General features: G+C 36.2%; 1 protein-coding gene across 2 annotated transcripts; it reads right to left on the bottom strand.

Annotated features, from left to right (window-relative positions):
* Positions 1 to 120,096: 120,096 nt before the first annotated feature.
* On the bottom strand, positions 120,097 to 281,630 carry RPS6KA6 (ribosomal protein S6 kinase A6). Of its 2 annotated transcripts, none has more exons than XM_060086685.1 (22): positions 281,553 to 281,630; positions 249,065 to 249,124; positions 210,464 to 210,580; positions 203,483 to 203,564; positions 202,735 to 202,815; positions 192,072 to 192,151; positions 181,518 to 181,624; positions 181,187 to 181,224; positions 173,909 to 174,051; positions 171,239 to 171,309; positions 170,914 to 171,002; positions 169,839 to 169,897; positions 168,048 to 168,150; positions 167,286 to 167,416; positions 166,717 to 166,839; positions 166,095 to 166,184; positions 164,751 to 164,909; positions 162,195 to 162,356; positions 157,451 to 157,527; positions 155,520 to 155,637; positions 121,485 to 121,625; positions 120,097 to 120,222 (listed from the first exon to the last, which is right to left on the bottom strand). In XM_060086685.1, the coding sequence occupies exons 1-22, from the start codon at positions 281,628 to 281,630 to the stop codon at positions 120,097 to 120,099; spliced, it is 2,235 nt and encodes a 744-aa protein (XP_059942668.1). The 2 variants fall into 2 exon arrangements, with proteins under 2 accessions (XP_059942668.1, XP_059942667.1); XM_060086684.1 differs by lacking the exon at positions 281,553 to 281,630 and adding an exon at positions 279,783 to 279,863.
* Positions 281,631 to 288,358: the final 6,728 nt, after the last annotated feature.

Here is a 288,358-nt window from a genome sequence, read left to right as displayed (position 1 = left end):
AGGCAGAGGGGAGGGAGGGGTGCGCAGTGTGGGGCGGGCCTGCGGCGGCAGAGGCCGGCGTGACGTTGCAGCAGCCCGTGGCGCTCCGTGCGCTTTCCCGGGAAAGCCGTCCCCGGGTCTCGGGACCCCGGCAGTGGCGGGGTGCACAGGTCCCCCGGAAGGCGGGGCGGACAGTGACCCACACTCGCACACAGGCCCCGCGGCTGCGGCGGCGGCGGGCGGCGGCAGGCGGCGGTGGTGGCGGGCCGCGGGGGCGGCGGCGGCGGCGGCGGGCGGTGGTTGGCGGCGGCGGCCCACGCCCGTTTCCGAGGTCCATGCCTTACCCGCGGCTCGCGCCTCTCTCCGGCGCTTCCCTAAGCAGCCCTCTTAATGCCCTCTCCTCGCACACCAGGAAACAAAAGTGAAACAAGTCTCTTGCCTCTTCAGCAGCTCCAGACCCTTTCCGCGGACTCCCTCCGGGCTAGCCGTGGTGCACTAACCCCTTCAGGCTCTCTTCCTGCCGCCAGCCCCAGTCCTCTCCCTGCGCTCCGACTGAAAGCCGATACCCAAGCCTCAGCTCCCAGCCCCGCTCGCCACGGCGGCCGAGCAGACAAGCCTCTCGGGCTGGTGTGTGCCTGAGGGCACCGATCCTCTGTGCCAGAATCTCTCCACTTTGCCCTCCACACCCCTGTTGCTGTGCTCTCCTCCACTACTCCGAAGCTTTCCCCCTCCGCCACCTGCAGTCTCCGCCCGCGAAGGGGCTTGTAGTGTGTAGAAACCTTCCCTCCTTCACGGCTCCCTCCCACTGGTGCAGGTCCCGTCCCTATCCTATTGTCTCTGTTTATTCTTTTTTTCTTTTGCCCTACCCAGGTATGTGGGGAGTTTCTTGCCTTTTGGGGGGTCTGAGGTCTTCTGTCAGCGTTCAGTAGGTGTTCTGTAGGAGTTGTTCCACGTGTAGATGAATTTCTGATGTATCTGTGGGGAGGAAGGTGATCTCCGCATCTTACTCTTCCGCCATCTTCCTCCGGGCTCTCAGGGTTTGGACTTTTAATAGACATAGCTACTTTTTATTTTCAATTTTGATTTCCAAATAAAATCAACATATGTGAAGATGAATTCTGATGTGTAATAATTCTTGGTATTTTGAACACATCAGGGACCTGGACTAATGGAAATATCAGGTCTAGTTTAGTCTTGTGGGCCCTTCTCATTATTTTTTTATTTGGTCTTCTAGAAAGTTTGTGTGATTGTGAGGAAGGGAGAAGTGTCAAGGGAAGAGATGATTGAGTGTTAACAAGTGAAAAACACAGGGAAAATAAACGCCTCTAAACTGCGTGACACTGAAAACTAGCAAAGAAAGACAAAAGTAAAGCAAGCAAGTAAAGAGGAAATAATGAGACATATAAGTGAGGTGACAGGAGATGATAGTAGGATGCCAAAGTGGAAGAGAGACTATGCAAAGGGAATGAGTGGGGTTGTGAGGAAGAGAAGGTGGGAAAGGCAAATGTGGGGATAAAGGAAATAAGACAATGTGGGTAGGGCACATAAAATTTTGACCACATAGAATTTTGAACTCAAAGGATTTGTAACACTATTTTGAAGAGTCTCTGGGAAGGCCATAAGAGAAAGCATTTTTTCCTTTCTCTGAGATACATCTCTTGTCTCATGAGTCTTCACAAACTTACCAAAGGACCTTTGCCTCTCCATTGGATTAGGGAACCTGAGAGGCCTCTGAGAAAATCTCCATCACTGACTAAGTGAAAGTAAAAGCAAGTTTCTTCCTTTAATACGACTTGAGTAGCTTATTTGTGTGTGTGTGTAGAGCCATATATTCTCATTATAGAACAAGACCTTCACTCACATACCACTACAATGGTCATTTTAGCAAAAGACCACTGTGGTTGCTTGCTCTAACTTTTCAGTGCCTAACTCTGCAGAGGCAGAAGTTTTGTATTTTCAATTGAGAAAATGAATGAATTGTTTAATGAGCCTGTTATTTGTGTGATGAGTTAGAAAAATTAAAAGAGCAGACGTGATACAGTGGAAACGAATCATCCACAGAAATCAGATTTATCAAATTCAAACAACCTTAGTTGTTAAAATTTTTGTTGCATATAAAGATGTGTTGAGAATAAAAAGGAGTCATTCAGAAAGCAAATGACTTCAGAAAGTAACTGACTAAAAGTAGGGGTAAATTATGGTAACACTATGTACCATGGAATCTTAAGGCATTTATTTGAATTGTAAAAAAATGACATTCATTCATACATCTTATATGACTCTAATATACCTATGCATATTTATCTAATATATACACACATATATATGCATACATACACATATACATATATAATACTGTGTACATATATATGTATATACATGCATATATATGTATGTAATGGCAGATATTGCATTATCACAGAGGCACAGAGGATATTTCAGTAACCAGAGTAAACAGTTGCTAACTTTATTCTGTCAGACAAGTGAGCCCACCAGTGTCTTCTAAAACTACAAAGGCATATTAAATTATGCTCATTATAATTTTATTGCAAATCATATACTGTTACGGTCTAAGTCCTTGAAATTCTTATATATGGGTGTACATATGCGTTACATGGCATGAACTCCCTTTGAATCACATATCAGGTTAAAAAGAAGGGCAGCACTTTTATTCAACATAGTTTTGGAACTCCTACTATGACAATCAGAGAAGAGAAAGAAATAAAAGGAATCCAAATGGGAAAAGTAGAAGTAAAACTGTCACTGTTTGCAGGCAACATGATACAATACATAGAAAATCCAAAAGATGACACCAGAAAATGACTAGAGCTCATCAATGAATTTGGTGAAGTGGCAGATTACAAAATTAATACACAGAAATCTGTTCCATTTCTATATGCTAACAATGAAAAATCAGAAAGGGAAATCAAGGAAACAATCCCATTTACCACTGCATCAAAAAGAATAAAATACTGGGCTACCCTGGTGGCACAGTGGTTGAGAGTCTGCCTGCCAATGCAGGGGTCACCGGTTCATGCCCCAGTCCAGGAGGATCCCACATGCCGTGGAGCGGCTGGGCCCGTGGGCTGTGGCTGCTGGGCCTGCATGTCCAGGGCCTGTGCTCCATGGCAGGAGAGGCCACAGCAGTGAGAGGCCCGCATACCACACAAAAAAAAAAAAAAAAACTAGGTGTAAACCTACATAAGAGACAAAAGACCTGTACTCTGAAAACTATAAGACACTGTTGAAAGAAATTGAAGATTACACAAACAGATGGAAAAATATATCATGTTCCTAGATTGGAAGAATCAATATTATGAAAATGACTACACTACCCCAGGCAATCTACAGATTCAATGCAATCCCTAACAAATTACCAATGGCATTTTCCACAGAACTAGAAGAAAAAATCTTAACATTGGTATGGAGACACACAAAAACCCCAAATAGCCAAAGTAATCTTGAGAGGAAAAAAAAGCAAAAAAAAAAACATGGAGCTGGAGGAATCAGGCTCCCCACCTTCAGACCATACTACAAAGCTACAGTCATCAAAACAGTATGGAATGGTACTGGCAAAAATACAAAAATATAGGTCAATGAAACAGGATAGAAAGCCGAGAAATGAACCCATGCACCTATGGTAAATCAATCTATGACAAATGAGGCAAGACTATACAATGGAGAAAAAACAATCTCTTCAAAAAGTGGTGCTGGAAAAACTGGATGGCCACAGGTAAAAAATGAAATTAGAACATTTTCAAACACCATACACAAAAATAAACTCAGAATGGATTAAAGACCTAAATGTAAGACTGGATATTGTAAAACTCTTAGAGGAAGACATAGGCAGAACACTCTCTGGAATAAATCTCAGCAATATATTTTTCAATCCATCTCCCAGAATAATGGAAGTAAAAACAAAAATAAACAAATGGGACATAATTAAACTTAAAGCTTTTGCAAAACAAAGGAAACCATCAACAAAACCTAAAGACAAAGCACAGAATGGGAGAAACTATTTGCAAATGATACAACAGACAAAGGATTAGTCTTCAAAACTTACAAACAGCTCGTGTGTCTCAACACCATAAAAACAAAAAACCCAATCAAAAAATGGGGAGAAGACATAAATAGACATTTCACCAAAGAAGACATACAGATGGCCAACAAACACATGTAAAGATGCTCAGAATCACTAATTATTAGAAAAATGCAAATAATAAATGCTGGAGAGGGTGTGGAGAAAAGGAACTACACTACTGGTGAGAGAGTAAATTGCTACAGCCACTATGGAGAACAGTATTGAGATTACTTAAAAAACTAACAATAGAGCTACCATATGATCCAGCAATCCCAGTCTTGGACATATATCTAGAGAAAAACTTGGTTAGAAAGAATACATGCACCCCAGTGTTCATTGCAGCACAGTTTACTATAGCCAAGACATGGAAGTAATCTAAATGCCCATTGACAGATGGTGTTGTTTTAAGTGATTTGCATATATTAACTCATTTAAAACTCACAAAAATCTTTAAGGAAGATATAATTATTATAACCCCCATTTCATAGATAAGGTTAAATAACATGCTTCTGATCTTATAGCTAGTACATGCCAGAGCTAGAATTCAAACTGAGGCAATGTGGCCCCAGGGTCTATTAACTTAATCACCATATGCATTGACTTTCTAAGATATGTTCCCAACTTTCATGAGGTTCCCAGTCTTATGCTAAAGCAGTGAGCTGGTCAAAGGTAGCTTATGACATTTCTCAGCTGAAGATTCTAAAAGTCATATATGTAATTTTCCCATAGCATATATCTGGTTTCCAGCATCCTTTGCAAGGTGAATCATATATTTTGAATTACTTTACAAGAGCATCAACCTGTACACCCCTCTATTTCCATCTTCAGAGACTCTTCTTCAAGAAATATACCATTGGGCTTCCCTGGTGGCACAGTGGTTGAGAGTCTGCCTGCCGATGCAGGGGACACAGGTTCATGCTCCAGTCCAGGAAGATCCCATATGCCACGGAGCGGCTAGGCCAGTGAGCCATGGCTGCTGAGCCTGTGCATCCAGAGCCTGTGCTCCACAATGGGAGAGGCCACAACAGTGAGAGGCCTGCGTACTGCAAAATAAAAAATAAAAAGAAAGAAAAAAGAAATATACCATTAATTACAAAAATAATGAAGGCATGACACTTACTGGAAAGAGAGGAGGTAACCATAACATGTTGAAGTTTGAATGAAATGGTACACAACCTGTTTTAATTTTTATCATTGGACATAGTGGAATTGTTCTTTTCCCATTTGAAATGGCCTGAAGATTATGTAATTAAGGATTTATTCTGACTTTTCCAAGCCAGGGTATTTTTATTTCTTTCATATTAATAGTTTATCTTCTTTATATTCCCTAAGATGACACAAGTCATTTCCTAGCCCTTGCTGGTTAGCAACATGACCATGCTTAATGGCTATAACAAGAAACTAGGCCACATCTCATGGTTTACAGAAAGTACATTAATCTGAGCTCACAGCTTGGTTTAAAATAAGTAGTGCAGAAAAGGACTGGAGGCTGTTACAATATTTACTCAGGGAAAATCCATAGTAAAATTATAATTAATAGCAATAACAATAAAAGAGTTGTGAGACTCAAGTGTCAAAATGCATGTAAAGTATTCAAAAGAATATATGACACTTAGTACAAACTTAATAAATGTAATTTAAGGTTATTAGTACTGCTAGTACTTGTATTATTTTTAATTCCTGAGCTAAGTAACATCGGAGGAAGATGTTTGAGAGAAAATATTCTGTGTGTGGTTTTAGAAAAGGTAAAAGTTATTGTGAATTGAAGAAATACAATATAGACATAACTAACAGTGTACAGGTGATGTTGTAAGCAGAATAACGGTCCCCCCCCAAAGATATCCACATCCTAATCCAAGGAGCCTATGAATATGTTATATGGCAAAAGGGATTTAAGTTTGTAAATGAAATTAAGGTTACTAATCATCTGACCTTAAAATAAGGGGATTATCCTAGATTATCCAGGTGGGCTCAATGTCATCGCAGGATCACTTAATGGAGGAGAAAGAGGCAGATAATTTAATGTCAGAATGATGTGATGTAAGAAAGACTTGACCAGCCATTCCTAGTTTTAAAGATGGAGGAAGGAACCATAAGGCAAGGAATGTAGTTGGCTTCCAGAAGCTAGGGAAAACAAGGAAATGGATTCACCTAGAGAGCCTCCAGAAAGGAATACAGCCCTGCCAATACCTTTATTTTAGTCCTCCTATGAGGCCCATGCTGGAATTATGACCTCTAAAACGATAAGATAACAAAGTTATATTGTTTTAAACCACTAATATTGTGGTAATTTGTTACAGCAGCAAGAGAAAACTAATACAAGTAACTAATGAAAGTCCGAGGTTATTTTCTACACAAAACCAATGCACTGTACTGGGTAAGAGCAGTGTTTTAACTTAGGGCTATAGAATCAGATCATCTTTGAATCTTAGATCCACTTACAGGTTGCGTGAGCTTGGTCAAATAACTTAATCTCTTTGAATCTCAGTTTCCATATCTGTTGGAATACACCTCATAGATTTGTTGTGAGGGTTAAATGTAAAGTACTAGCACAGTTCCTGGCATATACTAAATTGACAATAATAGTTTACTATTATTTTATCCATATGTAACAGGTGAGACCCTGAGCTGTAAAGGGGAAAAAAGGTCACCAATGAAAGAAGAGGTCACAGAGAAGAAAGTTGAAGAAATTATTTTTTTTCCCTTCTGCTTTGTGCTGGCCCTGGCTGTAAGCGCTGTATGGTTACTGTTAAGCTTCCTGAAGAGCAAACACCACACACACAATACTAATGCAAGCCACAGTGTCAGATGAAAGCCAAAGAGAAACCAGAACCCAGGTCTCTATTGCCATGCTGTGCTAGTTTCATCTCTTCAACTAGACGGTAAGACAGTGTCAGATGAAAGCCAAAGAGAAACCAGAACCCAGGTCTCTTTATTGTCATGCTGTGCGAGTTTCATCTCTTCAACTAGACGATAAGTTCTGCAAAGATGGACTGTGCCAAATACTTCAAGTAGTCCTCACACTAAGTCTTGCACAGTACTGGGTGCAACAAATTCCCATGGAATGCTTTCCATGAATGAGAATAGCATCAGAGCCAGCACTCATTCCACTCACTCCAGAAGCAGGATGTGGCCAAAAGAAATAATTAAAAAAAAAAAAAACAAAACAAACAAACAAACAAATATTGAAGAATTGAGAAATTGATTCCCCTGGAGGAAACAGTTTTCTATAACAGGTCTCATTTGCCTTCATAGAAATAACTTTGGGATTATACCACCTGAACAGACTTGAGCATTAATGTACTTATGATATCGAAAATTATGGAATATAAATTTTAGTGTCAATTAATATTTGAGAATGCGTCAAAAATAAATCCATCTCTTTCTGAGGGGACCAGGTACTGTGTGAAATAAGCCAAAATCAAGGAATTTCCTATCACTCTAGGCTATATCAGGGATTCACAACCCCCGGGCCATGGAACAGTGTCCGTAGCCTGTTAGGAACTGGGATGCACAGCAGGAGGTAGGCGGCTGGCAAGCAAGCGAAGCTTCATCTGTATTGACAGCTACTCCCCATCACTCGAATTACAGCCTGAGCTCCACTTCCTATCAAATCAGCAGCGGCATTAGATGCTCATAGGAGCATGAACCCTAATGTGAACTGTGCATGCGAGGGATCTAGGTTGTGTGCTCCTTATGAGAATATAATACTTGATGATCTGAGGAGGAGCTGAAATGGTGATGTTAGCACTGGTGTGTGGCTTCAAACACAGATTATCATTAGCACAGAGGGCTTTCTTTTTTACATCTTTATTGGAGTGTAATTGCTTTGCAATGGTGTGTTAGTTTCTGCTTCATAACAAAGTGAATCAGTTATACATATGTTCCCATATCTCTTCCCTCTTGCATCTCCCTCCCTCCCACCTTCCATATTGAACCCCTCAAGGTGCTCCCAAAGCACCGAGCTGATCTCCCTGTGCTATGTGGCTGCTTCCCACTAGCTATCTATTTGATGTTTGGTAGTGTATATATGTCCATGCCACTCTCTCACTTTGTCACGGCTTATATTTCCCCCTCCCCATATCCTCTAGTAGGTCTGTGTCTTTATTCCTGTCCTACCCCTAGGTTCTTCATAACATTTTTTTTCTTAAATTCCATATATATGTGTTAGCATACAGTGTTTACCTTTCTCTTTCTGACTTACTTAACTCCGAAAGACAGACTCTAGGTCGATCCACCTCAGTACAAATAACTCAATTTTGTTTCTTTTTATGGCTGAGTAATATTCCATTGTATATATATGCCATATCATCTTTATCCATTCATCTGATGATGGACACTTAGGTTGTTTTCATCTACGGGCTATAGTAAATAGAGCTGCAATGAACATTTTGGTACATGAATCTTTTTGAACTATGGTTTTCTCAGGGTATATGTCTAGTAGTGGGATTGCTGGGTCATATGGTAGTTCTATTCGTAGTTTTTTTAAGGAACCTCCATACTGTTCTCCATAGTGGCTCTACCAACTCACATTCCCTCCATCAGTGCAAGAGTGTTCCCTTTTCTCAACACCCTCTCTAGCATTTATTGTTTCTAGATTTTTGATGATGGCCATTCTGATCGGTGTGAGATGATATCTCATTGTAGTTTTGATTTGCATTGCTCTAATGATTAAAGATGTTGAGCATTCTTTCATGTGTTTGTTGGCAGTCTCTATATCTTCTTTGGAGAAATGTCTATTTAGGTCTTCTGCCCATTTTTGGATTGAGTTGTTTGTTTTTTGTTATTGAGCTACATGAGCTACTTGTAAATTTTGGAGATTAATCCTTTGTCAATTGCTTCATTTGCAAATATGTTCTCCCATTCTGAAGGCTGTATTTTGGTCTTGTTTATGGTTTCCTTTGCTAGGCAAAAGCTTTGAAGTTTCATTAGGTCCCATTTGTTTATATTTGTTTTTATTTCCATTTCTCTAGCAGGTGGGTCAAAAAGGATCTTGCTATGATTTATGTCAGAGAGTGTTCTGCCTATATTTTCCTCTAAGAATTTGATAGGTTCTGGCCTCACATTTAGGTCTTTAATCCATTTTGAGCTTATTCTTGTATATAGACTTGGGGAGTGATCTAATCTCATACTTTTACATGTACTTGTCCAGTTTTCCCAGCACCATTTATTGAAGAGGCTGCCCTTTCTCCAGTGTACATTTCTGCCTCCTTTATCAATGATAAGGTGACCATATTTGCATGGGTTTATCTCTGATCTTTCTATCCTGTTACATTGATCTATCTTTCTGTGTTTGGGCCAGTACCATACTGTACTGATTACTGTAGCTCAGTAGGATAGTTTGACGTCAGGGAGCCTGACTCCTCCAGCTCCGGTTTTCATTCTCAAGATTGCTTTGGCTATTTGTGGTCTTTTGTGTTTCCATACAAATTGGGAATTTTTTTGTTCTCTTCTGTGAAAAATGCCAGTGATAGTTTGATAGGGATTGCAATGAATCTGTAGATTGCTTTGGGTAGTAGACTCATTTTCACAATGCTGATTCTTCCAATCCAAGAACATGGTATATCTCTCGATCTATTTGTATCATCTTTAATTTCTTTCATCAGTGTCTTCTAATATTCTGCATACACGACCTTTGTCTCCTTATGTAGGTTTATTCCTAGATATTTTATTACTTCTGTTGCAGTAGTTAATGGGAGAGTTTTCTTGATTTCACTTTCAGATTTCTCATCATTACTGTATAGGAATGCCAGAGATTTCTGTGCATTAATTTTGTATCCTCCTACTTTATCAAATGCATTGATTAGCTCTAGTTTTCTAGTAGCATCTTTAGTATTATCTATGTATAGTAACATGTCATCTGCAAACAGTGACATCTTTATTTCTTCTTTTCTGATTTGCATTCCTTTTATTTCCTTTTCTTCTCTAAATGCTGAGGCTAAAACTTCCAAAACTATGGGGAATAAGAGTGGTGAGAGTGGACAACCTTTTCTTGTTCTTGATCTTAGTGGAAAAGCTTTCAGTTTTTCAGCATTTAGCATGATGTTGGCTGTGGGTTTGCCATATATGACCTTTATTATGTTGAGGAAAGTTCCCTCTATGCCTACATTCTGGAGGATTTTTATCATAAATGGGTGTTGAATTTTGTCGAAAGCTTTCTCTGCATCTATTTAGATGATCATATGGTTTTTCTCCTTCAATTTGTTAATAAGGTGTATCACGTTGATTGATTTGCATATATTGAAGAATGTTTGCATTCCTGGAATAAACCCCACTTGATCATTGTGTATGATCCTTTTAATGTGTTGTTGGATTCTGTTTGCTAGTATTTTGATGAGGAATTTTGCATCTATGTTCATCAGTGATATTGGCCAGTAGTTTTCTTTCTTTGTGACATCAGTGTCTGGTTTTACTCTCAGGGTGATGATGGTCTCGAAGAATGAGTTTGGGAGTGTTCCTCCCTCTGCTATATTTTGGAAGAGTTTGAGAAGGATAGGTGTTAAATCTTCTCTAAATAATTGATAGAATTCACCTGTGAAGCCATCTGGTCCTGGACTTTTGTTTGTTGGAAGACTTTTAATCACAGTTTCAATTTCAGTGCTTGTGATTGGTCTGTTCATATTTTCTATTTCTTCCTGATTCAGTCTTGGCAGGTTGTGCATTTCTAAGAATTTATCCGTTTCTTCCAGATTATCCATTTTATTTGTATAGAGTTGCTTGTAGTAATCTTTCATGATCTTTTGAATTTCTGCAGTGGCAGGTCTTACTTTTCCTGTTTCATTTCTAATTCTATTAATTTGAGTCTTCTCCCTTTTTTCTTGATGAGACTGGCTAACGGTTTATCAATTTTGTTTATCTTCTCAAAGAACCAGCTTTTAGTTTTATTGATCTTTGCTATTGTTTCCTTCATTTCTTTTTCATTTATTTCTGATCTGATCTTTTTTTTTCATGGACTTATGGCAAATATTCAATGATTTGCAAGCACTTACAGATTCTCTAAATAAATCTTCCATGTACATGGTATTGCAAATATAATAACAGCATATTCTATCTCACATAATGAAGCAATGACCTAAATTGCTCATGATCCATCTACCTGTAGCAGGTAACTCATCCCTGGGTGAAGAGCTTGTTATGTACATTCAATGAGGGCAGGGACTGTGTGTGTCTAGTTTACAACACAGTGTCTAATACACAGTGGACACTCAAATATTTGTTAAGGGAATGTACAAACACCGGAACAACATACCCAGTTTGAATAGATGAGTGTTAAGTGTAATGATGATGACCTGGAATTAAATGGTTCCTAATGTTATTTTATTGAGTTGGGTATAACTATTATAATCCTTATCTTTTATCTTTTTAGAATACGAAATTGAGGTTTAGGTAGGTCAAGTAACTTGCCCAATAATGTGCAGCTTCTTTTTTGTTGTTGTTTTGTTTTGTTTTGTTTTTATTTAACAAATTTAATCAGTTATACATATACATATATTCCCATAACCCCTCCCTTTTGTGTCTCCCTCCCGCCCTCCATATCCCACCCCTCCAGGCGGTCACAAAGCACTTAGCTGATCTCCCTGTGCTATGCGGCTGCTTCCAACTAGCTATCTACCTTACATTTGGTAGTGTATATATGTCCATGCCGCTCTTTCGCTTTGTCACAGCTTACCCTTCCCCCTCCCCATATCCTCAAGTCCATTCTCTAGTAGATCTGTGTCTTTATTCCTATCTTACCCTTATGTTCTTCATGACATTTTTTTTCTTAAATTCCATATATATGTGTCAGCATACAGTATTTGTCTTTCTCTTTCTGACTTACTTCACTCTGTATGACAGACTCTAGGTCCATCCACTTCATTACAAATAGCTCTCTGATCTGATCTTTATTTCTTTCTTTCTGCTAATTTTGGGGTTTTTTTCTTCTTTCTCTAATTGCTTTAGGTGCAAGGTTAGCTTGTTTATTTGAGATGTTTCTTGTTTCTTAAGGTAGGATTGTATTGCTATAAACTTCCCTCTTAGAACTGTTTTTGCTTTATCCCATAGGTTTTGGGTCATCATGTCTCCATTGTCATTTGTTTCTAGGTATTTTTTGATTTCCTGTTTGATTTCTTCAGTGATCACTTCGTTATTAAGTAGTGTATTGTTTAGCCTCTATGTGTTTGCATTTTTTACAGATCTTTTCCTGTAATTGATATCTAGTCTCATAGTGTTGTGGTCAGACAAGATACTTGATACCATTTCAATTTTGGTAAATTGACCGGGGCTTGATTTGTGACCAATGATATGATCTATCCTGGAGAATGTTCCATGAGCACTTGAGAAAATTGTGTATTCTGTTGTTTTTGGTTGGAAAGCCCTATAAATATCAATTAAGTCCATCTTGTTTAATGTATCATTTAAAGCTTGTGTTTCCTTATTTATTTTCATTTTGGATGATCTGTCCATTGGTGAAAGTGGGGTGTTAAAGTTTGCTACTATGTCTATGTTACTGTCAATTTCCCCTTTTATTTCTATTAATATTTGCCTTATGTCTTGAGGTGCACCTCTGTTGGTTGCAGAAATATTTACAATTGTTATATCTTCTTCTTAGATTGGTCCCTTGATCATTATGTAGTGACCTTCTTTGTCTCTTGTAATAGTCTTTATTTTAAAGTGGATTCTGTCTGATATGAGCATCGCTACCCCAGCTTTCTTTTGGTTTCCGTTTGCATGGAATATCGTTTTTCATCCCCTTACTTTCAGTCTGTATGTGTCTCTAGGTCTGAAATGGATCTCTTGTAGACACTGTATATATGGGTCTTGTTTTTGTATCCATTCAGTCACTCTGTGTGTTTTGGTGGGAGTATTTAATCCATTTACATTTAAGGTTATTATTGACATGTATGTTCCTATTCCCATTTTCTTTATTGTTTTGGGTTTGTTATTGTATGTCTTTCCCTTCTCTTGTGTTTCTTGCTTAGAGAAATTCCTTTAGCATTTGCTGTAAAGCTGGTTTGGTGGTGCTGAACTCTCTCAGCTTTTGCTTGTCTGTAAAGATTTTAATTTCTCCATCAAATCTGAATAAGATCCTTGCTGGGTAGAGTAATCTTGGTTGTAGGTTTTTCTCCTTCATCACTTTAGTTATGTCCTGCCGCTCCTTTCTGGCTTGCAGAGTTTCTGCTAAATGATCAGGTATTAACCTTATGGGTATTCCCTTGTGTGTTATTTGTTGTTTTTCCCTTGCTGCTTTTAATATTCTTTTTGTATTTAATTATTGACAGTTTGATTAATATGATTTGTCTTGGCATGTTTCTCCTTGGATTTATCCTGTATGGGACTCTCCGTGCTTCCTGGACTTGATTAACTATTTCCTTTCCCATATTAGGGAAGTTTTCAACTATAATCTCTTCAAATATTTTCTCAGTCGCTTTCTTTTTCTCTTCTTCTTCTGTAACCCCTATAATTCGAATGTTGGTGCGTTTAATGTTGTCCCAGAAGTCTGTGAGACTGTCCTCAGTTCTGTTCATTCTCTTTTTCTTTATTCTGCTCTGAAGTAGTTATTTTCACTATTTTATCTTCCAGGTCACTTATCCGTTCTTCTGTCTCAGTTATTCTGCTATTGATCCCATCTAGAGTATTTTTTAATTTCATTTATTGTGTTGTTCATCATTGCTTGTTTCATATTTTGTTCTACTACATCCCTGTTAAATGTTTCTTGCATTTTTCTATTCTATTTCCAAGATTTTGGATCATCTTTATTATCATTATTCTGAATTTATTTTCAGGTAGACTGCCTATTTCCTCTCCATTGGTTAGGTCTGGTGGGCTTTTATCTTGCTCCTTCATCTGCTGTGTGTTTTTGTCTTCTCATTTTGCTTATCTTCCTGTGTTTGGGGTATTCTTTTTGAAGTCTGCAGGTTCGTACTTCCTGTTGTTTTTGGTGTCTGTCCCCAGTGGCTACAGTTGGTTCAGTGGGTTGTTTAGGCATCCTGGTGGAGGGGACTAGTGCCTGTGTTCTGGTGGATGAGCCTGGACGTTGTCTTTCTGGTGGGCAGTTCCATGTCTGGTGGTGTGTTTTGGGGTGTCTGTGGACTTATTAAGATTTTAGGCAGCCTCTCTACTAATGGGTTGGGTTGTGTTCCTGTCTTGCTAGTTGTTTGTCATAGTGTGACCAGTACTGTAGCTTGCTGGTCGTTGAATGAAGCTGTGTGCTGGTGTTGAGATGGAGATATCTGGGATATTTTGGCCATTTGATATTATGTGGAGCTGGGAGGTCTCTTGTGGACCAGTGTCCTGAAGTTGGCTCTTCCACCTCAGAGGCACAGCACTGACTCCTGGCTGCAGCACCAAGAGCCTTTCATCCACATGGTTCAGAATAAAAGGGAGAAAATGTAGAAAGAAAAAAAGAGAGAAAGAAAGAAAGAAAGGGAGAACGAAAGAAAGAAATGAGGAAGGAAGGAATGAAGGAAGGAAAGAAAGGAAGAAGATAAAAATCAAAAAATAAAGTAAGATAAAGTAAAGTTATTAAAATAAAAAAATAATTATTTAGAAAAAAATTTAAAGAAAATAAACAAAACAACAACAAAAAAGGAAGGATAGAACCCTAGGACAAATGGTGAAAGCAAAGCTATACAGACAAATTCTCACACAGGAGCATACACATACACACTCACAACAAGAGGAAAAGGGGAAAAATAATATATCTTGTTCTCAAAGTCCACCTCCTCAGTTTGGGATGACTCATTTTCTATTCATATATTCCACAGATGCAGGGTACATCAAGTTGATTGTGGAGTTTTAATCCTCTGCTTCTGAGCCGGCTGGGAGAGGTTTCCTTTTCTCTTCTTTGTTCACCCAGCTCCTGGGGCTCAGCTTTGGATTTTGCCCTGCCTCTGCCTCTAGGTCGCCGTAGGGCTTCTGTTCTTTCCTCAGACAGGGTGGGGTTAAAGGATCAGATGCTTTGGGGACTCTGGCTCACTCATGCCTGGGGAGGGATTGGTGTGGATGTGGGGCTAGCCTGTGGCGGCAGAGGCCGTCAGGACATTGCACCAACCTGTGGCACGCCATGCCTTCTCCTGGGGACATTGTCCCTGGATCCCTGGACACTGGCATTGGTGTACTGCGCAGGCTCCCCACAAGGGAGGTGTGGAGAGTGACCTGTGCTTGCACACAGGCTTCTTGGTGGCTGCATCAGCAGCTTTAGAGTCTCATGCCCATGTCTGTGGTCTGCCCTGTTAGCCGTGGCTCACGCCCATCTCTGGAGCTCCTTTAAGCAGCGCTCTTAATCCCCTCTCCTTGTGCACCAGGAAACAAGGAGGGAAGAAAAAGTCTCTTGCCTCTTCGGCATGGCCAGACTTTTCCCCGGACACTCCCGACTAGCCGTGGTGCACTAACCCCATGCAGGCTGTGTTCACGCCGCCAACCCCAGTCCTCTCCCTGCGCTCTGATCAAAGCCAGAGCCTCAGCTCCCAGCCCCACCTGCCCCAGTGGGTGAGCAGACAAACATCTCAGGCTGGTGAGTGCTGGTCAGCTCTGATCCTCTGTGTGGGAATCTCTCCACTTTGCTCTCCGCACCCCTGTTGCTGTGCTCTCCTCCGCAGCTCCGAATCTTCCCCCCTCCGCCACCCACAGTCTCCATCCGTGAAGGGGCTTCTAGTGTGTGGAAACCTTTCCTCCTTCACAGCTCCCTCCCACTGGTGCAGGTCCTGTCTCTATCCTTTTGTCTCTGTTTATTCTTTTTTCTTTTGCCCTACCCATGTACATGGGGACATTCTTGCCTTTTGGGAGGTCTGAGGTTTTCTACCAGTGTTCAGTAGGTGTTCTGTAGGAGTTATTCCATGTATAGATGTATTTCTGGTGTATCTGTGGGGAGGAAGTTGATCTCCGCATCTTACTCTTCCACCATTTTCCCGATTCTCTCCAGCAGAGAGGTTTGACTGCACAGATACAATAACAAATCAATTGCTTGCATACTCATATCAAAACCCTCTCAGTGAATGGCAAGTGAAAACAAGCTCAGGGCTCCCACTGATTCTGCATTATAGTGAGTTGTATAATTATTTCATTTTATATTACAATGTAATAATAATAGAAATAAAGAGCACAATCAATGTAATATGCTTGAATCATCCCAAAACCATCCCACGCCCCAGGTCCATGGAAAAATTGTCTTCCACAAAACTCGTCCCTCAAAACTGTCCAAAAACTTTGGAGACCACTGGGATATACTGTGGCCACTTTAGACTTCTGTAACATACCACAGAGTCTCTGAAATTGGAGATATAATGAATTTACTGTATCATCCAAATGAACCTTCCTACAATTCTGCTCTAAAATGTTTGATGTCTCCTCAGTGGTTCAGATGTTTCATTTTAAAGAATCAAGTAGGTTGTGTTAGTAATGAGGTGTGATTAGGCCATTTAAGTAGTGTTGGGACAACATAATATTGCAAATCCAAATGTAAGCAAATGAAATATTAACTAAATTTGAAAGACAATGACACTTACATGAAGAAGTTTGTATGTATGTCTTTTTTTTAATTTTTATTTTATATTGGAGTTGAGTTGATATACAATGTGTTAGTTTCAGGTGTACAGCAAAGTGATTCAGTTACACATATACATATATCTATTCTTTTTCAAATTATTTTCTCATATAGGCTATTACTGAGTAATGAGTAGAGTTCCCTGTGCCACACACGAGGAGCTTGTTGATTATCTAATTTATATATAATAGTGTGTATAGGTTAATCCCCACATTCTAAATTATCCTTCTCCCATTTGGGAACCATAAGTCTGTTTCCTTGTCTGTGAGAGTCTCCTTCTGTTTTGTAAATAAGTTCATTTGTACTGTTTTTTAGATTCCATATAAAGGGAAATTATATATTTGTATTTCTCTGACTTTACTTAGTGTGATAATCTCTAGGTCAAACCTGTGGCTTTATATGGCATTACTTCATTATTTTTATGACTAATACTCCAGTAATACTCCATTTTACACACACACACACACACACACACACACACACACACACACACATATATATATATATATATACCACATCTTCTTTATACATTCATCTGTTGAAGCACACTTAGGTTGCTTCCATGACTTGGCTATTGTAAATAGTGCTGCAAAGGACATTGGAGTGCATGTATCTTTTCCAATTGTGCTTGTCTCCAGCTGCAGTGCCTCAGGAGTGGAGTTGCTCTATCATATGGTAGTTCTACACTTACTTTTTTAAGGAACCTCCACACTGCTTCTCCATAGTGGCTGAACCAATTTACAGTCTCACCAACAGTGTAGGAAGGTTGCCATTTCTCCACACAGTCTTCAGCATTTATTGTTTATAGACTTTTTGATGATGACCATTCTGACTGGTGTGAGATTATACCTCACTGTAGTTTTGATTTGCATTTCTCTAATAATTAGCAATGTTAAGCATCTTTTCACATGCTTTTTGACCACCTGTATGTATACCTTGAAGAAATGTCTATTTAGATCTATTTTTTGACTGGGTTTTGTCTTTTTTTATTATTGAGCTGCATGAGTTGTTTATATATTTTAGAGATTAATCCTTTGTCAGCTGCATCATTTGCAGATATTTTCTCCTAGTCTATAGGTTGACTTTTTGTTTTGTTTATGGTTTCCATTGCTATGCAAAAGCTTTGAAGTTTAATTAGGTCCCATCAGTTTATTTTTGTTTTTATTTTTATTACACTAGGAAGTAGAGCCAAAAAATATTGCTGCTATTTGTATCAAGGTGTGTTCTTCCTATGTTTCCTTCTAAGAGTTTTATAGTATCCTGTGTTACATTTAGGTCTTTAATCCATTTTGAGTTTATTTTTGTGTATGGTGTTAGAGAATGTTCTAATGTCATTTTTTTACATGTAGCTGTACTGTTTTCCCAGCACGACTTATTGAAGAGGCTGTCTTTTCTCCATTGTATAATCTTGCCTCCTTTGTCATAGATTAAGTGACCATAGCTGCGTGGGATTATTTCTGGACTTTTGATCCTGTTCCATTGATCTATACATCTGTTTTTGTGCCAGTACCATACTGTTTTGATTACTGTCACTTTATAATACTTTCTGAAGTCAGGGAGCCTGATTCCTCGAGCTCCATTTTTCTTTCTCAAGATTGTTATAGCTATTCGGGGTCATTTGTGTTTCCATACAAATTTTAAGATTGTTTTGTTCTAGACCTGCAAAAAAATGCCATTGATAATTTGATAGACATTGCATTGCATCTGTAGATTGCCTTGGGTAGAATAGTTATTTTGACAACATTGATTCTTCCCATCCAAGGACAAGGTATATCTTTCCATCTGTTTGTGTCACCTTTGATTTCTTCAACAGTGTCTTGTAGCTTTCGGAGTACAGGTTTTTCCTCTTTAGGTAGGTTTTTAAATTTTTTTATTGGCATACAGTTGATTTACAATGTTGTGTTAGTTCCTGCTGTACAGCAAAGTGAATCAGTTATACATATAGATATAGCCATTCTTTTTATATTATTTTCCCATATCGTTCATTACAGAGTATTGAGAAGAATTCCCTGTGCTATACAGTATGTCCTTATTAGGTAACTATTTTACATATAGTAGTATGTATATGTCAATCACAATCTCCCAGTTGATCTCCCTCCCCGGCTTCCTCCTCTGGAAACCATAAGTTTGTTTTCTACTTCTGTAACTCTACTTCTGTTGTGTAAACAAGTTCATTTGTACCATTTTTTTAGATTCCAAATATAAGTGATAATATATGACATTTGCATTTCTCTGTCTGACTTACTTCACCCAGTATGATGATCTTGAGGTCCATCCATGTTGCTGCAAATGTTATTATTTCCTTCTTTTTATGGCTACTATTCCATTTTGTATATGTACAACATTTTCCTTATCCACTCCCCTATTGATGGACATTTAGGTTGAATTCATTTCCTGGGTAATGTAAATAGTGCAGCAATGAATATTGGAGTGCATGTATCATTTTGAACCATGGTTTTCTTTGGATATATTCCCAAGATTGCAATTGCAAGATTATATGATGGCTTTATTTTTATTTTTTTAAGGAACCTCCATACTGTTCTCCATAGTGGCTATACCAATTTATATTCCCACCAACAGTGTTGGAACATCCCCTTTTCTCCACACCCTCTCCAGTACTTACTGTTTGTAGGTTTTTTGATGATGGTAATTCTGAAAGGTGTGAGGAGATACACTATTATAGTTTTGATTTGCATTTCTCTAATAATTAGTGATACTGAGCATATTTTCCTTTGCCTGATGGTCATCTGTATATCTTCTTTGGTGAAAGGTTTATTTAGATGTTCTGCCCATATTTTGACTGTTTTTTTTTTCTATTTTGAGCAGCATGAGGTGCTGTATATTTTGGAGATTAATCACTTGTTGATTCCTTGATTTGTAAATATTTTCTCCTATTCTATGCATTGTCTTTTTGTTTTGTTTATGGTTTCCTTTGCTGTGCAAAACCTTTTAAATTTAATTTTGTCCCAGTTTATTTTTTTTTTATTTTCATTCCTCTAGGAGGTGGATCAAAAAGATCTTACTGTGATTTATGTCAGAGAGTATTCTGCCTATGTTTTCCTCTTTTATATTATCCAGCCTTAAATTTAGGTCTTTAACCCATTTTGCATTTATTTTTGTGTATGATGTCAGGGAGTTTTGTATATTCATTCTTTTACATGTCACTGTCCAGTTTTCCCAGCACCACTAATTGAAAAGACTGTCTTTTCTCCTTTGTATAGTCTTGTCTCCTTTATCATAGATTAGGTGACCATAGGTGCTTGGGTTTATCTCTGGATTTTCTATTCTGTTCCATTGATTTACATTTCTGATTTTGTGCCAGTACAATACATTTTGATGACTGTAGCTTTGTAGTATAGTCTGAAGTCAGTGAGTATGATTCCTCCAACTCAGTTTTTCTTTCTCAAGATTGCTTTGGTTATTCAGGGTCTTTTGTGTTTCCATACAAATTGTGAAAAGTGCCATTTGTAATTTGGTAGGGATTACATTGAATCTGTAGATTGATTTGTGTAGTATAGTCATTTTGACAATATTGATTATTTTAATCCAAGAAAATGTTATATCTCTCCATCTGTTTGTGTCATCTCTGAGCTTTTTCATCAGTGTCTTATAGTTTTCAGAGTACAGGTCTTTTGACTCCTTAGGTAGGTTTATTCCTAGGTATTTTATTCTTTTTGATGTTATAGTAAATAGGACTGTTTCCTTAATTTGTCTTTCTGAACTTTTGCTGTAATTGTAAAGAGGTGCAACAGATTTCTGTGTATTAATTTTGTATCCTGCAACTTTACTCAATTCATTGATGAGCTATAGTAGTTTTCTAGTAACATCTTTCAGATTTTCGATGTATAGTATCAAGTCATCTGCAAAAAGTGACAATGTTACTTCTTCTTTTCCAATTTGGATTCCTTTTATTTCTTTTTCTGCTCTGGTTGTTGTGGCTAGGACTTCCAATATTATGCTGAACAAAAGTAACAAGAATGGACATACTTGTCTCATTCCTGATCATGGGGAAATGTTTTCAGTTTTTCACTGTTTAGTATGATGTTAGCTATGGGTTTTACATGTAGAGCCTTTATTTCTTGAGGTATGTTTCCTATATGTCCACTTTCTGGAGAGTTTTTTATCATAAATTGCTGTTGAATTTTGTCAAAAGATTTTTCTGCATCTACAGAGATGATCATATTTTTTATTCGTTTTTGCTTTATAAGAAAGTGAATCAGTTATACATATACATGTATAACTGTTCCCATATCCCTTCACTTTTGCATCTCGCTCCCTCCCACCCTCCCGCTCCCACTCCTTCAGTCAGTCGCAAAGCACCGAGCTGATCTCCCTGTGCTATGTGGCTGCTTCCCACTAGCTATCTACCTTAAGTTTGGTAGTGTATATATGGCCATGCCTCTCTCTCGCTTTGTCACAGCTTACCTTTCCCCCTCCTCATATCCTCAAGTCCATTCTCAACTAGGTTTGTGTCTTTATTCCTGTTTTACTACTAGGTTTTTCATGACATATTTTCCTTAAATTTCATATACATATGTGTTAACATACAGTATTTGTCTTCCTCTTTCTGACTTACTTCACTCTGTATGACAGACTCTAGGTCTATCCACCTCATTACAAATAGTTCAATTTCATTTCTTTATATGACTGAGTAATATTCCATTGTATATATATGCCACATCTTCATTATCCATTCATTGGATGATGGACACATAGGTTGTTTCCATCTCTGGGCTATTGTAAATAGAGCTGCAATGAACAATTTGGTACATGACTATTTTTGAATTCTGATTTTCTCAGGGTATATGCCCTGTAGTGTGATTGCGGGGTCACATAATAGTTCTATTTGTAGTATTTTAAAGAACCTCCATAGTGTTCTCCATAGTGGTTGGACCAATTCACATTCCCACCAGCAGTGCAAGAGTGTTCCCTCTTCTCCACAACCTCTCCAGCATTTATTTTTTCTAGATTATTTGATGATGGCCATTCTGACTGGTGTTACATGATATCTCATTGTAGTTTTGATTTGCATTTCTCTAATGATTAATGATGTTGAGCATTCTTTCATGTGTTGTTGGTAGTCTGTATATCTTCTTTGGAGAAATGTCTATTTAGGTCTTCTGCCCAATTTCGGATTGGGTTGTTTGTGTTTTTGTTATTGAGCTACATGAGCTGCTTATAAATTTTGGAGATTAATCTTTTGTCAGTTGCTTCATATGCAAATAATTTCTCCCATCCTGAGGGTTGTCTTTTGGTCTTGTTTATGGTTTCCTTTGCTGTGCAAAAGCTTTGAAGTTTCATTAGGTTCCATTTGTTTATTTTTGTTTTTATTTCCATTTCTCTAGGAGGTGGGTCAACAAGGATTTTGCTGTGATTTATGTCATACAGTGTTCTGCCTATGTTTTCCTCTAAGAGTGTGATAGTTTCTGGCCTTACATTTAGGTCCTTAATCCATTTTGAGCTTATTTTTGTGTATGCTGTTAGGGAGTGATCTAATCTCATACTTTTACATGTACCTGTCCAGTTCTCCGAACACCATTTTTTGAACAGGCTGTCCTTTCTCCACTGTACATTCCTGCCTCCTTTATCAATGATAAGATGACCATATGTGAGTGGGTTTCTCTCTGGGCTTTCTATCCTGTTCCATTAATCTATCTTTCGGTTTTTGTGCCAGAACCATACTGTCTTGATTAATGTAGCTTTGTGGTATAGTCTGAAGTCCGGGAGCCTGATTCCGCCAGCCCCGTTTTTCTTTCTCAAGATTGCTTTGGCTATTCAGGGTCTTTGTGTTTCCATACAAATTGTGAATTTTTTTGTTCTAGTTCTCTGAAAAATGCCAGCGGTAGCTTGATAGGGATTGCAATGAAGCTGTAGATTGCTTTGGGCAGCCGAATCATTTTCACAATGTTGATTCTTCCAATCCGGAAACATGGTATACCTCTCCATCTATTTGTATCGTCTTTAATTTCTTTCATCAGTGTCTTATAATTTTCTGCATACAGCTCTTTTGTTTCCTTAGGTAGGTTTATTCCTAGATATTTTATTCTTTTTGTTGCAATGGTAAATGCGAGTGTTTTCTTGATTTCACTTTCATGTTTTTCATCATTAGTGTACAGGAATGCCAGAGATTTCTGTGCATTAATTTTGTATCCTTCTACTTTACCAAATTCATTGATTAGCTCTAATAGTTTTCTGGTAGCATCTTTAGGATTCTCTATGTATAGTATCATGTCATCTGCAAACAGTGACAACTTTACTTCTTCATTTCTGATTTGAATTCCTTTTATTTCCTTTTCTTCTCTGATTGCTGTGGCTAAAACTTCCAAAACTATGTTGAATAACAGTGGTGAGAGTGGGCAGCCTTGTCTTGTTCCTGATCTTAGTGGAAATGGTTTCAGTTTTTCACCATAGAGGATGATGCTGGCTGTGGGTTTGTCATATATGGCCTTTATTATGTTGAGGAAAGTTCCCTCTATGCCTACTTTCTGCAGGGTTTTTATCATAAATGGGTGTTGAATTTTTTCGAAAGCTTTCTCTGTATCTATTAAGATGATCATATGTTTTTTTTCCTTCAGTTTGTTAATATGGTGTATCACATTGATTGATTTGCATATATTGAAGAATCCTTGCATTCCTGGAAAAAACCCCACTTGATCATGGTGTATGATCCTTCTAATGTGTTGTTGGATTCTGCTTGATAGTATTTTGTTGAGGATTTTTGCATCTATGTTTATCAGGGTTATGGGCTGGTAGTTTTCTTTCTTTGTGACATCCTTGTCTGGTGTTGGTATCAAGGTGAAGGTGGCCTCGTAGAATGAGTTTGGGAGTATTCCTCCCTCTGCTATATTTTGGAAGATTTTGAGAAGGATAGGTGTTAGCTCTTCTCTAAATGTCTGATAGAATTCGCCAGTGAAGCCATCTGGTCCTGGGTTTTTATTTGATGGAAGAATTTTAATCACAGCTTCAATTTCAGTGCTTGTGATTGGTCTGTCCATATTTTTTATTTCTTCCTGATACAGTCTTGGCAGGTTGTGCATTTCTAAGAATTTGTCCATTTCTTGCAGTTTGTCCATTTGTTGGCATACAGTTGCTTGTAGTACTCTCTCATGATCTTTTGTATTTCTGCAGTGTCAGTTGTTACTTCTTCTTTTTTCTTTTCTAATTCTATTGATTTGAATCTTCTCCCTTTTTTCTTGATGAGTCTGGTTAATGGTTTATCAATTTTGTTTATCCTCTCAAAGAACCAGCTTTTAATTTTTTTTTATCTTTGCTATTGTTTCCTTCATTTTTTTTTCTTTTATTTCTGTTCTGATATTTATGGTTCCATTCCTTCTGCTAACTTTGGGGGTTTTTTGTTCTTCTTTCTCTAATTGCTTTAGGTGCAATGTCATGTTATTTACTCGAGATATTTCCTGTTTCTTAAGGTGGGATTGTATTGCTATATACTTCCCACTTAGAACAGCTTTTGCTGCATTCCATAGGTTTTGGGTCATCGTGTCTCCCTTGTCATTTGTTTCTAGGTATTTCTTTTTTTGTATTTCCTCTTTAATTTCTTCAGTGATCACTTCGTTATTAAATAGTGTATTGTTTAGCCTCCATGTGTTTGTATTTTTTACAGATGTTTTCCTGTAATTGATATCTAGTCTCATAGCGTTGTGGTCGGAAAAGATACTTGATAAAATTTCAATTTTCTTAAATTTACCAAGGCTAGATTTTTGACCCAAGATATGATCTATCCTGGAGAATGCTCTATGAGCACTTGAGAAAATGTGTATTATGTTGTGTTTGGATGGAATGTCCTATAAATATCATTTAAGTCCATCTTGTTTAATGTATCATTTAAAGCTTGTGTTTCCTTATTTATTTTCATTCTGGATGATCTGTCCATTGGTGAAAGTGTAGTTATAAAGTCCCATACTATGAATGTGTTACTGTTGATTTCCCCTTTATGGCTGTTAGTATTTGACTTATGTATTGAGGTGCTCCTCTGTTGGGTGCATATTTACAATTGTTATATCTTCTTCATGGATCAGTCCTTTATCATTATGTAGTGTCCTTCTTTGTCTGTTCTAATAGTCTTTATTTTAAAGTCTATTTTGTCTGATATGAGAATTGCTACTCCAGCCTTCTTTTGGTTTCCATTTGCTTGGAATATCTTTTTCCATCCCCTCACTTTCAGTCTGTATGTGTTCCTAGGTCTGAAGTGGGTCTCTTGTAGACAGCATATACATGGGTTTTGTTTTTGTATCCATTCAGCCAATCTGTGTCTTTTGGTGGGAGCATTTAGTCCATTTACATTTAAGATAACTATCAATATGTATGCTCCTATTTCCATTTTCGTATTTGTGTTGTGTTCGTCATTGTAGGTATTTTCCTTCTATTGTGTTTCTTGCCTAGAGTACTTCCTTTAGCATTTGTTGTAAAGCTGGTTTGGTGGTGCTGAACTCTCTCAGCTTTTGCTTGTCTGTAAAGGTTTTAATTTCTCCATCATATCTGAATGAAATCCTTGCTGGGTAGAATAATCTTGGTTGCAGCATTTTATCTTTCATCACTTTAAATATGTCCTGCCAGTCCCTTCAGGCTTGCAAAGTTTCTGCTGAAAGATCAGTTGATAACCTTATGGGGACTCCCTTGTGTGTTATTTGCTGTTTTTCCCTTGCTGTTTTTGTATGTTTTCTTTGTGTTTAATTTTTGACAGTTTGATTAATATGTGTCTTGGCAGATTTCTCCTTGCATTTATTCTGTATGGGACTCTCTGTGCCTCCTGGACTTGATTAACTATTTCTTTCCCATATTAGGGAAGTTTTCAACTATAATCTCTTCAAATATTTTTTTCAGTCCCTTACTTTTTCTCTTCTTCTTCTGGAACCCCTATAATTCGAATGTTGGTGTGTTTAATGTTTTCCCAGAGGTCTCTGAGACGGTCCTCACTTCTTTTCATTCTTGTGTCTTCCTTCTGCTCTGCAGCTGTTATTTCCACTACTTTATCTTCCATGTCACTTATCCTTTCTTCTGCCCCAGTTATTGTGCTATTGGTCCTATCTAGAGTATTTTTAATTTCATTTATTGTGTTGCTCATCATTGCTTGATTCCTCTTTAGTTCTACTAGGTCCTTGTTAAATGTTTTTGCATTTTGTCTCTTCTATTTCCAAGATTTTGGATCATATTTATTATCATTTTTCTGAATACATTTTCAGGTAGACTGCCTATTTCCTCTTCATTTGTTAGGTCTGGTGGGTTTTTTTTTTTTTTTTTTTTGCGGTATGCGGGCCTCTCACTGTTGTGGCCTCCCCCGTTGCGGAGCACAGGCTCCGGACACGCAGGCTCCGGACGCGCAGGCTCAGCGGCCATGGCTCTCGGGCCCAGCCGCTCCGCGGTATATGGGATCCTCCCAGACCGGGGCACGAACCCGTATCCCCTGCATCGGCAGGCGGACTCTCAACCACTTGCGCCACCAGGGAGGCCCGGTCTGGTGGGTTTTTATCTTGCTCCTTCACCTGCTGTGTGTTTTTCTGTCTTCTCATTTTGCTTATCTCACTGTTTTTGGTGTCTCCTTTTTGCAGGCTACAGGTTCATAGTTCATAGTTTGGTGTCTGTCGCCAGTGGCTAAGTTTGGTTCAGTGGGTTGTGTAGGTTTTCTGGTGGAGGGGACTAGTGCCTGTGTTCTGGTGGAAGAAGCAGGATCTTGTCTTTCTGGTGGGCAGTTCCACGTCTGGTGGTGTGTTTTGTGTTGTCTGTGGACTTATTATGATTTTAGGCAGCCTCTCTGCTAACGGGTGTTGTTGTGTTCCTGTCTTGTTAGTTGTTTGGCATAGGGTGTCCAGCACTGTAGCTTGCTGGTCATTGAGTGAAGCTGGGTGCTGGTGATGAATTGGAGATCTCTGGGTGTCTTTCGTCATTTGGTATTATGTGGAGCTTTGATGTCTCTTGTGGACCAGTGTCTTGAAGTTGGCTCTCCCACCTCAGAGGCACAGCACTGACTGCTGCCTGCAGCACCAAGAGCCTTTCTTCCACACAGCTAAGAATAAAAGGGAGAAAAAGTAGAAAGAAAGAATTAGTAGAAGTAGAATGAAAGAAAGAAAGAAAGGAGGGAAGGAGGGAGGGAGGGAGGAAGGTAGGAACCAAAGAAGGAGAGAAGATAAAGTAAAATAGAATAATGTATGAGAAAATATAATAAAGTTTTTAAAATAAAAAAAATTTTATTAAGAAAAATAATTTTAAAAAATTAAAAAAAAAAACACAGATAGAACCCTTGGACAAATGGTGGAAGCAAAGCTATACAGACAAAATCTCACACAGAATCATACACATACACATTCACAAAAAGAGGAAAAGGGAAAAAAATCATAAATCTTGCTCTCAAAGTCCACCTCCTCAATTTGGGATGATTCATTGTCTAAAGGAGGGAAGGAAGGAAGGAAGGAAGGAAAGAAAGAAAGAAAGAAAGAAAGAAAGAAAGAAGATAAAGTAAAATAAAATAAAGTAAGATAAAGTAAAATAAAGTTATTAAAATAAAAAATAATTATTAAGAAAAAAGTTTTTTTAAATAAGGACAGATAGAACCCTTGGACAAATGGTGGAAACAAAGCTATACAGACAAAATCTCACACAGAAGTGTACACATACACACTCACACAAAGAGGAAAAGCTGAAAATATCATAAATCTTGCTCTCAAAGTCCACCTCCTCAATTTGGGATAATTTGTTGTCTATTCATGTATCCCATAGCTGCAGGGCACATCAAGTTGATTATGGAGCTTTAATCCACTGCTTCTGAGGCTGCTTGGAGAGATTTCCCTTTCTCTTCTTTATTCTCACAGCTCCCGGTTCTCAGCTTTGGATTTGGCCCTGCCTGTGCATGTAGATTGCCGGAGGGCGATTGTTCTTAGCTCAGACAGGACGGGGTTAAAGTATCAGCCGCTTCAGGGACTCTCGCTCACTCAGGCCGGGGGGAGGGAGGGGTACGGAGTGTGTCGTGAGCCTGCGGTGGCAGAGGCCAGTGTGACATTGCACCAGCCCAAGGCGCACCATGCACTCTCCTGGGGAAGCCGTCCTCGGATCCCGGGACCCCAGCAGTGGCAGGCTGCGCAGGCTCCCCAGAAAGGGGGCGTGAACAGTGACCTGCTCTCATACACAGGCCTCTTGGCAGCGGTGGCAGCAGCCCCAGCATCCCACGCCATTCTCTGAGGTCGACGCTTTTAGCCACAGCTCATGGCCCTTTCTGGAGCTCCTTTAAGCAGCGCTCTAAATCCCCTCTCCTCGCTCACCAGGAAACAAAGGGGGAAGGAAAAGTCTCTTGCCTCTTTGGCAAGTCCAGACTTTTTCCCGGATTCCCTCCCGGCCAGCTGCGGTGCACTAACCCCTTCAGGCTGTGTTCAAAATGCCAACCCCAGTCCTCTCCCTGCGCTCCAACCAAAACCCAAAACCCGAGCCTCAGCTCCCAACCCTGCCCTCCCCAGCGGCCGAGTAGACAAGCCTGTCGGGCTGGTGAGTGCAGGTCGACACCTATCCTCTTTGCGGGAATCTCTCCACTTTGCCCTCCACACCTCTGTTGCTGTGCTCTCCTCCGCTACTCCAAAGCTTTCCCCCTCCACCATCCACAGTCTCTGCCTGCCAAGGGGCTTCTTAGTTTGTGGAAACCTTTCCTCCTTCACGGCTCCCTCCCACTGGTGCAGGTCCCGTCCCTATCCTTTTGACTCTGTTTATTCTTTTTTCTTTTGCCCTACCCAGGTATGTGGGGAGTTTCTTGACTTTTGGGGGGTCTGAAGTCTTCTGCCAGCATTCAGTAGGTGTTCTGTAGGAGTTGTTCCACGTGTAAATGTATTTCTGTTGTATCTGTGGGGAGAAATGTGATCTCCGCATGTTACTCTTCCACCATCTTCCCCTTTCTCCTGATCATATGGTTTTTATTTTTCAATTTGTTAATATGGTGCATCACATTGATTTCTGTATATTGAAGAATACTTGCTTCCCTGAGATAAATCCTATTTGATCATGGTGTATGATCATTTAAATGTACTGTCTGATTTGGATTGCTAGTATTTTGTCGAGAATTTTTGTGTCTATATTCATCAGTGATATTGGCCTCTACTTTTCTTTCTTTGTGGTATCTTTTTTCACCTGCAATCCTTACGGAGTGAGACTGGAGTAAGAGTTCCCACAAAGCAATCCACAATAATGGGGGGATGCTGGTTGTCCCCTTCAGTTTCCCTTTTCCCACTGGAGGAACCAGAGATCCAGGGGAGACCTCTCCACATGGTCCTCTGCTAGTGTAGTGGAGGGGCAATGTAGTCAGTGTGTAACTAATTCTATTAAGGTACAGACTTCTAGTTATAAGATAAATAAGTAATAAGGATATAATGTACAACATGCTGAATATTATTAACACTGTTTTATGTTATATATGAAATTTGTTAAGACAGGAAATCTTAAGACCTCTCACACAAGGAATTTTTTTTTTCTATTTCTTTAATTTTGTTTCAATACAAGATGATGGATATTCTTATTCTGGTAATCATTTCATAATATATGTAAGTCAAATAATTATGTTATATACCTTAAACTTATACAGTGCTATATGTCAATTACATTCAACAGAACTGCGAGAAAAGAAAAAGACAATAAATGCTGTCATAGATGTGGAGTGAAGGAAACCCTTGTGCACTGCTGATGGGTTTGTAAAATGGTAGAGCTACTGTGGAAAACAGTATGGAGGATGCTGAAAAATTTAAAAAAAAATTAAAACTACCACATATGATCCAGAAATTTCACTTCTGCGAATATATCCAAAGGAAAAGAAAACACTAACCCAAAATTACATGCAGCCCAATGTTCATAGCAATACTATTTACAATAGCCATGACATGGCAACATCCTTAATGTCCATCAGTTGATGAATAAATAAAGAAGTTATGCTATATATGTACAATGGAATATTATTTAACCATAAAAGCATGGAATTTCTGACATTTGCAAAAATACGAATAGACCATGCAGGCATTATGCTATGTGAAATAAAGCAGGCATAGAAAGACAAATACTGTATGATCTCACTTATATGTGGAATCTAAAAAAAGAAAAGAAAAAACCTCATAGAAAAAGGAAGCACACTTGTTATTACCAGAAGTGGAGATTAGGGGAAGGGGGAATCAGAGGAAGGTGTTCAAAATGTCCAAACTTCCAATTATAAGATAAATAAATATTAGAAATTTAATGTACAATGTGAAAACTATAGTTAACACTACTGTATGATATATAGGAAAGTTGTTAAATGAGTAAATCCTAAGAGTTCTCATCAGAAGAAATTTTCTTCCCTTGTTTTCTTTTTTTCTTTCTTCTTAGTGTATCTATATGAGAAAATGGATATTAGCTGAATCTATTGTGGTATTCACTTAACAATATATGTAAATCAAACTGTTATGCTGTACACCTTAAATTTATACAATGAGGTATGTCAATTATTTCTCAATAAATCTGGAAAAAAGATAAAAATATATGAAACAATAATTTTTAAACCTTGGACAACAAGGCCTCACAGGATCCCTGATAATAGGAAAACAAATAATATAAGCCCTAAAATTGTCCTAGCTTACTGTGGGAAAGGAGTTTCCAAGATATAATGCAGGAAGCAAGAATGCAAAAATAGTCTGACATTATCACTCGGTTGAGGAAACAGGTTGGAGGATTTGAGGAGGCCAAGGAGTTATAAAGGGCACAGCACTAGAGAGGAAAAGCCTGCACAGAGTGGGAGCTCTGGAGATGGACAGAGGCCTCTCCTTCCAGTCTTCCACTGAGTTCTGATCATGTACATGAGGAAATTACCATCAAACTATTAGAAAGGAGTAGGCAGAACAATTCTTGGAGGTCAAACAGAGTGGTGAATAGTTCACATTCTCGAAAACCAAAGTCAAGAAATCTCTTAATGAATAGAATATCAGATAGAGAAGGATATTACCTCAGAAGGCAGGACAAATTAACCCTAAACCAAAATATTTTTGTAGCTCTTGTATCACCTAAAAACTCTTAAAAGAAAACCTTGAAATGATCAAACTATTTTCAAATATCTTAATTATGTAGGAGAACAAAGCTTTAAAAAAAGCAAAAAAAAAAAAAAATCAATACCAAACAATGTACAATTTGCAATGTCTTGTATTAAATCAAGAAGTACCAGGCATGCAAAGAAGCAGAAAAATACATCCCATAATGAGGAGAAAAATCAATCAATAGATACAGTCCACAAATTAACGCAGATAATAGTATTAGTAGACAAGGATATTAAAACAACTATTTGTCAATGTACCTACATGCTCAATACCTACCCACAAGGTCATAAATATACTCTCATGTTAAACCCCTTGGGATAGACTTTTGTGTATATGCAAGACAGAAGTCAAGATACACATTTTTTTTTTTTTTACTATATGGCTATCCAACTGACCAAGCATCATTAATGGACAAAAAAACATCTCTGTCATAAATAAAGTTTTCATATATGAATAAGTCTCCTTTTGGTCTACTCTGTTTTGTTAGTCTACATGTCTAAATCTCCACAGCTGTTTTACATTAAGAACTTTTCAAAGAAAAGTGCTACTTTTCTAGTGGTCTCTTTTCACATGTTCCCCAGTTGCCAATGTATAGATGCACACCATAGGCTAAGTTGATCCTTACCTGTCCCTTTCTCTGCAACATGGCTTAGACTCATGGGAAACTGGGTAATGTCTGTCATGCCTGACTCATATCTACAAGAAACAATTGGGAAGAGTAATTTTCGCCTTCTTTCAATTGGTGATGGCACTTTGCCCTAAGGTCATTTCTCAAAACTTGGTCTGCCTGTAATAGAGTTCTCAGACATTAACCAAAGAATGAGATCACAGATGCTCCTTCATTAAGACACGCCCAAACATCATGAGTTTCATAGGAGCCCTGATAAATAAAGGAATGCCTCCCGTTAGAAAATTCTTCTATTGGGATGCCTAAAACAGTTCGCCCTCCGCACTGAAGCACCTCTAAAATAATGTTCACACTAGCTCCTGAAAATGCAATTACATCTTTCTAGCATTCTGTACTTTTGAATACATGGCGTATACCTAAATTCTTTTATTTGGGAGACTTGGTGGCATTCTGCTCTACCTCCACTAGGTGGCAGAATAGCCCAAAGTTTTTATGCTCCTGGGATCTCAGAAGTAATGATTCCATTTTCAAATGTATTGACTGCCCTGTGTAGTTTTCAACTGTACAATGATTCTTGGGAATCACAGACAAGGACAAGGTCATCAAATGCTTGATTAAGCAATATGTGCAGAGATATGTGTAGAGAGGAAGCTCTCTATTTTCAAAACTGCACACACTGTTCTTGGCCCTGAATCACTCAATCTGTCTAGAGCACACATCTTATTTGCATTCCCTTTCAAGCAAAGTCCTAAATGGCTATTAAAATGCCAGTCTTTTTTCAGTTCATTTCAGCACCTACTTCATACACTCATATATAGAAATATTAAGTATATTTTACATAATGAAAACATTTAGTATAGTCCATAAACCAAATAACCTGTTTCATTAATTTTATAAACATTTTAACATCTCTTCTTCTCTTTATTTATTTTTTTAAATATTTTTTTAGTTCCCTAATTATTTTCTCTTTAACATGGCTTAGGGACCCTGAACAAGATGACGGAGTGGAAGGACATGCTCTGACTGGCTCTTGTGAGAACACCAGAATCACAACTAGATGCTGGACAATCATTGACAGGAAGACAATGGAACTCACCAAAAAAGATACCCCACATACAAAGACAAAGGAGAACCCCAGATGAGATGGTAGGAGGGGCGCAATCACAGTAAGATCAAATCCCATAACTGCTAGGTGGGTGACTCACAGACTGGAGAACACTTATACCACAAAAGTCCACAAACTGGAGTGAAGGTTCTGAGCCCCATGTCAGGCTTCCCAATCTGGGGGTCTGGAAAGAAAAGGAGGAATTCCTAGAGAATCAGACTTTGAAGCCCAGTGGGATTTGATTGCAGGAACTAGACAGGACTGGGGGAAACAGAGACTCCACTCTTGGAGGGCACACACAAAGTAGTGTGCCCATTGGAACCCAGGGGAGGAGCAGTGACCACAGGGACACTGAAACATACCAACCTGTTAGGGTTGGAGGGTCACCTGCAGAGGCAGGGGGTGGCTGTGGCTCACAGTGGAGACAAGGACACTGGCAGCAGCAGTTCTGGGAAGTACTCCTTGGCATGAACCCTCCCAGAGTCTGCCATTAGCCCCACCAAAGAGCCCAGGTAGTCTCCAGTGTTAGGTTGCCTCAGGCCAAAGAAACAACAAGGAGAGAACCCAACACCACCCATCAGCAGTCAAGCAGATTAAAGTTTTACTGACCTCTGCCCACCAGAGAAAAAGTCAGCTCTACCCACCACCAGCTCCTCCCATCAGGAAACATGCACAAGCCTTTTAGATAGCCTCATCTACCAGAGGGAAGAGAGCAGAAGCAAGAAGAACTACAATCCTGCATCTTGTGGAACAAAAACTACATTCACAGAAAGATACACAAGATGTAAAGGCAGATGGCTATGTAGCAGATGAAGGAACAAGATAAAACCCAAGAAAAACAATGAAATTAAGTGGAGATAGGCAACCAACCAGAAAAAGAATTCAGAATAATGATGGTGAAGATGATCCAGGACCTCGGAAAAACAATGGAGGCAAAGATCGAGAAGATGTAAGAAATGTTTAACAAAAACCTAGAAGAATTAAAGAAAAAACAAACAGAGATGAACAATACAATAACTGAAATGAAAACTACACTAGAAGGAAGCAATAGCAGAATTATTGAGACAGAAGAACAGATAAGTGACTTGAAAGACAGAATGGTGGAATTCACTGCTGTGGAACAGAATAAAGAAAAAATAATGAAAAGAAATGAAGACAGCCTAAAAGACCTCTGGGACAACATTAAATGTAACAACATTCACATCATAGGGGTCCAGAAGGAGAAGAGAGAAAGGACCCAAGAAAATATTTGAAGATATTTTAGTAGAAAATTACCTAACATGGAAAAGGAAATAGCCACACAAGTCCAGGAAGTGCAGTGAGTCCCTACAGGATAAACCCAAGGAGAAACACGCCAAAACACGTAGTAATCAAATTGGCAAAAATTAGAGACAAAGAAAAATTATTGAAAACAGCAAGGGAAAAATGACAAATAGCATACAAGGGAACTCCCATAAGGTTAGCAGCTGATTTCTCAGCAGAAACTTTACAAGCCAGAAGGGAGTGGTATGATATACTTAAAGTGATGAAAGGGAAGAACCTGCAACCAAGATTACTCTACCTGGCAAGGATCTCGTTCAGATTCGATGGAGAAATCAGAAGATTTACAGACAAGCAAAAGTTAAAAGAATATAGCACCACCAAACCAGCTCCACAACAAATGCTAAAGGAACTTCCCTAAGTTGGAAACACAAGACAAGAAAAGGACCTACAAAAACAAAACAAAACAATTTAAAAAATGGTCATAGGAACATACATATGATAATTACCTTAAATGTGAATGGATTAAATGCTCCAACCAAGAGACAGAGGCTTGCTGAATGGATACAAAAACAAGACACATATATATGCTGTCTACAAGAGACCCACTTCAGACCTAGGGACATGTACAGACTGAAAGGGACGGGATGGAAAAAGATATTCCATGTAAGTGGAAATTAAAGAAAGCTGGAGTAGCAATACTCATATCAGATAAAACAGTCTTAAAATAAAGAATGTTACAAGAGACAAGGAAGGACACTACATAACGATCAAGGGATCAATCCAAGAAGAAGATATAACAATTATAAATATATATGCACCCAACATAGGAACACCTCAATACATAAGGCAACTGCTAACAGCTATAAAAGAGGAAATTGACAGTAACACAATAATAGTGGGGCATTTTAACACCTTATCTACACCAATGGAAAGATCATCCAAAATGAAAATAAACAAGGAAACGGAAGCTTTAAATAACACAATAGACCAGATAGATTTAATTAATATTTATAGCACATTCCATCCACAAAGAGCAGACTACAGTTTCTTCTCAAATGCAAATAGAACATTTTCCAGGATAGATCACACCTTGTGGCACAAATCAAGCCTCAGTAAATTTAAGAAAATTGAAATTATATCAAGCATCTTTTCTGACCACAATGCCATGAGATTAGAAATGAATTACAGGGGAAAGAAACATAAAAAAGCACAAACACATAGAGACTAAACAATACGTTACTAAATAAACAAGAGGTCACTGAGGAAATCAAAGAGGAAATCAAAAAATACCTAGAGACAAATGACAATGAAAACACGACAATCTAAAACCTATGGGATGCAGCAAAAGCAGTTCTAAGAGGAAAGTTTATAGATATACATGCCTACCTCAAGAAACAAGAAAAATCTCAAATAAACCATCTAACATTACACCTAAAGGCACTAGAGAAAGAAGAACAAACAAAATGCCAAGTTAGGAGAAGGAAAGAAATCATAAAGATCAGAGCAGAAATAGATGAAATACAAACTAAGAAAACAATAACAAAGATCAATAAAACTAAAAGCTCGTTCTTTGAGAAGATAAACAAAATTGATAAACCATTAGCCAGACTATTCACGAAAAAGAGGGAGAGGACTCAAATCAAGACAAGGATGTTCACTATCACCATTATTATTAAACATAGTTTTGGAAGTCCTAGCCATGGCAATCAGAGAAGAAAAAGAAATAAAAGGAATACAAATTGGAAAATAAGAAGTAAAACTGTCACTGTTTTCAGATGACATGATACTACATATAGAGAATCCTAAAGATGCTACCAGAAAACTACTAGAGCTAATCAATGAATTCAGTAAATTTGCAGTATACAAAATTAATGCACAGAAATCTCTTGCATTCCTATACACTAGTGATGAAAAATCTGAAAGACAAATTAAGAAACACTCCCATTTACCATTGCAATAGAAAGAATAAAATACCTAGGAATAAACCTACTTAGGGAGACAAAAGATCTGTATGCAGAAAACTATTAGACACTGATGAAAGAAATTAAAGATGATACCAACAGATGGAGAGATATACCATGTTCTTGCATTGGAAGAATCAATATTGTAAAAATGACTATACTACCCAAAGCAAACTACAGATTCAATGCAATCCCTATCAAATTACCAGTGGCATTTTTTATGGAACTAGAACAAAACATCTTAAAATTTGTAGGTGGACACAAAATCCCCGAATTACCAAAGCAGATTTGAGGGAAAAAAAAAACGGAGCTGGAGGAGTCAGACTCCCTGACTTCAGACTATACTACAAAGCTACAGGAATCAAGACAATATGGTACTGGCACAAAAACATTAACATAGACCAATGGAAGAAGATAGAAAGCCCAGACATAAACCCACGTACCTATGGTCAACTAATCTAAGACAAAGGAGGCAAGGATATACAATGGAGAAAAGACAGTCTCTTCACTAAGTGGTGCTGAGAAAACTGGACAACTACATGTAAAAAAATGAAATTAGAGCACTCCCTAACACCATACACAAAAATAAACTCAAAATGGAATAGAGACCTAAATGTAAGACCACACACTCTAAAACTCTTAGAAGAAAACATAGGAAGAACACTCTTTGACATAAATCACAGCAAGATCTGTTTTCACCCACCTCCTATAGTAATGGAAATAAAAACAAAAATAAACAAATGCAACCTAATGAAACTTCAAAGCTTTTGCTCAGGAAAGGAAACCAGAAGCAAGATGAAAAGACAGCCCTCAGAATGAGAGAAAATATTTGCAAGCGAATCAATGGACAAAGGATTAATCTCCAAAATATATAAACAGTTCATGCAACTCAATATTGAAAAAAACAACCCAATCCAAAAATGGGCAGAAGACCTAAATAGACATTTCTCCAAAGAAGAGATACATATGGCCAAGAAGCACATGAAAAGCTGCTCAACATCACTAATTATTAGAGAAATGCAAATCAAAATTACAATGAGGTATCACCTCACACCAGTTAGAATAAGCATCATCAGAAAATCTACAAACAACAAATGCTGGAGAGGGTGTGGAGAAAAGGGAACTCTCTTGCACTATTAGTGGGAATGTAAATTGATACAGCCACTATGGAGAACAGTATGGAGGTTCCTTAAAAAACTAAAAATAGAATTACCATATGATCCAGCAATCCCACTACTGGGCATATACCAAGAGAAAACCATAATTCAAAAAGACACATGCACCCCAATGTTCATTGCCACACTATTTACAATAGGCAGGTCATGGAAGCAACCTAAATGCCCGTCGACAGATGAATGGATAAAGAATATGTGGTACATATATACAGTGGAATATTACTCAGCCATAAAAAGGAACTAAATTGGGTCATTTGTTGAGACGTGGATAGATCTAGAGACTGTCAAACAGAGTGAAGTAAGTGAGAAAGAGAAAAACAAATATCATATATTAACACATGTATGTGGATGGAACCTAGATATATGGTACAGATGAGCTGATTTGCAGGGCACAAGTTGAGACACAGATGTAGAAAACAAACTTATGGACACCAAGGGGGGAAAGTCATAGGGGCGTAGGGGTGGGGGTGTGATGAATTGGGCATTTGGGATTGACATGTATACACTGATGTGTATAAAATTGATGACTAATAAGAACCTGCTGTTTAAAAATAAATAAATAAAATTTAACAATTAAAATAATAAATAAATAAATAAATAACGTTTGCCATTTGGTGGAAAAAACAAAGAAACAAAACAAAAAAAAACCTCTTGGTTTTTATGAAGCTTCAAGCCAGAATGCTGAATGAAATCAACCCCTCCCTAATTTAACAGTACTACATATGACTAAAGAAAGCTAAAGTCAGCAAAATGATAGGAACTTGATATGTTATTATTCAAATGTTGTAACCCTCTTCAAATGTGTTTTGTTGGCATATTTTTAAAATGGTTTTATTAAAGTTGGCTACAGGATCTGTCCTCTCTTCTCCTTCCCCAATCCCAGGCTTATTGAGATATAATTGACACATAGCATTATGTAAGTTTAAGTTGTGCAGCATTATAATTAGATACATATATGTATTGTGAAATGATTACCACAGTAAAGTTAGTTAATACATCCATCACCTCAAATAATTACAGCTTTTGGTAATGAGAACATTTAAGAACATATCTTAGCAATTTACAAGTATATAATGCAGTATTGTTAACTACAATCACCATGCTGAATATTAGATCCCCAGAATTTATTCAACTTTTAACTGGAAGTTTATACCATTTGACAAATATCTCTGCATTTCTCACAACGCCCAGCCCCTGGCAAACATCATTCTATTCTGTTTCTATGAGTTTGAGTTGCTTTTTTCTTTAGATTCCACTTAATAGTGAGATCTTATGGTATTTATTTTTCACTGTCTGATTTACTTCATTTATCATAATGTCCGCAAGTTCCACCCATGTTATCACAAGTGTCAGGATTTCCCATTTTTATGCCTGAATAATATTCCATATACACCACTTTTCCTTTGTTTATTTATCCATGGATGAACACTTAAGTTGTTTCTATGCCTTGTCTACTGTGAAGAATCTGCAATGAACATGGGGTGCAAATAACACTTTGAAATGTTAATTTCATTTCCTTGGTATATATACTCAGAAGTGGGATTGCTGAATGATATGACAGGTCTATTTTTAACTTTTTGATGAATCTCCATACTGGTTTTTATAGTTTTTGTATCAATTTACTTTCTCATCAAAATTCATTAGGGTTCCCTTTTCTCCACATATTTGCCAACACTTGTTCTCTCTTATTATTTTGATAATAGCCATTCTAACACGTTTGAGGTGATATCTCTTTATGATTTTGATTTGCATTTGATTTTTATTTCCCTGATTATTATGGGACATGATTATGATTATATGATTATTATGGATATTGATCATCTTTTCACATACCTGTTGGACATTTGTATGTTTTCTTTGGAAAAATGCCTATTCAGAATCTCTGCTCATTTTTAATTGGATTATTTTAGGGGATTGCTATTTATTTGTAGAAGTTTCTTATATACTTTGGATATTAACCCCATAACAGACATATGATTTGCAAATATTTTCTATTCTGTAGATTGATTTTAATTTTGTTGATTGTTGCTTTTGCTGTACAGAAACATCTTAGTATGATGTAGTCCCATTTGTTGATTTTTGCTTTGGTTGCCTATTGGTATAAAATTTTAAAAAATATATCTTAACCAAAAACAATATAAAGGAGCTATTCACCTGAGTTTTCTTATAGGAATTTTATGGCTTCCGGTCTTACAATTCAGTCTTTAATCCATTTCAAGCTAATTTTTGTGAGTGTTGCAAGATAGGGTTCCTGTTTCATTCTTTTGCATGTGAATATCCAATTTTCCCAATATCATTTATTGAAAACTATATTTTCCCCATTGAGCTTTTTGGATTCCTAGTCAAATATTAGTTGACCATATAGGCATTGGTTTATTTCTGGACTCTGTTTTCTGCTCTATTGGTATATGTTTCTGTTTTTATGCCAGCACCATACTGCTTTGATTGCTAATGCATTGTAATGAAGTTTGAAATCACAAAGTATGATGCCTCCAGCCTTGCTCTTCTCTCTAAAGATTGCTTTAGCTATTTGGTGTCTTTTGAGATTCAATACTAATTTTCATATCGTTTTATTCTATTTTTGTGAGAAATGCTATTGGGCTTTTGCAAGAATTAAAAGAAATCTATAAATGGCTTCAGATGGTATGGATATTTTCACAATATTAATTATTCTGATCCATGAGTATGGGAAATCTTACTATTTATTTGTATCTTCTTCAATTCATTTCATCAATTTCTCATATTTTTCAGTGTACAGACCTGTCACACTCTCGGTAACATTTATTCTTAAGTATTTTATTGTTTTTGGTGCTATTGTAAGAGGAATTATTTTATTTCTCTTTCAGATATTTCATTGTTAGTGTACAGAAAAGCAAATTATTTTACATGTTGATTTTGTATACTGCAACATTACTGAATTTTTTAATTCTAATAATTTTTTGGGTGGCATCTTTGTGGTTTTCTTTTTTTATTTTATTTTATTTTTTTTATTTTTATTTTTTTTTTTGTGTGTGGTTTTCTATACATAAGATCATGCCATCTGCAAACAGAGACAATTTTACTTCTTTCTTTCTGATTTTCGTGGCTTTTGATTCTTCTTTCTTACCTAATGGTTCTGGCTAAGACTTCCCTCACTATGTGGAATAGGAGTGGTAAGAGTGGGCACTTTTTTCTTGTTCCTAATTTTAGAGGGAAAGCTTTTAGCTTTTCACCATTATGATGTTAGCCATGGGTTTGCAATTTATGGCCCTTATTATGTTGAAGTAAGTTCCTTCTATACCAGTGTTGACAGCTTGTATCAAGAAAAGATGTTGAATTTTGTCAAATGCCTTTTCTACATCCATTAACAGGATCATACAATTTTTATCCTTTCTATTAATGTGGTATACCATGTTCATTGATTTGCATATATTGAACTCTTCTTAGATCCCAGGGATAAATCTTACTTTTTCATGGTGTGTGATCTGTTTAATGTGCTGTTGGATTCACTTTGCTAGAATTTTGTTGAGAATATTTGCATCTATATTCATCTCTTTACTTATCCTGTAGTTTTCTTTTCTGTAGTGTCTTATCTGGGTTTTGGTATGAGAGTAATGCTGGCCTTATAAAAGGAGTGTTTCCTCCTTTTCAACTTTGTAGAAGTGTTTTAGAATTCTTAATTAGTGCTGTTAATTCTTCTGTAAATATTTGATAGAATTTTGATCCCAGGAGTCTCTTTTTTTAATTTTTATTATTTAGATTAGAACATAGTTGATTAATAATGTTGTTAGTTCCAAATGTATGGCAAAGTGATTCAGTTATACATATACATGTATCTATTCTTTTTAAAATTATTTTCCCATTAGGTTATTACAGAATACGTTTCTCTTTGATGGGAAACTCTTGATAGCTGTTTCAATACCCTTAGTTGTTATTTGTCCTTTCAGACTTTCTATTTCTTTGTGTTTCACTCTTGGTAGGCTTTATGTTTCTAGGAATTTATCCATTTCTCTTAGGTTATCTAATTTGTTGGCATTTAAATTCTCATAGTAGATTTTATTCTCCCTTGTATTTCTGTGGTGTCAGTTGTAATGCCCCCACTTTCATTTGTAATTTTGTTTATTTGAATATTCTTTTTTTTCTTGATTAGTCCAGCTAAAGATTTATCAATATGGTGTATCTTTGCAAAAAAGTCTTAGTTTTATTAGTTTTTTCTGTTGTCTTTCTTGTCTTTCTTTCACTTATTTCTGTGCTAATTTTTATTATTTATTTCCTTCTCTCTGCTAACTTTCAGTTTGTTCATATTTTTTCTAATTTCTTGAGGTGTAAAGTTAGGTTGCTTACCTGAGACCTTTCTTTTTTTATGTAAGCATTTATCACTCTAAACTTCTCTCTTAGAATGGCTTTTGCTGCATCTCATAAGTTTTAGTATGTTGTGTTTTCATTTTCATTTGTCTCTAAATATCTTTCTTATATCTCTTTTGATTCCTTCTTTCACCCACTGTTTGTCAGGAGTATGCTGTTTAATTTCCTCCTATTGTTGATTTCTAATTTTATACTATTATGGTCAGAAAAGATTTTAAATATGCTTTTCATATTGTTAAATTTCTTAAGGCTTCCTTTTTGTTCCAACATATGGTCTATCCTGGAAAATATTCCATGTGTGCTTGAGAAAAATGTGTATTCTGGTGCTGTTGGATGAAATGTTCTTTATATGTCTTTTATGTCATGTTCATTTCATCCATAGTGTTATTAATTTCTGCTCTTTCTTTATTAATTTTCTGTCTGGGTGATCTATCCAATGTTGAAGATGGGGTATTGAAGTCCTCTACTATTATTGTAATTCTGTGTTATTCTCACTTACTTCTGTTAATATCTGCTGTAAATATTTAGGCACTCTACTGTTGAGTGCATATATAATAGTTACATTCTCTTGATGAATTGACCCCTTTATCACTATATAGTGACATTCTTTGTCTCTCCTGACCAATTTTGACTGAAGGTCTATTTTATCTTTTTTAAGTATAGCACTCCTATTTTCTTTGGGTTACCATTTGCATTGAATATCTTTTAACATACTTTCACTTTCTATATGTGTCCTTAAAGCTAAAGCGAGTCTCTTGTAGGCAGCATATACTTGGATCTTTGTTTTGCCAAAAGCCTTACTTTCAGTTTCAAGGTTCGTTGCATTTGCTGGCAAAATAACCACTCTACACTCAGCTAAACAATAATTTAGAGACAGTGTATTGAATTAGCAAAGACTACAGTATACTAATTAAGAAAAGAATGGTATAACTAATTAAGAAAAAAAACAGTAAAGACAGAGGCTTATACACCACCAAATTGGAGAAGCACCTACATCCAGATCCAAGAAGTGCTTGGAAGTCCCGAGTGACAGCAATCAGGAGCCCCAGTTGAGAAGGGTCCTGGGTGGTGCATCCACCCCACAGGTGAGACTTCAGATTGGAGTTCTGGGGGCTTCCGTTTAGAATTCCAGGCCACAAACAGACATCAGTTTGCATGCAAAAATGCAGCTCTGGACTCACTTTAACAATGCTGTTGGTTTCACCATGTGAGTCACAGTATTTTATAGACCCGGGGGGACTGGCTAGGTCCCCAGAGCTCAAGAAATTCCAAAGCCCATTCCCTTTCTTATCATAAGCGCTGCTTGACTTGCTAGCAGCAATTCTTAGGTGTGCAATCAGGCGTGCAGTCCAGAAAAAGTCACAGGTCAGTCAGAGGTCTGCTTCTGCCTCTGAAGCCTGAACAACACTTTATTAATTTTCCTAACAATCTTGTTTCTTCATAATTCAGTTACTTTTTTGCTTTTTGATTGGGTAATTTAGCCCATTTTGCCTTAAGTAATTATTGATAGATGAGGACTTACTATTGCCATTTTGTTAATTGTTTGCTGATTTTTTTGTTCCTTTCTTCCTCACTGCTGTCTTGTTTTTTGATTATTTTTGTAGTAGTATAGTTTAATTCCTTTCTCTTTATCTTTTGTGTATCTATTATAGTTTTTTTTTTCCTTTTTGGTTGCCATGAGGCTTGCAAAAAGCATACTATAGATATAACAGTCTATTTTAAGTTGAAAACAACTTACCTTCAATCTCATACAAAAACTGTACAATGTTACTTCTTCTCCCCTCATGTTTTATACAATTGATGTCACACATTACATTTTTTATATTGTGCATCTATTACCAAATTATTGTAGCTATATTTATTTTTAATATTATTGTTTACAACTTTTATACTAGAGATAAAAATGATTTACACATCGCCATTACAGTTTTAGGATATTTTGAATTTGACTATATGTTTACTTCTACCAGTCAGTTTTATACTTTTATATTGTTAATTAGTGTCCTTTCATTTCTACTAGAAGAACTGTCTTTAGTATTTCATGTAAGGCACATTTAGCAATCCCACTCCTGGGCTTATAACTGGAGAAAACTATAATTTGAAAAGATACATGCACCCCAATGTTCATAGCAGCACAGTTTACAATAGCCAAAACATGGAAGCAACCTAAATGTCCATCAACAGATGAATGGATAAAGAAGATGCAGCATATATACACAGTGAAATATTACTCAGCCATAAAAATGAATGAAATTGTGCCATTTAAAGCAACATGGATTGACTTAGAGATTATCATACTAAGTGAAGTAAGTCAGGCAGAGAAAGAGAAATATCATATGATATCACTTATATATGTAATCTAAAAATGATACAAATAAACTTACTTACAAAATAGAAAAAGGCACAGACCTTCAAGGTTCATCCATGTTGTTATAAATAGCAGGATTTCATTATTTTTATGCATGAGCTGTATTCCATTATACATCTATGTATCTATGTATATCTATATACATAGATATCACATCTTTTTCATCCATCCATTCATTGATAGATACTTGGGTTATTTCCATATCGTGGTTATATAATGCTGCAATGGACATGAGGGTGCATATATCTTTACAATTAGTGTTTTTGTGTTCTTTAGATAAATATTCAGAAGTGGAATACCTCGGTCATATGTTAGTTCTATTTTTAATTTTTTTGAGGAATCTTCATAATGTTTTCTGTAGTTGCTGCATCAAGTAACAGTCCAACCAACAGTTTACAAGGCTTACTTTTTCTCCACATCTTCACCAACAGTTGCTATTATTTATCATTTCAATAATAGCCGTTCTAACATATGTGAAGTGATATCTCACTGTGATTTTGATTTTCATTTCCTTAATGATTAGTAATGCTGAGCATCTTTTCATGTGCCTTTTGGCCATCTGTATGATCTCTTTGGAAAATATTTATTTAAACCTTCTGCGCATTTTCTAATCAGATTGTTTGGTTTCTAGCTATTTAGTTGTTTGAATTCTTTATATATTTTGTATATTGAAATTTTAGCAAAAAAATTGAAAATATTTCCTCCCATTTATTACATTATCTTTTCATTTTGTTGGTCGTTTCATTTGCTTTCCTTATCTGTGTAGCTTTTTAGTTTGATGTAGTCCCACATGTTTACTTTTGCTTTTGTTAGCTTTGTAGTATAGTTTGAAATCAGGGAGCATGATACCTCCAGATTGTTCTTTTGTTCTCAAGACTGTTTTGGCTATTCAGGATCTGTTGTAATTCCTTACAAATTTTAGAATCATTTGTTCTAGCTCTGTGAAATATGCCATTGGAATTTTGATAGGGATTGTGCTAAATCTGTAGATTGTTTTGAGTACTATAAACATTTTAACAATAATAATTCTTCCAAGCCATGAACATAAAATACATTTCCATTCATTTGTGTCACCTTCAATTTCTTTAATCAATGTCATAGCTTTCAGTGTACCTCCTTGTTTAAATTTATCCCTAGGTATTTTATTCTTTATGATGCAATTGTAAATGTGATTGTTTTCTTAATTTCTATTTCCAATAATTTGTTATTAGTGTATAGCAAAGCCATAGATGTCTGTATATTGGTTTTGGATCTGGTGACTTCACTGAAATTATTTATTAGTTCTAAAAGTTTTTAGTGGAGTCTTTAGGTTTTTTCTATATTTAATATCATGTCATTTGCAGGTAGTGACAGGTTTACTTCTTCCTTTCTGATTTGGATGCCATTTTTTTTCTTGTCTAATTTCTGTGAGTAGGACTTTCAATAATGTGTTGAATAAATGTGGTGAGAGTGAGCATCCTTATCTTATTCTCTGACCTTAGAGGAAAATATTTCAGCTTTTCACCACTGAGTATGATGTTAGCTGTGGTTTGTCATATATGACCTTTAATATGTTGAGGTAAATTCCCTCTAAATCCATTTTATTGAGAGTTTTTATCACAAATAGATGTTGAATTTTCTCAGTTGCTTTTTCTGCATTTATTGAGAGGATTGTATGGTTTGTGTCCTTCATTTTGTTAATGTGATGTATCATGTTGATTGATTTGTGGATGTTGAACCCTCCTTGCATCCCTGAAATAAATCACACTTTGTCATAGTGTATGATTCCTTAATGTATTGTAGGATTCAGTTTGCTAATATTTTGTTGAAGATTTTTGCATTTATGTTCCTCAAGATTATTGGGCACAACTTTTTACTAAGAAATCTGGGTGATGTGGTAAAGTTCCACCTTCCTTTCAGCAACACAGAATCATCAAATACATTCAAATTTTCCTAGTCTTTGACGTTCATTAGGACTTATGCCAGGCTGAAGGCACATAAAACCAACATCATAATTGAAGGTCACCAATTCATTTACTGGATTTAGTTATGGGTGAGGTATTTTAAATATTGAAGATGATCTTCACTCTGTAAAATTTGCTACAATAATAACTAACCTTCACTGAACATTTTCAATGCACCAAATTTTTTGTGTTATGCTTTACATGGATGATCCCATCTAATCCTCAAAACCCAATGAATTGTGTTGTTATTATATGTTTCATAAATGAAGAAACTTAGATTCAGTAAATTTTAGTAATGTGCTTAAGGTCATAAAGGTAGTGTGTGTCAGATAAATTTCAAAGTCTACTCTTCTAACCACTGTGCTATGAAGCTTACATGAACTCTGAATTACAATATCTATTAATAATATAAATTGGAATCACTGGTGACATAATGAAATTGTTGGTTTAAGGAGGAACCTATAATCAGTGTAAGATGCCTTTGAACTTATTTCACCACATTGATCCCAGAAAAAAGAACCAACTGATTTGGGAGACAAAACATAGGGAAAGCCACCTTTGAAGCATGGAGCTCCAGGAAGAAGCAGATTCCTTCTACATATCAAATTCAACCGCTGGAACTTAGATGATATCATATAGTGACAGTTTTTTCCAAAAGGAGCTTGAAAAAATCTGAATGTTTTGAAATTTTCCAATATTTAAATATGGGTGATTATTAGAAAAACAAAACAAACATGTGTGGGTCAAACTAAACATGTGTGAAAGCAGTTTTCAGAATGTAGACCACCAGTCTGGAATCAATAGATAATATATTCATGTTTTATATCCATTATCTACTTTAATCCTCAGAAATGACCCAATGAAAGGTCCTGTTATTATCTCCACCTCGTAAATGAAACGACTAAGATTCAGTGATCTTTAATAATTTAACTAAGGTCACAGAGCTAGCAAGTGACAGAGAATATGATTGATTACTGATCTTAACTCTGTCACTGCCTTGAAACTATCTTGACTCTGGTGAACACACTGAACAAGATAGCCCAATTTGTGTTTGGTCACCTTCATCCCTGGAAAGTACAGTCTGGTTTATATATGATGTCTTTCAGCTTCATAAACTGACCAAGTATAGTGACTTGAGCCTGGAGCTCAACATATATCTTAATGTTCAAGGACCTTGTTTAGGAGATTGAAGATGTAAGTCCACTTCTCCATTCCACATAGTTGATAAACTATGTTATAGAAGAGGACACAGGTACTTCATTTATTCATTCATTCACTCATGTATTCATATGAACACATATTAAGCATCAAGCACTATGCTGGACAATAGATATTCACGGTCTACTACCTGTCAGTCTTCAATTTTATCAATAGGAAACTAGGAAATAACCCAATCCAAGATGTAGAAACAACTTAAAAGATTTGTGAAAAGTTTATGTATCAAACTTCAAGGGAAAACAATGTTCAACATAAAATTGACAATTTTAACATAATTACAAATTAACTGCCCTTTGACCAATTTAACTTCTAAAATTTTATCCTACAGATATACTGACACATTTCATAAATGATAGATATATAAAATTATTCATTATAGTATAGTCTGTAATGTCATTATAGTACAGATATCATAGAAATTAATGGAGTAAGAGTCTCCAGAATTTCTCTCCTCCATAAAAGCAGTGACAAAGCCAGTAAAAAAAAGTCAGAAACCACTTTTTTTTTTTTTTTTTTTTTTGCAGTATGTGGGCCTCTCAATGTTGTGGCCTCTCCCATTGCAGAGCACAGGCTCCGGACATGCAGGCTCAGTGGCCATGGCTCACGGGCCTAGCTGCTCCGCAGCATGTGGGATCCTCCCAGACCGGGGCACAAACCCATGTCCCCTGCATTGGCAGGCAGACTCTCAACCACTGTGCCACCAGGAAAGCCCAGAAACCACTTTTTTAGAATTCTAAAAATTAACCAGAGGCTTGTAGCAATATGAGGAGTGTTTATTTTTTTGTAATGGCTTTAAGTAAGTTATTTAAAATATTCTGAAGAAGTAAGAAAACTATATTTATAGAACTAAAGAAAAATATGAGAATGACTTTTCAGCAAAGAGAATATCAATAAAGAGGTAGAAATTATTTCTTTTAGAAAACAATAACTAAATAGAAATTCTGGAGTTGAAAAGTATAATTATTTAAATAACTCCTCACCACAAGAGGTCAACAACAGTTTAAGCAGACAAAAGAAATAATCCATGAACTTGAAGATGGGTCAATTGATATTACCAAGTCTGAGGAACAAAAATAAAAAAAGGATGAAGAAAAATGAACAGAGCTTCAGGGACCTATGGATACTATCAAACTATTAAAATACACATACTAGGAGTCCAGATGGAAAGGAGAGAGAGGAGGTGAAAGAAAGACTATATGTAAAAATAACCCAAAAAACTTCAAAATTTGATGAAAACATTAATATATGAATTCAAAATCTCAACAAATTCTAAGATAATCTCAAAGAGATCATACCTAGACATGTTATTACCAATATGTCTAAAGACATAAAGAAGATCTTGAAAGTAGCCAGGGAGAAGTTAACTCATTACATGCAGATGATTCTCAGTAGAGTGGGTTTCTCATCAGAAACCATGGAGTCCAAAAACCACTGGAATGACATTTTCAAAGTGATAAAAGAAAAATACTGCCAACCAAAAATTCTATATCTAATAAAAGAAAGATTTTAATCAGTAACTCAATTTTCTGCCTTAAGGAATTATTAAAAGAAGAGTAAACTAAACCATAAGCAAGCAGAAAGAAAGAAAAATAATAAAGATTATAGTGGGAAAAATGAAATGAGGGTTAGAAAAACAACAAACCAAAACTTGATTCCTTGAAAATATTAAAAAGAAATTAAAAAGCCTTTATTTAGGAAAAATAAAGAGAGCGGAAAAAAAAGATGACTGAAATTACTAAAATCAATAATGAAACAAAGAACATTCACATTACAGAAATAAAAAGGATTATAAGGTAATACAGCAAAAAAATCTTATGTAAACAAATTACATAACTTAGAAAAAGAAAAAATTCCTAGGAAGAGAGAAAATATCAAAACTGAATCAAAGTTTCCCTGGTGGCTCAGTGGTTGAGAGTCTGCCTGCCGATGCAGGGGACATGGGTTCGTGCCCTGGTCCAGGAAGATCACACATGCCGTGGAGCAGCTGGGCCCATGAGCCATGGCCACTGAGCCTGCACGTCTGGAGCTTGTGCTCCACAATGGGAGAGGCCACAGCAGTGAGATGCCTGCGTACCATACACACACACACACACAAATAATAATAATAATAATAATAATAATAATAATAATAATAAAATAAAAAAACTGAATCAAAAGAAATGGGAAATCTGAATAAACCTACAAAAGTAAAGATATTTAATTAGTAATTTAAAATCTACCAATAAGGTGTGGCCAAGATGTCAGAGGAAGACCCTGAGCTCACCTCATCCCAGTGACACTCCAAAATCACAACTATTTACAGACTACTGATGTGAACAACCTAACAACTAGTAGAAAAGATCTTCTAAAACTACAGATGTAAAAAAAGGAACCACAAGAAGATGGGTAGGAAGGACAGAAACATGGTATAGTCAAGACTTACACCCCAGGATAGGTGACCCATAAATGTGGGGATAACCACAATTGTAGAGATTCTTCCTAAGGAATGAGGAATCTGGTCTCTATATTAGGCTCCACAGCTCAAGGGTCCTGCATCAGGAAGAAATCCCAGAATATTTGGATTTGAAGGCTAGTGGGGATTGCTTTTGGGAGAGTGAGAGGACTGTAGGAAATAGTGACTCTGCTTTTAAAAGGTGCATACACAATATCACATACTCTGAGACCCAGGGCAAAAGCAGTAATTTTAAAGGAACCTGGGTCAGACCTACTTGCTAATCTTAGAGAACCTTCTTGAGAAGCAAGAGGAAATTGGGACTCACCCTGGAGAAAGAGAGCTGGCAGCACCCATTTTAGGAAGCCAATTCTACCATGAGGGTACTGGTGCTGGCAAGTGCCATTTTGGATTCCTTCATCTAGCTTATAAGTACTGGGGTCCAACCTGCCCACAAGCCAATCAGCACCAGTCCTGTGGTCCCCAGGCAAAACAACTAGCCTTGCAGGGACACGTCTTTCCACCAGGAGGCTGACAGCTGCTGTGGGTCTCTCTGAGACTCCAGCCATCCCAGGACTTAGCCCTGCCTACCAGAGGACCCAGGATCTGGTACACCCTACCAGAGAACCAATACCAGCTCCAGGACCCTCAGCCTGAGACCCTGGAATACAATCCCATCCATCAGTGGGCCGGCACTAGGCCTAGGACACATCCTCACCCAACTGTGGGCAGGCACCAGTCTCTTGACTACCTGGGCCCTGGCACCACACACCAGGAGCAGAAACCAGCTCCCAGACATGTTGCACACCTCAACCAGTAGCCCCAACCATCAGTGGGCTGGCACTAGCCCCAATGACCTGGTCCTATGTATGAGCAGGTGGACTCCTGGCACAATGCCAGCCACCCAAGGATATGTTTCTGTACACCAGTGGACCAGCACTAGTACCAGTAAACCCTAGGGCTACATAGTCAGTCATCCCAAGTCCTGGCTCTGCTTACCAACGAGCTGGCATCAGCCCTGGGGCCACTCACCCCTGAAGCCAGCCACCTGTGATGCAGCACTGCCCACCAGCAGCTAGCAGCCTCTGTCCTAGGTAAGTCCTGGCAATCAACTGGGCCAGGAGTCAGTCATGCTTACCAGCATCCCCATGGTAATCAGCCCCACTACAACAGAAGGGTCCATGAAGCCCATATAAGGGACACCCTAGAGAATATAGTTCCTGTGAACAGAGGGGGGTGTTCTGCTGGATACCACAGAGCATCTCCTACATAAGACTACTTCTCAGAGATGCAGACATGTAACTGACTTACTTAATACATAAAAAAACAGAGAATCGGACAAAACAAGACAAAAGAGGAATGTTTTGGAAATGAACAAAATAGAACCCTAGAAGAAGATCTAAGTGAAGAGGAGATAAGTGGTCTACCTAAAAAAGAGTTCAAGATAATGATGATAAAGATGATCAATGAACTTGGGAGAAGAATGGATGAACACTGTGAGAAGTTTAACAAAGAGTTAAAATATATAAAGGAGAACTAAACAGAGCTGAAGAATACAATAATTGAAATATAAAATACACTGGACATAATATACAGTAGATTAGATAATATAGAGAAATGGATCAGCAATTTGGAAAAAAGAATAGTGGAAATCAATCAAGCTGAACAGAAAAAATAAAATAAAATAAAATCTAGGACAGTTTAAGAAACCTTTGAAACAACACCAAGACTACTAACATTAACAAAATAGAAGTCTCAGAAAGAGAAGAGAGAGAAAGGGAAAGAACATATTAGAAGACATTATAGATAAAAACTACAAGTTGTCTACAAGGGAACTCCCATTAGGCTATCAGTGGCCTTTTCAGCAGAAACTGCAGACCAGAAGGAAGTCACATGATATACTTAAAGTGATGGAAGGAGAAAAACCACAATCAAGAATACTCTACCTGGAAGGGCTATCATTCAGGTTTGAAGGAAAGATAAAGAGTTTTACAGACAAGCAAAAGCGCAAAGAGTTCAGCACCACTAAGCCAGCTCTATGAGAAATGTTAAAGGGATTTCTCTAAGTGAAAAAAAGGCCACAACAAAAATTTGAAAATTAAAAAAAGGAAAAATCTCATTGGTAAAGGCAAGTATACAATAAAGGTAGTAGATCAAACATTTATAAAGCTAGTAAGAAGGTTAAAAGACAAATGAAGTAAAATCATCTATATCCACAATAAGTAGTTAAGGGATACACAAAACCAAAAGATGTAAAATATGATGTCAAAAACAGTAAATGTGGGAGTGGACTTAAGGGAGTTAAGGGATACACAAAACCCAAAGTTATTAGATGGAAAGAAATAATAAAGACAGAGCAGAAATAAATGAAATAGAGACTAAAGAAAAGTAGAAAAGATCAGTGAAACTTAGAGCTGATTCTTCGAAAAGATAAAATAATAAACATTTAGCCAGACTCATGAAGAAAAATGAGGGGGCCCAAATAAATAAAAGTCCAAAATGAAAAAGAGAAGTTACAACCAATACCACATAAATACAAAAGAGCAAAAAGAGATTACTATGAAAAATTATATGCCAGTAAAATGGACAAGCTAGAAGAAATGGAAAAATTTCTAGTAATGCAAAATCTCTCAAGACAGAATGAGAAAGAAATAGAAAATATGAACAGATCAATTATCAGTAATAAAATTGAATCACTAATAAAAAATACCTAACAATAAACAAAAGTCCAAGGTAGATGGCTTCCCAGGTGAATTATATCAGACATTTAAAGATGAGTTAACACCCATTCTTCTCAAACTATTCCAAGAAATTGCAGAGGAAAGAATGCCTCCAAATTCATTCTGAGACCTGCATCTCGCTGATACAAAAACCAGAAAAATATATCACACAAGAAAAGAAAAATTATAGGCCAATATCACTGATAAACATAAATGCAAAAATCCTAACAAATTATTAGCAAACCAAAATCAACAACATGTTAAAAGGATGAAATTACATGATCAAGTGGGATTTATCCCAAAGATGTAAAGGATGGTTCAATATCTGAAAAACAATCAATGTGATACACCACATTAACAAGTTGAAGAATAAAAACCATATGATCATCTCAATAGGTGCAGAAAAAGCTTTTGACAAAACTCAACATCCTTTTTTGTTAAAAACTCTCAAGAAAGTGTGTATAGAGGGATTAAACATCAACATAATAAGGGCCATATATGACAAGCCCACAGCTAACATCAAACTCAATGGTGAAAAGCTGAAACATTTCCTCTAAGATCAGGAAGAAGACGATGAAGCCCACTCTTACCACTTTGATTCACTTTAGTATTGGAAGTCCTACCCACAGCAATCAGATAAGAAAAAGAAATAAAAGGAATCCCAATTGGGAAGAAATAAGTAAAATAGTCACTGTTTGTAGATGCCATAATACTATATATAGAAAATCCTAAAGAGGCCACCAAGCAATTATTAGAACCCACTAATGAATTTGGTAAAGTTGCAGGATTCAAAATTAATATACAGAAATCGGTTGTTTCTAGATACTAACAATGAAAAATCAGAAAGAGAAATTGAGAAAACAATTTCATTTATAATTACACCAAAAGAATAAAATAACTAGAAATAAATATAATGGAGGTAAAACACCTGTGCTCTGAAAATAAGACATGGATGAAAGAAATTAAAGACAGCATTAACAAATGGAAAGATATACTGTATTCATAGATTGGAAGAGATAATAATGTTAAAATGATCATACTACCCAAGGCAATCTAGATTTAAAGCAATCCCTATCAAAATACCAATGGCATTTTACAGAGAACTAGAACAAGTAATTCTAAAGTTTGTATGTAAGACACAAAAGACCTGAACAGCCAAAACAATGATGATATAAGAACAAAACTAGAGATATCAGACTACTGATTTCAAATGATACTACAAAGCTACATTTATGAAACCAGTATGGTACATGTACAAAAGCAGACACATAGATCAATGGAAAAGAATAGAGGGCCCAGAGATAAACCAATACTTATGTGGGCAATTAGTGTATGATAAAGGAGGCAAGAATATACAATGAGGATAAGACAGTCTCTTTAATAAATTATGTTGTGAAAACTGGACAACTACATGCAAAAAAAATCAAATTGGACTACTTTCTCAAACAATATACAGAAATGAACTTAAAATGTATAAAGACTTAAGTGTAAGACCTGAAATCATACAACTTCTACAAGAAAACATACACAGTACATTATTTGACATAAGTCTTAGCAATATTTTTTTGGATATGTCTCCTCAGGCAAAGGAAACAAAGGCAAAAATAAACTAATTAGACTACATTAAATTGAAACGGTTTTGCAAAGCAAAAAAAAAAAAAAAAAAACTATGAACAAAACGAAAAAACGGCCTACTGAATGAGAGAAGATATTTGCAAAGGATGTATTTGAGAAGGGATTAAGATCCAAAACATACAAAGAACTCATACACCTCAACATCAAAAAACAAACAACCTAATTAAAAAATGGGCAGCAGACTTTAATAGACATTTTCCCAAAGAATACATACAGATGGCCAACAGGCACATGTAAAGAGGCTCAATATCACTAATCAAAACTAATCACCTCACACCTGTCAGAATGTTTATCATCAAAGAGGCAACAAATAACAATTGTTGGCAAGGATGTAGAGAAAAGGGAACCATCGTACACTGTTGGTGGGAATGTAAATAGGTGCTGGCAGCCAATAGGGAAAACAGTATGAATATTCCTCTAAAAAATAACATAGAAGTACCACATGATCCAGAAATTCCACTCCTGTATATTTATCTGATGGAAATGAAAACACTAATTTGAATAGACATATGCACCCCTATGTTCACTGAAGTATTATTTACAATAGCCAAGATATGGAAACAACTTAAGTGCCCATCAATAGATGAATGGATAAAGAAGATGTGATATATATGTATGTATATATCTATATATCTATATCTATATCTATATATACATACACACACACACACACACACACACACAGTGGAATCACTATAATGTATACCAGGAAATAATATTGTGTTTAGGTCAATTATACTTCAAAAGAAACCAAACAAATGGGTCTTCCCTGGGAGTCCAGTGGTTAAGACTCCATGCTTGCAATGCAGGGGGTGCAGGTTCAATCCCTGGTTGGGGAACTAAGATCCCACAGGCCACGTGGTGTGGCCAAAACAAACAAACAACAAACAAACAAACTCATAGAAACAATGATCAGATTTTCAGTTATCAGAGGTGGGGGTTCAGAGAAAGGGAATTAGATGAAGGTGGTCAAAATGTACAAGTTTCCAGTTATAAGATAAACAAGTACTAGGGATATAATATACAACATGATAAACATATAACACTGCTGTATGAGGGATATAATATACAACATGATAAACATATAACACTGCTGTATGTTATATATTAAAGTTGCTTAGAGAGTAATACTAAGAGATCTCATAACAAGGAAAATATGTTTTTCTATTTCTTTAATTTTGTATCTATATGAGATGATGGATGTTCACTAAACTTACTGTGTTAATCATTTCATGATGTATATAAGTCAAATCATTATGCTGTACAACTTAAACTTATACAGTGCTGTATGCCAATTATATTGTAATAAAACTGTAAGGAAAAACTTATTTAAAAAATAAAATCTACCAACAAACAATTGTTCACCAGATGGCTTAACTGGTAATTTCTACCTAACATTTAAATAAAGATTAACACCAATTCTTTAGAAATGCATCCAAAAAATAAAAGATAACACTTTCATTCTCTGAGGACAGTATTACCTTGATACCAATACCAGACAAATATATAACAAGAAAGTAAAACTACAGACCAATATCTGATATGAACTTAGACCCTCAAATCCTCAACATAATAACAAATAGAATCCAGGAATTTATAAAAATGATTATACACCATCACCAAGCATGATTTATCCCTATATTGGAAATTGGCTCAACACACAAAAAAATCAATTAATATAATACACCATATTAATAAGATAAAGGACAAATACCAGAAAAATGACAAAATTCAACACCTTCTCATGACAAAGAAACACTGAACAAATTCGAAATATAGGACAACTTTCTCAAACTGATAAAGGGCGTCTATGAAAAACCTACAGCTACCAAGGTACTTGCTGGTGAAAGACTCAATGCTTTCCCTCTAAATTTTGTAACAAGACAAAGATTTTTGTCTCAACATTTCTATTTGAAATTGTACTGGAAGTTCAACTCAAGGCAATTAAACAAGAAACTGATATAAAAGGCATCCAGTTAGGTGAGGAAGAAGTAAAACTATCTCTATTTGAAGATGACATGATCTTATATAGAGGCAATTCTAAGGACTCTGCACAAAAATATTACATATAGTAAGCAAGTTCAGCAAAGTTGCAAGATACAAGATCAGTTTACAAAAATCAGTACTACTTCTATACATTAGGAATGTAAATTCAAAAACGAAATTAAGAAAAAAATTCCATTTACTATAGTATCAAAAAGAATAAAATACTGAGGAATAAATTTAACAAAAGAAGTACACTTGTACACTGAAAACTACAAAACATTGTTGAAAGAAATTAAAGAAGAACTTCATAAATAAAAAGACACTCTGTGTTTATTGATTGGAAGACTTAATATTATTAGAATGGCCATAATCCCCAAAATCAATCTATAGATTCAAGCTATCCCTATCTAAATTCCAACTGCAAAAATGTGGAGAAATTGGAATCCTTGTATATTGCTGCTGGGAATGTAAAATGGTGCAGACACTTTGGCAAAGAGTTTGACAGTTCCTCATAATATTAGAGAGTTACCATAAGAACCAGTAATTTCACACCTAGGCATGACCCAAGAACAATAAAAACGTATGTCCACACAGGAACATATATACACCAATGTTCATTGCAGCATTATTTATAATGGCTAAAAATTTTAAAGAACCCAATTGTCGAACAATTAATGAATGGGTAAACTAAAGGTGTTATTCTATACAAAGAAATAATATTCAGCAATAAAAATGAAGTACTGATACACATTATAACATGGATGAACCTAAAAAACTTTATGCTCAGTGAAAAAAGCAGAAACAGCTACATATTGTATGATTCCATTTATATGAAATGTCCAAAACAAGTAAATCCATAGAGACAGAATGCAGATTAGTGGTTGCCCGGGGTAGTGGAGAGGGGGGAATGGGGAGAAAATGCTAATGAGTATGGGATTTCTTTTGGGGGTATGATGAAAATGTTATGAAATTAGTTGTGATGGTAGCACAACTTTGTGAATATACTAAAAATCACTGAATCATACCATTTTAAAGGGTGAATTTTATTTTTTTCCAGTTCTATTGTTATATAACTGACATATAGCATTGTATTAGCTTAAGGTGTACAACACAATTATATATATATATATATATATATATATATATATATATATATATATATATATATATATATATATCACATTTTCTTTATCCACATATTAGCTAATAAACATTTAAGTTTCCATGTCTTGGCCATTGTGAATATTGCTACAGTGAACCTGAAGGTGCAGATGTCTCTTTCTTAATAGTGATTTCATTTCCTTTGAATATATACCCAGAAGTGGAATTGCTGGATCATGTGGTAGTTTTATTTTTAATTTTTGAGGAATCTCCATACAGTTTTCCATAGTGACTGCACCAACTTACATTGCCACCAAGAGTGCACAAGGGTTCTCTTTTCTCCACATCCTAGCCAACACTTTCTATCTCTTGTCTTTTTGATGATAGCCATTCTAACAGATGTGAGGTGATATTTCATTGTGTTGGATTATATTTTTAATTTATAAAATATAATTTTATTGTTTTAAATATTTTTCCAGCTTTATTGAGATACAATTGACAGATAACTTTGTGTAAGTTTAAGGAGTACAGCAATGATGATTTGATATACATATATATTTTGAAATGATTATGACAATAAAGTTATTTAACACATCCATCACCTCACATAATTACAATTTGTGTGTGTGTGGTGAAAACATTTAAGTCTTGGCAACTTTCAGTATATAATACAAGACTGTTAACTATTGTCACCATGCTGGATTAGCTCCCCAGAACATGTTCATCTTAAAACTGGAAGTTTGTACACTTTGTCCAGCATCTCCCCATTTCCCCCACCCTCCATGCCCTGGCAATCAGCATTCTATTCTCTACTTCTGAGGGGTTTTTTTAAATTCCACATATAAGTGAGATCACACAGTATTTGTCTTTCTTTTTCTGTTTATTTCACTTAGCATAAGGCCCTCAAAGTCTTTCCATATTTTCACAAATGGCAGTCTTCCCTTCTTTTATATGGCTGAATAATATTCCAAAGAACCTGCCTATTTTCATATTGGGTTATTTGTTTTTTTTTTGTTATTGAGTTCTAGAAGTTCCTTATATATTTCAGATAGTAGCTCCTTATGAGATATATGATTTGCAAATATTTTCTCTCATTTCATAGGTTACCTATTAATTTTTTGATTGTTTCCTTTGATGTGCAGAAGCTATCTGGATTTAGAACTTGAGGTCGTGGATTTCAAGCTGATGTCATGATGGAATGAGACTTAACTGGCCTAACAGCTTTTGCTTCCTCCCTCTGGGAACCCTGAGCTGCCATTTTACAAGTCTGACAACCTCACTGGACAGACATTGTCTACATGGCCCTGTATCTACATGGAGAAGGAGAGAGAAACAGAAGAGCCTGGTTTTTCAGCCATTCCTGACAAGACACCATTCATATGAGTGAAGTCATCTTAGACCCACATTAAAAGCCCAACAGTCAGCTGAATAGCAGAGAATGACCTCAGTCCATGCCACATGGAATAGAAGAATTATTCAGTCAAGTTCTGCATAAATTAATATACAGTCAGATACAGAAGAGTGTATGGTGAGATATAACCCTGTATGTGGACAGAGACAGGATTGTGTATCATCAAACATAGACCTGTGTATAGCAAGATACATCCCTGTGTGTAGACAGATACAGACCTGTATATGATCATGTGAAAATACATATACATATACAAATGCATTAATATAGGTAGTCAGATATTTATTGATCCATGTGCTGTCAGACACAGGCCTGTGCTCACATATAGACACATATGTGCAATTAGATACAGACTAACATATCACTGAATATGTACATACATGAAGTCATATATCCACATGAGGTTGCATACAGATCTGAGTGTGTGGTGGGATATCTCACATGTGTATTGGTGAATACAGGCCTATGAATGCTTGGATACAGACATATCCCCATGGCTTTGAGAATTGTGTGGTAATTCATCCCAGCAAAAGACACTAAGCCTTTTCTGACCAGCTCACTGAAAATGTGAATCAAATGTAAATAAGAGAATCCTCTTTTTAAATAAGAGAACCAAAAGGCAAGACTTATGTACAGTCTATGGAGATGGTTACAAATTTTTATTGACACATCAATCAATGTTTCACAATATGTGTCTTATTCTGTTTGGGAAAACAAGATATCAAAGCATGAAATTTTCCACAAAATAAATATGCAGAGTTTTGACATATTAAATATATATAGTTTTGCTGATGAAAGAAATCAAAAGTGGCACAAAGACATGGAAAGATATACTTTGTTCTTGGATTGGAAGAATCAATATTGTTAAAAATACCATACTACCTAAGGCAATCTACAGATTCAATGCAATCCCTATCAAACTAGCAATGGCATTTTTCACAGAAATAGAACAAAAATGTTTACTATGTGTATGGAAACACACACAAAAAAACAGAGTAGCCAAAACAATCTTGAGAAAGAAGAGCAGAGATGGAGGAATCACACTCCCTGACTTCAGACAATACTACAAAGAAACAATAATCAAAACAGTATGGTACTGGCACAAAAACAGACACATAGATCAAAAGAAAAGGATCAAAAGCCAAGAAATAAACCCATACACCTATGGCCAATTAATCTACAACAAAGGCGGCAAGAATATACAAAGCAGAAAAGGCAGTCTCCTCAATAAGTGGTACTGGGAAAACTGGAGAGCTACATGTAAAAGAATGAAATTAGAGCATTCTCTAACACCATATGCAAAAATAAGCTCAAATAGATTAAAGACCTAAATGTAACACTGGATACTATAAAATTCCTAGAGGAAAACATAGGCAGAACACTCTTTGATATAAACAGCAGCAATAATATTTTGGCTCTATCTCCTAGAGTAATGGAAATAAAAACAAAAATAAACAAATGGGACCTAATTAAACTTAAAATCTTTTGCACAGCAAAGGAAATTATAAACAAAAAAAATACAACCACAGACTGGGAGAAAATATTTGCAAACGAAGCTACAATTAATTTCAAAAAATTTACAAACAGCTCATACACCTTAATAACAAAGAAACAAACAACCCATTCAAAAATGGGCAGAAGACCTAAATAAACATGTCTCCAAATAAGACATACAGATGGCCAACAGACACATGAAAAGATTCTCAGTATCACTAATTATTAGAGAAATGCATATCAAAACTACAATGAGGTATCACCTTACATCAGTCAGAATGGCCATAACTAAAAAATCTACAAATAATAAATGCTGGAGAGGGTGTGGAGAAAAAGGAAGCCTCCTACACTATTGGTGGGAATGTAAATTGGTACAGCCACTATGGAGAACAGTATAGAGGTTCCTTAAAAAACTAAAAATAGAGTTACCATATGATCCTGCAATCCCACTCCTGGGCATGTATCCAGAAAAAACTCTAATTTGAAAAGATACATGCATCCCAATATTCATAGCAGCTCTCTTTACAATAGACAAGGCATGGAAGCAACCTAAATGTCCATCAACAGATGAATGGAAAAAAAAAGATGTGGCTCATATATACAATGGAATATTACTCAGCCATAAAAAAAAACGAAACTGAGTTATTTGTAGTGAGGTGGATGGACCTAGAATCTTTCATACAGTGTGAAGTAAGTCAGAAAGAGAAAAACAAATACCATATGCTAACACATATATATGGAATCTAAGAAAAATAAAAACAAAAAAAAGAGGTTCTGACGAACCTAGGGGCAGGATAGGAATAAAGACACAGATGTAGAAAATAGACTTGAGGACACGGGGAGGGGGAAGGATAAGCTGGGATGAAGTGAGAGGGTAGCATTGACATAGATCCACTATCAAATGTAAAATAAATAGCTAGTTGAAAGCAGCTGCATTGCACAGGGAGATCAGCTTAGTGCTTTGTGACCACCTAGAGGGGTGGGATAGGGAGGGTGGGAGGGAGATGCAAGAGGGAGAGGATATGGGGATATATATGTATACATATAGCTGATTCACTTCGTTACACAGCAGAAACTAACACAACATTGTAAAGCAATTATACTCCAATAAAGATGTTAAAAAATAGAAAAAAAAGAATAAAATAATGTCATTTACAGCAACATGGATGGACCTAGAGCTTATCATATTAAGTAAAGTAAGTCAGGCAGAGAAAGACAAATATAATATATCACTAATATGTGGAATCTAAAAATATGATATAAATAAACTTATTTACAAAACAGAAATAGTCTCCCAGGCCTAGAATACAAACTTATTGTTACCAAAGCATATTGCAGGGTGTGGAGACAGTGATAAATTAGGGGTTTGGGATTGACATATACACACTACTATATATAAAATAGATAAACAACAAGGACATGGAACTATAGCACATGGAACTATATTCAATACCTTGTGATAACATATAATGGAAAATAATCTGAAAAAGAATATATATATATATATATATGCATATATACGGTCACACGTATATGTGTGTATATATATATATATATATATATATATATATATGTAGAAGTGAATCACTTTGCTGTACACCTGAAACTAACACAACATTGTAAATTAACTATACTTCAATTTTAAACATAGTTAAAAATAAATAAATATATTTTATGGGAAGTTTTCAAACTTTATGAAATGACTCTAAAGTTTATCATGAAAAATGAATATTTAGAAACGGCAGGGAACATTTGAAAAACGTGAGTAATTAGTGGAGGTTATCTCTACCAGGTATAAGTACACATTAGAAATCCTTGACTATTGAAATATGTTAGTTGTAGGAGAATATATCAAAGTAGAAGGAAGGAGGGGGCAGAGGGGAAAGAGGAGGAGAAAAAGGAAGAGAAATGGCACCAAAATTGAACCTTCTAGGTGGTGTATAACCAGACATATTAAATAGAAAAATTTCAAAATATTACTTAATAATGTTGCCAGGTTATTTCTACTGTTTGGGGTATATAGGCTTAGATATTTCCTCATCACAAGCAAAAATAAATTCTAGATGGGTTAAAAAATAAAGTGTTTTGAAAATTTATTTAAAAATGCGAGGCTAAAATTTATAAAAATCTGTGGAAAGAAATGGAATTTTCCAAGAGCAATGTGACAGAAAATATCAAAAAGTAAAAGCATATTAATATGTAAAATTTTTCTATAAAAATACCCATAATAATAACATAAATAATATATTTATAGCAAATGCCAAAGAAGAGTAAATATTTGTAGCAAATATGTAGATTTAACATAGAAAGAGTTAATCAAAAGTTATCAATAAATATTCTAATTCCAATAGATCAAGAAGAATTCACGTAATTGAGGTTTGTGGAGTGAATTCTACATCCCATATATTGTGCAAGGAATAGAGAATACAAAGACAATTAGTAATTTTCCTGACTTCAGGGAGCTTATAAACCAATGAACATAGACAATTAACACATTTTTATCTCATCACTTGAAATAACTCTACAAATTTCAAACTTAACTAAATTTCTAACTTGGTCGATTTGGGCTGCTATTACAGAATACCCCAGACTGAGTGGAACAACAAACATTTATTTTTCACACTTCCAGAGGCTTGGAAGTCCAAGATCAAGGTGCCAGCAGATTTCCTGTCTGCTGAGGGTCCACTTTCTGGTTCATAGACAGCCATCTTTTTGCTGTGTCCTAACATGGCAGAAGAGTCACGTGAGCTCTCTGGGGTCTCTTGTAAGTGCATTAATCCCATTCATGAGGTATCTACCTTAATGAAGTAATAATTTCCAAAAGGGCTCAACTCCAAATACAACCACAGTATAAGTTATTTAACTTATGATTTTGGACACAACCTCTCAGTCTATAACAACATACAAAAGTAGGAGGAATTAATTATATGAATTCTGATAAACTCAAGTGCTTAATATTGGTGAATAGTATTATGTTTGGGAAAATTTTGAGATAATATAAGAAATCCCCATGTAATAATAATAGGGGTAAAAATCAGGATATAATGTTTCTCATACAGTCTGATTTTGCTTCAAGCCTGATTTGGATAGAGAGAGGATTTTATGAATGATGTCTCTGTCAAATAAAACAATATATTCTGCCCTCTTTATTACTTAACAATCTGTGTTTCATTAATAAGAGAGATGAGAATGGTATATGTTTACAGTAACTTTCTTAAAAGTGATATACAAAATATCTGGTGTCAAGTCCTCTGGTGCATGTTTTTAAACTGAAGTATAGTTGATTTACAAAATAATATTAGTTTCAGGTGTACAACATTTTGATTCAATATTTTTATAGATTGTACTCCATTTAAAGTTATTAGAGGGCTTCCCTGGTGGCGCAGCGGTTGAGAGTCCACCTGCCGATGCAGGGGACGTGGGTTTGTGCCCCAGTCGGGAAGATCCCACATGCCGTGGAGCAGCTGGGCCCGTGAGCCATGGTCACTGAGCCTGCGCGTCCAGAGCCTGTGCTCCACAACGGGAGAGGCCACCACAGTGAGAGGCCCGCGTACCGCAAAAAAAAAAAAAAAAAAAGTTATTAGCAAATGATTGCTATATTTCTCTGTGTTCTACAACATATCCTTGCTGCTTATAAATTTTATAGATAGTAGTTTGTATCTCTTGAACCCATACCCTTATCTCACCCCTCTCCCATTCCTCCTCCCTTCTGGTAACCACTAGTTTTTCTCTCTATCTGTGAGTCTGTTTCTGTTTTGCTATATAATCTCATTTGTTTTCTTTATTTAGGATCAATGTATAAGTGATTACATAGAATATTTGTCACTATCTGAATCATTTCACTAAGCATAATACTCTCTAAATCCATTCACATAGTTGCAAATTTCAGTTTTTATGGCTGAGTAATATTCCATTGTATATATATATATACCAAATCTTCTTTATCCATTCATCTAGTGATGGACATTTAGGCTGCCTCCATATTTTGGTTATTATAAATAATGCTGCTATGAACATTGAGGTGAAAGTATCTTTTCTAATTAGTATTCTCATTTTCTTCAGGTATATACCCAGGAGTAGAATTGCTGGGTCATATGGTAGTTCTACTTTTAGTTTCTGAGAAACCTCCAAACTGTTTTTCACAGTGGCTGCACCAATTTACATTCTCACCAACTGTGTAAAAGCGTTCGCTGTTCTCAACATCCTTGCCAACATTTGTTATTTGTCATCGTTTTGATGATAGCCATTCTGACAGGTGTGAGGTGATATCTCACTGTGGTTTTGATTTGCATTTATCTGAAAATTAGTGATGAGCATCTTTTTCATGTGCCTTTTGCCCATTTGTATGTCCTCTTTGGGAAAATGAATATTCAGGTCTTCTGCCCGTTTTTAATGGAGTTGTTTGGGTTTTTTTGCTATTGAACTTTCTGAGATATTTATATATTTTGGATATTAACCCTTTATCAGTCATAACATTTGCAAATATTTTCTCCAACTCAGTAAGTTGTCTTTCATTTTGTCGATGGTTCCCTTTGCTGTGCAAAAGTTTTTATATTTGATTATGTTGCATTTATTTATTTTTACTTTTATTTCTTTTGTCTTAGGAGATAGATCCAAAAAATATTGCTATGATTTATGTCAAAGGGTATTCTATTTATGTTTGCTTCGAGGACTTTTATGGTTTCTGGCCTTACAGTTAAGTCTTTAATCTATTTTATTTTGTTTATGTATATGGTATGAGAAATTGTTCTAATCTCGTTTTTTCCATGAGGTTGTTCAGTTTTCACTTATTGAAGAGAATGTCTTTTTCCATTGTATATTCCTTCCTTCTTTGTTGTAGATTAATTAACCATAAGTGGGTGGGTTTATTACTGGGCTCCCTATTTTGTTTCATTAACCTATGTGTGTATTTTCATGCCAGTACAATTCTGTTTTGACTACTGTAGCATTCTAGTATAGTCTGAAATCAGGGAGCATGATACCTCCAGCTCTTTCTTTTTTTCTCAGGATTGCTTTGGCAATTGGGGTATTTTATGGTTCCATAAAAAATTTCAGATTATTTGTCTAGTTCTGTGAAAAATGTCATGAGCATTTGATGGGGATTGCATTAAATCAGTAGATTGCTTTGAATACTGTGGACATTTTAATAATATTAATTCTTCCAATCCAAGAACATAGGATACATTTCCATTTCTTTATATCATCTGCACATTCATTCCTCAATGTTTTATAGTTTTCAGAGCATAGGACTTTCACCTCCTTGGTTAAGTTTAGCACTAGGAATTTTATTCTTTTTTAATGTGAATTTAAATGGGATTGTCATTCTTTCTCTTTCTCATTGGTCATTAATATTGAATAGAAAAGCAACATTTCTGTATATTAATCTTGTATCCTGCAACAGTACTGAAATCAGTTTTTTAGTTCTAATAACTTTGTAGTGCTTTTTGGAGAGACTTTTGGGTTTTCTACATATAGTATCATGTCATCTGCGAATAGTGACAGTTTTATTTCTTTCCTTCCAAACTGCATGCCTGTTATTGTATTTCCTTGTTTGATTCCTGTGCCTAGGACTTCTCATATTATGTTAAATAGAAGTGGTGAGAGTGGGCATCCTTGTCTTTTCCTGATTTTAGAGGAAATGCTTTTAGATTTCACCATTGAGTATGACGTTGCGGTAGGTTTGTCATAAATGGCCTTTATTATGTTGAGGTATGTTCCCTCTATGTCCACTTCCCGGAGAGTTTTTATCATAAATCGTTGCTGAATTTTGTCAAAAGCTTTTTCTACATATATTGAGATAATTCCATGATTTTTATTCTTCAATTGGTTGCCTTATTGATTTTCTGTCTGGATAATCAATCCATTGATGTCAGTGGGGTGTTAAAGTCTCCTACTATTATTGTATTATTGCCCAGATTTCCCTTTATATCTGTTAATATTTTCTATATGTAGGTGCTCCAATATTGGGTGTATATATGTTAATGAGTGTAATATCCTCTTCTTTTACTGATCCCTTTATCATTATATAATACCTGTCTTTCTTTATGGCATTCATTATTTTTAAAACATCATTATTGGAGTATAATTGCTTTACAATGGTGTGTTATTTTCTGCATTATAACAAAGTGAATCAGCTATACATACACATATATCCCCATATCTCCTGCCTCTTGTGTCTCCCTCCCACCCTCCCTATCCCACCTCTCTAGATGGTCACAAAGCATCAAGCTGATCTCCATGTGCTATGTGGCTGCCTTCCACTAGCTATCTACTTTACATTTGGTAGCACATATTATTCAATACCAATCTCTCACTTTGGTCAAGCTTAACCTTCCCCTACCCATCTCCTCAAGTCCCTTGTCTACATCTACATCATTATACCTGTCCTGCCCCTGGGATCCTCACAACCATTTTTTGAAATATTCCATATATATAAGCTAGCATATGGTATTTGTTTTTCACTTTCTGACTTAATTCACTAGGTATGACAGACTCTAGTTCCATCCACCTCACTACAAATAACTCAAATTTGTTTCTTATTATGGCAGAGTAAGATTCCATTGTATATATGTGCCACATCTCCTATATCCATTCATCTGTCTATGGACACTTAGGTTGTTCCATATCCTGGCTATTGTAAATAGAGCTGAAATGAACATTGTGGTACATGTCTCTTTTTGAATTATGTTTTTCTCAGGGTATATGCCTAGTAGTAGGATTACTGGGTCGTATGGTAGTTCTATTATTTAGATTTTTAAGGAACCTCCATACTGTTCTTCATAGTGGCTATATCAATTTCCATTCCCACCAACAGTGCAAAAGGGTTCCCTTTTCTCCACACACTCTACAGCATTTATTGTTTGGAGATTTTTTGATGATGGCCATTCTGACTGGTGTGAAGTGATACCTTATTGTAGTTTTGATTTGCATTTCTCTAATGATTAGTGATGTTTAGCATTCTTTCATGTGTTTGTTGGCAATCTGTATATCTTCTTTGGAGAAATGTCTAATTGGGTCTTCTGCCCATTTTTGGATTAGGTTGTTAGTTTTGTGCATATTGAGTTGCATGAGCTGCTTGGAAATTTTGGAAATTAGCCCTTTACCCGTTCCTTCATTTGCAAATATTTTCTCCCATTCTGGAGGTTGTCTTTTCGTCTTGTTTATGGTTTCCTTTGCTGTGCAAAAGCTTTTAAGTTCCATTAGGTCCCATTTGTTTATTTTTGGTTTTATTTCCATTTCTTTAGGAGGTGGGTCCAAAAGGATCTTGCTGTGATTTATGCCATTAAGTGTTCTGCCTATGTTTTCCTCTAAGAGTTTTATAGTCTCTGGCCTTACATTTAGGTCTTTAATCCATTTTGAGTTTATTTTCGTGTATGGTGTTAAGGAGTGTTCTATTTTCATTCTTTTACATGTAGCTGTCCAGTTTTCCCAGCAACACTTATTGAAGATGCTGCCTTTTCTCCATCATATATTCTGGACTCCTTTATCAAAAGTAAGGTGACCATATGTCTGTGGGTTTGTCTCTAGGTTTCTATCCTGTTCCATTGATCTATATTTCTGTTTTTGTGCCAGTACCATACTGTCTTGATTACTGTAGATTTGTAGTATGGTCTGAAGTCAGGGAACCCAATTCCTCCAGCTTCATATTTCTTTCTCAAGATTGCTTTGACTATTTGGGGTCTTTTGTGTTTTATAAAAATTGTGATTTTTTTTGTTCTAGTTCTGTGAAAAAATGCCATTGGTAGTTTGATAGGGATTGCATTGAATCTGTAGAATGCTTTAGGTAGTAGAGTCATTTTCACAATGTTGATTCTTCCAATCCAAGAACTTGGTATATCTCTCCATCTGTTTGTATTATCTTTAATTTCTTTTATCAGTGTCTTATAGTTTTCTGCATACAGGTCTTTTGTCTCCTTAGGCAGTTTTATTCCTAGGTATTTTATTATTTTTGTTGTAATGGTAAATGGCAATGTTTCCTTAATTTCTCTTTCAGATTTTTCATCATTGGTGTATAGGAATGCAAGAGACTTCTGTGCATTAATTTTGTATCCTGCTACTTTACCAAATTCATTGATTAGCTCTAGTAGTTTTCTGGTAGCATCTTTAGGATGCTCTATATATTGTATCATGTCATCTGCAAACATTGACAGGTTTACTTCTTTCCTGATTTGGATTCCTTTTATTTCTTTTTCTTCTCTGATTGCTGTGGTTAAAACTTCCAAAACTATGCTGAATAATACTGGTTAGAGTGGGCAACCTTGTCCTTTTCATGATCTTAATGGAAATGTTTTGTTTTTCACCATTGAAAACGATGTTTGCTGTGGGTTTGCCATATATGGCCTTTATTTTGTTAAGGTAAGTTCTCTGTCTGCACACTTTCTGGAGGTTTTTTTTTTATCATAAATGGGTGTTGAATTTTGTCAAAAGGTTTTTCTACATCTATTTTGATGATCATATGGTTTTTATCCTTCAATTTATTAATATGGTGTATCACATTGATTGATTTGCATATATTGAAGAATCCTTGCATTCCTGGGATAAACTCCACTTGATCATGGTGTATGATCCTTTTAATGTGCTGTTAGATTCTGTTTGCTAGTATTTTGTTGAGGATTTTTGCATCTCTGTTCAGCAGTGATATTGGCCTGTAGTTTTCTTTCTTTGTGACATCTTTGTCTGGTTTTAGTTTCAGGGTGATGGTGGCCTCATAGAATGAGTTTAGGAGTGTTCCTCCCTCTGCTATATTTTGGAAGAGTTTGAGAAGTGTAGGTGTTAAGTCTTCTCTAAATGTTCGATAGACTTTGCCTGTGAAGCCATCTGGTCCTGGGATTTTGTTTGTTGGAAGATTTTTAATCACTGTTTCAATTTCAGTGCTTTTGACTGGTCTGTTTATATTTTCTATTTCTTCCTGGTTCAGTCTAGGATGGTTGTGATTTTCTAAGAATTTGTCCATTTCTTCCAGCTTGTCAATTTTATTGGTATATTGTTGCTTGTAGAAATCTCTCATGATCCCTGCTGGCCATTAGGAGGAGTCAGGTCTTTGTGTTGAGATGGAGACATCTGGGAGAGCTCTTGCCAATTAATATTCCCTGGGGCTGGGAATTCTTTGGCAGTCCAATGTCCTGGACTCATCTCTCCCACCTCAGAGGCTCAGGTCTCACCCCTGTCCAGAGCACCATGACCCCACAAGCCATATGGTGTGGAAGAAAAGGGGAAAAAAAAGAAAACAGACATACAGAATGAAACACGCACACACACACACACACACACACACACACACAAAGGAGAGAAAACAAAAAAGAAGAGAGCAACCAAACAAATAAATGAACACAAAAATGAAAACAAACACTGAAAGTAAATAACAAATGCATAAAACCCAAAACAAAATAAAAGCAGAAAGCAAACTCTAGGTAGGTCTCTGGACCTGCTGTGGGCACAGTGGGGCCAGCTCAGACTCTGACCTGGCCTTACTCCTCCATGTACTTTCCCCCAAAGTCCACAGGCTCAATTGTGGGAACACTCCTTATCTATTCAGATATTCTACAGATGCAGGGTTTACCAGGCTGATTGCAGGGATTTAATCTGCTGTTCCTGCAACTGCACAGAGAGATTTCCCTTTCCCTTCTTTGATCTCACTACCTCTGGAGTTTGGTTTTGGCCGTGCCTCTGCACTGGGTCACCCTCAGGCGTCTGTTCCCTGCCCAGGCAAGAGGGGGCAAAAGCAGTGGCTGATTAGGGCTCACTTGCTCACTCAGTCCAGGAAGAAGGAGGGATACGACAGTCACAATTAGAATATTTAGGGACTATCTTCAACAGCAGAGGCCAGCCAGAAGTTGCAGCAGCCTGAGTTGTGCCATTTGCTCTCCCGGGGATGTTGGCCCCAGCTCACAGGACCCTTAGCAGTCGTGGGTTGCACAGACTCCCATGAAGATTTGGCCGGTGACCTGCGCTTGCTCACAGGAACCTTGGTGGCAGCGGCTGCTGTGGTAGGTAGATGTCGTGCCCACCTCTGGTGTCCTAGATAGCAGCTGCACTTGTGCCCAGCCCTAGAGGTCATGTAGGTGGTGCCCTGCTCTCTGTGAGCACACGGAGAAAGAAGCTCCTATGGCGGGCGCACCCCTCTCCTCATGCATACACAACAATGATCCCTTGCCTCTGTGGAAGGCCCAGGTTTCTTCCCGGACACCCTCAGCTCTGGCACACTAGCCCCCTCAGGCTGTCTTCATGCAGAAAACTGCAGTTCTCTCCCTGGGGTCTGACATCTGCCCAAGCCTCAGCACCCAGTCCCCACCCACCCTGGCAGGCAAGCAAGCGTCTCAGGCTGCAGAGTGCTGGTTGGCACCGAACCTCTGTGCGGGATTCTCTCCACTTTGTCCTCTGCACCCTTGTTGCTGCTCTCTCCTCTGAGGCTCTGAAGCTCTCTCATGTCCCTGCCAGTCAGGGGGCTACCTAGTGTGTGGAAACTTTTACTCCTTCACACCTCCCTCCCAGAGGTGCAGGTCCTGTCCTAATTCCTTTGTCACTTTTTTTTTCTCCTGTTTTCTGTTGCCTTACCCAATTATGTGGAGATTTTCTTGTCTTTTTGTAAGTCTGAGTTCTTCTGCCAGTGTTCAGTAGGTGTTCTGTATGAGTTGTTCCACATATAGATGTATTTTTGATGTATATGTGGGGAAGAAGGTAAGCTCCACATCTTACTCCTCTGCCGTCTTCCCAAAACTCCTATTCTTTCACTTTCAATCTTTGTGTGTCTTTCACCCTAAAGTGAGTCTGTCATAGGCAGCATAATGTAGGTTCTTGGTTTTTTTTATACACTCTCTAACTCTATGTCTTTTGATCAGCACATTTAATCCATTAACATTTAAAGTAATTATTGATAAGTATGTAATTACAGACATTTTAATCCTTGTTTTCCAGTTGTTTTTGTAATTCTTCTTTGTTCATTTCTCCTTCTTTTTGTTTTTCCTTCTGTTGTTTGATGATTTTCTTTTGTAGTATGTTTGAATTCCTTTCTTTTTATTCTCTGTGATTCTACTGTATGTTTTCGATTTGTGGTTATCATGTAGTACAAGTATGCTGACCCATAACTATACATATCTGCTTTAAACTGGTAGTCATTCAAGTTCAAACTCATTCTAAAAGATCTACATTTTTATACTCCCCTCCCCCACATTTTGTGATTTTGATATCCTATTTTACATCTTCATACTTACCCTTTTACTATTAATTGTAGTTATAATTGCTTTTACAATTGTTTGTTTTTTAATCTTTGTACTGGTTTATTTAAGTGATCTTCAATCCTTTTATATATTTAGCTTCCGTGTTGTTATTTTCCCTTTCCTATAGATTCTTTCTTCTTTTCTATTTAGAGAAGACCCATCAATATTTATTTTATTGTAGGTTCAGTAGTTCCGAGTTCTTTTAGTTTTTTCTTGTCTGATAAATTATTTATCTCTCCTTCTATTCTAAATGATAATCTTGCTGGGTAGTGTATCCTACATTGCAGGCTTTTCTGTTTGAAGACTGACTATATCATGACACTCTGGCCTCCAAATTTCTGCAGAGAAATCAGCTGATAGCCTCATGGGGGTTCCTTTGTAACTGACTCTTTGTTTTTCTCCAGCTGCCTTTACAATCCTTTCTTTAAATTTCACCTTTTTAATTACAATATATCTTGGTTTGAAACGGTTTGCGTTTGTCTTGTTTGGGACCCTCTGTGTTTCCTATAACTGGATACTTATTTCTTTCTTTAGGTTTGGACACTTTTCAGCCATAATTTCTTCAAACACATTTTTGATCCTCCCTTCTCCTTCTGGAACCCCTATTATGCATAGGGTGCCATAATTTATATTAATCCGTAGGTCTCATGTTCCTTTTACTTTTTTTTTCATTTGTCTTTCTGTCTGCTGTCCTGATTGGATGATTTCCATTATTCTATCTTCCAGATCACTTATTTGTTTTTCTGCATTATTTAATGTACAATAACATCACTTCTAGATGGGTTTTTATATCAACAATTGACTTGTCTATTTTGATTGGTTCATCTTTAAAGTTTCTAGTTCCTCATTACAGTGATGTGCGTTTCTATTGATAACCTTTCTTAATTCCTTTAGCATTGTAATTACCCTCTTTTTGAACTTGCAGTGTAGTAGATTGGTGAGGTCTGTTTCCTTTTTTTGTTCTTTTAGGGGATTTCTCTTATTGTTTAAATTGGGAGTAGTTCCTCTGCATTTTCATTTTACCTCACTTCCTCTCTATATATAAATTTAGGAGAAACAGTTAACTACTGTGGCCTTGAAGGGGTGTTTTAATTTGGGAACATCCCTTTGTAGACTGTGTGTCCAACATTTTTGGTGCAGGGGCTGGTTTTGGTATGGATGGCAGCCACGTCTTTCCTCAGAATGTGCTGACTGTTACCCCCTTGATAAGGGGTGTGGTTGGTGTTGTGGTGTCCAGAGACTGTGCTGGATGTGAGGCAGGTCTTCCTCTTTGCTTCATGGCTATATCTGTACCTGTAATCTGTGTGGCATGGTGTCTGCTCCGCAATTGTTAGGGTAGAAGCCCTGAGGGTTGGAGCCCTTTAAGCTCCATTGCCCTTGAGTGAATTCCCTACCTTAAAGGAAGTGATTGCTGAAGCATGTGAGGACAATGAGGTCTCAGCAAACTTATGCACTGCCCATGTATGTGTCCATGGTTCTGCTCAGAAGCAGCCCAAGGTCGACTCCTTTCTCGACTGTGTTTGTCCCAGATCTAGTGCAAAGCTTTGATGTGGAGTAAGCTGGGGTTTGGGATTGAGGGTTGTGGCTGCAGGAATTGAGGTGGCCTTTGTGCTTCCTGAGATCTGGGCTGCCTCTGTGGCAGACTTCTTCCAGGAACTGTTTCCTCCAGATCTAGGGCTAAGTTACAGCATGTAGTGGGTGGAGCCAGGGTGCTTTTGCTGGGAAAGGAAACACTGCATATTCCTGCCCAGGGCCTGTCTGACCAAGATTCAGTGTTAGCACATTCTTGTGGTGCCGACCACTGTGTACACTGACAGGGTTTGCCCATCTAGTTTCACCTCCTTGTGCACAAGCTGACAATGTCTACACAGGCTTGCCACCCACACCAGTGCATGAACTGAATGGTGTCCATGGCTCTGCCTAGATCACACCCCAGGTACCTGGGTCTGTCTCTTTGTAGCTAGACTGAATCTTTGCCTTGATCTTGTGCTAGGCTGTGATGTGGAATGAGCAGAGCTGGGATGTTCACCCCTTCAGATTGGGAAGTATAGTGAGGTGGCAGCAGCCAGTGCAAGGCTCTCTCTTCCCTGATTTTTAGCAAGCCAACATGTTCACACTCTTCATGAATAGAGACTAGATTTCTCCAGCCCTTCTATCTGTCTCCGTAGATTTCCCAGGAGGCAAGGGGGCTTGTCTCCTCTGTGCTGGACCTCAGGACTAGGTTTCCCAGATTGTGAGTTGACCTACTCACAACCCAGGGTGAGGGTCCACCTGTGTGGATCTTCTCCTCCTTACAGATCCCTCTCAGGGGCACATGTCCTGACATGATGCCTTTATTTACTTGTCCTACCCAGTTACATGGAGATCTTTCTTGCAGCTTTGGTATTATAGGAGTTCTCCTGTCACTTTCCAGTTAGTTTTCCATGAGAATTGTTCCACATGTAGATGTATTTTTGATGTATTTGTAGGGGAAGGTGAGCTCCACATCCTCCTATTCTGCTGTCTCGATCCCCCTCTCAATAGTTATTTTAATAGTCATCTTTATTATGTGAATATACTGCAATACACTTAAGACATCTTGTTTAACATTCAGTTTTATTCTTTATATTTGCCTTTGATTCATTTGACAAATATTTAATAAGTGTTTGCCATATGTCAGGCACTGTGTATGTCACTAGGAATATAGCAGGTGTGTGTGTGTGTGTGTGTGTGTGTGTGTGTAGTCTTCATAACGCTTCAATTCAAGCTATTATAAATAATGCTACGGCAAAAAACTCGAATAAAAATCTATATCTGTCTTTTCTTAATATATCTTTTGCATAGATTCTTAAAAGTGGAATTACTAAGTTAGAGGATATGAACATTACAAGGCTGTTGATATAAATTGCTGAATATCTCATTAGAAAGTTTGTATCACTTTATGAGCTTGTAAAATTTATGCAGGCAGGCATCATGTCTGTCTTCCTTATCATACAACTATATTCTCATCTCGTAAGACAATGCCTGGAACATATTAGATGGCTTATACATGTTTTTAAAAAGTAAATGAATAAACAAAATCTCATCAACAATCTATTAGATAGTGGCTATCTCACCTCTCTTCTCCATAATGTACTTTAATGGCTAAAAGTGTACTTTCAAGCCAAGCTACCTGGTTGTGCATTTTTCCTTTGTTTCTTAGTAGTTTTGTGAGCTTGGGCAAGTTACTTGACCTCTGTAAGTCTCAGTTTTCTCATCTGTAAAGTGGAGCTAATGCAATTGTTGACCTCTTAGGTTTGTTGTAAAGGTTAATACACTGAGCCTTAAATATTGCCTGCCATATAATAAGCACTCAATAAATGTTAACTCTAGCTATTATTAGTTTTTAAAATTCTATATTAAAAGACTAAATTTACCAGTATAGTATCTCATTGTTATATGCTGAATTCACTTGATCCTGTTTATATATACACATTCTGAGTCTTAGAGATTCTCTTATTAATTTGTATACATTCTGTGTTAAAAAAAGAAGATAAAACAAACAAACAAACCTTAGAATTTTGAGACAAATAGATCTTGTTTGAATTCTGATTCTATCACTAAATTTGTGAACTTGAGGGAGGTAATTAACTTCTCTGTCCCTCCATTATGTCATCTATATCATGAAGATAGCAAAAATGTCTACCTCAAAAGCTTTTGCTAAAGATTAAATGACCTATACTTACAAATCACTTTTTAAACTTCCAGATATATAGTACAGTAATGGCTCAATCAGTGTTAGTTATTTCCACGTCTCACCAAGACTGTGATCCTCCTTTTGTTTCAAAATCACTTTCCGTCCCTATTCCTTTTTCCATACTACTTCTAGACTAGTCTTACAAAGGACAGCTTTGCTCACGATATTTATCTCTCTCTGCTCAAAAACCTAGAATGTCTCCCCATTACTTACTAAATTAAGTACAAACTTAGTTTAGCATTTTAAATCTTTCCACTTTCTGATTTCAAATTACCTTTACAGCCTTCTCTACATCAATGCCTCTTCCTCAAATTGGACCCCTTGCTGTTCTCTGAATCATCACTTTCACTTCTCCACACACTTACTGTTATGGACTGAGCATTTGTGTGCTCCTAAAATTCATAGGTTGAAGACCCAACCCCCAGCACAGTGGTATTAAGAGGTGGGACTTTGCGGAAGTAATTAAGTTTAATGAAGTAATGAGGGTAGAACCCCCATGATGGTTTCAATGTCCTTATGAGAAGAGGGAGATACACCAGAGCTTCCTATCTGTCCGCCATGTGAGGATACAGCCATCTGCAAACCATGGAAAAGCTCTAACCAAGAACCAAAACTGACTGGTACCTTAATCTTGGACTTCCTAAACTTCAGAACTATAGAAATAAATGTCTGTTGTTCAAGACACCCAAGGCTATGGTATTTGTTATGGCAAAACAACCTGACTAAGACACTTACTCATGCTAATCTTTTTGCTTGAAATGCCTTTTATTCCATGTATATCTAGCAAAATTCATGCAAGTCTGACTCAAATGCCATCTGTTCCAAGGTTTCTTGTCCCCTTGATGAAAAGATGTGCTTAGTGCCTCCTCTGAAGCCAAATTGCAGTACTTTGCATACTTGTGTTATCCTCCATGGAACGATAAGCTGCTTAAGGCAGGGACCTTGTCTCCTTTATCTTCCAGTGCTAAATACCCAATAAATGCTCAACATCAACTTGTTAAATTGAAAACCTAGTAATTATAACTGAAATACCAAAAAGAAGACTAATCCCTGGGCTTGTTTCTCAGAATTCCAATGCTAAGTTGCTTTGGTGAAAAGTAGGGGACTGTTGAATACATTCTAGGAAGAAGATGAAAATATTACTGTGAATATTCTTAGAAATGTATTTATTTGATAAAAAAAGGTTTATGGGGCCTCCCTGGTGGCGCAAGTGGTTAAGAGTCCGCCTGCCGATGCAGGGGATACGGGTTCGTGCCCCGGTCTGGGAGGATCCCATATGCCACGGAGCGGCTGGGCCCGTGAGCCATGGCCGCTGGGCCTGCGCATCCGGAGCCTGTGCTCCGCAACGGGAGAGGCCACAACAGTGAGAGGCCCACATACCGCAAAAAGAAAAAAAAAAAAAAAAAAAAGGTTTATGGAGAACCTACTGGGTATATGTAAGGTGATTCTGTTGTAAGCATAGTCTTTGGTCCTAAAAGCTTAAAGCTTCTCAGACTAATATGTTTCAACTCATTTGCCAGGCAGGAGAGAAAGGGAGGCAGAGAAAGTGTGCAGGCAAGAATGGGTTAAAAAAAAACTTGCCAAAAGTTTTATAAAGATGCATTAGAGTTAGAGGGAGTAAAACAAACACAAAACAAAAACTTGATTGAGATGCTCAAATACAAGAAAACCACAGAATTTCGCCCTTCTTCCTACCCTGGCAGCCTAGCCTGAATCACTCATTCATATTTTATTCATTCATTTGTTCTATTCAACAAACCTTTACTGAGTGACTATTATGTGGAGAACTGTGCTTGGCCTGTAGGGGAGAAAAGGGAGCTCACAGTCTGGGAGCAGAGGTAGCTACATAAATAACAATTATACTAGCCAGACAGCATAAAGAGTGTGTGTTCTGGGAGATCAAGAGAAACAGGGGTCATTGGGCTGGAGTTAACTCACAGAGTGAAGCAAATTATAAAGTTTCTTCCTGCTGCTATTCAGTTCACTGGCAGCTCCAGAATCCGTGAGGAGCATCTCTGACATTTGTGGAATTTATGGCATTTGTGATCCTTTGACTGCATATTTTCTTGTCAGTTTTTCTCCAACTGGTGCAAAAAGGGTTCAGGGTGGCATTTGGGGATTTTACTTCTCTTTGTTGTTGTTTTCATTCTTAAATTTGAATTCATTATATGTGTTGTCCATTCTTTCTCTGAATATGGTTTTCCCAATTTTAAAATGGGAGTTGGTAGGAAAAATACAGTACCATACACTACACAGCTTTTGCTTTATTGCCAGTGTTTCTGACACAGTCACGGATGCTTTTTTATTATAAAAGCCTAGCTGACCAGTTTTTCTGTACATCTGAGAGTTTGATTAATTATAATCAGCTGCCAAATAACTTCTTATACAAATAATTCCTATCTAAAGAAGGTGTTTCATTTCTAGGGGTTTTATAACTTATGAGCCAGTCAACAGCACTTGTGGCACAGCTTCTAGGTGACAATGTATCAAGTGCTTTGAGGAATTTTTGAAACAGCACATGCAGCCCATGTGCACAAACAGCAAAACACTCACAGCTATAATCAGCCATAAATGGCAAAAGATTCAGGATAAAGGGAGAAAGCAAGCCAGATCAAGCTAATGGAACTAATAGGCTGACCACAGACCACCATTTGGTGGGCACCAGTATCTCATCACAAAGGCAACTAAACATTCAAGTTACACCTGTCTGCTCCTTCTCAAATCATTGGGATAGATGGTCTCCATTCCTTAAGCCCTTTGCTTCTAGAACACAGCATGAAGAAGACAGATCTGGTGTTGGAATTGGATTGATGAAGATTTGAATCCTGGATCTGTCACATACTAACTCTGTGGCTGTGCATAATTAATTGATTTCCCTTCTCCCATTGTGCAGAATGGAGATGGAAATCACACCTGCTTCATAGAATTATTTTGAAAATTCAATGAAATTATAAATATAAAGTGCATGGAAGAGTTTATGTACCCAACAAATACAAGCTCTTTTCCTTCTGCCCTTTTCATGAGATGCAAAGAACACAGCATTTAGGACTCAGAAGATATCAACTAGTTATGTGACTCTGGTCAAGTCATACAAACTTTCCAGGCCTCAGTTTTCTTACCTTATTTACAAACTTGTTGAAAGTGCTCCAGAGCAAAATGGATGAGAATATAAAAGTATTTTGCAAAACCATAATGCAATGGAAATGTAAGGTGTTCTCATTAGTATGCTCAGCAGCACTTCTATTATTATGAGGAAGATAATCTGGTTATTGCCGGTCTCCTAAATTTATTTTCAACCTTCCTTCCTCCTAAATTTATTTTCTAATAGAATGAGTCAAACCTGCTTCTGTTGCTAATTAAAATGTTCTTATAGCTGAATGAAAATATCACCTGCCGTGTGCGTGTGTGTGCTTGTGTGTGTGTGTGAATGGGTGATTGAGGAGTTGGGGGTTTCATATATCAATCTACTGTTTTAAACACCTCATTTCTTGGAAGTTTGAATTTCAGGCCACTTTTTTTTCCTCTAAGGCTCAGAATAAACTAATTAGATTTGTTTTTTTCCAGTACGTGTGTTTCTTTTTCTTAAAATATATATCTTATTGCAGAAAAAATTATGCAAACTAAAGAAAAGAATAAAATAACCCATTGCCCTAGCACATCCACTGTTAACTTTTTGGCATTTTGTTGCTTTTTCTAAGTGTTTCTCTCCATTGTGAAGGTAGAAATAAAATCAAAAGGAGAGAACAATACACAGCTGAATAGAAAACAGATTTCCCTAAAATTAACAGCCATTCAGGAATATTTTTGCCTTGTCATTCTGTCCTATGCTCACAGGCAAGGACTCTCTTACACTCTGGATATTCCTTACAAAAGCCCTTGTCGAAGTGTGGTTTTAGAACCACCTGCATCCAAGTAATCTAAGAGCATGTTAAAAATGCGGTGCCAGAGGCCCCACCCAAGACCCATTGAATTAGAACATCTCGCAGTGGTGCTGCCGAACTACATTTTTAACAGGCTCCCCAGATGATTCTGTAACAATAATGACTGTCTCAAATAAATTTATTAGAAAAACTTTATAAAATAAGCAAACATGGTAAAAAATTCAAACAGTTCAAAAGAGTATACAATGAAAAATAAACCTTCGTATATCCCTGGTTGTACACTGCTCTCCTACCCAGACACAACCACTGTTACCCATTTGTTGAATACCCTCCTAGAAGTATTTTTTTAGCATATATAAGCATTACGACTATATAAATATATATATGAATATATATGTATATATATATATATATGCTTGATAATCTGCATGTCAATAAACTAGACAATTGTGATACACAATCCAGTTACACAATCATTATAGATACTGCCTACTATAGTGTCTGGCATGGAATAGCTGCCCAAAATACTTTTTAAATTGAGATATAATTCTAATATCATATATTTCACTCATTTAAAGTATAAAATTCAGTGGATTTTAGTATATTCACAATGTTGTGCAACCACCACCACTGTTTAACTTGAGAACATTTTTATCTTCCCCTAAAAGAAACCCCATACCCATTAGCAGTCACTACCCATTCTTCTTTTCCCACAGCCCCTGGCAACCACCGATCTACTTTCTGTCTATTGGAATTGATTATTCTTGAAATTTCATATAAATGAAAACATAAAGTAAGTGACTTCTTGTGTCTGGCTATGTACACTTAACATGTTTTCAAGGTTCATCCTCATTGTACCATGTACTAGCGCTTTATATTCACTTGCCTCAACACCATTTGCTTAAAGACTATTCTTTTCTCCATTGAATTATTTAGGCATCCTGGTTGAAAACAAATTAACCACGAATATATCATATTATTTCTGGACTCTAAATTCTATTCCATTAATCTATATATCTATTCTTATGCCAGTACCACCATGTATTTATTACTGTAACTTTGTAGCAAGTTTTGAGACCGGGAAGTATGAGTCCTCCAATTTTACTCTTATTTTTCAAGATTGTTTTGGCTATTCTGGGTACCTTACATTTCCATATACATGATATTTTTTTCCCTTTAAGTAGGTCTTTAATTTACTTCAACAATATTTGAACTTATTTTTTCCCTTTGTATTGAAGTATAGTTGATTTACAATGTTTCAGGTGCACAGCAAAGTAATTCAGGTATATATATAATATTTTTTCAGATTCTTTTCCATTACAGGTTATTACAAGATATTCAATATACTTCCCTGGGCTGTACAGTATGTCCTTGTTTATCTATTTTATATGTAGTACTGTGTATATGTCCATCTCAAATTCCTGATTTATCCCTTCCCTTTTTCTTTTTTGGTAACCATAAGTTTGTTTTCTATGTCTGTGAGTCTATTTCTGTTTTGTAAATAACTTGATTTTATATTTTTTTAGATTCCACATATAAGTGATAGAATATGATATTTGTCTTTCTCTGTCTCACTAACTTCACTTAGTATGATAATCTCTAGGTCCATTCATGTTGCTTCAAATGACATTATTTCATTCTTCTTCATGGCTGAGTAATATTCCATTCATATGTATGTATGGGTATATATACATATATGTAATATATATATATATGTAACACATATATATACATGTGTGGTATATATATATATATATATATATATATATATATATATATATATATATATATACCACATCTTCTTTTTCCGTTCATCAACAGACATTTAGGTTGCTTCCATTCTTGGCTATTATAAATAGTGCTCCTATGAACCTTGGGGTGCATGTATCTTTTTGAATTAGAGTTTTCATCTTTTCCAGATATATGCCAAGGAGTGGAATAGCTGGATCTTATGGTAGCTCTATTTTTAGTTTTTTAAGGAACCTCCATATTATTCTCTAGAGTGGCTGCACCAATCTACATTCCCACCAACAAAGTACAAGAGCTCCTTTTCCTCCCCACCCCCTCCAGCATTTATTATTTGTAGACTCTATTTTTATTGGAGTATAGTTGCTTTACACTGCTGTATTACTTTCTGCTGTACAGCAAAGTGATACAGCCATGCATATACATATATTCCATCTTTTTGGATTTCCTTCCCATTTAGGTCACCACAGAGCACTGAGTAGAGTTCCCTGTGCTATACAGCAGGTTCTCATTAGTTAACTATTTTATACTTAATAGTGTATATATGTCAATCCCAGTCTCCCAATTCATCCCACCCTCACCCCCGTTCCCCCCTTGGTATTGATATATTTGTTCTCTAGGTCTGTGTCTCTATTTCTGCTTTGCAAATAAGATCAACTTTACTGTTTCTCTAGATTCCACATATATGAGTTAATACATGATATTTGTTTTTCTCTTTCTGACTTACTTCACTCTGTATGACAGACTCTAGGTCCATCCACGTCTCTGGGAATGACACAGTTTTCTTCCTTTTTATGGCTAAGTAATATTCCATTGTATACATGTACCAATCTTCTTTTTCCATTCATCTGTTGATGGACATTTAGATTGCTTCCATGTCCTGGCTATTGTAAATACTGCCACAAGGAACATTGGGGTGTATGTATCTTTTTTTCTTTTACAACTTTATTGGAGTATAATTTCTTCACAATGGTGTATTAGTTTCTGCTTTATAACAAAGTGAACCAGTTATACATATACCTCTGTTCCCATATCCCTTCCCTCTTGCATCTCCCTCCCTTGCACACTCCCTATCTCACCCCTCCAGACAGTCACAAAGCACCGAGCTGATCTCCCTGTGCTATGCTGCTGCTTCCAACTAGATATCTACCTTACGTTTGGTAGTGTACATATGTCCATGCCCCTCTCTCGTTTTATCACACCTTACCCTTCACCCTCCCCATTCCTCAAGTCCATTCTCAAGTAGGTCTGTGTCTTTATTCCTGTTTTACACCTAGGTTCTTCATGACATTATTTTTCATAAATTCCATATATATGTGTTAGCATATGGTATTTGTCTTTCTATTTCTGACTTACTTCACTCTGTATGACAGATGCTAGGTCTATCCACCTCATTACAAATAGTTCAATTTCGTTTCTTTTATGGATGAGTAAAATTCAATTGTATATATGTGCCACATCTTCTTTATCCATTCGACCAATGATGGACACTTAGGTTGTTTCCATCTCTGGGCTACTGTAAATAGAGCTGCAATGAACATTTTGGAACAAGACTGGTTTTGAATTATGGTTTTCTCAGGGTATTTGCCCAGTAGTGGGATTGCTGGGTCATATGGCAGTTCTATTTGTAGTTTTTTAAGGAACCTCCATACCGTTCTCCATAGTGGCTGTACCAATTCACATTCCCACCAGCAGTGCAAGAGGGTTCCCTTTTCTCCACAACCACTCCAGCATTTATTGTTTCTAGAATTTTTGATGATGGTCATTCTGACTGGAGTGAGATGATATCTCATTGTAGTTTTGATTTGCATGTCTCTAATGATTAATGATGTTGAGCATTCTTTCATGTGTTTGTTGACAATCTGTATATCTTCTTCGGAGAAAGGTTTATTTAGGTCTTCTGCCCATTTTTGGATTGGGTTGTTTGTTTTTTTGGTATTGAGCTACATGAGCTGCTTATAAATTTTGGAGATTAATCCTTTGTCAGTTGCTCCATTTGTAAATAGTTTCTCCCATTCTAAGGGTTGTATTTTGGTCTTGTTTATGGTTTCCTTTGCTATGCAAAAGCTTTGAAGTTTCATTAGGTCCCATTTGTTTATTTTTGTTTTTATTTCCATTTCTCTAGGATGTGGGTCAAAAAGGATCTTGCTGTGATTTATGTCATAGAGGATTCTGACTATATTTTCCTGTAAGAATTTGGTAGTTTCTGGCCTTACATTTAGGTCCTTAATCCAGTTTGATCTTATTTTTCTGTATAATGTTAGGGAGTGATGTACCCTCTTACTTTTACATGTACTTGTCCAGTTTTCTCAGCACCATTTATTGAAGAGGCTGTCCTTTCTCCACTGTACATTCCTGCCTCCTTTATCCAAGATAAGGTGACCATATGTACATGGGATTATCTCTGGGCTTTCTATCTTGTTCCATTGATCTATCTTTCTGTTTATGTGCCAGTGCCATACTGTCTTGATTACTGTAGCTTTGTAGTATATTCTGAAATCTGGGCACCTGACTTCTCCATCTCCGTCTTTTGTTCTCAAGATTGCTTTGGCTCTTTGGGGTCTTTTGTGGTTCCATACAAATTGTGAAATTTTTTGTTCTAGCTCTGTGAAAAATGCCAGTGATAGTTTGACAGGGATTGCATTGAAGCTGTTGATTGCTTTGGGTAGTACAGTCATTTTCACAATGTTGATTCTTCCAATCCAGGAACATGGTATATCTCTCCAACTATTTGTATCATATTTTTTTTTCATCAGTGTCTTATAATTTACTGCATATAGGACTTTTGTCTCCTTAAGTAGGTTTATTCCTGGATATTTTATTCTTTTTGGTGCAATGGTAAATGGGAGTGTGCTCTTGATTTCACTTTCAGATTTTTCATCATTAGTGTACAGGAATGCCAGAGATTTCTGTGCATTAATTTTGTGTCTTGCTACTTTACCAAATTCATTGATTAGCTCTAGTAATTTTCCAGTAGCATCTTCAGGATTCTCTATGTATAGTATCATGTCATCTGCAAACAGTGACAGCTTTCCTTCTTCTTTTCTGATTTGGATTCCTTTTATTTCCCTTTCTTCTCTGATTGCTGTGGCTAAAACTTCCAAAACTATGTTGAATAACAGTGGTGACAGTGGGCAGCCTGGTCTTGTTCCTGATCTTAGTGGAAATGGTTTCTGTTTTTCACCATTGAGGACGATGTTGGCTGTGGGTTTGTAATATATGACCATTATTATGTTGATGAAAGTTCCCTCTATGCCTACTTTCTGCAGGGTTTTTATCATAAATGGGTGTTGAATTTTGTCGAAAGCTTTCTCTGCATCTATTGAGATGATCATATGGTTTTTGTCCTTCAATTTGTTAATATGGTGTATCACATTGATTGATTTGCATATATTGAAGAATCCTTGCATTCCTGGAATAAACCCCACTTGATCATGGTGTATGATCCTTTTAATGTGCTGTTGGATTCTGTTTGCTAGTATTTTGTTGAGGATTTTTGCAACTATGCTCATCAGTGATATTGGCCTGTAGTTTTCTTTCTTTGTGATCTCCTTGTCTGGTTTTGGTGGCAAGGTGATCGTGGCCTCGTAGAATGAGTTTCGGAGTGTTCCTCCATCTGTTATATTTTGGAAGAGTTTGAAAAGGATAGGTGTTAGCTCTTCTCTAAATGTTTGATAGAATTTTCCTGTGAAGCCATCAGGTCCTGGGCTTTTGTTTGTTGGAAGATTTTTAATCACAGTTTCAATTTCAGTGCTTTTGATTGGTCTGTTCATATTTTCTAGTTCTTCCTGATTCAGTTTTTGCAGGTTGTTCATTTCTAAGAATATGTCTATTTCTTCCAGGTTGTCCATTTTATTGGCATCAAGTTGTTTGTAGTGATCTCTCTTGATCTTTTGTAATTCTCCAGTGTCAGTTGTTATTTCTCGTTTTTCATTTCTAATTCTATTAATGTGAGTCTTCTCCCTTTTTTTTTTCTTGATGAGTCTGGCTAATCATTTATCAATTTTCTTTATCTTCTCAAAGAACCAGCTTTAAGTTTTATTGATCTTAGCTATCTTTTCCTTCATTTCTTTTTCTTTTACTTCTCAGCTGATCTTTATGATTTCTTTCCTTCTGCTAACTTTGGGATTATTTTTTCCTCTTTCTCTAATTGGTTTATATGCCAGGTCAGGTTGTTTACTCGAGATATTTCCTGTTTCTTAAGGTGGGATTGTATTGCTATAAACTTCCCCCTTAGAACTGCTTTTGCTGCATCCCATAGGATTTTGTTCGTTGTGTCTCCATTGTCATTGATTTCTAGGTATTTTTTTTTCCTTCCTCTTTGATTTCTTCAGTGATCACTTCGTTATTAAGTAGTGTATTGTTTAGACTCAGTGTGTTTTTATTTTTTACAGATCTTTTCCTATTTTTGATATCTAGTCTCATAGCACTGTCTTTGGAAAAGATACTTGATACAATTTCAATTTTCTTAAATTTACCAAGGCTTGATTTGTGACCCAAGATATGATCTATCCTGGAGAATGTTCCATGAGCACTTGAGAAAAATGTGTATTCTGTTGTTTTTGGATGGAATGTCCTATAAATATCAATTAAGTCCATATTGTTTAATGTGTCATTTAAAGCTTGTGTTTCCTTATTTATTTTCATTTTGGATGCTCTGTCCATGGGTGAAAGTGGGATGTTGAAGTCCCCTACTATGAGTACATGACTGTCAATTTCCCCTTTTACGGCTGTTAGTATTTGCCTTATGTATTGAGGTGCTCCTATGTTGGGTACATAAATATTTACAATTGTTATAACTTCTTGGATCAATCCCTTGATCATTATGTAGTGTCCTTCTTTTTCACTTCTAATAGTCTGTATTTTGAAGTCTATTTTTTCTGATAGGAGAATTGCTATTCCAGGTTTCTTTTAATTTCCATTTGCATGGAATATATTTTTCCATCCCCTTACTTTCGGTCTGTATGTGTCGCTAGGTCTGAAGTGGGTCTCTTGTAGACAGCATATATATGGGTCTTGTTTTTGTATCCATTTAGCCAATCTGTGTCTTTTGGGGGGAGCATTTAGTCCATTTACATTTAAGGTAATTATCGATATGTGTATTCCTATTCCCATATTTTTAATTGTTTTGGGTTTGTTATTGCAGGTATTTTCCTTCTTTTGTGTTTCTTGCCTAGAGAAGTTCCTTTAGCATTTGTTGTAATGCTGGTTTGGTGTTGCTGAACTCTCTCAGCTTTTGCTTGTCGGTAAATGTTTTAATTTCTCCATCAAATCTGATTGAGATCCTTGCTGGGTAGTGTAATATTGGTTTCAGGTTTTGCTCCTTCATCACTTTAAGTATGTCCTGCCACTCCCTTCTGGCTTGTAGATTTTCTGCTGAAAGATCAGCTGTTAATCTGATGGGGATTCCCTTGTGTGTTAATTGTTGTTTTCCCTTGCTGCTTTTAATATGTTTTCTTTGTGTTTAATTTTTGACAATTTGTTTAATATGTGTCTTGGTGTAATTCTCCTTGGATTTATTCTGTATGAGACTCTCTGTGCCTCCTTCAGTTGATTAACTATTTCCTTTCCCATATTAGGGAAGTTTTCCACTATAATCTCTTCAAATATTTTCTCAGTTTCTTTCCTTTTCCCCTCTTCTTCTGGAACCCCTTTAATTCGAATGTTGGTGTGTTTAATATTGTCCCAGAGGTCTCTGAGACTGTCCTTAGTTCTTGTCATTCTTTTTTCTTTATTCTGCTCTGCAGCAGTTATTTCCACTATTTTATCTTCCACATCACTTCTCCGTTCTTCTGCCTCAGTTATTCTGCTATTGATCCCATCTAGAGTATTTTTAATTTCATTTATTGTGTTGCTCATCATTTCTTGATTCATCTTTAGTTCCTCTAGGTCCTTGTTAACTGTTTCTTGCATTTTGTGTATTCTATTTCCAAGATTTTGGCTCATTTTTACTATCATTATTCTGAATTCTTTTTCAGGTAGACTGCCTATTTCCTCTTCATTTGTTAGGTCTGGTGGGTTTTTATCTTGCTCCTTCAACTGCTGTGTGTTTTTCTGTTTTCTCATTTTGCTTATCTTACTGTGTTTGGTGTCTCCTTTTTGCAGGCTGTAGGTTCATAGTTCCCGTTGTTTTTGGTGTCTGTCCCCAGTGACTATGGGAGTTTCAGTGGGTTCTGTAGGCTTCCTGTTTGAGGGGACTGGTGCCTCTGTTCTGGTGGATGAGGCTTGATCTTGTCTTTCTGGTGGACAGGTCCACATGTGGTGGTGTGTTTTGGTGTGTCTGCAGTCTTATTATTATTTTAGGCAGCCTCTCTGCTATTGGGTGAGATTGTGTTCCTGTCTTGCTAGTTGTTTGGCATAGGGTGTTCAGCAGTGTAGCTTGCTGTTCATTGAGTGAAGCTGGGTGCTGGCGTTGAGATGGAGATCGCTGGGAGATTTTCACCATTTGATATTATGTGGAGCTGGGAGGTCTCTTGTGGACCTGTGTCCTGAAGTTGGCTCTCCCACCTCAGAGGCATAGCACTGACTCCTGGCTGCAGCACCAAAAGCCTTTCATCCACATGGCTCAGAATAAAATGGAGAAAAAGTAGAAAGAAAGAATTAGTAGAAAGAAAGAAAGAAAGAAAGAAAGAAAGAAAGAAAGAAAGGAAGGAAGGAAGGAAGGAAGAGGGAGGGAGGAAAGAGGGAAGGGAGGAAAAAGAGAGAGAAGATAAAGTAAAATAGAATAAAGTATGATAAAATATAATAGAGTTATTAAAATAAAAAATATAATTATTATTTTTTTTAAAAAAAGGACAGAGAGAACCCTGGGACAGAAGGTGGAAGCAGAGCTATACAGACAAAATCTCACACAGAAGCATACACATACACATTCACAAAAAGAGGAAAAGGGGAAATAATCATAAATCTTGCTATCAAAGTCCACCTCCTCAAATTGGGAATAATTCGTTGTCTATTCATGTATTCCACAGATTCAGGGTACATCACGTTTTGGTTTAGCTTTAATCTGCTGCTTCTGAGACTGCTGGGAGAGATTTCCCTTTCTCTTCTTTATTCTCACAGCTCCCGGGTCTCAGCTTTGGATTTGGCCCTGCCTTTGCGGGTCAGTCACCCGAGGGCATCTGTTCATGACTGTTCTTCGCTCAGACAAGATGGGGTTAAAGGAGCAGCTGCTTCGGGGACTCTGGATCACTCAGGCTGGGGGGGAGGGTGGGGTACAGAGTGCGGGGCTAGCATGTGGGGGCAGAGGCTGGTGTGACGTTGCACAAGCCTGAAGCGCGCCATGCACTCTTCTGGGGAATCCGTCCCTGTACCCCGGGATCCTGGCAGTGGCAGGCTGCACAGGCTCCCCAGAAAGGGGGCGTGGACAGTGACCTGCGCTCGCACACAGGATTCTTGGCAGTGGCAGCCACAGCGTCCCACACCCGTCTCTGGGGTCTGCACTTTTAGCCATGGCTCGAGCCCGTCTCTGGAGCTCCTTTAAGCAGAGCTCTAAATCCCCTCTCCTTGTGCACCAGGAAATAAAGAGGGAAGAAAAAGTCTCTTGCCTCTTCGGCAGGTTCAGACATTTTCCCGGACTCCCTCCCGGCAAGCCATGGTGCACTAACCCCTTCAGGCTGTGTTCACGCTGCCAACCCCAGTCCTCTCCCTGCACTCCAACCAAAACCCAAAACCCGAGCCTCAGCTCCCAGTCCCGCCTGCCCCGGCAGCCGTGCAGACAATTCTCTCTGGCTGGTGAGTGCCGGTCGGCACTGATCCTCTGTGTGGAAATCTCTCCACTTTGCCCTCTGCTCCCCTCTTGCTGTGTTCTCCTCTGCTACTCCGAAGCTTTCCCCTCCACCACCTGCAGTCTCCGCCCACGAAGGGGTTTCCTAGTTTGTGGAAACCTTTCCTCCTTCACGGCTCCCTCCCACTTCTGTGGGTCCTGTCCCTATCCTTTTGTCTCTGTTTATTCTTTTTTCTTTTGCCCTACCCAGGTACGTGGGGAGTTTCTTGCCTTTTGTGGGGTCTGAGGTCTTCTGCCAGCGTTCAGTAGGTGTTCTGGAGGAGTTGTTCCACGTGTAGATGAATTTCTGGTATATCTGTGGGGAGGAAGGTGATCTCCACGTCTTATGCCATCTTAACCCGGTCTCCCACTTGTATCTTTTGGAATTATGGTTTTCTCTAGGTATATGCCCAGGAATGGGATTGTTAGGTCACATGGTAGTTCTATTTTTAGTTTTTTAAGGAACCTCCATACTGTTCTCCATGGTGGTTGTATCAATATACTTTCCCACCAGCAGTGCAAGAGGGTTCCCTTTTCTCCACACCCTCTCCAGAATTTATTGTTTGTAGATTTTTTGATGATGGCCATTCTGACTGGTATGAGGTGATACTGCATTGTAGTTTTGATTTGCATTTCTCTAATAATTAATGAAGTTGAGCATATTTTCATGTGTTTGTTAACCACCTGTATGTCTTTTTTTGAGAAATATTTATGTAGGTCATCTGCCCATTTTTTGATTGGGTTGTTTGTTTCTTTGATATTTAGCTATATAAGTTGTTTGTATATTTTGGAAATTAATTCCTTGTCAGTTGCATCATTTGCAAATGTTTTCTCCAATTCTGTAGGTAGTCTTTTAGTTTTGTTTATGGTTCCCTTTGCTGTGCAAAAGTTTTTTTTTTTTTTTCGGTACACGGGCCTCTCACTTTTGTGGCCTCTCCCATTGTGGAGCATAGGCTCTGGACGTGCAGGCTCATCGGCCATGGCTCATGGGCCTAGCCGCTCCATGGCATGTTGGATCTTCCCATACCGGGGCATGAATCCGTGTCCCCTGCATCAGCAGGCGGACTCTCAACCACTGCACCACCAGGGTAGCCCCTATGCAAAAGGTTTTAAGTTTAATCAGGTCCTATTTGTTTAGTTTTGTTTTTGTTTCCATTACTCTAGGAGATGAATCTAAATTAATAATGCTGCCATTTTCAAGTTTCTGCATACATCTCTTGAAGTTATTTTGTCTAATTTATCCTTATATATTTTATTATTTTTAAGTTACAGTAAATGTAATTATTTTCTTAATTTCATATTTGAATTGTTTATTCCCAGTTATAGAATATAATTGAGTTTTGTATATTGATTTCATATCTTGCAACCTTGATGAACTCAATTGTTAACTCTAATAGTTTTTTAGTTAATCCTTATGATGTTTTCTATATAGAAGATCATGTCATCTTCAAATAGAGGTAGTTTTATTTCTTCCTCTCCAATCATGGATTACTTTTATTTCATTCTTCTTAATTGCCCTAGTTAGAATCTCTAGTACAGTGTTGAATAAAAGTGAGTGTGCTCATTCTTATCTTATTTCTGATCTTATGGGGAAAACATCTAGTCTTTACCATGAAATATTAAGTTAGCTGTGGGTTTTGTGTACATGCACTCTATAATGTTTAGGAAGTTCCTTTACATTCCTGTTCTGTTGAGGGCTTTTACCATTAAAAGGTGCTGGATTTTAACAAATGCTTTTTCTGTGTCTATTGAAATGAACATATGGCTTTTATCTATTAGTATAATAATATGGTATAGTACATTATTTGATTTTCACAGGTTGAACCAACCATGCTATCCAGGGATAAATCCCACTTGGTCATGATATATAATCCTTTTTATATGTTGTTGGATTTGTATTTTTAGTATTTTGTTAATGATTTCTGTGTCTATATTCATAAGCAAAATTGGTCTATAATTTTATTTTCTTGTCTGGTTTTAATATCAGACTAATACTGGCCTTATAGAATGAGTTGAGTAGCATTCCATCCTCTTCTATTTTTTGGAAGACTCTGTGAAAATTTGGTATTAATCTTCTTGTTATTAATTTCTAATGGCATACTATGGTCAGGAAGATATTTGGTATGATTTCAATCTTCATGAATTTGCTAAGAATTGTTTTATGGCTTAACATGTGGTCTATCCTAGAAAATGTTCTATATGCCCTTGAGAAGAATGTGTATTCTGCTGTTCTCTGATTGATTGGATTGTTCTGTATATGTCTGTTAGTGTTATTTGATCTATAGTGTTTTTCAAATTTTCTGTTTCCTTATTGATTATCTGTCTGGATGATATATCCATTGTTGAGAGTGGAGTACTGAAGTCCCCAGCTACCACTGTATTACTGTTTATTTCTCCTTTTAGCTCTGTTTGCTTCTGCATTATATATTTTTGTGCCCAATTTGGCACATAAACATTTAACATTTTTATATCTTCTTGATGTATTGTCCCTTCATCATTATATGCCTTTCTTTGTCTTTTTTTTACTGATATAAGAATAGCTACTGCTGCCTTTTTTGGTTATCATTTGCTTGAAATATCTTTTTCCATCCCCTCACTCTTAGTCTATGTGTGTCTTTAAGGCTAAAGTGAGTCTCTTGTGGGCAGAATTGTGTTGGATTTTATTTATGCATTCAACCATTCTTTGTCTTTTAATTGGAGAATTTAATCTATTTACATTTAAAGTAATTATTGATAGGTAAGGAATTACTATTGCCACTTTGTTGTTTTCTTTTTGTTTTGTAGATCCTTTGTTCCTTGCTTCTTAACTTGCTGTCTTTTTTCTGTGTTTTTGATATCTTTTGGTATCAGTATGCTTTGACTTCTTTATCATGTTCTTTTGTGTAACTGCTTCAGGTTTTTCCTTTTTGGTTTCCATGAGGCTTACAAGAAAATCTTTAAAATGATAACACTCAGTTTTTAACTAATAACAACTTAACATCTGTAGTATTCATGAGTTTTACACTTTTACTTCTCCTCTACTTCACATTTTAGGTTATTGATGCTACAGATTATGTTTTATATTGTGTAACCAATAACAGATTATTGTAGACATGGTTATTTTTACTATGTTTTTTTCTTAACTTTTAAACTAGTGTTGAAAGTGAATTACACACCACCATCACCATATTGCAGAATCTAACTTTAACAATATATTTACCATTACCACTGAGTTTTATGTTACCTTCTTATGTTTTAATGATGTTGATTATCATTCTTTTACTGCCACTCAAAGAAGTCCCTTTAGCAAGATAGGTCTTAAAGGGAGTATGGCAGATCTAGTGGTGATGAACTCCTTTGGTTTTTGTTTGTTCAGAAAAACCTCTATCTCTATTTCTGAAGGACAGCTTTGACAGGCATAGAATACTTGATTGACTTCTTTTCCAATATTTTGAATATATACTCTCATTTTCTCCTGACCTGAAACATTTCTGTGGAAAAAACCACTGATAGTCTTATGGGGTGTTCATTTGTATGTACTTATCTCTTTTCTCTTGTTGCTTTCAAAATTATTTCTTTATCTTTGAATTCTGACAATGTAATTATAATGTGTTACAGTGTAAACTTATTCAGGTTCAGCCTATTTGGCATCTTTTGGACTTCATGGATCTGAATGTCTTCCCAAGTTTGGGAAGTTTTCGGCCACTATTGCTTTAAATATACTTTCTGTCCTGTTCTTTTTCTCTTCTCCTTTTGGTATTCCCATAATGACGATATTGTTTCTTTTGTTTGTCTCCTATAAGTCCCACAGGCTTTCTTCACTCTTTTTCACTCTTTTTCCTTTTTGTTCCTCTAATTTCAAATCTCCTGTGTTCTAGGTCACTGATTCTTTCTTCTGTATGGTCAAGTCCACTTTTGAAGCCCTCTATTGATTCTTCACTCAAGTCATTGTATTTTTCAGCTCTGGAATCTCTGTTTAATTTTTTATTGTTTCTATTTCCTTATTGAACTTCTCATTTTGCTCATTTATGTTTTTTCCTAATTTCATTTAACTGCCTGTGTATTCTTGTAGTTTACTAAACTACTTTAAGAGAATTCATCTGAATTCTTTGTCTGACAGTTTATAGGTCTCCATTTATTTAGGGTCAGTTACTGGAGTTTTATTTATTTCCTTTTGTGTTGCCATGTTTATCTTATTTTTCACAATCCTTGATTTCTTAAATTGGTATCTGTGAATTTGAGTAAGTGGTCTCCTCTTTCAGACTTTACAGGTTTGCTTTGGCAGAGACAGTTCTTCAGCACTCAGCTCAATTTGAGTGTCTGGACATGTCTGCTGGTAATGTCCTTCTGCTGGTGAGACTTGATATAAAGGACTATTTAGGGGTGAGGTCACTGACCAAGCTCTGATGTCTGGGGGAGGGAATGCTGCTGACTGAAAACAGTTGGATAGGACTGCTGGCTTGGTTCTCTGCCCAAGTGAGGTTGAAAGATGGGCTCCATGGTTGACTGGGTTCTTTCATCAGGTTTTCTGTACTGTCAGAACTGGGTACTACACTCAGAAGTAGGCAAGGCTATGAACTGTCTTTCCTAATATGGCAGGGCAGCAGGACAGACCCCAGGGCCTGCACATCTTGCTGTTTGGAGACCAGAATTAGGCAAGACTCTTCATTGAATTCCACAGCCAGACAGGGACACCAGTTTTGCTCTGCAGATGAGGAAAGCCACAGGTTGTGCTCTATGTTCAAGTGCCATTGTATATAGTGTTGTTGGTTGGGCTTTACAGCTTTGGCTATTTCTCTGATCAGGCAGGCCAAAGACTGTATTCAGCAATGGGAGAAGCTATGATTTAGTTTCCCTGCCTGGGTGGAGGAGGAGAACCAGCTCTAAGGCTTACAAGGTTCTTTTATGTTGTCTTGACTCAAGCCAACCTGTGTCCCAAGTAGTATGGCCAAACAGGGATACTGGCCTTGCTCTGCAGATGATCAGCTCTGCCTGCTCAACTTTGTTCATGTGTCACTGAGCTACACAGCTTCCAGTTGTCCTGACCAGCCTTTTTGATCTTGCACAGCTGTAAGTTACACTCAGTAGTTGACCAGGATATGACTCAGGCTCCCTGCCTGGGTGGGATAGGAAAGCTAGTTCCAAGCAACCTACCAGCTATTCCAGATCAGGCTTTTTGGTCAGGAGGGGCCAGGAGATATACTCAGCAGTGGCAGGGATATGAATTAGCTCCCCTGCATTGGTGGCATGGGAGGGCCCACTCTAAGCAGGCTCCCAGTGTTCCAGATCAGACTTTCTCATCAGGAGGGGCCCAGGAACTACACTCAGCAGTACGTGGGGTTGTGACTTAGTTCCCTTTCCTGGGAAGAGCAAGTGAACTGACTCGAAGTCCAGCAAGACTCTTTGCTTGGGATCTTGAATCAAGCCAACCTGATCCCCACATTCCCTGGCTGAACAGGGTACTGGCTTTGCTCTGTGGATGATCAGTTCTGCCTTTTGTACTCTCTGCTTGAACGTTGTTGGGCTACATAGCTTCCAGGTATTCTAGCCAGCCTTTCTGGATCAGGTGGGTCTTGGAGCTACACTCAGCAGTTGGCAAGGCTATGACTCAGCTCCCCTGCCTTGGTGGGGGCCAACCAGATTCCAGTGTTGATAATGTTCTTCTTCTGAAGACCCAAATCAAGCAGACCTGAACTTTGCCGAATTCCCTGATCAGACTGTGCCACCATTTGACTCTGAAGATGAGCAAAGCTGCTGGTTGGGACTACTACTTGGGTGCTGCAGGAAAGAACTTGGTTTGCTAAGATCTGAATGCTGGTTGTTTCAAACCCTTCCCACCTTCTCCATCACAATCAGATTCCTAGTGGTCAAATCCTGCATATTCTGCCATACTCCACATAGGGCAAGATCAGAGTGGGGGCTCCCTAGAAGTGACACACGAGGCTGGAGGAAATGGATGTCCGCCTGGGCTCTTTTATCCCACTGGAGGAACTCTAGGCTCAGGGGGGCCTTCTCAGTGCAGCATTACAAGCATCTGGAGGAGAAGCAATGCAGTTTGCATGTAGCCACTCTTCTTATCATTTTAATTCAGTCTGTCTTGGTCTCCGTAGTGTGTGAGGGTGCTTCAGCCTCACTTCTATGTTCTAGAATTTTCTCAGTGGTGTCTTTTTGATGAATAGTTATTAGTTTTTCTTCTTGTGAGGGGAAATGAAGTCAGGAACAACCTATGTTGCCAGGTTGGTGACATCACTCCAATATTAATTATTTTTAAATGTTTGGCAGAATTCTCTAGGGAAGCCCTCTGAGCCTGTACTTTTCTTTGAGGGTAGTTGTTTATATTACTAATTCAATATTTATACTTACTGTAGTTCTGTTCAGATTTTTTCTATTTTTTTCTTGAGCCAGTTTTAGTAGTGTGTTTTTCAAAGAATTGTTCATTTTATCTATGTTATCTATTTACCAACATGTTCATGGTATTCCCTTATTATCCTTTTTATATTGGTAAGATAAGAAATAACATCTTCTTTTTCATTCCTGATATTAGTAACTTGAATTTTTTTCTTAGTCAGTATAGCAAAGTTTTGCTTATTTTATTGAACTTTTCCAAGTAATAATTTTTTGTTTCTTTGATATTTCCTTATTACTTAAAAAATTATCTATTTCACTTATTTCTGCTCTCATCTTTATAATTTCCTCTTTCTGCTTGCTTTGGAGTTAGTTAGTTGTTTGCTCTGCTTGCTCTAGTGTCTTAAGATGGAAAATTAGGGGACTAATTTGGGATCTTCCTCCTATCCAGCCTAGATGTCAAAGAATACCATTTCAGTAGTGTATTCAACAGCAAGCTAAATTTATTACTTTTTGATCCTGGGTAAATCCAAGGAACCACATTTGTCACTCTCGTCCCTAGGCTGTAGAGCATCTTAGAAGTCCTGAGCTAGAGGGAAAACGCACATAAGGCCCCACATTCTTAGAAATTCAATATGATAGCTATTGATATTTAAAATATACTTTTCAAGTTTTTCAACATTGAAGAATTGGCACTCACACATACATACTTAGTGGGAATGAAAATTGATAACTTCCTGGAGGACAAATTGGCAATACCTTTCAATTTTTAAATGTATATCCTTGATGACACTATGACCTAAATACCCCACTTATAAGAATCTATCATGTGTGAATACTGATATAAATTCTCATGGTTATTCTTTCTAGTATTGTTTATAACATGGGAAAATTGGATGTGTTTCAAAATACTATCAATAACAGACTAAATGCATTATTGCACATCCACAAAATGGAACATTAGGTAGACGTTGAACAAAATTAGGTATGTATTGTCATGGAAAGAAATATTGTTAATTTAATAAAATCTCAGTATGTTTGAAAAAATCAGGTATAAAAGATGTACAGTAAAGAAAAATGTGTACAAAATTATTTTTACATACATAAGAAAGTATTTGGAAAGATACACTCTAAAATATTAATGCAGGTTACTTTGAGGGGTGGAATGGAGACAAAACAGGTGGGTGGGGTGGGATTTCACTTCTTACTAAAACAGTTCAGTAATATTTGAACTTGTTAAAGTAAGCATACATCCTTTCATTAAAAAATAATAATAATACAAGATTTTCACATTTTACATCAAGAACTACACATTGTTCTGTACACTGAAATGAAAGGTATAGACACTCTATATCCCTCATTGTCTATAAAAGTTATGGGAAACAAAGTTGGGGTGACTGAAGATAACTTTCAAAGCCATACAATACCCTTTTCTGCTGGTACAAATGGAATTTATCTTACAAAGTTTATCTTATTTCAATACCTATAATTTACATTGAAGAGCTCTTACTTTGATCTGATATTAAGCCTCTTTTTAAAAACACTCCTAAAATTCTCCTACAATGGAGTTAAACTAATCTTCTTTAGAAAAAAAGGTAACAATTCAACCACCTCTTCTGTATGACAGAAGAGCCCAAGGCAAGGTTTTGGAGAAAAGGTCCTGAGGAGGGGGAAGGAAATATGGAAAGCATACGATGGTGAAAAATAGGAAGAAACTCAAGGGATGCCAAATATTCTGCTGTTTGGGTTTGGAGAGCTAAAGAGTACACTTCAGAAATAACTGGCAGAACTCACTTCCTTGGTGTGTACAGAGCTTTCACACACACCGCTGCACTCTCTCCCCCAAACCTCACCCAGCCTATGTTTCAGTGCCAGACAAAGTTAAATCAAGTTGGATAAGCTAAGAAAGGTTTAATTCTACTTGAGTTACCATTGACATTATGATTTATTTCACAAGTATAAAAACAAGCTACAGGGGACTGTTTCTGAAACAGAGTCTTTTCTCAAAAGTCAGTAAAGTGTACCAACTAATTAAAAGGAAGCTCTGCTTAGTAGTTTAATTCTTCAGAGAAAGGAGTAAGGAAAAAAAATTCCTTTCTTCTCCCACACAGGCTACTGTCTTCCTAATTAGGCTGATGAGAGATTTCTAGCCCTCTAAAACTCTGTGTCCTGAGTCAGTCTCCACTTTGCAAGGCCTCCTCATTTCACTGGTGCATAAGAATGAATTTGGCTTCTTAACCAGAATTGAATGTACTCCACCCACACAAATTTAAAGCTCAAGAAGAGGCTCAATTTTTTTTGTCATGTCCATTTCTTCTCTTTTCTTAATTTCAAAGTCAAAAAAAAGAGAAAAAAACAGGACTATAGCCATAAATTTTCCTCTGCACTGACCATTGGGTATTCTTAGTGAACTGTAGGAGTATTGTTTATTAGGTGGAAATATCAGGGTCATTTTTAATCATCAATTATGTTAAACTAATCTGTGGCCACAGCACCCTAGTCACATAGGAGGCATTCTGACATATAATCTTAGAGGCTTACTGGCATTTTTTTCTTGCTTTGTTAATTGCTACAAACTACTTACCTAGAATTTTATAAGAAAGTTCTTAAAGGACAGTGTATCCAATAATAACTCTCCAAGGATCATGACACTTCTAAAAGTAATTTCTAATATTGTTTCTATAAGGTGTATATTTCCATAACACTATGACCCCAATTTTTAAAATTGTAGATTCAACCCTACATCCAAAGACAAAGAAGATGTCACTACAAAATGGTAGGAGGGGGGCAATCATGATAAAATCAAATCCCACACATGCCACCTGGGCAACCCACATACTGGAAAATAATTATACCACAGAAGTTCTCCCATAGGAGTGGAAGTTCTGACTGAGCCCCACATGAGGCTCCAAGTCTGGGGGTCTGGCAATGGGAGGGGGAGCCACCAGAGAGTCTAGCATTGAAGGCCAGCAGGGATTGACCACAGGAAATACACAGGACTGGGGGAAATAGAAACTCTACTCTTGAAGGGCACACACAAGGTCTTGTGCACACCAGGACCCAGGGGAGAAAGTGGTGATCTCATAAGAGACTGAGGTGGACTTACCTTCTAGTAGTGGAGGGACCCCTGCAGAGATAGGGGGTGGTTGTGGCTCACTGTGGGGAAAGGGACACTGGCAATGGCAGCTCTGGTGAGTGCTCATTAATATGGGTCCTCTAGAAGGCTGCCATTTTCTCACCAAGACCTGGCCCCACCCAACACCCTGCATGCTCCAGTGCTGGGACGCCTCATGGCAGACAACCAACAGGCTGGGAACACAGCCCCAACAATCAGAAGAAAGGCTGCTTAAAATCTTCCTGAATAAACAGCTGCTTGATAATAAACAAATCCCCAGACACAGCCCTGACAACCAGAGGGATAAGACCCAGATCAACCTGCCAGTGGGTGAGAAACAGTCCTTTGCACCAGGAATCCTGCACAAGCTTCTTAGCCTCAACCACTGGGGGCAGACATAAGAAGATAGAAGAACTACAAACCTTCAGCATGCAGAAACGAAACTGCAATCACAGAAAGTTGGACAAATGAGACAGCAGAGGAATATGTTCCAGAAGAAGGAAAAAGATAAAATCTCAGAAGAACAACTAGGTGAAGTGGAGATATACAATCTACCTGAAAAAGAATTCAGAGTAATGAGAGTAAAGATGATTCAGGATCTTGGAAAAAAAATGAAGGCACTGATCGAGAAGATTCAAGAAATGTTTAAGAAAGACCTAGAAGAACTAAAGAAGAAACAGACAGAAACGAACAATACAATAAATGAAATGAAAAACAAACTAGAAGGAATCAATAGTAGAATAACTGAGGCAGAAGAACGGGTAAGTGGCCTGCCAGACAGGATGGTGGAAATCACTGCCTTGGAACAAAATAAAGAAAAAATAATGGAAAAATGAGGACAGTCTAAGAGACCTCTGGGACAACATTAAACACACCAATATTTACATTATAGGGGTTCCCAGGAGTAAAAGAGAAAAAGAAATGAGAAAAGACCTGAGAGAATATTTGAAGAGATAATAGCTGAAAACTTCCCTAACATGGGAAAGGAAAGAGTCATCTAAATCCAGGAAGCGCAGAGAGTCCCAGGCAAGATAAACTGAAGGAGGAACAGGCCGAGACACTCAATAATCAAATAGTCAAAAATAAAAGACAAAAGAAATATTAAAAGCAACAAGGGAAAAGCAACACATAACATACAAGGGAACACCGATAAGGTTATCAGCTGATTTCTCAGCAGAAATTCTGCAGACAAGAAGCGAGTGGTATGATATATTTAGTGATGAAAGGGAAGAATCTACAAGCAAAAATACCTTACTTAACAAAGCTGTCATTAAGATTTGATGAAGAAATCAAAAACTTTACAGAAAACCAAAAGCTAAGAAAACTCAGTACCACCAGACAAGCTTTGCAATGAATGCTAAAGTAATTCTCTAGGTGGAAAATAAAAAGGTCAAAACTAGAAACACGAAAATTATGAATGGAAAAGCTCACCAGTAAAGACAAACATACAGTAAATGTAGGAAACCATCTGCACACAAATATGATATCAAAACCAACAATGGTGAGGAGAGTACAAATACAGGATGTTGGAAATGAATTTGAAATTAACTGACCAGCAACTTAAAACAGTCTTATTTATACATAGAATGCTATATCAAAACCTCATGATAAATGCAAAACAAAAATGTAAAATAGATACCACACAAAAAGAAAAAGGAATACAAAGACAACACTAATATTTGTCATCAAATTTCAAGAAAACAAAAGAGGAAAGGAAGAAAAATGACCTACAAGAAAACAACCAAAACAACTAACAAAATGGCAGTAACAACATACGTATTGATAGTTACCTTAAACATCAATGAATTAAAAGCTCCAACCAAAAGACATAGAGTGGCTGAATGGATACAAAAACAAGAATCATATATATTCTGTCTACAAAAGACCAACTTCAGGGCCTCCCTGGTGGCGCAGTGGTTGAGAGTCCGCCTGCCGATGCAGGGGACGCGGGTTCGTGCCCCGATCCCGGAGGATCCCACGTGCCGCGGAGCGGCTGGGCCCGCGAGCCATGGCCGCGGGGCCTGTGTGTCCGGAGCCTGTGCTCCGCAACGGGAGAGGCCACAGCAGTGAGAGGCCCGCGTACAGCAAAAAAAAAAAAAAAAAAAAAAAAAAAAAAAAAAAAAAAAAAAAGACCAACTTCAGAGCAAGGGACACATATGGACTGAAAGTATGGGGATGGAAAAATATATTCTGTACAAATGGAAATCAAAAGAAACCTGGAGTAACAGTACTCATATCAGACAAAATAGATTTTAAAATAAAGACTGTTACAAGAGATAAGGAAGCACACTACATAATGATCAAGGGACCAGTCCAAGAAGCTATAACAATTATAAATATATATATATGCACACAACATAGGAGCACCTCAATACATAAGGCAACTGCTAATATGTATAAAAGAGGAAATAGACAGTAACAGAATAATAGTGGGGGACATTATCACCTCACTTACACCAATGGACAGATATCCAAAATGAAAATAAGTATGGAAACAGAAGTTTTAAAAGACACAATAGACCAGATAGATTTAATTGTTACCTATAGGACATTCCATCCAAAACAGAAGACTGCACTTTCTTCTTAAGTATACACGGAACATTCTCCAGGACAGATCACATCTTGGGTCACAAATCAAGGATCAGTAAATTTAAGAAAATTGAAATCATATCAAGCATCTTTTCTGACCACAATGCTATGAGATTAGAAATGAATTACAGGGAAAAAACGTAAAAAACACAAACACATGGAGGCTAAACAATACGTTAGTAAGGAACCAAGAGATCACTTAAGAAATCAAAGAGGAAATAAAAAAAAAATTACCTAGAGACAAATGACAGTGAAAACACGATGATCCAAAATCTATGGGACACAGAAAAAGCAGTTCTAAGAGAGAAGTTTATAGCAGTACAACCATCGTCAAGCGAAAAGAAACATCTCAAATGAACAACCTAACCTTACACCTAAACTAATTAGAGGAAGAAGAACAAAACAAACAAACAAACAAACAAAAACCCAAAGTTATCTGAAGGAAAGAAATCATAATGGTCAGATCAGAAATAAATGAAAAAGAAATGAAGGAAACGATTGAAAATATCAATAAAACTAAAAGCTGGTTCTTTGAGAAGATAAACAAAATTGGTAAACCATTAGCCAGACTCATCAAGAAAAAAAGAGAGAAGACTCAATCAACAGAATTAGAAATGAAAAAGGAGAGTTAACAACTGACACTGCAGTAATATAAATGATCATGAGGGATTATTACAAGCAACTCTATGCCAATAAAATGGACAACCTGGAAGAAACGGACAAATTCGTAGAAAAGCAGAGCCTTCCGAGACTGAACCAGGAAGAATAGAAAATAAAAACAGACCAATCACAAGCACTGAAATTGAAACTGTGACTAAAAATCTTCCAACAAAAAAAAAAGCCCAGGACCAGACGGCTTCACAGGCAAAGTCTATGAAACATTTACAGAAGAGCTAACACCTATCCTTCTCAAACTCTTCCAAAATATAGCAGAAGGAGGAACACTCCAAAACTCATTCTATGAGGCCAACATCACCCTGATATCAAAACCAGAAAAAGATGTCACAAAAAATAAAAGTACAGGCCAATATAACTGATGAACATAGATGAAAAAATTCCTCAACAAAATACTGGCAAAAAAAATTCAACAGCACATTAAAAGGGTCATACACCATGATAAAGTGGAATCCCAGGAATGCAAGACTTCTTTAATATATACAAATCAATTGACACACCATATTAACAAATTGAAGGATAAAAACCATATGATAATCTCAATAGATGCAGTAAAAGCTTTTGACAAAATGTAACACCCAATTATGATCAAAACACTCAAAAAATTAGGGATAGAGGGAACTTACCTCAACAAAATAAAGGCTATGCATAACAAATCCACAGCTATAATCATTCTCAATGGTGAATAACTGAAACCATTTCCACTAAGATCAGGAAGAAGACAAGGTTTCCCACTCTCACCACTATTACTCAACATAGTTTTGGAAGTTTTAGCCACAGCAATCAGAGAAGAAAAAGAAATAAAATGAATCCAAATTGGAAAACATGTAAAATTGCTACTGTTTACAGATGACATGATATTATAAATAGAGAATCCTAAAGATGCTACCAGAAAGCTACTAGAGCTAATCAATGAATTTGGTAAAGTAACAGGATAAAAAATGAATGCACAGAAATCTCTTGCATTCCTATACACTAATGACAAAATCTCTGAAAGAGAAATTAAGGAAACAATCCCATTTAACACTGCAACAAAAATAATAAAAAACTAGGAATAATCTTACCTAAGGAGACAAACGATCTGTATGCAGAAAACTATAAGACACTGATGAAAAAAATAAAGATGATACAAACAGATGGAGAGATATACCATGTTCTTGGTTGGGAGAATCAGTATTGTGAAAATGACAATACTATCCAAAGAAATCTACAGATTCAATGCAATCCCTATCAAATTACCAGTGGCATTTTTTATAGAACTAGAAAAAAAGATTTCAGAATTTGTATGGAAACACAAAAGACCCCAAATAGTCAAAGCAACCTTGAGAAAGAAAAACGGATCTGGAGGAATCAGGCTCCCTGACTTCAGACTATATTACAAAGCTACAGTAATCAAGACAGTATGGTACTGGCACAAAAACAGAAATATAGATCAATGGGAAAGGATAGAATGCCCAGAGATAAACCCACCCACATATGGTCATCTTATCTTTGACAATGGTGGCAAGAATATGTAATGAAGACCGTCTCTTCAATAAGTGGTGCTTGGAAAACTGGACAGCTACATGTAAAAGAATGAAATTAGAACACTTCCTAACACCATATACAAGAATAAACTGAAAATGGATTAAAGACCTAAACGTAAGGCCAGACACTCTAGAACTCTTAGAGGAAAACATAGGCAAAACACTCTATGAAATAAATCACAGCAAGATCCTTTTTGACCCACCTCCTAGGAAAATGGAAATAAAAACAAAAATAAACAAATGGGACCTAATGAAACTTGAAAGCTTTTGCACAGCAAAGGAAACCATAAATAAGATGAAAAGACAACCTTCAGAATGGGAAAATATAATATTTGCTAATGAAGCAAGTGAAACAGTATTAATCTCCTATATATACAAGCAGCTCATGCAGCTCAATATCCAAAAAATGAACGATCGAATCCAAAAATGGGTAGAATATCTAAATAGACATTTCTCCAAAGATATACAGATTGCCAGCAAACACATGAAAGTATGTTCAACATCACTAATCATTAGAGGAATCCAAATCCAAACCACAGTGAGGTATCACCTCATACCAGTCAGAAAGGCCATCATCAAAATATCTACAAACAATAAATGCTGGAGAGGGTGTGGAGAAAAGGGAAGCCTCTTGCACTTTTGGTGGGAATGTAAGTTGATACAGCCACTATGGAGAGCAGTATGGAGGTTCCTTAAAAATCTAAAAATAGAACTACTATACAACCCAGCAATCCTACTACTGGGCATATAACCTGAGAAAACTATAATTCAAAAAGGGTCATATACCACACTGTTCCCTGCAGCAATATTTACAATAGCCAGGACGTGGATGCAACCTAAGTGTTCATCAACAGGTGAATGGATAAAGAAGATGTGGCACATATATAGAAACTAATATTACTCAGCCATAAAAAGAATCAAAATTGGTTTATTTATAGTGAGGTGGATGGGCCTAGAGTCTGTTATACAGAGTGAAGTAAGCCAGAAAGAGAAAAACAAATACTGTATGTTAACACATATATATGGAATCTAAAAATAAAATAAAATAAAATAAAAAATCGTTCTGAAGAACCTAAGGGCAGGACAGGACTAAGTCTCAGAGACAGAGAATGGACTTGCGGACATGGGTGGGGGAAGAGTATGCTGAGATGAAGTGATAGAGTAGCATTTACATATATACACTATCAAATATAAAATAGCTTGTGGGAAGCAGCTGCATAGCACAGGGAGATCAGCTCAGTCCACTTTGACCACCTAGAAGGGTGGGATAGGGAGTGTGGGAGGGAGATGCGAGAGGGGATATGGGGATATGTGTATACATATAGCTGATTCACTTTGTTATATAGCAGAAACTAACACAACATTTTAAAGCAATTATACTCGAAAAAAGATGTTATAAAATATGACAAAATAGGGAAAAATATTTGCAATAATAGATCATAGATAAAGTGTTAACAGCCCTAAATTATATAAAAAAATAAATTTAAGTTGAGGAATAAAGACCAAAACACTACAGACACAAACTTATGAAAATATATTTGACTTCACTCATATTGAGAGAAATGCAAACTAAAACTCTACTGAGGTATCATTTCTCACTCCTCAGCTTGTCAAAAATACAAAAGCCCTGAACTATATTCTCTGACTCATGAGGTCATCAGATGCTCAGAACCAGAGGTATTCAGAGAAAAAGATATAGGGAGATGGAGACAAGATGGTAGAGTACAAGGATGTGAGCTCACCTCTTCTTAGGAAAACACCAAAATAAGAATTAGCTGCTGAACCATCATCGATGAATAAAAGCTGGAGCCTACGAAAAAAGATATCCTACATCAAAAGCCAAAGAAGAAGCCATATCAAGAAGGTAGTAGGTATGCAAGTGTGATAAAATCAAATCCCATACCTGCTGGGTGGGTGATCTATAAACTGAAAAATACTTATACTAATGAAGTTCTACTATAGGAATGAAAGTTCCAAGCCCCACGTCAGGCTCCCCAGTCTGGGGGTCTGGCAATGGGTGGAGAAGCCCCCAGAGAATCTGGCTTTGATGGCAAGCAGGGTTTGATTGCAGAAATTCTACAGGATTGGGGAAATAGAAACTCCACCCTTGGATGGTGCACACAAGGACTTGTGTGCACCAAGACCCAGGGAAAAAGCAGTGACTTCATAGCAGACAGGAACAGAACTACCTGCCAGTATTGGAGTGTCTCCTCCCAAGTTGGGGGTCGGTTGTGGCTCACTGCAGGGACAAAGACACTGGCAGCAGTTCTTTTCCTGAGTACTCATTGGTGTGAGCCATCTTGGAGCCTGTCATTTTCTCACCAAAACCTGGACCCACCATACAGCCTATAGGCTCCAGTGCTGGGATGTGTTAAGACAAACAGCCAAGAGTGTGGGAACACAGCCCCACCCATCAGCAGACAGGTTGCTTAAAGTTTTCCTGAGCATACATCTGCCTCCTAAAAACACCCCTTTACATGGCCTGGTCCACCAGAGTTACAAGACCAAGCTCCACCCACCAGTGGGCAGGAAACAACCCCTACGACCAGAAAGCCTGCACAAGCCTCTTAGACACCTCACCCCCCAGAGGGCATACAGCAGAAGCAAGAAGGACGACAACCTTGCAGCCTGCGGAACAGAAACCGCAATTACAGAAAGTTAGGTAAAATGAGATGGCAGAGAAATATGTCCCATATGAAGGAACAAGATAAAACCCCAGAAGAACAACTAAGTGAAGTAGAGAAAAGCAAATCTATAATGATAGTAATGATGATCCAAGATCTCTGAAAAAGAATGGAGGCACAGATTGTGAAGATACAAGAAATGTTTAACAAAGACCTAGAAGAACTAAAGAACAAACAAACAGAGATGAACAATACAATAACTGAAATGAAAAATACACTAGAAGGAGTCAATAGCAGAATAACTGTAGCAGAAGAATGAATAAGTGAGATGGAAGACAGAATGGTGGAAAACACTGACATGGAACAGAATAAAGAAAAAAAGAATGAAAAGAAATGACAGTCTAAGATATCTCAGGGACAGCATTAAATGAACAAACATTCACATTACAGGGGTCTCAGAAGGAGAAGAGAGAGATAAAGGATCTGAGAAAATATTTGAAGAGATAATAGCTGAAAACATACCGAACATGGGAAAGGAAATATCCAAGCCCAGGAAGCACAGAGAGTCCCAGGGAGGACAAACACAAGGAGGAACATGACAAAAGACGCAGTAAAAAAAAAAAAAAATGACAAAATTAAAGACAAAGAAAAAATAATAAAAGCAACAAGGGAAAAGCAACAAATAATATACAAAGGAATTCCCATAAGGTTAACAGCTGATACTTCAGCAGAAACTCTGCAGTCCAAAATAAAGTGCCATGATATATTAAAGTGATGAAAGGAAGAACTTACAGCCAAGAATGCTGTATCCAGCAAGGGTCTCATTTAGATTCAATGGAGAAATCAAAAGCTTTACAGACAAGCAAAAGCTAAGAGAATTCAGCACCACCACACCACATTTGAAACAAATGCTAAAGGAACTTCTCTGGGCTGAAAACAAAAGGCCACAACTAGAACCAAGAGAATTACGAATGGCAAAGTTCACCAGAAAAGGCAAACATACAGTAAAAGTAGGAAAGCATCCACACACAACAATGATTTCAAAACCAGCAATTGTGAGGAGAGTACAAATTAAGAATATAGAAAATCATCTGAAATTAAAAGCCGAGCAAATTAAAACAGTTAAAACAATCATACACACACACACACACACACACACACACACACACACACACACAGACAGCTATAACAAAACCTCATGGTAACTGCAGACTGAAAATCTACAATAGCTGCACACATAAAAAAGAAAAAGGAATCCAAACACAGCACTAAAGTAAGTCATCAGACAACAAGAGAAGAAAACAAAAGAGTGAGGGAAGAAAAAACATCTACAGAAACAAATCAAAAACAAGAAAATGGCAATAATAACATAAATATAGGTAATTATCTTAAATGTAAATGGACTAAATGCTCCAACCAAAACACAGAGACTGGCTGAATGGATATAAAAACAAGACTCATATATATGCTGTCTACAAAAGACCTGTTTCTGATTTAGGGACACAAAAGGAATGAAAATGAGGGGATGGAAAAAGGTATTCCATGCAACTGGAAATCAAAAGAAACCTGGAGTAGCAATACTCATATAAAACAAAATAGACTTTAAAATAAAGACTGTTACAAGAGACAAAGAAGGATACTACATAATGATCAAGGGATCAATCCAAGAAGAAGATAAAACAACTGTAAGCATATATGCACCCAACATAGGGAGACCTAAATATATAAGGCAAATACTAACAGTCATCAAAGGAGAAATCAACAGTAACACAGTAATAGTGGGGGACTTTAACACTCCACTTACATCAATGGACAGATTATCCAGACAGAAAATCAATAAGGTAACAAAGGTGTTAAATGACACATTAGAGCAGATGGACTTAATTGATATTTATAGAGCATTCCATCCCAAAGCAGAAGAAAACACATTCTTCTCAAGTGCACATGGAACATTCTCCAGGATTGATCACATGCTGGGTCACAAAGTGAGCCTCAGTAAATTTAAGAAAATTGAAATCATAGCAAGCATCTTTTATGACAAAAACACAATGAGACTAGAAATCAACTACACACAAAAAAATGTAAAAAGCACAAACACGTGGAGGCTAAACAATATGCTACTCAACAAACAGTGGATCACTGAAGAAATCAAAGAGGAAATCAAAAAATATCTAGAGACAATGGAAAAAGAAAACATGATGATACAAAATCTATGGGGTGCAGCAAAAGCAGTCCTAAGAGGGAAGTTAATAGCAATACTATCTTACATCAGGAAACAAGAAAAATACCAAATAAACAACCTAATCTTATACCTAAAACAACTAGAGCAAGAAGAACAAGCAAAACCCGAAGTTGATAGAAGGAAAGAAATTATAAAGATCACAGAAGAAATAAATGAAATAGAGACAAAGAAAACATTACAAAGTATCAATGAAACTAAAATCTGGTTCTTTGAAAAGATAAACAAAATAGATAAATCTTTAGCTTAGACTCATCAAGAAAAAAAGGGAGAGGGCTCAAATTAGTAAAATTAGAAATGTAAAAGGGGAAGTTACCACAGAAATACAAAGGATCATAAGACATTACTACAAGCAACTATACACCAATAAAATGGACAACCTAGAAGAAATGGACAAATTCTTAGAAAGGTACAATTTCCCAAGACTGAACCAAGAAGAAATAGAAAATATGAACAGACCAATCACAAGTACTAAAATTGAAACTGTGATTGAAAACTCCCAACAAACAGAAGTCCAGCACCAGATGTCTTCATAGGCGAATTCTAACAAACATTTAGAGAAAAATTAATACCTACCCTTCTGAAACTATTCCAGGAAATTGCAGGGCAAGTAAGCCACCCAATCTCATTCTATGAGGCCACCATCACCCTGATACCAAAAACAGACAAAGATACCATAAAGAAACAAAATTACAGGCCAATATCACTGATTAACATAGAAACAAAATACCTCAACAAAATACTGGCAAACCAAATCCAACAATAAATTAAAAGGATCATGTGCCATCATTAAGTGGGATTTACCATAGGGATGCAAGTATTTTTCAATATCTTCAGATCAATCAACATGATACACTGCAACAACAAACTGAAAAATAAAAACTATATGATCATCTCAATAGATACAGAAAAGGCTTTTGACAAAATTCAACACATATTTATGATTAAAAACTCTCCAGAAAGTGAGCATAGAGGGAACATACCTCAATATAATAAAGGCCATATATGACAACCCACAGCTAACATCATACTATCAGTGAAAAGCCAAAAGCATGTCTTTTAAGATCAGATACAAGACAAGGATGTCCACTCTTGCCACTATTATTCAACATAGTTTTGGAAGTCCTAGCCATGGCAATCAGAGAAGAAAAATAAATAAAAGGAATCCAAATTGGAAAAGAAGAAGTAAAACTGTTACTGTTTGCAGATGAAATGATAATATACATAGAAAATTCTAAAGATGCTACCAGAAAACTACCACAGCTCATCAATGAATTTGGTAAATTTGCAGGAAACAAAATTAATACACAGAAATCTATTGCATTCCTATACACTAAGAATGAAAAATCGGAAAGAGAAATTAAATAAAAAATTCCCATTTACCATAGCCTCAAAAAGAATAAAATACCTAAGGATAAACCTAACTAACGAGGCAAAAGACCTGTACTCCAAAAAGTGTAAGACACTGATGAAAGAAATGGAAGATGACACAACCGGATGGAAAGATAGACCATGTTCTGGGAGTAGAAGAATCAATATTTTCAAAATGACTATCCAATCCAAAGCAATCTACATATTCAAGACAATCCTTACCAAATTACCAATAGCATTTTTCACAGAAATAGAACAAAACATTTTAAAATTTGTAGGGAAACAGAAAAGACCCCAAATAGCCAAAGCAATCTTGTGAAAGAAAAATGGAGCTGGAGGAATCAGGCTCTCTGACTTCAGACTATACTACAAAGCTACAATAATCAAAACAGTATGGCACTGGCAGAAAAACAGAAACATAGAGCAATGCTATAGGTTAGAAAGCCCAGAAATAAACCCACACACTTATCGTTAATGAATCTACAACAAAGGAGGCAAGACTATATGATGCAGAAAAGAGAGTCTCTCCAATAAGTGGTGCTGGGAAAACTGGACAGCTACATGGAAAAAAATGGAATTAGAACATTCTTTAACACCATACACAAAAATAAACTCAAAATGTATTAGAGACCTAAATATAAAGCCTGACACTCTAAAACTCTTAGAGGAAAACAGGGAGAACACTCTTTGCCATAAATTACAGCAAGATCTTTTTGGATCTGTCTCTTTGAGTAATGGAAATAAAAACAAAAATAAACAAATGGGACCTAATTAAACTCAAAAGCTTCTGCACAGCAAAGGAAACCATAAACAAAAGAAAAGGAAAACACACAGAATGGGAGAAAATATATGCAAAAAGTGTGACTGACAAGGGATTAATCTCCAAAATTTACAAAAAGTTCATGCAGCTCAATATCAAAGAAGCAAACAACCTACTCAGAAAAATGGGCAGAAGACCACAACAGATATTTCTCCAAAGAAGATATACAGATGGCCAACAGGCACATGAAAATATTCTCATCATCACTAATTATTAGAGAAATGCACATCAAAACTACAATGAGGTATCACCTCACACCAGTCAGAATGGCTATCATCAAAAAGACTAAAAACAATAAATGTTGGAGAGGGTGTGGAGAAAAGGGAATCCTCCTACACTGTTAGTGGGAATGGAAATTGGTACAGCCACTGTGGAGAACAGTATGGAGGTTCCTTAAATATCTAAAACCAGATCGACCATATGATGCCACCATCCCACTCCTGGGCATATATCTGAGGAAAATCATGGCTCAAAATAATGCATACACCTCAATGATCATTGCAGCTCTGTTTACAATAGCCAAGATGGAAGCAACCTAAATGTCCATCATCAGATGAATGGATAAAGAAGATGTGGTACATATATACAATGGAATATAACTCATTCATTAAAAAGAATGAAATAGGGCTTTCCTGCTGGCACAGTGGTTGAGAGTCCACCTGCCGATGCAGGGGACACGGGTTTGTGCCCCAGTCCGGGAATATCCCACATGCCGTGGAGCGGCTGGGCCCATGAGCCATGGCCGCTGAGCCTGCACGTCCAGAGCCTGTGCTCTGCAACGGGAGAGGCCACAACAGTGAGAGGCCCGTGTACCACAAAATAATAATAATAATAATAATAATAATAATAATAATAATAATAATAATAATAATAATAATAATAAATAAAAATAATGAAATAATGCCATTTGCAGCTACATGGATGGACCTGGAGATTATCGTACTAAGTGTAGTAAGTCACACAAAGAAAGACAATATGATATTGCTTACATGCAGAATTTAAAAAATAATAATACAAATGAACTTATTTACAAAACAGAAGCAGACTCAGAGACCGAACTTGTGGGGAAGGGTGCGGAGGAGGAATAGAGTGGGACTTTGGGATTGCTATACACACAACTCTATTTAAAATAGATAACCAACAAGGACCTACTGGATAGCACAGGGAACTCTACTCAATATTCTCTAATAACCTAAATGGGAAAAAAGTTTTAAAAAGAACATATACATGTATATGTATAATTAAATCACTTTGCGGTACACCTGAAACTAACACAGCACTGTTAATCAAGTATGTTCCAATATAAAATGAAAATTAAAAAAATAATACAACGGTGTAAAAAAATCTGTAAAAATCTGTAATCTCCAATAAAAATTGGAAAATGACCTGAAAAAGGATACATGTATATGTACAACTGAATCACTTTCCTGTATGCCTGAAACTAACACAACACTGTTAATCAACTATACTCCAATACACAATAAAAATTAAAAGAAAGTACCAAAGCCCTTCAATATACTCACCCGATGAGGCTAGGAACAACAGGTTATCTCACACATGCTGGGGAGAATGCAAAATAGCTTTATATCTTTGCAGGGAATTTTGGCAGTATGTAATAAAACTACATATTTACTTACCGTTCAATCGAGCAATCTCACTTTTAGAAATTTACTCTTACCATACAACTTCAAAAATAAGAAAACTTATATACTCCTATGCTTTCACATTTATGTCGTTTCCAATATTTTACAATAACAAACTAGGCTGCCATAAATAACCATAAAAAGGAATGTGGAGGATATCTATGAACCTATATGAATTTCCAAAATATATTAAGTGTAAAAGCAAAGTGCAAGAGAACACAGAGTATTCTATCTTTTATGCAAGAAAAGAAGGGAAAGTAATAAAGCATGCATGTATCTGTTTATCTTTACATAAAGAAACACTGAAAGGATGAACCGGAAAACAATGAAGTTGGCTACCTATAAGGGGTGTGGGAAAATGGGGTAGAGAGGATACTGAAGGGAGTGATAGTTCTCTGAGTATATCTTTCTGTACAGTTTGACTTTTGAAAACACTGAAATTCTACGTATTCTTAAAAATAAAATTAATACAATAGGTGAAGATCATCAAAAGGTACAAACGTCTAGCTATAAGATAAATAAGTCATGAGGATGTAATATACAGCATGGTGACCATAGTTAATACTGTATTGTATATTTGAAAGTTCTTAAGAAACTAGATCTTAAAAGTTCTCATCACAATAAAATAAATTATAACTTGTGTGGTGATGGATATTAAACTAAACTTATTCTGGTAATCATTTTGCAATATATACGTATATCAAACCATTAAGTTGTACACCTAAAACTAATACAAGGTTATATGTCAATTATATCTCAAATTAAATTAAACCAATAAGAATAGAAAGGGGGGGTCTAAAATTCAAATGAAATTAAATAAACCCAAATGAACATCAAATGAAAACATAACCACACTAAAGAGAAACAACAACAAACTTAGTCATAAGTTATCCAGCATCCCTACCTGACTGAGGAAACTGCATGTCACCTAGAGTTCATGGTCCTGAAAGTACATTGTTTAAGTGGAAGAGACTTTAAGTATTCTGTTTGGGGAAGAGTGGTATGTGAATTTTATGTAGACATAGGCATTTAAAAAAGTGTATATAGGGGAAGGATACTGGGTAGCCAATAGGCGAATAGCAGACATGATTTGTTATGCTGCATCAATTTGCCCTTATTATGGCTACATCAATTTCTATCTGAAGGATCACTCCTCTTCCCATTTTCTATTCAAGTATTTCTTACGGAGTTGACTCTAGCCCCAAGAGCTAAACATGAGAGAGAATGTAAGGTTTGGAACTGTTACTGCCATCTTGCCATCATGTAGAGCCTGAGAATTGGTCAGCATTGAAAATAGATCTGAAGGATGGAGAAAAAATGTCCTCATGATACTACCTAAGACATGAATCCAGTCAACAAGCCCCCTTTGCTTGTTTAACTAAGTTTGAGTTAGGTGTTACACTTGCAACTAAAAAGATCCTAATGGATTTGCTACAAAACCATGGTTAAAGACATTATTTAGTTCAGCGCCCCTTATATAAGGTTATACTATGTTAAATACTTTTAAAACTTCAGCGTCAGCAAAAAGTATGTCTTGCAGAACTGGCATGCTTCTTGTCACATAATTGTTATATAATCTGCTGAGTTTCTATTCTTGCCTTCCCTGTCAGGAAGCTCAGAGCTCAATTTAATGTTCAATTAAATTACCTGTTAGCCCTGGCTCTCAGCACACTTTTCTGATCATTTTTCACTGTTTTGTTTTTGTGTTTCAATTTTAACAGCCTTATTGCATACATATTTATTACTATAAGTAACCTTGAATCTCTTTTAGAAGAATGAAGAATAAAATCAGTAATAGTGTCTGGCAAAAAAACACAACATACATCTGTTAAGTAAAAATTGCATCTATTAATAAAGAAAATGTATTTTTGTCAGAATCTGAATAACCAGAGGAAGTAAAATACAGTGGCTTTACAATACTAAAAGAAAATCTAAAATACCTATGTTCATAAAATATAACAAATGTATCTGAGAGTCTTGAAGCAAAAGGAGAGAGAAAGGCAAGGCTTGACTCCTAACCTGTGCTTAGGCAGGGAGATGGGGCATGGGGATGAGGGAAAGAGATAAAGAAACAGAGGCTGTTGTAGGCTTGAATACAGCAGGTTCTAATTCTAGAAAAAGCCAGTGGTAAAAGAACATAAACCCTACCTTCACAAATAGGTCCCCAACATTTTCAATCTATCTCTCGAAGTAAATAGGAGGGCACTCGGGGAATCATGGGAGAAACAAACTGTGGTCTGCTTCTTCTACCCCTCACCCTACCCTCCAAGTCAACCTAAGAAGATTAAATCAAGTTGAGCCTGGTAGGACTAAGTTATTTCAGGGCACCAGTCAACAAAAATGCATTCTTTATCCTAGTAGCTAATGTTTAAAAGACAAATGCAGAATGAAGTATACTTTAGTGGGAGGAAGTTGCTTAAAGTATTATGATGTATAAGCAGTGATCAGATATTTTATTAAGGGATGGGGGAGATGGGAGGCATGAAAGAAGCAAAAGCATAACAGTGATGAAAAAGATGTGGCCAATGAGAAAGCAATTTTTGAAGACTTCCCAAAGTTGCACTAGGGTCTATCTATTTACTTTTAGGAAGTTGAGAAAAACAGAAGAGGTATATGGAGATTCTGATTGCCAGGCTCTAGATGCATTTCTGAACCTCACATGAAATTACGTTTCTATATGTGTATGCATAGCTGCTAAAACCTAACATGGCCTACAAATGTTAGGGGATAGAATTTCTGTTATTCTACTTGATTTCAAGGTTAAAATAAATTTTCCAATACTTAGAGACTAAGATTTTCATTTGTCCTTACTGCAGAAAAGATTAAGTTGTCACCTTAACTTACAGACAGATGCATTCTCCTGATAAGTCCTAAAAATACTGTAAGTTTTCATCTTTATTTTCTTGAATTCCCATTCCTTTTAATAACATTAGAAGAGTAATCCTAAAGTGGGAAAATATTACAGTTCAAATATCAAGGTTATATGCATAAACAAATGATATCTTGATATGCCATTTTTACAACTGGCTCCTGAACAATGTATAGCAATTTTCAATGAAATATGCAAGAAGATATACGTGTGTATAAAAGCTGACATAATTTTATATCCATAAATGATCAAGCAAGGTCTAATGTAAAATGTTAGAAAGTTGCAGCCTTTTTATTTAGTACCCAGAGAATGCCAGTAATTTAACATGATATCTTGATAAATGTTGCTCACAGAGTTTTAACAAGAATAAAAATAAATAAAATTTCTATGTCATGTTTGGCATGCTGTAAATTCAAAATGATAGCTATTTCTTTAGCAGCACTATGAGGGGGAAAAACACTGTAAAATGCAGTACTGGATTTGGTCTTACATAAAAAAATGTAATACAACGAAAACTTTAATGTCAAAAGGAACAGTATTTTAAAGAAAACATTTAAAAATAAATTATGGTATAAACTCCATAATACAGGCAGAAAAAGAAAATACTAAAAAATCTGACTACTGAGGACCTTTTCTTTCAATTTCAGCTTTTAAGTTTTTAAGTACACGTGAATCAAATATACACACAACTTCTACTTAATGCCATTTCTGTCTTGAGAAGTGCAAAAAATTCAGTAAATATCATATTTCTTACATCAGAAAATAAGCCGATGAATCCCAAAGTGCTTGGGAAGTGTTGGCAGGACAATTTTTTTTTCCCACTGTGGCTATAGCAAACTATGCTCTTTCTGCATAAATCCTATGTAGCTCACAACTACCAACACTGTTTACTATTAAAAAAATTCAAACACAGGAAAACCACTTTCTCCTTTTCTTGTACTATAGAATTTAATGCAAAATAAATTCTAATTTCCAAACTATGCTTGTGTTTGGATATTTAATCAAAGTTTCTTGTATAACATTTATTTATTTATTTTTAAAATATTTATTTATTTATTTTTGGCTGTTTTCGGTCTTCGTTGCTATGAGCGGGTTTTCTCTAGCTGCAGCGAGTGGGAGCCACTCTTCATTGCAGTGTGCGGGCTTCTTATTGCAGCGGCTTCTCTTGTTGTGGAGCATGGGCTCTAGGTGCACGGGCTTCAGTAGTTACAGCATGTGGGCTCAGTATTTGTGGCTCAGGGGCTCTAGAACACAGGCTCAGTAGTTATGGCTCATGGACTTAGTTGCTCCACGGCATGTGGGATCTTCCAGGACCAGGGCTCAAACACATGTCCCCTGCATTGGCAGGCGGATTCTTAACCACTGCACCACCAGGGAAGTTCCCTTGTATAACTTTTAAAATGGTTGTTTCTTGATAGACTGCTTCCATGATGTTAAAAATGATTTTATCATACTAAAAAACAAACATTTTTGCTATAAGTGGTATCAATTTCAGAGGGAGAGAATTTGAAAGGAGAGCTCAAATGTGACCTGATAAATATTAGTTGATAGGAAAGAAAACAAGCAAATAAATCTAATTGGTCACATTCTGACAATTTATTAAGAAATTAATTGCACTTTGTACATTCTCTAGGACTGTCCCACATAAAATTAGATGCTTAATAAGACATTTTTGAAGAGTAAATTAGTTCATGTTATTACACAAACAGAATGAAAGCAAAAGTCATCCAAAGAAGTTCTATTGCACACGGTTTAGAAATGTGAATATAAAACAAATTCTAATGTGTCCATCATATATATATGTGTATATACATATATATGTCTATATTCCTAAGCATTCAGCTAAGATTTCTTGCTAGTCAATAAACTAAAAGGTACATAATTTGTGGAATATTAACTAACTAAGCAATCTTGAATTTCTATATTATAAAAATTATTTTCCTTTGTGTTTTCCTTCATATTTCAAAGAAGCTTATGCCTATAATTTAGAGCTTACTATACCTTCAAGTATTAGCAATCAAACTGAATTTTAGATGATCAAGCTTTATCATTTCATTCAAATTATATGATGGACTTCACTATATTGTACAACTAAAACCAGGAACAGTGCATCCATGAGCATAATGTATTGATAATAATGTATTTGATAATAATTACTATCAATGACACTACACTCTTGCATAGGAAGGCAGGTAGCACACTACTGAGTTATTCTGTTAATTTCAGCAATCATTCATTTTGAGATACATGCCAAAAATACTTGAATAAGCTTTGAAATGTAAGAAACTGTTCTAAAGGCGTTTAAGTGTAGTTGACCAATCTATACTTAATATGGCTTGCATTATTTTTGAGGAATAACATTGTGATAAATAGGTTCTCTGTGTCCTGAAATCTAGTCAAAGGATCTGGAGACTTTGACTGCACTGACAGTTTGCATTCAATCTTTCTGTGCTCTTGTTGCTCTATCAATAAAATAGGAATAGAGTATGGGACTAGGGGGGAGACTACTTATGTTATATGGACAATGTAATATGAGAAACAAGAATACAGATAAATATGGGCTTAACAACAACTGCCTCCCTCCACACCATTCTGTCATAGAAGTTCATTGTGAAGTTCATTGTGATGAAAGAGCTTGGAAGTTTTTAAGAGAAAATGTAGATTGAGAAGTAGTAAGGAAGGAGCTGTGCAAAACAAAAAACAAAAAACAAAAACCCCCACAAAAAAGACAGTTTTTTTTTTTTTTTGGATAATCTGATACTAGGGGTACGTTGTGTAAGTTCCTTGCCCCAGAATATCTTCCCTGATAATAACTGATTTTAAAATGATTCTCATCTGGCTAGACTTCCTGAAAATCCAGCAACTAGAAACTCATTTGATTAATGGGCATCTTACTTGAAAAATGTCAAATTATCTATTAGCCACTTACAGAAAAATGTGAATTAATTTAATAAAATAGATTTCCTTTCACCTTTTTAGCTGAAAATGGCTGCTCTGTGAGAATGGAAGTTCTGATTCAGGGAAGGGGAAGGGTAGAGTTCCTTTTGGAGCTCAGAATCCTTCTGGACTAAGCTTTAATCATTGGAGTCCTCTGTGAGGTACTCAAGTAGGATAGCATGCGGGAGCTGGAAAGTCAGGAGGAAGAGAATGTAGAGAATGCCAAAGACATACTTTGCCAAGTTTAAAACCTAAGTTTTCTAGTTGATCTTAAAGCCAAGGTAAGTGTCTCTTTTTCGTCTTCATATATGAAGGGCCTCTTACTGTCAGGAAGATGCTACTCAATCACTATGAATAAATTTCTGTGGGAAGTACTATTTTAACATGATGTTTCAAAGAGGAGACATTATATACCAGAAGTCCCCAACCTTTGTAGCACCAGGGACTGGTTTCATGGAAGACAATTTTTCCATGGATCGGGGTAGGGGTGTGTTTCAGGCGGTAATGCAAGTGATGGGGAGCGATGGGGAGCGGCAGATGAAGCTTCGCTCGCTTGCCCACCCACCACTCACCTCCTGCTGTGTGGCCTGGTTCCTAACAGGCTGCAGACCGGTATGGGTCTGCGGCCCGGGGGGTTGGGGACCCCTGTTATAAACACCAAGCATCTATTCTTAAGGTTTCAAGTTGCCTATATGTATAAAATCCCTTTGGGCTAACCAGAGGTGCTATCAAAATGCTTTACTATGTTTAATTACCAATGGCAATAAATTACAAAAATCAAAGTTTAGGCATTCACGGATCTAAGAAAATAGGCTAAAGGTTGATTTTCATGAAAGAACTAAAACCATTGTTTTTTTTTCCCACAAAATCACCAATACCAGCACTACATTTTAATTTTCATACAAATGGTTTCCTGAGTTTATTCATAATAATATGTGCTTTAGGAAAATAGATGGTAAAGTCTATCTGGGCAAATCTGGTTTTTCCCTTTGAGAAAAACAATACAATATCCTCTCCTTTCCAGAACAACAATAAAAACTCCAAACTGTGCTATGATTAAATACTACCAAGAACCATCAACTAGAAAGAAAAGCAATGCAAAATAGTGTTCACAAATCCATTAGAAACCAAAGTATTCTAAAGTCTCAAAGAAAGGATTTGTATATACTGGTTAAGTATTTGTATTAATCCCATCAAAAAATGTCCCATTCATATGTGCTCTTGTTGCTCTAGAGTTCTAGCCAAAATAGACATGATTAGGCATCCCTACCTGGGTTCCTTCTACAGAATGAGGGTGTAATTTGAAGTTTTCCCTTATAATAAGGTTGCCCCCTACTACTGTTGTTAAGCTACCATGTTCGAATTTTCCAGAAGAAAGCTCTCACAATTATTGAGAAAATCCACTAGCACATCTGTGTCTTTTATACACTGTCAATTCTCACTGAGTGACAAGGAATCATGCTGTTCATTGCTTATTTCTGATCACATTCCTTTCACGAAGGGACTGTATGACATGACCTTTCTGAGCAAACTCATTGAAAAATTAAGATCATCTACTTTCAAAAACTACTGATTATGGAAAGACTGAAAGTTATTTTATGGTCATTTTTCATTTTCCAACTTAACTTACCCTATTTCTACTACTACAAAAGCATACACGGAAAGAGCATCTCTGTCCTGAAAAGCTGAACACCAAAATCATACCTCTGAGTTTGTCATATCAATTCTGATAAGAAGATATAACATCACAAACAAGATAATGACAAGAGGAAAATAAGCCAGAATATAAGAACACAAATTGGCACACACAAGTACTTCTAGTAATAAAGCAAAATGAGGAAAGAAAAAGCCAAACTGGGTCATAAAAATCTACAAGATATGATCCCAGTATGTTTCTAAGTAGTTTTATATGTAACACTAGATGCTCTTTAATGTCTTTCCATTATTGCAAAAAGACACCTCAAAATAAGGATACATAATTTTATATATCACACACGAGAAATAGACCTTTGTGAATGGAATATACATCACTTACATTATAAAAAGAATTATGTATAGTTTCTTTTATTAAATACTGAAGTTACAAGTCTCCTAGACTAAATTGTATACTTTAGCACTCAGTAATCACCTCTCTCTGAACTAAGCAAAATAAAATACACAGCAAACAGTATACAAAGCATGCACAAGTAGATCACTTATATTTACTAAAGAAAAGTGTAATATCCTCCAGTTTACATTCATGAGTTCCTTCTGTCAGTAGCAGTAGCAGTAGCAGCAGTAGTAGTAGTACTAATGGTATTTAAAGTAGTAGTAATGGTATTTAAAGTAGTAGTAATGGTATTTTCTTGAACAACACAAAAATATTCTTTCAAATTCCATCATTTAGAGAAAACAATACATACTACCCAGTGGTTCTGAATCATAAAATTTAATAATAGGACAAATTTGGCCAGACCTTTTTATTATAAATATGATTTTAAAATGTGTTCAAATTTTATGCAGATCATTAACATTACTTCCTATTTTAAAATACTGTTTATCGTTTTGAAGTAAACTATTATGAAGCATTATCTAAAGTTTACTGAAGTGCATTATAACTATATCATGTGTGCTAAGCTCACAAGTCCACTATAGTAAAGTTTCAACTATATGACCATAGGTTTAAAGATAGATTAATATGCTACACTGTAATTCAAAGCACATGGAAGTCCAAAAAACAACAGTGTAGTGCATTATAAAGGGACAGATGGTAATTAAATCCAATTGGTTAACTTGAAAGTCAGCTTACATAACACCAAGGTAGTGCCAACACCATGTACTTTATTTTCAAAGGCTTAACTATGACCTATTTAGTAGATTACAACACCAATATAAAGCCTTTGTCTAAAACTTTCTTCACTTGTACTACAATTCCATTAGATGTAAAATTTACAGAAGCCTTATGAAAACTTTTATTTCTAGATGAGGCCATTTATGGATAATACACAGGTCTGTTGGCACACATTATCTGTGATTTAATTCTTCTGTAAAATTTGGCATCAACCATATTAGGAGTTCACATATTAGCACAAATGATTTTTTAATCTGGCACCAAACTACTATGTTTATATTTTAGTAACTACAGAGAGTCAAATGGATGGAGTCCTTTGGTTACACACAATAAGCTTCTACAATACATTTTTTGTTTGTTTTTCTTAAAAAAAAAAAGAAGCCTACCCTTTCAGGATCTAATGTTAAAAAATACTGACATTGCTTGGCATTATACTATTATACTTCCATCTTAATTGTTGGTAATGATTCCCCAAACCATTATTTTACACAACCAGAAAAACTATTAAAGTAACTTTATTTGAAAGGAACTTTAGAAGTTAGTATGCAGAGAAGTTGGTAGGACCTTGTAGACACCAATTTTATACTTAAATAAACACTTGGACAATACTGAAAAACAAAGCAGTACGAATATTGTGGACCTGTACATGTTTTTTTTTTATCTCACTCCCCCTTATAAAAAGGAAGCTTAAACAGAATATTCAAGTAATGTAGTAGAAAACAATGCCTTTGATATAAGATTAGACAAAAAGCCACACATTTAAATTTTTATTCATCCAGTTTGGCTGAGGAACACTAAAAATCTTACAGGCCAGTTGATGTTCGCTTTTTCATGCTCCGTCGTTGAGCTAAGCTTGAAGCAGCAACAGGCTCTAGGACTGGTTGAAAGGTCCTGTGAGTCAGGGCAGAATATGTGGCAACCACTGCTCCCTAAAATAATGAGACATATCACAAAATGAGTAACAATCTCTGGAAGTAAGAAAACTTCCACATTATATCATGAGAAATTTAACTAGAATACAACTTTTCCCCCCAGGAAAATAATTGAGAATCCTTAATCTGTGCATTGATGTTCCCTTGATTAATTAACACTTGATTGCTTGTATATTTTTTACTTCAATAACTATGCTTCTTACAAATTTTTAAAACACTAAAATGTATTATTTTTATTAGTCTTTCAAAACTCTTTGAATTTGCTTTTAAATATCTTTTTAATCTTATTTTTTATAGGAATTTTATATATTTAAGGCATATAACATGTTATTTAGATATCTATAGTAAAATGATTACTACAGTCAAGTTAATCAACATATTTTATCTTCACACAGTTATCACATTTTGTGTGATGAGAGCACCTGAAATCTTAGAAAATTTCCAGTACTCAATACAGTATTATTAACTATAGTCATCAGGCTTCACATTAGATCTCTAGACTTATTCATCCTACATAACTGTAACTTTGTATGCCTTAACCAATATCTCCCCATTTACACCACCTCCATGCCCCTGGTAACCACTGTTCTACTCTCTGTTTCTACATATTTGACTTTTTTATATTCCACATATAAGAGAGATCATGTAATATTTTTCTTTCTGTGTCTACATCATTTCACTTAGCAATAATGTCTTATGGGTTCATCTATGTTGTTGCAAATGGCAAGATCTCCTTTTAAAAAGCTGAATAATATTCTATTATATATAATATATTCCATACACACACATCACAATTTCTTTACCCTCAGAGATTATCTGCACTCCCATGTTCATTCCAGCAATATCGCAATGGTCAAGATATGGAAACACCCTAGTGTCCATCAACAGATTAATGGATAAGACACTAAACTTTAAAATCTAGGTTCAATGTCTATAAATATGGAAACCAATGGTTATTTATTTAGGAACCACTAGCCATCTTTTGTTTCCATACAATACTTGAATTTAGTCTGCTCCTAGCCCCACTGTCTCTTAAAAGCAAATCAAATACAATTAAGAAATCTTTATTTATCATCAGTAAGGCAGTAGGTAAAGAAGTTTGTTACTTAAAAAAGCAAAAAAAAAAACCACAAAAAATCTATAAATATACCTTTAAAAATATACTTTAAAGTAATTATATGTGTCATCAGTGGATGGCATGCAATGGCATTATTAGGTATCAAGCATTTAGAAGGTGCTTAAAAACATGTTTGTTTTACCTTAACAACATGTGATGTATCATTTTTACTTGGCTGATCATTTGGCAACTGATCTCTGTGGGTTATCCATGAGTGTTTTAATACTTGTTCTGTAGTGTACCGCTGCTGTGGGTCCATATGCAGCATATGGGAAAGCAAATCCTAAATTAAAATGAAAAAAAAATATATATATATACATACATGAAACTACATATTAAAGGTTTTAGTAAAATATATCATTTCACATTGTCTCAAATTATGAAAGCATTAATAGCTTTGCAATCTGTTTTATTTGACCTATCATTAGGGAAAACAAAACCCATATACTGGATAGTTAACTGTCAAAAGAGAATCTTAAAACAGATTTTTCAAAATACAGTATATCCTTATTTACCATTCTAAAATCAGGGGATACCAATTCTGTGTAACTGGAATGTGGTTAGTGAGGGAGGAGAAAAATGTAAAGTAGCAGGAACTATGGTGGAATGTGCTAAATGGTCAGGAGGAGAAAGGAACTATAGATCTTTGTTGGTAATCTGGGCCCCAAAGTATAAGAGTATCTGTATACAGATACAACATCATAGAAGGTAGGGTCCCATGTTGTTAATATGCTCAGTAACTGGTGGTTTACTGTATAAAATACTAAAGAAAGCAAAACATAAATTCAAGGTTAGCAGCTGACTGCTAGCATTGTAGTGGTCAGAATATCATATATTTTTTCATCGGAGTAAATGTGAATATGCTTATTTTCTCTATGTTGTAATAAAAACGTTTAAATGTAATATAACCTCAGAGTAAAACACAATTTTAAATCTATTAAATGATGTAACAATTTAAAATAAACTCTCTATGAAGCATCTTTTATAGAAAGGAGAATTAAACTCTCCTTAACAAACATCTTCTAATATAGAAACAAAAGCATTTGTGAACTTTTTATCACTAGCAGAAGCAGTGAGAAACCAAAGACTACACTGCAATGTCAGAATTTGAAGAATAATGTAATCGGTTGAAACTATGTAGAGGAGTAGAACAACCAATAAAAAATTCTATTGGAAAAAGAACATATGTGCAGAAATAAATGAAAAAAAAATTATAAAGAACATAACAGTGAATTACATCAATAAAACAGACATAAATGATAACCATAAAAATGATTAAAGTTCCCAGGACTTCTGTGCCTCTGGCCAAGATGTAAAACCAGGAACTGGATTCACTCACCTGGTTGAAACCCAGCCCCTCCAAAAAAAAAATACCCATAAACTATAGGAAGCAACAGTTTTCAAGAGAACAGATATTAGGCAATGAAGGAAAGTAACCCCTAAAAGATGGGAAACAAATCAAGTAAGCCCTATGATTGCTCTAGCTTAGAACCTTGAAAGAGTTTTCAGGATGCTGGGTAGGTAAAGAAAACTCAGGCAGAGCCTGGAAGATCCCCTGTGGTGACAAGGCAGAACTGAGAGTCAGGGAAGACCAGGGCAGAGAGAGCAAGAAAGATTAATGAAGAGGTAAGAGGAGAAGAGAGAGAAACCTGTAGGGGGTCTCTTTCAAGTGTCTTCACCACAAACCCATATGTGGTGAACAAAATAACAAAGGTCATGGGAAGAACTGTATGAAAGGATTAGAAAGAAATGGGAGTTCATGCAGGGTGAAGAATATCACCTGTTCCCACCAGTCAGACTGGAAAATTTCATATTCATGGAGTATTTGGTAGAGAACTTGAAAGAAACCTGCCAGAGTAGTGAGTATCCCTAGATTAAACACTACTCTGGTCCTGCCTAAAAATATCTTAAAAGGAAGGCACAAAAGTATCAATTGTTTTCCCTAACTTAACTCAGAAAGTAGCTCAAGAATGGGAATACAAAAGCATCCAGCACTCACCAAGGTAAAATTCACTATGTCAAGCTTCTTATCCAAAATTACAAGGCATACAAAAGAGAAGGAAAATACAATGCAATATGAAAAGAAAAAAATCAATCAATCAAAATTGACCCACAACTGAAATATATGTTCAAAAGTTAAGTAGAGACACATAGAACATATAAAAAGAAACAAATAAAACAGAAATGAAAACTAAATTGTGAGACAAAATTAAAAAAAGAACCAAATAGGATTAATGGCAAATTTAAGATGGCAGGTAAGAAGACTGGTGAAGACACGACAATAGACACTATAAAAAAGAAAAAAAAAGTGCAAAACAAAGAAGCAAAACAGCAGAGCATCAATGAGCTCTGGGACAACTTCAACTGACAAAGCACACAACTGCAATTAGAGTCCCAGAAAGTAAGAGGGAAGAAAACAATATTTGAAGAAATAATGCCTCTAAAATTTCCAGATTTTATGGAAACTATGAACCCACATATCTAAGAAGGTCAGTGAACCCCATGTAAAAGAAATAAAGAAAATTACAGCAAGGGACATCAAACCAAATTGCTGAAAACCCAAGACAGAGAAAACTTTAAAAGTTACTGAGAAAAGAAAAAAAGACATGTTACATATGATGAAACAAAGATAAAAATAAAAGCCCCATAGGCACATACATTAAGCTGCCCTGGGACAACCTCACCCACCAGTGGTGAGGTACCAGCCCTAGGTCCCCCAAGACCCTGCAGACAGTCACCTAGGCCCCTGGTCCCACCCACTAGCAAGCCAGCACCAGCCCTGGGACCACTGGGGCTGAACAGCCAGTCATGACAGGACCCAGTCTTGCCCAACAGTGGGTTGGAAGCCACCACAACACAGGGCTTGGCAACCAACTGGGCTGGGAGCCAGCCCTGCCTGCTAGCACACCCAGAGTAGTTGTCCCACCACAGCAGAAGAACCCAAGCAGCACACACATGGGGCACCCCTAGGACATATAGTTCTGGTGACCAGAGTGGAGTATGCTGATTGGCCCCATAGGATATCTCCTACATAAGGCCACTTCTCCAAGATCAGGAAACATGACTGACCTACTTAATAAATAGAAATAAACACAGATAACTGGGCAAAATGAGGAGACAGAGGAATATGTTCCAAACAAAGGAATAAGACAAAATCTCAGAAGAAGAACTAAACAAAGTGGAAGAGAGCAACCTACCCAATAAAGATTTCAAGGTAATGATCATAAAAATGCTCAATGAACTTGGGAGAATAATGGATGAACACAGTGAGAAGCGTAACAAAGAGTTACAAAGTATAAAGAACCATAAAACAGAGCTGAAGAATACAATAGTTGAAATAAAAAAAAATACTAAGAAGGAATCAAGAGTACATGACATGATACAGAGAAACACATCAGTGAACTGAAAGAAAGAATAATGTAAATCACCCAAGCTGAACAGAAAAAGGGAAAAAAAGAATTTAAGAAATGAGGATAGCCTTTAAAAGATTTCTGGAAAAAATACCAAGAGTACTGACATTCACATTGTAGGGGTCCCAAAGGAGAAGAGAGAAAGGGACACAATTTATCTGAAGAAATATTAACTGGAAACTTCCCCTACCTGGGAAAGGAAATGGACATCCAGGTCCAGGAAGCAAATGAGTCCAAAACAAGCTAAATGAAAAGAGATCTACACCAAGGCACACTAAAACGAAAATGGCAAAAATTATAGATAGAGAATCTTAAAAGCAGCAAGAGAAAAGCAACTAGTTACATACAAAGGAATTCCCATAAGACTTTCAGTTGACTTTTCAGCAGAACCTGCAAGCCAGAAGGGAGTGCCAAAGTGATGTATTCAAAGTGATGAAAGGACAAAACATACAACCAAGACTACTCTACCCAGCAAGGCTATCTTCAGATTTGAAGGAGAGATAATGTTTTACAGAGAAGCAAGCACTAAAAGAGATAAGTATCACTAAACCAACGGCTCTCCAAGAAATGCTAAAGGGACTTCTCTAAGTAGCAAAGACAAGACCAAAACTAGAAATATAAAAATTACAAAAGGCAGAATCTCACTGGTAAAGTCAAAGACACAATAAAGGTCAACCACTTATAAAACTACTAGGAAGGTTAAAAGACAAGAGTGGTAAAATCACCTATAAATACACATAAAGTAGTTAAGAAATACACACAAAAACATGCAAAATATGATGTTAAAACATTAAACATAAGATGGGTATAAAAATGCAGGGTTTTTAGATGAGTTCAAACTTAAGAGATCATCAACTGAAAATAATCATATATATTGTGAAATACGAACCTCATGGTAACCACAAAGCAAAACCCTGAAACAGACACACATACACACACACACACGCACACACACACATGAGAGACAGACAGAGAGAGAGAGAGAGAGAGAGAAAGAAAGGAATCCAAACATAACACTAGTGATAATCATCAAATCACAAGGGAAGAGAGCAAAAGGTGAAGAAAGATAAAAAAGACAAAAACAACTAGAAAAAATTAACAAAATAGTAATAAGTATTGATACATACCTACTGATAATTATTTAAAATGTAAATAAATTAAATGTTCCAATCAAAATACATAGAAAGTGGCTGAATGACTAAAAAAACAGGACCATCTATATGCTACCAATAAGAGACTCATTTCAGATGTAAACACACACAAAAACTGAATTTGACATGATAAAAAAGGTATTCCATCCAAATGGAAATGAAAAGAAAGCTGGGGTAGCAATACTTATATTAGATGAATAGACTTTAAAACAAAGACTGTAACAAGAGACAAAGAAGGACATTACATAATGATGAAGGGGTCAATCCAGCAAGATGTATATCAATTGTAAATATATATGAAACCAAAGTTGGAATACCTAAATACATAATGCAAATACTGACATTAAAGGACAAATTGACAGTAACACAGTAATAGTAGTTGACATCAATATCACACTTACATCAATGGAGAGATCATCCAGACAGAAAATCAATAAGGAAACACTGGTCTTAAATGACATGTTAGACTAGATGGAAATAGTAAAAAATATACAGAACTCTTGATCCAAAAGCAAAAAAGCACACATTTTTTTCAAGGGCACATGGAAGATGCTCCAAAGACAGTTCACATGCTGGGCTGCAAAACAAGCCTCAATAAATTTAAGAAGACTAAAATCATATCAAACATATTTTCCAACAATAGTATGAGACTAAAAATCAAGAACAACAACAAAAAAAACTAAAAAAACCCACACATGTGGAGTCTAAACAACATGCACTAGACAACCAATGGATCACTGTAGAAATCAAAGAGGAAATCAAAAAATAATTAGAGACAAATGAAAACAAAAACACAATGATCTACAATCTATGGGCCACAGCAAAAGCAGTTATTAGAGGGAAGTGGATAGTGATCCATGCCTATATCAGAAAGCAAGAAAAATGCCAAACAATCTAACCTTATACTTAAAGGAACTAGAAAAAGAAGAAAGAAACAAAACTCAAAGTTAGTAGAAGGAAAGAAATAATAAATATCAGAGAAGAAACAAATGAAACAGAGATTAAAATCTTCTAGCCAGACTCATCAAGAAAAAAAGAGAAAGGGCCCAAATCAATAAAATCAGAAGGGAAAGAGGAGAAATAACTAATAGCACAGAAATAAAAAAGGATTATAAGAGATTACTACAAACAGTTATACTCCAAAAAATGGACAATCTAGAAAAAAAAATGGATAAATTCCTAGAAACATACAATCTTCCAAGATTTAACCAGGAAGAACTAGAAAATGTGAACAAACCAATTACCAGTAATAAAACTGAATCAGTAATAAAAACAATTCCCAACAAATAAAAGTCCAGGACAAATGGCTTCACTGATGAATTCTAAAAATATTTAAGTAAGAGTTAGCACACATCCTTCTCAAAGAATTCCTAGAAAATTAAACAAAAAAAGAATACTTTTGAACTCATTTTATAAGGCAAGCATAAATCTGATACCAAAATCAAAGATACCACCAAAAAAAGGAAAATTACAAGTAATATCACTGATGAACATAGATACAAAAACCCTCAATAAAAATATTAGCAAACTAAATTGAACAACCTATTAAGAGGAACACAAAATGATAAAGTAGGATTTATCCCAGAGATGTAAAGGATGCTTCAGTATCTGCAAATCAATCACTGTGATACACCACATTAACAAATTGAAGAAGAAAAATTATATGATTATTTCAATAGATGCTGCAAATTCATTTGACAGAATTAAACATCGATTTATGATAAAAAACTCTAAACAAAGTTGGTATAGAGGTAATATACTTCAACATAATAAAGGCTATATATGACAAACCCACAGCTAACATCATAATCAATGATGAAATCTAAAAGCTTTTCCTCTAAAATCAGGAACAAGATAAAGACATCCACTCTCACCATTTGTATTTAATATAGTATTGGAAGTCCTCACCAAAGGAATCAGACAAGGAAAAGAAATAAAATCAATAAGGAACACAATCCTTAAATGACACATTAGACCAGATGGACTTAACTGATATCTATAGAGTGTTCCATCCAAAAGGAGCAGAATACACATTATTTTCAAGTGCACACGGAACAGTCTCCAGGATAGATCACATGCTAGGCAACAAAGCAAGCCTTGGTAAATTTAAGAAAATTTAAATCATATCTAGCATCTTTTCTAACCATGATTCTATGAGATTAGAAATCAACTACAAGGAAGAAACTGCAAAAAAACACAGAAGCATATGTAGGCTAAACAATATGCTCCTAATCAACCAATGGATCACTGAAGAAATCAAAGAAGAAATAAAAAAATACCTAGAGACAAATGAAAATGAAAACATGAAGATCCAAAAGATATGGGATGCAGCAAAAGCAGTTCTAAGATGGAAGTTTATAGCAATGCAAGCTTACCTCAGGAAACAAGACAAATCTCAAATAAGGAAGCTAACCTTACACCTAAGGGAACTGGAGACAGAAGAACAAACAAAACCCAAAGGTAGTAGAAAGAAACATAAAGATCAGAGCAGAAATATATTAAATAGACACTAAGAAAACAATAGAAAAGATTAATGAAACTAAAAGCTGTTTCTTTGAAAAGATAAACAAAATTGATAAACCTTTAGCCAGACTCATCAAGAAAACAAGGGAAAGGACCCAAATTAAGAAAATGAAAAATGAAAAAGGAGAAGTTACAATGAACACCACAGATATACAATGGATCATGAGAGATTACTACAAGCAACTATATGCCAATAAAATTGACAACGTAGAAGAAATGGACAAACTCTTAGAAAGGTACAATCTCCCAAGACTTAATCAGGAATACATAGAAAATATGAATAGACCAATTACATGTACTGAAATTGAATCTGTGATTTAAAGCTCTAAACAAAATACCTATGACATTATTCAAAGAACTAGAACAAATAATCCTAAAATTTATATGGAACCATAAAAGACCCAGAATTGCCAAAGCAATCCTGAGGAAAAAGAACAAAGCAGGAGGCATAACCAACCCTCCCAGACTTCAGACAACACTATGAAGCTACAGTAAACAAAACAGTGTGGTACTGGCACAAAAGGAGACAGACAGATTAATGGAACAGAGTAGAGAGCCCAGAAATAAACCCATATACCTATGTGCAATTAATCGTTGACAAAAGAGGCAAGAATATACAATGTGGAAAAGACAGTCTCTATAGCAAGTGATGCTGGGAAAGCTGGACAGTCACATGTAAATCAATGAAGCTAGAAGACACTCTCTCACACCATACACAAAAATAAACTCAAAATGGCTTAAAGATTTAAATATAACACAAGATACTATAAAACTCCTAGAAGAGAGTGTAAAGGGAAGAGCCAATCCTGACTCCATGTTGGATCTGTTTCTTTACTTTAACCTTTGCTTCTTGTTAATTTTGTTCACTGACAGGATACTGTCTATACATAATGGCCTGCCTTGCAGAACACTGCCCCTCTGCATTAATGTTAAACCAAAGTGCCTTTGTTCAGGGAAACATCCTGAACACTTCCACCTGCGAATGGCTGCAAAAGAAGAAATTAACAAATCCCCTCCCCAAGGCTGGCCATTCCAGGAGATATTTGCAAGACATAACCTTTTTATTTTACTTCCTCACCTCCTCCCCCTTTCTATTCAATAAAACAAACTGGCATCCAGACCCCAATAAGATTTTTTTGGAGACACTAATCTGCCATCTTCTCAGTCTGCCAGCTTCCCAAAAAAAGTCATATTCCATGCCTCAACACCTCATCTCCCAATTTATTGGCCAGTCGTGTGGCAAGCAGAGCAAGCATGGATTCGGTAACAAGAACACAGGCAAAACATTCTCTGACATACATTGTACTAATGTTTTCTTAGGTCAGTCTCCCATGGCAACAGAAATAAAAGCAAAAATAAATAGGACCTAATCAAACATGTAAGCTTTTGCACAGTAAAGGAAACCATAAACAAAACGAAGAGAAAACATATGGACTGGAAGAAAATATTTGCAAATCATGTAACCAACAAGGGTTTAATTTCCAAAATATAAAAATAGCTCCTAAAATTCAATAACAAAAAAACCCACAAATAACTCAAATGAAAAATGGGCAGAACACCTAAGTAGACATTCCTCCAAAGAAGACATACAGATGGCCGAAAGGCACATGAAAAGATGCTCATCATCACTAATTATTAGAGAAATGCAAATCAACATTACAATGAGGTATCATCTCAAACCAGGCAAAATGGTCATTATTAAAATGTCTAAAATAATAAATGCTAGAGAGGGTGTGGAGAAAAGGGAAGTCTCTTATGCTGTTGATGGGAATGTAAATTGTTGCAGCCATAATGGAAAACAGTACAGAGGTTCTCAAAAAACTAAAAATAAAGGTGCCATATGATCCAGCAATCCTACTCCTGGGCATATACCCAGGCAATACTATAATTCGAAAAGTTATATTCACCTCTATGTTGATAGCAGCACTATGTACAATAGCCAAGACATGGAAGCAACCGTTGTTAAGTGTCCATCGAGAGATGAACGGATAAAGAATTTGTGGTACATACATAGAATGGAATATTACTCAGACTTAAAAACATAATGAAATAATGCCATTTGCAGCAACATGGATGGACCTGGAGATTATCATGTTAAGTGAAGTAAGTCATAAAGAGAAAGACAAATACCATATGATATCACTTTTATGTGGAATAGAAAATATAATGCAAATGAACATATCTACGAAACAAAAACTGACTAACAAATATAGAGAAGAGACTTGTGGCTGCCAAGGTGGGGAGGGTGGGAGAGGGAAGGATTGGGATACTCACTACTCAGTATAGGTTAGCACCTATACTTCTGAACCTAGTCCAAAAAATTGCAGAGGAAGGAACACTTCCAAATTTATTCTGTGAGGCCACCATAACCCTGACACTAAAACCAGACAAAGATATCATAAAAAAAGAAAATTACATGCCAATATCACCAATGAACAAAAGATACAAAATTTTTCAACAAAATACTAGCAAACTGAATCCAACAATACATTAAAAGGATCATACAACATGACCAAATGGAATTCTTCCTAGGGATATGAGGATTTTTCAATATCTGCAAACCAAACAGTGTGATATACCACACTGACAAGTTGAAGAATAAAAACCATATGATCATCTCAACAGATGCAGAAAAAGCTTTTGACAAAATTCAACATCGATTTATGATAAAACCTCTCCAAAAAGTGGCAAAGAGGGAAACTACCTCAACATAATAAAATCCATATGTGAAAAACCCACAGCTAACATCATACCCAACAGTGAAAAGCTGAAAGCATTTCCACTAAGATCAGGAAAAAGCCACAGATGTGCATTTTTGCTACTTTTATTCAACATAGTGTTGGAAGTCCCATCCACGGCTATCACAGAAGAAAAAGAAATAAAAGGAATTCAAATTGGAAAAGAAGTAAAACGGTTACTGTCTGCTGATGACATGACACTATATATAGAAAATCCTAAAGATGCTACCAGAAAACTACTAGAGCTTATCCATGAATTTGGTAAAGTTTCAGGATACAAAATTAATGCACAGAAATCTCTTGCATTCCTATACATTAACAATGAAAGATCAGAAAGAGAAATTAAGGAAATATTCCCATTTACCACTGTATCAAAAATAATAGGAGCTTCAAGATGGCGGAAGAGTAAGATGAGGAGATCACCTTCCTACCCACAGATACATCACAAATACATATACATATGGAACTACTCCTATAGAACACCTACTGAATGCTGGCAGAAGACCTCAGACCTCCCAAAAGGCAAGAAACTCCCCACGTACCTGGGTAGGGCAAAAGAAAAAAGAAAAAAGAAAAAAGAATAGGGACAGGACCTGGACCTGTGGGAGGGAGCTGTGAAGGAGGAAAGGTTTCCACACACTAGAAGCCTCTTCGTGGGCGGAGAGTGCAGATGGTGGAGGGGGGAAGCTTCAGAGCCACGGAGGAGAGTGCAGCAACAGGGGTACAGAGGGCAAAGTGGAGACATTCCAGCACAGATGATTGGTGCCGACCAGCACTCTCCAGCCCGAGAGGCTTGTCTGTTCACCCACTAGGGAGGGTGGAGGCTGGGAGCTGAGGTTCAGGCTTCAGAGGTTGGATCCCAGGGAGAGGACTGGGGTTGGTTGTGTGAACACAGTCTGAAGGGGGCTAGTGCACACGGCTAGCCGGGAGGGAGTATGGGAAAAAGTCTGGACCTGCCGAAGAAGCAAGATACTTTTTCTCCCCTCTTTGTTTCCTGGTGCTTGAGGAGAGTGGATTAAGAGCACCAATTAGAGGAGCTCCAGAGAAGAGCGCAAGCCGTGGCTAACAGTGCGGACTCCAGAGATGGGCATGAGATGCTAAGGCTGCTGCTGCACCCAGCAAGAAGCCTGTGTGCGAGCACAGGTCACTATCCATACCTCCCCTCCTAGGAGCCAGTAGAGCCCACCACTGCCAGGGTCCTGGGATCCAGGGACAACTTCCCTGGGAGAATGCACGGCATGCCTCAGGCTGGTGCAACTTCACACCAGCCCCTGCCACAACAGGCTCGCCCCGCATCCGCACCCCTCCCTCCCCCCAGACTGATCCAGAGCTTCTGAATAAGCTGCTCCATTAACCCCGTCCTGTCTGAGGGGGAACAGATGGCCTCAGGGGACCTACATGAAGAGGTGGTTCCAAATCCAATGCTGAACACCTGAAACTGTGTGAACAAAGAACAGAAAGGAAAATATCTTCCAGAAGCCTCAGAAGCAGCAGATTAAATCTCCACAATCAACTTGAAGTTCCCTGCATTTGTGGAATACCTGAATAGACAATGAATCATCCCAAATTGAAGAGGTGGAATTTGGGAGTAAAGATATATTATTTATGTCCCTGTTTCTCTTTTTGTGAATGTGTGTGTGTATGCTTCTGTGTGTGATTTTATCTACATAAATTTGCGTTCACCATTTGTCCTAGAGTTCTGTCCGTCTGTTTGTTTTTTTTGTTTTTTTTAACTTTCTAAAAGTTTTTTCTTAATAGTTATTTCTATTTTGTATTTTAATAAGTATATTTTACTATATTTTATTTTATCCTCTTTCTTTTGGTCTTTCTCTTTTTTCTCCCCTTTGTTCTGAGCCATGTGAATGAACGTCTCTTGGTGTTCCAGCAAGGAGTCAGTGCTTTACTTCTGAGGTGGGAGAGCCAACTTCAGGACACTGGTCCACAAGATACCTCCCAGCTCCAGGAAATATCAAATGGCAAAAAACTCCCAGAGACCTCCATCTAAATGCCAAGACCCAACTTCACTCAACGACCAGCAAGTTACAGTGCTGGACACACTGTGCAAACAACTAGCAAGACAGGAACACAGCACCAACCATTAGCAGACAGGCTGCCTAAAATCATAATAAGGCCACAGACACCCCAAAACACAACACTGGACATGGACATGCCCACCAGAAGGACAAAATCCAGCCTCATCCACCAGAACACAGGCACAAGTCCCCTCCACCAGGAGGACTACACAAATAACTGAACCAAACTTAGCCAATAGGGACCAAAAACAATGGGAACTATGAACCTGCAGCCTGTGAAAAGGAGACCCCAAACACAGTATGTTCAACAAAATGAGAAGGCAGAAAAACACACAGCAGATGAAGGAGCGAGGTAAAAACCCACCAGAACAAATAAGAGAAGAGGAAATAGGCAGTCTACCTAAAAAAGAATTCAGAATAATGAGAGTAAAGATGATCCAAAATCTGGGAAATAGAATGGAGAAAATACAAGAAACTTTTAGCAAGGAAATAGAAGAATTAAAGAGCTAACAAACAATGATGAACAACAAAATAAATGAAATTAAAAATTCTCTAGAAGTGATCAATAGCAGAATAACTGAGGCAGAAGAATGGATAAGTTACCTGGAAGATAAAATAATGGAAATAACTACTGCAGAGCATAATAAAGAAAAATAATGAAAAGAACTGATGACAGTCTCAGAGACCTCTGGGACAACATTAAACACAACAACATTGAATTACAGGGGTCTCACAAGAAGAAGAGAAAAAGAAAGGGACTGAGAAAATATTAGAACAGATTATAGTTGAAAACGTCCCTAATATGGGAAAGGAAATAGTTAATCAAGTCCAGAAAAGACAGAGAGACCCATAAAGGATAAATCCAAGGAGAAACACGCCAAGACACATATTAATCAAACTATCAAATATTAAATAGAAAGAAAACATATTAAAAGCAGCAAGGGAAAAACAACAAACAACACACAAGGGAATGCCCATATGGTTAACTGCTGATCTTTCAGCAGAAAATCTGCAATCCAGAAAGGAGTGGTAGGACATATTTAAAGTGATGAAGGAGAAACACCTACAAACAGGATTACCCTATCCATCAAGGATCTCATTCAGATTTAATGGAGAAATTAAAACCTTTACAGAGAAGCAAAAGCTGAGAGTGTTCACAACCACCAAACGAGCTTTACAACAAATGCTAAAGGAACTTTTCTAGGTAGGAAAAACAAGAGAAGAAAACGACCTACAATAACAAACCCAAAACAATTAAGAAAATGGGAATAGGAACATACATATTGATAATTACCTTAAATATAAATGGAGTAAATGCCCCCACCAAAAGACACAGACTGGCTGAATGGATACAAAAACAAGACCCATATATACACTGTCAACAAGAGACCCACTTCAGACCTAGGTACAAATACAGACTGAAAGTGAGGGGATGGAAGAAGTTATTCCACGTAAATGGAAATCAGTAGAAAGCTGGAGTAACAATTCTCATATCAGAAAAAAGAGACTTTAAAATAAAGATTGTTACAGGAGACAAAGAAGGACACTACATAATGATCAAGTGACCGATCCAAGAAGATATAAAAATTGAAAATATGTATGCACCCAACATAGGAGCACTTCAATAAATAAGGCAAATACTAACAGCCATAAAAGGGGAAATCAACAGTAACACAATAATAGTAGGGGACTTTAATACCCCACTTTCTCCAATGGACAGATCATCCAAAATGAAAATAAAAAAGGAAACAATAGCGCTAAATGATACATTAAACAAGATGGACCTAATTGATATTTATAGGGCATTCCATCCAAAAGAAACCCAGAATACACATTCTCCTCAAGTGCTCATGGAACATTCTTTGGGATAGATCATATCTTGGGTCACAAATCAAGCCTTGTTAAATTTAAGGAAATTGATATTGTATCAAGTTTCTTTTCTGACCACAATGCTATCAGATGATATCAATTACAGGAAAAGAAATGTAAAATATGCAAACACATATAAGCTAAACAATACACTGCTTAATAACGAAGTGATCACTGAAGAAATCAAAGAGGAAATAAAAAAAATACCTAGAAACAAATACAATGGAGACACGATGACCCAAAACCTATGGGATGTAGCAAAAGCAGTTCTAAGGGGGAAGTTTATAGCAATACAATCCTACCTTAAGAAACAGTAAACATCTCAAATAACAACCTAACTTTGCACATAAAGCAATTAGAGAAAGAAAAACAAAAAGAACCCCAAAGTTAGCAAGAGGAAAGAAATCATAAATATCAGATCAGAAATAAAGGAATAAAAGTGAAGGAAACAATAGCAAATATCAATAAATCTAAAAGCTGGTTCTTTGAGAAGATAAAAAAAAATTGATAAACCATTAGCCAGACTCATCAAGAAAAAAAAGGGAGAAGACTTAAATCAATAGAATTAGAAATGAAAAGTAGAAACAACAACTGACACTGCAGAAATACAAAGGATCATGAGAGATTACTACAGAAAAATCTAACCAATAAAATGGACAACCTGGAAGTAATGGGCAAATTCATAGAGATGCACAACCATCCGAGACTGAACCAGGAAGATATAGAAAAGATGAAGAGACCAATCACAAGCACTGAAATTGAGAGTGTGATTAAAAATCTTCCAACAAACAAAAGCCCAGACCAGATGGCTTCACAGGCGAATTCTATCACACATTTAGAGAAGAGCTAACATCTATCTTTCTCAAACTCTTCCAAAATACAATAGAGGAAGGAACACTCCCAAAGTCATTCTACGAGGCCACCATCACCCTGATACCAAAACCAGACAAAGATGTCACAAGGAAAGAAAACTATAGGTCAATATCACTGATGAAAATAGATGCAAGAATACTCAACAACAAGCAAACAGAATCCAACAGCACATTAACAGGATCATACACTATGATCAAGTGGGGTTTACTCCAGGAAAGCAAGGATTCTTCAATATATGCAATCAATCAATGTGATACTCCATATTAACAAATTGAAGGAGAAAAGCCATATGATCATCTCAATCAATGCAGAAAAAGCTTTTGACAAAATTCAACACCCATGTATGAGAAAAATCCTGCAGAAAGTAGGCATAGAGGGAACTTTCCTCAACATAATAAAAGTCATATATGACAAACACACAGCCAACATCGTCCTCAATGGTGAAAACTTGAAGCCATTTCCACTAAGATCAGGAAGAAGGCAAGGTTGCCCACTTTCACCACTATTATTCAACATACTTTTGGAAGTTTTAGCCACAGCAATCAGAGAAGAAAAAGAAATAAAAGGAATCCAAATTGGAAAAGAAGAACTAAAGCTGTCACTGCTTGCAGATGACATGATACTATACATAGAGCATCCTAAGGATGATACCAAAAACCTACTGGAGCTAATCAATGAATTTGGTAAATTAGCAGGATACAAAATAAATGCACAGAAATCTCTGCCATTCTTATACATTAATGATGAAAAATCTTAAAGTGAAATTAAGCAAACACTCCCATTTACCACTGCAACACAAAGAATAAAATATAAAGGAATAAACCTACCTTAGGAGACAAAAGAGCTGTATGCAGAAAATTATAAGACACTGATGAAAGAAATTAAAGATGATACAAATATATGGAAAGATATACCATGTTCTTGGAAGAATCAACATTTTGAAAATGACTCTACTACCCAAAGCAATCTATAGATTTAGTGCAATCCCTATCAAACTACCACTGGCATTTTTCACAGAACTAGAACAAAACATTTCACAATTTGTATGGAAACACAAAAGACCCCGAATAGCCAAAGCAATCTTGAGAAAGAAAAATGGAGCTGTAGGAATCCGGCTCCCTGACTTCAGACTATACTACAAAGCTACAGTAATCAAGACAGTATGGTACTGGCACAAAAACGGAAATATAGATCAGTGGAACAGGATAGAAAGCCCAGAGATAAACCCACACAAAAATGGTCATCTTATCTTTGATAAAGAAGTGAAGAATATACAGTTGAGAAAAGACAGTCTCATCAATAAGTGGTGCTGGCAAAACTGGACAGGTATATGTAAAAGTATGAAATTAGAACACTCCCTAAAATTGTACATGAAAATAAACTCAAAATGGATTAAATACCTAAATGTAAAGCCAGACACTGTCAAATTCTTAGGGGAAAACATAGGCAGAACAAGCTATGACATAAATTACAGCAAGATCCTTTTTGACCCACCTCTGAGAGAAATGGAAATAAAAACAGAAATAAACAAATGGGACCTAATGAAACTTCAAAACTTTTGCACAGCAAAGGAAACCATAAACAAGACCAAAGGACAGCCCTCAGAATGGGAGAAAATATTTACAAATGAAGCAACTGACAAAGGATTAATCTCCAAAATTTACAAGCAACTCATGCAACTCAATAACAAAAAAACAAAAAACCCAATCCAAAAATGGGCAGAAGACCTAAATAGACATTTCTCCAAAGAAGATATAAAGATTGCCAACAAACTCATGAAATAATGCTCAACATCTTTAATCATTAGAGAAATGCAAATCAAAACTACAAAGAGATATCATCTCACACCAGTCAGAATGGCCTTCAACCAAAAATCTAGAAACAATAATTGCTGGAAAGGATTGGCGAAAAGGGAACACTCTTGCACTGCTGGTGGGAATGTGTATTGGTACAGCCACTATGGAGAACAGTATGGAGGTTCCTTAAAAAACTAAAAATAGAACTACCATATGACCCAGCAATCCCACTACTGGGCATGTATCCTGAGAAAACCATAATTCAAAAAGGGTCATGTACAGGGCTTCCCTGGTGGTGCAGTGGTTGAGAGTCCGCCTGCCAATGCAGGGGACATGGGTTCGTGCCCCGGTCCAGGAAGATCCCACATGCCACGGAGTGGCTAGGCCCGTGAGACATGGCTGCTGAGCCTGTGCATCCGGAGCCTGTGCTCCGCAACGGGAGAGGCCACAACAGTGAGAGGCCCGCGTACCACACACACACACACACAAAAAGGGTCATGTACCAAAATGTTCATTGCAGCTCTATTTACAATAGACAGGACATGGAAGCAGCATCAGTGTCCATCAACAGATGAATGGATAAAGAAGATGAGGCAAATATATACAATGGAATATTACTAAGCCATATAAAGAAACAAATTTGAGTTATTTGTAGTGAGGTGGATGGACCTAGAGTCTGTCATACAGAGTGAGGTAAGTCAGAAAAAGAAATGCAAAAACTGTACGCTAACACATATATATGGAATCTAAGAAAAATAAATAAAAAGGTCATGAAGAACCTAGGAGCAAGAGTGGAATAAAGGTACAGACCTACTTGAGAATGGACTTGAGGATATGGGGAGGGGGAAGGATAAGATGTGATAAAGTGAGAGAGTGGCATGGACATATATACACTTCCAGGCGTAAAATAGATAGCTAGTGGGAAGTAGCTGCAGAGCACAGGGAGATCTGCTCGGTGCTTTGTGACCACCTATACTGGTTGGATAGGGAGTGTGGGAGGGAGGGAGATGCAAGTAGGAAGAGATATGGGAACATATATATATATATATATATATATATATATATATATATATATATATATATATATATATATATATATATATATATATATATATATGTATAACTGATTCACTTTGTTTTAAAGCAGAAGCTAACACACCATTATAAATCAATTATACTCCAATAAAGATGTTAAGAAAAAAAGAATTAAATGCATAGGAATGAACGTACCTAAGGAGGCAAAAACCTTTACTCTGAAAACTATAATAAAATGATGAAAGAAATGGAAGATGACACAAACAGATGGAGAGATATACCAGGTTCTTGGATTGGAAGAATCAATACTGTGAAAATGAATATACTACCAAAGGCAATCCACTGATTCAATGAAAACCCTATCAAATTACCAATGGCTTTTTTCACAGAACTAGAACAAAAATAGTTAAAATTTTTATGGAAACACAAAAGAACCTGAATAGCCCAAACAAACTATAGAAAGAAGAACAGCTGGAGGAATCACACTCTGTGTCTTCAGACTATACTACAAAGCTACCGTAATCAAAACAGTATGGTACTGGTACAAAAATAGAAATATATATCAATGGAATAAGATAGAGAGCCCAGAAATAAACAGACACATCTTTGGTCAATTAATCTACACCAAGGGAGGCAAGAAGATAGAATGGGGAAAAGACAGTTTGTTTCATAAGTGGTGCTGGGAAAACTGGATAGCTACATGTAAAAGAATGAAATTAGAACATTCTCGAACACCATATACAAAAATAAACTCAAAATGGATTAAAGACCTAAATTGGGGCTTCCCTGGTGGCACAGTGGTTAAGAATCCACCTGCCATCCACGAACACGGGTTCAAGCCCGGGTCCTGGAAGATCCCACATGCAATGGAGTAACTAAGCCGGCATGCCACAACTACTGTGCCTGCACTTTAGAGCCCACGAGCCTACAGCCTGTTCTCCACAACAAGAGAAACCACCTCAATGAGAAGCCCGTGCACCTCAACGAACAGTAGCCCCCTCTCCCACAACTACAGAAGGCCTGTGCGCGGCAACAAAAACCTAACACATTCAAAAATAAATTAAATAAATTTTAAAAAAGACCTAAATGTAAGACCAGACACCATAAAACTCCTTGAGGAAAACATAGGCAGAACACTCTTTGACATAAATTGCAGCAATATCTTTTTGGATCTTTCTCCTAGAGTAATGAAAACAAAACCAACAAACAAAAAAAAAGCAAAACAAAAATAAAGAAATGGGACCTAATTAAACTTAAAACCTTTTGTACAGAAAAGGAAACTGCAAACAAAATGAAAAGACAACATATGGACTAATTAAGGGATTAATCTCTGAAATATACAAACAGCCCAGGTAGCTCAATATCAAAAAACAAAACAACCCAATCAATAAATAGGCAGAAAATCTAAATAGACATTTCTCCAAAGAAGACATACAGATGGCCAACAGGCACATGAAAAGATGTTTAACATTTCTAATTATTAGAGAAATACAAATCAAAACTACAATGAGGTATCTCATCACACTGGTCAGGATGGACATCATTAAAATGTCTACAAACAATAAATGCTGGAGAGGGTGTGGAGAAAAGGAAACCCTCCCACATTGTTGGTAGAAATGTAAATTGGTGCATCCACTATGGAGAGCAGTATGGAGGTTCCTAAAAAAAAAAATTAAATATTGTTACCATACGGTCCTGCAATCTTACTCCTGGGCATGTATCTGGAGAAAACCATAATCCGAAAAGATATATGCATCCCAATGTTCATTGCAGAACAATTTACAATAGCCAAGACTTGGAAACAACCTAAATGTCCATCAACAGATGAAATGAGAAAGATGTTTTATATATACACAATGTAACACATGACTCAGCCATGAAGAAGAATGAAATAATGCCAATTGCAGCAACATGATGGACCTAGCGATTATCGTACTAAGTGAAGTAAGCCAGATAGAGAAAGACAAATATCATATCATTTATATGTGTTATGTAAAAAAAAGTGATACAAAATTAGCATATTTACAAAACAGTAACAGATTTACAGATGTAGAAAACAAACTTATGGTTACTAAAGGGAAACGTTGGTGCAGGAGGGAAAAAATGTAGGTTTGGGAATAACATATACACACTAATATATATAAAATAGATAAATAACAAGGACCTACTGTATAGCACAGGGAACTAAACTGAATATTTTGTAATAACCTATATGGGAAAATAATCTGAAATAGAATATATACATATTCTATGTATATGTATATGTACAACTGAATCACATTGCTGTTCACCTGAAACTAACACAACATTGTAAATCAACTATACTTCAATTTAAAAAAATAAATAAAATACATCAGCTTGCAAGGGAAGGAGTGAAACTGTCACTGTTTGCAGATGACATGATGTTATATAGAGAAAAGTCATGTCTCCACCAAAACAAATAAATTTAGTAAAGTTGAAGGATACAAGATTAATATTCAGAAATCTACTGCTTTTCTATACACAAATAATAACCTATCAGAAAGAAAAAGCAAGAAAACAATCCCATTTAAAATCACATTAAAAAGAATAAAAAACTTAGGGATAAACTTAACCTGAGAATTGAAAGACTATCCTCTGAAAAGTAAAAAAAAAAAAAAAAATTGATGTAGGAAACTGAAGACAATAAAAAGAAATGAAAGATATACTTTGTTCTTGTATTGAAAGAATTAATATTGTTAAAATGTCCATAGTACCCAAAGCAATCTACATATTTAATGCAATCCCTATCAAAATACCCATGACATTTCTCAGAGAACTAGAACAAATGATCTTAAAATTTATATGGAACCATACAAGACCCCAAATTGCCAAAGCAATCTTGAGAAAAAATAACAAAGCTGTAGATATCATGCTTCCTGATGTCAAATTATACTACAAACCTACAGTAATCTAAACATTATGGTACTGGCACAAAAACAGACACATAGATCAATGGAAAAAAAAAACAAGGCCCAGAAACAAATTGATGAATATATGGCCAATTAATCTCCAACAAAGGAGGCAGAACAATACAGTGGGAAAAAGACAGTTTCTTCAATAAAAGGTGTTGAGAAAACTGAATAACTATATGCAAAATAATCAAACTGGACTACTTTCTCACACCATATACAATTATAAACTAAAAATGGATTAAGGAATTAAGACCTGAAACCATAAAACTCCTAGAAGAAAACATAAACAGTACACTCTTTGACATCAGACTTACCAATATTTTTTGAACATGTGTCCTCAGGCAAAGGAAACAAAACCAAAACTAAAGAAATGGGACATCAAACTAAAAAAACTTTTGCACAGCAAAGGAAACTATGAAGAAAACAAAAAGGCTGCCTACTGAATGGAAGAAGATATTTGTAAATAATATTACTGATAAGGATTTAACATCCAAAATGCACAAGTAACTCATATACTCAACAGCAAAAGAACAAATAACCTGATTAAAAATGGACAGGAGACCTGAATCAACATTTTTCCAAAGGCCTACAGATGGCCAGCAGACTAATGAAAAGATGCTCCAATCACTAATTATCAAGAAAATGAAAATCAAAACCACCCTGAGATACCACCTCACATCTGTCAGAATGGCTATTATCAAAAAGACAACAAAAAACAAGTGTTGGCGAGAATGTGAAGAAGTGTTGGAGAGAATGTGGAGAAGAGGGAACCCTCATGCACTGTTGTTGGTAGGACTGTAAATTGGTGCAGCCACAAAGGAAAACAGTATTGAGGTTCCTCAACAAATTAAAAATAGAACTGCTATATGATCCAGCAACTTCATCTAGGTATTTACCTGAAGAAAACAAAAACACTAATCCAAAAAGTTATATGCAGTCCAATGTTCATTGTGGCAATTTTTACAATAGCCAAGATATGGAATCAACCTACATGTCCATCAATAACAAATGCATATATGTGTGTATATATATGTGTGTATACATACACACACATTCAATGGAATTTTAGTAAACCACTAAAAATGAAATCTTGCCATTTGTAAGAACATGAGTGGATCTAGAAGGTACTATGAGAAGTGAAATAAGTCAGAGAAAGACAAATACCACATGATCTCACTTATATGTGGAATCTAAAAAAACAAAATAAATGAACACACATAACAAAACATAAACAGTGTTATAGATACAAAGAACAAGCAGGTGTTTGTAAGAAAGGAGGGGAGTACAGTGAAGAAAGAAATAGGTAAGGGAGATTAAGAGGTACAAACTTCTGGTTGTGCAATAAATGAGTTATGTGTATGAAATGTACAGTGTGGGAAATAGTCAATCTTTGGTGACATATTGTAACTAGACTTATTGTGGCGACCAATTTGAAATGTATAGAAATATTGAATCACTATGTTGTGTAACAGGAACTTAACATTGTGTTGTAGGTCAATTATATTTCAAAAACAAATAAGCAAATTCATAGAAAAAGAGATCAGATTTGTGGTTATCAGAGGCAGGGTGTGGGGGCAATAGAATTGGGTGAAGTAGCTAAAAAGTACAAACTTCTAGTTACAAGATAAGTAAGTACTAAGTATGTAATATACAACATGATAAATATAATTAAAAAGCTGTATATTTTATATGAAAGTTGTTAGAGTAAATTCTAAGAGTTCTCATTACAAGTAAATAATTGGGTTTTATTTATTTAATTTTGTATCTATATGAGATGCTGTATGTTCACTAAACTTACTGTAACAAATATTTCATGATGTACATAAGTTAAATCATTATGTTGCACACCTTAATCTTATACACTGCTGTATGTCAATTATATCTCAAAAAACTGGAAATTAAAAAAAAAACATAAATAAATGAAAACCTAGAATTTTATACTGAGTGAATATATCTTTCAATAATAATGGAGAAAATTACCAGGGATTAAGAAGGTCATTTCATAATGATAAAGGGGAAAACTAATCAAGAGGTCAAATTTATAAACGATTTATGCACCTAAAAACAGAACTTCAAAATACATGAAGCAAAAAGTGATATATCTGCAAAGAGAAAAAGACCAATCCATAATTATGGTTGAAATATGAAAGTAGACATCACAACAGTGTCTACAGACATGAATATATTAGTAAGGAGATTTTATGAAAAACTATAACATCATATTCAAAAATGAAAAATTTCTTTGAAAGAAAAAGAATACCAATGCTCACTCAAGGAGAAATAAAGAAAACCCCAAGCCCAGATGAATTCACTGGTGAATTATAACTGTAAAATAAATAAAGGAAACCTCATTTAAAATGGAGTCTTGCCTATAGGTTGCCCTAGTTTGCTTGTCCTGAATTTCAATTCTCTGATTTTCCCCAAATAAACTCATTTTCCTGGTAAAATAACTGGCTCTTCTGTGTTTGTTTGTTTGTTTGTTTTTTAAGGTCAATATTACAAATATTTAAAAAGCAATTCCAATTCTAAATAATTCTTCCAGAAAACTGAAGAAGAGGTAATGTTTCCCAACTCATTTAATGAGGTCATTTTTACCCTAATACCAAAACCAGAAAGATAGTACAAGAAATCCACAAACCAAAATCCCTCATCAACATAATATAAAACTTGTGAACAAAAATTTAGCAAATCAAATTCAGTTATATGTACATATAAAAAGGATAACATATCATGATGAAGTGTTTATCCTGGGGATACAAGGTTAGTTTAACAATTGAAAATCAATGTAATTATAAATGTTATAATAAAAAACAAAACAAAACAAAAAATATGTGGTTTACCTCAACAGATATACAAACAGCATTTGAAAAAATCCAACATACTTCCCTAAGAAAAATGTTCATCACACTGGGAACAGAATGGAACTTCCTCAACCTAATTAAAAGCATCTATGTAAAATCACAGCCAACATCATACTTAACAGTAAAAAAAATGAAAGAGTTTCCTCAAGACTAGGAACAAAATAAGGTTGTCCATCCTTTTCACTTCTGTAACACTATACTGCAAGTTCTAGCCATTGAAAATAAATAAAATACATCCATATGAGAAATAATTAAAACTCTTTATTCATGAATGACATGATTGTCTATGTTGAAAAACTGATGAAATCTACAAAAAGCTACTAGAATATCATTTTATCAAAGTTGTAGTATACAAGTTCAATATAAAAAACAATTGTATGTCTACATACTAGCAGCAAAAAAAAAAATTGGAACATGAAATTATAAACAATGCCATTTACGATAGCATGAAAAATAGTAAACAGGTGAAATACACAATAAAAGATGTGTAAGATCTGTACATTGACAACGATAGAACATTGATGAAATTAAAGAAGGTTTAACGAATTGGAAAGAGATACCATGTTCATGGATCAGAAGACTCAGTGTTGTTAAAATGTCAATTATCCCCCAATTGACTTATAGATCCAACCCCATCTCAGTCAAAATCCTAGTACCCTTTTTTGGTGGAAACTGAAAAGCTGACTCTAAAATTCATAAAGAAATGCAAAGGACCCAGTTCAAAACAACTCTGAATAAGTAGAAAAAGGTTGGATGACTAGCAGTATATAATTTCAAAACTTAATTATAAAGAAACATTAATGAAGGCAGTGTGGTAATGGAGTAAAGACAGACAAACAGGTTAATGGAACAGAATAGAAAGTACAGTAAGCCCCCCACATACAAACCTTTAAGTTGCAAACTTTCAAAGATGCGAACATGCATTTGCATGTCCAACCATGTACAAGTGGCTGTGCTTTTGTGTACTTTACTGTACAGTATCTTTATTTCAAGCCCAGGATGTCTGGAAGTAAGCGTAAAAGCAGTGGTGATGTAGCTGGTACTGCTAAGAAGCGCCAGGAATTGAAAGCCCAGAGAAAGGACAAAGAGAGATAAGAGAAAGAAGAAGTAACTGAAGAATCAAAGAGATTCACGACACAGGAAATAACAAGGGGATTTTCTTTATTTGAGGAGGCACTGTTAGTTTCTGAGGCACAAGATCTGAATGTAGAATGGTACACGAAAGTTGCAACAGCCGTTGAGAATGCAATCCAGTGCTGTGTCATTTATGACGAGAAAAAAAGAGCTACTACCAAGATATCACTGGATCATTTTTTCTAGAGGGTAGATAAAATTGAATCCAGCAAGGAACCAGAACCTGTGCCATCAACGTCAGGCATGAGTGAAATTGCAGCTTTCCCTCCGTCTCCTACTGCTGATGATCCTTCAGCTCTACCATCTCCCACCTCCTCTCCTTCCTCCAGTCAGTAACCTTTCTGGCCTCTTCACTGAATGCCAATGCCCTGTATGCCAGCTGTTGTACTGTACTACTGTACTTTTCAAGGTACTGTACAATTAAAAATGTTTTATTTTTTGTTTGTTCATTTTTTATGTATCATTTGTGTGAAAATATTATAAAGCTATTACAGTACAGTACTATACAGCCAATTGTGATAGTTGGGTACCTATGCTAACTTTGTTGGACTTACGAACAAACTGGACTTATGAACGTGCTCATGGAACAGAACTCGTTCGTATGTAGGGGACTTACATTATATAAATAGAACCAGGCATATTTAGGCAGCTGATTTTTGATCAAGATAGAAATGTAATTCCGCAGAGAATTGATAGTATTTTCAACAAATATTGCTGGAATAATCAGGTGTCTGTATAGAAAAATTAGTTTTGAACCATATATTGCACCAAAAACAAATACTGAATCAAAATGTATCATAGATCTAAAGAAAAAACCTAAAACTATAAAACTTCTAAAAGAAAACACAGGGGAAAACACTTGAAATTTGGGGCAAGGCAAAGATTTCTTAGTTATAACACCAAAAACATGCTGCAGAGAAGAAAATAAAAATGAAATACTGTCTTTATCAACATTAGAAACAATTAAGAGAATTAAATGACAATTTATAGACTGAGGGAAAATATTTGCAAGGCATAGCTCTGATAAAGGAATTATATCTAGACTATATTAGTTGTTTTTTTTTTTTTTTTTTTTTTTTTTTTTTTTTTTTGCGGTATGCGGGCCTCTCACTGTTGTGGCCTCCCCCGTTGCGGAGCACAGGCTCCGGACGCGCAGGCTCCGGACGCGCAGGCTCAGCGGCCATGGCTCACGGGCCCAGCCGCTCCGCGGCATATGGGATCCTCCCAGACCGGGGCACGAACCCGTATCCCCTGCATCGGCAGGCGGACTCTCAACCACTTGCGCCACCAGGGAGGCCCTCTAGACTATATTAGGAACTCTCAAAACTCAATAATAAAAAAGTGACCAAAATAAAAAATGGGGGTAAAAGATGTCAATGGGCAATTCAAAGAAGATAAATGGATGGCAAGTAAGCACATGAAAAATGCTCAACATTGTTAGTTACTAGGGAGGTGCAAATTAAAATAATATGAGATACCATTACATACATTTTTAAATAGCTAAAATTTAAAAAAGAATGATCATTATCAAGTGTTGGTGGGGACTTCCCTGGTGGTCCAGTGGTTAAGAATCTGCACTTCCAATGCAGTGGGCTCAGGTTCAAACCATGGTTGGGGAACTAAGATCCTACATGCTGCATGGCCAAAGAAGAAAACAAACAAACAAACAAACAAACAAACAAATCAATTATTGGCAAGGATATGGAAGAACTAAAACTCTCATACACTGCTGGTGGGAATGTAAAATGGTACAGGAACTGAAAAACAGTTTGGTGGTTTCTTAAAAAGTTAAATATATGATCCAATCATTCTACTCCTGAGTATTTATACAAAAATGAAAGGCATGCATCCATGTAAACACTTTCAAGTGGATACTCACTGCAGCTTAACTGGAATATCACAAAACTGCCAACAACCCAAATGTCCATCAACAGGTAAATGGACAAACTGTTGTGTATCCATACAACGGATATTATTCAGTGATGTAAAGTAACAAACTATTGACACACTCCAACAACATGGATGAATCTCAAAATAATTATGAGAGAAAGAGACAAAAAAGAGTATACACTATATGATTCCATTTATAATCATTTCAAGAAAATGTAAACTAACCCGTAGCATCAGACAGTAGGTCCTTGGTTGCCAGGGAGTGAGGGGCGGGGGATTGTGAGTTCAGGATGTGAGGCAGGAGGGAAGGATTATAAAGGAACATGAGGAAACTTTTAGGGGTGATGCATATGTTTATTATCTTGATTTGGTGATGGTTTCATTGGTGTGTAAATATGTCATGACATTAAATTATATATTCATTTTGTTGTGTAGCACACCTCAGTAAAGTTTTTTTTTTTTTAAAAATCAATGGTCTAGCCCAAAAGAATAGGTTCGTCTACTCCCACTCACCAAAGTATGTTTCAACATATAAATTAACCATACATACTAAAATTTAGCACTACTCTGCTCCTCATTAAACCTTATTTGAGCTTTTGTACTTTCCTGTGGATTCTGAGGGTTTACTGAAAGGTACAGGTAGTGATGGTTAGAGAATGAAAAATAATTTTGTTAGATGGGCCTATACAAATATTAAAATATACTACTATGGCTTTAATTTCACTCATGAGGGTTTTTATTGCTAATGAGAATTTCAAAGATTAACATTTGATCATCAAAGTGCTTTATACATTCTTAATGATATTAGCTAACACTAACTGAACACTTATTATGACTATGTGCTGCATTTATTAACCTGTTTTATCTTCATAACAACCCTGAGGTAGGTACTATTAATTCTCTTCACTTTACAGATGTGAAAACTAAGGCACAAAGAGGTTAAGCACCATTCCCTAGGTCACATAGCTTTTAAGTATGTAACACATAACTAGCACGTAAGGATAGGCATCCAGGCAGTCAGTCAGAGTCTGGCTCATAAGTACTAAACTATACTACCTCTCAATCTTCCCTATTAAACTCAATATTGATGTCTGAACTTTACATAATTAATTGCTGCTTTCTTTCTAAAGTAATAACTGTCAAATACACACAATAAGTGCTCAATGTTATAGCACTAAGTAATCATTCATGAAAAATATCAAAATTTGTTTCAGAAAAAAAAATCAGTTTTTCATAATAAAGTTCAACAATATTGCTTTATTATATATTCACTGAAAAAAATTTAACTGAAATTAAGGACAGTTAAAGCTAAGATGGCCATACAATTTGTTATCCAAAATGGGAAAGTTGAGAGCCAAAGGCATAAACCAGGACTGTTCCAAACAAACTGATATATGCTGAACCCTGTTAAAGCAAAAATGATATAATTATTTCTGGGATAAAATTCAGCTAAATTATATAAGACTGAGATTGTCAATTTATATTTGGAGACAAAGACTGATTTCCAAAAGCAAAGTGGATTCTCCTTAAATGAAAATGAAAATGCAGTAAACATGGCCATATCCTAAATGTTTATAAAACATTTTAATTATTGTTTCCTTGGAAAGATGAACAGAATGCTGCTTAGTTTACAATATCAAATAGCTTCATAGCACAGTATCAACATTTTGCTATTTTCTTTTAAAGAACTTGAAGTAGTTTTAATAGGGCTCAATCTATCTTACTTCTTTTTAACCTCTTTGAAAAATAAGCAGTAAAATCTCCTTGATAGAATGACGAGAGGATGGATGACAGATGAAAAAGCAAATGTGTCATTATCTTATAATATCTTGTATAATATCTTGTAATATTCACTGAATTTTCTTGATAGCTAAGAGGAAAATGAGCTCACCCACAGTGCACAAAAATCTGTCCCTACAGTATGAATAATTTTCCACTTTTTTCAAAGTAGATATAGTAGTGTTGGCCAGTTTTAAGAAAAGATACTGAGCTATGACAAGAATGATCACTTATATACAATCACTGGGTATTTAGTTAGATAATCTAGTTGGAAGAAAGCCATTACTAATTAAAACAATTAATCTAATCTAGACTTAAATATTTCCTATTTTTTTTAATATCCATTTTAAGTAAAAGTCAGCAAAACTCCAAATTCTTTGAACAAACACTAATACGGGAGAATAACAATTTTCCTATTCTTCTCACAGTACTCAGATGGCAAATTCATTAAAGCTTGGAAACTACTGATTAATAATTCATCACTTCTATTTCAAATTTAATCACGTGACTGAGAAAAACCATTATTTTCACTGCAGTTATTACTAATTATACTGCAAGCATTTTAATTTGGTCAAATGTATTACAATTCATACTTCCTCAGTATAAAAGACTGAGTTCCATACATAAGTAACACTTTCTGCCCTGATTACAGGTAACAACAAATTATCCCTCACAATTAAATAAGAATATAATTCTAATTATTGAATTTGCTAGTGCATTTCCCTAGCTTTGTTTAGACATTGTAGTCTTTTTCTAGTATTATTTGGCACAAGGTGTTTGAAAGTTATAGTACTAGAAGTTCTAGAAGTATTTCAGTACAGTGTTTTTGGTTTTGTTTTAAATTTGTATTGGAGTATAGTTGATTTACAATGTTGTGTTAGTTTCAGGTGTACAGCAAAGTGAATCAATTATACATCCATCATATATCCAATCTTTTTTTCTTTTACATTCTTTTCCCATATAGGTCATTACAGAGTATTGAGTAGAATTCCTTGTGTTATACAGCAGGCTCTTATTAGTTATCTATTTTACATATAGTAGTGTGTATATGTCAATCCCAATCTCCCAGGTCATCCCCTCCACCCCTTATCCTCTGGTAACCATAAGTTTGTTTTCTACATCTGTGACTCTACTTCTATTTTGTAAATAAGTTTATTTGTACCCTTTGTTTTAGATTCCACATATAAGTTATATCATATGATATTTGTCTTTCTCTGACTTACTTCACTCAGTATGAAAATCTCTAGGTCCATCCATGTTGCTGCAGTTGGCATTATTTTGTTCTTTTTTATGGCTGAGTAATATTCCGTTGCATATATGTACACATATTCTTTATCCATCCCTCTGTTGATGGACATTTAGGTTGCTACCATGTCCTGGTTATTGTAAATAGTGCTGCAATGAACACTGGGGGTGCATCTATCATTTTGAATTATGGTTTTGTCTGGGTATATGCCCAGGAGTGGGGATTGCTGGGTCATATGGTAGCTCTATTTCTAGTTTTTTAAAGAATCTCCATACTGTTCTCCATAGTGGCTGTACCAATTTACATTCCCACCAACAGTGTAGGAGGGTTCCCTTTTCTCCACACCCTCTCCAGCATTTATTGTTTGTAGATTTTTTAATGATGGCCATTCTGACTGGTGTGAGGTGATACCTCATTGCAGTTTTGATTTGCACTTCTCTAATAATTTGTGATGTTGAGCATCATTTTATGGGCTTTTTTTTGCCACCTGCATGTCTTCTTTGTAGAAATGTCAATTTAGATCTACCACCCACTTTTTGATTGGGTTGTTTGTTTTTTTGATATTGAGCTGCATGAGCTGTTCATATATTTTGGAGATTAATCCCTTGTTGGCTGCTCCATTTGCCAATATTTTTTCCCATTCTGAAGGCTGTCTTTTTGCTTTGTTTATGGTTTCCTTTGCTGTGCAAAAGCTTTTAAGTTTAATTAGATTCCACTTGTTTATTTTTGTTTTTAGTTTCATTACTCTAGGAGGTGGATCAAAAAAGATCTTCCTGAAATTTATGTCAAAGAGTGTTCTGCTTATGTTTTCCTCTAAGAGTTTTATAGTGTCCACTCTTACATTTCAATATAGTGTTTTAACTGTAAAGCTGCTGTTCAATATAGATTAAGTAACAAGTAAAAAGCTTTGGTATACTTAATTTCCATATTATAAGAAAAAAGTAGATGAATGATAACACCTTTCCTCTGAGCCTTAAAGGGTTATAGACCTCTTTCTTCCCCATTCCATCCACATAATCCAAGCCAATCAAGCCTTTCTTCCTCCAGAAAGTCTTCCCTAACATGTGGTAGACTGAAAAGAGTATTGGACTGAAAATCAATTCCAGCTATGCCACTCAGTGTATGACCATGGACAAAATAAATTCTGCACACCTTGGTTTATCTATCTGCAAAATGATGGACCAGATCCCACCTAGCTCTAGAAATCTATGACTTTTAAATACATGAACAAAAGACTTCACTTAAAAGCAACTTCAAGGCAAAATGGAAAATAAATATTTACATAAAACCTGACCACTTATTTCAAATTTCACAGTGGTACATATATACAATGGAATATTACTCAGCCATAAAAAGGAATGAAATTGGGTCATTTGTTGAGACGTGGATGGATTTAGAAACTGTCATACAGAGTGAAGTAAGTCAGAAAGAGAACAAATATTGTATATTAACGCAGACATGTAGAACCTAGAGAAATGATACAGATGAACCGGTTTACAGGGAAGAAGTTGGGACACAGATGTAGAGAACAAACGTATGGACACCAAAGGGGGAAAGTTGCAGGGAGCTGGGGGTGGTGGTGTGATTAATTGGGCGATTGGGATTGATATGTATACACTGATGTGTATAAAATTGATGACTAATAAGAACCTGCTGTATAAAAAGAAAAAAAAAAAGAACCAAAACAGCCAAGACAATTTTGAAGAGGAAGAAGATGTGGTAGTGATAAGGTGTGGAGACTTATTTACGCAATAACGTGACTTTTAAAATAAAACTAGTGTAATGTTGGCATGGGAGTGGGCAGGTACTGTATGTCAATGTAATAGTTCAGAGTGCTCAAGAAATGACCCACATATAATGAGAACTTGGTGTTATTATAAATTGGCATTATATTGATTAATCAAAAAAAAAACCAAAAACCTGACCACTTATTTCAAATTTATAGCCATTCACAATAGGAAAATATTTATATTTCTATATTGGACAAAAAAAAGCTTAGAGTGTAAATTAACAATGCAAGGTATACTTGAAAAGATTAAATAGCTTGTGAAAAGAGAATTCAACTAAGTATTTATTATGCTAGGAATGATAGGAAATGCAAAAGTGAATATGACATTTAAAGCTCCCTGAGTGGGAAAAATAAAAATGCGTACAAATGAATATATAACCAGGGAGAAAGTGATTAAGTACTAATATTCTGATAAAAGTACATACAAAGCAGTAATAGGAATGCAGTTGAGGAAAAGCACAAGTTGCTCTTTTTAAAGAAGGCAAGGGAGGAAGCCACAAATAACTGTCCTATAAAAACTTCTACTGCACAATTCTTTTTTTGGTCAAGGGTGCATGTCGCTGAAATAAGTGACATTTTACTTACTTAAATTATTGTAAAATTTAGATAGAAATGCCTTCTAATTAATCAAGTATTACTGTGTTTATTTTTAATATATTGTGACACCATGAAAATTTCATTACTCTGTTGCCTCTTCTACTTTTGTTTTGTTTATCAGATTCTTCTCCTTTTCCCAAGTGTTTAACAAAAGGGAAGCAGCAATGTCAATGTTCTCAATGCTGAAACTATTGTAGCAATAAGACACACAAAGCTAACATGACTTCCACTATCACCCCCACCCCCACCCCACTTAACTGAATGAACAAATTCTAGGAACTGTGCATGGACAGGAGGCAAACAGAATCATTTTCTATATGCTTCTGATAGTGACACTCACCAATGTCAAGAAAAGCACTGGAAAGGGAAAAACAACTTATAAGGAACTATAATTGAGTAAAACAATTGTCATGAGGTGACAGTAAATGTTACAGTTCTCCCAACTAAAGGGAACTAGTATAAGGGGTTATGGGTAACTGAACAATAGTTTACCTTCATTACTAATTTAAAACAGACAAGAAATTATCGAATTGTTAAAATGTACAGATTTTTTTAACTTCATATAGCTCATTTGCTCAGTAATCTGCCACCATTTTCCGAAAAATTCCATAGACAGAACTAAAGTAATTTAATCCATAAAAAGGGAATACATGAAAGACCTTGTGAAATATTTCAACATCCCCCAATATCTTTTTCTGCTAATTTCTCCAGAATATCAGACTAAATGAGGCAAGAATAAAACTGAATTTTGATATCTATTATTCCTTAAGCACTACACAGACACAAACATAAAACACACAGAACATGGAAAACCAAAAATCTAAGCACAAGTGGCATATAAATCTCTATTTCAGCATTAGATTCACTGTTGCTAGTTATTATTATTTTTTTTTTAGAGGAACACAAGAGTATCATGTGTATAGCTTTAAACATTGGAAATGTTCCTTGGGAAAATGTACTTTTTTTTTTACATCTTTATTGGAGTATAATTGCTTTACAATGGTGTGTTAGTTTCTGCTTTATAACAAAGTTAATCAGTTATACATATACATATGTTCCCATTTGACGCATGGCCTGGCTGACTAGAAAACACATATATTTAATTAATAAGATTAGTAGTTTCAATCACTTTATAAAGGGAAATCTGACAAATTATAAATAAACCAAATTGCATAGAAATGGAATTCTGGAATTGGAAGGAACCAAAGGGAGAACTTAATCCCCAAATTTTACAGATGAGCAAACTGAAGCAGCTAGTTAGTAGATCAAAAACTAGCACTCAGTTCTCTTGGCTTCCAATCAGGTGTTCCTTTTACTATACCACACAGCACACTTGTGTTATGACTAAGATCCAAACACAATCCCCTCCTTGTGTTTCTAATGTTTAAAAGGTAATGATAATCAAATCCCTGATTGTTTTATTCTACAGTGATCAGGATACAAGTTTTACTCCATAATGTATCCTACAGATTAGCTAATGTCCATGAGACAATAAGGTTTTGTCATTAGCAGATATTAAATACAAGGAAATCCTTTTGTCTTAAAATGTTTTCTACTGCAAAATGTAGCTTAAAAGCTTTAGGGCCCTATAAACCACATGCTGACAACTTTGGGTTGTTGTTTTAAAACTTAAAATTTTTAGACCATAAATGTAAGAATTAGTATTCAAGCCTTGACCTGTTATTTTTTCCCTAAACTAAGTAAGGCCAGTTACTTTGAAACTTCACTAATAATGACAGCCACTAGCCACCTGTGGCTATTAAACACTTTTAAAATGTAGGTATGTCCAAATTCAGACAGGCTATAAGTATAAAATACACACCAGAATTTGAAAAATTAGTATGAAAAAAGAATGTAAAATATCACTAATTTTTAAAATATTGATTAGATGTTAAAATATTTTGGATATACCAGTTTAAATAAAATATATTATTAATATTAATTTTGCCTGTTTCTTTTTGTTTTTAATGTGACTACTAGAAATTTTAAAATTACATACGTGGCTTGCATATTGAACATTTCTATTGAACAGCTCTTAGCCATCAATCGTAAATATTTAGGTACAACTGATAAAAAGTTTGTATATTCTCTAAGAATAAGTTAACATTATAAAAATCACCTACATAATCACTAGTCAATGTCTGTAATAAAGAAGATATGATGTGTAAAAACATACTAAATGCAGAAATCAATTTTAGTTGGCTTTATGTATTTTTCCTCAGTAGATTTACATTTTTGGTTTTGGTTAATACTGGAAGTGGTTTATATTCCCTGATCACATATGAACTGATAAGAGAGAAATGTGTCCCAGAAGCATGGCAAAAAAAAAAAAAAAAATCAGCCTTTGTCTTCTTCAATCCACACATATATGTGAGTTGACTTAAAAACAAATACTGTGGTTTAAAAACAAATAATGACATAAAACATCATCAGATACTCTGCAAATGCAGGCTAGGCTATAACTTAAAGATTTCAGGAATTAACAGTAATTCAACAAAACAAAACATTTATAATTTATACCTTTGCTCCATCTGAAATACTGTCCCAGTCTCCACCACTCAAAGAGAACTTTCCATTGCCTATACGCAGCAGTATCTCTTCAGGAGTATCATTGGGGCCATTAGCAAATGGAGTGTAGCTATTAATAAAAAAGATTTAAGTATACATAAGGGCCTAACATATACATTACATTAATTGAAAGTGATGAGTATAGAACTACAAGAATATATTTACTATAGCAAATTAAGAATACCACCTAAAATTTCCCTTTACTGTTCATATCAAATTTTACATTTCAAACAATAAACTTAATCCTAATGAATTATTTAATAAAATGAAGAGTCTTGCCTACATTAATCTTCTTTTTTGCCTTTGATCAGTTAATCAATGTAAAATAAAATAAAGGTAGCTTTTTATGTAGCTCTACATTCTGAAAATCAGACCAGAATGAAACATGCAAATTTTATATTCTCACAGGCATAAGTTAGCAAACCAAATATACCTACTATGAAGAAATTGTTAATTTTATATATTCATAATATAGTTATTGAATTGGCTCAAATTTATTCGTTAGCATTTTATCAATATTATCAGTGAAAACAAGTTAACAATAGTTTTAATTAATGTTTATGAAAAACTGGTTAAATATTTATATCAATGTAACAGAAAAATCCTCTATAGCCATTAAAATTATTACATGGATCAATATTTACAGACAGGAAGACAAAATACATTGTATGAAGTTAAAATAGTTTAAAAAATAATTATAGAGTGACAAAAAGTGATCAGTTTTATACCATTGTAACAAATGGAACTAAAAATGGTATTCAAATTTGGGAACAGAAAGACTTATGGTTAAAAAGTTTGAAGTAGATGTCTTAATATGATACTGTGTTAATTCCCTCATGTAACCATTAAGTTGAGATAAACACACATACATATGCACACACACAAAATGTTTTGGTTAATCATAAAGTAAATATTTGAAAACAGCTATCTAGAAATCATATCCCATGGTTTGAAACCAATACTGCTGATTGCTGTTCACAAGCAAACTTGAGCTAACCTTAATTTTAGCACTTGCTGTGGTCTATAAGTATTTTGCATATATCTAAAAGTACATGGAATATACTGACATGTGATTATCACCAAGCCAATAAATAATTTAGAGTCACCATTTTCATAACTTATCTTTATAAAGCTCCTGCTATGTCAAGCATATTTAATTATACTAAATGGCTTCTTTAAAAACTCACACCTAAGTACATTGTAATTATATTATAATTCTTCAAATTCCATTCTACACATTAGACTTTGCTAAACCTAGCCTTTATCTACAGCTACACATTTTTACTCCTAAATAAAAGTGCTACTCATTATTAAGAGTAAAACAGCACTTGTATTATTTATAAATTAACAATATTAACACAATCCAATAGTTACATTTTTTAGTATTTCTTTATCCTTTTAAGAGAAGGCAGCTGTGCGTGCTTCTGTAGTTTAGTATTGTTAGTACTTTATTTAGCTTTGTTATAAAGCTCAATCTTACTAAATCTCTATTGCCAAGAGAATCAAAATTCAAGTACTTAAAAAAAATTAACATCAGCAAGTTCAGTGGGTAAGCACCTGCTGAACCAAGAAATTATTTTATGCTCAAGTAAACATTGTCAAAAAGTAATGCACTCAAATGTAAAATATCAAAATAAAAATATATGCTTTATTTTAGAAGTTTTAGTTCTAATTGAACAATCCTTTAATTATATATCTAAATAATGCCTCCTTAAACACCTTACCTTATGTTTTTTAATTTTATAAGTACATAATATATAATATTTTGAAATGTTGATAGCATTTTCCTTAAGGTTATTTTCACCTGTGCTCTTTCTAGATGAAAATATACAGGTGAAATTCAAATAATGATGTGAATTAATTTGAGTATATAAATTTCTTACCCAGCCAACATTGTGTAAAAAAGGACTCCCAGACTCCAAATATCACAAGCAGCATCATAGCCTTGTTGCATAAGAACCTGAGAAAGAAATACTCATTTGGTACTACTCAGTATAAACTCAGTTTTCTCATCTAAAAGAAAGTTGTGCTTCTAATAACCTCACAAATGTTCACAATTTAGCTCATTTTAATCTTTTCAAAAATAGATTCACAATGTTAAAGGGAAAGTCTTCTGCAATTAACAAGCATTCAATAAGTGGCTATTAACGTGATTAAGCAACATGAGCGATACAAAAAAACAACCTTTTAAGACATGATCCCTGACCTCAATGAGCTTTCACTCCTCCTCTCAGGAAATCCAGATACATCAAAATTTAAAATAATAGGTACAGAGAGCTTAATATATTCTACACAGAGTACTGTCTTTTAACCCTGACACTGACTCTATGAGATAGATATTACTTCCATTTTGAAGAAGAGGAAACTGACGTAAATGTTCAGTAATTTGCCCAATATCACAAAACTAGTGAGTGGTGGAGCAGGCATTCTTACTCTAGTGTCTGTGATTTTCATATCTATGATAATTGTCTCCTTACTACACAAGAGGTGGTAAGATAATATATAATCTTATGAAAGCAAGATTAATTTATATTTTACATACAAGGCCCATGTCTTAAAAAAATCAGTGTATGTCTGGATCACAAACACACATTTGATAAATTCTGAATGGTTTCGTTAATTTTTCATATAATAATTTAGGTAGTTTTTTTTCTTTTGAGACTAGTATTAATAAAAATCAAATAACATATTTATTATATATTCATGTGAATATTCTCTGTGAAGTTAATAGCTAGTTTGAGGTGAAATGAGGCATTTTTTTACATTTAGAAAAACAAGTCCACTGCTAAAGCCTTTAGACATAGGAAAAAAATAGAAACATTATTAATACATTAACACTGGGGATTGTATAACCACCAGAATGGGCATTTCATTTATAAAAGGCTAAACATATTAATGTTTAGCTTTGACAATGGCCAGACTTGAATAATAAGTATCTAACTAAATTAAAATTCAAGATATAATGTTTTTTTTTCATAGCCAAAGTGTATTTATAAGAACACACGTATCGTCAAACTTAGGAAGCTGAATAGGCTATCAAAATACCTATTTAACTGGCTTATGTAAATAACACAAGTGGAGACTACAAAGGCCCTAATAAATAATGAGGTAGAGCTAAACAATTCACATCACGATAAGCCTAACCTGGCATCCTCTAGTGAACCATAAACTTCTCCTGCTATTTTCCCTTATCTCTTTCCTTTTCTCATAACTTCCTTTTTTTAAAAATAAATTTATTTATTTAATTTATTTATTATTCTTGGCTGCATTGGGTCTTTGTTGCTGTGTGCGGGCTTTCTCTAGTTGCGGCGAGTGGGGGCTACTCTTCGTTGTGGTGCACGGGCTTCTCATTGCAGTGGCTTCTCTTGTTGTGGAGTATGGGCTCTAGGCACGTGGGCTTCAGTAGTTGTGGCTTGTGGGCTTCAGTAGTTGTGGATCACAGGCTCTCGAGCGCAGGTTCAGTAGTTGTGGTGCACAGGCTTAGTTGCTCTGCGGCATGTTGGATCTTCCCAGACCAGGGCTCGAACCCATGTCCCCTGGATCGGCAGGAGGATTCTTAGCCACTGTGCCACCAGGGAAGCCCTCTCATCATTCCTTGCAGTTCTGGGCATCACCATGTTTTCCCTGGTTCCCTTAGGACAATATGTTTAAAGGTTCCCAGGTGATCCAATGCAAAGCCAAGGCTGAGGGACTGCTTAGTGAACTAGTTGGACAGGCAAGGGTTAATCAGTGAGTCAGCTATAGGTATTTCATACTCCCAAAACCTTCAGAGTTAATGAGAAGAAATGCACTGGAGGGATCATATTGCTTAATCTAATTAGGGTCAACCATGAAAAACTTGGTTTAGCTTTACCACACACTTAAACCCATTTTGTATGTGTAAAGAAAAGGCAGTCTACTTTTGTTCTAGAATAGGTCTCAATGTCCTTTTAATAGTAAGAACATACAGCCATAAAAAAACAAGGCAAGGTAGCGGGATGAATGAAAGAGTACAATGTAGAAAGTAACGTCTTTCATACCTTCTTACTTGCATCAAGTTAAATACAAAGAAGATAGAAGTCAGAATTAAAGTAGTTAATGACTTTACTTTCTCTCTCATTTGGCTTCCCAAATCCTCAAAATGTAACATAGACAGAGATTCTCATTCAGATAAATTCATATTTGGAGCAAAACATATGACAGCCTAAAGCCAGAGCAAAGCAGGGTAATTTCACATTTACTTTTTTAAAAGAGTTGCAGGCATAGCATCCATCCAATATATTGTAAATTCCTTTACTTCAGGATCATTCTTAGACCTCAGTAGACATTAAATGTCAGTTGAATAATATGATAGATTTGCTTTTATAAAAGAATAAATATTTTTTGAGATACATTAATTTTTGTGACATAGGTATAGTACAAAACACATCTTTTAAGTAAACTAGCCTTAAGAGGTTGACTGAATTGATGCATATCAAAAAAGTGAATGAATATTCCTTATTGTTCAGCTGAAATTGTACTACTAATTAGTTTCTCTTTTCGCAAATAAGGGCTCTTAATGAACTGTGATGAAATAATGAATTTATACTCATAAATGCTATTATTTATTCAAATATCTGCATGGATACTTGAATCTTTCTGATTCTAGTTTAAAAGATAATGCATTTCATACACTTCACTAATAATTTTTGAAGGGGACTGAAATTTTAGAAACAAATCTTACCCCAAACCTGTTTTTCCTTTATAACAATTTACAAATATGCATTGATTGCTAGCAGAGGCTTCAGCTCTTGATAATAAAACTTTTCAAAGCATTTTGAAAATACAAATACTAACCTAGCCAAACGTAGTTCAGACACTAGAGGCATTAGTTACAGACAAGTGGTCTCCACGTGCCCACCTGAAAACCTTCACTACTACAATGGTGAGAGTGTCTTACTACAATGGAAGTCTGTTAGGATAAAAAGCATCAATGGGCTGTATTCTACTCTGCAGATTTGTACTCATTTGAAAATATTTACCTAGCCATTAATCTAAAAATGTTTACCTAACCATTAATCTAAACACAGACATACTGTATATTTTTCATTTTAATGAAATGAGAAATATACAGTAACCCTATATTTAACAGAAGAGCCTTAATCTCAAACTTCTCTCTTCCTATTCTATAAAACCATTAAAATGCCCTAGAAAAGCTTTTTTTTTTTTTTTTTTTTTTTTAATGTCTAAGATATCTCTTACACCTGGGGGCAGTACAATAACCCCTTCTTGGATCATGCATGCATCCCAATTTTTGTTGTGGGAAATACAGTTTCTATATATTTTAATGTGATAAAAATGTGTACATTAATTATTCTATGAATATAATTAAAATATAGATTAAAGCACATTCTCTGCATACATACATAACTTTTACAGGGCAAATCTTATCATAAAAACCCTGTAAAGCAGGTGTTATATGTCTTCCTCAACATTAACATCTTAAAGGAAGATTTAATAAATTTTAACATGGGAACTTTTCACTAATACAAAGTTATTTTCCTATTCTATGTTTCTATTTTCATCACTAGAAATATTTTTTTTCTAATAGCTACATTAAAATACAGATTTGTTGATATTTCAACACAAGAAATATGCTGTATCTTGTATTATATCTGATGTGCAATATTATCCATAAAGGACTAGTATTTAATGCAAAAAAATAAAAAAAAATGCACATAAGATAGGAATTCATCCTCAAATTATTTTATTCTTCTTCTGACTTAGAAAATTCAATTTTTCTAACTTGAGGATATCTGTGTATTTTGATTTGTGTTAAACATCTGATAATTCATATGACTTAGCATTATTCATAACATATAAGAAGAGTTCTTGACTTTTACAAAGAAAACTTATAAAGGATCTATATGACCAATGCCATCCCTGATTCATTTTTCATCACCCATACTTCCACTGCTGTGGGAGTTGCTACTGTCAAAGCTCCCATCCCCATTACCAGAACTGACAGACTGCTGGAGCTTGCCAAATGTGAAACGTGCACCCCTTGACTTCCACATCATCACCTTTCCTGTCTCTTCTCTCTAAGATCTACATATGAATGTTATTTGCCAAGAAAAACCCTACTGCTTATAAAAAACCTTGTGAAGCTGCTTTCTCCATGAATTAGAAGATCTTAAAGATAATCAGGGATGACATTGCCCGTGTTATGTATAATGCTAAATAATATAAATCACCTCATGTTCAGCACAAACCAAAATATCTGAAAATCTATCCTGGCTTTGTTACTCAGTGAATGCTGATATTATGTACTTTGAACCTCAGTTTCCTCCTTTAGAATATTTAATATGTTTAAGGTGAGGTTATCTTCACTCTCTGCCCTGCTCTAAAAAGATATGATTCTGAAACCACTATGTAACCCAACAGAATAGAATAATCTGATTATTACATTCAGGTTGGTTTTAGATGCTAGTTATTGGTCTGAATATTTATATTGGGAGTTATCAGAATTCAATGACTTAAAGAGCTTTATAGCTGGGAAAGGACAAGATAACTCAGTTTTTACCTACCTACCATAACATATACATGATATCAAATACATTTAACTAAAGGAAAAGAATGAAAGGCAAATACTGAAGTTTTAAAGAATACCTCAGGTGCCACAAAGTTTGCAGTGTAGCATGGAGTTAAGAGAAGTCCATTTTCTCCTCGAAGTTGTTTTGCAAACCCAAAATCACAGATTCTAATGGAGTCTGCGTTGGCTGATTCATCCATGTATAAAATATTACTGGGTTTAAGATCACGATGAACAACCTTGAACATTAAAAAAAGCTTTATATTTCTATAGCTAACTAAATATCTGTGGAATAAAACATTGTAAGTTAATATATTTCCAGGAAAAGGAAATGTCTCAATAATAACATTTTGAAAATGATACTTTCTCAAACCATGATGGCCCTGACAACCTGAAGTACACAGACAAAATTATCTCTATCAGACAGATGTGCCAGTTTTTATCAAGCCACCAGTTTTGTTAACCACTTCTAATCTCAAAACTCAATTATCAGGTCCACTTGTAGATATAATGGACTAAGACCCTACTCAATACCCCCTCCCCACGGTAAACAACTATAAAACCTAAGTAGAAAAATCAACCACCTTGAAGGTACTGGGGAATGAGCAAAAGGAGACAAGACTCTGGTGGGGAGTACATACTTGGTTGAAGGAGGAAGCTGCATGAGTAGTTTCCCATATCAGTGGCTTTCAGCCTAGAGCTTAGTACAGCCCCTAGGGCACACTGTGGTAGTAAAGACATGAAGAAAAGGCCACTGTCTTTCTGACCTGGAGGACCAGAAAAGAAATGCTGGGAAGCCGTGAATGCTGCTTGGAGGAATACAGTAAGGGAAAGAGCCAAAACTGACCCTTGAATCAAAAATGTGTAGAGGAGGCTCAAAGTAATTCATAAAGACAAAAGATATAGACAGAGACCACAGCTGCTGCTCAAAAAGCAGTGTCTTCAGCACAAACCCTGCTAAGAAAATTACCCACAGAAAACAAAACAAAACAAAACAAAATAATCACTGGAGAAAAGTAACAGAATATAATAAATCTCCATAAGTTAATACACAAATGTGCAGTACACAATCCAAAATTATCTGATATACAAATAACCCCTCCCCCCAAAAAATGGAACACAGTTTCAAGAAAAAAGAAAATCAATTCCATCTCCAATATGAACCATGTTGGACCTAACAGCAAGCATTTTAAAGTGGCTATTATTGTGATATGATAGATGCGCTAGGTAATGCTATGGTGGTAATCATACTGTAGTATATAAATGTCCCAAATCAACATGTATACCTTAAATGTACACAATGTTATATGTCAATTATAGCTCATCAAAATGCCTTTGTTCAAAATTCACAAGACTAAATAAATATAAGAGAAATAAAAAAAATAAAATAGCTATTATAACTATCTTCAGTGAAGTAAAACAAAATGCTTTCAATGCATGAAAACTCGGCAGAAAAACAGAAACAGTAAGAACCAAATGAAATGCTAGAAATAGAAAATATTCTGAAATTCTCTATGTGATGATTTTCTTTCTGATACACTATCCACTTCATTCAATCTAGTCCTATTTTTAATCAGTAGTTTACTACATTAAAAGGTCTTTCAAGACAAGGATCACGACTAAAACCCATGGTTGAATCTGCAATACCTTTTACAATGTCTGGCATGTAGAAATGCTCAACACATGTCTGTCATTAATTTACTTAATTGATGTATTGTTTAGTTTATAAAATAATAAACAAAAGAAAAGATGTTTATCATTTTCTTCTTCTCAAAAATTCTGGCCATCCTTTATTTTAGAGTGTGTTGATAAAGACAATCAAGGAAGTAAATTATTATAGAACTACTCCTTTAGCATTATACAATTTACATTTCAAAATGCTGAAAATGTACTCTATAAAACCACACTCAAAAATGAGTTCTGGTCCCTGTAGAATTTTCATTATGTCATTTCTGAGTCGTTCATTGTTTTATTGTTTATAGGTAAGTGGGTACATATCTACTACTACAACTATTCAAACTTACATTTTTAAATTATTTGTGACTTTGTTTTCTTGTTTAGCTATATATATAATAAAAGTGACCTTGTTTTGATAACTCAGTTCATTTTCTTTCTTTATGAAGAGATAGGAAGCAAAATAACAGGCCTGCACCTCCACTAGAAATTTCAATATAGTAATACTTCAAATGTTTAGAATCCAAATTTCTTACTGTATTGGGGGAGGGGCTGGTAACATCAAGATATGCAGTCTTGCCAGAACTTTATATGTTAGGCATAGTATAATTTGAATAATATTCACAACATGTCCTTGGATAACGTTTTTATGTTTCACTTTTAAGTTTGATTAGGTTTAATTATTTAAAAGTCAAGGTTAGATATATTTATATAATTCAAACCACTTTTAAAACTAATATGCTATTAAATTAGGGCTAACAAGTAGAGTGAAGAAAATTAATAAGGTATTATCCAATTTCCTAATTCTATAACCTTCACTACATTATGAATTTTATTATGCTATTCTGTATAAAAATACATGATAGAAAAAGTAATTCATTTTAGGTGTCATATCCTATATATTATTTTGTGAAGATATAAGCCCCAGAATTAAAAGGTAGAATATAATTACAACTTACTCCTTGACAATGAAGATAGTCAACTGTGTTAGTTATTATAAACAGTACATCTCTAGCTTCCCGTTCTGAAAAACATTTTTGTTTGAGAATACGGTCAAGTAGCTCTCCTCCTTTCATCAAATCCGTAACAAGGTAAACATATCTACCATCATCATAAACCTAAAAAAGAACATATTTTTAAATGATATTATTTATAATTATAATTCTGAAATGTTTTAAATTATATTTACTTTGCTTTTCTAATGAGCCTCTAGTGTTAAAAAATATATATTATTCCTTTAGTATTAATATAGTGCAGGCTCTACTGAAGGTTAAACTGGCTAAATGGACTCTTACACCATTCTGTGAGACCATGTTAAACATATAATTATATTAACTTTTGAAGTTTTCTGTTATACTTCATCAAATAATATAAATGGAAAAATAGAACTTTGTGCCTCTCAAATGGCATCTGTCTCATTTTGCTACTGTATTATAGGCACTTTCCTTCCTTAATGATAGTAAGCTTCCTTCTGGAAGTAAATATATTATTTGTTTTTTTTAAATATCTTCCCCATAGTCTTTTATCTGACTTGGTGTCTTCAATATTTGTTGACTTCAAATACCATATCAAGGAGAATATATTAAAAATATGTACACCCTTTTATTCAGAGCATGTGATATCTACATCTACACATACAAACACATATGTGTAGACATATATCTATCTATCCACACACATACATACATTTACATATATATAAAATACTATTTAAGGATTATAAATCAAAATGCCTATCATATTATCTGAAGCAAACTGATCAAGGTGATGGTTTATTTGTCTGCCTTTTCTACAGAGGAAAGAGCATTATTTTCTTTACATAAAAAGTCAGCATTCAGTAACATCTATTAATATGAGTCATATGTTCACTTTAAAAAAAGTAGACTAATACTATTTCAGCCAAGCAACACTCCACAGTGCTACAGCCAATTGCTGTACAATCAAGAAAGTAAAATATCCTAGAATTTGGCAGATTCCCAATCTCCTGTATCTTCTATACTTGTAGTACTAGAGAATAATAAATGTTGCTGGTGATAATGTTAAGTAGCTAACATCTAGAATACATTCAAGTAATCAGGACACTCTCATTTACCAACCATCATAGTTCCTTTCTGATGTTTTATAAGAAGGGTAGTAGTGTAAAATCATAGGGGGAAAAAGAACTGAAGTGGCAAATTTAAGAGTCTTAAGATTTTGTGGCATGAAAGTAAGCATACCATGGACATGAAAAGTTTCAATAAGAAAATAAAGTGCTAAGTCATAACTTCATTAACTTAGCTGATACAGAGATTTTAGATACTTACATCCTTTAAAGTGATAATGTTAGGGTGTTGTCCATAGCGCATCAAAATTTCAATTTCTTCTGAGGGGTCTCTTTTACTTTTGTCAATGATCTAAGAAATAAGACAAGAAAAATCTCAGAGGAAAAATATTTTATTTGTCTAAAAATGAACGACATAATTTCAATCTGGTTATATTTTCAAGCAAATAATAAAACTCAAGAGTAATGTGTGTCTCACATTATTTTAATATTTAAAATTTTCCTATAACTGAAACAATAAAAAGCAGAGCACTTTCTTCAACATTATATTCCATCTAACTAAAATTATACTGATAATTTGATCCAAATGTGACAGTAATTGTCACAATTGCTCAATCTTAATATACTACATTAAAATAAAATTATTCAAAAGCAAGACATTCATGAAACACACTGTTCCTCCAAAATAAAGTCTTTTTTTATTGAACAAAATAAAGTCTTGGAAAGAAATTCAAAATGAAAATATTAAGTCTTAAGAGGTTTTCCTCATCATTTTATCTTTGCTTTCTCCACTTGCTCCACTGAAAAACTATCGGTCAGTTAACCTGCAATTTAACTTACACATATAAAACAAACAACAAAAAAGTTAGCCTCAGAGACAATACCTTCACTGCAAATTCCATGTTGGTAGCAGTATGTATGCATCGTTTGCAAACAGAATAGGAGCCAACACCAATATCCTCTTTCAATTCATATGCTTCACCAAATTGTGCAGCATTTCCATTTATCTGTTTGTGTTAAAAAGTAAAATACAAAAGAAAATGATATGGTTTCACATTTTTTATCTTCTCTCCTAAGTATACATTCTTCTTAAATCTTTTAAAATCAAGAATAATTCTAGAGAAGTTTTATCAGTATTTATAAATGGTTTACACAGATTCTGAACTGATCCTAAATTGTAGACTTTCTAGATCCCCAAAGCCAATACAATAATTAAATCAACTAGCTAATACACCACCCATTACATTTTCTTGCCAAAAGAGATCACATAAATACATAAATATAATTAAAGGTTATTACTGTCTGTTTTTTTCCAAAACATATGGAGACATCTTTAATTCATTATACAGAGATAAATGAAGCAGTTAAAATCATTTAAAAATCACTGTAAATCCATTAGCAATAACTGAAAGAAATAATTATCCCCAATCTGAATAATCTAAGTGGAATTTACCTGAACAATTGGTAATACATTTGCACTTGTTATCGGAGTGATTTTATATTCTTCTGCAATAGAAGTTGCAACAAAGCTGAATCCTTTGAAGAGTTGATGAGCATTAGCACTAGCTGGCAAACCAGGAGAATCTAATGTCCAAATAATTATGTTTAATTAGAACTACACAGAATTTTATGATATGAAATGTCAACATTTCTTTGAATATAAAGGAAACCATTAAATGTTATCATCAGACATACTATATTAGGTATTTGATTTATTTTATATTATCTGTTTCCCCATACTATTATGCAAGCTCCATGTAGATTATAATTTTTATCTGCTCTGTTCACTTCTGCACCGTCACTGCTTAGTACATAGTAGGTATTCAATATTTGTTGAATGAATGTATGAAACAGATGCCAATAAAAGTAAACCTCATTAAATTCTAAACTATAAGAGTCAGAGTGATATATCTCATATCTTACCTCTTACTCCCATCCTCTAATGCATTAGCATGCCAAAAAACTTTTAAAGTAAGAAAAAAGGAAAACGTTCACCCTTTGCTCTAGTCTCTGCTTCCCTAGTAAATATTTCCCGTGTAAAGCCTCTACTTGAAAAGTGTCCAAGCAGTGCTGTATATAGGATCCACACTTACACACAGGGCAAACCACCCTCTGCAAACTTACAATTCTTTTAGTTTTTACCTAAGAATCTAGCTTACTTTTTTAACCATCTAACTGAATAAAAGCCCAGATGTTACACATAAACATGCATTACCTTTAGGTGTTTTTGCAGTAAATTCAGGATCAAAACAAAAAGTATCATCTGGTTTTCCAGAAGCCGGTTTGAAAGGAGGCTGAACTTCTCTCTTATATAATTTCTAGAAGAAATAACAGAATAACACAGAAACGTATTAATACTTGAAAAATTATTAAAGCAGAACATGATATTCACAGTCCTTAACAGAAGACTCACAATTTCATAAATGAAATTTCAAAAGGCTTCAGATACCTGTTAACCAAATTCTAAATTCTAACCTGTTAACCAAATTCTGTGTATCATCTAAACTTGAGAGATAATGTACAGAACCAAATGAGACCAAGAAACACAGCAGCAATGCCACAGGTCGCATTCACGAGGAATAATTCTGTTCAGTTTTGGATTTCAAAAACTGACTTGAATTCTCACTGGTAAAATAACCATACAGAACATATCACAATGTTACCATGCAGAAATAACTAATAACATTCTAGGATATCAAAATTATTAATTAGTCTATCTCCAAGAAATATGTATTGTACCTATTTTGTTTTCACATAAAAATATGCATTAGATGCACTGTTTAGAGCTCTTTTTATGGAATTCAAAAATTTAAACTTGTCTAACAATCTAACTTCCTAAAATTTATGTTTTTGAAAGATATAAAATATCTTACAACATAACTGTTTTTTGGAAATCTACTTTTTTAAAAGCTCACAGTGAGGGAAAATTAATAGAGGATTACTTTAAAGTAATTTTCATTTATTTAAATCTGTACACATTCCACTCTTTTATTATTTAAGAGGAATAAACAAACTGTTTAGATATAAAATAATGGAAAAATAATTTCTAGTTTTTTCTAGTTAAAGAAAAAGGAAGAGCAGAGAAGCATTAGAAAAAAAAATGACAAGGGAATGCAAGGACACCGAAAGAGGGATGCACACAGATATGACAAAGGGCAGACTCCCATGCAGTATGTTCACTATGTGGCCTTACAGGTTATTAATACTATTAATGTGTTGCAGTTTTACAACTATAAAAAATAAATCAAATGCTAACTTCTGAAACCTGTTCTACAAGCCAGAAGAAATAATAATTTGGTCAGTGAATAGTGGCTCTCTACCTCTGCCTTAGAAATCAAAAGAGACACTTTTTCTTTTGGGATAATTTTCAATACCAGTGCCAGAACTAAATAATCAAAAACACTTACCTATGATGATTAATAGTACATAAAATACATAAAGCTGTGTTGTAAACAACAAGAAAAAGTGAGATTTTCTAAGAAAAGCTCATTAGTCTGGGAGTTGCAACTTAAAAAAAACTGATACATGACTTTGCAGAACTTCACAATGTTTCTGTTTTCATGTTCTCTCAAAATTTAGTAAAATACCTATATACAAAGATTTTCACTTCATAACAAATTTAATTTGTTCTAATACATGACAAAGAACCATTTGAAATTAAGTAACATCTTAGATTCTTTAGAATTCATTTTTCTGTAAGAATCTGTCCGATGATTCATCCCCCTTCTCCTTTCTCTTCTTTCCCCCACATTCCCCAACCTAGAATAGGGGAGAATATTAACCATATTTAACAGGTAAGACAAATTAGCAACAAATTTTACTACATATCATCCACACATCTACTGGTTCAAGGTAATTGCATGAAATGCTACACCTGTAGATAAAATCTCATACTAAACATAAAACAAATGGATTAAGTTTATGAGCAAAGTCCATATATTACCATTTACTCCTGAGATTTTGCTTTATTAAAGGTACTCAGTAACGAACTTTCTACTGAACTTACATTCCAGTCAATATTTGCAAAAAAAAGGTGTCTTTTGATTTCATCAACTCCTTCTGAACCTATAAAAATGGAAAGAATGTTTTTACCAGTCTGATTTTTTTTAATCTGCTTACCTGGCTTCCAGGCTATTATCTAAATAGGAGTACACACATTTCATAGATTCCCTGAAGTGAAAAGTTTACAATTTCTTATCTGATGTTTCATTAATTGGCCCTCTGAATTTAATGTAATAAAAAAAAGCTGACGTTCATGCTGAAGCACATAGGGTATCATGAAATACTAAAATGCCTTCTGAATCAAATAAAAATCATGTCTAACATAGCATTAAAATGTAAGCAATTTTCTTTTTTTTTTTTTTTTTTTTTTTGCGGTACATGGACCTCTCACTGTTGTGATCTCTCCTGTTGTGGAGCACAGGCTCCAGACGCGCAGGCTCAGTGGCCATGGCTCAAGGGCCCAGCCACTCCGTGGCATGTGGGACCTTCTTGGACCGGGGCATGAACCCGTGTCCCCTGCATCAGCAGGGGGACTCTCAACCACTGTGCCACCAGGGAAGTCCCTTCATTTTCTTCATAATTCAATTTATGATCTCATATCTATAGGCCAAATTAAAAATGCAATGAATAAAGTGACATCGAAATTTTAACACATGGACATAAACAGGATAATACGATCACATTTGGATCCAGGGAAAGGTTACTAGAAAGTAGCCAAATAATGAGCAGTTATGGAAACATAACATTTATCTTGATGAATATTGGAAGGGACCAAATAATTATCTTCAAATATCTAAAAGGATTACCTATAGAAGGGAGAATTCTGTGAATTATGTCAAAAGAGACATTCATATGATATAATGATATATATTAGAAATAATTTCTGAATAACTAGACCACTCCATTTTTAATGATGGATATAACAGAGTTTCCTGGAATTTTTGCATACATAAAACATAGAATTCTACGTATAAACACATAGCAGCAGTAAATGAACTTAGGCCAGAAAACATAAAGTTATAATTATCCTCCCAAAGCATGTAGTATATTGTTATAAAAGCTAGGAAAATAAACAATACCCAATCTATTTGCTGGATTCCGTTTGAATAACATCCTTAGAAGACTTTGTGCTTCAGCACTAAGAAACTGAGGCATTCCAAGTTTTGCTCTGGAAAAGAGGATTTCAGAAAATTTCATTTAAATCTAACCATACTTCTAAATTGATAAATCCCAAAAATAATTTTAAAGAATGCTTTCACAATGGCAAATAATGTCCCCTATATGGTGGAAGGGAATGTGACAGTGTGAAAAATGTTCTTTTGTGTCAAATGAAAACCATAACAAGTTTCTCAAAATTGAAAGCAAGGAATTTTTCCCAAAAGAAAAAAAAATGTTTACACTTACTTTAATATCATATTCATGGTCTCATTTCTGTCTTTACCTTGAAATGGCAGAGTACCAGTAAGCATTTCAAACTAAAACAAACAAAAAATACCACGAGTCAACTTAGTACAACTTAGAATTTACAATAAAATTCTTCAGGAAAAAAATCAGACTTGTAATACATGATCTTCAAATCATGCAGGATCTACATGACAGTAGGCCAAAACAGGACCAGAAAACTAGGTTGCTTAAGGAAATACACCTCTGGTACCCCACAGTATATGGGCCAAATGAGAGGTGATTTGTAGCAAATGTAACCAACCATGTTTTCAATCCTAAATTCCCCAAACCAAAGTAATATGGAAATAGACACAAGGCATTTTCTTTTAAAACAAAGATAAGCTTTTAAAACAAACATTTAACAATGAAAGGAAAGCAAAAATAAGTACTGAGCCATTTCAAATTCATATATGCTCAAGAAAGATAATCATTGTCATTCCCTTTGCTCTCCTTGAAAAAAAAAAGAAACCAAACAAGAAGCTATACACACAGATACACACACCACACACTGATATATGTATTTTAATTTGAGACAGTTGTACACAGCATAATGAAAACTTTTTCTCTAAGAGAGTTAATTGAAATGCGGATAACTAGAACATTAAATAATCGTATTTAAAAGAAAAAGTAGATCTGAAAATGAAGACCATTATAGCTCACTAGAGAGAAACATTTTTTATATCCCTAATATTTAAATCTTAAGCTTAGATTCAATAATGGCTTTGTCCTCAGTCCTCTATTCATTTATTTGAACTTACAACCTTAGTTAGCTTATACATTCAACTCTCTCCTGATGACTGATGACTCTCAAATTGATTCCAGTTTCAATCTTTCTCAATCCCCAGTTTTCCCTTCCAAATCTAAAGTAATGGTTCTCAACTGGAGCCTGAAGAGATAGGGGTAGGAGTCATAGAAAGGGAATGAAGACAAAGGGAAGTATGGTGTATGGGGATCATCCCTCTCAAGCTCCAGTCCCCTGCCCCCAAAACCTAAAGTAATGGTTCTCTCCTGGGGACTGGAGTATTAAGAGGTAGAAAGGCAAGAACAAAAAGAAAAAGAGAAGGATAGTACATTGGAATCACACCTTCCCCTCAAATAAACTATATGCTGGCTGGCAGAGTAGTTTTTTGCTGTTGCTGTTGTTGTTGTTTTTTAAGGTCTTCAGATGACTCTGATGCTCTCTCCACTGCCCTCTCCTAATTCATTACTATCAAGGGGTTAAACACTAACCCACAGTAACCTATGCAACGTGTTAAAAATAAACTATTTCCCCACTTTCAAAATCAGCTGTCCTTCCCAGCTATCTATTTTCTATTGAACTACCTTTCTTTTGATCCCCTGAAGTTTTAGAGGTATCTCTATCTTTGACCCTTCCCCTCTGCTTCATCTATGGCATTTAATCTGTTACTAAGGTCAGCCACTTCTTACCTTGAAATGTCTTTAAGATTTCCTTTTTTTTTTCATTCTATAATCTTACAACTGTCTTCTAAGGAGAAATTCTTGGTCTCCCTACTTTTACTTTCCTCCATTTGCAATCCATTTATATAATGCTACCAAGGCTAATTTTCCTAAAATACATTTTTTCTCTAATTACCATCGTGTTCAAGAATCTACAAAAGTTTCCTACCACCCAGAGAATTGCGTGCAAATCCTTATAGGCTTATAGCCTCATTTCCTCCACCTTCACCCTCATTCTCCACTACTACTCTAGTCAAACTGGTTCTCCAGGTCTTTCCTAATACTATCACAGTACTATTCTTCTTGACACACAGCTATTTGAAATTTACCATCCTTTAGGGCTTAATTTAATTCTATCTCCTCCACTTTTCTTACATCAACTTACATGAATTCTTGCCTGAACTCCTAAGGTATTTCCAGGCAGTTTATTTAGCTATTCCACTTGTTTCCCCAACCAGATAGCATGCTTTCTTAGGTCATGGAAAATGCCAAATATTGTACTTCTAGTCTGTTCCCACCCTGCTGCCCTTACCAAATCCCAGGCTTATAATAGCCACTTAATATATTGATACATCATACGGTAATTCAGTGATAAATAGGCAAAAATGGATTATCAGGCTTCTAAAGAAAACTGTATCTGATTCAATAGCTATTCATTTATCACCCTACTTAATACTACAAATTCTATGCTTAATCTTATACCAAATCAGTCAGTCCATATGCTCATTATGCTAGATACTGTGGGAGATTATAAGTAGTAGAAGACAGGATTGCTCTCCTTAAGAGGTTTACAATCTTTCTAGGGACATGCTTGAAAAAATGTGACAATAAGATAATATACCATAAGGTGCTAAATTCTGTGATACCTACTTAAAATACCATGTAACTACTAAACACAGTATTCTGAAATATAAAATATGGTAGGCCTTTATCTAAGTTTTAAATTTGAATAACTTATAAAAGAATGCTGCCATTTACCTTTTAATCTAGCAACTAAAAGAAATCAGAACACCAAAACCCTAATTTTTATTGTTTAACAGCTAGCCAATCAAGTTTTTTAACAGTCATGAACTTGAGAACCCTATTCTCACCTAACACATCCCAACACTCAGATTAAAATTCTAAACAATACTAATTGTATATTGGCATAATTAAAAAAAAAACACTACTTACCATAAGTACACCATATGACCACCAATCAGCACTCTGGGAATGACCTCTTCTATTTACTACTTCAGGAGCCATATACTCCACTGTACCACAAAATGAGTAAGCCTTCTTTTCCTGATCTACTGATTCCTTGCTGAGTCCAAAATCTATAATAACAATATTACACAAAAACATATCTGAAGATCTGCAGAAAATAGAAAATACGAAAAGAAACTAAACTATGAATTAAACCTACTCATGATGGCCTACAATTACCATTAAGAAAGCTCCTTACCATTAAGAGACCAGTAATAGAAAGCAACCTGTACTTTATAATACTCTTTTGGAGCATTTAAAATTGCTCAGTTAAACCTCATCCTCAAAATACATGTTTTCATGTCTATACAGGAATATGATTCAACAATTTTGAAAGGTCAACAATTTTGAAAGGACAACAATTAAATCAACACTGTCATAGTGATCTAATTTTTAAAACAGACTAAGACAAAAAAAGATAGTAATTTGCACTTTTTAAAATATTAGAAAAGCAAGTTTTGCTTTGGTTTTGGTGAACTTCCATTTTGTTTATGGTCTTCAAAGAGCTAAAGGTACTGATATATAAAAATCAATCTTATTTCTATATACTAGCAATAAAAAATTGAAAGGTGAAATTTTAAAAGTACTATTTATAACACCACCAAAAATCCCTCATGAAATCCACAGGTATAAATATACAAAGTATGTATATACAAGACCTGCATGTTGAAAACTATAAACATCAATGAAAGGAATCAGAGTAGATCTAAGTAAATGGAGAGAGATACTGGTCATGATTTGGAAGATTCAATGTTGTTAAAGGTGTCAATTCTCCCTAAACTGATCTACAGAGTCAATGAAACATTAATAAAAATCCCAGCAAGATTTCTTCTGTAAAAATCAACAAGCTGAATTTAAAATTTATATAAAAAGACAAAGGAAATAGAATAGCCAAAACAATTTTGAATAAAAAAGGAAAATTCAAGGACTCACACTACCTGACTGCAATACTTACTATAAAGCTATAGTAATCAAGACAGTGTTGTACTGAAGAAAGGCTACACACACACATACATATATGAATGCAACAAAACAGTGTCCAAGAATAGACTGACATATATAGTCGGCTCTGGTATGCTTGTTTTAAAACTGCAAATTTGTTCCAATGCAATTGATACCTAACTCTTACCTTTCAGAGATTTATACCACTCCACAAACGTCCTTTGCTGTACTATTTCTGTCAAAACTGACATTTAACACTAGAGTTTTCTTGGCGAATATAACATGAATTTCAAATTTCAGCTTGGTTTATGTGCAATTTTGCCCACAAGAAATAATAGGTGAAACACTGGAAAACTGCACCTAGTTGAACTGAGCCAAGCAGAAACACATACATGCACACACCTCAAATATCTACCAGCTATTTCAGCATATCATGTGTGTTACAAGCTACTTCTGTTCACCTGTAGTATTAGAACTCCCAATTCCGGATAATTTACCTCCCACTACTTCACAATAACTTACAAACTGCAACCTTTCTGATGCCGATTGTACAAGCAAATTTCAGGATTTTGTCAAGGTAAGGTATCATATTTATTGTAGTATTTATCTATTCTTAATCAGGTAGAACATATAAAACAATGCCATCATTTTTAACAGCTTCCTATCTTTCTTTAATATGTCACTGGTTATATATTTTAGTGTTAAACCACTAACTCCATTTTCTCCATAAGTCATATTTTTACTATGCAATTATGCATAGTACAGTGATTTTTAAGATCATATGTTTTGCATTATAACAGAACTGGCTTTATATAGCCAACTGATTTTTGACAAAGATGTAAAAGCAATTCCATGGAGAAAAGGTCAGTCTTTTCAACAAATGGTGCCAGAATAATAGAATATTGATATACAAAAATCCGTCCTCATACCATACCTCATAAACATTAATTCAAAATGAATCATAGAACTAAGTGTAAAACCTGAAACTGCAAACTTTCCAAAAGAAATATAGGAGAAAATCTTTGTGAGCTTGGGTGAGGCAAGGATTTCTTAGATACAACATCAAAAGTATAATCCAGGGCTTTCCTGGTGGTGCAATGGTTAAGAATCCCCCTGCCAATGCAGGGGCCATGAGTTTGAGCCCTGGTCTGGTAAGATCCCACATGCCGCGGAGCAACTAAGCCTGTGAACCACAACTACAGAGCCTGCGCTCTAGAACCCGTGAACCACAACTACTGAAGCCCACATGCTACAACTACTGAAGCCCGTGCGCCTAGAGCCCATGCTCTGCAACAAGAGTAGCCACTGCAGTGGAAGCCCATGCACTGCAACGAAGAGTAGCCCCCGCTTGCCACAACTAGAGAAAGCCCACATGCAGCAACAAAGACCGAATGCAGACAAAAATAAATAAATAAATAATAATAAAAAATATATATATATATATTTTAAAAGTATAATCCATAAAATAAAAAAAGTTGATAACTGGATTTTATCAAAGTCAAAAAGTGCTCTTCAAAATATACTGTTCAGAAAATTAAAAAGAAGCTACAGACTGGGAAAAAATATTTGAAAATCACATATCAGATAAAGGACTTGTATTCAGAGTATATTTTTAAAAACTCAAATTCAGTAATAAGAAAACAAACAATTCAATTTTTTTAATGGATAAAAAACCTGAACAGACACTTCTCCAAAGAAATACATGAAAAGATGCTCAATGTCATCATTTGTTAGGGAAATGCAAAATAAAATCACAGCGAGATACTACTCTATGCCATTAACTAGAGCTAAAATTAAAAAAAAAAATTACTGACAATACCAAGTAATGGCATGGATGCAGAGCAACTGGAACTCTCATACATCACTGATGGGTATGCAAAATGGTAAAAGCACTTTGGAAAACAGTTTGGAGGTTTCTCATTAAGTTAAACACACACTTCCCATATGATCAACCAATCCCACCACTTTGGTATTTACTGATGTGAAATAAAAATTTATGTTCACATAAAACCTGTACAAAAATATTTCTAGTTGCTTTATTTGTCACTGTCAAAAACAGGAAACAACCCAAATGCCCTTTAATTGGGGATTGGATAAACAAACCATGTTACCACCATAAAATGGAATACTACTCAGCAATAAAAAAAGAAATTACTGATACACACAACAATATAGATGAATCTCAAATGCACTATACTAAATAAATAAAGCCAGATTCAAAAGACTATATACTGTCTTCCTATTTATATTATTTTGTGGAAAAGGCAAAACTATAGGGCCAGAAAGCAGATTGGTGGTTTTCAAGGGGTAAAGGGAGAATTGACTTATAATGGGGAAATTCTGGGGGGTGAGGGACCTTTTTTATATCTTGATGCTGACTGTATGCATTTGTCAAAGTTTGCAGAACTATACACAAAAAAGTAACTTAAAAAAATAAACTTTTGTATTTTGAGGCAACTGCAGACTCACACGCAATTATGTGAAATACTACAGAGATCCTATTTACCCTTTAGCCAGTCTCCCCCATGGTATTATCTTATAAAGCTATATTACAACATCAAAACCACAATAATGACAATGATGCAGTCAAGATACAAATTAGTTCCATTATCACGAGAATCTGAACAATGAGTTTTACTCTATGTAAATTATACCTTAATTCTATAAATGAAACAATTATAAGCCTTATACTTCTCTTTTAAAATAAAATACAATATTAATACTTAATTTTAGGGCCCCTTGAAACTTATTTTCTAACCATACTCAATATTTTCATTTTAAAATTACTTATTCTTGTATAATAACTGAAGGCATTGATTTTCAACATAATTTTTAAAATTCTTTTCAATGTACTATGCTCTTTCTCCACATTCTAAGGCTTTTAAACTCTGCAATTCCATTTCAAAATTAAATTTAATGAAGCCTAGTCTCTGAGGTCAGTTCAGCTGAATATAACAACATACCTTGTAGAGAAGAACACTGGCTTCTTTGGCCATTCCACAGAGAAGGAAGAAGGGAAGAGAATTTTCTTATCCTCTGTTACCTTTCAGAGATTTACACCACTCCATAAAGGTCCTTTGCTGTACTATTTCTGACAAAACTGACATTTAACACTAGAATTTGCTCAGCAATCAACTGACAAAAATTGTTACAATAATAAGAGTTAGTTACAAGATTAAATAAGACATATGTTAATCAGTGGTTTTTCCAAACCACTAATTTGAAAAGAAAATGTAGAAATCAGCTATATAAAGGGTTTTTGGCGGGGGAGTGAGATATACCTTTGTTTCCTTAAATGACTCTTTTAAAGACTCTAAATTTTAAAAGCATGTCCAAAACACAACACTTTTATGAGTATCTACTACATGTAAAAGTAATTCCAGTGACTAATTTTCAGAGAGCCATAAAAATTACTTAAAACTATTTTCTTATGTATACATTTTTTTCTTAAATATTCAGCTCAAGTACTGTGTGATTTAATTTCTGACACTGTATATTTTATCTTCCCTCTCTTTATAAAAATTACTTCTGAATTATGTCCCTCAGAAGTGATTCTGGCAACTCCAGATTCCCTTTCCCACCCAGGTTTGTGATACTCTTACACCCATCCTTGTCCAAATGCCCTGACCCTCCACATCAATAGCACCCTCTCCTCACACTATATTCCCAGTTCTGGCCTCTCCTGCCTTTTCATTTACAGGACTGTGTTGTTAATTGAGTTAATGTCTCAGAGAAATTAGATCCTTTGCCTAAAATGAGAACCTGAAGGGCTCCCAGGAAGTACTACACGTGACTCAGCACATTTACCAGACTGGCCAAAGCATGCAAACTTGAACAAGGAAAACTGAATTCAGGAAGAGACAGCTGTGGAACCTTCCTGTCTGCTTCTAAGAAGATGCCAACGTGACCTGTGCTTCCTCTACAAATTCCACAGGCTGTGATAGAAATGAATAACATAGTTCACCAAATAAACCAAAAGAATAACCTTAGTTCATCGAGCAAATAGTACTCGATGATAGTATTCAAAATGGAAGGAAGGAGATAGGAAGAGAAGGAGGGAAAAAAGGAAGGGAAGGAAGGAGGAAAAAGGCATAGCAGGTAAGAAAGGAAGAAAAAGAAAAAGAAAGGAAGAATAAAAAGAAAAATAAATTGAAGAATGAAAAAAAATGAAATGTCTTAAAACACTTGCTATGAATGGTCACACTTTAACCAATCTTACTGGAATGTTGTGAGGTTAAATCCATAAATTTATTATTCATTACAAGACTTTGAATTCTGTTATAATCATGAAACTGTAAATTATCTAATATTTATCATTCTGTACTTTCTTTAAAGAAATATAGGTGTCACTTTAAAGGAAAATAGATTAAATTGTATAAAAATATATATAAATCACAGTTTCTTCCTGTCACAAGCCTTGTGTACCTTGTTTATAAATTAACATTGACTCTAACTACTCTTTACTCCTCATCCAGTTTAAGCCCAAAAGGTGTAAAAGCAGAATTCATATTATAAGGCTAAATATAAAACAAGTTGACATCATTATTCACCCAATTAACCTTAATGTAGAAGAGAGATATAGGTAGAATTTATTCTACTTTTTCCCCACCCATGACAAAACAGGCATAACTTATTAAGAAAAATGAAAAGAATTAAACTCTAATTAGCTTTGCAACTAAAGATTGATTGTTGTAAAATAAAAATTATGTATTATATAAAATTTCAAAACTCTAATCTTCTCTTCATATTTCTCTTGCTTGTCCTCTTTGAATCTCTTTAAATCTGCTTTGCTTCTTTCATATATTAGAAAGAGGATCAGGCTATGAATCAAAAAATATTTACTAAACTTTACTTGAACTTTGTCACATTTACTTGAGCTTTCAAGTTAACAACTTCATATTTTATTTTTACATTGAAGTAGTATACTTAGGAATTTAAAGCAACTTACCTTTAAAGTGTACTGGTCCAAAATTCTCTGTAAAGACCACATCTTCATTTAATCTCTGTTTTAACATTTTCATAATTAAATACAGAATTTACTATCTATATAAAACATAAATAACCTTTTGAGATTGGCTCACTCAACACAATGCCCTTGAGTCCATCCAAGTTGCTGCATATATCAAGAGTTATTTCCTTTTTATTGCTGGGTAGTATTCCATTGCATAGATGTATCACAGTTTGTTTATCCATTCACTCTCTGAAGGACATTTGGGACATTTCCAGCCTTGGGCTATTACAAACAGAGCTGCTATGAAAATTCATGTTTAGGTATTTTGTGTGCATGTAAGTATTTATTTCTCTAGGATAAATGTCCAAGTATGTGACTACTGTACAGTTCAATTATATCATATTCTTAAAATAACAAACTTAGAGATATAGAACAGATAAGTGGTTGCCAGGACTTAGGGAAGGTGGGAAGGGTGACTATAAATGGGCAACACAGGAGAGTTCTTTTGTGGTTGTAGATCAGTTTTGCTTATTGATTTTGGTGATGGTATTTGACTCTACATATGTGAATAAAATGTCATGGAAATATACACAAAGACAAACAAAAAAATGAATAAGTGCAAAAACTGGTGAAATCCAAGTAAAGTATATAGTCTAGTTAGTTGTAACTGTACCTATCAATTTCCTGGGTTTGATAATGCACTGTAATTTTGTAAAATGTCACCATTGGGGAAAGCTGGGTGATGGTGCACAGGACCTCTTGGTACTATTTTTGCAACTTATGGTGAGTCTATAATTATTTGAAAATTAAAGGGCTTTTATAATGATATAATAAGGATACTTTATGCATAAGAGTCCTGTGAAAATTAGCAGTGTTTCACATACAGTAAACACTCAACATTCAAAATAAAGTAAAATAAAATGTGTTTTTACAAAAGAAAGAATAAAATGAACCTCTTATTATGAAACACTTGGTTCAGAAATTTATAATTCACTACATTTCAAATGTGATAACTACTTATGATAAATCTTTCAGCCTAGACTGAAATAAAAATGATGTGATTTTACCTAGAAAACCAAATGTCATTTCTTAATGAGGACAGTGACTCTACCATATAATTTCTTGGTATTACAATTAGAGCATGTTGTGAGTTATCTTATTTACCCTTTAAATGAATTTTAGTTCACCAAAGAAATAAACAAACTGCAAATTAAATCAAGAAAGAGGGAAAAAAACAGGCTTAGACAAATATATATATTAAAATAACAAAAAATATAAAACAGGCTTAGGGTAGAATAAGAAAATTTGCATACCTGTTAACTTGATATGTCCTATTTCATCAAGCAAAATGCTGTAAATCAAAATTCACATTCAAAAACGTGGGATAAAATATTTTTACATAAAACATTTACATAAAAATCATCATAAAAGAGGTCAATATCTATTTGATATACTGGAAAATTTTGAAATGACTAATTTAAAATCAATGGGTATCTTATGAAGATTACTTTTTAAAGTAAGTTTCATATAACTGTATAATTCACATATATTTTCATATAATCTTTAAAGTAAAAGACTAAATGGAGAAAAAAGTAGTTATAGAAATACTGGTAACAGGGATACATAAAGAGAATATAGCTTTACTTTTCTGGCTTCAGGTCTCTATATACAATTCCTAATCGGTGCAGATGATCCAAAGCAAGGGCCAGTTCTGCAAGGTAGAATTTCACATCTTCCTCTGTAAACAGAACCTAGAATAAAATAATAATTTACCATTTTGTTTTTTTAATGTTGTATTTATTTAAATTTTCTTCTTTAAAAACCAGTAAACAGACAAATCTAGGCAAACAAGAAAATAAAAGAAGTATATAGATGGAACTAAACTATTTAAGAATCCTACTCAGACTTCCCTGGTGGCACAGTGGTTAAGAACCCGCCTGCCAATGCAGGGGAAACAGGTTGGAGCCCTGGTCAGGGAAGATCCTACATGCCATGGAGCAACTAAGCCAGTGTGCCACAACCACTGTGCCTGCGCTCTAAAGCCCGCAAGCCACAACTACTGAGCCCATGTGCGGCAGCTACTGAAGCCCACATGCCTGAAGCCCGCGTGCCTAAAGCCCGTGCTCTGCAACCAGAGAAGCCACCATAATGAGAAGTCTGTGCACCGCAGCGAAGAGTAGCCCTCGCTTGCTGCAACTATGAGAAAGCCCGCATGCAGCAACGAAGACCCAACACAGCCAAAAAATAAAAGTAAATAAATTAATTAAAATAAATAAATAAATAAATAATATACTGAAAACTTAAAAAAAAAAACCTTCTCTTCAACATTAACCATTTTAATGTAGATATTCCTAAAACATATTATGTAGCTTGCATATCTTTTTACCCTGAATGTACTGCACAGGATTTACCTTTTTAAAAATAACTTAATGTCATAATTCGGTTATTATATTTAGTACACTACTATATAGGGATGCTCTCAGGATCTTTGCAGTATATTAGATATTTTGTTTTAGCATTGGTAATTCCACTATTTCTACTATTTTCTCTTTCACTGTCTACTATCACTTCTCAGGAATTTTGCTTTCAGCAGCTCTACTAACCTAAAAGCTTCAATTATACCAACATAAGTTGTCGAATTAGTAACTCATATTAAACACGGTTCTAAACCCAATCTCTGGCCTAAGGGGTAGCTCCAGGACTCTTCTGCTAGTAGAATACATGAACTTAAAGGCACTGAATTCCTCAATCTTTTTCTGCCTGGGAACACAGGTGCTATGATGAAGTGAAAAGTGCACTGGACTTGGAATTAGAATTAGCAGTGTAATGTTTGACATTTCACTTAGCCCTCGGGGCTTCAGTTTCCAAATCTGTAAAATAAGGATAATAGTATCTGCTACATCTACTTAACAAGGTTGTTTTAAGAGTCAGCTTAGTTTATGTGGGAAAAAAAAAAAAAAACCTTTGTAAATTGTAAAATCCTATGTGTGTAACCATGAGGTATTATTGTTATAGGTTTATGTCTATATTCATTCACAATTAAGTGTTAATTTACACACAAAATTGGGCATTACTCAACCATTAGATGTAATTGTTAAGATTTATCAAGGGCTTCCAATTGGCAAAACAAATAACTTGTCTAGAAATTGGTTATTTTCATTAAAGAAATATCTAGATTATTAGGAAACCTCAAAATTTTAATGAAATATCAAAAAATCTTAAAACTGGCTTACCCACTTAGAATTATGGCCACTGAATTATATTATGCAGACTCAGGTACTAGTAAAATTTCTGAGAATGAGCAATGAAAGATAAATTTTGATATTACATCCACTTTTTAAAATGATCTATAGAAAAACAACGATTGTTCATTATCTAAGTTTCAGAAGAATTCATTTGAATATTATAATGGTAAAAGTATAAGAACATCATTTTCACTTGGCATTTTATTAAGAAGAAAAACAGATGTTACCTATTTCACTTCTGAGGAAGGCTAATCAAAACGTTCATGGAAACTTAACACAAAAGAAAACCCTAAACAAAAATCTTTCAAACGCTAAAAGAAGAAAACTGCTTAATTTACAGTTTATGACAAGCATATTAACTTGTCATGAAATTGTCTCTGAGGAAAGCTTCATGATGGACACAAATAAGAAACTTATTAAGTAACTATCACGTGCCAGCCACTTTTCATTATGTTATTACAATCTTCTAAACAACCCTATGAGGTAGGTATTATCACCACCTTACATATGGAGACTCAGAGTGATAAAGTAACTTGCCTAGAAAAACACAGTAAGAAGCAGGCAGGACTTGAACTCAGAAAGAATTATCCCTAAGAACTACCTCTTCCCCAGAAGCCACTTCTGCCATATGTTATGTTACAACATTTTAAGTTTCAGGTTCACTACCATTAATGCTTTTCTATTCACTAATTATCCTGAGTCTCCCCCTAAATAAAAATCATCTAAAACCCCAGCACCGTGAGGTAAGGACTGCTAGTCTTTCTGTCTGCTCTTCAAGTCGTTCACGTATGTATGTATGAAGGTGTGTGTTTTAACATATTTGAGATCACACTACATAAACTATTTAGTGGCCTCCTTTTCCCCCACTTAATATTATATTATAGGCATTCGTCTATATCTTTAACTTATTAATAAAGAGTTGTCAATAGCTGTACAATCTCAACATACTAATTTACTATAATTTATCTAATGTTCATTTAGGTTATTTCCAGTTTTTCACTATTATAAATAACTCTGTAATATGCATACATATTTTTGATATTTATGGTTATTTCCCTAAAATGGATTTCTGAGAAATAAGAAAGCAAATACTAGGCAGTCAAGGAGAATAAATAGTCCAAGACTCTCGACATACGGAACAAAATTATTTGTCAAAGGGTTACAATAACTTACACTCCCATCAGCAGCTTATGAAAGCATTTGTCTCACCACATCCATGATAGCATTGAGTATACCCTTTTAAAATATATTTTCTAATTTGATATACAAAACTGTAATCAATTGTTCTGATTCTTAGGCTATATAATTTTCCATGTCTAGTGGACTTTCTATTTTTTTAGTGAATTATCAGCAATGTTTTTTCCTATCTTCCATTATTTACTTACTGTTTTTTCAATTGGTACAGGCCCTTTAAATATTAAAAATGTCAGTCCTCCATCATATTACTTGTAAATATTTTCCCCACTTTGTGCTGGTTTTTGATGTTCAGTAATTCTTAATTTTATGTAGTCAAATTTATATATAATTTCTGTATGATTTTACTTCATTACTTTAATGATTTAGGAGACCCCCATTCAATAGTCAACTACACATTCAGTTGCATTTTCTTTTAGGATGAGAAGTTTTCAAGATTTAGTTCTTTAATGTAAGTAAGATTTATCTTTGTATGTGTTAGTGGTAACAATTTAAAATGTTTTTTTTTTCTTTCTGAAATTTCTAACCAATTTCTCATATATGGTTTACTGAACAATCAATCTCTTTGCCATTAACTTGTGATTCTTCCTCTATTATAATAATATATGGTAAGTCATATATACCAGAATATTCCTGGACTATACAGTATGTTTCTAATCTTGTGTTGAGACTGTGATGGTTTGCTTATAGCAGTAGCTTTATAAAGTTTTAAACAAGAGGTAGGGCAAGGAAATGGTGATCTTTATTTTCAAAATGTCTTAGTTCTTTTCACTTATTTACTTTTCCAAGCACGCTGATAAAATCATCTGTCAATTTCAAACAAGAATTCCTATTGGGACTTTGTTTGAAATTTTGTTAAGTCTACAAATTAATTCTGGAAGAACTGGAAGCTTTATAATTCTCAGCCATTCATCTCATTGTATTTTCTTGACATTAGCAAAATATGGTATGATCTAAGAGGTGTGTGTGTGTGTGTGTGTTTGTGAGGAGAGAAATTTGGGGAGGTGCCATTCCCTTTAAAATATATATGACATACATTATAAATTTCTTTAACAAATACAAAAATGTATTTTTAAAAGTCTTTTTCTAAGGCATAAAGAGTAAGTTCTCATTTTTGATGATATAGCAGTTTTTTGTACATACACATGAAGTATAACCAATAAAAACTTATTAATAAGCTGTCTATAGAAGTAACCATTAAATCATTTCTTAGCAGTCTGTTCAATGAATATATGAATTTATTGTCTTTTGGGAAATGCATTTAAAATGCTTGTTCTTACCTAATATTCCAGACTTAGGAATCAAAACTTACTGACTGCATCTCTGTGCTAGTATGGGTTTAGATAGTCCCACATCGAGAATGGAGGTCTGAAGAGTTTAAAAGAAAATTAGAAATGACTACAAGTAAGAATTTCTCAAACATATTCTTCACACTTCTACAATCTAACACAAGAAATCATGAATACTTGTTATACTATTGTCCCTCTGTGTCTTGGAACCAGCTTTTAATAAGGTCCTTTAAAGACACTCTGGGAAGGGGGTCCTAGACAGACCCTATCACATACTGAACTCTGTTCTAGAGTAAAGAATATACCAAGGTCACAGTCTATGTTCATGCATGGAATGTTCTATACTGGAGGTAGACAGGTAGAGGTAGACAGGGAGACAGGTCATAGCCACTTAAGCACTAGCTAGCATCCCAGAATCACAATGCTCCTTTCTCACAGCAAGTTCTAGAATTCTGAGAATCAAGAGTAGTTTTCCCATATTTTAATTCTGGAAGTGAAACGTTGAACCACTATCACCCAATTAAAATTCTACTCCCAGACTACCGCTTCAAGACAAAATGAGGTAGACAAAGACAGGATTTAATTTCCCATCTGAAACAACTAAAACACAGGACAAAATATATGAAATGACACTTTTCAAGACACTGGACATCAGGCAACAAAGGACAGTGAATATTGAGAGATGGAAACAGCCCTACAACTGTCCTAGCTCACTACCTGGAAAGAGTTCTTAAGCACCAATGCAAGGAGGGCAAAGTCAGGCCACAGCCTGGAAGGCTCCTGAGTTGATGAGATGGAGCTGAGAGAGTGGGGAGACCAGAAGGACAGAATTCACAAGATAGAGTACAGAAGGGAGAATTACAGAGAGAGAACTGTAGAGTTATGTAGATGGTCTGTCTCAAGTATTCAGCAGAGAAATGCTCAGCACATGTGAGTGAGGAAACCTGAGCCAGAATAATAACCAATGGAAGTATTAGAGGGACTAATCCATGGAACTCACACAGGGCCAGGAATAGTTCCTATTACCTCCACACAGAAGAGAAAACCTCATAATTCACAGGGCACTGGACAGAGTAATCAGATGCTTCACAGTGGTGTAAAATCATCCCGATTAGACACTGTTCTGGTCCAGTTTAACAATCTGAAATAAACTAGTTCCACACAAATTCCAGAACAAAGTTCAATAATAATTATAGGAATACAAAAATATCCATCACCTAACAAGGTGAATTTCAGGATGTCTGTCATCCAATGAAGAATTCCCAATCATGGATCTAAAGAAACTACTTGAGCCCAGGAAAAGAACAACCCTAAAAGATTTTTTAAAAGGAATTCACAGAACTCACAAAGGACCAGGATAAGTCCTGTACCAAACAGTGAGAGTGAAAAATCTCATAATTGATAGGCTGGTTAGAGTACTAAGAAGGGTCATGTTTCAGTATTGGGAAAAATTAATCCTAAATTCTGTTTTGGTACCGCATAACAATGGTTAAAAGCAAGACTCAACAGGTTAACTGCATCCCAGAACAAAGGTAAATACTACTTATAAGAAAACACAAGTATCTAGAGTACAAGAAAATTAAATTCATAACACCTGCCATCCAATAAAAAATGACCATACAATTATGTTGCCACTGAAGCACAAAAACAACCATAGACAATACCTAAACAAATGGGTGTGGTTGTGTCCCAATAAAACTTAATTTACAAAAAAATCAACAGGTCATATTTGGCCTGTGACTATAGATTCCTGACTCCTGAATTAAAAATTTATACTACAAACACTAAAGCAACTACTAAAATACACAACAACAAAATGTTATTTTGATAAAAAGCCAACCAAAGGTATAAAAATAAAATCATGAAAAATAATCAATTAAAAATAAGACAGCAGGGCTTCCCTGGTGGCACAGTGTTTGAGAGTCCGCCTGCCGATGCAGGGGACATGGGTTCGTGCCCCAGTCTGGGAAGATCCCACATGCCGCAGAGTGGCTAGGCCCGTGAGCCATGGCCGCTGAGCCTGCATGTCTGGAGCCTGTGCTCTGCAACGGGAGAGGCCACAACAGTGAGGGGTCCGCGTACCGCAAAAAAAAAAAAAAAAAAAAAAAGGCAGCAAAAGAGGAATAAAAGAACAAAGAACAGAAGGGACAACAACAAAAAACATGAATAGAAAGATGGAGATTCAAACCCAACCGTATCAATAGTCAGATTAAATGTAACAAGTCTGACACACCCATTAAAAAGCATAGATTTTCAGACTGTATAAAAAATAAGGACAATTATATGCTGCCTTAAGTACTGCACATTAAATATAAGGACAAATAGATTAAATAAAAATATGGAAGACAATATACTAAACTAACACTAATTTTTTTAAAAACCTGGAGTGACTGTATTAACATTGATGTAGATTTCAAAGCAAAGAACATTAGCAGGGATAAAATAAGTAATCTCATAATGACAAAGGGTCAATTCACCAAGAGGGAATGATAACCCTAAATGTTTATGCACTTAATAACAGAACTTTGAAATACATGAAGCAAAATCTGACAGAAATTCAAGAAGAAATAGATAAATCCATAATTATAGTAAAAGGTTTCAATCCCTGTCTCTCAAAAAAAATGTTAGAACATGTAGAGAAAAAATTAGGAAGAATATAGTAGACTTAATACCACTATCAACCAAATTAATCTAATCGACATTTACAGAACCTTCTACTACCCAAAAGCAGAATACAAAGTCTTCTCAAGTACACATGGAACATTTACCAAGATATACCATATACTGAAGCATAAAATAATTTAAGTGAATTTAAGAGAATTCAAGTCATACAAAGTGTGCTTTACGACTACAATAAAATTAAATTAGAAATCAATAATAGAAATTTATCTGAAAACTGCTTAAATATTTTAAATTAATTAGCATACTTCTAAATAACACATGAAACAAAGAAGAAATAAAAGGAAATTAGAAAACACGAACTAAAAGAAAATAAAAACATCACATATCAAAATTTGTGAGATGATGCTAAAGCAGTATTTAGAGGGAAACTTGTAACACTATATGCTTATATTAGAAAAGAAGAAAAAGTCTCAAATCAATAACTTCTGCTTCCATCTTAAAAACCAGAAAAGCTAGTGAAACACAAAATTAAGCAGAGAAAAATGAAGTAATAAAGATTGAAGTGGAAAACAATGAAACAGAAAACAGAAATACAATAGAGAGAATCAGTGAAACCAAAAGCTGGCTGATTCTCTAAGAAGAACAATAAAATTGATAAACCTCTAGCAAGGCTAAGTGAGATGAAAAAAGAAGACACAAAATACCAACATCAGGAATGATGATATCAACATTACTAACAATTCTACACCTATAAAAGTCATAAAGGGATATTATGAAAACTTTATGCCAATGAATTTGATAACTGATGAAATGGACAAATTCATTAAAAGACACAAGATACTAAAGCTCATTCAAAAAGAAAGATGAACTGAATAGCCCCAAGTATATTAAATTAATTGAATTTATAGTTAAACAATGTACCATGAAAAAAAAACACTTCAGGCCCATAGGGCTTCACTAGTGAATACTATCAATCATTTAATGACAATTTAACATTGAACTTTCCAGAAAACTGAAGAGGAGAAAATTCTACCCAACTCATTCTATGAAACCAGAATTGCTGACACCAAAATTAGATATAAACAATAAAGAAAACTACAGTCAAATATCTCTCATGAAAATAGATGCAAAAATTATTAACAAACTTTTAGTAAATAACGTCCAATAATATGCAAAAAGGATAATACATCATGACTACATGGGGTTCATCCACAGATGCAAGGCTGCTTCAACATTTGACAATCAATCAATGTAATTCACCATATTAAAAGATTAAAGAAGAAAAAAAACATGATCATCATCTCAATAACTGCAAAAAAAAGCATTTGACAAAATCTAACATATATTCCTGATAAAAACCCAACAAACTAGTAATAGAAGGGAACTTTCTCAACCTGATAAAGAACATGCAAAAATACCTATACTTAACTTTGTAATTTATGGTGAAAATATGCTTCCCCCCCTAAAATCAGAAATAAGGCAAGAATCTCTGCTCTTACCAATACTTTTCAACACTGATCTGGAGGATCAAGCCAGTGTAACAAAGACAAATAAATGATGTCCATAATGGAAAAGAAGAAGTAAAACTCCTTATGTGCAGATTACCAATAGAAAGTTCTATTTGCAGTCTACCAAAATGTTGCTAGATAAAATCAGTAAGTTTAATTATACTGTGGGATACAAAGTCCAATATACAAAAATAGTAATCATATTTCCATCCAAATTGAAAATAAAATTAAGAAAGTAATTCCAGTTACAGTGACATTTTTTAAAAAGAAAATACTTAGAGATAAATCTGACAAAAGACATGCAAGACCTGTACACTGAAAATGATAAGACATTGTTGAGACAAATTACAGAAGACTTAAATAAATGGAGAGATATACTATGTTCATGTATTGGAAGACTCAATACTGTGAAAATGTCAATTATCTGCAAATTGAACTACAGATTCAATACAATCCCAATCAAAATCCCAGCAGGCTTTTTTTTTGTAGAAAGTGAAAAGCTGATTTTTAAATTGATATGGAAATGCAAAGGACCTAGAAGAGGCAAAACAACTTTGAAAAAGAAGAGCGAAGCTCAAGGATTTGCACTACCTGACTTTAAGACATATTATAAAAGTACAGTAATCAAGAAAGTGTTGTATTGACATAAAGACAGACAAACAGATCAACGGAACAGAACAGTGTCTACAAATAGATCTTCACATATATGGTCAATTGATTTTCAACAAAAAATGCAAGGTAACTGAGTGGAGAAAGCACAGTATTCTCCAATGATGATGCTAAAACAATGAGATATCTATACATGAAAAAAAGGACTTCAACACATATTTATCACCATATATGAAAATGAACTCAAAATTGATTATAAACATAAATGTAAAACCAAAAACTACAAAACTTCTAGAAAACATAAGAGAAAATCTTTGTGGATTAGGCGAATATTCCTTATCAGGACACCAAACAACACAATTCATAAAAGGAAAAAAAATTATAAATCAGACTTCATCAAAATTAAGAACTTCTGCTTTTTGAAAGACCCTGTAAAGAGTACGAAAAGACAAGTCATAAACCAGAAGAAAATATTTTCAAACATACATGATAAAGGACTTACCATCCAAACTATATAAAGACTCAAAATTCAATAAGAAAACTACCCAATAAAAAACGGGCCAAAGATTTAAACAGACATTTCATCAAAAAAGATATATGTCAAATAAGCACATGAAGAGATGCCTAACATCATTAGTCATTAAGGTAATGCAATTCAAAACCACAATATGGTATCACTGCACACTTACCAGATGTTCAAAATTAAAACAAGACTGACCATACCAAATGTTGGTAAGGATATGGAGCAACTGAAACTCTCATATACTGCTGGTGGGAATGTAAAAATTATATAACAAATTATATAACAGTTTTCTTTGGAAAACAGTTTGACAGTGTCTTTAAAATGTCAAAATATAGACCTACTATATAACCCAGTCATTATATTCTTAGGTATTTAACCATGAAAAATGAACACATGTCCATACAATCACTTGTACATGAAAGTTTGTAGCAGCTTTATTTAGTAATATCCAAAAATTGCAAAAAACACACATATCCATCAACAAGTGAATGAATAAACAAATCATTGTATATCCATACAGTGGAATACCACTCAGCAATAAAAATGAACTACTGATATACACAACCACTTGGATGAATCTCAAAATAATTATGCTGAGTTTAAAAGCCAGACCAAAAAAAAAAAGAATACATACTATATGATTCCATTTATATAAAGTCCTAGAACATGCAAACCAAACAGTGACAGAAAGCAGATTCAGTAGGGGACGGGCAGGAAGGAAGCATTAAAAAAGGGCATAAGAAAACTGTTGGGGATGATGAATAAACTAATTATTTTGATTGTGTTGGTGGTTTCACAAGTTTATACAAATGTCAAAATTTATCAAAGCATGTACTTTAATATGTATGGTTTAGTGTACGTCAACTGTACCTCCATAAAGCTATTTTAAACATGAATAAATTAAACACTACTCCCAGAGGCATTTTGGTAGCTTGAGTAGCCAAAGTCCTAGGCTTGCCCCTAGCTACTTCATCCAGTTATTTATACTAATCTTGTGCCTAAGGGAAAAATGAGTAACACATTGAGATGATCTAAATGAGAGGCAGAAAGAAAATGCCATTAACTGGCACATTCACTAAATACTATGTAACAAAAAAAATAATTATTATTTAAAATTTCTGTAGGAAAAAAAGTAATTAGAAAAAGAAAAAAACAATTATTCTTAGTTTTGTTTTAATAAAATACAGCAAAAATTTACAAATACTCACCTCTTTGGATAATCTTGTGAAGACATCTCCTCCCCTGAGAAAATCCAGTATTAAATACAGCTTCCCTTCAGTCTGAAAGGCTAATTAGAAATTAGAAGGTAGTAATAATATTTTTAAGGCTTACAAAGCTTAGCATAGTTTTTAATTAATTTATATGTTTAGAATTTTATTACTGAACATTATAAAACAATTAAGCATTTACTCACATGGTCCATGATTGGATAACATCATCTCAAAATTAAAACTAGTGTTGAAAAAGCTATAAACCCCTTCCCAGAACATAATCAACCTTGGATGTAGCTTTACACAGAAACTTGTACCACCATCGTTTTCCTGATTTATGGAGCACCATGTTCTACTGCAATTGCCTGAACTCTACTTCTCCACCTACTGAAAATCTACTAATTCTGGCAAGCTCAACAAAAATGCCACCCCCTCTATTTAGCTTTCTTCTATTAAGGATTTCCCTCTTTTCACATTTCCCTAATAGCATCCTTAACCTCTTCCCCATCCGAATTACTTCTTACTACTTTTGAGATCACATTGCACTTTATTTATGTCTCTCTTATGGTACTTAATCCATTTTGATTTATACAATTAATTGGTCTTACATGTCTGTGTTCACATTAGATTATAAATTTCTTGAGATCAGAGATTATTTCACCTCTACAGCCCACTGAATTGAATAGAATGTTTTGAACACAACTGGTGTTTAGTGATTAATCTAATGAAATCCTAGAGATTCAAGGAAGGAGATCTTTAGGTGATACTACTACTCTCATTCCATTAGGGTAATGGGGAATAAAAGAATAATGGGTGGAAAATTCTAGAGGGATTTTTACAAAGAGATTTGGGTACATACTATAATGCATTATTTGTCAAAATTACCTAAGAATAAAGTCAATAGCTGCTATATTTTTAAATTTCAAAAATTGAGAGTGACATAGTAGATTGGATCAGTGATTTAATAATGTATATGCCTTTGAATTCTCCAGGGAAGCCAAATGCCACAATCTCATGCATACATTAAACTAGCAATGGAGCCATGATTAAAACTCAGAACTGCATGGATTGGAAGAATTAATATTGGTGACCCAAAGCAATCTACAGATTCAATGCAATCACTATCAAAATACCAATGGCATTTTTCACAGAAATAGCACAAATAATTGTAAAATTTGTATGGAAACACAAAAGACCCCAAATAGCCAAAACAATACTGGAAAAGAAGAACAAAGCTAGAGGCATCACATTCCCTGACTTTTAGACCATGCTGAAAGCTACAAAAATCAAAACAGTATGGCACTGACACAAAAAGAGCCATACAGATCAATGGAACAGAATAGAGAGCACAGAAATAAACCCACACACTTATGGTCAACTAATCTATGACAAAGGAGGCAAGAATATACAATGGAGAAAAAACAGTCTCTTCAAGAAGTGGTGCTGGGAAAACTGGACAGCTGCATGTAAAAGAATGAAATTGGAACATTCTCTAATACCACATACAAAAATAAACTCAAAATGAATTAAAGACCTAAACCATAAAACTCCTAGAAGAGAACACAGGCAGAATACACTTTGACATAAATCATAGCATGATTTTTTTCGATCTGTCTCCTCAGGCAAAGGAAACAAAAGCAAAAATAAGCAAATGGGACCTAATTAAAATTAAAAGCATGTGCACAGCAAGGGAAACATCAATGAAATGAACAAACCTACTGAATGGGAGAAAATATTTGCAAATGATATGACCAATAAGGAATTAATATCCAAAATATATAAATAGCTCATATATCTCATCATCAGAAAAACAAACAACCCAATTAAAAAGTGTGCAGAACACCTGAATAGACATTTTTCCAAAGAAGATATACAGATAGCTAACTGGCACAAGAAAAGATGCACAACATTGCTAATCATCAGAGTATCAAAACCCCATATCAAAACAATGATGACGTATCAACTCACACCTGTCAGAATGGCTATCATCAAAAAGTCTACAAATAACAAATGTTGGAGAAGATGTAGAGAAAAGGGAGCTCTCATACACTGTCAGAAGGAAAGTAAATTGGTGCAGCCACTGGGGAAAACAGTATGGAGGTTCATCAAAAAAATAAAAATATAACTATGATACGATCCAGCAATTCCACTCCTGGGTATATATCTGAAGAAAATGAATATATTACCACAAAAAATATATGGACCCCAATGTTCACAGCAGCATTTTTTACAATAGTCAAGACAGGGAAGCAACCTATGTGTCCATCAACAGGTGAATGGATAAAAAAGATGTGGTGGGAGGAATTGGGAAGATGGCGGAAGAGTAAGACTCAGAGATCACCTTCCTCCCCAAAGATACACCAGAAATACATCTACACGTGAAACAACTCCTACAGAACACCTACTGAATGATGGCAGAAGACCTCAGACCTCCCAAAAGGCAAGAAACACCCCACATACCTGTGTACAGCAAAAGAAAAAAGAATAAACAGAGACAAAAGAATAGGGACAGGACCTGAACTAGTATGAGGGAGCTGTGAAGGAGGAAAATTTTCCACACACTAGGAAGCCCCATCACATGTGGACACTGCGGGTGGTGGAGGGGGGAAGCTTCAGAGCCAGGGAGGAGAGCACAGCAACAAGGGAGCGGAGGGCAAAGCAGAGAGATTCCTGCACAGAGAATCAGTGCCGACCAGCACTCACCAGCCACGAGAGGTTTCTCTGCTCACCCGCCGGGGCAGGCGGGGCTGGGAGCTGAGGCTCAGGCTTCGGTCAGAGCGCAGGGAGATGACTTGGGTAGGCGGTGTGAACACAGCCTGCAGGTGGTTAGTGCACCACGGCTAGCTGGGAGGGAGTCAGGGGAAAAGTCTAGACCTGCCAAAGAGGAAAGAGACTTTTTCTTCCATCTGTGCTTCCTGGTGTGCAAGGAGAGGGCATTACAAGCTCTGCTTAAAGGAGCTCCAGATACGGGCATGAGCCGTGGCTAACAGTGCCGACCTCACAGATGGGCATTAGATGCTAAGGTTGCTGCTGCCACCACCTAGAAGTCTGTGTGTGAGAACAGGTCACTATCCACACCTTCCTTCCAGGGAGCCTGTACAGCCTGCCACTGCCAGGGTCCTAGGATCCAGGGACAAATTCCCCGGGAGAATGCACGGTGTGCCTCAGGCTGGTGCAACGTCCCACCAGCCTCTGCCACCGCAGGCTCGCCCTGCATCTGCACCCCTTCCTTCCCCGGCCTGAGTGAGCCAGAGTCCCCAAAGCAGCTGCTCCTTTAACCCTGTCCTGTCTGAGCGAAGAACAGACGCCCTCCAGCGACCTACATGCAGAGGCGGGGCCAAATCAAAAGCTGAGATGTGGGAGCTGTGTGAACACAGAAGAGAAATGGAAATCTTTCCCAGCCACCTCAGAAGCACTGGATTAAAGCTCCACAATCAACTTGCTGTACCCTGCAACTGTAGAATACATGAATAGATAACGAATCATCCCAAATTGAGGAGGTGGACTTTGACGGCAAGATTTATTATTTTTTCCAATTTTCCTTCTATTGTGAGTATGTAAGTGTATGCTTCTGTGTGAGATTTTGACTGTACAGCTTTCATCATTTGTCCTAGGGTTCTATCCATCCATTTTTCTTTTTGCTTTTTAAGTATTTTTCTTAATAATTATTTTTTATTTTAATAACTATTTTATTTTATCTTCCTTTATTTTATTTTATTTTACCCCTTTTCTTTCTTTCTTTCTTTCTATTTCTTTCTACTTTTTATCCCTTTTATTCTGAGCCGTGTGGATGAAAGGCTCTTGGTGCTGCAGCCAGGAGTCAGTGCTGTGCCTTGGATGTGGGAGAGCGAAATTCAGGACACTGGTCCGCAAGAGATCTCCTAGATCCACATAATATCAAGAAGCAAAAATCTCACAGAGATCTGCATCTCAACACCAGCACCCAGCTGCACTCAACAACCAGCAAGCTACAGTGCTGGACACACTATGCCAAACAACAAGCAAGAAAGGAACATAACACTGCACATTAGCAGAGAGCCTACCTAAAATCATAATAAGTCCACAGACACTCCAAAACACACCAACAGACGTGGACCTGCCAACCAGAAAGACAAGATACAGACTCATCCACCAGAGCACAGGCACTAGTCACCTCCACCAGGAAGCCTACACAACCCACTGAAACAACGTTAGCCACTGGGGACAGACACCAAAAACAACGGGAACTATGAAACTACAGCCTGCAAAATGGAGACCCCAAACACAGTAAGATAAGCAAAATGAGAAGACAGAAAAACATACAGCAGATGAAGTAGCAATATAAAAATGCATCAGACCTAACAAATGAAGAGGAAATAGGCTGTCTACCTGAAAAAAGAATTCAGAATAATGATAGTAAAGATGATCCAAGATCTTGGAAATAAAATAGAGAAAATGAAAGAAACATTTAACAAGGACCTAGAAGAATTAAAGAGGAAACAAGCAATGTGAACAACATAATAAATGAAATTCAAAATACTCTAGATGGGATCAATAGCAGAATAACTGAGGCAGAAGAATGGATAAGTGATGTGGAAGATAAAATAGTGGAAAAAACTACTGCAGAGCAGAATAAAGAAAAAAGAATGAAAAGAACTGAGGACAGTCTCAGAGACTTCCAGGACAACATTAAAAGCACCAACATTCGAATTATAGGGGTTCCAGAAGAAGAAGAGAAAAAGCAAGGGACTGAGAAACTATTTGAAAAGATTATAGTTGAAAATTCCCTAATATGGGAAAGGAAATATTTAGACAAGTCCAGGAGGAACAGAGAGTCCCATACAGGATAAATCCAAGGAGAAACACGCCAAGACATGTATTAAGCAAACTATCAAAAACTAACTACAAAGAAAACATATTAAAAGCACCAAGGGAAAAACCACAAATAACACACAGGGGAATCCCCATAAGGATAACAGATGATCTTTCAGCAGAAAATCTACAAGGCAGAAGGGAGTGTCAGGATATATTTAAAGTGATGAAGGAGAAAAACCTACAACCAAGATTACTCTACCCAGCAAGGATCTCATGCCGATTTGATGGAGAAATTAAAACCTTACAGACAAGCAAAAGCTGAGAGTGTTCAGCATCACCAAACCAGCTTTACAACAAATGCTAAAAGATATTCTCTAGGCAAGAAACACAAGAGAAGGAAAAGTACTACAATAACAAACAAAAAACAATTAAGAAAAAGGGAATAGGAACATATATATTGATAATTACCTTAAATGTAAATGGACTAAATGCTCCCACCAAAAGACACAGACTGGCTGTACGGATACAAAAACAAGACAAATATATGCTGTGTACAAGACACACACTTCACACCTAGCGACACATACAGACTAAAGGTGAGGGGATGGAAAAAGATATTCCATGCAAACGGAAACCAAAAGAAAGCTGGAGTAGTGATTCTCATATCAGACAAAATAGACTTTAAAATAGAGACTATTGCAAGAGACAAAGAAGGATACTACATAATGATCAAGGGATTGATGCAAGAAGAAAATATAACAAATGTGAATATTTATGCAACCAAAATAGGAGCACCTCAATACATAAGGCAAATACTAATGGCCACAAAAGGGGAAATCAACAGTAACACATTCATAGTAGGGGACTTTAACACCCCATTTTCAACAATGGACAGATCATCCAAGAGGAAAATAAATTAGGAAACACAAGCTTTAAATGATACATTAAACAAGATTGGCTTAATTGATATTTATAGGACATTCCATCCAAAAACAACAGAATACACATTTTTCTCAAGTGCTCATGGAATATTCTCCAGGATAGATCATATCTTGGGTCACAAATCAAGACTTGGTAAATTTAAGAAAATTGAAATTGTATCAAGTATATTTTCCATCCGCAACGCTATGAGACAAGATATCAATAACAGACAAAGATCTGTAAAAAATACAAACACATGGAGGCAAATCAATACACTATTTAATAACGAAGTGATCACTGAAGAGATCAAAGAGGAAATCAAAAAATACCTAGAAACAAATGACAATGGAGACACGATGACCCAAAATCTATGGGATGCGGAAATAGCACTCCTAAGATCGAAGATTATAGCAATACAATCTTACCATAAAAAACAGGAAACATCTCGAATAGACAACCTAACCTTGCATCTAAAGCAATTAGAGAAAGAACAACAACAACAACAACAAAAAAACCCCAAAGTTAGCAGAAGGAAATAAGCAATAAAGATCAGATCAGAAATAAATTAAAAAGAAATGAAGGAAATGATAGGAAAGATCAATAAAACTAAAATCTGCTTCTATGAGAAGATAAACAAAATTGAAAAACCATTAGCCAGACTCATCAATAAAAAAACGGAGGAGAATCAAATCAATAGAATTAGAAATGAAAAAGGAGAAGTAACAAATGACACTGCAGAAATAAAAAAAGATCATGAGAGATTACTACAAGCAACTCTGTGCCAATAAAATGGACAACCTGGAAGAAGTGGACAAATGCTTAGAAAAGCACAACCTGCCAAGACTGAATCAGGAAGTAATAGGAAATATGAACTGAGAAATCATAAGCACTGAAATTGAAACTGTGATTAAAAATCTTCCAACAAACAAAAGCCCAGGACCAGATGGCTTCACAGGTGAATTCTATAAAATATTTAGAGAAGAGCTAACACCTATCCTTCTCAAACTCTTCCAAAATATAGCAGAGGGAGGAACACTTCAAAACTCATTCTACGAGGCCACCATCACCCTGATACCAAAACCAGACAAGGATGTCACAAAGAAAGAAAACTACAAGCCAATATCACTGATAAACAGAGATGCAAAAATCCTCAACAAAATACTAGCAAACAGAATCCAACAGCACATTAAAAGGATCATACACCATGATCAAGTGGGGTTTATTCCAGGAATGCAAGGATTCTTGAATATACGCAAATCAATCAACGTGATACACCATATTAACAAATTGAAGGAGAAAAAAATGTATGATTATCTCAGTAGATGAAGAGAAAGCTTTTGACAAAATTCAACACCCATTTATGATAAAAACCCTGCAGAAATTAGGCATAGAGGGAACTTTCCTCCACATAATAAAGGCCATATATGACAAACCCACAACCAACATCGTCCTCAATGGTCAAAAACTGAAACCATTTCCACTAAGATCAGGAACAAGACGAGGTTGCCCACTCTCACCAGTCTTATTCAACTTAGTTTTGGAAGTTTTAGCCACAGCAATCAGAGGAGAAAAGGAAATAAAAGGAATCCAAATTGTAAAAGAAGAAGTAAAGCTGTCACTGTTTGCAGATGATGTGATACTATACATAGAGAATCCTAAAGATGCTTCCAGAAAACTGCTAGAGCTAATCAATGAATTTGGTAAAGTAGCAGGTTACAAAATTAATGCACACAAATCCCTTGCATTTCTATACACTAAGGATGTAAAATCTGAAAGTGAAATAAAAAATCCACTCCAATTTACCTTTGGAACAAAAAGAATAAAATATCTAGGAATAAACCTACCTAAGGAGACAAAATACCTGTATGCAGAAAAATACCTGTACACAGACACTGATGAAAGAAATTAAAGATGATACAAATAGATGGAGAGATATACCATGTTCTTGGATTGGAAGAATCAACATTGTGAAAATCACTCTAATACCAAAAGCAATCTACAGATTCAATGCAGTCCCTATCAAACTACCACTGGCATTTTTCACAGAACTAGAACAAAACATTTCACAATTTGTATGGAAACACAAAAGACCCCGTATATCCAAGCAATCTTGAGAACGAAAAATGGAGCTGGAGGAATCAGGCTCCCTGACTTCAGACTATACTACAAAGCTACAGTAATCAAGACAGTATGGTACTGGCACAAAAACCGAAAAATAGATCAACGGAACAGATAGAAAGCGTAGAGATAAACCCATACACATATGGTCACCTTATCTTTGATAATGGAAGCAGGAATGTACAGTGGAGAAAGGACAGCCTCTTCAATAAGTGGTGCTGGGAATACTGGACATATACATGTAAAAGTATGAGATTAGATCACTCCGAAACACCATACCAAAAAATAAGCTAAAAATGGATTAAATACTTAAATGTAATTCCATAAACTATCAAATTCTTAGAGGAAAACATAGGCAGAACACTTTATGAAATAAATCACAGCAGGATACTTTTTGACCCACCTCCTAGAGAAATGGAAGTAAAAACAAAAATAAAGAATTGTTATCTAATGAATCTTCAAAGCTTTTGCACAGCAAAGGAAACCATAAACAAGACCAGAAGACAACCCTCAGAATGGGAGAAAATATTTGCAATTGAAGCAACTGACAAAGGATTAATCTCCAAAATTTATAAGCAGCTCAATAACAAATAAAACAAACAACCCAATGCTAAAATGGGCAGAAGATCTAAATAGACATTTCTCCAAAGAATATATACAGATTGCCAACAAACACATGAAAGAATGCTCAATATCATTAATCATTAGAGAAATGCAAGTCAAAACTACCATGAGATATCATCTCACAGCGGTCAGAATGGCCATCATCAAAAAATCTAGAAACAATAAATGCTGGAGATGGTGTGGAGAAAAGGGAACATTGTTGCACTGCTGGTGGGAATGTGAATTGGTACAGCCACTAAGGAGGTTCCTTAAAAAACTACAAATAGAACTACCATATGTCCCAGCAATCCCACTACTGGGCATATGCCCTGAGAAAACCATAATTCAAAAAGAGTCATGTACCAAAATGTTCATTGCAGCTCTATTTAAAATAGCCAGGAAATGGAAACAACCTAAGTGTCCATCATCAGATGAATGGAGAAAGAAGATGTGGCACATATATACAATGGAATATTACTCTGCCATAAAAAGAAACAAAATTGAGTTATTTGTAGTGAGGTGGATGGACCTAGAGTCTGTCATACAGAGTGATGTAAGTCAGAAAGAGAAAGACAAATACTGTATGCTAACACATGTATATGGAATATAAGAAAAAAAATGTCATGAAGTACCTAAGGGTAAGATGGGAATAAAGACACAGACCTACTAGAGGATTGACTTGAGGATATGGGGAGGGCGAAGGGTAAGCTTTGACAAAGTGAGAGAGTGGCATAGACATATATACACTACCAAACATAAAGCAGATAGCTAGTGGGAAGCAGCCACATAGCACGTGGAGATCAGCTCTGTGCTTTGTGACCACCTGGATGGGTGGGATAGGGAGGTTGGGAGGGACGGAGACGCAGGAGGGAGGAGATATGGGAACATATGTATATGTATAACTGATTCACTTTGTTATAAAGCATAAACTAACACACCATTGTAAAGCAATTATACTCCAATTAAAAAAAGAGAAAAAAATAAAAAAGATGTGGTGTACACACACACACACACACACACACACACATACACACACACAGAAGGTTATTAATCAGACATAAAAAAGAATGATATATTGCCATTTCAACAACATGGAAGGATATAGAGAATATTATGCTTAATGAAAATCAAAGACAAATATTGTATGATACCACTTCTGTGTGGAACCTAAAAAATATAACACACTAGTGAATATAACAAAAAAGAAACAGACTCGTAGATATAGAGAACAAACTAGTCGTTACCAATGGGGAGATGGGGGGAAGGGGCCAGACAGGGGTAGGGGATTAAGAGGTACAAACTACTATGTATAAAATAAATAAGCTACAAAGATATATCGTACAGTACAAGGTTTATAGCCAATATTTTATAGTAAATATAAATGGGCTATAACCTTAAAATTGTGAATTATTATGTTGTACACCTGAAACTTATATAATACTGTAAGTCAACTATATCGCAATTAAAAAAAAAAAAAACCTCAGAACTGTCTGACTCCAAATTCATGTTCTTTCCATTGTACCTATTGCTTCTCACTGGTATTCTTCTCCTGCCAAACATAAGAAAAAATAACTCAAATAGACTAATATCCCATATGGTCCTCTTCAACAGAATGAGGAAGTAAGATTAATATGCTCATTATGAACATGTAAGAGGAGCCCTTGCAAACACAAAAATGTTTTGAAGAAATTATCACAGTAGTTTGCAGTCTAAAATCCCTGGAGGTATAGCCTAGTACAGATATACTACTAGACAAGTAATCAGAAGACACTATCTTGTTACCTCAGACAAGTTAACCAACAAATACAGGAAACACTGGGGCTTCCCTGGTGGTGCAGTGGTTGAGAGTACGCCTGCTGATTCATGGGACACGGGTTTGTGCCCTGGTCCAGGAAGATCCCACATGCCATGGAGCAGCTAGGCCCGTGAGTCATGGCCACTGAGCCTGTGCGTCCAGAGCCTGTGCTCCGCAACGGGAGAGGCCACAACAGTGAGAGGGCCGTGTACCACAAAACAAACAAACAAACACACAAAAAACAGGAAATACAACTAAAAGCTAGATATTAATTCATATTTCAGATAAATACATTTTACATAGTTCAGCGTATTAAATTATTCCATATTAATTTCCCGTTTGAAGTATTTATATCCTGTTATATTACTGTCTGAAAGGAAATCTTAGTTCTCTAATTCCATATTTTTTTTTAAAAACAAGATTACATACCATAGTGCAATTTGACAATAAATGGATGATTTACTTCCACCAGTATATCCCTCTCCATCTTTGTCCGAACTCTGTCTCGAACTAAAAATTATAGAAGGGTAGAATATATTGCTCTCGTATATAATTTCAGTAGAGATCCCATCAGTAATTCACCAAACAAAAACATGGAAATATAAAACATAAGTTTATAAGTGACCAAATTTGCAGTCTATATTCCTAGACAGTAATTACCATATTCTCAGAAAGCTAAAAAATTCAGTTTAGATCTAGAGATGGGTTAAGGAGACACAAAGTTATTTGGTAAATAAGAATTTATTATATATTAGTCTCCAAATTGTTCAAATGAGTTTATTGACTAAAACTGAGCACAGAGTTATTGTTATCACAGCCTGGAAGACAGTATATATAAGTGTATGCAGGTAGCTGTGCTTTCTCAATATGCAATACCAAAACAGATAGACAGAAAAAATAAGAATCTTGAAATAAAAGAATATAGTTTAATAAAATAAGTTCACTTTAAATAAAACATGTCACTCTTTATCCCATTACTTTTTTATCAGGGTACACTCACTAATTTAGGATATATGCCAATATCAAACCTAGAAATATCACTTACCACTAGAAATCTGTAACAATTACTAATGTTAAAAGGAAACTAAATCTACTCATCTTATATAAGCAGTACACAGCATATTTCTTAAAACAAGATTTACCAAATTCTATTTTAATAAGCTTTCTAATTTTCTACCTTTTAAAGAAGCTTTTTTTAACACCTTCATTGCATAGAGCTGTCCAGCATCAGGACCAGTCTTCTTTCTAACAAGAAAAACCTAATAGGAGAATTAAAATTAAAACAGTGAAATTCACATCCCAAGCCATTCCTGTTAAACATATACATTAGCACATACATACGGACTTGCATTTTCTCTAATTTTATAAATATATACCTTTCCCTATAAATTATACTTGGTTAATATTTTCTCACTTTCAGTCACTTAGTGAATCACACTCCCATACATCCTATTGTGGAAAAGAAAATTTTAAAGAACATTTGAGAAGTTTCTAATGTAAGAGATAAATAATACAACGAAAGACAATTTGAGCTAAGGGAGCTCCTTATAAGACCCAAGCTCCTTTTTGTTACCTTAATAAGGAGCAAACAAATGTGATGACCATTAATTTGATACCTTCATTTCTACTTCCCTATTGGTCGATTTTAGAAGTTACCAGGTATTTTATTTTCTAATAAGAAATCAGAGGCAATTCTTATCTGTCTGCCAAGAAAAATAATCAAGATGGCAAATATTTCAATAAAGAAATGAAAGTTAAATTATTTAAAGTTACCAAGTAAGCTTAAGTAATAATATCTCATATTTTCAAACCAGGATTATGACTCATTAAAAGCTATGTTTTAAAAAGCCTCACTTATGAAGATAAATATGAGTATATTACAGTTTTATTAGTTATTTATTAATAAAGGTTTGTTTCAATTTTTTTAATTATTTAGTAAAACCTGTTCACTGCCTTACCTGCCATCCTCAATTCTAACAAGTTCTATTCAAGTGTTGCTTAACTTTAAAATGTGGTCAAGTAACTAACTTGTTCAAACAAAACTGCAGATGGGAGAGCTTTTAAGTAATTTTTTGTATCGCCTCTTTCCTAAGGTAGAGCTTAAAACCCTTTAATCCAAATATTTTATGTGATAATTATGTATCAGCCAACTGGGCAGGTGAGGGGGTGGAATCTTTACTTCATTTAATCTCTGCTTCTCCTATTCTTTATATCAGACCTAAATTCAAGGACCATTTCATGTTTACTATTTTCATATTCATCTAGTGTAGTGCTCCTCACACTTTCTGTGTAGACCAACCAGTCTTTTTTTCCCCCTTTTCTCCAAGTCCATTGCAGACCATACTTCTATTAAATATAATCAGAATGAATTATTTAGAAAATTGAAATTTAATTGTCATAAAATACAATCCCTTTTTATACTAATTGATTCTACACATAAAATTACTTTGTCAAATTTCTGTAAAAGTTGCTAAATGCTTACTCTCAGTTTTTGAACATGTCTTACAGTAAGCCAGTAACAGTGCATACCACACTTGGAGTAGACTAATCAAGAGAATTCACATATTAACAGATGGCTGGATTTTGCAACATAAAACTATCTTTGGAGAAAAGAAAAGTTCAGGGCTTGAACCAAATCATAAATTTTGCATATCACCATAAACATTTCTGTACTGAAAGAACTAACAAAGCTACTACCCTATGTTACTCTCTTGTCTAATATCTACTCTGAACTCCAACAAGATCTCTCCAAACAATGTAGAACCCCAAGGAAGTGTGCATTGCCACAGAAGATTTCAGTAACTTCATTCCATGGAGTTATTTTAAGTGCATTTAAAATTGGAGAGGATAGTCCTAAAAATCCATGATTTTTCACTGATGAAAATAGTAAGCAATGGAACAGAATGTCAAATTTAACACACATAGAGCCTACCCTCTGTCTTCTTTATAACGAAGATTCATTAGAAAATAAAATTAGTATTTTATAAATGAACCGTGTTAAATCAGGCTTTTTAATCACAGGAGAATATATCCAATCTGGTTTAGAGAGAATACATACACAAACTAGATTACCATGGAGTTCTAAATGTCATATAAAACTTATTGAGTGAGCTAAAGAAGCTATGACACCAGATGCACATTTTCTTATCTGCATTTTTCAAGTTTTCCACTGTTGGCAAACAAGTGGACTTGTACGTATTTGTATAGCTGATTTCAGTCTATATCAGTTTTTTAAATGGCAGGTTAAATTAATTGTCATAACACACACACACACACACACACACACACACGCTTCAAAGCTAAGCAAATGGCATTAACCCTAAGCACCAGACTTAAAGTTTTCATTCAATTTTACTGACATGGGCAAATAAAGGTAGATAAACAGTTTCCTCTTTCCTAATCAATATCATGTATCCAAGATGTTGCCAACAAAGGAGTCAAGTCATTTCGTGAGTGTTGACTACACTGCAAGTAGGAGAACTATCTTTCTCAGTCTCTTCCAAGAAAGCAATTCTCATATTTTTGTTCTCAAGAATTCTTTTACTTTGCTGAACAGTAGAAACTAACATAACATTGTAAAGCAGCTATACTCCAATAAATATTTAAAAAATAAAAATAAAAACCTTAAAGATGATAAACATAATAAAAAAAATTCTTTTACAATCCTAAAAATTACTGATGACTCTAAAGTACTTTTGTTTTTGTGGGTTATATCTATTGATATTTACTATATTAGAAATTAAAACAGAAAAAAATTAACTATGTATTGATTCCTTAAAAATAATAAATACCTGTTATATGTGAATATATTTTATAAAGATAACTATATTTTTTCCGAAACAAAAACAATCAATGATAAGATTGACACTGATCTACATTTTTGCAAGTCTCTAATATCTGGCTGAACAGAAGAGAGTTGGATTCCCAAATCTGCTTCTACGTTCAATCTGTTGCAATTAAGTTGTTTTGCTTAAATTATAAGAAGAAAATCAGGCCTCATGCAGATATATATTTGGAAAAGAGAGTACTATTTTAATAGCCTTTCCATATAATTGTGGTTATTCTTCTTTGATATGACACAAGAATTTGACAAGTGGCAGTTTCTTAAAGATTAGCTGCAATGAAAAATCTGAAACCACATCAATTAACTGTCCATATTCTTTTACATAATTATCCATGGTCTACCTGACACTTTGAATGGATTTTGTACTGATGCCTTATTTGATAACTTCATGTGTTTGGTCAACTCAAAAACACTGGTTCACTGAGTTATGCAGATCTTCCAAATGTTGACAGTAGCAATCTCATCAGGAAAGTATTTTGAGTGTTGAGAAGAGTTAAGCCCACAGTGGCAAATAAAAATTTTCCAAAATTCTAATTTTTTACTTCAAAGCTCAAATTTTATCATTGACAAAATTATTATCAGTTGTTTTCCATGAAATAACAGGTTCGCTCCATTCATTTTTGAGAAAACATCTATCAAATACCCAAGTTTAAGTAACCATAGTTTTTCGATCATTCTTTCAAGTAAAAATGGTTTTCCATGAAAAAAGTGTCTAATTTAGCTCACAACTCAAAAAATTGCAAAAGTGCTCTGTCTTGAGACAATCATACTTTTTTGGTATGCAGTTAAAGTACTTGTTTACTTCTCAATTTCATCACACAATATTAAAAAGATGTGTACTCAAGGGTTGATACTTGATAAACTTAATCACTGTTAAAACCCCATCAAGGACATTCTTAAGTAAAACACATTTTTTTTAACTGTAAGTGGGTGACAGTGAAGAATATGATTACTGATGTAGTTTAAAATCACTTCCTTGACTGTGCCAAAGTGCCAAAAGTTTTACAAATAATATCTTAGTATTATAAAACAGTCTTGACCTTGAGAACCCCCTGAAAGTGTCCTGTGGATATCCAGGGGTAGTAAGACCACACTTTGAGAATCACTGTTCTAGAACACAGCCTTTAGTGGAGTTGAAAAGAATGGAATACAGAGGGTAAAAAGAGGCAATTAAAGAAGAAAGAAAACGTCTAGGCTTTAAAAAAGACACACAAAGAAGCCACTTTTCCCCTATCTCTTAAAATACTCACTAGTATCTCAATATGGCATCTAATAGAAGCCATCATTCACAGTCTAGAGAGGTAACTGTTCATTTGTTCATTACCTGATTTGTTCTTTTCAGGTCTAATGAGTGAACTTTCCTAGCATAAGAAAACATCATCTCACTCTGCTCTCTTCCCATGATCAACTTCAGAAGAAGCTGCATGACTTCAAACTACTGTTTCTAAAAACATCTCTCTCCTGATCAGAGAGGTTTATTTTCAGTCACCCTAATCCAATTCTCAGAAATTGTTCAGAAGAGAAATGAATGAGTGAATTATTCCAATATACTTTTCTCTCTGTCATATGGACTTTTATATTTTCTGTTAAGAAGTGTTTGCTGAAGTGAACTGCAGAACTGCACAGCTTTAACACTGATTGAAGAGAAAGGACCATTTGCAAGAAATTTTAAGTTGTAAACATATATTTTTAAAACTATCTCTTGATAGCTAATCAATTACTAAGGAGGGCAATGGTTTGATATTTTCAAAAATTCATTTTTAAGTCCTATATTTAAAGGCTTTACTATCACAAAAGCAAAAACAATATGAAGCATGAATGTTAAAATGCATGTATGCTTTGTGTAAATATGATTTGACATGTGAAATATATGAAAGGCTAGTCTGACAATGTCAAACAGGTTTTCAAGAGTTTTATTTTATTGTGTTTTAAAGTAAGTAATGTAAGTTGTTTGGTATACTTCATTTCAATTCACACATTACTTGATGTGCTTAGTACAGAATTTTATATGCATCTTCTATGATAATGCATGCTTCTTTAAAGTACAATTTTACAACTGATTTTCGTAGGATTTTTTTCCCGATTAAATAGACTATATAGATGTTCAATGTCACAAAGCATTATATAGGTTAAAATTCCATTTATTGCATTTTAACAATGGGACTTTCACAGAAAAACTTATAAATAAGACTGCAGCCCAAAGTTTCTTGGAATTGCTCCTACACTTATCTGATTCACAGCCTTGGCCAAATTCCTGAATAGGTTCAGCATATAACAAGTCCCACCCACACAATGCCTACGCAAATGACATAATACTGACAAGCAAGTATGTTCACATCCTAGGAAGAAAAAAACAAGCCACCTCCTTAATATTTCTTTGGTTGATGAACTGCACAAGGATCATTATTCTGTATTTTAGTATTAGGAATTTTTAAAAGGCTTCTATGATATCCTTGTTAAACCAAAGTTCCTGTACAAAGCTGAGTGTTCCCTGAATTTTTTAAGGGCTGCATTGACAACTTGTCAGCGTGCTGCTATAATTAATGTGAAGATGTTACTGAAGACATTTTCTTATGTTATACTGTATTTTCTTCATGAAGCCCCATAAGAAAAATTTCTCTGGTCTGCTTGATCTGTTTCTTAAAGATACTGTCAATAATCATACAATTAAATGTTTCAGCCTCTTTATAATGGCAGCCAAAATATTTGTCTTCACTTTTGCTCCATTTCTTGGCCCTTATACCACACATCTGTGAACAACAGAGTTTATTCCTGGCTTCATCTCATCATTCCTGCTCTAATTTTTCTGCTTCTATCATCTTCCCCACTTATTTTATATTTTATTTTATTTAGTATTCATCTATGAAAGCCTTAAATCCTTTCTGGAACAAAGCTGGATATAAATAAATACACATATGAATAAATTTATATATATATATCAAATGACACAACAAATACTTTTAATGGCTTGAAATGATTGCCTGGTGATATTTTATTGAAGTCACTATGTAAGTATTTATATATTGGGGATGTAAAAGAACTTCATCTCTAAAATTAACATCATAAAATATAATGTAAAATATTTTTTAAAATACTGTACTTTTAGTAACTTTAAAAAATAAATGTGTTCAAAATGCACATGCCTACCCTACAGGTCAGTTCTATAAATACACCCCCCAACACATACAATCTATTGAAAGCTCTTTCTAGTTTTACTCTCCCTAGCACAACTATTCAAGTCCTATCTCGTTGTCATCATATACCTCCTGTACCGATTCACTGACAAACCATAATCCACCTTAGTTTGTCCTTTTTGTGTCCCGAAAATGTTTCTCTATATTTTACATGTTGTATTCTATACCACACAGGTATCAGATTACTTTAAGACAATTAGGTCTACTTTATATTAACCAATGCTCTTTTTTAAAAGTGTTATACACAAACCAGGTGTTCAATAAATGTCTTTGTTTTAAAATGTTTCAGAGCATAATAAATAAGCAATGCTCAACTTCCTTACTTTCCCCTTTGAAACTAAATCTCAGCCACCCTGAAATTAGTAGTTTCTCATTAACTTCCTCCCCTTAAATTGTCACTGTTGCTGTTTTCTAAAGGCTGTTTCTTAATATGTGTATGTAATACTCTTCATGTCTTACATGTTTAGGTATACAAAAGTCAGGAACCAAACCTACATACTTCTTTTCCAAGAATCATATACCATTAAGCCCTTAATAACCAATTTTAATAATGAGTGTCAGAGTTTATCTTCCTCAATTTTGCTTTTTCCCTTGAAATTTAAGCCCTTTGAAGGCAGGAGTTTCACATAATCCATATATCACCCAGTACTTACCATAGCTGTACTTTACACACATATTTGCTTTAAAAGATGATAGATTAATTCACGCATTCAGTACATTAATTGATACATACATTCTGACTTCTGTGATAGAGCTAAGGAATACAGATGTAATCACCAAGAAAGAAAGCTAAGGTCATGCCAGCATGTGAACAGAGAAACAAGATCCCTTTTACAAAATTCAAACTTTCTTGATTTAGGCAGCTAATAGATAGCACACTATATTTTGTCCTAGAGATATCAGTGATCCCAGGGGATTAGAAAACCTTTATTATTACAGAGAAGTATAATGAAATTGAACTAAAAATACAACAGAAATAAAAAGGAGTAAAATTAGAGCTGCCTTTGTATGTATCCTTTGACAATTTAGAAACAGCACATTTATCAGATTTCTACCTATGTGTACACTTTTTTGCTAAATATTTAGAAGAAAAACAAATGGGGAAAAAGGCATTCATTACCTTTCCAAAGGATCCCTGACCAAGAACTTTGAGCAACTCAAATTGTGCAGGATCTGCTTTCTCATATCCTTCCTTAACGTGATAAGTAATAGGGATTTCTTTAACAACTCCTTCATCCTGAAAAAAGAAATCCAAGCAATACTCAAATATACTTACAACATCTTATGATTAGCTCCATTTAGAACCAGAAATCACAACAGAAATAATTTAATATGTAACTCCTTCAATCTAGCACAGAGTTTTATGGGCTACTAGCATCCCCATTTCCTGGGTTTTCTAACACATAGAGATAGACCATCATCACCACCACCCTTATTATATAAGTTCATGTAAACAGAAGCATGTAAAATCTATGCTTCAGCTTCTGTTCTAACTAGGTAGAGACAGAAGAAAAACATCAACAACTAAAAGAGTCTTAAGGCCCTCAATGGAGTATGACTTATGAGGTAGATGCAGAGAAAGTCAAGAGATAAATAAAACCTTGTAAATTGTGGGACATGACAAAAAATGTGAACGTCAAGAGTTCTTTTAAATAGTAGTTCATATACCATTTTAAGTAGTCAGTAATATATGAATATTTAAATGTCCAGCTATCCATATCAATGAAAAAGAAACTAGCATAGACAAACAAAATCTACAAAGCCCAAACATATGTTTCCAGGCCATGAGCCTACTTTTATTGAAACTTTATATATAAATTATATGCCAGATTTCCTACCACCTGGGTCAGGCAGAAGGAAGTCACCTTGGAAGTGTTTCTGCTCCTTCATATAGGACTCTATATCAAGACTACACTCAGGTGAACTGCAATTCTAGTCCCTACCACAGTAGCTAGGATGAAAAAAAAAAAAAAAAAAAAAAAAAAACCTCAAATGTATTATATATCACAAAACAACAAAAGCTGAGATATATTATCCAACCTTCTGACTCTATAGGGGGGAAAACTGAGACCCACAGAGATTAAGTTCATGTGACTAGTTAATCATGATGTCTAGAAGCCTTGGTAGTTTTCCATCATATCGTATCAATTCTGGTCTGGATGGCAAGAATGTTCCCAATCCATTCACCCTTTAATTAACTGATTAATCAATGGTGACTGTGGTCAAAATTGGGCAAGCGCATGGTCCCAAGTAAGCTGGCTTCATGGCAGCTAAAATAACTGCCATGTTACAGAAGTAGTCAGACATTTACTCTCAAAGAAGGGTATCCAGCAGAGGAGTTGTAGCTTTAGGTATTAAGAACCACTAATCAGTCAGAAATGAAGTATCTGTTCTGAAAATATGTCCATGGACGTTTCTTATACAACAAAATAGTATTTCACTGGAATCTTTTTTTTAATTTAACATCTTTATTGGAGTATAACTGCCTTACAATGGTGTGTTAGTTTCTGCTTTATAACAAAGTGAATCAGTTATACATATACATATGTTCCCATATCTCTTCCCTCTTGCATCTCCCTCCTTCCCACCCTCCCTATCCCACCCCTCTAGATGGTCACAAAGCACCGAGATGATCTCGCTGTGCTATGTGGCTGTTTCCCACTAGCTATCTATTTTATGTTAGGTACTGAATATATGTCCATGACACCCTCTCACTTTGTCACAGCTTACCCTTCCCCCTCCCCATATCCTCAAGTCCATGCTCTACTAGGTCTGTGTCTTTATTCCCGTCTTACCCCTAGGTTCTTCATGACATTTTTTTTTCTTAGATTCCATATATATGTGTTAGCATACGGTATTTGTTTTTCTCTTTCTGACATACTTCACTCTGTATGACAGACTCTAGGTCCATCCACCTCACTACAAATAACTCAATTTCATTTTTTATGGCTGAGTAATATTCCATTGTATATATGTGCCACATCTTCTTTATCCATTCATCCGATGATGGACACTTAGGTTGTTTCCATCTCCTGGCTATTGTAAATAGAGCTGCAATGAACATTTTGGTACATAACTCTTTCCGAATTATGGTTTTCTCAGGGTTTATGCCCAGTAGTGGGATTGCTGGGTCGTATGGTAGTTCTATTTGTAGATTTTAAGGAACCTCCATACTGTTCTCCATAGTGGCTGTATCAATTTACATTCCCACCAGCAGTGCAAGAGTGTTCCCTTTTCTCCACACCCTCTCCAGCATTTATTGTTTCTAACTTTTTTGATGGTGGCCATTCTGACCGCTGTGAAATGATATCTCATTTTAGTTTTGATTTGCATTTCTCTAATGATGTTGAGCATTCTTTCATGTGTTTGTTGGCAATCTGTATATCTTGTTTGGAGAAATGTCTATTTAGGTCTTCTGCCCATTTTTGGATTGGGTTGCTTGTTTCTATGTTATTGAGCTGCATGAGATGCTTGTAAATTTTGGAGATTAATCATTTGTTATTTGCTTCATTTGCAAATATCTTCTCCCATTCTGAGGGTTTCACTGGACTCTTTTAAGTAGCAATGAGAGTGAGTTTCCCATTTTCAAGGGGTCTTTTTTGTAAAAAGTCGAGGACTTTTTTTTTTTTTTGGCAGTATGCGGGCCCCTCACTATTGTGGGCTCTCGCGTTGTGGAGCACAGGCTCCAGACATGCAGGCTCAGCAGCCATGGCTCACAGACCCAGCGGCTCCACGGCATGTGGGATCTTCCCGGACTGGGGCATGAACCCATGTCCCCTGCATTGTCATGCGGACTCTCAACCACTGTGCCACCAGGGAAGACCCTCAAGGACCTTTTTTTTATGCAAGTACATATGTTCTGTATCTGACAATTTGGAATTATATTAAAGTATGGCATATCTTTGTGCACTTTTGCAATACATGTACACCAAAAGCAACATCAAATTGTATAGTCTTATTATTTTTTAACTGATTTTATACCACATATTATGAATGTAGTAATAAACTTCAAAGAATGGTATATAACAAAAACATACTGGAAGTTTTCTCCAGTGTAAAGAACACTGATGGAAGAGTCACAGCCTAAGTTTTCCTCCTAGTTCTCCTATGCATAAGCTAAGCAGCCTTGGCCAAATCACAAACCAGTCTACTTCAGTGTTCTCACATAACAAACAGATTATGTTAGACTGTTCTTTAAAGTCCCCTTCAAGTCTGTGATATTATATTGAACACAACATAATACTTTTTATGTTTAAGAAGGCACTTCAGTTTCTGCCACATTTAATATGATCATTATAAATATGGGTCATGACATCGGTTTTTTTAAAACGTTCAGAGCTAGGAAACAACTGTACTCTATCCTACTTAGTTTCCCCAAACCTAAGCAAGTTTTTAAATTGAAATGTTGCTCAATGCCTCTTCTAATTAAAATCCACATATGCCCATCCTTTAAAAATGCAATATCTCTTTTGATTTTCAGCAGCATTACATTATAAAATTTCAAACATGAAAATGCTATTAGATAAGAAAAGACAACTTTTCCCAGTAGACAGCCAGCAAAGAATATTGTTACACTGCGTCTTAACAACTTATTACCTTGTCTTTCTTTCCCACTAGACAGATAAGCAACCTGTATCCAGGTAATATCACATTCATGTCTGCATTCATAATGCTTAGCGCAACGTTTATTTGACCTTATGGGAGGAGACAGCCCAAAAAATCCAACCAATTTCATAAAAAGGGAATGAAGATAAACTTATTTTCTTAAAGAAAGATTTGTAAAAGTAAAATTAATCAATAAGAAACTTCAAAATTAGTTTTAATAGCTTTCTAAAAAACAGACAAATATGTATGAATAATTTATTTTTTAAACATATAAAGGTAATAGGGAAACAGGAGATTCATTCTGAATAATGGAATTATGTCAATTTTGAATATAACTGATTTTGTGATGACAATATCTAAATTTAATAATATAAGCATTTTTCCTTAGATATGAGGAATATAAATAAATATTTTTCCAGATAATTCATGATTTGGCCACGCCACATGACATGCGGGATCTTAGTTACACAACCAGGGATCGAACCCATACTCCCTGCAGTGGAAGCACAGACTCCTAATGATTGGACCACCAGGGAATTCCTCATGATCAGTATTTTGATTACACTGTGTTGTACTCAACACAAATGAAGGGTATAATGACCCCAGAATCTGCACTTTTAAAAAAATGCTGATATTAGCTTACTGATTGGTCATCTGCCTGCTATAGATATATGTTCCTAGACAAACAACTGTATGTATATTACTAAATTATAGATAGTTTGCCTTTAAGTACAGTTGTTTACAATGCTCTAGTTTCAAAAAATCACTTATAAAATATTTATTCAATATGCATGTTTGGCTCCCACCCTCAGAGATTATGGGTCATTAGAATTAGGATGGGGTTGGGGGAAGGAGTCAAGATGGCAGAATAGGAGGAGACAGAATTCATCTCTCCTGACAAGTGAATAAAGAATACATCCACAAATGGAACAATTCTCATAAAGCACCGGATTAGTATTAGTGCAAGACTTCAGACACCTAAATGGACAAGAAAAATCCACTTGCAATGGGGTAGGATGAAAGAAAGAAAAAAAGAAAAGAGGACTCATAAAAAGGACCAGTGACCCTGGCAGGAAGGTGAAGTTCTTGTTGTTGTTTTTATTATTTTTTTAATTATTCTTTTTAATTTTTAAAATATATATATTTTTTAATTTTTACTTTGATTTTTTGTTGTCTTGTGTTTTTTTCTTGTATTTGGTCCTTTTTCTCCTTTTTTTATCATTTTTATGTGTTTGTTTTATGTTTCTTTGCTTTTTTTGTTGTTTGCTTTCTGTTCTTGTTCTGCTTTACAATTTTTGTTTTTCTTAGTTTAGCCTTTATTGACTGCTTTCATTATGAGTTCTTTTGTTTGTTCTCTTGTTTTCTGTTTTTGTGGATGTTTTGTGTGTTTCTTTGTTTCTGTTTGTTTGGTTTTGTTTTAATCATTTGTCTTGGGTTTGGTTTATATTTTTGTTTTCTTTCTTTTCCTGTGTTGTTGTTGCTGCAGTTTGTTGTGTTTTGTTTCTGCTATTTGCATTGGGTTTTGTCTGTCTGTTCATTTTTTTCCCTTTTTTTTCCTCTGGCCACACTGCGCTGCTTGGGGGCTCTTCATTCCCTGGCCAAGGGTCAGAACTGGCCCTCCTGGGTGGGAGTACTGAGACCAGGATGCTAGATCACTACAGGATTCCCAGGCCCAGGGAATATTAATTGGTGTGTGCTCTCCTGGAGGTATCCATCTTGACACCAAGTCCTGGTTCCGCCCAACTGCCTGCAGGCTTCACTGCTTAACACCTCACGCCAAACAACCAGCAACAGAGGAACACAGCCAAACCCATCAGCAGACAGGATCCTAAAGTCGTACTAAGCTCACAGACACCGCAAAACACACTAACTGATGGGTCCCAGCCTATCAGAGAGAAAAGACTCAGCTACACCCACCAAAGTGCAGGCACCAGTCCCTCCCACAAGGAAGCCTACACAAGCCCCTGCACAACCTCACCCATCAGGGGCCAGATAACAGAAGCAAAAGGAACTATGACCCTGGAGCCTGAGGAAAGCAGACCATGAACACAGTAAGTTAGACAAAATGACAGAGAAATATGTTGCAGAGAAAGAAGCAAGGTAAAATCCCAAAAGGCCAAATAATGAAGAGGAAAGAGGTAATCAACTTGACAAAGAATTCAGAGTAATGATAGTAAAGATGATCCAAGATCATGAAAATAAAATGGAGGTATGGATCGAGGAAATACAAGAAATGTTTAACAAGGAACTAGAGAAGTAAGAACAAACAGTCAGTGATCAGCAACACAATAAAAGAAATGAAAAATACACTAGAAGGAATAAACAGCAGAATAACTAATGCAGAAGAACGGATAAGTGAACTGGAAGACAGAATGGTGGAAATAACTGCCATGGAGCAGAATAAAGAAAAAAGAAAGAAAAGAAATGAGGAACGTCTCAGAGACAACACTGAATGCACAAACATCTGAATTATAGGGGTCTCAGAAGAAGAAGAGAAAGAGAAAGGGTCTGAGAAAATATTTGAAGAGATTATAGTCAAAAACTTCCCTGAAATGGGAAAGGAAATAGTCACCCAAGTCCAGGAAACACAGAGATTCCCATACAGGATAAAACCAAGGAGAAACACACCAACACATATGAATTAAACTAACAAAATTAAATACACAGAAAAAATATTAAAAGCAGCAAGGGAGGGCTTCCCTGGTGGTACAGTGGTTGAGAGTCTGCCTGCCGGTGCAGGGGACATGGGTTTGTGCCCCAGTCCAGGAGGATCCCACATGCCATGGTGCAGCTAGGCCCATGAGCCATGGCCGCTGAGCCTGCATGTCCAGAGCCTGTGCTCCACAATGGGAGAGGCCACATCAGTGAGAGGCCCACAAACCGAAAAAAAAAAAAAAAAAGCAGCAAGGGAAAAGCAACAAATAACACACATAGGAATCCCCATAAGGATATCAGCTGATGTTTCAGCAAGAACTATGCAGCCAGAAGTGAGTGGAAGGATATATTTAACGTGATAAAAGGGGAAAAAACTATAACCAAGATTACTCTACCCAGGAAGGATCTCATTCACATTCAATGGAGAAATCAAAAGCTTTACAGACAAGCACAAGCTAAGAAAATTCAACACAACGAATCCAGCTTTACAACAAATGCTAAAGGAACTTCTCTAGGTGGGAAATACAAGAGAAGAAAATGACCTATCAAAACAAACCTAAAGTAATTGAGAAAATGATAATAGGAACATACATATCGATAATTACCTTAAATGTAAATGGATTAAATGCCAACCAAAGATACAGACTGGCCGAATGGATAGAAAAACAAGACATGTATATATGCTGTCTACAAGAGACCCAACTCAGACCTAGGGACACATAAAGACTGAAAGTGATGGTATGCAAAAAGATATGCCATGCAAATGGAAATCAAAAGAAAGCTGGAGTAGCAATTCTCATATCAGAAAAAAATAGACTTTAAAATAAATACTATTACAAGAGACAAGGAAGAACACTACATAATGACCAAGGGATCCATCCAAGAAGAAGATATAACAATTGTAAATATTTATGCACCCAACATAGGAGCACCTCAATATATAAGGCAAATGCTAACAGCCATAAAAGGGGAAACTGACAATAACACAAGAATAGTGGGGAACTTTTAACACTTCCCTTACACCAATGGCTATATCATCCAGACAGAAATTTAATAAGGAAACACAAGCCTTATATGACACATTAGACCAGATAGACTTAAGTGATATTTATGGGACATTACATCTGAAAACAGCAGAATACACTTCCTTCTCAAGTGATCATGGAACATTCTGCAGGACAGATCATATCTTGGGTCACAAACCAAGCCTCAGTAAATTTCAGAAAACTGATATCATATCAAGCGTCTTTTTCAACCATAGCACTATGAGATTAGAATTCAATTACAAGAATAAAACTGTAAAATACAAAAGCACATGGAGGTTAAATACGTTACTAAAAAACCAAGAGATCACTGAAGAAATCAAAGAGGACATCACAAAATACCTAGAGGGCATCCCTGGCAGCGCAGTGGTTGAGAGTCCACCTGCCGATGCAGGGGACGCAGGTTCGTTCCCTGGTCCAGGAGGATCCCACATGCCACGGAGCAGCTAGGCCTGTGGGCCATGGCCACTGAGCCTGCACATCCGGAGCCTGTGCTCCACAATGGGAGAGGCTACAACAAGAGGCCCACGTAACACACACACACAAAAAAAAACCTAGAAACAAATGATAAGGAAAACACAACAACCAAAACCCTATGGGATGCAGCAAAACAGTTCTAACAGGAAAGTTTATAGCATGCAATCCTACCTCAAAAAACAAGCAAAAATAAATGAAATATAAATGAAGAAAACAATAGCAAAGATCAATAAAACCAAAAGCTGGTTCTTTGAGAACGTAGACAAAATTAATAAACCTTTAGCTAACTCATCAAGAAAAAAAGGGAGAGGACTCAAATCAATAAAATTATAAATGAAAAAGGAGCAGTTATAATTGACACTGGAGAAATACAAAGGATCATAAGAGACCAGTACAAGTGAGTGTATGCCAATAAAATGGACAACCTGGAAGAAATGGACAAATTTTTAGAAAAGCACAACCTTCCAAGACTGAACCAGGAAGAAATAGAAAAAAAAAAAAACAGACCAATCACAAGTAATGAAACTGAAACTGTGATTAAAAATCTTCCAACATAAGAAAGTCCAGGACCAGATGGCTTCACAGGTGAATTATGTCAAACACTGAGAAAAGAGCTAACACCTATCTTTCTCAAACTCTTCCAAAAAATTGCAGAGGGAGGAACACTCCCAAGCTCATTCTACAAGGCCGCTATCACCCTGATAACAAAACCAGAAAAAGATATCACAAAAAAGAAAATTACAGGCCAATATCACTGATGAATATATATGAAAAAATCCTCAATAAAATACTAGCAAACCAAATCCAACAACACATTAAAAGGATTATACACCATGATCAAGTGGGATTTGTCCTCAGGATGCAAGGATTCTTCAACATATGCAAAGTAATCAATGTGATACACCATATTAACAAATTGAAGAATAAAAACTATATGACCATTTCAATAGATGCAGAAAAAGTTTTGACAAAATTCAATACCAATTTATGATAAAAACTCTAAAGAAAGTGAGCATAGAGGGAACCTACTTCAACATAATAAACGCCATATATGACAAACCCACAGCAAAAATCATTCTCAATGGTGAAAATCGCAAATCATTTCCTCTAATATCAGGAACAAGACGAGGATACCCAATGTCACCACTATTACTCAACATAGTTTTGCAAGTCCCAGCCACGGCTATCAGAGAAGAAAAAGAAATAAAAGTAATCCAAATTGGAAAAGAAGAAGTAAAAGTGACACTGTTTACAGAAGACATGATACTATACACAGAAAATCCTAAAGATGCCACCAGAAATCTACTAGAGCTAATCAATGAATTTAGTAAAGTCACAGGATACAAAATTAATACACACATATCTCCTGCATTCCTATACACTAAGAACAAAAGATCAGAAAGAGAAATTAAGGAAACAATCCCATTTACCACTGCAATGAAAATAATAAAATACCTAGGATTAAACCTATGTAAGGAAGCAAAAGACCTGTAAGCACAAAAGTGTAATATACTGATAAAAGAAATAAAGATGACACAAACAGATGGAGAGATATACCATGTTTTTGGTTGGAAGAGTCAATATTGTGAAAATGAATACATTACCCAAAGCAGTCTACAGATTCAGTGCAATCCCTATCAAATTACCAACGGCATTTTTCACAGAATTAAAACAAAAAAATTTACAATTTGTATGGAATCACAAAAGACTCTGAATAGCCAAAGCAATCTTGAGAAAGGAAACCTGAGCTGGAGGCATCAGGCTTCCTGACTTCAGACTACACTATAAAGCTACAGTAATCAAGACACTATGGTATTGACACAAAAAGAGAAATATAGATCAATGGAAAAGACAGAAAGTGCAGAGATAAACTCACACACCTACAGTAACCTAATTTATGACAAAGGGTGCAAGAATATACAGTGAAGAAAAGACAGCCTCTTTAATAAGTGGTGCTGGAAAAACTGGACAGCTACATGTAAAAGAATGAAATTAGTATACCCCCAACAACATATACAAAAATAAACTCAAAATGGATTAAAGAGCTAAATGTAAGGCAGATACTATCAAACTCTTAGAGGAAACATAGCACAACACTCTTTGACATAAATCGCAGGAAGATCTTTTTTTAAGCCACCTTCTAGAGTAATGAGAATGAAAACAAAAATAAACAAAAGGGACCTAAATAAACTTAAAAGCTTTTGTGCAGTAAAGGAAACCATAAACAAGATGAAAAGATAACCCTCCGAATGGGGGAAAATATTTACCAATGAAACAACTGACAAGGATTAATCTCCAAAATATACAAACAGCTCATGCAACTCAATATCAAAAAAAAAAATCCAATCAAAAACTGGGCAGAAGACCTAAATAGACATTTCTCCCAAGAAGACATACAGATGGCCAACAAACACATGAAAAGACACTCAACATCACTATTAGTAGAGAAATGCATATCAAATCTACAATGAGGTATCACCTCACACTGGTCAGAATGGCCATCATCAAAAATCTACAAAAAATAAATACTGGAGAGCGTATGGAGAAAAGGGAAGCCTCTTGCACTGCTGGTGGGAATGTAAATTGATACAGCCACCAAGGGGAACAGTATGGAGGTTCCTTAAAAAACTAAAAATAGAACTACCATATGACCCCGCAAGCCCACTACTGGGCATAAACCCAGAAAAAACCATAATTCCAAAAGATACACGGTTCCCTGGTGGCACAGTAGTTTAGGGTCTGCTTGCCAATGCAGGGGACACGGGTTCGTGCCCCGGTCCAGGAAGGTCCCACATGCCATGAAGAAGCTGGGCCCATGAGATATGGCTGCTGAGCCTGCGTGTGCAGAGCCTGTGCTCCGCAACAGGAGAGGCCACAGCAGTGAGCAGCCCATGTATCGCAAAAAAAAAAAAGAAAAAGGAAAAAGAAAAAATAGATACACGCACCACAATTGCTAACGGCAGCACTATTTAAAATAGCCAGGAGAGTTGAAGATGGCAGAAGAGTAAGACGCGGAGATCACCTTCCTCCCCACAGATACACCAGAAATACATCTACACGTGGAAAAACTCCTACAGAACACCTACTGAACGCTGGCAGAAGACGTCAGATCTCCCAAAAGGCAAGAAAATCCTCAAGTACCTGGGTGGGGCAAAAGAAAAAACAAAAAACACAGAAAAAAGAATAGGGACGGGATCTGCACCAGTGGGAGGGAGCTGTGAAGGAGGAAAGGTTTCCACACATTAGGAAGCCCCTTAGCGGGCGGAGACTGCTGGTGGCAGACATGGGGAGCTTCGGAGCCGTGGAGGAGAGCGCAGCAACAGGGGTGCGGAGGGCAAAGTGGAGAGATTCCCACACAGAGGATCGGTGCTGACCAGCACTCACCAGCTGGAGAGGCTTCTCTACTCAACCACCGGGGTGGGGGGGCTGGGAGCACAGTCTCAGGCTTCGGTCAGAGCAAAGGGAGAGGACTGGGGCAGGCGGCGTGAACACAGCCTGAAGGGGGCTAGTGCACCACAGCTGGCCGGGACGGAGTCCGGGGAAAAGTCTGGACGTGCCGAAGAGGCAAGATACTTTTTCTTCCCTCTTTGTTTCCTGGTGTGTGAGGAGAGGGGATTAAGAGTGCTGCTTAAAGGAGCTCCACAGACGGGTGCAAGCCACGGCTAACAGTGCGGACCACAGAGATGGGCACGAGATGCTAAGGCTGCTGCTCCTGCCACCAAGAAGCCTGTGTGTGAGCACAGGTCACTCTCCACACCTCCTTTCCAGGGAGCCTGGGCAGCACGCCAGTACCAGGGTCCTGGGATCCAGGGACACCTTCCCCAGGAAAACACTCGGCATGCCACAAGCTGGTGCAATGTCTCACTATCCTCTGCCGCCACAGGCTTGCCATGCATCCACACCCCTCCCTCCCCCCGGCCTGAGTGAGCAAGAATCCCCGAATAAGCTGCTCCATTAACCCCGGCCTGTCTGAGTGAAAAACAGACGCCCTCCGGTGACCTACATGCAGAGGCAGGGCCAAATCCAAAGCTGAAACCCGGGAGCTGTGCAAACAAAGAAGAGAAATGGAAATCTCTCCCAGCAGCCTCAGAAGCAGCAAATTAAAGCTCAACAATCAACTTGACGTACCCTGCATCTGTGGAATACATGAATAGAAAACGAATCATCCTAAATTGAGTAGGTGGACTTTGAGAGCAAGATTTACATTTTTTCCCCTTTTCCTCTTTTTGTGAGTGTGTATGTGTATGCTTCTGTGTGAGATTTTGTCTGTATAGCTTTGCTGTCACCATTTATCCTAGGGGTCTATCTGTCCATTTTTTCTTTTTTTTTTTCTTTAAAAACATTTTTTCTTAATAATTATTTTTTTAATTTTAATCACTATTTTATCTTACATTATTTAATTTTATGCATTTTCCTCTTTCTTTTCTTTCTTTTTTTCCTTCCCTCCTTCCTTCCCTCCTTCCTTCCTTCCTTGCCTCCTTGCCTCCTTGCCTCCTTCCTTCGTTCCTTCCTTCTTCCTTCCTTCCTTCCTTCCCTCCTTCCTTCCTTTCTTTCTTTCCTTTCTTTCTTTCTTTCTTTCCTTCCTTCCTTCCTTTCTTCTATATTTTCCCCCTTTTATTCTGAGCCGTGTGGATGAAAGGTCCTCAGTGCTGCAGCCAGGAGTCAGTGCTGTGACTCTGAGGTGGGAGAGTCAAATTCAGGACACGGGTCCACCAGAGACCACTCAGGTCCACATAATATCAAATGTCAAAAATCTCCCAGAGATCTCCATCTCAACACCAGAACCCAGCTTCACTCAACGACCAGCAAGCTACACTGCTGGACACCCTATGTCAAACAACTGGCAAGACAGGAACACAACCCCACCCATTAGCAGAGAGACTGCCTAAAATCATAAGTCCACAGACACCCCAAAACACACTACCAGACATGGAACTGCCCACCAGAAAGACAAAATCCAGCCTCATCCACAAGAACACAGGCACTAGACCCCTCCAACAGAAACCCTACACAACCTACTGAAACAACTAGCCACTGGAGACAGACACCAAAAACAATGGGAACTACAAAACTGCAGCCTGCAAAAAGGAGACACTAAACACAGTAAGATAAGCACAATGAGAACACAGAAAAACACACAGCAGATGAAGGAGCAAGATAAAAACCCACCAGACCTAACAAATGAAGAGGAAATAGGCAGTCTACATGAAGAAGAATTCAGAATAATGATAGTAAAAATGATCCAAAATCTTGAAAATAGAATAGAGAAAATGCAAGAAACATTTAACGAGGACCTAGAAGAACTAAAGATGAAATAAGTAATGATGAACAACATAATAAATGAAATTCAAAATACCCTTGATGGGATCAATAGCAGAATAACCGAAGCAGAAGAACGGATAAGTGACCTGGAAGATAAAATAGTGGAAATAACTACTGCAGAGCAGAATAAAGAAAAAAAGAATGAAAAGAACTGAGGACAGTCTCAGAGACCTAGGGGACAACATTAAATGCACCAACATTCAAATTATAGGTGTTCCAGAAGATTAAGACAAAATGAAAGGGACTGAGAAAATATTTGAAGAGATTATAGTTCAAAACTTCCCTAATATGGGAAAGGAAATGTTTAATCAAGCCCAGGAAGCACAGAGATTCCTATACAGGATAAATCCAAGGAGCAACACACCAAGACCCATATTATTCAAACTGTCAAAAATTAAATACAAAGAAAACATATTAAAAGCAGCAAGGAAAAAACAACAAATAACACAAAGGGTATCCCCATAAGGTTAACAGCTGATCTTCCAGCAGAAACTCTGCAAGACAGAAGGGACTGGCAGGTCATAATTAAAGTGATGAAGGAGAAATCCTATAACCAACATTACTCTACCCAGCAAGGATCTCATTCAGATTTAATGGAGAAATTAAAACCTTCAAAGAGAAGCAACAGTAGAGAGTTCAGCACCATGAAACCAGCTTTACAACAAATGCTGAAAGACCTTCTCTAGGCAAGAAACACAAGAGAAGGAGAAGACCTACAATAACAAACCCAAAACAGTGAAGAAAATGGGAATAAGAACCTACATATTGATAATTACCTTAAATGTAAATGGAATAAATGCTCCCACCAAAAGAAAAAGACTGGTTGAATAGATACAAAAACAAGACCCATATATATGCTGTCTACAAGACACACACTTCAGACCTAGAGACACATACAGACTGAAAGTGAGGGGATGGAAAAAGATATTCCATGCAAATGGAAAACAAAAGAAAGCGGGAGTAGCAATTCTTATATCAGACAAAATAGACTTTAAAATAAGGACTACAGCAAGAGACAAAGAAGGACACTACATAATGATGAAGGGATCAACCAAGAAGAAGATATAACAATTGTAAATATGTATGTACCCAACATAGGAGCACCTCAATACATAAGTCAAATACTAACATCCATAAAAGGGGAAATCGACGGTAACACATTAAGAGTAGAAGACTTTAAAACCCCACTTTCACCAATGGACAGATCATCCAAATTGAAAATAAATAAAGAAACACAAGGTTTAAATGATACATTAAACAAGATGGACTTAATTGATATTTATACGACATTCCATCCAAAAACAAAGGAATACACATTTTTCTCAAGTGCTCATGGAACATTCTCCAGGATAGATCATATCTCGGGTCACAAATCAAGACTTGGTAAATTTAAGAAAATTAAAATTGTATCAAGTATCTTTTCCAACCACAACGCTATGAGATTAGATATCAATTACAGGAAAAGATCCATAAAAAATACAAACACATGGAGGCTAAACAATACACTGCTTAACAACGAAGTGATCACTGAAGATATCAAAGAGGAAGACAAAAAACACCTAGAAACAGTTGACAATGGAGGCACAATGACCCAATGCCTATGGATGCAGCAAAAGCAGTTCTAAGAGGGAAGTTTATAGCAATACGATCCTACCTTAAGAAACAGGAAACATCTCGAAAAAACAACCTAACCTTGCGCCTAAAGCAATTAGAGAAAGAAGAACAACAACAAAAAAAAAAAAACCCAAAGTTAGCAGAAGGAAAGAAATGATAAAGATCAGATTAGAAGTAAATGAAAAAGAAATGAAGGAAACGATAGCAAAGATCAATAAAACTAAAAGCTGGTTCTTTGAGAAGATAAACAAAATTGATAAACCATTAGCCAGACTCATCAAGAAAAAACGGGAGAAGATATAAATCAATAGAATTAGAAATGAAAAAGGAAAAGTAACAATGGACACTGGAGAAATAAAAAGATCATGAGAGATTGCAACAAGCAACTCTATGCCAATAAAATGGACAACCTGGAAGAAAAGGACAAATGCTTAGAAAAGCACAACAGGCCAAGACAGAATCAGGAAGAAACAGAAAATATGAACTGAGCAATCATAAGCACTGAAATTGAAACTGTGACTAAAAATCTTCAAACAAACAAAAGCCCAGGACCAGATGGCTTCACAGGCGAATTCTAACAAACACTTAGAGAGGAGCTAACATCTACCCTTCTCAAACTCTTCCAAAATATAGCAGAGGGAGGAACACTCCAAAATTCATTTTACGAGGCCACCATCACCCTGATAACAAAACCAGACAAGGATGTCACAAAGAAAGAAAACTACAGGCCAATATCACTGATGAACATAGATGCAAAAATCCTCAACAAAATACTAGCAAACAGAATCCAACAGCACAGTAAAAGGATAACACACCATGATCAAGTGGGGTTTATTTCCAGAATGCAAGAATTCTTCAGTGTATGCAAATCAATCAACGTGATACACCATATTAACAAATTGAAGGAGAAAAACCATATGATCATCTCAATAGATGTAGGGAAAGCTTTTGACAAAATTCAACACCCATTTATGAGAAAGACCCTGCAGAAAGTAGGCATAGAGGGAACTTTCCTCCACATAATAAAGGCCATATATAACAACCCCACAGCCAACATCGTCCTCAATGGTGAAAAACTGAAACCATTTCCACTAAGATCAGGAACAAGACAAGGCTGCCCACTCTCACCACTCTTATTCAACATAGTTTTGGAAGTTCTAGCCACAGCAATCAGAGAAGATAAGGAAATAAAAGGAATCCAAATCGGAAAAGAAGAAGTAATCTGTCACTGTTTGCAGATGACATGATACTATACATAGAAAATCCTAAAGATGCTACCAGAAAACTACTAGAGCTAATCAATGAATTTGGTAAAGTAGCAGGAAACAAAATTAATGCACAGAAATCTCTGGCATTCCCATACACTAATGATGAAAAATCTGAAAGTGAAATCAAAAAACACTCCTATTTACCACTGCAACAAAAAGAATAAAATATCTAGGAATAAACCTACCTAAGGAGACAAAAGAACTGTATGCAGAAAATTATAAGACACTGATGAAAGAAATTAAAGATGATCCACATAGATGGAGAGATATACCATGTTCTTGGATTGGAAGAATCAACATTTCGAAAATGACTCTTCTACCCAAAGCAATCTACAGATTCAATGCAATCCCTTCAAACTACCACTGGCATTTTTCACAAAACTAGAGCAAAAAAAATCACAATTTGTATGGAAACACAAAAGACCTCGAAGAGCCAAAGCAATCTTGAGAACAAAAAACGGAGCTGGAGGAATCAGGCTCCCTGATTTCTGACTATACGACAAAGCTACAGTAATCAAGGCAGTATGGTACTGGCAGAAAAACAGAAATATAGATCAATGGAACAGGAGAGAAAGCCCAGAGATAAACCCATGCACATATGGTCACCTTATCTTTGATAAAGGAGGCAGGAATGTACAGAGGAGAAAGGACAGCCTCTCCAATAAGTGGTGCTAGGAAAACTGGACAGGTACATGTAAAAGTATGAGATTAGATCACTCCCTAACACCGTACACAAGTATAAGTTCAAAATGGATTAAAGACCTAAATATAAGGCTAGAAACTATCAAACTCTTAGAGGAAAACATAGGCAGAACACTCTATGACATAAATCACAGCAAGATGCTTTTTTGATCCACCTCCCAGAGAAATGGAAATAAAAACAAAAATAAACAAAGGGACCTAATGAAACTTCAAAGCTTTTGCGTAGCAAAGGAAAACATAAACACCACCAAAAGACCACCCTCAGAATGGGAGAAAATATTTGCAAATGAAGCAACTGCCAAAGGATTTATCTCCAAAATTTACAAGCAGCTCATGCAGATCAATAACAAAAAAACAAAAACCCAATCCAAAACTGGGTAGAAGACCTAAATAGACATTTCTCCAAAGAAGATATACAGATTGCCAATAAACACATGAAAGAATGCTCAACATCATTAATCATTAGAGAAATGCAAATCAAAACTACAGTGAGATATCATCTCACACCAGTCAGAATGGCCATCATCCAAAAATCTAGAAACAATAAATGCTGGATAGTGTGTGGAGAAAAGGGAACACTATTGCACTGCTTGTGGGAATGTGAATTATTACATCCGCTATGGAGAAGAGTATGGAGGTTCCTTAAAAAACTACAAATAGAACTACCATTTGAACCAGCAATCCCACTACTGAGCATATACCCTGGCAAAACCATAATTCAAAAAGAGGCATGTACCAAAATGTTCTTTGCAGCTCTAATTACAATAGCCAGGAGATGGAAACAACCTAAGTGTCCATCATCTGATGAATGGATAAAGAAGATGTGGCACATATATACAATGGAATATTACTCAGCCAGAGAAAGAAACAAAATTGAGCTATTTGTAATGAGGTGGATGGACCTAAAGTCTATCATACAGAGTGAAGTAAGTCAGAAAAAGATAGACAAATACCATATGCTAACACATATATATGGAATTTAAGAAAAAAATGTCATGAAGAACCTAGGGGTAAGACAGGAATAAAGACACAGACCTCCTAGAGAATGGCCTTGAGGATGTGGGGAGGGGGAAGGGTAAGTTATGACAAAGTGAGAGTGGCTTGGACATATATACACTGCCAAACGTAAAACAGATAGCTAATGGGAAACAGCTGCATAGCAGAGGGAAATCTGTTCAGTGCTTTGTGACCACCTAGAGGGGTGGAAAAGGAGTGTGGGAGGGAGTGAGACGCAAGAGGGAAGAGAGATGGGAACATATGTATATGTATAACTGATTCACTTTGTTGTAAAGCAGACAGTAGCACACCATTGTAAAGCAATTATACACCAATAAAAATGTAAAAATAAATAAATAAATACATACATACATACATAAACAAAATACCCAGGATATGGAAGCAGCCAATATGTCTATCAACAGAGGAATGTGTAAATATGTTATGGTACATGTATACAATGGAGTATTACTCATCCATTCAGAGGACCAAAATTGGGTCATTTGTAGAGATGTGGATGGACCTAGAGACTGTCATACAGAGTGAAGTAAGTCAGAAAGAGAAAAACAAATATTGTATATTAACCCATATATGTGGAATTTAGAAAAATTGTATAGATGATCTTACTTGCAAACATAAATAGAGACATAGACGTAGAGAACAAAAGTATGCACACCAAGGCAGAAAGTCTGGTGGTGGGATGAACTGGGAGATTGGGATTGACATATATACACTACTATGTATAAAATAGATAACTAATGAGAACCTACTGTATACCAGAGGAAACTCTACTTGGTGCTCTGTGGTGACCTAAATGGGAAGGAAATCCAAAGAAGAGGGGATATATTATGTATATGTATGGCTGATTCACTTTGCTGTACAGCATCAACTGACACAGCAGTGTAAAGAAGCTATACTCCAAAAAAAAAAAAAAAAGGAACTATGATGGGGCTCAGGCATATGTATTTTTTAAAATGTTCCCAGATGATTCTAATAAATGGTCAGAATTGGGGAGCGCTATTTAGGTGCTTCTAAGTTATATAGTTAGATTGATAGATAGATGTGCACACAAATATATACACACATATACACACACACACACACAAATGGCTACTTATTACAGAAGTGCTGTTGTATTTGTATGCCACTAGCTCTTTTGTAGTGCCAAATTATCTGGTACCCTCCTGTTCCATCACTTCCAATACTGGTCTTTCTTATTTCATCTGCTCCCTGCCCCATTCTTGTCTATTGCCTAAAAATTCTCAGCTTTCCTGAGGTTATATTTATTGATGCTTACTATTAAAATATTCTTTTTTTTCTCATCTGCAATCCTCCTTCCTTCCTCCACCTTGCTTTCTTCTGGTTCTGCACCATTCTGAAAGCTTAAGAGTGGCAGCAATCTAGCTCAAAATAAGGTAGTAATGTACTTATCAGTGATCCATTTGTTTTTCCTGAGAGTGAATCATCTTCCAAAAAAATCTTCCTATCCTGGTATAATAAAGTTGTTATATATCACCTTCTCTTCTCATAATACACTATTTTCTCTATATTCACTCACTCAAAAAATCAACAACGTTCATGAAGCACATGCTAGGTATTAGGCACTATACTACACACTGGGGATACAGAGATAAAATGTGGACTTGAGGAGAGCAAATGTTGTCAGAAATATCATGTCCCTTAATAAAACAAAAAGGTATACAATACGTTATGGGATGAAACATGTGCCCTCAAATGCATATGCTGAAGTCCTAACCCACAGTACCTCAGAATGTGACAGTATTTGGAGATAGGACCTTTAAAGAGGCAATTAAGGTAAAATTAGGTCAATAGGGTGGGCTCTAATCCAATATGACTGGTGTTCTTATAAGAAGAAGAGATTAGGCACAGATACACACAGAGGAAAAAGCATGTGAAGACATAAGGAGAAGACAACCATCTACAAGCAAAGCAGAGAAGCCTCAGAAGAAACAAACCCTGCCAACAAATTGATCTTGAACTTTTAGCCTCTAGAATTGTAAGAAAACAAATTTGTTATTTAAGTCACCTAGTATGTGGTACTTAGTTATGGCAGCCCTAGAAAACTTATACTCAGTATACCAAAGCATAGTTATCTGTGTAAAAAAGTTGGTACTATAAAATTAAGATTTAATGACTTTGAAATAGGGACTACTATTCTTTCCAACATCAAATGACAAATTTGAGGCAAGGATCACTATGAGTTAGATTTTTTTTTAACTTCATAGTAATTGTTGATAAACAGAAAAACTATGAAGGTTTAACAACAACCAAAATAATGTGCTCTGACCTCTAAAATCTGCGATCATCTTTTTAAATTCAGGAAGCCAACAATGCTATAACACTGGAGGAACATACTGTGATGACAATCTATTAGGAAGCCATACTACATAACTCTATTACAACAGTTTCATAGGACTGTGGAACTCAGCATAGATACCCACAGAAAACACAACAAAAGAAGAGGAATTTTTAAAGCCTAAATTTTTGTTTTTTATGTAATAATGCAACATCCACCTACCTGTTCAAACATTTGCTTTATTTGTGTTGAGACAGGTCAGTTTGATCACTCTGAAATTCCAAGAAGCATTAAAACTACAGATTTATTAGAAGATACATGCAGAGTTCTGGAAAAGCATCTTGACATACCGTTTTCATGCAGTGAATAATCCAGGGTCATTGAAAACCAAGCCAAGTGTCAGCATACTTTGAAAGAAGGCTAATAGTAATAATAATTTACATGTCAAAACGCCACTAGAGTGAACTAAACACATCAAATGATGTACACACTGGAAAGTAATTGCAGGATACTTAGGTTTGCAAAATTGTATCAATTTGCAGTGATGTCTGAAAAACAAAAAAGGGTGACAAACTAGTTCCCACTCTGGTTGGTTTATTCTATTCAATACTTACAAGAGTCAGCTCCTTAGTTCCCTCATATATAAAATGGGAATAAAACATACCCAATCCATTTCAGATCTCGGTTATAAGAGTCAACTGAGAATTCTGAAAACCACAAAACACCTATAAAAATTAAAGCTATTAAACTTATTTGTACTATTAACTTTGCATCACTTGTGGTGCAGCATACAACTCCACCTTATAGTGGCTGTCCAACAACATTTAATTGAACAATAATTGTTCTGCAAATCTGTAGTAGAAGGGTTCCAATTATTATTATTTTTTTAAGAATCATTTATTTATTTATTTATTTATTTATTTATTTATTGTTGCATTGGGTTTTCATTGCGGCATGCGGGCTTTCTCTAGTTGTGGTGAGCGGGGACAACTCTTTGTTGTGGTGCGCAGGCTTCTCATTGTGGTGGCTTCTCTTGTTGAGGAGCATGGGATCTAGGTGCGTGGGCTTCAGTAGTTGTGGCACACGGGCTCAGTAGTTGTGGCTTACAGGCTCTAGAGCGTAGATTCAGTAGTTGTGGCACATGGGCTTAGATGCTCCATGGTATGTGGGATCTTCCTGGACCAGAGATCGAACCCGTGTCTCCTGCATTGGCAGGCGTGTTCTTAACCACTGTGCCACCAGGGAATTCCCCCAATTATTTTCTAAACAGGGTGAGTGAATAAAAAGCAGAAGCAAGCATCAACTTTGAAAGGGAAGAAAAATACTGAAGCAGAGAAAGTCTAAATGTCCATCAAAACGGAAAGACAAATAGCGGAACGAAAAACACACCATATAGGGAGCAGACCCTCCAATTTAAAATACTCCCTACTTAAGGCTACACAAAAGTTTAAGTAAAACACCATTGTGAGACAGTATTTTTTAAAAGATTCTTATGAGAGATACACGTCAAGAATGGTTTCTAAAATTCGAAACTCATGGCTTAAAAATGTCAGGAAATCAGTTTTATTTTTTGAATATATATTTTCAGTAAAAAGTAACATTTATATTTCTGGGTAGTAAAAATATAAATCAAATTAGAGACTAAAAATATTGCTGACCTTGTGCTAATAAAATCTACAAAATCTTCTTTTAAAATTTCTAAAACACTGGTAGCATTAAAAATATGTATTTTATTTCAGGGAATAATAACCATTCCATAAAAACTTTGAAAGTAAATATAGGGGAGACCTTCAAGATGGTGGAGGAGTAAGACGTGGAGATTACCTTCCTCCCCACAGATACATCAGAAATACATCTACACGTGGAACAACTCCTACAGAACACCTACTGAACACTGGCAGAAGACCTCAGACTTCCCAAAAGGCAAGAAACTCCCCACATACCTGGGAAGAGCAAAAGAAAAAAACAGAGACAAAAGAATAGGGACAGGACCTGCACCTCTGGGAGGGAGCTGTGAAGGAGGAAATGTTTCCACACAATAGGAAGCTCCTTCACTGGCAGAGACAGGGGTTGACTTGGGTGAAGCTTCAGAGCCACGGCAGAGAGCGTAGCAACAGGGGTGCAGAGGGCAAAGTGGACAGATTCCTGCACAGAGGATCAGTGCCGACCAGTACTCACCAGCCTGAGAGGCTTCTCTGCTCACCTGCCAGGACGGGTGGGGGCTTGGAGCTGAGGCTCCAGCTTCCGAGTTCAGATCCCAGGGAGACGACTGTGGTTGGCTGCGTGAACACAGCCTGAAGTGGCTAGTGTGCCACAGCTCGCCAGGAGGGAGACCGGGAAAATGTCTGGAACTGCCTAAGAGGCAAGAGACCATTGTTTCGGGGTGCGAGAGAAGAGGGGATTCAGAGTACTGCCTAAACAATCTCCAGAGATGGGCGTGAGCCACGGCTATCAGCGCGGACACCAGAGACAGGCATGAGACACTAAGGCTGCTGCTGCAGCCACCAAGAAGCCTGTGGGCAAGCACAGGTCACTATCCACACCTCACCTCCCAGGAGCATGTGCAGTCCATCACTGCCAGGATCCCATGAGACAGGAAAAACTTCCCCAGGAGAACACACGGCGCACCTCAGGCTGTTGTAACATTACTCCAGCCTGTGCCGCCACAGGCTCACCCCGCATTCCACACCCCTCCCTTCCCCCAACCTGTGTGAGCCAGAGCCCCTAATAAGCTGGTACTTTAACCCCGTCCTCTCTGAGCAAAGAACAGATGCCCTCAGTGGACCTACACACAGAGGCAGGGCCAAATCCAAAGCTGAACCCCAGGAGCTGTGTGAACAAAGAAGAGAAAGGGAAATTTCTCCCAGCAGCCTCAGGAGCAGCAGATTAGATCTCCACAATCAACTTGATGTACCCTGCATCTTTGATATACCTGAATAGACAAAAAATCATCGTAAAATTGAGGCAGTGAACTTTGGGAGCAACTGTAGACTTGGGGTTTGCTTTCTGAATCTAATTTGGTTTTGGTTTTATGTTTATCTTAGTTTAGTATTTAGAGTTTATTATCATTGGTAGATTTGGTTATTGATTTGGTTGCTCTCTTCCTTTTTAATTATATATATATATTTTTTTCCTTTTTCCCTTTTTGTGACAGTGTATGTGTATGCTTCTTTGTGTGATTTTCTCTGTACACCTTTGTTTTAAGTATTTGTCCAAGGGTTCTGTCTGTCCATTTTTTTATTATGTTTTAATTTTCTTTTAATTTTAATAATTTTTATTTTTTTATTTTAATAACTTTATTGTATTGTATTGTATTGTATTGTAGATTTTTCTTTCCTTCTTTTTTCTCCATTTTCTTCTGAGCCATGTTGCTGACAGGGTCTTGGTGATCCACCCGGGTGTCAGACCTGTGAGTCTGAGGTGGAGAGCCGAGTGCAGGACATCGGTCCACCAGAAACTTCCCAGGTCTATGCAATATCAAATGGCAAAAGCTCTCCCAGAGATCTCCATCTCAACGTTAAGACCCAGTTCTACTCAATGACCAGCAAGCTACAGTGCTGGACAAGCTACACAAAACAATTAGCAAGACAGGAACAAAACCACATCCATTAGCAGAGAGGCTGCCTAAAATCAAAATAAGGTTACAAACACCCCAAAAGAAACCCCACCGAATGTGGTCTTTCCCATCAGAAAGACAAGATCCATCCTCATGCAGCATAACACAGGCACCAGTCCCCTCCACCAGGAAGCCTACACAACCCACTGAACTAACCTTAACCACTAGGAGCAGACACCAAAAACAAAGGGATCTATAAACCTGCAGCCTGCAAAAAGGAGACCCCAAACACAGTAAGGTAAGCAAGATGAGAAGACACAGAAATACACAGCAGATGAATGAGCAACGTAAAAACCCACCAGACCAAACAAATGAAGAGCAAATAGACAGTCTACCTGAAAAAAAAAAAACCTGTGAGTAATGATAGAAAAGATGATCCAAAATCTTAGAAATAGAATGGAGAAGCTACAAGAAATATTTAAAAAGTACCGAGAAGAACTAAAGAGCAAACAAACAATGATGAGCAACACAATAAATGAAATTTAAAATTCTCTAGAAGAAATTGATAGCAGAGTAACTGAGGCAGAAGAACGGATAAGTGACCTGGAAGATAAAATAGTGGAAGTAACTACCACAGAGCAGAAAAAGAAAAAAAAGTATAAAAATAATAGAGGACAGTCTCAGAAACCTCTGGGACAATATTATACACACCAACATTCTAATTATAGGGGTCCCAGAAGAAGAAGAGAAAAAGAAAGGGACTGAGAAAATATTTGAGGAGATTATAGTTGAAAACTTCCCTAATATGGGAAAGGAAATAGTCAATCAAGTCCAAGAAGGGCAGAGAGTCCCATACAGGATAAATCTAAGGAGAAACACGCCAACACACATATTAAACAAACTATCAAAAATTAAATAAAAAGAAAAAAATATTAAAAGCAGCAAAGAAAAAACAAAAAGTATCATACAAGGGAATCCCCATAAGGTTAGCAACTGACCTTCCAGCAGAAACTCTGCAAGGCAGAAGGGAATTATAGGACATATTTAAAGTGATGAAAGGGAAAAACATACAAATGAGATTACCCAGCAAGAATCTCATTCAGATTAGACGGAAAAACTAAAAACTTGACAAACAAGCAAAAGCTAAGAGAATTCAGCAGCACCAAAAAAGCTTTACAACAATTGCTAAAGGAACTGCTCTAGGCAGGAAACACAACAGAAGAAAAAAAAAACGACAATAACAAACTGAAACAATTAAGAAAATGGTAATAGGAACATACATATAGATAACTACCGTAAACGTAAATGGAATAAATGCTCCAACTAAAAGACATAAACTGGACAAGTGGATAAAAAAACAAGACTCATATGTATGCTGTCTACAAGAGACCCACTTTAGATCTAGGGACATATACAGACTAAAAGTGAGGGGATGGAAAAAGTTATTCCATGCAAATGGAAACCAAAAGAAAGCTAAGGTAGCAATTCTTATATCAGAAAAACTGTACTTTAAAATAAAGACTATTACAAGACACAAAGAAGGACACTACCTAATGATCAAGGGATCAATCCAAGAAGAAAATATGACGATTGTAAATATTTATGCACCCAACATAGGAGCACCTCAATACATAAGAAAAATGCTAAGAGCCTTAAAAGGGGAAATTGTAAATAACACAAGCATAGTAGGAAATTTTAACACCACACTTTCACCAATGGAGAGATCATCCAAAATGAAAAAAATAAGGAAACACAAGCTTTGAATTATACATTATACAAGATGGACTTAATTGATATATATATAAGACATTCCATCCAAAAACAACAGAATAAACTTTCTTCTCAAATACTCATGGAACATTCTCAGAGATAGATCATATCTTGGGTCACAAATCAAGCCTTGGTAAATTTTTTAAAAAAAATGAATTTCTACCAAGTATTTTTTTTCCAACCATAACACTATGAGACTAGGATCAATTGCAGGAAAAAAAAATACTGTAAAAACTACAAATGCATGGAGGCCAAACAATCCACTACTAAATAACGAAGTGATCACTGAAGAAATCAAAGAGGAAAAAATAATACCTAGAAACAACTGACAATGAAAACACAATGACCCAAAACCTATGGGATTCACCAAAAGCAGTTCTAAGAGGGAAGTTTATAGCAATACAATCCTATCTCAAGAAACAAGAAACATCTCAAATGAATAACAAAACCTTACAACTAAAGCAACTAGAGAAAGGAGAAAAAAAAAGTTAGCAGAAGGAAAGAAATCATAAATATCAGATCAGAAATAAATGAAAAAGAAATGAAGGAAACAATAGCAAAGATCAATAAAACTAAATGCTGGTTATTTGAGAAGATAAACAAAATTGATAAACCATTAGCCAGACTCATCAAGAAAAAAAGGGAGAAGACTCAAACCAATACAATTAGAAATGAAAAATGAGAAGTAACAACTGACATGGCAGAAATACAAAGGATCATGAGAGATTACTACAGGCAACTCTATGCCAATAAAACGGACAACCTGGAAGAAATTGACAAATTTTTATAAAGCACAACCTTCTGAGACTGAACCAGGAAGAAATAGAAAATATGAACAGACCAATCACAAGCATTGAAATTGAGAGTGTTATTAAAAACCTTCCAACAAACAAAAGCCCAGGACCAGATGGCTTCACAGGCAAATTCTATCAAACATTTAGACAAGAGCTAGCACCTATCCTTCTCAAAATCTTCCAAAATATACCAGAGGGAGGAACACTCCCAAACACATTCTAGGAGGTCAATACCACCCTAATAACAAAACCAGAAAAATATGTCACAAAGAAAGAAAACTACAGGCCAATAACACTGATGAACATAGATGCAAAAATCCTCAGCAAAATACTAGCAAACAGAATCACCAGCACATTAAAAGGATCCTACACCATGATCAAGTGGCGTGTATCCCAGGAATGCAAGGATTCTACAACATATTCAAATCAATCAATGTGATACAACATATTAACAAATTCAAGGAGAAAAAAACATATGATCATCTCAATAGATGGAAAAAGAAGCTTCTGACAAAATTCAACACCCATTTATGATAAGAACCCTGCAGAAAGTAGGCATAGAGGGAACTTAACTCAACATAATAAAGGCCATATATGAAAAACCCACAGCCAACATCATTCTCAATGGTCAAAAACTGAAACTGTTTCCTCTAAGATCAGGAAAAAGTCAAGGTTGTCTGCTATCACCACTATTAATCAATAAAGTTTTGGAAGTTTTAGCCACAGTGATCAGAAAAGAAAAAGAAATAAAAGGAATCCAAATCGGAAAAGCAGAAGTAAAACTGTCACTGTTTGCAGATGACATGATACTATACATAGAGAATCCTAAAGGTGCTCCAGAAACCTACTAGGCCTAATCAATGCATTTGGTAAAGTAGCAGAATACAAAATTAATGCACAGAAATCTCTTGCATTCCTATACATTAATGATGAAAAACCTGAAAGAGAAATTAAGGAATCACTCCCATTTACCATTGCAACTAAAAGAAAAAAATAGCTAGGAATAAACGTATGTAAGGAGACAAAATACCTCTATATAGAAAACTATAAAACACTGATGAAACAACTTAAAGATGACACAAACAGATGGAGAGATATACCATGTTCTTGGATTAGGAGAATCAATATTGTGAAAATGACTGTACTACTGAAAGCAATCTACAGATTCAATGCAATCCCTATCAAACTACCAATGGCATTTTTCACAGAAGTAGAACAAAAAAATCCACAATTTGTATGCAAACACAAAAATCCCCAAATAGCCAAAGCAATCTTGAGAAAGAAAAATGGAACTAGAGGAATCAGGCTCCCAGACTTCAGACTATAATACAAAGCTACAGTAATCAAGACAGTATGTTACTGGCACAAAAACAGAAATATAGATCAATGGAACAGGATAGAAAGCCCAGAGATAAACCCACGCACAAATGGTCACCTTATCTTTGATAAAGAAAGCAAGAATACCCAATGAAGAATAGACAGCCTCTTCAATAAGTGGTGCTCGGAAAACTGGACAGATACATATAAAAGAATGAAATTAGAACACTCCCTAACACCATACACAAAAATAAACTCAAAATGGATTAAAGATCTAAATGTAAGACCAGACACTATAAAACTCTTAGAGGAAAACATAGGCGGAACACACTATGACATAAATCACACCATGATCCTTTTTGACCCAACTGTTAGAGAAATGGAAATAAAAACAAAAGTAAACAAATGGGACTTAATGAAACTTAAAAGCCTTTGCACAGCAAAGGAAATCATAAACAAGACAAAAAGTCAACCCCCAGAATGGGAGAAAATATTTGCCAATGAAGCAACTGACAAAGGAGTAATCTCTAAAATTTACAAGCAGCACATGTAGCTCAATATCAAGAAAACAAACAACCCAATCCAAAAACTGATTAAAACCTAAATAGATATTTCTCCAAAGAAGATATGCAGATTGTCAACAAACACATGAACGGATACTCAACATCACTAATCAGTAGAGAAATGCAAATCAAAACTACAATGAGGTATCACCTCAGCCCAGTCAGTATGTCCATCATCAAAAACTCTACAAATAATAAATGCTGGAGAGGATGTGGAGCAAAGGGAACCATCTTGCACTGTTGGTGAGAATGTAAATTGATACAACCACTATGGAGAACAGTATGGAAGTTCCTTTAAAAACTAAAAAATAGAACTACCATACACCCAGCAATCCCACTACTGGGCATATACCCTGAGAAAATCATAATTCAAAGAGTCATGTATCACAGTGTTCATTGCAGCTCTATTTACAATAGCCAGGACATGGTAGCATCCTAAGTGTCCATTAACAGATGAATGGATTAAGAAGATGTGGCACATATATACAATAGAATATTACTCAGCCATATAAAGAAATGAAATTGAGTCATTTGTAGTGAGGTGGATGGACCTAGAGTCTGTCATGAAGAGTGAAGTCAGAGAGAGAAAAAAAATACCTTATGTTTACACATATATATGGAATCTAAAAAAGAAAAAAAAAATGGTTCTGAAAAACTTAGAGCCAGGACAGAAATAAAGACACAGATGTAGTGAATGTACTTGAGGACATGGGGAGGGGGAAGGGTAAGCTGGGACGAAGTGAGAGAGTGGCATGGATATATATATATATATATATATATATATATATATATATATATATATATATATATATACATACATACTATCAAATGTAAACTAGATAGCTAGTGGGAAGCAGCTACATAGCACAGGGAGATCAGCTCAGTGCTTTGTGACCACCTAGAAGGCTGGGATAGTGAGGGTGGGAGGCAGATGCAAGAGGGAGGAGACATGGGGATATATGTATATGTACAGCTGATTCACTTTGTTATACAGCAGAAACTAACCCACCATTGTAAAGCAATTATAATGCAATAAAGTTGTTAAAAAATAGATGTAGCCACTCTTTGCAACACACACACACACACACACACACACACAATTAAATATAAATGGGTCATAAGCTACCAAATATGATACCTATTCTTATTCTGACAACATAAAAAATTAACTCATTTCAGTCATCTACTAGAGAAGACTCATAACCTATTTTTTCTAACCTGGACAGTGTTTGGAGAATTATGGTACCAAGTGGTGAAATATGATATCAGGTATGTTTTATCAGTGACCTATTACTGAATGCTTACCAAATGTGAAGGCTGTCTTCAGCCTTCAGGGAGATGGACAAATTCCTCGTAAGAAATCTACACATATTAAAATCATATTAACTATAATTCAACTTTGCTAATCATACACTATATATATGGAGTGTAGGAAGCATTTTATTTAATTTTGCTCATTTTAATTGAAGAAAACTAATGGCCATGAAAGTCTAAAGTGACAATAATTTCAATGGAGCAGACTGGTTATCTAAAACAATCAATCACAAAGCAGCATCAGGTCAGGATAGGCAATATGTAAACTTCAAATTTAAAGGATACTGTTTTAAAGAATCTGTGCATCATACAGCAGTCTCTACAATCCACCATTACATAAAAAAATAAAATAAAGGGCCTCCCTGGTGGCGCAAGTGGTTGAGAGTCCGCCTGCCGATGCAGGGGATACGGGTTCGTGCCCCGGTCTGGGAGGATCCCATATGCCGCGGAGCGGCTGGGCCCGTAAGCCATGGCCGCTGAGCCTGCGCGTCCGGAGCCTGCGCGTCCGGAGCCTGTGCTCCGCAACGGGGGAGGCCACAACAGTGAGAGGCCCGCATACTGCAAAAAAAAAAAAAAATAAAATAAAATAAAATAAAATAAAATAAAAACAAAGCCACCAAAAAAAAAAACCACACAGCTGCCAGCATCACATTGGAATAGGCAACCACAACAACAACAAAAATAAATAAATAAATAAAAACAAATCCTATATATGAAAACATTAAAAAGGGGGAAGATAAATTTATATGGCTCAGAAACTCTTGGGATTAGAAACCAAGATGGTAGAGTAAAGGAACGTGTTCTCACTCCCTCATGTGAAAACACAAGAATCACAACAAGCTGCTGGACAATCATCAACATGAAGACACTGGAACTCACCAAAAAAGATACCCCACATCCAAAGACAAAGGAGAAGCCAGAATGAGATGGTAGGAGGGGCACAATCACAGTAAAATCAAATCCCATAACTGGTGGGTGGGTGACTCACAGAATGGAGAACACTTATACCACAAAAGTCCACCCACTGGACTGAATGATCTGAGCCCCATGTCAGGCTTCCCAACCTGGAGGTCCAGCAACAGGAGGAGGAATTTGTAGAGAATCAGACTTTGAAGCCTACTGGGATTTGACTGCAGGACTTCGACAGGACTGGGGAAAACAGAGACTCAACTCTTGGAAGGCACACACAAAGTAGTGTGCACATTGGGACCCAGGGGAAGGAGCAGTGATCCCATGGGACAGTGAAGCACACCAAACAGCTAGTGATGGAGGGTCTCCTGCAGAGGCGGGGGGTGGCTGTGGCTCACCGTGGGGACAAGGACAATGGCAGCAGAAGCTCTGGGAAATATTCCTTGGTGTGAGCCCTCCCAGAGTCAGCCATTAGTCCCAACAAAGAGCCCAGGGAGGCTTCAGTGCTGGGTTGCCTCAGGCCAAACAACCAACAGGGAGGGAACCCAAACCCACACATCAGCAGTCAAGCAGATTAAAGTTTACTGAGCTCTGCCCACAAGAACAACAGTCAGCTCTACCCACCACCAGTCCCTCCTATCAGGCAATTTTCACAAGGCTTTTAGATAGCCTCATCCACCAGAGGGCAGACAGCAGAAACAAGAAGAACTACAATCTTGCAGCATGTGGAACAAAAACTGCATTCAAAGAAAGATAGACAAGATGAAAAGGCAGAGGTCTATATACCAGATGAAGGAGCAAGATAAAACCCCAGAAAAACAACTAAAGGAAGTGGAGATAGGCAACCTTCCAGAAAACAATTTCAGAATAATGATAGTGAAGATGATCCAGGACCTCAGAAAAACAATGGGGGCAAAGATCGAGAAGATGCAAGAAATGTTTAAAAAAGACTTAGAAGAATTAAAGAACAAACAAACAGAGATGAACAATACAATAACTGAAATGAAAACTACACTAGAAGGAAGCAATAGCAGAATTACTGAGACAGAAGAACAGATAAGTGACCTGGAAGACAGAAGGGTGGAATTCACTGCTGTGGAACAGAATAAAGAAAAATGAATGAAAAGAAATGAAGACAGCCTAAGAGACCTCTGTGACAAAATTATACACAACATTCACATTATAGGGGTCCCAGAAGGAGAAGAGAGACAGAAAGGACCAGAGAAAATATTTGAAGAGATTATAGTCAAAAATTTCCCTAACATGGGAAAGGAAATAGTCACCGAAGCCCAGGAAACACAGAGAGTCCCATACGGGATAAACCCAAGGAGAAACACAACAAGACACATAGTATTTAAATTGGCAAGTATTAAAGACAAAGAAAAAATATTGAAAGCAGCAAGAGAAAAACAACAAATAACTTACAAGGTAACACCCATAATGTTAACAGCTGATTTTTCAGCAGAAACTAGACAAGCCAGAGGGGAGTGGCATGATATACTTAAAGTGATGAAAGGGAAGAACCTACAGCCAAGATTACTATACCTGGCAAGCATCTCATTCAGATTCAATGGAGAAATCAAAACCTTTACAGACAAGCAAAAGCTAAGAGAATTCAGCACCACCAAACCAGCTCTACAACAAATGCTAAAGGAACTTCTCTAAGTGAGAAACACAAGAGAAGAAAAGGACATACAAAAACAAACCTGCAACAATTAAGAAAATTGTCATAGGAATATACATATCAATAATTACCTTAAATGTGAATGGATTAAATTCTCCAACCAAAAGACACAGCCTGGATGAATGGATAGAAAAACAAGAACCATCTATATGCTATCTACAAGAGACCCACTCCAGATCTAGAGATACATACAGACTAAAAGGGAGGGGATGGAAAAAGATATTCCATGCAAATGGAAATCACAGAAAAGCTGGAGTAGCAACACTCATATACGATAAAATAGACTTTTAAAAATGAACAGTACAAGAGGCAAGGAAGGACACTACCTAATGATCAAGGAATCAATCCAAGAAGAGGATGTAACAATTATAAATATATATGCAACCAACATAGGAGCACCTCAATACATAAGGCAACTGCTAAGAGCAATAAAGAGGAAATTGTCAGTAACAAAATAATAGTGGGGGACTTTAACACCTCCCTTACACCAATGGACAGATCATCCAAAATGAAAATAAAAAAGGAAACAGAAGCTTTAAATGACACAATAGATGAGATAGATTTAATTGATATCTATAGGACATTCCATCCGAAAACAGAAGGTTACATACACTTTCTTCTCAAGTTTGCACAGAACATTCTCCAGGATAGATCACATCTTGGGTCACAAATCAAGCCTCAGTAAAGTTAAGAAAATTAAAATCATATCAAGCATCTTTTCTGACCACAATGTTATGAGATTAGAAATCAATTACAGGGAAAAAAAATGTAACAAACACAAACATATGGAGGCTAAACAATACATTACTGAAAAACAAAGAGCTCACTGACGAAATCAAAGAGGATATCAAAAGACACCTAGAGACAAATGACAATGAAAACATGACGATCCAAAACCTATGGGATGCAGCAAAAGCAGTTCTAAGAGGAAAGTTTAAAGCTACACAAGCCTATCCCAAGAAACAAGAAAAATCTCAAATAAACAATCTAAACTTTCACCTAAAGGAACTAGAGAAAGAAGAGCAAACAAAACCCAAAGTTAGCAGAAAGAAAGAAATCATAGAGATCAGAGCAGAAATAAATGAAATGGAAACAAATAAAATAATAGAAAAGATCAATAAACCTAAAAGCTTGTTCTTTGAGAAACTAAACCAAATTGATAAACCATTAGCCAGATTCATCAAGAAAAAGAGGGAGAGGACTCAAATCAATAAAATTTGAAATGAAAAAGGAGAAGTTACAACAGACACCGCAGAAATACAAAGCATCCTAAGAGACTACTATAAACAACTCTATGCCAATAAAATGGACAACCTGGAAGAAACAGACAAATTCTTAGAAAGGTGTAACCTTCCAAGACTGAACCAGGAAGAAATAGAAAATAGGAACAGATGAATCACAAGTAGTGAAATTGAAACTGTGATTAAAAATCTTCCAGCAAACAAAAGTCCAGGACCAGATGGCTTCAAAGGTGAATTCTATTAAACATTTAGACAAGAGCTAACAGCCATCCTTCTCAAACTCTTCCAAAACATTGCAGAATAAGGAACACTCCCATACTCATTCTATGAGCCCACCACCACCCTGATACCAAAACCAGACAAAGATACTACAAAAAAAAGAAAATTACAGACCAATATCACTGAAGAATATAGATGCAAAAATCCTCAACAAAATACTAGCAGACAGATTCCAACAACACATTAAAGGATCATACACCATGTTCAAGTGGGATTCATTCCAGGGATGCAAGGATTTTTCAATATATGTAAATCAATCAAGGTGATAAACCATATTAGCAAATTGAAGAACAAAGACCATATGATCATCTCAATAGATGCAGAAAAAGCTGTTGACAAAATTCAACACACGTTTATGATAAAAACTCTCCAGAAAGTGGCATAGAGGGAACCTACCTCAACATAATAAAGGCCATATACAACAAACCCACAGCAAACATCATTCTCAATGGTGAAAAACTGAAAGCATTTCCTCTAAGATCAGGAACAAGACAAGGATGTCCACTCTCGCCACTGTTATTCAACATAGTTTTGGAAGTCCTAGCCACGGCAATGGAGAAGAAAAAGAAATAAAAGGAACACAATTTGGAAAATAAGAAGTAAAACTGTCACTGTTTGCACATGACATGATACTATGCACAGAGAGTCCTAAAGATGACACCAGAAACTACTAGAGCTAATCAATGAATTTGGTAAAGTTGCAGAATACAAAATTAATGCTCAGAAATCTCTTGCATTCCAATACATTAATGATGAAAAATCTGAAAGATAATTTAAGGAAACCCTCCCATTTACCATAGCAACAAAAATAATAAAATACCTTGGAATAAACCTACCTAGGGAGACAAAAGACCTGTATGCAGGAAACTATAAGACACTGATGAAAGAAATAAAAGATGATACCAACAAATTGAGAGATATACCACGTTCTTGGATTGGACAAATCAATATTGTGATAATGACTATATTACCCAAAGCAAACTACAGATTCAATGCAATCCCTACCAAATTACCAATTTTTTAATGGAACTAGTATAAAATATCTTAAAATTTGTATGGAGACACAGCGAATAGCCAAAACAGTCTTGAGGGAAAAAAACGGAGCTGGAGGAGTCAGACTCCCTGACTTCAGACTATACAACAGAGCTACAGTAATCAAGACAAGATGGTACTGGCACAAAAACATAAACATAGATCAATGGAAAAAGATAGAAAGCCCAGAGATAAACTCATGCACCTATGGTCAATTAATCTATGACAAAGGTGGCAAGGATATACAATGGAGAAAAGACAGTCTCTTCAGTAAGTGGTGCTGGTAAAACTGGACAGCTGCATGTAAAAGAATGAAATTAGAACAATCCCTAACACCATACACAAAAATATACTCAAAATGGATTAGAGACCTAAATGTAAGACCAGACACTCTAAAACTCTTAGAGGAAAACATAGGAAGAACACTCTCCGACTTAAATCACAGCAAGATATTTTTGATCCACCTCCTACAGTAATGGAAATAAAAACAAAAATAAACAAATGAGACCTAATGGAACCTCAAAGATTTTGCACAGAAAAGGAAACCATAAACAATATGAAAAGACAACACTCAGAATGGGAGAAAATATTTGCAAATGAATGAATGGACAAAGGATTAATCTCCAAAATATATAAACAGCTCATGCAGCTCAATATTAAAAAAAACAAAAACCCAATCCAAAAATGGGCAGAAGACCTAAATATATATTTCTCCCAAGAAGACATATAGATGGCCAAGAAGCACATGAAAAAGCTGCTCAACATCACTAATTATTAGAGAAATGCAAATCAAAACTACAATGAGGTATCACCTCACACTGGTCAGATTGGCCATCATCAAAATCTACAAACAGTAAATGCTGGAGAGGGTGTGGAGAAAAGGGAACCCTCTTGGCCTGTTGGTGGGAATGTAAATTGATACAGCCACTATGGAGAACAGTATGGATGTTCCTTAAAAAATTAAAAATAGAATTACCATGTGATCCAGCAATCCCACTACTGGGCATATACCCAGAGAAAACCATAATTCAAAAAGACACATGCACTCCAATGTTCATTGCAGCACTATTTACAATAGCCAGGTCATGGAAGCAACCTAAATGCCCATTGACAGACAAATGGATAAAGAAGATGTGGTACATATATACAATGGAACATTACACAGCCAAAAAAAGAACGAAATTTGGTGATTTGTTGAGAAGTGGATGGATCTAGAGACTGCCATACAGAGTGAAGTAAGTCAGAAAGAGAAATACAAATATCGTATATTAACACATATATGTGGAACCTAGAGAAATGGTACAGATGAACCTGTTTCCAGGCAGAAATTGAGACACAGATATAGAGAACAAACGTATGGACACTAAGGGGGGAAAGCGGCGGGGGGTGGGTGTGGGCATGTGATGAATTGGGCAATGGGGATTCACATGTATACACTGATGTGTATAAAATTGATGTGTAATAAGGACCTGCTGTATAAAAAAATAAAGTAAAATTCGAAAAAAAATGACCCCAACGCTCACAATGACCCCAACTCTGACCACACACTAAGCCCTAACACCTGGCACAGGGTGAGGTTTAACCCCAGTGGCAAACAAGCCCTAAATCTTAGTAGTCCCTGGTCATTTGCTCAGGCCCCAAATTCTCCCATGAACCCAGTCCTTCATGTGGAAAATTAAAGCTCTCTAGCCCTGCTACAGTTCCCAAACTTAGCCCTACTCCCCGAAACTTTCCCTACAAAAAACCCACCGGGTTCTCTAAGGATTCTTACTACTAGAATTTAGAGGCACAGGAAAACAGATGGACTAAACAGATGGGAAAGGCCCACGAGTGGTAAGCTTGTTGATGCTGGAAGGTCCCTTAGAGAGCATCCCACCTCACCCCCTCATTTTACAGCCAGGCCCAGAGAAGATAATAAGTAACTTGCTCAAGGTCACACAGTGAGTCCACAGCAGAACCAGAATGGGAACCCAGGCCTCCTCTCAATACAGTGCTCTCTCCGTGCTGCCTCCCTCAGAGAGAGTAGGGAGCATCACTCATCTGGTAAAACAGCTCCCAGAATTTCCTTTGGGAACCCACTTTTCCCCTGTTCTCTACCCAGAATTTTTGTCAAATCCATTCCACGCAGCACCAAGTATTCCCATGGCCCTGTGATCAGTTACGGGCTAGACTCAGGATCTAGGCGAGGCAAGGCAAAATAATTTTTTAAAAAATAAAATTTATATGGTTAGTGTTTCTTATCACCCATATCATTTAATTGACACACAATGAATATCTGAACTCTCACACAGCAGAAATACATAATGTTTTAAGTCCCAATAACTCAGGCCACAAATTAAATCAAATCCTTGGAAGTGATTCTAGGTTCCTTATTCTGAAAAACTTTAGATTCCCCTTTCTAGCCACTGAAGTTGACTGCCTAATGAAAATCACATTAACATCAAGCACTATATTTTTACTGTCTTTCCATTAAAACTGTACTTCTTGGCTCATTTTTTAAGACTAATTTTTATTGGAATATAGTTGATTTACAATGCTGTGTTAGTTTCTGCTGTACAGCTAAGTGAATCAGTTATACATATACATACATGTACTACTTTTTAGATTCTTTTCCCATATAGGCCATTACAGAGTATTGAGTAGAGTTCCCTGTGCTATACAGTAGGTTCTCATTAGTTATCTATTTTATATATAGTAGTGTGTATATGTCAATCCCAAACTCCCAATTTATCCTTCCCCCCTTCCCCTTTGGTAAGCATAAGTTTGTTTTCTACATCTGTGACTCTGTTTTGTAAATAAGTTCATTTGTACCATCATTTGTTTTATTAAAGTTAGAAAGGTAAATATTTAGCAATAACCCTATGTATATGTCTATATGTTTACATTGGCTACACATGTACACATACACACACACATTTTTTTTCCTCCTGTGTTGTGGGGCATGGTATTTCCCTGTTAATTTATTAATACTGAAATACACACTTCCCCATTGCCTTTGTATTTCCTTACACTCTATCATTTATAAACTAGCAACATAAATATCACTATGCCTTAGCACATATGATCTGCAGATAAAGCTCTAGATGATTTTGATAGAAGTTTACATTTAATTACATTCAAAATTAACATAAAAGTTATTATGTAAATTACAAAAGCTAAAATGACAACATTTTATCTCCCATCTTGTTAACCAGAACTGAGATTATTGTTACAACGTCAGTATCTGCAGAGAAAGTTGATTTTTACATAGGACATTTCAAAGGAGAGTCTTGGACAAACCCAATTTTAATCTCTCTGCTGGTTCCTATCTGAGAAAAATTCACTTTAACCGGTTTCAGGGGGAAAATAAAGACATGAAGGATGATTTTATCCACAACTAAATAAGAAAAGAACAGTGCTTTCCTTATTTTCCACTTCTTTGTATCTACACAATACACAACTGACCTAACATGAGGCACACTGGGTCATTAAGCCTTGATTCTGCTACTTGTTAGCTTTATGGCCTAGTATAAATCATAATAACCTCTACAGGTCTCAGTAGACTTATCTATACAATGAAGGTATTATAGAATACTATCTCTGAGGCTTCTTCCAGGTTTAAACAAAATCTACAATTCTATGAAAATATCTATAGAAATGACAATCAAAATAACAACATCGATGGGGATGTCTACTTAGTCAGACCCTCCCTAAAATCTTAAGAACTCTCTTCTGTATAACTAGATCTTGTAAAACGAGAGACTAGGATTACAGGCCTTGCATAGAATGGCCTAATAGCTAAGCAGTCCTTTAGACTAGTTAGAAATTTCTGAAATAATTTACATGCAATCCTTTTTGAAAGACAGGAAATAGATTTTAAATGACCTCAGTTTATCCTTTTAGTTAAATATTTTCTCATTAGATCTCCTTTCTACCCTAAAGTTGAATACAGTCTTATTTAATTCAGTGGATTCTATATTTAAATAATCCAGTTACTCATATACTGGTAATAAAAATTTCATCCATTACACTTAAAATGGGTAAATTTCATGGCATGCAAATTATGCCCCAATAAAGTTGTTAAAAAAAAACTTTATGGATAAGAATTTCTGGCAAGAAAATCTGGCCTACATTTTGAACTGTTGCCATTTTATTAATAATTGGATTTGCTTATTAACATACCTAAATACATTTCCTTAATTGACAGAAGATTTTCTCCTTTCATATTATTATCTTTCCTTATAGTCTAAAAATGTAGCTTAATAAGTTAACATGAGTACTTACTTGGCAAGAATCTGCTTCTCCCTCTTCCATTGGCTCATCAACCATTTTAAGACCATTCACCTGAAAAATATTGTTCAAAAACTGAAGTTCAAGAGTAATAGAACAAGAGTAGTAACTAAGAAAAATATAACCCTAGGCACTGTGCTTCACAATTTAACAAGATCCACACTTACTGAAACACAAAAGGACAAAGGACACATAGAAGGTACTTAAAAAAGGAACATTATTAATATGATTTCCAGATTGTCTTTGAAAATCCTTGAATTTCAGAGCTGTATATTTCATTTCATATTGTTTAGAGCTTTGCTCTGGTGAATAAACATACACTAAATATATGACCTGTATACATTCACTAGACTGTCCCAAACCAAATATATATGAGACAGGAAAAATACCACAGAGGAAATTTATTGTGAGGATATATTCAAAGCAAATTAGGATGGTAAGAGTTTCATATAATTGCACTGTTGTGAATTCCTTTCCTTTCTATCAGTTCAATTAAAATTTGAGTTACTCTACAGAAGAAATAATAAACTATAGGAGAAAAATATAAATGGCCATGGAAACAAAATTATTTCAAAATACAAAGCTTAGTGTGTAATAATACTCTTCAAGCAATACTTCAGGAAGGACTAAGCATAGAGAACTTAGATCAAGGGTCTGCAAGCTGTAGCCCATGAGCCAAATCTGGCCCACTGTTTTTATAAATAATATTTTACTGGAACACAGACACATCCATTTGTTTCCATGTTATCTATGGCTGCTTTCTCACTTCAACAGCAGAGTTGAACAGTTGACAGAGAACCTATGCCTGCAAAGCCTAAAATATTTACTGTCTGGCCCTTTACAGAAAAAGTCTGCCAACCACTGATCTAAGATGTTTGAAAATTAAGCAACAGCAAGATGGTCTAAAAAATAAATTTTACCACTGTCTGTTTATGAGTCCACAGAAAATTTTAAAATATTAAAAAAGAAAGAGAGAAGAAAAAAGTAAATTAAATAGAGCTTCTGGCGACAGCCAAGATGGAATAAGACTATCTCTCCTCTGATTATTAACTAAAAGTGTTGGACAAAACACAAAAAGCAACTACCTGAGGACTCTGAAAACTAAATAATAGCAAACAGATTAGGAAGGGAAATCAAACTTTGAATAGTAACTATTACTTTGGCGAGTTTCTTGGGTTTACTTTTCACCTTTATCTCTTGATTTTGAACCAAGGAGAGACTGAGTCATGGAACGCCTGTATGAACAAAATTTCCAAGAGAAATCCCACTTTCTAAACAGAGGACCAGAAAAAGACACATTTTTGAGCTGGTGAGCATAAGGAGAACCCTCATTTTTCTTTCTTTCCCACTTTTTTTCCCTTTTTTGACTGTCATTCCTGCTCCAAGGCAAGCCTCATTTATGAGAAAACCTCTCTCTCTGGTCAGAGGAACCAGAAAAAGAGGCTCATATAAGAATAGTATGGAGGGTAATCCCTGTTGTTGTTTTTTTTCACTCTCTCCTTCACTTCACCTCAACAGGCAGCCCCAACAGTGCAAAGCTACATAACAGCATGAAAGGCTAAGACTATGCGAGAAATTCAAATTTCTGGTCAGAGGAACAAGAATAAAAGGTCCATGTCAACTGGAGAATCCGTAGAGGAAATAATGGAGGAGATCAAATGGGAAAAGGATATTCCCTAATTCTGTGTATGAACATACACAGTCCTGGCCTCAACAGCAAACTGCACATGTGTGGAATAGAACCAAAGAAGTCTAAAAAAGGCTTTGAAAATACAACTGCAATATCAATCACTGCTCAAGTCTCAGACTAAACCACTGACTTAGCACAGGCACTAAGTGGCAAATGCAGGGTGCTGACCCAAACACTCTGAAAACATATTTAACATTGGAACCATCATCCAGAGAGGGAGAGATAAAACTTGGGAGTCTGAACCTAACCACACAGACTGTCTGCTGAAACAATCAAAATCAGCAGGTATCAATTCCAGGACAACTCCAATGTTGAAACAGCTAACAAGGACTTTAAGCAGCTATTATAACTATGCTCTTTGGAGTGAAAATATACACACTTGAATGGGAAGATTAAAAGTTATAGGCAGAGAAAAAGAAATTATTAAAAAAATCAAATGTAAATAATTTTAAAACTAAAAATTACAATGTATGAAATATTTTTAAAATACTGGATGGGCTCAATAAAAGAATGGAGATGGCAGAGGAAATAATAAATGAAGACAGATCAATAGAAATTAACCAATAAGAAGAAGAGAGTAAAAATTATTAAAAGCAAATGAACAGAGACTTAGAGACATGTGGAACAATATCAGAAGATCTAAAATCTACATCATTATCATCACAGAAAAAGAAAACAGTAATACAGAAAAAAATAAATAAATAATGGCAATTCAATTCACATAAAATGTTAAGAGGAAAGTCTGTAGAGACAGAAGGTAAGTCAGTGTCTCCTTAGGGCTGGGGGATGGGGAGATGGGGGTGATAGCTAAAACTATAGTAAAAGCTTTCTATTTGATGTGACAAAGAAGTTCTAAAATTGACTGTGGTGATAGTTGTACATATTTGTGAATACTGTATACTAAGTATACACAAAGTTGTCCATTTTAAATGGGTGAATTATGTCGTATGTGAATTATGTTTCAATAAAGCTATTTTTTAAAAGGCTGAGAATTTCCCAAATTTGGTGAAAACTATAAATTTACAGTTTTAAGAAGCTCAGTGAAACCCAAAATGTATAAAATTAAAGAAAGCCACCTCAAGACATACCTGAATTAAACTACTCTAAATCAAAAGATAAAAAAGGAAGAAGTTTTGAAAGTAATGAGAGAAAATCACATTACATAGACATCAACTTAAATAACTGCAGACTTCTTATGAGAAATCATGGAGGTCAGAAACCAGTAGGAAAATATTTACCTGAGATAAATGGAAATTTATGTTAACATAAAAATCTCTATACATGAATGTGTATAGCAGCTTTGTTCATAACGTTTTTGGAAACATTCCAGATGTCCTTCAACGTGGAGAAAGAATAGAATACTACTCAATAAAAAGGAAAAGACTATTGATACTTGTAACAACATGGATAAATTTTAAATGCATTGTGCTGACAAAGAAGCCAAACCCAAAAGGCTAAATATTGTATGATTACATGTATATGACACTGAAAAATGCTATAGAGAAATAATTCATATCACTAGTTTCCAGGGGAATGGGAGAGAGGAAGGGGGAATACTATCCAGCAATGAAAAGGAGTGATCTATTGATATATTCAACAACATGGGTGAATCTCAAATACATTATATAGTAAATGGGAAAAAACAGCCTCTAAAGGCTACATACTGTATGATTCCATTTATAGAACATTCTGGAAAAGCTAAAACTATAAGGCATGGAGAAGGGATTAGCAGTTGTCAGAGGTTAGGCCCAGGGGTAGGCACCAATGGGAATTGAGGGGGTTGGTGGGGGGGAATGATGGGACTAATCTATACCTTGATTGTGGTGGTGGTTACACAACTCTATGTATTTGTCCAAGCTCAGAGCCTTACATGAAAAAGAGTGAATTTTACTGTAGGTAAATTTTAAAATTAACTTATTAAAGAGTAATTTACCCTGCATTATTTACTTGACTAGCACCTTTCTTCTAAAATCTCAACAAGAACCAAATAAATGATGGTTCATCACCAATGATGTCCTTATCTTACTTGACCTTGCTGTAGCATGTCACAGTTGACCAACCACTCTCTTCTATTTGTGTTTTTGTGATACCATACTTTAATTTTATTTTACTCCAATTTCTTTGCTCTTTTCAGTATCCTTGAAACATTGTAGATCCTCAGGAAATGGACTTGGCTCACCTTCTCATCTCGCTCCTCATTCTTTCCCCAGATAGCTAATTTACTGACATGACTCACATTTACTCAGACACTACTCTTCTGAGCTCCTGATCCATATAACGAACTGCCTATTTGACATTTCCACTTGCTCATCTCACATGTCTCAAAAATAACCAATACAAAAACAAATTAGTGACCTCCCCCCCACACACACACATAAATCTGCTTTCCTCCAGGGTTCCCGATTTCAATAAACAGCACCATTATTTATCATCTTAACTCAAAAGCACATATAGACTATGGGGGATGAAAAAAAAACACACGGTAATGAATTCATCACTAGCATATAGGAAAAGGCACATTCAGCAAGAGAGTCCACAAACCAATATTAAGACAGAATACTGATAATTGAAATTTTACTACAAAATGGCTCTCAGGACTATCCATAGAAAAAGGTAATACTGCTTTCCTCTGTTACCTCAGTTACTGGTTACTTCCAATTCATACCATCTTATGATTAATTTAGCATGAAGCATAAGAATATTCATTCCTATAAAGGACCTAAGTATTCAGTGATATTTACTATAAATTAAGTCATTTTTACCTGCATGAAAACAAAAACATTTTCAGAATTCTCTGGGATGATAAGCCTTTATTTCAAAAATAAAATTTATAATTTGAATAAACAAGCAGATAGGCTGTTTCCCCCAATTAAGTGCCAAATAGGGAAGAAAAAATTTCCTACATAAGATTCTGAAAAGCTTATCAACAATTATAAAGACAGTAATAATTTACTCAAATACTCAAACCCAAGTGAACACCCTCTCATATCAGAGCCTAGTGGAGAATTATTTTAAATTATTTTCCTCCTCTCAGAAAATAATTAAATAGATCACTTTAAAAGACTCTGGACAAATAGAAATACTAAACTGAGTCAAAGTACCTGATCTCAGAAAATCATATAGGTCACCCCAAAACTATCATTTTCTTACTGCTAATGACAAAAGCAGCTCATCATGGAAAATTAAACTGAGAAAAAATATTTTCCCTTCAGATCCTTAGAATTGGAGGTGGTGTGGGAAATGCACACATAAGTGCACAGAGTTTTGTAAAAAGACTGCTATTTGGCCATGCTAACACTATTAAGCATACATCTGTTTGTCAGTGTCAAACTCAGGAAGCTCATGACTTGGTGTTGACAGATATACTGAAGAAAGCAGTAGAGAGATAAACGAGCAAGGAAGAACAAGGTACAAGGTAAGTGAGAAGTATGGGTGATGTAAATTATTAACAAAACATACATAGGACACCAGTATTCACAACAAATTTGATAGTATTATAACCTTTCAAGTAGTCTCCAGGATCCCCAAATTCCACCCAGTAGACAAAAGTCCTATATTTATATAGTACCTAATGTTAAAAATGTTTAAGAAGTTCACATATAAAGAAAATTTTCTCTCTCAAATAAGCTTCATGTTTACAGGTTAGCTGCTGACAGATTTAGAAACAAGAGTTCTTTCATTATTTTCACTTCATTTAAATAGCTACAGCAAATCAGATCTAAATTTGGAGGTGGGTCCACATCTGCCTAAAACAAAGGTCTTTGTCTGTAAATAGGCATACCTCAGAAATATTGTAAGTTCAGTTCCAGACCACCACAATAAAGAGATTATTGCAATAACGCAAGTCACACAAATGTGTTGGTTTCCCAATGCATATAAAAGTTATGTTTACACTATACTGTAGTCTATTAAGTGCGCAATAGCATTGTGTCTTAAAAAACAATGTACGTACCTTAATTTAAAAGTAGTTTATTGCTAAAAACTTCTAACCATCATCTGAGCCTTCAGTGAATTGTAGCTGTAACATCAAAGATCACTGATCACAGATCTTGGCTGCCGACATGCCATCCAGACTAAGGAAGACCCAAACACTTAAGGGCCACGTGAGCCATAGCCATGACTGCACTGGCAAACACCAGAAGTACCCAGGAGGCCAGGGTAATGCTGGTGGCATGCATCAACACAGGATCAACTTTTACAAATATCATCCAGGTTACTTTGGGAAAGTTGGTATGAATTGTGAGAAGAACTATGTCAGGAATGAATAACATGTGACCTGAGGACCTCCATGTTTGCTGTTCATGCTGGACTTTTTCTGAATGCTCTAAGTTAAAACAGCTGAATAGTTCCTGTGTTGCTAAAAGGAAAGAATAATGCTGAGAACTGGATTTGTTCTAGACTAAAGAAAACATACCTTTCCATAGTAATGAATGAGATGCATTTCAAAACCCAATTGTATGTAAAGAACAATTTTACCCTCCAATCCAAATTCTTGGTAAACAACCTATGAAAGCCTATGTTAACTGCCCTCTTTTTCCTATAAAAAACCCTGTCATTTTCTTCCAGTGGGACACTATTCTGGGTTCCTCCAGAATCTGTGATCCCCGAATTGCAATTCTAAGACCCCAAATAAACTGTCTTTTTGCCTCTTTACAGTTCATGGTCCTTTTGGTTGACATTTTTGGTGTCAGAATTGGGATCCAAAGCAGTCTTCCTCCCATCTCCAAAGCCACCGTGGATTCGAGCAAGATACTTACATGAGCCCCTTGTGCTCTGTCGCCTCCCCAGTGGCATTGGGTCTGGGTAATTAGTCCTCTCAACCCCAAACCTCCCTCCTAGGTTGAGAATCAGGCCCATATTCTGGGTGTCTTTTGTTTGGTCAATTGCTTAAGGGCTTGCTCCCTTTTGGTGAGTGCACTATAATGGTATGTTCACAGTCTAAGACTGTTTTGGGGGAGGATTCTTGCCCATCTGGGACTCCAGCTGGGTTCCTGTACAAAAAGTATGGTGCTGCCTCTTGTGCATAGCTAGATGAATGGCAACGGTATACCAGAGATAACATCTGGCTACAATGGGGAACTTCTGAAATTTCAAAAATTGGTCTTTTTATGTGCACAATTAGAAGCTAAAGGGTTTAAAACTAAACAAATAGAATGGGAAGCCTATTTCAATTAGTACATTGAAGCCTCTCAGTGAGCTCATGAAACCCAAAAGGTTTGCAAATCTAAAACTGCTTCACTTCAGGATACTGTTTCCAAACTCACCGCTGCAAATAAAGATCTATGCTCTCATCTAAATACTCCAGAAAAGGCTCAAGAACCCTCTTCCTCCCCTCTTTCTCCTTTGGCTCCTACGCATCCTAAATTTCCTGAGCTGCCATTCTATCTTTCTGATTCTCCTATTCCTCCTCCAAAATCTTTACCCCCACCTCCTAGCCCTCCCATAAAAACCTTTCCCTTTGTCACTACTTTGAACACTGATGACATTTGCTATCTGGTAGACTACAGGCCTTCATCCCCTGCAGAATTACGGGCCATAGCCAAGGAATTTTCCAAGGCCACTGAGGACACCCTCCACTTTGCAGAATTTAACCTTGTGATATAAACCTATGATCCAGGCTTCTCTGACTTGTATCAACTAAAAGGAATCTTAGTTGGAGAAAATCAAGCCAGACACTGCAAACTACTGCCAGCTGGCTTTACCCTTTAGATGATATCCACAGAAAGAACATCAGTGTGATGGCACCAGCTTCTCAGGTGGCTCGAGCCCTTCATGAAGCAATTCCTTAGGCTTTTCTGCACCCCACTGACTGGGGAAAATTCAGTCTACTACACAAAAACCTGATAAAACTGTCCATGATTATCATTCATACCTAAAGTTAGTATTCTGGGAAAACTCTAGACTACATGCTGGGGTAAACAATATTCAACCCTTTTTAATTCAATTTTTGTTGGGGACTAGATGAGGAACTTGGACTGCTGATGAAATGGGTACAATCAAATTGGGAAACAGTGGTCTCTCCTGATCTAGTCAATTTGGCTAATCAGCTATCTAACAATCAAATGTACAAAAAACTGTAAGACCACTAAAATCATGAATTTGCAACTGCATCAACTGGCTGCTGCTGCTCAGTGGCCACCTCAATGGAAAGACCAGAGTTCCCATAAGGGCCCCTTCCAGAAGCCAAGTGCCTACCACTATTGTAAGTAGACTGGCCACTGGAAGAATTGCCTAAAGTTAAAAAGAAGGTCTTATTAGCAGCCCGAGACCCCTTGATCTGACTTTTTTCATGAACTTTCTGAGAAATTTGAGAAGTGCCTCATTTTTGTACACTCATGAATAGGGATGCTCTGAGGAAAGTTTCAGGGTCTTCCCAGTACTCCCATTGGGAGAACTGGACCTTTTTTAGGAGCCAAGGCTATTACTGTTCTTATGGACACAGGAGCAACTTTGTCTGTCTTGAACCCCACCAGCCTCAAGGCCCCCCTTCTTCAGAGTACAGAAAAAGTACAAATGGTGGCCCTCTTGTCTTTCAAGATAAGCTCTATTTAGGGAACTCGCCAGTTCCTTCTTGCTCCTTCTGTACACCTTTTGGGCTGAGACCTCCTGGAAAAATTACAACCTAATATTTCCTCTTCCCCAAAAGGGGAAATACACTTACAAATCCTTGACTCCTCCAGGTCTACTTCTAACTCTAGTCCTAATATTGAGATCCCCTCCTTGCTCCTGTCTTGTCAACTCCCAATCACAAGGATTTGCTAAATTCTGTTCTTCCTATCTATGGTCCACCTCTTTAAATAACATAGGATGCATTCATTCAGCACTACCAATTAAGATCCAGGTAGACCCTAATAAACCTTTGCCTCACCTCAGATGATACCCTCTCAGGCTTGAGGCCCTGGAAGGAATTTATCTCACTGTAGAGGCACACCTCCAGAAGGGCCTAATGAGCCCATGCCCCAGTCCCTGCAACACACCAATTCCTCCCATATGCAAGCCTCATGGTCAAGGTTGGCATTTTGTTCAAGATCTTCAAGCTATAAACAATACAGTCATACCGTGTCACCCTGTGGTCCCCAACACTCATACCATTCTCGTTAATCCCTCTAACCACACTGTTCTTTACAGTCAGAGATTTATGTAGTGCTTTCTTCAGCATTCCTGTTCACCCAGATAGCCAGTGCCTGTTTGCCTTTATGTGGGAAGGACATCAATTTACTTGGACCGTTATGCCTCAGAGATACACAGAAAGCCCTACTTATTTTTCACAGATCATGAGACAAGACTTGGCCAATTTATATTTTGCCCAAGGCTCTACTTTACTGCAATATGGTGATGACCTTTCGTTATGCTCCCCCATTGAGAAAGCAAGCCTCAAGGATAGCCTACAACTCCTCACTCAGCTAGCACATAAAGAACATAAGGTCTCAAGGGCTAAGTTCCAATTTGTTCAAGATATAAACAAAGAAGGGCAAAGAGTGTTTCTGCTCACCACCCAGTTCTACAAGGATTAAGTCACAACCCACTGCAGTCACTGACCAACAGCACGGTCTGAGAGGAAATTAAGACAATAACAGGATGCTCTGTGCTTTGGACAAGCAGTCCCCTTACATAGTTAGATATATATCTCAGGAAGAATTTTAATGAACCCAGATTCTTGCATCTTCCCATACATAGAAAAGCACTAAAATCATAACTTGAGATATCTGTTCTTCATGACTAGCAGAAATCTTTTAGGAAGATGCATTATGCTTGCCTGCACGTATTCTCCAGCTAAAAAATCATATATATACTGGCTTCTTCCCTACCTCTGTGGAGCAGGTACCTCAGAACTATGGAGAGGCTGTCTCCTGCGCATATAAAAAGGTGTTCATTAAGGTCCTTGAATAAAACTTCAACTCACAACTCTTATGTTGTGTGCTTTTCTTTAAGTCAACAAAACCAAGGTAGGATGCTTGAGTCATTTGTTTACTCCTCAAGGGCTAATGCTGGATACTACACACATCCAAGGCATATCACAGTTTCCCCTTCCTGTCACCAAATGCCAGTTGAGAGGCTTTCCCGGGCTAGTAGGCTATTATAGGAGTGGGGTTCCCAATTTCTCCTTTTATGCAAAACCTTTTATTCCCTTTTAAAGGACAAGAGACACATCCTCTTGTTTAGAATCATGAGGCTGAGTCAGCTTTTTAAACTTTAAAAACTCAGTTGGCCACAGCCCCTGCTTTCGGAAATCCTAATTATTCTCTTCCCTTTCTACTATGAAGTTAATGGAAATACCCTTGGAGTGCTCGTTCAGCCGCACAGAGACAAAAGCATGCCTATCTGCTATTATAGCCAACAGTTGGAACCTGTAACTCAAGGACTTCCACCTTGCCTTTGAGAAATAGCAGCCACTGCTGCCCTTCTGCAGACTACAGAACAGACAGTTACAGGGTCTTCTTTACAAGTGTTTGTCTCTCACTCTGTTGAGGCGCTCAGGAACTCACACTATATACAACACAATCTGCTAGCTGACTTACATCTTATGAAATCTTATTGCTTTCCTCTCCAAATGTCACTTTGTCTCATTGTAACTCCCTAAATACTGCTATTCTCTTACCATTACCAACAGATGGGACCCCACATGACTGCATAACCATAACTGATCTTTTGACTAGTCCACATCCAGATTTACAAGAAACACCTTTAGACAACTCCAATGCTTCTTAGTTTTCCGATGACCCCTACTTACGAAATGATGATGGGCATCTGAAAACTGGGTATGCTATCACTATTCCCTTCACTTTAATAGAATCCAATGCTTGGCCCTTTACTTCTTCAGCCCAACAAGCTGAACTATAAGCACTCATTCATGCCTGCACTCTGGGCTCTGGCAAACATGCTAACATTTACACAGATAGCAGGTATGCTTTTGGAGTAGCTCATGACTTTGAAATGCTTTAGAAACACAGAGGTCTCCTGACCTCAGGGGGGAATGAAATTTAAAGTGGCCCCTTTGTTAAGGCCTTACAGGATGCAATCTTGCTCACAACAAATGACAATAATAATGGTCCTAGCATGTTCCAAAGACAACAATGAGGAAGGAAAGGGGACTAATGAGCAGATAGTGCAGATAGAGCCACTAAGGTGGCAGCATTACAAGATTCAGGCTCCATAAAGGAACCTCCTCCTGTTGGTCATTCTATTTACACTGTGTTACCTACTACTTGGAAGGACACCAAGATTGAAAGGGCATTATCAGAGATGGGCAATTGCATGCTACAGCTAAGGATTTCTGAAGGATGCACATTTGACCAACATACTGGGCTTTGGTATGGGCCAAATTGTTGCCCTGCTCTTTATGAAGTCACTCAAGAACCCATGTTAAGATTAACATATGAAATGACTCATTGGGGAACTGATAAAATGAAAGCCTGGGGAAAACAATACTTTTCGAAACCTTTGCCCACAGTAGCAACCGAAATATGTCAGAGGTGTCAGATCTGTCCTAAGTACAATGCAGAAAAACCTACTCATACTTCTCAAGGCCACTTTCCTTTGCCTCCTGGTTCCTTTGCTGTCTGGCAACTGGATTCTATCCAGCTGCCTCACTCTCAAAGATACAGGTATGTTCTGGTGATGGTTTGCATGTATTCCCATTGGTTAGAAGCATTTCCTTACAAACGAGCAACTGCCCTTGCAGTAGACAAAATACTGTTGGAAAGGATCATTCCTACTTGGGGAATGCCCTTGGAGTTACATAGTAATAAAGGTGCCCACTTCACTGGACAAATTCTAAATGCTGTTTGTGATCTGGCCTGTATTACATTTCCACTGTGCCTGTCATCTTCAATCTTCTGGTCTAGTGGAAAGACCAAGGGCATTATCAAAACTCAACTGGCAAAACACTCTAAGGCCTTCAGCCTTCGTTGGCTTAAATTGCTACCCATAGCTCTATTAAACTGAAGATCTATAACCTTTGGAAAACAGAAACTGTCACCATTTGAAATAATCACTGGAAGACCCATGATTCATGACTCAGGACTGTATGAGCCACTTCTAGTCAAGGGAGACCTTTTACATTATTGTCAAAGTCTCATTAAAGCTCTAAAGAAAAATGAGCACCTGGTTGAAAAATCTTTTCACACTGTGCTCCCAGGGGACAAAGGTATAGACCACCACAATTTATAACCAGGGGACTATGTTTATCGGAAAATACATCTTTTAAAGGACTCCTTACCGCCCAAATGGAAGGGACCCTATCATAATATTTTTAACCAACCCCTGTGCTGCTAACTTAAAAGCACTGATTCTTGGAGCTTCCCTGGTGGCGCAGTGGTTGAGAGTCTGCCTGCCGAGGCAGGGGACGCGGGTTCGTGCCCTGGTCTGGGAAGATCCCACATGCCGTGGAGCGGCTGGGCCCGTGAGCCATGGCCGCTGAGCCTGCGCGTCCAGAGCCTGTGCTCTGCAACGGGAGAGGCCACAACAGTGAGAGGCCCGCCTACCACACAAAAAAAAAAAAAAAATCACTGCTTCTTGGATTAATTTTTCACATTTTATCTTGGATTAAATTTTCACATTTTAAAAAGGTGTTTCCTCCTGAGTGGGCCTCTGAAACAGTTGGAGACCTAAAGCTGAAATGGACCCAGAAGTGAAACAGATGACACCTGATATAGATGGCTCTTCCAAGACTCTGGACCAGGCCAGTACTCTCCATGATCCCCAGCAATGAAATTTCTCTCATTACCCTTGTTCTAATTGTGGTCACCATAGAGTTGTGATATCTCCTTCATTGTGTAATATCTGGTGATACATCAACCTACCACTCTCCTTATACTCCTTCTTATATTAGACACATTTTCAAAGAGTGAAAATTTTCATGAATGGGTTTACACCTAGAATGACAGTTCAGAAAAAGTGACCCTGGCCCTTTGGTCCCCTAGTTTTGAAGGACTATAGAACTGAACTTTTGGGACTCTTCCTTGTGGCTACAGGTTTCTTAATGTTCTGTGCCCTACTACATACAGTGGGCATCCTCTGTTGGTGGTAATTCTATGAAAACCATAGATCTTGCTTTAACTCTGATGGGAATAAGCCTCTGGCCCCAATTCTTGGCCATCTGATTAATCTGTTCAGCTTGGGATTCTTTCAATAACCAAGGCCAATGAGCCACCCTTACTCCCCTTTATATTAAAATGGCTGACTTTTCTTGGGATCGTTCTTTCACTAGAGTTATGTTGTTATAATGTCTCTCTTAATATCCATACAGACCCCTTACGCCTGGGAAAATAATCCCTTAGTCCACATTTCCCAAAGTCTAGCCACTGCAGGAAATCAAACGGACTGTTGGATGTATCATCAGTGCCCCAGGCTACTCACTGAATACTGAGATCCCCTTACCTTAGCTACCTCCAACCTTACTGGTATCACCCCACCATGTCTTGTTTAGAATTCATCTATTCCCCTAGCATATTGTGTCCATCTACTCAAATCCACAGTTCCCTTTCCCTGTTTGGTCAACAGAACTAGACCAAATGCCCAACAGTTCCTTAGGAACATTTGTTCCAAGGGAATCCTGAGGTTACCTGGAAATGTCAGATCCAGCTTCAAAACACCCACATTTACCTCACTGTGCAACAACAAAACATATTATCATGATAACCCCCATTTTGTTTTCAGGATTAATATAATGTTCTTAAAGCAGTTGGCAGTGTCTGACATGTGTTCAATAAATACCTGATGTGTGAATGTTTTCCTGCCAAAAAGAAAATACAGGAAAAAAGTATATGAAACATTTTAGTTAATAATTCACCAAAGGTGCATAATGCTACCTGTGTGCAAAATAATATATCTGTGAGTCAAAAATTACTGCTACATCATCATATGCTACTGATTTAATAGATTTAATTTCAACATACTATCGTGGGAACATTACTCTTAAATAATGATAGAATCATTTTTGGTCAACTTGAAAACAATCTTCCAAATCAACCCATAAAGGAACATACATTCATGCATAGATGCCTTACTTTAAGAATCACAAATTGGAGAGAAGTGAAAAGTATCTTTGTATATTTTTACCATAACACACTTTATCAATTTCACTAACAGTCTTTTAGTTGGGCATTTCCAAAAATAAGTATTTTTGTTTTGCTTTCCACATAGAAGGTTTAATTTGCATCCTGAGTTTTAAACTACTAAATATTTTCAAAAGTTTATTAATAATTATGGCCATTTCCCCAGTAGACTTTTTATATTTTTAATCTTTTAGATTGAATTCTACAGTCAACAGACTACTTATAGATAATTTGATAGCACTTGCAATATTCATTAAAATGATTTGCTTTGATCTTTATGGCTTTCTAATTATACAATATTCCTATTGTTTTTACCCCAATAGGTTAGTCCTTTCAAACATACCCAACTAACCACTGTCACTGCTTCAGGGAAGATTTAAGAAAGGGCAACTGTGTTTCAAATCAATCTGAGTTATTATTTGGGGGAAGTTTTTTGCCTGCAACACATGGCTTGTGAGACCTTAGTTCCCCGACCAGGGACAGAAAGAGTGGAGTCTTTATATTTATTTATTTATTTATTTTAACATCTTTATTGGAGTATAATTGCTTTACAATGGTGTGTTAGTTTCTACTGTACAAGAAAGTGAATCAGCTATAAGTATACATATATCGCCATATTCCCTCCCTCTTGTGTCTCCCTCCAACCCTCCCTATCCCACCCCTCTAGGTGGTCACAAAACACCGAGCTGATCTCCCTGTGCTATGTGGCTGCTTCCCACTAGCTATCTATTTCACATTTGGTAGTGTATATATGTCTATACCACAAGAGCAGACTCTATTTTTTTAACATCTTTATTGGAGTATAATTGCTTTACAATGGTGTGTTAGTTTCTGTTTTATAACAAAGTGAATCAGTTATACATATACATATGTTCCCATATCTCTTCCCTCTTGCATCTCGCTCCCTCCCACCCTCCCTATCCCACCACTCTAGGTGGTCACACACTGGACAGCACAGGAATTCCCCTGAAAAAGTTATCTTTTTAAAAGAGAGTCTCGGGTTGGGAAAGAGAGAACCGCCTCTGAGCTATTCCGTTAGTCAGGTATTTAAAAACAAATATGAGACTCTGCTATAAAGTAAATTAGCTGATAAAACACATCCATGTTCAAATCAAAGCATAAAAACAGAGTCCAAATTTAAATATGAAGGATCATTGAAGTATTTACCATTTCAGGTTACCTGTGTTTTTTTCTTGCGTATTGTTGACAATAACGTTTTTTTAAATTAATTTTTATTGGAGTATAGTTGCTTTACAATGTTGTGTTAATTTCTACTGCACAGCAAAATGAATCAGCCATAGATATACATATATCCCCTCCTTTCTAGATTTCCCTCCCATTTAGGAAACCACAGTTCATTAAGTAGAGTTCCCTGTGCTATACAGTATGTTCCCATCAGTTGTCTATTTTATATATAGTACCAATAGTGTATATGTGTCAATCCCAATATCCCAATTCTTCTCACTCCATCCCTTTCCCCCTTGTTATCCATGCATTTATCCTCTGTGTCCCTATTTCTGCCTGGCAAATAAGGTCATCTTTACCTGAGTCTAGATTCCACATATATGTGTTAATATACAATATTTGTTTTTTTTTTGTTTTTTCTTTCTGACTTACTTCACTCTGTATGGCAGTCTCTAGGTCCATACACATCTCTACAAATGACCCAATTTCGTTCCTTTTAATGGTTGAGTAATATTCCATTGCATATATGTACCACATATTATTTATCCATTCCCCTGTTGATGGACATTTAGGTTGCTTCCATATCCTGGCTATTGTAAATAGTGTTGCTATGAACATTGGGGTGCATGTGTCTTTTTTTTTTTCTTTAACATCTTTATTAGAGTATAATTGCTTTACATTGGTGTGTTAGTTTCTGCTGTATAACAAAGTGAATCAGCTATACATATACATATATCCCCATATTTCCTCCCTCTTGCATCTCCCTCCCACACTCCTTATCCCACCCCTCTAGGTGGACAAAAAGAACCGAGCTGATCTCCCTGTGCTATGTGGCTGCTTCTCACTAGCTATCTATTTTACATTTGGTAGTGTATATATGTCCATGTCATTCGCTCACTTCATCCCAGCTTACCCTTCCCCCTCCCCGTGTCCTCAAGTCCATTCTCTACATCTGTCTTTATTCCTGTCCTGCCCCTAGGTTCTTCAGAATCACTTTTTTTTTAGATTCCATATATATGTGTTAGCATACAGTATTTTTCTCTTTCTGACTTACTTCACTCTGTATGACAGTCCCTAGGTCCATCCACCTCACTACAAATAACTCAATTTCGTTTCTTTTTATGGCTGAGTAATATTCCATTGTATATATGCGCCACATCTTCTTTATTCATTCATCTGTCAATGGACACATAGGTTGCTTCCATGTCCTGGCTATTGAAAATAGAGCTGCAAGGAACATTGTGGTACATGACTCTTTTTGAATTATGATTTTCTCAGGGTATATGCCCAGTAGTGGGATTACTGAGTCATACAGTAGTTTTATTTTTAGTATTTTAAGGAACCTCCATACTGTTTTCCATAGTGGCTGTATCAATTTACATTCCCACAAACAGTTTAAGAGGGTTCTCTTTTCTCCACACCCTCTCCAGCATTTACTGTTTGCAGATTTTGATGATGGCCATTCTGACCAGTGTGAGGTAATACCTCACTGTAGTTTTTTTTTTTTTTTTCTTTTTGCTGTATGCGGGCCTCTCACTGTTGTGGCCTCTCCCGTTGCGGAGCACAGGCTCCGGATGCGCAGGCTCAGCGGCCATGGCTCACGGGCCCAGCCGCTCCGCGGCATATGGGATCCTCCCAGACCGGGGCACGAACCCGTATCCCCTGCATCGGCAGGCGGACTCTTAACCACTGCGCCACCAGGGAGGCCCCTCACTGTAGTTTTTATTGGCATTTCTCTAATCATTAGTGATGTTGAGCAGGTTTTCATATGTTTGTTGGCCATCTATATGTCTTCTTTGGAGAAATGTCTATTTGGGTCTTCTACCCATTTTTTGATTGAGTTGTTTGTTTTTTTGTTATTGAGCTGCATGAGCTGCTTGTATATTTTGGAGATTCAAGGCAATCCCTATAAAATTACCAATGGCATTTTTCACAGAACTAGAAAAAAAAAAATTACCATTTGTATGGAAACACAAAATAACCCGAATAGCCAAAGCAATCTTGAGGAAGAAAAATGGAGCCGGAGGAATCAGGCTCCCTGACTTCAGAGTATACTACAAACCTACAGTAATCAAGACAGCATAGTACTGTCACACAAACAGAAATATAGATCAATGGAACATGATAGAAAGCCCAGAGATAAATTCACACACCTATGGTCCCCTTATCTATGACAAAGGAGGCAAAAATATATTGGGCTGGCCAAAAAGTTCCTTCAGTTTTAAAGGAAAAATAAAAGACACATTTTTCATTTTCACCAAGAACTTTATTGAACAACATATTCACCATTTTCCTCCACTACCTTCTACCATTTTTCAGGCAATTTCATAATTCCATCTTCTCAAAACTTTTTTATCTTTTTGAGCAAAGAACTCTTCCAGGTGCCTTTTACAGTCTTCCAAGGAATTGAAATTTTTTTCCATTAAGAGGATTTTGTAAAGACTGAAATAAATGGAAATCTGAAGGTGCAATGTCTGATGAATATGACAGATGAATCAGAACTTCCCAGCCAAGCTGTAACAGATTTTGCCTGGTCATCAAAGAAACATGCAGTCTTGCGTTATTCTAATGGAAGTTTATGCATTTTCTGTTGACTAATTCTGGACATTTTTGGTCAAGTGTTGGTTTCAGTTGGTCTAATTGGGAGCAGCATTTGTTGGGATTAATGATTTGGTTTTCCAGAAGGAGCTCATAATAGAAGACTCCCTTCCAATCCCAACATACACACAACATCACCTTCTTTGGATGAAGACTGGCCTTTAGTGTGGTTGGTGGTGGTGCATTTCACTTGCCCCACAATCTCTTCCATTCCACATTATTGTACAGTATCAACTTTCCATGGCCCATCACAATTTATTTTAAAAACAGAACATTTTTGTTACATTTCAGTAGAGAATCACATGTGGAAATACAGTCAAGAAGGTTTTTTTTTGCTTAACATACGTGGAATGCAAACATCAAAGTGATTCACATAACCAAGCTGGTGCAAATGATTTTCAGCACTTGATTTGGATATTTTGAGTATGTCGGATATCTCCCGCATGGTATAACGTTGATTGTTCTCAATTAATGTCTCAATTTGATCGCTATCAACTTCAACTGGTCTACCAGACTGTGGAGCATCGTCCAGCAAGAAATCTCCAGCACAAAACTTTGCAAACCAATTTTGACATGTTTGATCAATCACAGCAAAAATCTGTTTTTGCATTTCAGTTGCACTTTTACCTTTCTTGAAATAATAAAGCATAATACACCGAAAATGTAGCTTTTTTCCTTTAATCTTCAATATTAAAATGGCTACACAAAAATTCACCAATTTTGATGTTTTTTAAATGCACGCTATGACAGCTGTCACAATACAATCTAATAAAACTGTTTCAAATGAAGTTAACTACAACTAAGCACTACTAGAGCCATCTTACAGAAAAAACTGAACAAAACTGTTGGCCAACCCAATACAATGGAGAAAAGACAGCCTCTTTATTAGGTGGTGCTGAGAAAACTGGACAGCTAAATGTAGAATGAAATTAGAACACTCCCTAACACCATACACAAAAATAAACTCAAAATGTTCCTATTCCCATTTTTTAAATTGTTTTGGATTTATTATTGTAGGTATTTCCCTTCTCTTGGGTTTCTTGCCTAGAGAAGTTCCTTTACCATTTGTTGTAAAGCTGGTTTGGTGGTGCTGAACTCTCTCAGCTTTTGCTTTTCTGTAAAGGTTTTAATTTCTCCATCAAATCTGAATGAGATCCTTGCTGGGTAGAGTAATCTTGGTTGTAGGTTTTGCTCCTTCATCACTTTAAATATGTCCTGCCAGTCCCTTCTGGCTTGCAGAGTTTCTGCTGAAAGATCAGCTGTTAACCTTATGGGGATTCCCTTGTGTGTTATTTGTTGTTTTTCCCTTGCTGCTCTTATGTTGTCTTTGTATTTAGTTTTTTGACAGTTTGATTAATATGTGTCTTGGCATGTTTATCCTTGGATTTATCCTGTATGGGACTCTCTGTGCTTCCTGGACTTCACTAATTATTTCCTTTAACATATTAGGGAAGTTTTCAACTATAATCTCTTTCAATATTTTCTCAGTCCCTTTCTTTTACTCTTCTTTTTCTGGGACCCCTAAAATTCGAATGTTGGTGCACTTAATGTTGTACCAGAGGTCTCTGAGACTGTCCTCTGTTCTTTTCATTCTTTTTTTCTTTATTCTGCTCTGCAGTAGTTATTTCCACTATTTTATCTTCCAGGTCACTTATCCATTCTTCTGCCTCAGTTATTCTGCTACTGATCCCTTCTAGAGTATTTTTAATTTCATTTATTGTGTTGTTCACCATTCCTTGTTTCCTCTTTAGTTCTTCTAGGTCCTTGTTAAATGTTTTTTGCATTTTCTCTATTCTATTTCCAAGATTTTGGATCAGCTTTACTATCATTATTCTGAATTCTTTTTCAGGTAGACTGCCTATTTCCTCTTCATTTGTTAGGTCTGGTGGGATTTTATCTTGCTCCTTCATCTGCTTTGTGTTTTTCTGTCTTCTCATTTTGCTTATCTTCCTGTGTTTGGGGTCTCCTTTTTGCAGGCTCTAGGTTTGTAGCTCCCGTTGTTTTTGGTGTCTGCCACCAGTGACTAAAGTTGGTTCAGTGGGTTGTTTAGGCTTCCTGGGGTAGGGGACTAGTGCCTGTGTTCTGGTGGATGAGGCTGGATCTTGTCTTTCTGGTGGGCAGGTCCACGTCTGTGGGTGTGTTTTGGGGTGCCTGTGGACTTATTATGATTTTAGGCAGCCTCTCTGCTAATGGGTGGGGTTGTGTTCCTGTCTTGCTAGTTGTTTGGCATAGGGTGTCCAGTACTGTAGCTTGCTGGTCGTTGAGTGAAGGTGGGTGCTGGTGTTGATATGATCTCTGGGAGATTTTCGCCTTTTGATATTACATGGAGCTGGGAGGTCTCTTGTGGACCCGTGTCCTGAAGTTGGCTCTCCCACCTCAGAGGCACAGCACTGACTCCTGGCTGCAGCAACAAAAGCCTTTCATCCACACGGCTCAGAATAAAATGGAGAAAAAGTAGAAAGAAAGAATTAGTAAAAGAAAGAAAGAGAGAGAGAAAGGAAGAAAGAAAGGATAAAATGAAATAAAATAAAGTAAGATAAAATAAAATAAATTTATTGAAATAAAAAAATAAAAAATAATTATTAAGAAAAAAAATTTGAAAAGTAAAAACCAAAAACAAAAATACAGATGGACAGAATCCTAGGACAAATGGTGAAAGCAAAGCTATATAGGCAAAATCTCAGAAAGAAGCATACACATACACACCACAAAAAGAGGAAAAGTGGAAAAAATAATAAATCTTGCTCTCAAAGTCCACCTCCACAATTTGGGATGTTTCATTGTCTATTCAGGTATTCCACAGATGCAGGGTACATCAAGTTGATTGTGGAGATTTAATCTGCTGCTCCTGAGGTTACTGGGAGTAATTTCCCTTTCTCTTCTTTGTTCGCACAGCTCCCGGGGCTCAGCTTTGGATTTGGCCCCGCCTCTGTGTGTAGGTCATGGGAGGGCGTCTGTTCTTCGCTCAGAAAGGACGGGCTTAAAGGAGCAGCTGAGGGCTTCCCTAGTGGCACAGTGGTTGAGGGTCCGTCTGCCGATGCAGCGGATGTGGGTTCGTGCCCCGGTCTAGGAAGATCCCACATGCCACGGAGCGGCTGGGCCCGTGAGCCACGGCCACTGAGCCTGTGCATCCAGAGCCTGTGCTCCGCAATGGGAGAGGCCAGAACAGTGAGAGGCCCGCAAAAAAAAAAAAAAAAAAAATGGAGCAGCTGATTCAGTGGCTCTGGCTCACTCAGGCCAGGGTGAGGGAGGGGCACATAATTCAAAAAGAGTCATGTACCAAAATGTTCATTGCAGCTCTATTTACAATAGCCAGGAGATGGAAGCAATCTAAGTGTCCATCATTGGATGAATGGATAAAGAAGATGTGGCCCATTTATACAATGGAATATTACTCAGCCATAAAAAGAAACGGAATTGAGTTATTTGTAGTGAGGTGGATGGACCTAGAATCTGTCATACAGAGTGAAGTAAGTCAGAAAGAGAAAGACAAATACCGTATGCTAACACACATATATGGAATCTAAGAGAAAAAAATGTCATGAAGAACCTAGGGGTAAGAAAGGAATAAAAACACAGTCCTACTAGAGAATGGACTTGAGGATATGGGGAGGGGGAAGGGTAAGCTGTGAAAAAGTGAGAGAGTGGCATGGACATATATACACTATCAAATATAAAATAGATAGCTAGTGGGAAGCAGCCACATAGCACAGGGAGATCAGCTTGGTGCTTTGTGACCACCGAGCGGGGTGGGATATGGAGGGTGGGAGCGATGGAGATGCAAGAGGGAAGAGATATGGGAACATATGTATATGTATAACTGATTCACTTTGTTATAAAGCAGAAACTAACACAGTGTTGTAAGGCAATTATACTCCAATAAAGATGTTAAAAAAACCTATAGATAACATCATAAAAAGAATAAAATAAAATAAACTCAAAATGGATTAAAGACCTAAATATAAGGCCAGACACTGTAAAACTCTTAGAGGAAAATATAGGCACAACACTCTTTGACATAAATTGCAGCAAGGTCTTTTTTGACCCTCCTCCTAGAGTAATGAAAATAAAAACGAAAATAAACAAATGGGACCTATTAAATTTAAAAGCTTTTGCACAGCAAAGGAAACCATATATAAGACAAAAAGACAACCCTAAGGATGGGAGAAAATATTTGCAAATGAAGCAACTAACAAAGGATTAATCTCCAAACTATCTGTGCTTTTGAATGTTAACTCGCCTTTATCAAGACTCAGTGTCACATCTTCTCTTTTTTCCTTCCACCTTACCACACACAGACTTCTATCTATAAACACTGTCTTACTTAGGTATCTGTTCCATTCCTCTATCACACTGTAAGTTCCCTGAGGAAAGGACCATGCCTTATGACTCTTTGTAACCCCAATATCTAGCATATTATCTAGAATATAATCGATGCTGGAAAAATATTTGTGGAATGGAATGACTGAATTTGTAATCTGAATGAATTAAATGTAAAAATAACTTCAGTAATAAGTAACTGCTATAGGTTTTCCTTAGTTTTTATTAATTTTCTTACTTGAAACATTTAAAAGCAACTTTGAAACTTAATTTCATGAAGTATTTCCAGTAGTCATTTTCCTTATCATTTCTGACTCAATTTTAAAATCTAAGAGCCAACAGAAATTGAACTTCTTCAAAATCATTTTAAAAACACATAGCGGGCCTCCCTGGTGGCGCAAGTGGTTGAGAGTCCGCCTGCCGATGCAGGGGATACGGGTTCGTGCCCCGGTCTGGGAGGATCCCATATGCCGCGGAGCGGCTGGGCCCGTGAGCCATGGTCGCTGAGCCTGCGCGTCCGGAGCCTGTGCTCCGCAACGGGGGAGGCCACAACAGTGAGAGGCCCGCATACCGCAAAAAAAAAAAAAAAAAAAAAAAAAAAAAAAAAACAACAAAAAAAAAACACATAGCTTTGGTCACTCATAAGATTTTTTTTTTTCAAAAAAAGGATAAATTCTTGATAATTCATATATTGCATGGAAGTTATTTCAAAGGTTCATATTTTTTTCAGTAAGGTTCCTAACCCTAAATTTTGTCAGATTAGTACAAACTTAACTTTGCAAACCACATTTTAAAGCCATTTGTCTAAACTGGGCCCCATAGGCTATTTTTTTATATTATTTTATTTTTAAAGGATTGTTTAAAACATATGCAATAGAGATTATAAAAGGCAAACAAACTGTAAAATATTTATCTGACTCTTAACAGAAAAAGTTTACCACTCCTTGGTCTAAACTATATATTTTTTTTTAGTAATTAGAAGAATTTACTTGTAAAAATGCACAAAAGTGTACCAAGTTGGCCTAGCAAATAACAAACTAAAATTATCTACTCTATGGGATTATAATTGCTGTAGTACACACAAATATTGCTTCATCCAGATTATATTCATAATTTCATACCACTCAACCTGTATTTTCAATTTACTTTTACTCCAATGTCCCTTGTACCCTGTAAATTAAGAAACAAAAAGGCCAGCAGAATGGATTCTTATTTTCCATGCTTTTTGAAACCAATAACTTTATTGACAGAAACTTGTGACAATCACCTCCCTTAAGGCAGTAAGAAGAGTATGTTAGATTTTTAGAAGTTGTTAACCTTAATAAGAGACTAATGAATATTCAGTTCACTTTTTGGAACTGGCATAATTCAGTCAAATCATTTTCAGTATTTCATTGTGCCATACTAAGTGTTACAAGGATTTAAAACAAACAGAGTCAAGTACACTGCTTTTTAAAAACAAAGAATCTAAAAATGTAAAAACTGAAATAATGATGATGACATTTCTGTTTCTCTCGAATTAAAAACAGACAATGACTCTAAAGTTACTAAATTTATTCAATTGGGATGAGTCTTCAAAATAATACCCTAATTCAGGATCACTCTGTATCTTCAGAGACGTTATTTCTAGAAAAAGAGTCATGCCACGGCCCTCTTAATAATAACTCTGCAACACAGAGCCCAAAAGTTTAAATAAAAGGGCCTAAGGCAGTCCTATGTTATCTAGCCAAGCCCATGTTTCCCAGTGACTGCTTACATGTATCTGTTAAAATTGGTCACATATGCTATTATTTATCTTGCTACCCAGCTTCTGAATAATCTCATTATGAATACAATGAGGATAAACCTAATTTCAAAATTTTACTACTACTGCTACAATAGCCATTTATGTTCTCTGCCATATTTTAGCATACACCTCAGAAACTTGGAGGTGAAATATACAAAATCAAACACAACCATCACTAGCAACTTGAAGGGTAACTTGCTAACTCAGAAAACCAACATGTAGACTCTTCATTATTTCTATATCAATAACTAAGAGACCCAAATTCAAAGACAATTCATTAGGAAAATATATTTCCTTTCCCATGTAGCAAAAATGACTGTAGAAGAGCACTAAATAAAAGCAAAAGGGACACATGCCCCCAAATAATAATCTTCCTCAACTGCCATAATCCACTGCCAGGAGTGGAGGTACATAAAGCAAAAATAAGACAAATAGAATTGCCGTACATACTGAGGCTCCACTCTTGATAGCTGATTTGAATAGGAGGAAATCTATTAATATTTTTTAAAACTATCAATATTTTTAAAAAGCAAAGGAGTTGGAAGGGGTTATCAGTGAACCTGTGAGTAATTTCACAGGAGTATGGAATTAAGACATTAATACCCCAGAAAAATTAAAATTTTAAAAAGCTTTCTGTCAGCCTAAATTTGTTGGTCTTTGTGACATAATATACTGTCCTTTCAGACATTTCCTTGTGACTATGAAGAACAGATGGATATACAGTTAATTGGTTTTCAATTATCACAGTAGAAACCTGGAGCAATAACCAAATGAATCCTATCTAGTAACTAACACAATAACTTACACAGGTAGGCATTTAATGATCATTTGCTTAATTAATGCATGCAAAATAATATTTAGAACCAATTAAAACCAATCTAAGTATCATCATGCTTTTATAAGGACTGGTAGTTGTGCAAATGATAGGTTACTATGAGTTGAGCTAAGCATATCAATATTATATATACATTAGAAGGTATCTGTGGAACATTTTAAAACTTTGGTCCAGTGACAGTAAAGCAGCTTCCCTGGTTACTGTTCAGGCAGGAATATGTTTACTCTGTGTGGTTGAAATCAGAGCTAATGACTTTAATGGTTCTAAATAGCTCCAAAATGTTCCCCATGCTAAGGCACTGGCCATCTGGCCAGTCTCATATGAAGTACAACATATGCTTTGGAAATTTTACTTTCAAAGGATACATGTATTGTGTGTAGTACAGATGAATGCACATATATACATGACATGTATACACACATAGCATTCTTTAGCAGTAATTCTTCTCACTGTAGTAACTTCTTAGAGATATGAGGTCCATGAAATTTCATTAAAATATAACCTTGGGGAATGTGAAATAAGTTTAAATTGTCCATTGAGTTATTTATCTGGCTAAAAGAAGTACTTTGTCTAGGACACCTAAATCTTAGAGTTATTTGGTTGAAAACAAGAAATTTATTATTCTTGTCAAATATTATACATAAAGAACATTTTATTTACTTCTTAAAATAATCAGAGATAAACACATTAATTTCCATTTTATATATGAGGAAACTGAAGACCTTTACTCTGCTTCTGTACTTTTCTCAGAAATCAGTTGAGCCTATTTGTGTGTATCTATTTCTGGGTTCCCTATTCTGTTCCATTGATCTATGTGTCTATTCTTCCAATACCACACTGCCTTAATTACTTGTTACTGCATTACCATCCCATATAGAGTGATTTCTTGCACTTTAGTCTTCTTTTTCAAAATTGTTATAGATATTCGAGGTCCTGTATTTTTACATATGAAATTTAGAATATACTTGTCTATGTCTACATAAAACCTTGTTGGATTTTACTGACCTTCATTTTGAGTAAAAATAGCTATTGAATCAGCAGCTCTGATTTACTGATCTGACATGGTTGTCAACAACTTGTCTGTATCTTCTCCTTATCTTCAATATCGTCCTTATGAGGGAGACAACAATGTATAGAGGAAAAAGCATGAATTTAAAATGATCTACGTTCAAATTCCAGCTCTGCCTTCCACTGATTTATATGTCCTTCTCATCTGTCAAAAAGATGAGAGGTATCAAAAAGATACACCTTTTCTCACCAAACTGTTTTGAAGAGTGAATAAAACTGAAAAGATAATACATGCTCAATAAACGTCATTTATTTCTCCCTTAAGTTAAGAGATACATTTAAGATGGAATGGAGTCCAATGTCTTTTTGGGTAAAAAAATTTACATTGGGTATTAAAATTACTATTTCCTCTTAAAGTCTGCCCCCAACCACTTTACAGGAGAGACAGACAGGTCCTATAGTAAGAATAATTATGCATCACATTTGAAATTTTTGTTAGAGATGTTATAGGATATTTTATTCACAGTGGAATCACTATCCCCTTACTTAGCCAGGAATAAGGTATGCAGATTATTTAGCTTCCAAATTATAAGGATAAACTGTATCAAAAATCAGCTGGGACACTATATATTTTTTTCTCTTATGAAAAAGCAAATTCCTCAAAACTACACAGCAAGAGCATACAAGACAGTTCAAATACTTCCTTTGCCCCAGTCATATCTTAGAACAACAACAGAATAAAACATACAGAAAAACATTACAATTCACAGAAAATTTATGTTAGAGCTAATTGCTAGCTTAGGAACTGATATGTTTTTCTCCTGTTGAATAATGAGAACTATATGACTATTTCTCTTTTTACTTTGGCCTAGAGCTATGTTTCTTTATCCTTGGCTATACATCATAATCATCTGGGAAATGATGCCCAGGCACCCAACAGATAGTTAAATATGAATCTCTGTGTTAGGCACTAGCATGGAAAAAAATTTTTAATTCCCAGGTATATCTGATCTATAGTCAGAACTGAGAACTACCAGCCCAAGGAAACCTGAGGCCAAATTTGCAATTCAACTATATTTTAAATGTGTAGCAAACCTCTAGAACCTGCTTACCTGTGTTCTAATTCACCCTCCAACTCCATCCTCCATCCTTTCCATATACCTTCTACTTTATGTTTTCCTGTATCCTGAATATCAAAATTATTTTTATTGGATTTTATTTCCTATAAACTATCTCAAATACTTTGTGAAACGAAGCAAGGAATAAGCAAAACACACTCCCTCTCTCTCTCTCTCTCTCACTCACACACACACACAGTAGGACCTACTTCAAATGTACAGATACAAGTTAAAATCAAGCAGCAAAATCAGTTGCATAGAATGCCTCCAGGGCAATTCAGAAAACATCTCTATTACCTATAAAAGCCAGTTTAAGCTTAGCTCTAAATCTCTCTCCCATTCAACTCCCTTCCCACCTAAAAACAAACAAAAGAAAACAATATAGACAAAGAAAAAAAAACTACTATCATGAAGAACAGTAAATAATCTTTAGAAATAACATAAATGTGTAAATATTATACAGCAAATTCTGACAAAGTACTAAAATGTAAGACCTCAAGATTCGAAGTACTTACCAGATCCTGAGAACTGCTGCTAAAGATAATGACAGCATCCACCAAGAGAGAAATAACAAGAAGGGAAAAAATCTTATATTTCCCTCTCAAAATTATAGATGAGTGAGACTGAGAGGGGTGGTACTGAAACAACAATATGGCCTGAGAAAGCAACGGCACCAAGTCAGGCCTTATTTTGGAATGGTGAGGTAATAATTACCTTTCGATGAAATAATCAAGGTAGGGAAATATAGAGGCCCTGCTCTGAAGGAACTGACCTGAATATTTCCAGACCAGACTGGTTCAAAGGAAGACAGTCTTGGAGAAACTGGGAAGGCACCAGTGGTGGTGAGGGGTCAGGGCCCTGTTGGCCACTGCCCCCTTTATAGTCCAAATAAACCTGGTGAAAGTATATAAGAAATACAGATGTCCCTGTTCTCTTTTCCACATTCTAGAAAGAAGCACCAGTCACTATTTTCAGCACAGCCCTCTGCACTGGGGGCTGCTATTTAAGATGAATGTTGATAAAGCAAAAATTACAGGCCTGAGCACCATTTTAAAAGCACTGAAAAACATTTTAGCTAGTAGTAAGTGCATTCACCGTTAGTAGTAAAGATTTTAAGCATGCCAAGCATAACCAGAAATCTTTAGAGTGGCTTGCTCTTGGTCAAGACACTATGGTGTGTGGGGGGGGTCATTTTAGCTTTCTATCTCCCTATGCTGCAAATATCTATTTATATTAGTCCAGTGGCTAGCATAGACCCTTTTATTGGCAGACAAGCATTAAATATCTGTTATGTTGAATTAAGTCCTACCACAACACTCCTAATTTCTCTTACTCCCCAACATCTAATCAGTTGCCAAACTATTTTAAGTCTTCAAGGTATCTCCCATCAGTCTTCTCCTTTTACCACTTCTGTCCTAGTTTAAAAAATCTCACTACTACTTCCACTGATTAATATTCCCTACCCTCAGTCTCTCCCCCACTCCAATCCATCCCATACACTGCATCCGTTATTGCCAGCACAGATCTGGTCATGTCATTCATGAACTCAAAAAACTTCAGTGGCTCCCATTTACAGAACAACACTGAAAACCCTTAAACTAGCTTTAAAAGCCCCATACAATCTGGGCCTTGCCTACCTTTAGATGAATACCTCATCTCACACTATATCCCCATTCTCACATCACAGACTTATATCCTAGCAATATCAGATTCCTCCTTCCTCCAAGAACTTCTCCATGCCTTTGCTCATATTGTCCCCATCCACCAGAAATATGTTCCTTTAATCTGTCTGTGAAAATATAATCCACTCTCCAATGCCCTGCTCGAATTCCACCTCTTTCACAAGGCCTTACTAGATCCATCCCTAAACCACCACCACAACCACCCCATTGTTGATGGTCTTGTGATGTGTATAATAGCAGTTTCTGTGCATGTCTATCTAGCCCACGTGAATGTAAACCCATGGGGCTGGGATGGGATTCAGGATGGTATATCTTTAGACACTTCACATTATAATGCTATGTATTGCACTGCCTTGTACCCAATAAACACTTCACGAATTGAAACAATTCCTACCATGACAAAAGTTCAGAATAGGAAAAAATAAATATCAGTGAAACACCTCACTGGCCAGTTATAACCAATTAAATTATTTGTCTCTCTTTATCCCCCAAAGTAGTCCTAAATATGACTTAATATTTCATCCTTAATCATCCTGTGATTACAAATGTGTTCACCATACTTAAATGAAATAATCAGATATATGAAGGAGGTCTTAGAAAAACTGCTCATAAAAGGGAAAGCTGGAGCTATGACCATGGCTATCTAAATCCCAAGGTTTTAATATAGTTGACAATAATTCAGAGTTTAGGGGCACAGCAAGGGGCATAATGATGACTGTGGGGAAAGAGAAGGAACTGGAGACCTACTATGTGCAAAGCACCTTGCCAAGTGAATTAAACACAGTACAGTATTCAGTTTTTACATAACAACTCTTGAAGATGGTTCTTCTCCCATTTACAGATGAAGAAATTGAGGCTCAGAGAGGTTAGGTAACTTGCATTGGGCCACACAGCTAGTATACGTTGGAGGTGATATTGGAACCCAGATTAAACTGGCCTCCAAAGCCCATATTCTTTCCCCTATTACTACAGGGCCTCATGAAGTTAATTAAAACTAGCAGTTTTTCCCAATCTGCCATATATTTGACATCCTAGTTAATTTTTTAGAGTCTGTGGCTTTAGCTCCAAACTGTTTTTAGCAGTGAAGTGTATTACTTTCAAAGCTAACTTCCTTAAACAAAAGCAGTATTGCTAAAGAAATAAGTACCAATTAATATTTAATATAATATGATGATATGATATAATATACAATTTGAAAACTCTATAGTAAACTCCATCAGGAACCAAGCACTCCCTCACCAAAACACAAAACGCACAAACCATGTACATGGCACTACCTCATGAAAAGTCCACTTTACTAAAACAGGCTATTCTTAATGACCCTTGTCCAGGAATGACCAATACCTATCACACCTCCTAATTCTTGTTTGAAACCTCTGAAACATTTTCCCGCAGGACAATTTTACAAACAGTGATTAGGCTCTTCATCATTATACCTCTTCCCTGATCCTGATAGAATCCAGGCAACAGGTAAAATATGGCTGCCTGAGGGTTGATATCCTTTGAAGTCCCTATTCCCAGTAGACCTAATTGAGACAGTCCCTGTCAGAGTTCTCACAACCAAAGCTTCTTGCTTATCCTATTTCCCCTCTCCCAAGAACCCTCTTCTCAGGAGTCAATAGAGTCCATATTTCCCTTTTTCAGGCCCATTCTTCACCTCTCACTGGAGCCAACCTAATTCTTGTTTGAAACCTCTGACACATTTTCCCATAGGACAACTTTACAAACAATGATTAGACTCTTCATCACTATACCTCGCTATTGTGCACTGGTCTAAAAATGTAACTATCCTTAATAATCTTTTCCTGTGGAAAAAAAACATGTTAAGAGTCTAAACAACCAACTCTCACACTTCTGAATGATAATTCAAAGGTTAACAGCTGCCCATGAAACAAGACAGGTAAAACATTTTGAAAAACACTCCACAATATATGATAGTGTATATAATCTTTAATTTTACCAAGATTTAACACACACAGAAATAGACATTAAAGTTTCCTTTGACATTAAAGTTAACAGATTCTTACTTACATTTTCTTTAAGGACTCCAACACATTTTCAAAAAAAATATGTTCTACAATGAAAGCACCCTTAGTCCTAAAAACTATCACGATTGAGGGCTGCAAAGCTCATGCTCAAGGTTAACATTTCTAAAGCCAACATCAACAAACATGTAATTAAAATAAATATAAATTCTGGGAAGTAAAATTGTTTTCTTCTTATCAAAAGAATACCATTATAAACAAACATCAATAACAACAACAACAACAACAACAAAACCCTCTTCTAAGTACTAAGCAGGTCTAAGCAGATTCAGATGTAGCATTTAGTTTTCACCAAGAATATTTTTAATTAAGTCACTTGCAGGGTTAAATCTAACCAATCATAACTGTTTTAGACAAAGAAGGCAGACATACTATCTTTACCACATTACCTTCACCTTTCGTTTTACTTCATAGGGATTAACAATTTCCACTCCAGTATTTTTCCAAATTGCTGAGGTAGAGAGACCCATTGTTAAATCTCTATAATACCTAAAACATACTGCAAACAATAAAAAAAACCATATGCAGTAATTACAATTTAAAACATTTCTACATTCAAAGTTAACAAAAATAATGAGTAGCATGCGAAAGCCCAGCCCCCATCCCATCCCAAACTTATATCCAAGCATTTAACTGTTTTTATAAACCAGATGCCTGGAACTACAAGTCAATAGATTACATACATAAATAAAACAAAATTCCTCTCCCCTTGAATAGTCTTCTAGAAAATTATTGCAACTATGAAACATTCCAAGAAGAAATAAACCCCTCTTCATTTATCCTGTTCTTAAGAGATGTAGAATATTAAAATGTACTTAGGAATTCCTTAGTGTACTAGTAAAATATTTCCTATAAGTAGAGAGGGTTCAACTTTAGACTCCTTCCATATTTCCACTACATTTCTTGTTAAATGTTATTCTGGCATGTAGCTTTAAATCCAGTTCAGTTGGAAATTTGAAAAGAAAAAAGAACAAGTTAGACAGCAGTCCAACGTGTATTTTTAAGGATGAAGCAAGTACTTCAAGACAAATTTGCACCTAGAGATGTGGAGGCTTGCGAGTCCTACATCAAAATATCCTACTGTGAATCAATTTGGCATTCAATATTTTTAGGTCTGTGATTGTGATGGTCTCTACTGTACTACTAGGCTGTCAACAATTAGGTTATCAGAAAAAGATCTGACTTTCTATCCCCAAAGTCTCGTTTTTGTGTTTAAATGTCTCTTGCTTTAATAACAAGAACAACAAAAACAACAAAGCAGCAATAATAAAAGCAAAGTACCTGTGCACATCTAAGTTCTCACTGCACAGCTGACCAAAGCCCAACCAGAATAGTTTCAAAGTTAGAAGAGCGGGAAGAGAGGCGAACCAAAATACTTCGGTTGAACCTCGCTGTCTTACCAAAGATTGGTCTCATAAGGGCTGGGGTTTACTTTGTGTGTTCTTTTACTGACCAATGGGGCGGGGACAACAGTTGGGCAAGGGAGAAGGGGAGGGAGGAAGAGGGCAGTAGAATTCAGGGGACCACAAAGGGGACTGCAGAACATCACCTGAATATAGATAAAGAAACCTCGCCTCCAGTTAACCTCCACTTAGGTTGTTACAAAGAACCACAATAAGCCACAAAGAAATGAGAAAAGTCAGGAGCACTCATCCCTATGTGCAAATCTACCCAGAGTTTGTCACCTTGCTGTGTTTCTGTTGCGCTGGTTTCCTAAAGCACCCGGGGTTCAATAGAGAGCTGCAGTCAGCAGCTGTCCCCCAAAATGTTCCCAACTAGCAAACTTGGCGCAGCGTAGAAAGAGGGACACGCGGAGCCAGACGCGGCACCTGGCGCATCCCCCAGTTCCACTTCAGGTCGCAAAGTGAAGAAACTTAGTCGCAACTCTGGTGTGGCCCACGAGGCAGTCACTCCGCCCGAGGCCGACCCCGGGCCCGGGCTGCACTCACTCCCAACTCGAGAGCCCGCCGCCCAGTCCCCGCCGGCTCCCAGGAGAAAGCGCGGTTTGGGCAGAGCGTGCTCCGCCGCCCCGCAGCCTCAAGGAGGCTGGCCTGGGCACCTCGCTTGCCAGCCCCACGCCCCTTCTCTCTCGGGCCCCCGGCAATGGTCCTGAGAGGAGGAGGGTGGCAGCTCCAGCCCCTCTTGGCCACCGCACTAACCTCGCAGCTGCTTGCGCTGCCGCCGAACAGCTCCATTTCTTGGTCCCAGAGCTCGTCTTGAGGAGCGAACGGTAGCATCGCCCCTTCAGGAGCACTCGAACAGGAGCTGCCAACCGCCCGCGCGGCCGCGCATCCCGTCTTTGGAGCTTGCCTGCCACTGCCGCCGCCGCTGCCGCCGCCGGGATCCCCAGCCTTGCCTTCTGCGACAGCTGCCCTCGCCGTGGGGTGCCTCAGAGACTCGGAGCGAGGGGTCGCCGCCGCCGCAGGCTGCTGCTCCCCATAGAGAAGACAACTCTGTGCTGCCTCTCCAAGAGCTGCCACTCGGCTCGTGCTCACCACTGCCGCCGCTGCAGCCGCCGCGACAGTCGCTCAGCGGTGACTCCCCCCCCCCGCCCACCCCGCTTCCTCGGGCCCCCTCCCAGCTCCCAGTTCTGTCAATATGGCGGCAGCGGCGGCTTTACCTGTGCGGCGCCTGGAACCCCCCACCGCGGCGGCACAGCAGCGTCACCCGAACGTCAATGGAGATTCCCCAGCCTGGGGTGAAGGGGGGGTGGGAAAGAGGGGCGGGGGTGGGTGCGGGAGACCGCGTGGTGGGGGGGTGGGAAAGAGGGGAGGGGGACGTGTTGGGCGGGGGAGGCGGGAGAGGAGTAGTAAAATCCTCTGCTAGCTCCTCGGTAAACCTGCGCTCTCCACGGAGCATGCGCGGCGCTGTTCACACATGCTCAGCAGGCCTTCTCAAGTCCACCGAGCAGTCTTGCCGGCGGGAGGATTCCCAACAAGGTTGGGGGAACCGGGGACCCTCCTGAGCGTTGGAGGGGTCAGTGTCAGGGGAGGACTCCAGGAATATCTGCTTGCCGGGCTCGCAAAAGCAGGCGCCCTATACACCGAACCACGCCCGTTTTGGTACTTAGTGACAAATACTGGGGCGGGGGGGGGGGTTAGTCCATTTTACATTATCCTCCTAGAAGCTGGAGACAGGAATAAAATCCGTTTAAAATAAATCAATACACCTGCGCTCCCTAACTCCCGGCCCCCCACTTGTTCCGCTCACGGTGTTGATGTTTACGCTGGTTGTCTTCATACTATTGATGACACACAATGTTTCCAGTATTCCCATACACCACCACTTATCGGACTCTACTTGTGGCAGTAAAGGCAGAATGTATGAAGCTAACCTCACCTACACCCCGCTCTGAGGATACTGGACCTATAGTGACAGAAATTATCATTTTTTCTCTTCTCCAAATCAAACATTTACTGCTTTGCTACTCTAAGCCACACGCTGTACTAGGCGCTAGCGATTTAACTGAGATAAAGTACAGCCTCATACACGGGAGATGATCAAGATCCTGCTCATGGAAATACTTCAGAACTTAAAGTTAAAAAGTTATTCCATATTTGACACTTCAAAGAACTTAAAAGAGCAACTGTAACAGCGACTAAGCCAGCTCAGTACCTTGGAGAGGTTTCTAATGGTAGACATAAAGCACCCCCTCCCACCTACTACATCTAGGGCTGTGGTACTGTGCTCACGGAAAACGTTGAACTGTGTCCTCTATTTATTTCACCATCTAGTGTCCAGCGTTAGCAAAGTAAAGGGGACCACAGAGATTGTCACTGAATCGCAAACAAAGATCACTAGGAGGTCACTCCCACCTACTCTGCTTAAAATCCCAGGGAGAAAATGAGCTTTATGAATATGATTCTGTGAAAATGAAAGTTTTGAAAGTAGTGGAGGCATGGGGCTATAAACAGTGAAAATATGTGAGTGTGTGCGCACATGCACATAAACTCCCCTTTGGCTGAACTGACAAAGGTCTTAGGCCAACGCTTTTGAGATTTGGATATCATCTTTTCTTGCCTACTCAAAGGTTTTGTTCTGCAATCCCCCGCCCCTTTCACATCATCTATTTTCCTCCCTCTACTGGGCATTTCCCATCAACCAAAAACATGCTGTTACTGACTTCAACTTGCTAGACCACTCATTAGCATTTGATGCAGTTCATGACTCTTTAAACACTTTCTTCACTTGACCCCCAGAACAAAACATTGTTCATTTTCCTCCTCCATCATTGGCCATTTCTTCTCAGTGTCCTTTGCCGGATCATCCTTTGTCTTCCTAATCTCTAAAAGTTGGAACTTCAGGGTTCAGTCCTTGACCTCTACCTTCCCCAACATTCTAGGCAATTCCATATCCCATCCTGTCCCATGGCTTTAAATCCCATGTGTATGCTGAGGACTCTCAAATTTTACCTCCAATCATAAACTCTTTCTTGAAATCAAGACTTGTACATACAACTGCCTATTCTATTTGGATACCTGGTAGGGATCTCAAACAACCCATTCAAACTGAATTCTTGATTCGACCCTAACCAACCTGCTCCTCAAATAGTCTTCTTCAGAATAATTAATGACCTCCACCATCCACTAGTTTTTTGCTCAAATGTCACCTCAGAGTCTTTCTATGACCATCCATTCTAAAACACCATCCCATAACTATCTAGCCTCACCCTGCCTTTTCTTCATAACACCAATCAACATGTGGCATATTATTTATTTATTTATTTATTCCCTCCAGCACCTAGCATAATGCCTGGAACATAATGAGGCTCTGTAAATATTTTCTGAATGAATGAATTTGTCCTTTGCTCTTGTTTTATGCATTTGATAAATACACCACATCAACTATATTAAGAAGCTTCCTTACTATGAATGTATCACTCTGCTTCTATATACAATTTAACCTTCATATATGTTCATTCATTCAACATTACCCTTAGCATATAAACATACATATGTCTCTCTCATTAAAAAAATTAATTAAAATCCCTTCCTCAACTCAGTGGTTTTAATAGACTCCCATTTTTCAAATCCTTCCATCAGTTAACAAGTCTTTTTTCTTCTATCTCAAATATTTTTTTCAATGTCTGCTCTATCCCACTGCCATTGACTCAGTTCACCTTGTAAAATATTTACTTGAACCAATGATAACAATGATTCCTCTTAACTGATCTCTCTGACTCTAAATTTATACTGTCTCCCCAATCCATCCTTCTCACTTGGCAGCCCATTGATCAAAATTCTCCAATGATTCTTCTATCATTTCCAGTAAAATATCCAATCTCCTTAGCTCTCAATGCAAATGTTTAAATGTTTTCCCCATCTGGTCTCTGACTATCTTCCTAGCTTCATCTACCAGTTCATATTCCAGTAAATTTATGCATATGTTATTGTCTCCTCCCTATCCTAGTATTCATAGACAACTTTCTCTTAATAGCCATCAACATTAACTACTACTTACTCAGAGCTGACTATGCTCCAGGCATATGCTCTTCATGAATTCATTTAGCCCGCATAACAACTTGTGAAAATTTATATTATCTATATTTTACAGACGAGGAACCTGAGCCTAAGGTTCAGTGATTTCCCCAAGACCTCACAGATATTAAATGAAAAATCTAGAATTAAAACCAGGTCTGCCTGGTGTCAAACCTTCTACTCCACTCTGGTGCTCTGTGAAACCTCTCTGAGCTTTATTTCCCCTCTTCATTCCTTCCTTCCACTCATCCCAGGGATAAATTAGTCACCCATTCCTCTGTACTTCCATAATATCTTTTCCATATACTAATTTCAGCACTTCTTTATCATTCTTTACCAGAGAACTTTGAGCTGTTTTATGTTACTGTATTAACCTATTAAGCTCTGCATTCACAGCATATGGCTGGTGCTCAATAAATATGTTGGATGGACAAACAACACTTCTCTACTTTAGCCAGACACTGTATTAAAGCTGTGATCTGATATAAAAATGTATGACAGTACTTAACTCTGCAAAGTTTAATGCCCATTTGTTCTGTGTTGCCTCCCTGTATAAAAGATGTATTATCTGATTTTAAGTTATTAGTAACCAGGGACTATTAGATTTAATTTCTACTAGCTGAGAAGACCCTTGAATTGTTGGTGAAAAATATGATGACTTTACTTAAGTACAAAGGCATGTACTAAGGAAGACTGGAATTTCTAAATCTTCTACAAAGTATACACAGCAGAGTTTGTTGCTTTCCCTTCAGTCTTCAGGATATTTTTGTCTCAATTTTTCTATATGCCTATGTATCTCTGGATTTCCAATTATTGTAGCATAGCATTAAAAGTTTACAAAATATTTGGCAATATTTTGGTGGTTCTGGAACTGGTATGTACTATAACTAGTTTCTAAATAATATATTATTCATAATAACTATACTCCAATATAAAATACATTTTAAAAATTAAGAATATAATGCTCAGCTACAAAAACTAAAAAAAAAAAAAGATAAGATGGACTCTACCATCATTAGAACATGTTTTCTGAGTATTTCCAGGACTACGGAAAGGGTACACAAACCTCCACACTGGCTTCTTTAGCCTGTGACAAATGGCACACACTGGATGATCAGGGTCAGGTGTGAAAGTGGGTGGTCATGCAATTTAGCTGAAAAAAGTTTATTGACCCATATGGAGATAAAAAACAACCCATCTTGGCTCCACTAAGGGGGTGTGAAATATGAACCAAGGACAGTTGATCAGAAGATCACATAACACCCACAGATCCTACACTGTGGTTCTGATTCCAAGATTGTGACATATACAAAATAATTCATATTTAGGGTATAGTTATAGAAAGAGCCACACAATCGTTCAGTGATCTCTGCCTAGTTCCCCGAAGTTTATAATCCAAATAGCTGGAAAGTGATGAGCCAACACAGAGCATAAAAACATTATTAGAAAAATATTCAAATATTTTACCTTGGAGATACTCTGATTGAAAAATATAAAAATGAGATCTATGTACAGAAACAGGAAACGTTTGTTTTAGCAAATACTTATATTTAAATCATTCCTTAGGATTGTCAGATAACTTTTGTCCTCTAAAAATGCTAAGTAACTTTGGTGCCTCTACAAATCTACTTCAAAAGGGGGAGCAAGTCACACATACTTGTGAAATATGTTTCACACATACTTGTGAAATATGTTTTCACTTTTTGTTGAGATGAATGAGATTAAACAGTAAATAGACAATAGATATGACCATAGTTTAGTAGTTATTCCTCTTTGGACAGTAAAGTTTATAGTACACAGAGAGTAAAATCCCTTAATTATACTAGAGAGGGGGAAAAGTAGTAACCATTGTTTGTAGTCTAACTCCTAAGATTTTTATGAAAGATACTTACATTTTACGATTTAGCTAGAACTCCAACTCATTTCATTTTAACAATGGCACAGGTTACAAAGGATTTATTCTGTATAATACACAAGCAAATTATCAAAAAGTAAAATTTTATTTTCTTTTTATTTCTAAATATCTTTAAATCCAGCCAACATATTTGGTTATAATGACATTTTCTGGGAAATAAAAAGAGACAGCTGATCTTAAGAGTGGGTTTGCCAAAATGTTACAATGTTGAATCTACTAAACAGGAAATGAATTCCGAGGATGACATACATAAATGTAATAACCAGCCATAGTTGACAAAACAGATACATTTTTATAAGCCCAAGCAATAGCACCAGATATGAAGGTAATCTGGTTGCCCACATCTTTCACAGCATTATTAACCAAAGTAGAGCCAATTAATTTGACTGGTTATATAATGTCTCTTCCCTAGCTCACAATTTTTCAATTGGGTCCCTTGCAAATCTTAGAACGTTTTTGAGGAGTGTTCTTTCTGAGATAAAAGTGGACCATTCTTTGATTAAGGATGTGAGAGTAACCATGTTACCCTACTAAGACTTCAAACATAACTCATAAATCTGTAAAGCAATAAAAAATGTAAATTTGTGCATCCACCAATTTACCTAGTGTCAGACTGTCTTTTGCATATAATTTGCAAGACTCTTGTCACCTACAATAAAACATGTGATTAGAGTTCCCATGACTGAGGTAATGATAAAAGATTTCCCTGGGCCCATCCATACATGTTTACTAGGTCCCCCTGGTATTTAAAGTTTCTAAATAGGAATTATGTTAAACTGAACCAGATAATTTCAGACTTATGGTCATGGTCTTATTAACATTGTACCCTAAGTCGTTGGTAAGATTCGTGCACATCAGAATCACCTTCAGGGCTTTGTCAAAACACAGGTTGCTGAGCCCCAGTGTTTCTGATTCATTAAATCTGGACTGGGGACTGACTGTTTGCATTCTTACCAATTTCCCAGGTGTTATTGATGCTGATGGTCTTAGAGTCAAACTTTGAGAACCACTGTTTTAAGTTAGAATAAACCAAAATAAGAGACAAATATTTTAGAGAGTAATTTCGTTCAAAAAGCCTATATGATTCATTCAAATTTCAGATTTTTAAACTCATATCGAACATTATAGGGATTGAAAAGTAAATGTGAATTTAAACTGCAAAAAATCTACAAAGGAAACCTTATAAAAGGTACAAACTCCACTGAAGCCCTTTAAGACCTCCTTATATAAAAACAGTTGACAAGCTAACAATTTATTATTAGTATATATAGTTGAAGGTAATAAAAGTGCCTTTTTCCTGATGCCCTATATTAGGAGTTCAACTGGGAAAATAGGCAAATTTGGAGGTGGCTACAGAAGAAAAAGTTATATATATATACACACATATATATATATATATATATATATATATATATATGTATATATGTATATATTCAGATTCAGATTCAGATTGGGCACAGAGCGGGACAGGTGACAAAGCTTCTAGGTTACTTATGGTCAACAAGTCAGAGATAAGCAAGTTGAAATTAGGAAGATACATAGACATTGATATGGGCAGAGGGCTCTTGCCAGG

This window comes from Mesoplodon densirostris, chromosome X (genome assembly GCF_025265405.1).
Source record: "Mesoplodon densirostris isolate mMesDen1 chromosome X, mMesDen1 primary haplotype, whole genome shotgun sequence".
Taxonomy (NCBI): Eukaryota; Metazoa; Chordata; class Mammalia; order Artiodactyla; family Ziphiidae; genus Mesoplodon; species Mesoplodon densirostris.
Note: the sequence above shows the minus strand (reverse complement) of the source record. Positions and strands in the feature narration are given on the sequence as shown.

Excerpts from the sequence above, each read along its gene's own strand:
- RPS6KA6 (XM_060086684.1), bottom strand. The coding sequence starts at position 279,863 with ATGGGTCTCTCTACCTCAGCAATTTGGAAAAATACTGGAGTGGAAATT. Across the intron at positions 174,052-181,186 it reads AGGACATATCAAGTTAACAG|ATTTTGGACTCAGCAAGGAA; the intron begins GTATGCAAATTT and ends TTGTTATTATAG. Across the intron at positions 155,638-157,450 it reads TTTTACACAATGTTGGCTGG|CTACACTCCATTTGCTAATG; the intron begins GTAAGAAATTTA and ends TTTTATTAATAG.